The sequence below is a fragment of the Copidosoma floridanum genome, unplaced genomic scaffold (genome assembly GCF_036245765.1).
Source record: "Copidosoma floridanum isolate Cflo_tuat_1 unplaced genomic scaffold, Cflo_Japanese_pri ptg000040l, whole genome shotgun sequence".
In the NCBI taxonomy this organism is placed as follows: domain Eukaryota; kingdom Metazoa; phylum Arthropoda; class Insecta; order Hymenoptera; family Encyrtidae; genus Copidosoma; species Copidosoma floridanum.
This window is the reverse complement of record NW_028321917.1, coordinates 4,276,830-4,519,997: the sequence shown is the minus strand read 5'-3', so window position 1 is coordinate 4,519,997 and position 243,168 is coordinate 4,276,830. Positions and strand designations below refer to the sequence as shown.

Genomic DNA, 243,168 nt, shown 5'->3' with positions numbered 1-243,168 from the left:
TATTTATTCAGTTAATAAACAAAGCGGCCAGTAAGCGCCCCGGGTTGTGTGGTGATTAGCGCTTGTGTTATTTTATTTATTCAATTAAAAAACAAAGCGGCCAGTAAGTGCTCCGAGTTGTGTGGGGATTAGCGCTTGTGTTATTTTATTTATCATTTTAATTATCAAAGCGGCCAGTAAGTGCTCCGGGTTGTGTGGTGATTGGCGCTTGTGTTATTTTATTTATTCAATTAATAAACAAAGCGGCCAGTAAGCGCCCCGGGTTGTGTGGTGATTAGCGCTTGTGTTATTTTATTTATTCAATTAAAAAACAAAGCGGCCAGTAAGTGCTCCGAGTTGTGTGGGGATTAGCGCTTGTGTTATTTTATTTATCATTTTAATTATCAAAGCGGCCAGTAAGTGCTCCGGGTTGTGTGGGGATTGGCGCTTGTGTTATTTTATTTATTCAATTAATAAACAAAGCGGCCAGTAAGCGCCCCGGGTTATGTGGTGATTGGCGCTTGTGTTATTTTATTTATTCAATTAATAAACAAAGCGGCCAGTAAGCGCCCCGGGTTGTGTGGGGATTGGCGCTTGTGTTATTTTATTTATTCAATTAAATACAAAGCGGCCAGTAAGTGCTCCGAGTTGTGTGGGGATTAGCGCTTGTGTTATTTTATTTATCATTTTAATTATCAAAGCGGCCAGTAAGTGCTCCGGGTTCTGTGGGGATTGGCGCTTGTGTTATTTTATTTATTCAATTAATAAACAAAGCGGCTAGTAAGCGCCCCGGGTTGTGCGGGGATTGGCGCTTGCGTTATTGTTTAATGTATTTTATTAATTAATAAAGCTTGTGATACTGCTTTTAGGCGCGTTGGGTTATTGGGTTAAATAGCTTAGGATTAATTTATCAAGTTATGGTGTAGGAAATGTTGTCGAGTTATCTGGGGTTTTGCGTCTTGCTCCATATAGCCAATTTGAATTTCCCGCAAGTTTGCCAGTCACATTTGAGAGCACTGGTTTACGCTGATACATTTTGTACCTCACGATACGTATATATAAATATATACTTAAGGGAAGCCAAAGAAGGGAGGGCTCTCAATGGACGAAGAAGTAGCCAATAGCGTGGCTTCGGCAACAAGGACAGATGCCCCGTTACCCTTATTTATGCTGTCGCTGCCGCTAATAGGCCAGTATAGCGCTTTTCCCCTCTATTCTTATACCTCTATGGGGTGTAATCCGTAATCGCCGCCAGCAGTTACATATGTAAGACGTGACAACGTTGCGTGGTTGGGGGCGCTACTGTCGATTTACTGGTGATGTGATCCGCAATCCCGCCAGCAGTAAAGCAGACGACGTCAGTCTACTTGCTCTTTTTTGTGACATTTTTGCTGTGATGTGTGATCCCGCGCAATCCCGCCAGCAGTAAAGCTGTTATTTCCATTTTTGTTTTTGGCACTTAAAACTACTTTTTTTGGTCTGCGTGTTTGTTTACGTCTAGCACAATATGCTTTGTTTACAATCAGAAAATGTCACGAAAAAGAGCAAGTAGACTGACGTCGTCTGCTTTACTGCTGGCGGGATTGCGGATCACATCACCAGTAAATCGACAGTAGCGCCCCCAACCACGCAACGTTGTCACGTCTTACATATGTAACTGCTGGCGGCGATTGCAGATTACACCCATGGGCACAACATCGAACGTGGGTATCTGTCTCTCTTGCACATTGCCAAAGGTAGGGGTCAGTGAACTAAAAGGCAGCCTGTACATGGGTGTCTGAATGTCTTAAAACTGTAAGCCAAACCTATGGCGGGTGATTCAATTCGAACTGACGTTAACTGAATATTGATATAAATTGTTTTAAACAAGATAATAGGCGTCCTGTTCGTAACAAAACTATGTTACGTGATTGCATTATAATATTGGAAAGATATTTAGCCACCAAAACTAAAAAATATTTTGCTAACGCTGAGTCGTTGAAAAGAGAGGTTATGTTGACAAAATTATTGTACTAACATGAATTGTAGAAATTGTTCATTGGATGCCTTAAAGACGTTCTAACCTTATAATGTCATCACGTTACATAGTTTTATTACGAATAAAGTGTCTATTTCCTTGTTTAAAACAAATTGTATCGGTATTCAGTTAACATCAGTTTGAATTAAATCAACCGCCATAGGTGTGGCTTACAGGCTTAAGACTGTTAGGGTGCCTGTACAAGAGCGTCTTACAGTCTTAAACTTGTCAGCCACCCCTATGGCGGTTGATTTAATTCAAACTGATGTTAACTGAATACCGATATAAAATGATTCAAACAAGGAAATAGACACTTTATTCATAATAAAACTATGTAACGTGATTACATTATAAGGTTAGAACGTCTTTAAAGCATCCTATGAAAAATTTTTACAATTCATGTTAATACAATAATTTTGTCAACATAACCTCTCTATTTAACGACTCAGCGTTAGCAAAATTTTTTTTATTTTTGGTGGCTAAATATCTTTCCAATATTATAATGCAATCACGTAACATAGTTTTGTTACGAACAGGACGCCTATTATCTTGTTTAAAACAATTTATATCAATTTTCGGTTAACGTCAGTTCGAATTGAATCACCCGCCATAGGTTTGGCTTACAGTCTTAAGGGTGCCTGTACATGGGCGACTTAATGTCTTAAGACTGTAAGCCAAACCTATGGCGGGTGATTCAATTCAAACTGACGTTAACTGAATATTGATATAATTTGTTTTAAACAAGATAATAGGCATCCTGTTTATAACAAAACTATGTTACGTGATTGCATTATGATATTGGAAAGATATTTAGCCACCAAAACTAAAAATTATTTTGCTAACGCTGAGTCGTTGAAAAGAAAGGTTATGTTGACAAAATTATTGTATTAACATGAATTGTAGAAACTTTTCAATTGATGCCTTAAAAACGTTCTAACGTTATAATGCAATCAGGTTACATAGTTTTATGATGAATAAAGTGTCTATTTCCTTGTTTAAAACAAATTATATCGGTATTCAGTTAACATCAGTTTGAATGAATCCGGCCATAGGTGTGGCTTACAGTCTTAAGACATTAAGACGCCCATCCTAGCTTGGTATCACTTAGGCAACTCACGTAGGCCTCAGCTAGTAGCTTAACTAGATCCGTACCATATAACTATTTTTCTGTACATCGGCCTATGTTATAACATAGGCCTGTGAAGCAAAAAAAAGTTATATGGTACGGCCCCAGAGGACGAGAAAGTTATCGTTTACCTAGCTTTCCCTTGTACGCATCGAAAGATTCGAAAGTGGAGAGGTATTTATTTCCCTATATAATATAACTAGCAGCCCCCCGTCTCGGCTTCGCCCGAGACTTACTAAATAAAACACCGTAGTGTGTTGACATGTAATGTGAAACATTTTTAGTTAGAAAATTTTATACATATTCCCGATACATCTCAAAACAAAAATCTTCTTACTAAAAACATATTTTTTCGGAATCCATATAGTTTATTTGGTCAAATAATAAGGTGTAAAAATTCAAAAAAATAATTATGCTGAAAAGTACCGTGCGTTCTTTATGCCATAAAATAATCGATGGCTATAAGAAGTTGTTGATTTACAGTTTCTTCTGTGTAATTCACGGCAAGGGCTATTTTTTAAAGCTGTTAAGATTTTAAGCCCCCAAAAAATTTATATTAAAAAAAAAATTTTTTTTCTCATATCTCACAATTTTATTACCAGAGCAACAAAGTCCTGGACCTTAAACCCAACATTTTTATTGCCACAAAAACAGAAATACATTTTCCACTTATTTAAAAATCTGAAGTAGGATCTTTAAAGATTTCAGAGATTGCTGTAAGGGTACAATGGAAAGCTGATCTCTCACGTAATGGACTCTTAAGTTGTCGATTTTGACGCTGCTGTTTCAATCTCGATAAATTTTCTGCGTCAGTTTCTTGACGCCTCAAATTGTATTCATTAGATACATTTGAAGTTTTCTTTCCAATATACCCTTTTGCGACTATTGGCATGCTTACGACTTTTATGACCCCTAAAGGCTATTTTCAGTCAACTTTGTTAATTTTAATACATTTGTTGGCTAGGTAGTTCGACGTCCGATGGCCCTAAAAAAGACCGGTGAGCTTCTTAAGTTAACTCTTTCTTGACTGCAGTTAAAAGCGATTGTGACTGCCTGGATACCTCAGGGTGATCTTCTCTGGCTTGCTGTTGAAGACCCAGACTGATTGGGAGAAAAATTACAAAGTCCGAAGCTTTGGGGCTAGTTGTAGAGCTCTTTCCCAACGTCTCCCGGTATAACGTCGAAGACGTTAGTGTCTAAAGCACCTTTTTTATTTGCAGATTCGGTTGTTTTGGTGATCTTAGATGGGGAGATTGGTTAGTGATACTTGTCCAGTGGAGGCTGTCCCGTTGGCTCAAGTTTTTTTTCCTTTATAGCCGTTATAGGTTTGCCCAGCGCAGACCTTGGAGAGGATCAGTGATTCCCGGTTGAATGCTTAGAGTCGAGAGGGTAATATAGAGTCGTCGGTCACCGGGTTTTCCAGCCTTGCGAAGAACAACTCCGCAGGTGACGTCTGCTTGTGAATAGCTGACTTGCTTTAATAGTGCCCGTCTTTAGTTAATATAGTCTTTTAGTCGACGAATCGCTTCCGAAAATGGTAATAAAAATGTATTTGTAGGCAAGGTAGTTTACACTTAGGTGGATCCTAAAAAGAACCGATGAAATTGATGGTTCAGTAGGGAACGTAAATACTTATAATGGCCCTAAAAAGCGCCAGTGGTGAAACTTCCAGGCTATTCTTTATTATTATTTCTGATGATGAAGAGCTGGCTACGGGTTGCTTGATTCTTACCCTGGGAGTCTCGATGTACGGAGACTGTGATGGAGGGAGGTACGCCGCTGACCAAAGAATATCTCGTCTCGGGTCGTTCCCCGGATAACCAACTGCTCATCTTTAGACGGGAACATGTGGGTAAGCGCGTTGGGGACGTGACGACCAAGAAGGTAGCCGTTGTGGCTTCCCGTGCCCCTCAGAGCTGTTTTCCCTTGCTTACATTTGTAGCCACAAATTCTCTAACTACACCAGGTGGGATGGTGGGACTCCCTCACAACTCTGATGAGTTGGATCCAGATTATGCTCTGGCTACATATGTCTCCTGGTATTGTGGAAGAGACGGCATCGGTTGGAATTTTTTTTTTTTTTTTGATCGCACTCGGCGAGATTCAGGGTGAAGAGACACCTAGGGCCCTTCCCCTTTAGAGAAGAGTGTCGTCCGTAACCGGGATACCCAGCTGCAGGACTATCACCAGCATTCTCTACATATTTTGTTGAGCTGCCGAAGCTCGACTATACCACTATGGAGCAGTGTGCCGAGATCGTGCTGAGAACTCGCGCACGCTTGTGCGCAGCCGGCCTCCGATTGGCCGAGCGACTGCACGTCGTTTGAACGTCCAAAACTCAAAGACACAGCGCTCAAAGCCCGAACACATAAAACCCAAATGCCTAATCCCAAACGACCCAGTGCGCTTACTTGGCCGCATTTTATTTTATTTATTAATTACCAAAATCCTAAGCGGCTAATCCCCAACGACCCAGTGCGCTTACTTGGCCGCACTTTTATTTTATTTATTAATTACCAAAATCCCAAGCGGCTAATCCCCAACAACCCAGTGCGCTTACTTGGCCGCATTTTATTTTATTTATTAATTACCAAAATCCTAAGCGGCTAATCCCCAACGACCCAGTGCGCTTACTTGGCCGCACTTTTATTTCATTTATTAATAAGAAAAATCTCGAGCGGCTAATCCCCAACAACCCAGTGCGCTTACTTGGCCGCACTTTTTTTTATTTATTGGTAAGAAAAATCTCGAGCGGCTCATCCCCAACGACCCAGTGCGCTTACTTGGCCACACTTTTATTTTATTTATTAATAAGAAAAATCTCGAGTGGCTAATCCCCAACGACCCAGTGCGCTTACTTGGCCACACTTTTTTTTATTTATTGGTAAGAAAAATCTCAAGCGGCTAATCCCCAACAACCCAGTGCGCTTACTTGGCCGCACTTTTATTTTATTTATTAATTACCAAAATCCCAAGCGGCTAATCTCCAACGACCCAGTGCGCTTACTTGGCCGCACTTTTATTTTATTTAATAATATTATTAATAATCTTACTAATATATAAAGCAAAGTTACTAAAACCGTTGTAATCACTAACCGTAAAAACTACTGAACCGATTTTGCTGAAATTTTGCACACTGATTCATGATACTTCCTAGATGGTTTTAGTATAGTTTTTATCTTAAAAAATTTAATAAAAATAGCAATAAATGAGCTCAAAATTTTGCAAAAATACGCCAGCTTTTCACTTTAGTTCAGTAAAATCCGCTAGGTGGCGTCGACATACAATCGAAGCTACCTGCAACATAATTAAATAAGTGTGGTTATAAAGCGCTGGAGCGTCTCCATACTTATGGAGACGCTCCAGCGCTTTATAACCACACTCATTTAATTATGTTGCAGGTAGCTTCGATTGTATGTCGACGCCACCTAGCGGATTTTACTGAACTAAAGTGAAAAGCTGGCGTATTTTTGCAAAATTTTGAGCTCATTTATTGCTATTTTTATTAAATTTTTTAAGATAAAAACTATACTAAAACCATCTAGGAAGTATCATGAATCAGTGTGCAAAATTTCAGCAAAATCGGTTCAGTAGTTTTCACGGTTAGCGATTACAACGGTTTTAGCGACTTTGCTTTTTATATTAGTAAGATCATTTGTGTGGAGCATTCCACATATCCCAGTATCCCACCCACAGACCCTCCACAGACCTCCTACAGCCCCCCCCCCCACAAATAAGCTGAAATTCGACCGTTTTCATCGCTAATTTGACATTTTCTAACTTTTTCCGTTGACCCCCCCACAGCCCCCTTACACAATTTTGCCTGTCTCTCCACAGCCCCCTTCCACCCCACATGCCCCTACACTATTTTTCATACATTATGTCATGTATACTTGTTAAATGATGAAACATTAATAAGTGGCTTTCAATTTATTACCATAAATATTGCCGATTTATCTATAAAAATTATTAAGTAAAGTTAATAAATTATGTAAAAATCTCTTTCCAAACAATATTTTCTATTTCTGTATTTTTTTGCCTTTCTACAAGAATAAATAAATAATTTTTATCTTTGCATCTTGATAAAGCCACATATAATTGACCATGAGAAAATAAGGGTTTTTTTAAATACAAACCTACATTATCGAAATTTTGACCTTGGGATTTGTTTATTGTCATAGCAAATGCCACCCCGATTGGAAATTTTTTATGATACCAAATAAACGGTAATGTTGAGGAGTTTCCTGTGTCTAAAGTAATTCTTTGAATGAAGACTCTATTTCCAATTTTTTCTCCAGCTATTATTTCTCCTTCGATATTATACTGTTATAATTTTGTGATTCGTAAACGTATTCCATTACAGAGTTCATCTGATATACTTAAATTTCTCAGTAACATCACTACTGTACCAATTTTTAGATTTAGTTCATGAGGTGGTAATCCTTCACGAATATTGTTCAACATTTGCACCGAAAAATTTGAATAAATATTATCGTCTGATTCATCAACCCCTTTATAAGTTACGTTATCTATACTATAGTAAGTTTTAATTTCTCCAGTTAATTTAAAAAAAATTTTATTATTCAAATAAGAGGTGTTCTCGCTATGCGATGTAAGTATAACACTATTCATCGAACAATTGTAGATATTATAAAATATTTAGAAAATATTTGAGAACATACATTATTTGAGATCTAATTTTTAGGAATGTTAAAAGTTTTTATTTCTCGTTTCCCAATTTTTAATAATAATTTTGACAATTTTTTATCGTAAGAACGAATATTGATTTCTAATTCTAAAATTTGGAATGAGTTCTATAAAAATGAAGATTTAACAGTTTTTTTAAGTATAATTTTTCTATTACCGTTTTTTATTACTGGGAGGATCTGACGAAAATCACCTCCAAAAACAATTTATTTATTTCCAAAATATTTTTCAGTATTACATAAATCTCTTAACGTTCTATTTACTATTTCCAATCTCTTAATTTTTTTTTATCGGGCCCGAATTCTAAAAATGCACTCTTTATGTTATTGAGATCTAAAGGAAGTCTAAAAGTTCTATGACTGATTATCCTCTTTGGAAGCAAAATTGATGCTATGCCAGTCCAAGCCATTGACATGATTAATTTGTTATATTTTGAGAAATAAAAAAATTAATTAACGTTTTATAAATAAGTTTTTCCTGACCCTCCAGGACCGTCTATAAAGAAAATATTATTTCTTTGTTCGCAAATAATACGAAATATATTTTTCTGATCATTATTCAAACTTCTATACGTCGAGTTAAACATTTCTTCACTGAAAGGTATTTCATTATCTATATCTTTTTTTTTACTCTCCATTTGTTTTTTTATGTAGATAAATTAAACCATTTACATGATTTACCTTCTGATTCTGAAATTTGGTTAATATGTAAAAGAGCTAAGTTATCTTTATTATTAGGCAAAACCTTCGTAAAAAATTCTTTGTATTTATTCCATATTCTATCACCTTGAACGTTTTCTGAAATTAAAAACCAAGCAAAAAAATTGTCTTAATTGTTATGGAACCATAACAGCAATTGCTTCTTTAAAAATATCCTCGATTTTTTCATCATTGTCTATTAAACCCATTGCAATTGCAGTATCTTTAAAAGTTTAATAAGTTATTCCTTTATATGTTCTAATGTCTTTGAACGATGTCGAACCAGTTACTTTATTTAATACAAGTTTAAAAAAAAATCTTTCATGATCTTTTGGAGATGCAATGTTTAATCGACCAATTGCAATATTTTTTATTATATTTTTCCTTTAAGATCAATTTTTAGTTTAAAATTACTATTTGAATTTCCGTATATTAGAATATCGTTGTTCGAGAAATTAACTATATCGTGAACAGGTAATAAATCTGAGAAGCTTTAAATATCAATACTTGTACCATAAGTCCCATTTTTTGACATTATGTTAATATTTTTATCACTACTTTTTACATTTTGATAATAATCTGTCACGTGGGAATAATATCGGTGAGGAGGTGCGTCGCGAGAATGACCAACAATTGTTCTATCAAGAGCCTTATTTAAGATACCGAAATTAAAGGCAAAGTAGCGCGTGTGCTTGGTCTGTCCGGTCTACTTTGTTCGCCTGACCCCCTCGAACTCCCTGACTCCCCGACTCGTTGGTTGCCCGACTTCTGCCCGAGTGCCCCGATTATATAGAGGCTCGCTGGGCCTTATATAACCTCGTTCCCCTCCTGTCGATGGTCTCTTGCTGAGATCGCCTCGCTGTTGTCAAGGGGGTTAGTATGATACGCCCTGCATATCGTACGTAACACGTCCGAGGCCGGAACGTCGTCGCCTTCGACGACGCTGACTCCAGTTTATAATATGCCGTGTTTAGCCTGTTGGCTTGATTGCCATAGTGCATGTGTGTATTATGCTGTATTTTGTTGTCTGTGTTGTTTATGTAGCATTCCACACTCATCCTTCCATTTAATTGTAGAGAACCGCTGTACTCTTTACATTAATATTTTGCTTTTTTCCCCCTTTTTTTTCATTCAGTCTTCTTTTCTTGTGTGTTGAGTGTGTAACAATATTGGTTGTGTGCGTGTGTGCCTTATTTGCCGCGAATTAGGCATTTGCTTCGAACTACTTTACATTGAATATACAATGTTATTTCACGTGAACTGTTTACTTTATACTTTTATTTACATGTATTTACTGTCATTTATTTTAAATTAAAAAAAATTCATATAAATTTTCATTACAAATATTAAGGGAACAAAAATTCTTTCTTATCTACGTCCCATGGACTACGCTCTACGCTTCCCGATATAGTCGAGCGACTCTTGGCGCTCATTTCCGTTCGCTTATTATTGCTACCATTCTTTTAATTATTATTATTATTATTATTATTATTATTATTATTATTATTATTATTATTAATATTATAGCTACAATTACCTTTTTTTAAAAAAATATATATATATATATATATATATATAAACTCAAAACGAATTTCCCAATGTTACATATTTTGACAAAAGAAAAATTCTTTCTTAGTGTCGTCCTACGGACTGCGCCCTCCAATATAGTCGAGCGTCTCCTGGCGCTCATCCTTTTTTGTTATTACTATTACTATTGTTATTATTCTTATAATATTACTACTACCGTATGGTTTATATTATTATTACAATACTATTCTTATCATATTGTTATTATTAGCATCATAATATTATTGTCATACAAATATTATTTGTTATAACAATAATTATTATGATATGTAATATTTCCTAATTTATTTTTTTTATTATTATTTATTTTTTTATCGCTTTGTTGCGTTGTATGTTTTATGTGGGCTCTTGGCCCTTGGAGTATGTCTCCGTGATGACTACCAGGATGTTGAATAAGTGTCTCGGAGTCCTCTGTATTTCGATGGGTGTTGAATTAGGCGGTGAGGGAGTCATTGTCGTAGTTCTGTCTCACTCTGTGTGGCCTCTACGTTGTCTACCTGCGAACATTCTAGCAAATTTTAAGAACTCTAACGACCCTGTCGCCATGCCCAGCGATATCTCTGCTGCTACCCATGCATATTCTTTCCAATCGGACAATTCCCCTTGTGTTTGCAAGAGTTCGCGCACGCGTTAGACTATATCCATTAGCTTTGTGCCTATCTCTGAGTTTCCTTCAGTCCCGTGCTCATCATTGTCGAGTTCCTGCAATCCGTCTCTTTTTATTATTATACCCATAAGCTCCCGTAACTTGTCCTCTTTTATTCCTTTTATGCTCTGTATTATCTTTCCTAAATTCAAGTTAAAGTCCTTAAGTTTGATTATTTTGCTCTTGCCCTCCTTTGATCTCGGACTTAATCTGGTCTCTGCCGCTTGACCTGAAAGTCATAATTGAGTTATAGGAGTTCATTGCGCAAAGCATCATTATTATTATATATTGAATTATAAAGTTAACTGTTATATAGTTGACTGTGTGGGGCATTCCTAGTAACGTATAAAGTTCAAATCTGACGAGGTTTTTTACTATGCCAATGGCAATAGCATATACTTGCATAGTAACACAGCAATGCAGAGTCGTTATACGTACCGTTCGTCAGAATGGTTGTAAGATAAAAAAAAATTTCTTTATTTTTATTTTCTTTAACCAAGTTAATTAGCTTTAGCCATCCTTAGCCACTTTCCGCTATTCCTAAGCTCCACGATATGATTTATTTATAAAAGGAAAGTATTTAACCGATTTAAAAGTTGGAGGAGTTAGCGCGCGGAGCGCGCAGGGGGGCGTCAGCCCCACTAGTATATATACACATGTGCGCACCGACGCGGTGCCTCTGCCAGTGCAGAAGTATAAGTACCACGGTGGCGTGGTCCACTGCGATGTGTACTGTTCGCCCGGGCAGTTGTTTGTGGCCCTGTTCCAGGTTCCAGGACTGTCTCCGAGGGTCATCATTCCATTCCTCAGGCTCCTTTCTCGCCCTGGTGGTTGATGTGGCAGCCGAGGATCCAGCAGGCTTCCCGTTGGAAGGGCAGCCTTCTGTAAGAGTAAGTACCCATCACTATCTGTCGGCTCGCGTTCATTTCCCTTGTTTTTTTTTGTTTTCTTTTTCATTGGTTCAGCTGGTTAAAGGCGGGCACTTTGCCGTTGTCGACGAGGCGGCGGTATGTGCGTCCTGCCTACACTGTCGCGGTGTCGTTGCACCTCAGCCAGCGGTGTCTGATCCTGGCCCCACTCCGCCAATGGAAGGGGTGCAGGGTGCCGCTGCTGTGCTTCGGGCTCGTGGGCGACGACTGGGGTGAGAACGGGATCGGGAGCGGGAACGGAAACCCGCTATTAAGGTTTGGGATCTCTGAAAGATCCCGTTCATGTAAAAGAGAGGGGAGCAATAGCAGTTGCAATATTTGGTTAAAAAAAAATTAAAGAAAAATCCCAGAACTGACGGCTTCCGAGTTTTATTGTGCTGCCCCTACGTTTTTTTTCACGCCATTCTATTTTATTTTGTATTCGGTAGGCAGCCATAGTAATTCTGTGATCAGTATACAGCCGGAACTTGGTTCATAGCTGCGATGGTTCTTATCTCTGTCAGGGTCTCAACTAACTTTTTGAAATATTCATCCAAAGTTTGGCCCTTAGGTGACAGTTTCATACTAGATGGTGTTCTAGCTCTTTGTCCGAAAACTAATTCGCTTTTTTTTTTTTTTTTTTTTTTTTTTTTTTTTTTTTTTTTTTTTTTTCGAAGAAGGGGAGATTGAAGACCTAGAGTATATTGAGGGTCCTTGAGGTTCTGTGCTAGAGCGCAGGGACGTCTTATAAGGTCGAAGCGACCGGGTTGAAGGTTCGCGATAGTGGGGTTAGGGTGGTCCGTAATAGAGGCGCGGATTTTAGACGCAAGGACGGGGACTGCTTGTATTAGAGGGACGATGTTGAACTCTTTGATAATCTGGGTATTCCTGATGTAACACGGAATGCCCAGGACCGACCTCAGTATCTTCATGAAAGGGCCCTGGATGCCCTGTAGTCGGTTTCTCTTTGCAGCGCCCCACGTTGGTATCGCGTAGGTGCTAATGCTCTTGATGGCGTTGAAGGTGCGCAGCTTGGTCTTCTGGAAGTCTGCTTTGTTGTTGAAGAAGGGCTTTAGTTGCACGAAGGCTCCATATGCCTTACCGCGGGTGCTGTTAATGTGCCGAACGTACGTGAGTCGACGGTCTAGCGTTACGCCAAGGTACTTGGCGGAGTAGCTCCAGTCGATTTCTACTCCGTTGACCTTTATCTTTTGCAGTTTCTTCCTTGGATTTTTCCAGGAGACGAGCATGGCTATAGTCTTTGCCTCGTTTACGACCAGTTTCCAAAGACTATACCAGTTATGGAGAGAGACGATGTGCTTGTTTAGAAAGGTGGTGCACCGAGAGTGTTGTTTTGACGTGCAGCTGACCGCGACGTCGTCTGCATAGACGTACGTGTTGATGTTTTCGCGCTGGGGCAGGTCATGGCAAAAAAGGTTGAAAAGGGTGGGTAAAAGTTTGGAGCCTTGGGGGACTCCAGAGGTTATTGGACGGGGGTTGGAGAGGAAGTCGCCTACTTTAACGCGGATAAATCTGTCCGAGAGGTAAGATTTGACGGTGCCGATGAGGTAGTGCGAAAAACCTAACTGAATAAGCTGATACAGAAGGCCTTCGTGCCAAACTCTGTGAAAGGCCTGCTGTACATCTAGAAAAGCTATCGCGGTAAAGTTTTTGTGGATGAGGCTATCGGAGAGGTCTTCGGTGACTCTCAGAAGCTGGTGAACTGCCGAATGTCTGGCTCTAAAACCGTACTGCACGTCTGGAAGGATGTTATTTTCCGTGGCGTGCTTGTTTAGGCGGGTGAGAATGACACTTTCAGTGATTTTACTGGGCGATGAGAGTAGGCTAATGGGTCTGTGGCTCGCGGGGTTGCTGAGGGGTTTTCCCTGAGGGAAGGCAGATGACCGTAGCCACCTTCCACGCAATTGGTAAATAACGAAGGCGCATCACGGCGTTGGTGATGTTGCAAATCGCCGTAATGAATTTTCGAGGGAGGATTTTCAGGACGCTATTGGAGATACCGTCACTGCCAGGGTCTTTTCGAGTTTTTAGGGAGCGGATGATGCCTCTGATTTCGAAGGGTGTGTAGTGTTCGAAATCTGGATTGTCAAGGACCTGTTGCTGCACCGTGTGGGTGATCCTCGCGTGTTTCTGCGCTAGTTCTTCAGCGCTAAGGTTGGGGGAACATTGATTTTACAGCGAATCTGCAAATATCTCTGCTTTGTCCGAATCTAGCGAGTAGAGTTTGTTCCCTTGTTAAAGGGGGGGGGGGAGGGAAGGCCGTTTGTTACGGAGTGTTTTAACGACCTTCCAAGCATTTCTTGGGTGGGACTCTGCCTCGGCTATGAATTTGTTAAATTCCTTGTTTCGGAATTCGAAGACTTTGGATTTGACTTATTCTCTTTCAAGGGAGTTAAGATGAACTTCAAGCTCGGGGGTTCTCCTTTTTTGCCAGAGTTTCTGGACTCTTTTCTTCCCCTTGATGAGACGCAGGAGATCGCGAGGGAGTTTAAGTGTGTGTTGGGGAGCTGTGGTTGTTGTGGTGGCTTCGTGTGTGCATTTGTTGAGTTCGTCAGTGAATTCGTCTACTGCTATGTCGAGTTTCGTTTAGGACCTGATGGGACGACATTTAAATGGGGAGGATTCGAGGTTATACGCAAGGTGGACCCAGTCTATGCGGCTGGTAGTGACGGGTGTGGTGAGAAGGGATCTTGGGATCTCTAGGTAGACTGGGTTATGGTTGCAAGGGAGGTCTGGGGATGTTCGTGGTTCCGTAGGGATGGTCAAGTTTTTCGTCAGGAATATGTCTAAGATGTCTGGGTCTTGGTCCGGTTAGCTGGGGTAGTGAGTCGGTTTCCTCGGAACTTCAATGTTGATGTTGAGGTTGCGCAAGTGTTTGAGGAGGGAACGACCTTTAGGGTTTTCGTGTTTGCACCCCCACGATCAAATTTGTGCTTGGCGTTCAAATCACCAGTAACTATCGTAGGAATGTTCGAGACAAACAGCGGGATTATGCATTGGAGGTTTGGATCATCCGTTGAAGGAGAATAGAAGGAGATGACCCTGATGGAGGCAGATGAGGTGGTGTGTACTTCGATGCCGACTGCTTCACATTTGGCAGCATCCGTACTTATGACTCGATGGCGGATGCCCTTGCGTACAAGGATAGCCACTCTGCCATGTGATTGGTCGCGTCTGTCTCTTCTGTGGACCGCGTAGTTGTGTATTTAAAGTGACTTTGTGTTGTTTAGGTGTGTCTCGGTTATGCATGCAACGTCTATGTTTTTGGTCTGAAGTACTTGTACAAGTTTAGTCGTTTTGTGTGTAATGCTGTTCGCGTTCCAGTTGAGTAGTGTGAAGTGTCTATCTATCGTGCTACTGTTCTGTTTCCCTCTATTCCGGACACCCTTTGGTCGAGTCGTGTCAGCAGAGTCATTATGGAGTGGAGGATGTTCTCGGTTGTGGGGGGTGTGTTGAGCAGAGGAGTTTGGGGTTGTGCTCTGGTCTGCTGTTGAAAGGATGCCGCGTTTGCGTAAGACATCCCCGGGGGGTGGTGGACGAGCCATAGGCTGTTGAACGGAGGTTGGTTTTCACAAAAGGGGGAGGAGGCGGAGTGCCTTTCTTGGGGGCATGGGCTCCTTTGTGAGGGATTTCGGGGCAACCCCGGTAGAAAGCACGGTGCTCACCGTTGCAGTTTGCGCAGCGAGGAGTAGTTTAGGTGATGTCCTTTTTTGGACAGGTTGCGGTGGCGTGGTTTGCGCTGCAGAAACCACAGACAAAGGCAGCGCGGCAGTAGGAAGCCGTGTGGTTAAATTTCTGGCAGCGACGGCATTGGGAGATGTCGTTGGACTTGCGCTTATCTTCCACTCGGACGGAAGTGCCCCCGAGTGACCTGAGGTTGTAAATGGCGTGGGAGTTCAGGTCCGACGCGTCAAGGTACACGGTGACCAAGGACTAGATTTGGTCACCCTTTGTCATGCGGTAGACGCGACGGGCAGAGGGTACTTTGTCCTGGATTATATCCAAGATTTCTGCTTCCGTGTAGCCAATATTAACTCCACGGATGGCGACCACCATTTCACAGTCCTCGTGAAGCTGGTGTGTGATGAACTCGACCTTTTTCTCGTCAAGGTCGTGGACGATACGACGGAAGCTGTCGACGTCATCGGGGCACACGCGAGTACCCTGGGATGTGGTAATAACGCGGTGGACAGGGATTTTCTCTTCGGTGAGGGCTTTGTTGATTTTGGGTGAGAGTCTTTGGTCCAAGATCGTGATGGGAGGCGGGGCCTTTTTTTGGGGAATATTAGCAGTCTCCTGCGTTTCTGCGTGCGCTGTGTCCTCGAGGTGACCGTCGAACGCGTTTTTACCTGCTTGGAAGGAGCTTGATGGGGGTTGGGATTCGCAAGACTCTTCAAACTCCATATCGGAGAGTTCGGAATTAGAGAGTGACACGTTGGTCACTAGTTTTGTACGCCTTCTCTTTGCAGCGGGTTTCTTGACGGTCGAATTTGTGGAGGCATTTTCCACTAGCCTAGGGCTGGGCATGGGAGGGGGCTGCTTTGTCTCTGAAGTGGAGGGATTTAGCAGATATAATGGGTCGCGGTTTGCGGGTGACGGAGAGATGAAATCTGGAACTTTTACCGGGGTGTTTTCCGCTGCGCCGGGGGACTCAACATAAATAGCCGCGATAATGTTATCCTTTTCCTCGTTGGATTGGACAAGTTTAGCAATTTGCCGGTTGGATTTTTCCAGCTGGATAGAGTACTCACTCGTAATCTTCTCCAGGTACTCGTTCCGCTGCCGGAGTTCGGCGAGTTTAGCTGCGATTTTGACTAGTGCATCGCCACGGGAGAGCGGGTTGCGTTCCCGCTGATAGTGGTGTCGGTTGACGCGGAGGTCTCGGCTCTTCAGCTCGAGGGATCGCTGGTCCATTGGCCGGCTGACTGTCATGTCAGACACTGCGGGGAACTGTGCACAATTGTCACTTGCACTAGCACTGTCACTTGCACCATTTAGTGCAGACATCTCGGAAGATGATGAGTCTGTTTCTTCCAACAGCGCGTCGAAAGAGTTGGTCACATTGAGTTGAAATTGTGGATTATCCACAGTGCTCATTTTTTTGGCTGTGCCCTAGTGAAGGGCTAGCCAATTGGGCCACCCCTAAGGGCGGCGTGTACGCGGGTGTAGAATTTAGCAGAAACACAGTCGCGCGGCGCGACTAAGTTGCGTTTACGGAAAGAGAAATAGGTAGCCCTGAAAAGGGCCGTTTAGAGAGAACTCAAGTTTGAGTAAGAGCGATGCGTAACGGGCGTGCGCAGAAAGCGTGCGTTCGGTACGAGCGCTCGAGCGAGACTGAAAAAAACTAATTCGCGCGGTGAGTATCCCGTACTCTAAGTATCCGTGGTATTGTATGAGTGCACGCACATAGTTAAATGTTCGTCCCAGTGATCATTTTGTTCTACATGTGCCTTGATGTATTCTGTAAAAGTATGGTGCATTCTTTCGATGGCGCCGTTTGTTTGTTGGTGGAACGTTGTGCTGCCCATTTTGTCTATTTTAAATAACCTTGCAAGTTTATCCATACTTTTGTTCATAAAATAAGTGCCTCGGTCCGATAATAAATGTTCCAGCGGCCCAAAGTACGCTTTAAACTTATTTGTTATCGCTCTTTCGTTTCTTCGGCTGTTGCTATCTTCACAGGTGCGAGAACTATCAACTTTGTTAGCCAGTCTTGTATAGATAAAATATGTGTATACTGATTTGCTGAGGGCTTAATGATGGGCCCGTAGAAGTCTATAGAAATTTTTTTGAACGGTCTACTCGGTGTATTGGTGATGAGCATAGCTTGTTTCGTTTTAATTCGGACGAGTTTTTTTGTTTGGAATGATGTGTGTTGCGTGTGAACACAGCCGATCCCACATGGATTGCCAGGTTCGAATTCAAAGGAATGAGATATAGATATAGGGGGGGGGCTTGTACTGTATATAGGGGTTGTTTAAGTTAAATTAAAAAAAAAAAAAATAATACAAAAAAAAAACAAATAGTGATTAAAAATTAAATAGAATTAAAGGGAGAGGAAAGTTAACACAATAAGAACAACTAATTAATGGGAAAAAGCCTATGGCATAAAAAACTCAGATTTATTAAAAAACGAATCAGAATTAATACAATTGAAGAAAAAACAGTTAAACTAATTATACCATTAACAATGGGACCAATAATAAGCCTATGTTGTGTTAGTATGGGTATGTGTGAGGATGTGCGGGAGGACCTGGTGGTAACGACTCCCAGTGTGTGTGAATTCAAGGCGAATGAGGGAGGAGTGATCTCCTCTGCGAACCGGCGGGCCCTGCACGGTCGCACGAGTCAGCGCAAGGCTGGTGAAAGCGGGCCGACGCCCGAAAGTCGAAATTAACTACCACCTGCGGCAGCTCAGTAATGATGTTATGTAAATGGCGTATTCGGGTGAGGACCCTGATTCCGGAACGAGAAACGGGATTGAACGGATGAGACGTGGCGTGATGACAGCGGGATGACAATATGCACTGAGTATGGTGCAACAGACGTGTGATTGGTATAATAGACCCATGATTGATGCAGGTAATGGTGTGATTGAATGCGGATGCGTGGATAGAAGTTAACCTAAAATGATGTTGGATATATGTAGACAGAGATACTGAGCGGATGATGATAGAGGTTGTAGGGTGACGTGACGTATGGATAAGCTGTTCGTTGACGTGAGGTGAAATAATTAGCGAGATATGTGTTGAGCAGGGCGCAGATGATGCAGATGGGATAAGCGTAGGCGTGCAGACGGGTGAAAAAAGATAAGTCGAGAGCGACTGTGAAGGTGATTCCGGGTAGAGAAGGGTTGGATAGAAAACAGAAGAGTAGCACGAACGAGAGAAGAAAAGGTTGTGATGACGATGAGGACGAGCAAGGGATCGATGGATGAACGATGAGCAAATGAGAATGGAGGCTGTAGAGGCACAGACTTAGCACGACGCGTGCTTAATGAGATGTGATGAAGAGGCAAGTCATGAGAGAATGAGAGGTCGAGTTAATGAACGAAAGATGAAGATGAAATACAAATTAAATGAATTGTGATAAAAAGATTTAGCGTCTCGATGTCGATGTACTGAGTCCTGGGGCTCGATGACAGCGGCGAAATCTCCTGCTGACGGTGCAGACTGCAAGCGATAAAAAAACACTAAGCGTGAAGATGCTTCCAATTTGGCAGGCCAAGCAAGAGAGAGAGTGCAAGCGAAAAGCAACTGACAAGTCCTGAAGTCCCGCCCCTCCCGTCACCGTGCCGATGGGACATGAGCCAATCAGCGACGGAGGCGGGCGCGCGCAAGGCTCTAGGGGAAAATGAGGTGCGTGCGATTCTGGAATTCGGAACGAAAAGGAATTCGCTCAATTCCGTCCCTCGACGGAACAATATGCATCCCAAGATGACTTGTCTTACATTTGGCCGCATGTTTCTCCAGTGGTAGTCTTTAGCGATCCTGTTATATGTCTTATTCATTCCCCCGTGCCCACCTATTGCCGCTTCGTGGTATTCTCTGATGATTTTAATTCTTTGATCTGCTGGTGGGATTACTAGAGTGTTCGTGTAGAGTACTGCTGCTATAGTCTAATATCTTTGAATCTTTCCTCAAAGTTATCAACAAAGTATCCCCACTGGGTTAGATTGAGAATCGCTAGATCCCTAAAAATTCCAATCGTTTTTATTTCGTTTGCTACTACTACCTCTTTAAGGGCCTTAATACACTTTTTAATGTTTGATTTAAGCGCCGTTTCTTTAAAGTGCTTCTTTACATACATGTGCATAATTTTTATATTCTTCTTGCATTTGTTATTTTTTCTTCTCCTGCGCCTCTTTCTTCGTTATTCATACGTGTCGGATTAATACATCCTACAATAAATAAAGACAAGTACTAAGGGCTATGCTGTTCAAATTTGAACAGCATAGCCCTTAGTACTTGTCATTATTTATTGTATTATTAGCTGTTCTTGGAATCAAATAATATCTTAATACATCCTCTCTCGTGCAGCGCATCTATGACCTCTGTGTTGGATACCGCCTCTGTTATTGTCATAAATGCTAGATCGTCTAAGTACTTTAATGGCTGACCCTCATAATCCTATTCAGTTTTTGTAATAGGGGTGGATCTTCCCCCTCTTTTGGTGATCATGGTGGCCTTGGTCTGCATCGCCGTTTTCTTGACCTTCTGTACTCATATCTGAATCTTTTTCACTATCTTCACTGTGATATCGTGTCTTTTTTTGTATTATAACGTTCGAGTTGGTGCCATGGATTTTTATTTTCTTCGAATTACCTTGAATTCTTTTCTTACGACTTGCCCATACTTTAAATATGCGCGCCGGTGGTCCGCCGCTATCGGCCGGTTCTTCATTCTCTTTTTCGTCCACCAGCTGATATAGCTCTTGGCGAGGTCGTTCGGGATTCACTTCCCCCTCTTGTAGCCTGGCTCTTTCTTAATGTAGCCTAATTTTCCGTCTGCTGGCCCCTGTGAAATTAATCCTCCTTTCTCTGCAACTTCTCGCACTTCCCACTCGTTTCGATCCTTTAGTGCCTGTGGCGGTGGCGAATTCTTTTCGTAGGGCTCCTCTGATTTAGAGTCCGCATCGCCGTTTTCTCGGCCTTCTGTGCTCATATCTGACCCTTTTCCACTATTTTTGCCGCGATATCGTTTCTTTTTCCTTATTATGACGTTCGAGTTTTCTGAATCGGTACAATGGACTTTTATTTTCTTCGGCCTACCTTGAATTCTCTTTTTAAGAGTTGCCCGTATTTTAAATGTGCGCGCCGGAGGTCCACCGCTATCAGCTAGTTCTTCATTCTCTTGTTCGTCCGCCAGCTGATATAGCTCTTGACGAGGCCTTTCAAGATTTACTTCCCCCTCTTGTAGTACTGGGTTTCGTGATAATGCATCAGGTGGTCTCATGGTCTGTGTTTACGCCCGGGTGGTATACAACTTCGAACTCATATTTATGGATAAGATAAGCATTTTCCCTTTTTAGTATATCCAGAAATTAAGTACCACAACTTTGGTTTTCGTTCGATATTTTTATTGTAAAAAAATGACAAAGTAGCAGCTGGTTTTGCTTTTGTGCGGGGGTCCATTTTTTTGAAGGTCGATTTTCGGGTAGAATATAAACTCTCATCTTGCCCAAAATGGCACTTCTGCTAGGCATCTCCTCACTTTTATCCGGTCGCGGTGGCGCAATGCGGTTGAAGTTCCGTCGATCTCCGAGATTAAGCAGCAACAGTATTAGGGACGGTTAGTACTTGGATGGGTGACCGTTCAAGTCTCGCCGTTTCGCCTCTGTTTCTCTGATAACGCTATGACGCTTCGTCTACGTGATCATAGGTGTGACTGTGTTGGCCTTCGTGTTTATATACGTATAAACATCTGGTCATAACTCAAAACTCAGGTGCACCGATGGCTAATAAACACTATGCTTGTGTAAAAGAAAGTCATGTCTGAGACTACGAGTTATGATGAATAATTGAAAAAATAATATTCGTAATGTATCCGTTGGTCTAGGTTGCGGCTGGTTTAATAAATTGACTACATGGCACTACCTCAAGGACGTTTATCACACATAGCATTTTCTGTGCGATCTTCCTGAAATTTCAACAGAATGCTTGTAATAATGTGAGAAAGTCACATGTAAAATTTGAAATCGTTTAACATCACTGTTTTTTAAACGTTGAATGTTGAAAAAGCTTTAATTTAACCCGTAACTTTATGGAGGAGTCACATAAAAATGGAATTTATAAGAAAATGCTATGTAGAATTTTTCCAATTTTTTTTTGCATGACTCAATACCATCATACTGGTACTCTCAATTTTTAAAAAGATCGATAAGTTACTTAAGTAATTAAATAAAAAAACAGTGTCAGACGCCTTTACATAGATAAGCAAATGTAACAAATGCATTCAAAACAGTTGCAGGCGCTGCCGCATGCTCGCTCCCTTCTCACTGCATTCTCTACTCAACATTTCCCCTCTGACTGTGATGAACGTCCTTAATTACCACATAACTTGTCATCAGAATGAAATATGACAAAACTATTATGGATCTCTACGAGTCACAAAGGTTTTTCAATTCTTATGCGGGTCGCGGCTGGTTTAGATTTTCGACTATCCTTGGGCCTCAACTCTTCGTCTATGAAATTTGGCGGGAGACTTATTAAAACATTTTTTTTAACTATTTATTTAAACATTTTTTGTCAATATTTATTATCTAAGCTTATAAAAAAAATACATATTTTTAATACTTTTTTTCGAGGATGCTCATACGATTAATTCGTAAAACATAGAATTTTCTTAACTAGAGATTCGAACAGGTGGGAATTTTTGGCTGCAAGATTAAGATAGTAAAAGTTAATTTAAATAAGTGTCAACGGCCTATAAAAACACATTCACCAATTTTTTTTCATCACAAATACACTTTACATCTTCAAAATCATATCCATGTATGCTCCAGATAATAGTGAATCTTCTTTGATTTCAAACTTTTGGATAAGAGATTCAGCTATTTTTTGACCTTCTTCAAGTTGTTTTTCACTTTCTAAGACCACCTGAACATACATTAGAATTATAGTCCATGAATGTTCTATTAATAAACGTAAGAACGTTTACTCTGTTCTACAATATCAGATTTAAAATTTATTAATACCTCAAACTCCATAAAATATCCCAAATCCTTTACCCGATCAATATGAATACGAGTATTGCCAGACATGTAGAGATGCCTCGTTTTTTCAACTACTCCTAAGACACCATTAGATACACTTAAAACTTGTTTGAGTTCCTTACACTTTTTTGCATCCAAATCAACTTTTGAGTAGCTTGACAATTTTGGTCCTTGAACGTCTGGCCTCTCGTAATAAATCAATTCTCCTGTACCATCCTAATTGATGGAAAACAAATAATTAAAATAATTAGGGGTTTAAAATTTTCAAATTATAAGATTTTCGAACCTCAAATTCGCGGAGTTTCAGTCTCCCGCCAAGAGCGACTTGATTCCCAGGAACGTGATAGAAAGTGTCGTGTTGTTTGATGACAACCATTGCTGTGTCACTCAATTCTGCTGCCTTGGCCTCGACTGCATCGATGTTGCTTACCTTTGCCTTAATCTCAATATTTTTCATAGTTGGATATATATTTATTTTGTCTGAAATGCTTTATGACTGCAAAGTGCTATTTTTTGACCTGCACCCTGCACTGACAAGGGAGGTTAATAACAACTTAAACCTTAAACTCGCGCTCACGCTCATAGACATATAAAAAATAGACTGCTCGTTCTTATATTGTACGGTGTACAGCGCTGAAGCACAAGTAGAAAGAGAAACAATATCGAACGTGTATATCTGTCTCTCTCTCTCGCCATTTTCATTTCAACTCCCACTTGCACCGCACCAAACGTCATACCAAGCAATCTGTTACTTTGCACCAACTCTGTCACGCGACATTCTCATCCCATAAACATCCTCATCTTACACTCGCTTTCCACTCAATCTGCACTCACCAGCCTTTCTCTCGCCACTACAAAATGATCATCTTGCCTTCTCTAGCCATCACAATTTAAACCTGCGTTGCCCTCCATTCGAACCATTCCATCGCGTTAAAGACTTCCTTCATTATTTCTTTCATCTTTCTTATCAGCCTCACTGCCTTCCTAAGCCATCAAAAGCATTCACTGAGCCATACCTCTGCCTGCTATTTTATTTTTTGCTTTAAATAAATTAGTTTTAGTGTCACCATCAGTACTTAATCTTAAGCGAACATTCTGCTGTAAATCTTAGTTTTTAAGTTTTAGGTTATAATTTGCTTAACCTCTGTAATTCTATTTGACCAGATAGGGATCCTCCCCGAGGCGTAATAAACTTCCAAACACTCTCTCTCTCTCTCTCTCTCATGTTGCCAACGGTGGGGAGGTTGCAGTGTTGCACCAGCTGGCCTTAGTTCCACAGGTTCCACTGACCCCCACCTTTGGCAATGTGCAAGAGAGACAGATTAACAGATATTCACGTTCAATGTTGTGGTTCATTGTCACTTTCTACTCGTGCTTCAGGCTTCAGCGCCATAGAGGTATAAGAATTTAAAAATAGAAGATAAAAGGGGGCGTGATATGCGACAGCAGAATTCGCTATGTAACGGGGCATCTATCTTTATCTGGCAGTTATGTTATTGGTCAAGTCCTACATGAGATTGAATCAACTGTAGACTGTACTGTAGGTCCGGCGATTGCGGATTACACCCAGTATCAGTAGAGCTGTTCATATAGACATTTTTTGCTTAATTCAATGTGAACGTTCATATTGAAAAGGGGGTTCCACTATTCCGCCAAACTCAAATTGAGTGAACAGACTGAACAGACCTATACCTCTTTTTCCATCAGGCAACAAAGCCTATGGTCATTACTTATACGTTGACTGACAGAGAACACAGCACAGGTCTGTTCAGTCTGTTCACTCAATTTGAGTTTAGCGGAGCAGTGGAACCCCCTTTTCAATATGAACGTTCACATTGAATTAAGTAAAAAATGTCTATGTGAACAGCTCCAGTACTCACCAGTGGTGGGTAGGTAAGTTACCTTCTGTAATTTACTCAGTTTGTCACAAGTAAAATACCTGTAAGTAACCTGGATCAGTTTCTGACACTGAATGTCGTTTTGAATGTCGCTGCCCCTATTCCCTATAGTGCCCATGTTGTGCATTATAAAAGTAACTTCATTTGTATGTACATTTACGTAAGATTAATTATAATAAAAATTCATGAGTTGATTTCAGTAATATCAATACAAACATCTGTGTTTTTAAATAAAAATGTACTGCTTTAGTTACAAGCTAACCAGTGTCCCCAAAAGTAGTACCAAACGTAAAGCGTGAAATTTAAATCAAGTCTAACAACACAAGTGCCTATCACCCAATGACCCTGAGTGCTTACTGGCCACTCTTATGAATAATAAATTATTAATTAATAATACAAGCGCCCATCACCCGATGACCCGGGGTGCTTACTGGCCGCTTTTATAAATAATAAATTATTAATTAATAATACAGACGCCTATCACCCGATGACCGAGGGCGCTTACTACCACTGTAATGAATGTTGAAGTGTTAAATAATAAAACAAGCACTTATCACATAATGGCCCATAAATAACGTTGTGGCCAGTAAGCACCCTGGGTGATCGGGTGATAGGCGCTTGTCTTATTAATTAATAAATAGTTAATAATTATTTAATAGTGTGGCCAGTAAGCACCCTGGGTCATCGGGTGATAGGCCCTCGTGTTTAATAATTTATTATTTATACCAGTGGCCAGTAAGCGCCCCGGGTCTTTGGGTGATAGGCGCTTGTGTTATTAATCAATAATTTTGTTATTTATACGAGTGGCCAGTTAGCGCCCCGGGTCATTGGGTGATAGGCGCTTGTATTGGTAGACCTTATTTGAATTTATTGTTTACGTTTGGTGCTACCTTTGGGCTCACTGGTTGACTGGTTGTAATCAGTACGACCTCCGTCCGAAACTCTGACGAGAGTGGAGCTATTCACAATTCACATAGACATTTTTTGCTTGTTTCATTGTGAACGTTCATGTTGAAAAGGGGGTTCCACTGTCCCGCTAAACTCGAATTGAGTGAGCAGACTGAACAGACCTATACTGTGTTCTCTGTAAGTCAACATAGTTGCGACCATACTACCATAGGCATAGGCAGGCTTTGTTGCCTGATGCAAAAAGAGGTATAGGTCTGTTCAGTCTGTTCACTCACTTTAAGTTTAGCGGAACAGTGGAACCCCCTTTTCAAAATGAACGTTCACAATGAAATAAGCAAAAAATGTCTATGTATGTGATCAAACGTCGAACGGTCCGAGGTCCGTGTCCGACACTCCGACCCAGTGCTCCCGAAAGTGGCACCCAAAGTAGCGCGAAATTCAAATTGGCTATATGGAGCAAAACGCAAAAACCCACATAACTCAACAGAATTATCTAACATAATAAATAAATAAACCCCAAGCTCTTAAACCCAAAAACCCAATGCTAAATAACCCAGTAACACGGAACGCCTACTGGCCACTTTTAAATTTAATGCTTTAAATAATAACAAAAGCGCCAATCACCACACAACCCGGGGCGCTTACTGGTCGCTTTGTTAATTAATATGATAAATAAAAGAACGCAAGCGCCAATCACAACACAACCCAGGGCGCTTACTAGTCGCTTTGTTTATTAATTAAATAAATAAAACAACACAAGCACCGATCACCACACAACCCGGGGCGCTTACTGGCCACTTTGTTTATTAATTGAATAAATAAAGTAACACAAGCGCCAATCCCCTCACAACCCGAAGCGCTTACTGGCCACTTTGTTTATTAATTGAATAAATAAAATAACGCAAGCGCCAATCCCCTCACAACCCGGGGCGCTTACTGGCCACTTTGTTTATTAATATAATAAATAAAATAACGCAACCGCCAATCCCCTCACAACCCGGGGCGCTTACTGGCCACTTTGTTTATTAATTGAATAAATAAAATAACGCAAGCGCCAATCACCACACAACCCGGGGCGCTTACTGGCCGCTTTGTTTATTAATTAAATAAATAAAACAACACAAGCACCGATCACCACACAACCCGGGGCGCTTACTGGCCACTTTGTTTATTAATTGAATAAATAAAGTAACACAAGCGCCAATCACCACACAACCCGGGGCGCTTACTGGCCACTTTGTTAATTAATATAATAAATAAAATAACGCGAGCGCCAATCACAACACAACCCAGGGCGCTTACTAGTCGCTTTGTTTATTAATTAAATAAATAAAACAACACAAGCACCGATCACCACACAACCCGGGGCGCTTACTGGCCACTTTGTTTATTAATTGAATAAATAAAGTAACACAAGCGCCAATCACCACACAACCCGGGGCGCTTACTGGCCACTTTGTTTATTAATTGAATAAATAAAATAACGCAACCGCCAATCCCCTCACAACCCGGGGCGCTTACTGGCCACTTTGTTTATTAATTGAATAAATAAAGTAACACAAGCGCCAATCACCACACAACCCGGGGCGCTTACTGGCCACTTTGTTAATTAATATAATAAATAAAATAACGCGAGCGCCAATCACAACACAACCCAGGGCGCTTACTAGTCGCTTTGTTTATTAATTAAATAAATAAAACAACACAAGCACCGATCACCACACAACCCGGGGCGCTTACTGGCCACTTTGTTTATTAATTGAATAAATAAAGTAACACAAGCGCCAATCACCACACAACCCGGGGCGCTTACTGGCCACTTTGTTTATTAATTGAATAAATAAAGTAACACAAGCGCCAATCACAACACAACCCGGGGCGCTTACTGGTCGCTTTGTTTATTAATTGAATAAATAAAATAACGCGAGCGCCAATCACAACACAACCCAGGGCGCTTACTAGTCGCTTTGTTTATTAATTAAATAAATAAAACAACACAAGCACCGATCACCACACAACCCGGGGCGCTTACTGGCCACTTTGTTTATTAATTGAATAAATAAAGTAACACAAGCGCCAATCACCACACAACCCGGGGCGCTTACTGGCCACTTTGTTTATTAATTGAATAAATAAAATAACGCAACCGCCAATCCCCTCACAACCCGGGGCGCTTACTAGCCACTTTGTTTATTAATTGAATAAATAAAATAACGCAAGCGCCAATCACCACACAACCCGGGGCGCTTACTGGTCGCTTTGTTAATTAATATGATAAATAAAAGAACGCAAGCGCCAATCACCACACAACCCGAAGCGCTTACTGGCCACTTTGTTAATTAATATGATAAATAAAATAACGCAAGCGCCAATCACCACACAACCCGAAGCGCTTACTGGCCACTTTGTTTATTAATTGAATAAATAAAATAACGCAAGCGCCAATCCCCTCACAACCCGGGGCGCTTACTGGCCACTTTGTTTATTAATATAATAAATAAAATAACGCAACCGCCAATCCCCTCACAACCCGGGGCGCTTACTGGCCACTTTGTTTATTAATTGAATAAATAAAATAACGCAAGCGCCAATCACCACACAACCCGGGGCGCTTACTGGCCGCTTTGTTTATTAATTAAATAAATAAAACAACACAAGCACCGATCACCACACAACCCGGGGCGCTTACTGGCCACTTTGTTTATTAATTGAATAAATAAAGTAACACAAGCGCCAATCACCACACAACCCGGGGCGCTTACTGGCCACTTTGTTTATTAATTGAATAAATAAAATAACGCAACCGCCAATCCCCTCACAACCCGGGGCGCTTACTGGCCACTTTGTTTATTAATTGAATAAATAAAATAACGCAAGCGCCAATCACCACACAACCCGGGGCGCTTACTGGCCACTTTGTTTATTAATTGAATAAATAAAATAACGCAAGCGCCAATCACCACACAACCCGGGGCGATTACAACAAAGTGGCCAGTAAGCGCCCTGGGTTGTGTGGTGATTGGCGCTTTTGTTATTTTATTTATTCAATTAATAAACAAAGCGGCCAGTAAGCGCCCCGGGTTGTGTGGTGATTGGCGCTTGTGTTACTTTATTCATTCAATTAATAAACAAAGTGGCCAGTAAGTGCCCCGGGTTGTGTGGTGATTGGCGCTTGTGTTATTTTATTTATTCAATTAATAAACGAAGTGGCCAGTAAGCGCCCCGGGTTGTGTGGTGATTGGCGCTTTTGTTATTTTATTTATTATATTAATTAACAAAGTGGCCAGTAAGCGCCCCGGGTTGTGTGGTGATCGGTGCTTGTGTTGTTTTATTTATTTAATTAATAAACAAAGCGACTAGTAAGCGCCCTGGGTTGTGTTGTGATTGGCGCTTGCGTTCTTTTATTTATCATATTAATTAACAAAGCAACCAGTAAGCGCCCCGGGTTGTGAGGGGATTGGCGCTTTTGTTATTTTATTTATTATATTAATTAACAAAGTGGCCAGTAAGCGCCCCGGGTTGTGTGGGGATTGGCGCTCGCGTTATTTTATTTATTCAATTAATAAACAAAGCGGCCAGTAAGCGCCCCGGGTTGTGTGGTGATTGGCGCTTGTGTTACTTTATTTATTCAATTAATAAACAAAGTGGCCAGTAAGCGCCCCGGGTTGTGTGGTGATCGGTGCTTGTGTTGTTTTATTTATTTAATTAATAAACAAAGCGGCCTGTAAGCGCACCGGGTTGTGAGGGGATTGGCGCTTTTGTTATTTTATTTATTATATTAATTAACAAAGTGGCCAGTAAGCGCCCCGGGTTGTGTGGGGATTGGCGCTCGCGTTATTTTATTTATTCAATTAATAAACAAAGCGGCCAGTAAGCGCCCCGGGTTGTGAGGGGATTGGCGGTTGCGTTATTTTATTTATTCAATTAATAAACAAAGTGGCCAGTAAGCGCCCCGGGTTGTGTGGTGATTGGCGCTTGTGTTACTTTATTTATTCAATTAATAAACAAAGTGGCCAGTAAGCGCCCCGGGTTGTGTGGTGATCGGTGCTTGTGTTGTTTTATTTATTTAATTAATAAACAAAGCGACTAGTAAGCGCCCTGGGTTGTGTTGTGATTGGCGCTTGCGTTCTTTTATTTATCATATTAATTAACAAAGCGACCAGTAAGCGCCCCGGGTTGTGTGGTGATTGGCGCTTTTGTTATTATTTAAAGCATTAAATTTAAAAGTGGCCAGTAGGCGTTCCGTGTTACTGGGTTATTTAGCATTAGGTTTTTGGGTTTAAGAGCTTGGGGTTTATTTATTTATTATGTTAGATAATTCTGTTGAGTTATGTGGGTTTTTGCGTTTTGCTCCATATAGCCAATTTGAATTTCGCGCTACTTTGGGTGCCACTTTCGGGAGCACTGCTCCGACCTGTTACTTAGCCTCAGTAAGTTAAGAAGTAAGTTCCTAGCCACTGAAAGAAAAAGAAGAAGAAATAAGTTAGAAGTGTAGCGGAGTCTCCCATACACGAATTACACGAAGCAAATTCGGTAAATCTTGTAGCCGTGTTATGACAAACATGTACTTGATAACTGCAAATAAAAATTTTGTTTAATTTACTTAAATTACAGCCACCGACAGCCATAACCAACGAAGAAGAAGAAGAAGAAGAAGATTACACTTTATGCTTCTAAATTAATTCGTCATAGATTGTAGAGAGTGCACAAATTAAATGTCTTTAAAACCCTAAAATACGCGCCGCGTTTTTAGGCATGGGGGTGATAAGTGGCTTAACAGTAATCGCGATGCATCTACGTTAATTTATAAAGTGTTTCTTACTGTAATGAAAAGTGCCAGTTGTGAAAATTGGGTCTCATTATGTCTATCCAGAGTCATTGTAAGACATAAGATTAGCTGCACTGGTGGGTCGAACTGTCATCGAGGACAAACACACGCTAGCAATGAAGTGCAACGAAAAGAACATGATCGCGTTTGCGACCTCACCTACGCCAGTTGACCGTGAGGGCTGGTTGAACAAGCGAGGTGAAGTAAACCGTGGCTATCAGAGGCGCTGGTTCGTTCTCAAAGGCAATATTATGTTCTACTTTGAAAGGCGAGGAGACAAAGAGCCGATTGGCATGGTTGTGCTCGAAGGCTGTACCATCGAGCTGGCTGAGGACGAAGAGCAGTTTGGCTTTAAAATAGTTTATCACGGGGTCGGCAACAGAAGCTACCACTTAGCTGCTGAATCGCAGGTGCGTTTTTTCCATACATACGTAAAGTTGTTTTTTGTATTGTTGTCAATGAAAATAGAGATACATTGAAGAGTCTGTTCTCTGATACTTTTTACTGTTAAAAATTATCTGTGTAACTAGCCCTGGTATGATTTTTTTTCAACACAGGAGTCGATGGAACAGTGGATGAAAGCCTTGGCTTGTGCAAGCTACGACTACATGAAATTGATGGTAGCTGAGTTGCAGCGACAGTTAGATGCAGTGGAAGAGGAAGCCATAGTGGCACCACCCGCAGAAGTGCCAAAACCACCTCCTAGGCAGAGGCACAATCCCTTTAACAGGCCAGAGTCGCATCATAGATCACAAAGTGTCAGGTCAGCACCTGGCCGAACGGAGAACATACCCAGGACCAAAGTGACCTTCAGGGAATTGCACAATATGTATGGTAGAAGAATACTAGCTGACCTCAATAAGTGGAGACACGATAACAGGAACTCAGAGGCACCTCTGATCATTCTTTGACCATAGGATTTACTCAAATCTAAACTTTTGACAACATCTCTCTGAGGTGTTGTTATCATTTAACTGCCCTTATTAATTTAATAAGATGTCCTTATGAAGATTAATTTTTATTTTAGAATTTTAAATTATGCTGTTTATTTTTTTATTTGTCAAAAGAGGCTTGACAGGTCTCTTTTTATCTTAATCATGCTACTCTATTGTGATCTATATATAATCTGTTGATAATTCGAAGTTAGAGTATATCTATACATTTGTACATTGTCTTGCCAAGGTATTATGAATGATTAATTCCCCGTATGGATCTTTGTCAAGTTGATTAGTGTTTTAAAAATCTTTATTAGTACTGTAATTAATGTAACTAATAAATAAATTAACAGCCAGCTGCATTAAAACATAAAGATAATACAGAATTATAAAAAATACATGATTTTGTATTTTTAAATCCAATGCACCTACTTAAACTTTCTTATTTATATTTCATGCTTGTAATTTGTGTACATATGATACAGTTTTTAATTACATAAACCTCAAGATAACCAACCATACTCTAATAAACATAAAGCTTTGATTAATAAAAAATAGGTGAATCATGATAAATCATACATCAACTTAAGATTTATCACATAGAAATAAACTCTATTATTTAAGTCAGTTTTTGTGTTTAAATCTTACATTTCTGTACATAAAAATTTTATCTTCTAAATCTGCATTGAAAAATTTTGTATCAAAGAAATTTGATGCTATTTATCATCATTTAAATCATCGTGTGTACGTGTAATTACACTTATAAATTTTTATTTAGTACATAACTGTACATTATAACTTTTTTTTTGGCTCATTGCTTAATTTTCTGAGAAATGTACTAAAACGAAAATTTAAAGGGTCAATAAAAATAGGATAAAAAGTCAGTGAAATAAATTTATTTGTAAGTAAATAAAATGTAATGTATTAAAAAAGGGGGTCTATTGAGTTTAAGCATTAAAAAATTTACGCTCAAAAAATGCGACTAAATAGAAAATCTTATAAAAGGTAACGCCTGATACTTTGTACGCACTATCAACCTCACCAAGTAAATAAAAAGTAAGTTTTTATAAATGATGCAGAGTTTCTAAAATGCAAACATACAAGCTACATTCCATTAAATCCAAATGAAAATACCAAAAACTACTTTTTGCCGTTAAAAATACAAAGCAAGTGTGCACTCACCAATTCAATTAAAGTTGCTTTGTACTGAAAAAAAAAACAAAAAAAAAACCAGATGTATTTACTTAAATTTAAAGACGCTCTTTTTTCTCGCATCACCAGGTAAATGTCTAGCTCCGAGTAAGAGCCGTGCTTTGTCCTCTTCCTGGGGAGTAACTTCTTCTTGCGGTCCTCTTGGTTTTATTTGTAGCTTTTGTTTAATGGCTTGACTAAGAATCACACGCCTAGAATCACTCTTCATAGCCAGCAAGAGATCAAGCCAAGTCCACGTCACATTATGATATTCTAATGTAGGAATCACAAGAGCAATATCTCTCACGTCTTCTAAATTCTTCTCTTTGTTACCCTGAAAAAAAAAAAGAGAAGGATAAACAGTTTGAGCACATATTGGAAAATACGTTTAAATCCTTTAGAAGCAAATGCGCACCTTGTAAGACACGCGAACCGGTACTTCCGGTATTTTTATGTAGATGAATAACTTATTTTTATCAGCGCGTTCTTTCATTTTTTCGACGTCCTCTCTTCTTTCCATTGGTACATAAAACGATGATTCTCTCTGTGGAACTGGTGGTTCTTCTATGCCTTCTGGATCTCTTTCAGGAAAGCAGAATTTCAACATGGTGTTGAAAAACTTTTTTGTCAAACCTAAAATATCATTCATTGATAAATGTTAGTATACAACAGTTATAAAACTATTTAACTAAAATTTACTTCAGCTTACCGATCGTAAGAGGTACCACATTGATTTCAAAGTGTTCTTTGACCGATATTCCAGCCACCGGAGCTTTTTCTCTGCAAAAAACCCTGAGCGCCCTTTGTCGATCTACGGGCATGTTATTTTGAAGCTCTGTAGGTGTGAGTACGTCAGTGTAAACTTGATTAGGCAGCAGATTCGTCATCCGCACGTAACCGAGCTCAAGCAAATGCTCCACCGAGTCGTCGGTTTTGCTGGTCTTAGTGTACAAGAAATTAGTGAGTATCAGATCGGCAATACCCAACTGGCCGTCGGCATCTGTCAGCCTCCATTGAGCGTGCTTGAAACAGATTTCAGCTGCTCTAGCTACGGCTGCAGGTTTGTCCTTCAGAGTTGTCGAGGCCGCAGCGGGCGCCGTGGTTTCTTTGTAGCAGCTCAGCATCACGTCCAGCTCTTCAGCCTTGGCGCTTAGCTTTTCTTTGCATTCGAAAACCCTGTCCTCCAGCCGCTCTATTTCCGATAAAAGCTCAGGACTGGATTCCTCGTTCAAGGCTTTCTGCACAAGATGCGCCTCTTTTTCCAGCCGTCGTAACTTTGCAACCAATCCGCGCACTATGTTCTGACGCTCTTGAATCGGACGCTTTTGATCTTCTTCCGAGTGAAGCTGAAGCTGGAACCTTTTTCAATGATGAAACTGTTAATCGGACGTAGAAAAAAAAAAAAAAAAAAAAACCAGTGGATAGTGGGTACTTGATGGGTACCCAAGTATGAAATTATACTTCTATGAAATTATATGGCAGGCAATATAATTATAAATATACCTTCTACGAAACTATTTTTATTGATATATATAAAAAAGTTGGAGCTAAAACATACTTTTTTCTAAGTTAAAAGTAACGGAATTTTTAAAATCGAGAGCGTTCATAGCATAGTGTCACGTACGTGCGCTCCCTCTTTTTGGGGCCTACTACAGATGGTTGTAGTGAGAGAGAGAGCAAGGGGATAAGCAGATAAGATGCTGAAAGGAGCTCGCTCTCTGGCTGGAACCGGCAAGGACGAAGGTCGTACACACGCGACGCGCTCTTCTCTCGTTTTTGCATAAATAAAGACGTTGATACTAGTTCCTCGACTATTTACTTCGTGCGCACCCCAAGACCGTAGAATCCTACGCAACAGTTTTGGCATCAGAAGTGGGTTATTGGTTAATTCTACGCAACATTAGCGGGTAAGGTATTTGGCTTGTGTACAGGAAATTACCGATTCAAATCTCAAGTGATTTTTTTTTTTTTTGTTATTTTTATTTTTTATTTTTTTATTTAGAGAATTAGTTGAAGAATAAAAAAAGGAGAAATAAAAGTCAATAAAATTTAAAATGTTTGCTGTGCTAAAGCGGCGTGGTGTGGATGGGACTGGTGCGTCATGGGGTGCGGTGAGGGGGGAGTAAAAAAAAAACACTTTCGTCACATATTTTCTCAAGGTCAAAATTCTGAAATCGTTGATTTACTCTGGCGCATGACGCGTCTATAGAAAGTATAATTTAAAAAACTTTTGAGTCGATGAAACAACAAACAAACCTCATACGCTGCAGTCGTTCGAGGGCCTCTTTGCGCCTCGGTTCGACGTATAACAGCAGATTATTAACGATGTCCAAAATCATGGCGTACTGCAGGGAATTCGTGCACACGTCTAAATCGTGATGCATAAGAGTAAAGGCGTCGGCTGCCGAGAGGTCTTTGCGCTCCCACGGACTGATCTCCTCACCAGGTAGCGGTGGCACATCACCAAGAAAACCTGCATCCTGGCCGTAGCCCACGTAGAAAAACTCGCACTTGCAACGTGATACTATACGCTGTAGCTGATGCTGCGGCCCACCTCCTCCGCCCACCGTTTGGCTCACTACTCCACCGACACTTTGACCTGATCCCACCAAGGCTGGCACGTCTGGTAAACCGGCAATCACGGTCGAATCCTTTTCCTAAAACAATGATTTTTCACCGTTAATAGAAATCAACTTTGAAAGAAGATCATGAAAAAAAATCTCAAACAATGTTTGCTTTGACTGGCAATGCGTACTTGAATGTTGTACAACGTGAGCCACATGATGTTGTCGTTGATGTTGTCGTCGATGTTCGCATTGACAGTGGCGTAGTATTGCATGCACTCTAGTGAGCCGACCCACGTTGTTTTTGACATGAGAGTTCTATCCTTCCAGACCGGGCGGTGAACTCTTTGCAGGATTTCTGCTTTGGCTGCAGACAGTATGACGTAGCCTCGCGTCTCGATACCCTTTAGCAGTACTTGGCTATTTACGAGAGCAACTAGACAACGAAAATTAAACGTAAATATTCCTTGTGATTAACAAGCAGTGACAGATTCACTCGGTAATGTAATGTTAGCTGCAGAGTGCTTGTAAGGAGAAAATAAAAACCTTACTCAGCCAATTTTTATGAAGCACGTCGTCCTGATTGCAGGCAGCGAGTCCCCTCAATTGTTGGCCCCTAGTCTGCACGGACGTGTCATCGCTAAAGACCACGGGCTTGTTTGCTGCCTCTGCAATCAGCCTCTGTAGCATAGCAGCTGCCTCACCTTGCTGGGGCTTGCTCGTCGCAGAGGAAGGCGTCACCACCTGCGCGGGCGTGTTCGGGGCGCTGGCATCGATAGCTGGTCGTGGATTACGATTCTTGTGCGGCGTTGAGCTGCTCTCGCGATGGAAACCCTTGAGCGCTGCCGTAGACAAATTTTTCTTGAGTTGCTGGGTTTTGATGAACGAGTCGAAAAGGGCAAACGCTACGTCACGATTGTTCTTCGTCCAGGCACCTTTAAGGTCGTGCACAACCAAGCGGTGGGTCGGTGTATCCGCGCTCACGCCTGCCACCACTGCTTCCCTGTTTGGACAAAATTTTTTCAGAACGTCATTACATGTAGACCACTTGTTATTATTTCAGCTAATGAAATTTCGCACATTATTTTTAAAAACTCAATCCCATGAGTTTTGATTTGTAAAAGTAACATATTGGCAATTTTTTCTTGCAACTTGTACGAGTGCATGTGTACAAACCTGCCGTAGCTGACGCGAGTGACGCTGAGGCAGTAGCACTTCTCGACGGGCTGCCTGAGCGAGGCGCTCTCCTCCTCCTCCTGGAGGGCACTCTTGAGCCAGATCTCGGCGTCGTTGAGCTCGCAGTTCATGTAGGCGATCGACCACTCGGCTCGAGGCCTGTGTATCAGGCCGTCGTCGATCGGATGCAGGCTAAGGCTGTGCTCGGAGCTGCAGGCCACCCGGCCGCCCGTGACCTCGAAGCCACGCTGCATCGCGAAAGACATCCAGTAGCTCACGTGGAAGCGGTGGAACGCCAGGGTTAGACGAATCTTGCGGTAATGACGGCTGAGCTGCTTTTTCCGGGGCCGGATATTTCTGAAGAGCGGGCCCTTGCGGGTGGGACGGGTCGCACCCGACAGGATCAGCTTGAGGTTTTCAAACCAGCGGAGCGTACTGCCGTACAGCAAGGCTGAGGGCGCGTTCGTCAGGGTCGGCGAACCTGTCGTTTTCGTCTCGAGGGACAGACTTACGTTGAGGTTCTGTGCAGTCATAGATAAAACTGATGTTAATAATTGCCATTGTTATCGATGTCAGGGTAGCATCTATTGGAACAGTACCGGCTCGTTTGAGCTAGTATAGATTTTGCTACTAAAGCGAAGTTATATGCAACACAAAATAATGCACGTGTAATAATAGACCTGAGAGCGGAAGGCGCGGAAGGAGTCGTGTTGCTGGTTACTCGTGTACTCGGGTAGCTTATCGGGGGCGCACGGTATAGCGACGTGGTGGTCGCGGGGATCGCCCAAACAGAACCAGGCTAGCTTGATGCTTAGCCTGACGTTGGGTAGGTGTAGCAGTCGGCAGTCGTCGTACTTGCTGGCAGTGCGCACGTAAACGTCGAGGTCGCCCTTAACGATGATCTTGCCTAGGGTCCAGTCGAGCTCGAGTCCGCTCCAAGTAAGCTCCATCTCCTCGGTCGTGTTGTAAGGATCGAGCGAGGCATGCAGCAGGACCGTCAGTTGTTTCACGCAGAGCGTCAGCCGGCCGTGCAGCATCAGTCGCAGCTTGTCCCAGAACGGCAGTGGTGGACTGGGATCGCGCGACGGATGAATTATTTTCTCGAAACTCAAGTTGCACTGGGCTATCACCGGCTCCCAGCACGGGCCGAATGCATATCTGAAATTTTCATTTTATTTATTTATTTATTTATTTTTTTTATTTTTTTTTTATTTTTTTTTTTTTTTCCTTATGGACGATTTTATTTGATAGACCAATTTCTAAAACATTGGTCTTATTACAGCTGTCATTTTACGTAACAATTTTAAGCTATTGATGATGAAATAAAAAAAAAAAAATCTAATTGAATTGAGCTACCCCTAGTAACAAACACAACCCACCCACGTGAAATCATACGTAATTTACCTGTACTTATTTATATCCCAGTTTAAATCGTGGTAATACTTCAACGAAGTCATTCCTCGCTCGATAACAATGTCGTCCCAGGGCGTGCCCACCTCGATTCTCACGGTCCTCCTGGCCCTCGGCTGAGCAAGTGCCTCGGCACCAGCCAGCCTGCCCCAGATACTCAAGCCCTCGACGAGCAAAAGGGGCTGCGGGAAATCTCGAAGCTGGAGCTTCCATTCGAGACACTTGAGGGCTATACCTCTTACCCAGAGCGTGTTGAATTCAAGGTCATCGGGCCAGGGTGACTCGGGATCCATCTCCTTGAGCGAGCGGATCGCGTGCTCCAATCCGTGAATCGACGGATCGGCCAAAGCTATGATCTCCAGGTCGAGCATCGTCCAGGCAAAGAGCCGGGTGCGCGCTGGCCCGGCGCGCTGCATCTGTCTCCAGCGCTGCACGTAAATTTCCGCGTTCTTCTTGTTTAAACTTGCGTAGAGCTCTTCAACCTTGCCCTGGGGTAGCAACAGGTGCGCCCTGAACAGCTCTTGCACTTTGGTGTCAAGCATCGCCTGGCGCTTCAAGCTCTCCTTGTATTCGTCCTCGAGGAGCTCGTAGTTGTCGCGCAAGCGGACCTCAAACGGATCGTCGCTCACTTCGAAAATCCATTCTTTTATCTAAAACAACCATAGATTTTTACTTTTGTTTCCTATTTCATGACATTGACAACTGGATCATTAAGTTTTATATGGATTGTGTTCGATAAAATTTTGAATAATAAGAAAGTGTTTTGAAATGAGTCACAAACAGGAGCACCCGAAGGGCGCGATTGTTGTATGTTGGTGCCCGAGTCGCGTATGTTTTTTTTTACCAAGGGTGCAAAGTGCAATTTCGTAAAGGAGACTTTTCGAACGAGTTCTGGAAAACTGCTTTTCCGCCCTCGGGTGGTTTTGGGAGGCTGGTACTTCCTCGGGCGAAAAAGCAGTTTTCCAGAACTCGTTCGAAAATTCTCCTTTACGAACCTCGTTACATCCCTCGCCTTCGGCTCGGGCCGCAAACCTCTCAGTTCACAAACAGAGACTTTTCAAACTCGTAGGAAAACTATTATTTTAGTTTTGATAAAATTGTATTTTGTTAATAGTTTTTGGAAAATGGAAATGTTTTTTTTTTGAGAACGATCATTTCATTTGTTTTGTAGTCGGGGGGCTTCGCCACCCCTCCCATACTTACCCACCGGGGCTTCACCCCCTGGACTCCGCACAACCTTTTTTGCGAATCATACATTTGCCACTTCAATTTGAGTGCATGCAACTTTAAATAATGAAAAAACGTCCATTACATCCATTGTTTATAAAGTATACCTCGTATATATATATATATGTGAATACTACAAGGCGCACAAGCCTTCAATGCGTTCTATTAATTAATTACTTCACAATTTATACCAATTTTTGTCGCACATATTACAAAATTTTTTTACGTAACTTGTGCGGACGTTTTCCCGTACTCATGTGATTGACTCGCACTCAATGTTGGTGCCAGTAACTCATACCGTGTGATCAAACTTCCAGTTTTTCTTAATTTAAGTGCAAAAAGAAAATTCTACGTAAAAGTATTAAAATCTCACTTTGCACCCTTGAGGAGAAAAATATTATACGCCACTCGAGCGCAAGCCTTTGCACCCTTATGCGAACTTTGCGCACTTCGACTACTTTGGGTCCTAGGGCGCAAAGTGAGACTTTGCGCTCTAGTGGCGTAATGGTAGTTTTCCTACGAGTTTGAAAAGTCTCTGTTTGCGAACCGAGAGGTTTGCGGCCCGAGCCGAAGGCGAGGGACGTAACGAGGTTCGTAAAGGAGACTTTTCGAACGAGTTCCGGAAAACTGCTTTTTCGCCCGAGGAAGTACCAGCCTCCCAAAATCACCCGAGGGCGGAAATGTACTATTTTTATACGTCCGACGTTATTTTTAAAAATCAACATTTTACCAAACTCCCGCGTTCATCCAAATATCATTATGCATGCAAATAACGACACCTCTAGATTTGATTGTTACGTACTTTAATGACTAGATCACATGGTAACGGCTTTTCTTTCTTTGAACTAGAAGAATGTAATTCCTTGAGCCATCTCCTGATGCTGAATAATTCATTCTGAATAGCTTCGGCAAACTTGTGTTCATGAGGGAAGCAAGCCTTTGCAAGATCAATGTTCACCATCCAAGTTTCATTCCACTCTACCTCGAATCCTTCGTTATTCTGACGTTCTAGCCTAACGTCTTCGCTATCTGGCACACGGACCAGTTTGAAACCTTCAATCGTAATTATGTCGGCCATATCCAAAGCTACTCGAAGGTAATTGAGTTTCCACTCGCCCTGCGACCATCTCAAGTGATCCGAAGACAATTCCAAGAAATGCCGCGGAGAAATGTCAATTGCTAAGGTTATTTCGTTGGTGCACAGGATATCCAAGTGCCGTTTTACTGTAGCCTTTTCTGTGTTAAGGAAAAAAAAAAAAAAAAAAAAAAAAAAAAAAAAGTTTTAACAATAACATTCTGTTTCATTGGAATAGCATTAAAAATGTAATCAATCACCATTAATAGCAGCTACAATCTTCCTGTCCCACAAGATTGATCGGAAATCTTGCGATTCGATCCACAATTGCAGTAAGCGTAGATGTAAGTTAGGACTCCAAGCTAAATTTGTGTCATCGAGACTGATATTTATCGCAGTAGGAGTGATGGCAGTCTTACATTTTCTAACAGCTAAGAACGGATGACTTAATGCTTGTGCGTGTCCACAAATAATTGGCTCATTCCTATTTAACGTTATAGCACATATGCCCTCGGCTACGCCGACAAATCGCTTGATACTTCGCTCCAAAGTAGCCGAGTCTAAGCGCACCATAATGGCCACTAAGAATAAAAGAAAAAAAATCTATCATACTACTCGTTAGTCATTATTTTTTTAATCTTGTAATTCTAAAAATCTAATGTACACTCATTTTCTGCAATGAAGAAGAAATTGCAATTCGAGGCTTTTAAATTTAATTGCAGCATCTCGTCGTTAAACCTATTATTATCGCCACTTAATTTTTTATGCTCTTTCCAATACCTAAATAAAATATACGAAAATTAATAAATAATCAACAATTAAGGGACTAAAATAAACAAAAACGTCAATTGATAAAATATTATATTACAGTAATCCACGTTCAAGGAATTTTGCAAGTTCTAAACTCCACTCAGTTCTTAAAGCATTTAGTGCAATTCCAATAGCGTTTTTTCTCGTGGTGGCCAAAAATACACCAATCGACAAAGGATTTCCCCACTGGTGTGTTGATTCAGATGATCCAGCAGAATTGCCACTAAATGCACAACACAGTGATTCCAGAGTCAACTCTGTGTTCCATTCTTCAGCTTGTTCTGTAATGAAATCAAATGTCATTAATCATGATTATATGCTCTGCAAATTTTTAAACAAAATTTGCTTACCAGCCACTCGATCCATTGAAAATTTGACATGAGCGACTGTACAAAAAGTTTCTTCAACTTCAGGTAACTTTATAAACAGTGAAGCTTCGTAGAGTTCAGTAATTGCTTGAATTTTTAGACCAGGAAATTTATTCTTTGGCGACGTGCTAATGTTTGGTTTCAAAATATCTTTAACTCCATAACTTAGCATTGATTCCCAATCTTTGTGATCGTAAGTCATTGAGAGACTGTTTAATTGTGTTGCTATTTTTAAAATATTGTCTTCTAACTGTAAATTTTAGAGATCGATGTTTACAAAACTTTTTAAATCGTATTAATTTTGTACAAAAATTATAAAAAACAACTACTCTCGATTCAATGGAAAGCAAACGCAATGAAAGCACAGGAAGTTTTCCTTTTACTGATATCCCATCTGTATTTAATGCCAAATAAACTTGAGGACCAACTGGTTGAAATTTTGCATTGATTTGTAAGCTTTTCATTGTGCATTCTAGGCCTGCATGACAACCATCTTCCCTTCCAGCAATTATTGTAGAACTACCACATTTTATGAGCAGATTCTTTGTAATAAAAAAACAATCGACTTGTTAATTACTTGACATTGAGAAAATAGACTAGTAATGACTAACCTTTGGTAAAATTGGGGAAAATCTAGCTAGGACTTCGTCATCACAATTAAATTGTTTTGGTGTTGTGGAATTCAATGCTTGAGGGGATAAAGATTTTCTATCTTTTAAAAATTGTAAGAGGCCAACACCCCCAGAACCTTCAGTCTGTGTGATCCCCACGAATAATTTCTAAAATGTTAATATTTTGGTTACATTAATTTCTTTATCAATTTTTTAGTCAATGCTTTTGTTAATACCTCAAGTGAAAACTCTCCTTGAGCTCTGAGTGTAGCTTCAACAGTGCCAGCAAAGTTAATTTGAGCTAAGCACGCATCAGATGCATGGCGAAGTAATTTCATAACACCGTTGAGGACAGTTGCAGTTCCAAGTAATGTACGAGCTCCATGTACTACACTACCATCAAGACAGAGAGTTTCAGCACTGCCATTTGCCAGCCAGCCGTTGCCAAGTGCCAATAGACTTAAATTTTCAATGTTTATGGCTAAAAACTTTAAACCAGAATATTAATGGAATATACGACATTAGTCGATGAATTAATCATTTAACTTTTTACTTGCACAACTGTTATGATAAACGAAGGGATTTTGGTGTCTCTGAAATCTAGTACTTTGTTTGAGCGATTTTTATGTCTTGTTGACACTGCAGGAACATCAATGTTGACTCGTACACCTCGCAGCATGAGTGACAGTAGTTTGGCAACTTCGCTACTAAACAAACTGCTGCGCATGGTAAACTCTTCAATTTCCTAAAATATGTATTGACATGTATAAGCGTGGTTTAAAGCGTCCTAATAATCAAGATTTAAAAATAAAATATACCACAGTGAAGCCATTTGTGGAAATTATGATGTCTCGTAGAATGAAATAAGGAAGAGAAATATGACCAACTTGTAAGTTTATTTTACATTTTCTTTCAACAAGCCATGCTAATACTCTTGGTATGATCCTAAAAGTTTATTACATCAAAATGCATGACAAAAATTTTTTTTTTTCTCTGTATACTTACCAAGTACAAATACAGTACAGAATACTGCATATCACAATAAATAAAAAAAACCCCATCATTTTTAAAAACTGAATTATTAATTTTCTAGACCCGCATGTACTATTACTTGTATGTGAAATAAAAATTTCAAATATTTAAGGAATAGTGCCATCATTTTCAAAGATGTAAGTATTTTTTTTTCATAAGTTGCAATTTTTTATGAAACATAGGGTTAGTAATGATGTTCGTCAAATATATGTATTCGCCTGTTAGGTTTATAGGTGTGCCTGGCGACGTGGCGACACATAATGGCCAAGTAAGGTACTGATACTATTGATATTCGGACCTGAACCTGAAGTTCAGGTCCTGAACTGAACAGCTGCGCGTGAGTCCTCTGGTGTGATAAAAAGGAAGCCTGTATCGGTGAAAAGCAATAGCTGATCCAGCTAAATAGCGTGGATGGTGTATGAATTGTTCGATTTGTTATTAATTTTGCGTATTTTTGGGATCAAATTAAAAAAAAAACTAATTTAAGACCTCAGACTATGAGATTATCAAAAATTTGTGATTTTGTGCATCGCTTGTGCAACAGAGTGTTCTCTAGTTCCCCCAGTAGGCACTGAGTCCACTGACAGCAACGACGCACTGGTGGGGAAACTCATGTATAGATATACAAAATACATGGTGGTAATCAGACCGACCGACCGACTTAAAATCGCGCTTGCCACTCACGGAACGATCAAGCGATGCACAAAATCACAAATTTTTGATAATCTCATAGTCTGAGGTCTTAAATTAGTTTCTTTTAAAAATTTGATCCCAAAAATACGCAAAATTAATAACGAATCGGACAATTCATATACCATCCACGCTATTTAGCTGGATCAGCTGTTGCTTTTCACCGATACAGGCTTCTTTCTTATCACACACCAGAGGACTCACGTGCAGCTGTTCAGCTCTGAATAAGCGTCAAACATATATTATACTTCTAAAAACATCAGAAAGCATGCGCAAATTCGTTGTTTTATTTTCTTATTTATAACCTTTAAAATATTTAAATTTTTAAGTGAAAAGTGTATGAGAATTAATGTCAATTTACCATAAGAAATAGTTATATTTTAATATTAAAAATTAATTTTATTAATATCTTGTGTTTTAATAAGTTAATAAAAGTAAAAAATTATCAGGTAATATTGCTTCGTAAATTTTATATTATGAAAAATAACAAATCTATGATTAAATAATTCATTAATAATAACGTATATTATATCTATGTATATATTGTACATTCTTTTCTAATATGTACTTTCACAAGGTTATTTTTACGACTCAAAACATAAATAAATAAATAAATCGAAGACATCAATAACATTTGTAAAGTTAATTATAGCTTTCCTTTTGATACATTTTTTCAAAAGCAAAAATTCAAGACTTGGTTTAAATAGTCTATTTCTTTCGTAAAAGTTTTTTTTTTTTAATTTTATTAATAATAATATGTTTGCTATTTTCCATTTACCTTAAATTTCAATTAAAGTACTCAATTAATTTTATATAATAATTTTGTGTGATTAGTATTTTTTACATTTGAGTTAATTAAATGTTAAAAAAAAATTTATTTTAAGTAGTTCAGTACTAAGCATGTTTAAAAAGCGCGAATTAAACATGTTTCACGTCATGTTTTCACAATTGCATAGTAGTTTGACACTGATTCCGCTTAGGCCGCAGTCATATGGAGCGCAATAGAGCGCGCAGGATTAAGTGACTGTGTTCAATCTATTGCGCTGCAGGATAGACCTATTGGTCCGCGCAATAGACTTAGCACAGTCGTTTATGGGGACAATTGTCTCTATTGCGCTCCATGTGACTACAACCTTATTCTTATTTCCACTGCTATTGCTATTCCCCTTATTCCTCTTATTTTTCTCTATTCGTCGTCCTTATCGCAAGTGTCTGTAAAGCGCCTAATAGAATTAATCGGGAGCCGTTTATAGGCTTTGTTGCCTGATGGAAAAAGAGGTATAGGTCTGTTCAGTCTGTTCACTCACCTCGAGTTTAGTGGAACAGTGGAACCCCCTTTTCAATATGAACGTTCATGAACGTTGCATTGTGCACAATGAAATAAGGAGCTATTCACATAGACATTTTTTGCTTTTTTCATTGTGAACGTTCATATTGAAAAGGGGGTTCCACTGTTCCGCTAAATTCAAAGTGAGTGAACAGGCTGAACAGGCCTATACCTCTTTTTCCATCAGGCTACAAAAGATTTGTTCACCTTACAATCCAGGGACGGTCGGGGACAGTGTGGGCGAGTCGGAGACGAAAGTGAACAAGTGCTCTTCTCTGATCGTCCCTGATCGTCCCTGACCGTACGTGATGCGCAGTTGTACACGTTAGGTTAGGTTATTGCAAAAAGTAAACAAACTTTTTTGTATTTGCACTTCTTTATTTACAAACTATTGTTTACATACAGCATTAACCTAACCTAACATGTACAACTGCGCATCGTGTACGGTCAGGGACAATCGGGGATGATCGGAGAAGACACGAGAAGAGCACTTGTTCACTTTCGTCTCCGACTCGCCCAGACTGTCCCCGACCGTCCCTGGATTGTAAGGCGAACAAATCTAAAGCCTATTATGGTCGCAACCATGTTGACTGACAAAGAACACAGTATAGGTCTGCAATGTTCAGTCTGTTCACTCAATTTGAGTTTAGCGGAACGGTGGAACCCCCGTTTCAATATGAACGTTCACAATGAAATAAGCAAAAAATGTCTATGTGAATAGCTCCTAAGCAAAAAATGTCTACGTGAATAGCTCCAACATAAGCCTGCGAAGCGAATAAAAGTTATATGGCACGGCCCCTGTGGAAGTGTGGAAGCAGGGGCGAAGGGCAGCACCGAAACTTTAGAGAGGAGAAAAAGGAAAGGAATGGAATGAGAAGAACCACTAAGATTGGGAATTGGCGGAACTTAGCGGACAGCTGAGGTGGCCATCAACTAAAAAAAAAAAAAAAACAATTGTATGATCTGCCAGACCAGAGAATCTCATCCAGCATGATCAGCAAATCGTGTGCTATTGTTGTTAATAACTACCACACTGACATTGTCGTTAACGATTACAGGTAAATTTTTTAACTGGTTGAATGGAGTAAACGTACGACCAAGGACATTTAAGTACATATATTATAGGAGCGCGCGGTGGCTCGGTCGGCTAGGTCGTGGATTAGCACGCGGGGAGACCGTGGTTCGATTCCCGGCCAGTGCGACTTTTCGGGCAAGTACCTCTGTGATTTTCACATGTGCTTTTTCACCACGTGATGCTCCTCGAGGAGGGTTTAGGCGACCTTTTCACAGTAAAAATTGCCTAATTTCCCCCTACCCCCCTCCTGTCATGGGAGGCCTCCCATCCCTCTTTCTCTTCCTTCTTCCAAGTGTTAAGTGCCCATAGTAGTGCTCCTTATTAAAGGAGACGGATGTAGAGCACCATAATGAAAAAAAAAAAAAAGTATACTCATACGATGTTTTACTGTTGGTTTGCAATCGCCGCAAAGAACTAATCTATACACTTAGTGAGAGATTTTTTTCATTTTAGCAACCGTGTCTTCATAATAATTAGTCAATACAAAAAACTTGGGTCTTTGGTAACTGTCAGCAAGGAAACAGTTGCTCGCGACTTTGGTAATGATGTCTTCAACACCAAGTAAATAAATAAATCATTGTTGTATTGGGTGGTGCATTGATTTTGTAATTTGCGATAGTAATATGCTTGCGATTGTTTGTTTCAGAGTGATTTTTGGTAAGGATGAGCCTGAAATTCATGCAGCAGCTAGGTTTGTAGCAGAACAGCTGAAGTGCGATAAACCACTGCTAATTTCTGTATGTCTAAAAGATTTTGAACCATCCTGTTTGAGAACTGTAATTAAGGCAATTAAGAAAGTTGCACCGGAAATTGTTCTGAAATAATGAGTGTAATTTTTGGACAACTGGTTATCGGGCCACCTGGTAGTGGCAAAACAACGTACTGCAATGTGATGGGAAAGTTTCTTGAGAGCTTGGGCAGAAAAGTTGCCATTGTGAATATTGGTAGGAGTATTTTTTTTCCTTAATTATCAACTTTCAAGAGCTTTTTAACGTAAACACTTTTTTTTTCTTTCCGAAGATCCAGCCAATGAGAACATGGCTTACAAACCAACAGTAGATATTTCCAATTTAGTGAAACACGAAGAAGTTATGAAAAATTACAAACTTGGACCAAATGGAGCGTTGGTTTATTGCATAGAATTCTTAGAAAAAAATATTGATTGGCTCTCAAAACAAATTCTCAGCTTGAAAGATCATTACTTGTTGATTGATTGCCCTGGTCAGGTAAGTTGTGCATGAATTGTTGTTACGTGCTGAAACAATATATACAACAAGAAAATTTTATTCAGGTGGAGCTTTACACTCATCATGAGTCGATAAATAAAATTGCTGAGAAATTAGGAGAAAATTTAGTTAGACTTTGTTGTGTTAATTTAATGGACTCCCATCATTGTAGTGATCCAGGTATTTTCTCTTTTCCTTTGGTTTATCACATGTCTACTTGATAAAGCGATTTTTTTACTTCAATATATTGCAGGAAAATATCTTTCTTCTCTAATGCTGTGTACGCTAACCATGTTACAACTGGGCTTACCTCACGTTAATGTGATGACAAAATTGGATGAAATGAAACGTTTCAGTGATAAACTAGATTTCAATATTAACTTTTATACAGATGTGTTAGACTTGAATTACCTCCTCGAAAGGTTAAATGAAGATAATATTGTACCACAGTAAGAATTATTTTATTTTAACTATTCTGGGAAAAAAAATTTATTTTACTGAGGAAGTCTAATTTTCCAGGTATAAAAAACTAAATGAAGCCATGGTTTCCCTTATAGAAGATTATAGTCTTGTGAGTTTCATACCACTTGATATTTCTAACAAAGCACTGTTGCTTAACGTTAAAAATGCAATTGACAAAGCTAATGGCTATATTTTTGGTGGCAATGAACCAAAAGATGTACAGACTCTCCTAGCTTGTGCAGTTGGAGCTGTTAGTGAAACACAGAGAACAGCAAGTCTCGATTCATACATGTGATAAAAATATTTAATAATAAAAATAAATTTTTTAAAATATAATTCTTATATTTTTCGATACAACTGCAAACATATTTCTTAATCCAAATGATTAACAAAAATTTGAGCCAAGTCATCATAATCATAGACTCTTTTGAGAAATGTGTCAGTTAATTTGAGACTTGAAACAGCCTAAACAAAAATAATTGGATTAAAATGTGATTAAAAAATATTGCATGTTAGTCAAATCAGTATGAATTACTCACGATGAGACCCGATTCTAAAGGAATCATGCAAAGTGGAATGTATGTAGATTCTCCTGGTTTGAGAGTTCCAATCATTTTATCCGAGATTCCACTCCATGCTATCGATGCATTTGATTGTAAACCTAGCAGTAAATCCATTTGCCGTTCGCTAAAAAAAATTTGTCAGTTTTGTAACAATAAAATTGATATTTTAAATATTTTTATACGCAATATAAATACTCACGAGGTATTTATTATGTGAATTTTAAAATCTATTGGTTTTTCAAGATATACTTTGTCAGGTATATTTTTTATACTAACTCGAAGATCCCCATAATCTGGTGCCTAGTATCATGAAATATAATAATCAATAAAGGAAATATTTTTCGGGTAAAATAACTTAAGAAACTACCATTCTTTGTAATTGACTAGTTTGAAGACGGCCTCTTTCTCCCAAGTTACTTCTCCACACAATATCTAGTTTACCGATATTTGTGGCATTGTGCATCATCTTTGGATCTCTTGCTAAACTTAGTTGAGGCCTTAAACAATATAAATATTGTCGACTGTGTCCAGAGTCTAGCAGATTTACTTTTCCGTATATCGACTCGTTATCATCATTAGTGTCAAGAATAGAAACTAAAAAAAAAAAAAAGGTTTAAATAATATTTTGTTATATTGAACTTATATAAATTGGAGGTATTTAAGTGCCTGTAAATAAATGTGAAGATTCTAATGCTACTTTTTCTAAGCAAATGGGTCCAGCAGTTAAATTTTGAATTTGTGCTTCAACATACACCTCATCATTTTCTGCATTGTAAAACTTTGTTTTTACATCTAATGGTTTTACTACTTGAAATTTGAAGAATTTTCTGAAAGACATAGGCTGCGCACCAAAAGTTAATGGTGTGTATGTAACTTCACACACCAATCTGCAACAATTGAGTTTTCGTAATCAGTATCAAATAAATAAAATAGCATCAATTATTGTAAGTAAACCTACATATGAGTTCCAGTTTCTTTGACTTCATGGTGAATAACTTCGTCGATTGTGCCATTTGATGCTAATTCTTTAGCATGGGAATTTTGACCGGATAATGGAATGGTTTGAGTGTTTGTTTGTAAATCAGCCTAAAATACGGTTCATTCGCAATAGTGAAATATCTTGCATATAATAAGAATCTACTGATTATCTCCTATACCTTGACAAGCACGTCCTTCACCCCTTGATTACTTCCATTGTGAACGCACAAATAACTTGAAAAAATTTCTCCCAGATAGATATTACTAAAAAATTTTAAGTGTTGAGATACTTTTTTGAAAACTGTGCATGCTTAACATTGTAATTAAAATAAGTACCCAAAGCTCTGTGGCAGGACCATAAATTGACCGATTGCCACAGTTTCCATCCCTTGTAGAGCAGTGCAATCATTTTTCAAGTCAACGTTGAGAGTATTGCCAGGCAAATCAGTGGAATCACATGTAACAACTACTGGGCTTGCAAGCGTTGGTCTTGTAAGCCTCATTACTGTAATCATAACACACATAAATTAACAATTACTTATGGATACCAGTATTCATTCATTTTTGCATGCAAATGAACAAGTCTTAATTATAGTTCTTGTTATCTTTGCTATACCTTTCAATGCTAATAAATGTTCACTTTTTGGTTTAGGCTCCATTTTGTACGTTTCAATTGAAAATTTCACTTATATTAGGCGTCGCCGCAATCACACGTCCAGAGAAAATAATGCAGATTCCGTAGATAAAGGATTACGTCAAAGAAAGTTCCCCTACCCTTTCCCAGTTCGATTCTCGTAACTTATATCTTATTAATGTCAAAGAATTATAATATATAAACGTGTTTTACATATACGGAGCGTGTAACTGTAGCCTGTAGAGTGTAGATTAAGGACTGAGCTCAAAGTGTGTAAAAAAAATACCTGCCGCATCTCTCAAAAAAATCGAAAAACGTCATGATTCGTTGAGATCCAAAGTAATTTTGGGATCTCTTTTTTTGATCACGAGTTATAGTGGTCCGGGAGAGCCGCCAGCCGCCACATATGTGAAATAGCTCGCGTACGTGGGGATAAGATCGATCTGAAAACCTTTTTAAATAATATCAAAGGAGTTTTTCTGCTTAATTGGATTATCAATTTGGAAAGTAATATAGATTAACAAACAGCTGTTACATACATAATATAAGTGCAAATGGGAAATAAAATTTTTATTTAGTGCGTCACAATCTCGATTCTATTAACGATTTTTAGAGTCGACAACGCTTTTATTTGTGATCAGAGAAAACGCTATTTATGACGTTAGTGTTGAAGACGCCTTTTTCAGAAGGGCCCAAAAAATCATGGCCATTTTGGGTGCTAACAATATATTAGAAAAATATATTTTTTTTTATATTATAGTGCTTTACGTCCGGCTCCTTTAATAAGGGCACTACTATGGGCACTTAGCACTTGGAAGAAGGAAGAGAAAGAGGGATGGGAGGCCTCCCATTACAGGAGGGGGGTAGGGGGAAATTAGGCAATTTTTGCTGCGAGAAGATCGCCTAAAAACCCTCCTCGAGGAGCATCACGTGGTGAAAAAGCACATGTGAAAATCACAGAGGTACTTGCCCGAAAAGTCGCACTGGCCGGGAATCGAACCATGGTCTCCTGCGTGCCAATCCACGACCTAGCCGACTGAGCCATCACACGCTTGTTAGAAAAATATAATTTAGAACCTCCTATTAAGTCTTTGTCCATTTCAGCTTTTTAAAATATTCCATTTTTTGTAGAATCACCCATATATTTAAACAGACATAAAGGTGCTTTTTCAACACAAAATCTAATGGAGGATGGAGCTTTTTTTAGACGTCAAAAAAAACTCCCTACTTGTGACATGAGAGTCAAGCTTTAATCAGCTGCATGCCCCCCCTCCCAACCACTACACTTATACCATAGACATATAAAGAATGTCTTGTTTATATGTCTATGACTTATACCCTATACACGAGTAGTGAGTACACGACGACGACCAGACGAAATTCACGAAATGTAATATATATATATATTGTACACACCAACATAGTAATAGGAGTACACAACTACACAGTGCTTGGGTTGTCCACTTGAGATTGAGAGTTAGAATCGTTGAAGAATAAGTAGTTCATTTTTTATGTCGTAGAAAGCGAAAAAAAAAGTCGAGTTGAACAGTCCTCGAGACTTGAGAATACGATGGCGTCGGCGCCCAAGTCTGGGCCCCAAGACATGCCACCGCCTGGGGGCTACAATCCCATGACATGGCAACGCATCAAGCTCAAAACCTTTTTTACGAGTAAGTCTAGCCTTCCCTTTGTACCTCCTTTTTCAAAACTGTCATTTCGTTTATTTGGGGTAATGCTGACTTGTTAAACTTACCCTACTTCCAGGCAAACTTGTCATAGGATTGTACGTTGCTGCCACGGCTATCGGTTTCAAACTTTATACCATAAACTACCGTGAATATCACAGAGAACAGATTGAAATGAGAAGCGCACGGCACGTTATAATGCCGTTGCTATTAGCAGAGCGTGATCGAGCGTAAGTCCATTACAACAATATACGTGATTTCCATAATTCGTTGATATTGTTTTCTTATTTATGAATACATACATTATGTAACAGGTTCTTGAAACAATGCCGTGTAAACCGCGACGAGGAACGAGAACTGATGAAGAACGTGCCAGAATGGGAAGTTGGCACCTACTTCAGGGAACCAGTTTACATCACTATGCCGGATAAGTTCCATGAGCCAACTTACCACGAGTTCTTTGGACACTCCAGCTTTTTTGATGCTTCCTACCGTGTCGCCCGTCGTCACCTTTCGTAAATATGTAGAAAGCTTCATCACTGGTAGATGTTCAATAAGAAAGAAAAGTTTAATGTGTTAATAAATCTTGTGTTATATAAAAAAATTGTTTAATCCATTACTTTTTATTTGTGAGAGTTAGATTTTAATACATATATTTATAGGCTTATAAACATATAAAGATAGTTCAGTTGAAAACTTGATTTTTTTTTTTTTACACTTCTCTCACGCTTTTTTCTTAGTGGTAAATATGTTATAACAAACAATTCAGCACGTAAATAACAATTTTTTTTTCACGTTAATATTAATAATTTTAACATAGTGCTATGTAATAACTTCTGGACTTTTCTTTTGGGCTTCCATAGCTGCCTGGCCAGCACTAAGTTCCTCCATCCGTTTTTGAACTATTACAGCTTGAACTTCCATAAAAGTTTTCATCACTCGATGATTCATTAAAACGAACTTATTGGTACATAGTTCGACACACTTTTCCTAAATCATAACATATGATTACATATTTACTAAAATATTATGCTAAATGCTAATATTTTAGATGCAAGTTGGCAAGTACCTCATCTGGTTCACATTCTCTTGTGTAAAAAGAGTTGGCACATCTATTAAAACACGAATCTGAAATTTGATTGTACAACAGAAGAAAATCTTTGAACTATAATAAAGAAAATACATTATTCTTATTAGTCAACATCTGTTTTTTTTCCGATATTTGTGAACATATGAATGAAAAATTAAAAAATTTTTGTTACATTTCTTATTTGTTCCACCATATTCAGCAACACTGTCCGAATGATAAGTAAATTAATTGCAGAAAAACACTTGGAAAAACTAAACCATCTTATTCATTTATAATAAAACACATTTGGATAAGTAGGTAGGTTGAAATAAATATGTTCATGAAAGTACATAACTATTCGATGATTTTTTAAGTTTGAATGTGAAACTAATCATTATCATGTAAAAATAGTTTATACACAATAAACAACTAGATTTTTTAATACAAAAATTATAAAAATACAGTATACCACAGGAGACAATATTGTAAATACGATGATAGTAATAGCAGAAAACTACATAACCAATCCTGACAAGAAATAACCGCTAGACGGCCACTAACGGCTTAATACCAGGCCCTGTCCAGGCCGCCTGGCCAGTATTGTAAGGGTGCCTGTACATGGGAAACCTGAGATTCGTTCACCTTACAATCCAGGGACGGTCGGGGACAGTGTGAGCGAGTCGGAGACGAAAGTGAACAAGTGCTCTTCTCCGATAGTCCGCGATCGTCCCTGACCGTACGCAATGCGCAGTTGTACACGTTAGGTTAGGTTAATGCTGTATGTAAACAATAGTTTGGAAATAAAGAAGTGCAAATACAAACAAGTTTGTTTACTTTTTGCATTAACCTAACCTAACGTGTACAACTGCGCATCGCGTACGGTCAGGGACGATCGCGGACGATCGGAGAAGACACTTGTTCACTTTCGTCTCCGACTCGCCCACACTGTCCCCGACCGTCCCTGCATTGTAAGGGTGCCTGTACATGGGCGTCTTGCAGTCTGGAGACTGCCAGCCAAAGCTTCGGCGGGCGATTCAATTCAAATTGATAGAGATCAATATTTTTTTTTTTTTCTTGCATTCCGTACAACAGACACCTTGTATTCAATGAAACTAGACTCAGGGTCCGTACCATATAATTTTTTTTTGCTTTGCAGGCCCATGTTATAACATAGGCCCGCGAAGCTAAAAAAAGTTATATGGTACGGCTCCTGAAGTCGCATTTTAATGTCAGAAATTGATTTTGGTAAAAAATTTCGAGTAAGTATAACAAATGACTAGTTTTTGCTGGCAGCCTGTTACTGCAATTTTCCTGTTTACCGACTAGTCGTTTGTTATACTGACTCGAAATTTTTTAAAACTTTTTACTAAAATCAGTTTCTAAAATCAAAATACCACTTCAGAGTCTAGTTTCATTGAAAACAAGGTGTCTGTTGTACGGAATGCAAGAAAAAAAAAATATTGATCTCTATCAATTTGAATTGAATCGCCCGCCGAAGCTTTGACTGGCATTCTCCAGACTGGGGCCGTACCATATAACTTTTTTTTGCTTCACAGGCCTATGTTATAACATAGGCCTATGTACAGAAAAATAGTTATATGGTACGGACCCTGCAGGTTTCCCATGTACACTTGCCGTACCTTGATTCGCAAACCGCGAAGTTTGAAGTCTTAAATTTTTTTATGACAAATAAACATAAAATATGATTTTAACATTGTTCAATAGTTGTTAATATGATAGTTGTTTATCATTATATTCTTATTCCATGGTTATGGTTGTTCCTCGTGTTTCAATACGACAAATTACTTCAAGAATTCAAACTTCGCGGTTTGCGAATCAAGGTACTGTGAGTGTACAGGCACCCTATAATAGGTTCGCTTGGGGCTTAGCTTGGAGCAGCTCGGGGGTGCGTTCCGTAAGCTCCTGGGGTCGTACCATGTAACTATTTTTCAGTACATCGGCCTATGTTATAACATAGGCCTGCAAAGCAAAAAAAGTTATATGGTACGGACCCAGCAGTTAATCTTTAAGTACCTCGGAATCCTAGATGACATTTAAATGTGAGGGAAAAAGTATGACATGTTATCTCTCTCACACTAATAAGTTATCTCTACATTATCTAAATACTTAGATTAAAGGGCCAGTTCTTACGGAAAGCATCACGGAGCTCCTCCGAACTTCGCCCCAAAACACGCGTTTTGCTACTTTTGCTCGGAGCTCATCGGAGCGAATCCGAGCAAATTTCTACATTCGGTATATCTATATTTATGGCCAAGACGTATAAATAATGGGTATGTTTTTTTTGTAATCGGTCGGTCCAGTTCCTCTAGAATGTATATCTGTATACATGGTAAGTATAGATATATTCTTTCTTGAGGAATTGGACCGACCGACTACAAAAAAGACCCTATCCATGGATATACCAACTGTAGAAATTTGCTCGGAGTCGCTCACTCGCTCCGATGAGCAAAACGCAAAACGCGTGTTTTGGGGCGAACTTTGGAGGAGCTCCGAGCTGCTCCGAGCTAAGCTAAGCCCCAAACGAACCTAATGACTTCATGGGGCATGGCCAGGCCACAGTTTACAAATATATTTATTTATTTATATATATATATATATATATATACAGGTGATCTGCCCATCTCAAGTAGAAATTGAAAGTGGGCGAAAACTGGGCCCAAGCTTGGCTGCAGATTGGTACCTGGGTCCGTATACCATGGCTCTGTTCGGAAATGATGCGTTGGTTAAGTTTTTGGTTGGTACCTACCCCCACCCTGGCTTAACTAACTGACCGTGCGTTCGCACATGTAAACAATAGTTAATCAGCTGGTCACGTTTTGGCGCACTTTGAGGCTTTCAAGTCCTCTCTTTAACCTTAAAAGCGCTTAAAGTGCGCCAAAATGTGATCAGCTGATTAACTATTGTTTACATGTGCGAACGCACGGTCAGTTAGTTAAGCCAGGGTGGGGGTAGGTACCAACTTAATACTTAACCAACGTATCATTTCCGAACAGAGCCCATATAACTTTTAACATAGGCCCGCGAAGCGGAAAGAGTAAAATGGTACGGCTCCAGACTTGGCCTCTATAGTGGGTTTGTAAGGTTGCAGTCACAGTGTCACGCACCTCTCTCTTACTCTCATGGGCTCAAATGGTTTCGCGGTACGCGTTACGCTCTCCATGTGACATGTGACCGGGGCCTTACGTACTTACCCGATTAAAACTAGTCTCCCGGCACGTATCAGGCCCATGTACAGTGCCTTAAGCTGAATTTACGGACCCCCTACGGCACACAGTGGGATAAACTTTTATTTTTCGTTTCAAAACTACGTAAACTTCCTTAGAAGAAATATTTTTTCATGAAAGTTTTTGGATCTTATAGGTATGATGACAAGGAATAACAGAAAGTTAAGGAGAAATGTAAAAAATGAAATCCTAATCTAAAAATTTTGGATTATTTCAGATATTTTTCCATTTAATTTTTTTTTTTTTTTCTGTTGGAAAATAAGTTTTAAAGAGCTGGTATTAAACCTTCATATTTATTTTACATATATTCCTCATTTTTTTAAATAAGGTATCAAAATTTCGTCTAAAAAGTGACTTTTTGTGTCAAAATCAAGCATAATTCCAAAAAAAAAAATTATTTTCTTCAGAAAGTTTTCCGAAGTGTAAGTATTGTGGCTGGGAGTGATAAATAACTACTCAATGATATAAAAAAAAAAAAATTAACCTATATACTCATGAGGTATTTGGAAATTTTTTTTGTGTTTTGAAAATTCTTTCTTGTTCTCTTTATTCATTCTCCTAATATTAGATTTCTCAGGAATATAGAGTAGCTTGATCAAATTGATGCCTTTGATAATTATAATCATATAATAATAGAGAAACGATGAATTTCGATGATGTCATGCATGCTTTTAAATTATTACGTGCTTGTTTCACTCTTAATCGTATTTCGTTTCCATGTCACTTATATCATCGTCGTTCTTTCTGTAAATGTTTATAATTTCATGATTTACATTGGTTAATAATTATCATGAACAATACTTTTACATGAAAATACTTTTCATGACTATTTTCTTTTATTTTTAACATAATTTCATTCTCCAATAACCTTGCAAAAATTAATTATATTATTTATTTTGATTACATTCGCATAATAATCAGTCTACCTCACTATTACGGGTATTAAAATTCATTAAACAGAGTAATACTAAATTCTTAAATATTGCTTTAATACCATAGTAAAGAGACAAAACAGTCCATTTTTTACTTTACATTAGGTATTCAAAATAATAGCCATATAAGATGTACTAAGTGGCAACATTTTATTGAAAAGTATTCATCGCTTTTGTAATTAAAGTGATCAAGAAAGTATCATATAATTTACTACTCTACAATTCAAGACGTAATTTTAATCAAATGTAAGATATCATTAAAGTTTCGTGATGATGTACACAAATTTTGAAAAGTATTTTTAAGAAGCCGGTAAATGAATTGCAACTGTATTCTCAGTTTGAAACAAGATAAAATTGTTTAGTTTAAATTCAATAATTAGTACAATTGAATCTAACTTTTGATTAAAAAACAAAATAATTGTTTTGCTTAGTGAATATAACAAGTTTAAGATACTGCACATAGAATGACAAATTCATTATGTAATCTTTTTTTTTCCCCAGCGTATAATACAACTGTAATTAGAGTTTCCGATGTAATTACTACATTAACATGGAGCAATATGATAGTATGATTTTTTAACAATGGTAATATATAATATTATGCCTATATTGATTTTTGAAATCTATTATTACTTGTTGACTGTCTCTAATTTTATTCAATATTACACTGAAATTCACAAGTTTAAAAAGAACTTTGTAGAGACTATATAAGTGCTTTTACTTACTGTGATCGCGTGAATCCACTTAAGTCTTGAACGTTTTTATGATTCGCCTTTAGCCGTTGTCTTTGTTCAATGTACTCTAATGACATGATAGGGTCTGTCATGTAAGCTGCCCTATTAAAAACGTCCAGAATTCTAAGCTTCCTGCTTATTTGTCGTGCGTGTGCAGTCCAATTTCTGCGATAATACTTGTGCCAACTTTCACTACAATCTTCGGAAAAATTTGCCAAAGGTAAAGGGAACTTTTTCGCGATCTCACAACTATGAGCAAGCAATTTGTGTAATGTGGGGCTCATTTTCGCCCAGGGATAACATTCGTAATACTTTTTATAAGTTTCAATACACAGTGTACTCATTTTGCTCAGAACTAGTGCGTGCTTGCTTTTAAATAATGGTATTACGAGGGAAATTTTGTTCACCAGCGTTTCATCTAGTTCAAGAACTTCAGCAAATTTTTCTGGTTCCACAAAGCATTTTCGAGCAACGTTACCGTTTGTATAAGTGGTACCATGCCCTTGAGGGACTTTGTCAACTCGAACCTTGAACTTTTCGTAAATTCTATTTCGTACAATTTGAGTTCGCTCATTTGCCTTTTCTGAAATAATATGGATATTACTATGCAAACTAATATAGCTAGGTTACTGATTTGACACTTCATTTTTCTTAACAATTAAAAATATGAACTTTTTTGCAAGACGTAATAGCTATATTTGACAAAAACCAACTTCGTTCATGATCAATAATATTTATATATAAGAATACTTTGAATATACAATTCTATTTCTGAAGAAACATTGTAAATTTGAGTTTTCTAACACAGTTATTTATTAAAATATCTAATAGCAATCAATTTCGGACTTCATGTGGAAAACCCAATCGTATGTGCATGCTAACTCAATTACTAAAAATGATGGTATGTGTGTTTTTACATGAATATCTATGAGTAAATGATAGTTATTTACATTTAAATGATTGGTTAAACTTGGAAGGTATAACCTTAAGGACACAAAATGCAACTAAGTGACAAACTCGTCCAATTGTTTGGATTTTTATTTAAAATTAAAAATTGTATTGCGTCACTTAAAAAAAGTAATAAACCCTGCTGTGTAAGGTCTAAAAAAAGTAAAATTTTCTTTTTGAAATTTCCAGTGCGATAACGTGGCCTAATTATTTTACAATTAAGTCTTGCAATTTTCATTAAAAAGTAATATCTCGTTTCCTCTATTGAGTTACACACGAAAGATACACATTAACTACAGTCACTGCATGTGCTACGGACTAGCGAAAAGAAGAGTTTTTCAATTTATATTTCACCTTTAATATTAGCATTAATCGTCCATGTTTGCAAATTAAAGGAAGTCTGCATGATATGTGGGTAAGATTTTCAAAAGCTTTTATTTCAGCATGTAGAAGACCAAGGCCAAGCTCCATAAATGATTCATCAATGGGATGAAAATTGGTTGATACATCTTTGTCGAATTGAGAATTAGTGCAAAAGCAAATATTGCATCTACATGTAGCTTTGTTTCCTACGATTGCGTTTACACATTTTTCGTCTAGTAATGTAACAAAAAACTTTAAATGACACTTCTGCTTCTTGTCCATTATCTAACTGAAATGCATATGATGTAAGTGTGGATATTTCACGGTTTAAACGATTATACTCTGTAAGTATATATAGACTCCAGCGTTTCTTTATCTAATGCAATTCGTACTGGTCTACAGAATCTATAACTCTGTGGGCTCGGATTCTTCCATGTGCAATTAGCTGTAACCAAATAATTTAGTATTTATATTACCAAAATAATCTCTACAATAATTCCTAAATTTTTTGCTGAGACAGCGGTTTTTATTGACCAAGCATCATAATGTATTAAGGACGCCCGATGATTAGACGTTGCCCTCATTTAGAATAGTATAAAACATATATTCGAAGAGATAAGGCATATATTAAGATACGAGTATAGTTTTGAAGATCCAAGAAATTTTTCTCGTATAAAATTTTTTGCATTGTTCACGCAGATATTATCGATTATATAAAATTTACTACTTGTGTAGAAATATTTATATTCCCAACTAAAATTACTCTAAATAAGGCCTTCTTTAAATCATGAAATTTTTTATGACACATTTTTCACTGTGCAAACGATACAAACGATAAACAGTCAATTTGCTTACCATTAGATCTACTTTGTAGTTTTTTTTTTTTTTTTTTTTATATCGGGTTACCGCGACAGCCTATTGGCCCAGTCGCCGGGGCCACCCACTCACCACCTATGTGTGGGGGTGTATTGCCACACCCATTAAATCCTCTCTTTTTAATTTATACCATACAAATCATACTATGGGCACAGTGGAAGTATCTCCGGTGTAACACACCTTGTCAGTTAAGCTGACACTCTCTGCACCGGGGGGAAGTGCATCGGGTCAACTCGCCACTGTGTAGCCTGGGTCCGAAGCATCGGATCCAGACTAATTAGCATCCCCGGAGAAGCCCCATGTTTCAGGGGCCACTCCTCGCCGGTAAGGCCGGCGATCCCTGCCTGGCATCGGGCCGGCTAATCCCTACCTATTAGGCCCTAACACTGTTTCGCATTCACCCAGGCCCGAAGACCTGTGGAGCAAGGAAAAAACCCTGGAATTACTCTGAAGGAAAATTCCACGGAAAAACCCGCCCCGAAACAGCCGGGGTTACATAGGAACTTTTTTCGGTGAAAACAGTTTTTTGAAAAAATCTGCACTCACCGGGAATCGAACCCACGACCCCTAGAACAGCGTTGTATCAGTAGCAAGCACGCTTACCACTGAGCCAACGCCGCTCGATCTACTTTGTAGTTGAACAATGAGCATACTAGAAACAAACAAAGATTGCAGAGGATCTTGATTAATTACATTTGAATCGGTATAGCCTTGCTGTGGGTTACAACGACCAGCAGAGCTATCAAACCCAAGTGTCACAGTTAGCTGTAAGTGTTGTAAGTCCTGTTTGCTCCAAGAAGTTGCTACTGCAGAACATAGTTGTTGCGCTGTTTTATTTTAAATATTCTGGAGAGAAACGTGAATTTCAACTTCTGTATGTACATCATAGGGTAATACGAGGCAATTCTTCATCTCTTTTTGCATCGTAGAGTAAGAAGGGTGTGTAATTTATATATGTGCTATGTGAACGAGCGCGAGCTTACATGCGCGTCAACTAGCGGCGCTAGCGTCGAATAGCGTGGTGGAACGCAGAGACTGTGAGCACTGCATCTGGTTAGAATAAGCCCAGAACAAATATGTAATTCGTAAGCAGCACATGTACATATCCGTGTTTCTTGAATAAAGACTAATTAAATATATGAGTGTCTTAAGGTGTTGTTACTTAGCAAAGATACTACAGGGTGAATATTACATTTTCTGATACGCAAATCCCTGACTAGAGCTACATACGACTTCTTACTAAAATCATGTTCGCAGTAAAACGCAAGAGCCGATTTAGGAGAATGCCTGTATTCAGCAATTTCAGAACTTGGCTGAACAGTATGATCTTCAACTTCTATCTCTTCCATATAGTAATCTGTTCTACTCATTTTTTCATGAGTATCATTTTTAGCAAGATGAATTTGGCATAACTTCACTGCTGATTTCAACAATTCGATATTATATTTGACATAATCTAACACTTCGTAGGCTTGCCTATATAAGGTGCTCGAACTGGCCTTTTCTATTTCAATACGTGGTCGTCCTCCTTTACCAGTACCCTTCTTCGCTGTAGGGGAGTCCTTTTAAAACTTTTTTCTGTCTACTTTTTTGATTAGTTGAGTAGCTTGGCATTTTATTTGTAAGAGAAATTTGAAAGTTACTCTACAATTATTGACGTATACGAAATGAAAGACAGTGATTTCATATAGGTAAAAAAAAACAGCAATTGTGAACGCCCATTCAGTATATCGTATAAAGTTAATATACCGACTAATTTACAGACTATCTAACTTCGGTATATGTTAATTAATAATCAATTTTCATATTATTTACGTTGATAACAATATTAATTGAATGCAAATTAAGAGAACACAGTTTCAACTAAAAATCTTTATCGTAATATCATCTAATTCTTACACTTATTTTTCCCTTACTATACGCCTGTCATCGAAATAAAGTTGTGCTTGCTTAGTTTTTCTAATTACCAGCTTCGTTCATAAACTCATTTCATCACGTGAAAATAGCTGTTCAATAAATCATTGGAATGAAGTAGTCGGTGGATCAAAAAATGTAAATGATATACTGAATTTTCTCAAACTATTTATGAATATTTAAGTTTCATTTCATAGGCACGATATGTTACCTTTCATTATATAATTAAAAGTGATTGGAATAAAATTTGTCCTGATTTATTTTATTCCTCAAAGCATTTTTATTGAACATTTGCAATTTTTTTCGTTAGAACACACATCAAACTGTTAATTAATAGAATTATTTATAGATCATTTAAGTTTTTAAAAAATACAATTTTTCTATGAGGGGTCAACATCGATATAAGGAGTCCCAAGATATTTCGATGACATGCAGCTTTGACTTAAATCAACAAAAGTAAAAATTTCTTACATACAAATAGTACATACTGCAGCTAATATCAACGTAAGCTCAAACATTTTCAGTGCGAAGTCACACAAAGTACAAATCGTAGTCACTAAAATGAAAATCTATAAACACATTCAACAGCGATTTTGTTTAACTCATATTTTTTCTCATTCACAAAATATCGATGTGTAAAAAATACAAATGGAATCGAATAGGATATTGTAATTTAGTCTTTAAACTGAAAATATTTAAAGTATACTTATATTTATTTAAGTTATATACGTTTCCGTAAGCCCAAATGTGCACAAATAAGGTTATGACGAGACAAATTGTCATTACAATTAATGTTTTACCAGGATAACGTCGCGGTTAAGGTTCTTTTTTACTTGAATAAGTTTCAGCATTAGGAAAATCAAAGAATAAATGTACTTTTCTGAATTTTATAGACTGATAAAAACGTTCACTCTCTATGCAATAAATGTGAATTGTTAAGTTTCCTACGATATTTTGAATAGTTGTTGAACCTATCGGCAGCAACTGTATGATACGAGCACCAAGAAAATACACAATACTTACTTGCCGATATTTACTAATCACTTATATCCACGATAAAAACTCTTGTACTTAGCACACACATTACATGACTGTCCTACGGGAATACTTCTTTCTTCTTACGTTTGATAAAACAAAACCTTTTGAGAGTTCTCAAAATCTATTTGGCACGTATCCTAAAATTCTGCCATAAGTATGTGTTATACAGACAGTAGACTCAAGTTTACAACAGTAAGCCCCGAACACGTAAAGACGTAAATTATAAGAATCTATTCGCTCCGAGCCGATACAGAGGTTGCGCCCCCTCTAGCCAAAATCAGGCAAAATTTCTTGCATGTAAACAAACGGTTTAGAACATATATACATGCGTATAGCTGCTTGTGATTGGCTGAATAAGACAGCAGGAGAGGATCGTCGTTCTCTCTCTAGCCTGCCAAGTGCCAATCACAAGCAGCTGTACGCATGTATATATGCTCTAAGCCGTTTGTTTACATGCAAGAAATTTTGCCTGATTTTGGCTAGAGGCGGCGCAACCTCTGCATCGGCTCGGAGCGAATAGAATAAGTTTGTTCAGAATGGGTGGACCAGATAAAGCAAGGATGGTAATGCACTTTGCTTGAGTTTAATACACTCACCTATTTTGGCGCCCGGTGTAATACGCAAATAAGTTAACCTCCGTGTCAAGGCTTAGTAACTAAAGCTGTAAGCCATGTAACTGTGCCCTGTTTTATCCATCGCTGCATGTAACAATAATATTGAAAAAAGAATTTTCAAAACACGAAAAAAATTTCCAAATACCACATGAGTATATAGGTTGATTTTTTTTTTATATCATTGAGTAGTTATTTATCACTCCCAGCCACAACACTTACACTTCTGAAAACTAAAAAAAAAAATAAAACTAAACTTTCTGAAGAAAATAATTTTTTTTTTGAAATTATGCTTGATTTTGACAAAAAAGTCACTTTTTCGACGAAATTTTGATACCCTACTTAAAAAAATGAAGAATATATGTATAATAAATATGAAGGTTAAATACCAGCTCTTTAAAACTTATTTTCTAACAGAAAAAAAAAAAAAAAATTAAATTGAAAAATTTCTGAAATAATCCAAAATTTGTAGGTTAGGATCTCATTTTTTACATTTCTCCTTAATTTTCTGTTATTCCTTGTCATCATACCTATAAGATCCAAAAACTTTCATGAAAAAATATTTCTTCTAAGGAAGTTTACGTAGTTTTGAAACGAAAAATATCAGTTTATCCCACTGTGCGGCGAGTGAAGCTGGACGATGAGGCCCAGGTAAGTCTGGGTAACCACATCTGATATGGCTGTACGCCTCATAAACAAAAAAGACGTGGTGGGCTGACTAATCTAGGCTTACTACCACTGAGGAGGCTATACGGCGGCACCTTAGTGCCTTACGCTAGCTCGTTTTGTCGGGTTGTCTGCACGGTCGTGGGACTGTACACCTGCCGCTCGTCTCGCTGGGATGACTGTAGTGAACCAACATATACATACATTACTCACGAACGCCAGGGCAGTCTCCGCGAGTGGGACTGAGGGAGAGTGTCGGCTTTCAGCCGGTCCGAGCAAGTAGCAGTTTTCTCTGGTAATAGAGAGGGCCGCTGCCCTGGTTTTAACCCCTTCCAAATATTTATTTTTAGAAAAAAGGGTAGTGCTGGCCTTCGTGGATCAGTAAGACATTTAAAAAGATGCCAACATGAAAAACGTCGATGCAATACCGGTACCCCAGGCGGTAACCTCTCTGAGGAAATCCGCCGGCAGTTCCGATCCGGTGAAAGCCCGGGTGACTGTCACAGACTCCACGGATTCTAGAAGGGGGGGGGGCACAAAGACATGTCTCATGGCCAACAGGGACTGCTAAATGTTCCATGGCCCTTTCTTACAGACAAGAGACGAAGAGGAAGCCTGTCAAGCATAGGCACCAACGACACCGAGGACAGCAACGTGTCAGTATTTAGCAACCAGACCCAGGAGGAGCTTGCCTCTTTAGAAGAAAGTGTTGCTAAGCTTAGAGTAAAGCAACAGCAAGTGACTGATAAAGTTCAATCAGCAATGGAAGATATTACAGAGACGCTAAAAGCAATCAACAAAAAGTATGGTAACACAGCGAACGCTGTTAAGAATAGGCTTAAAGCCGCGCTTAAACACCTTGAAGAGGCAGAGGTGATAAGAAAAAGCTTTCTTTCTGAAGAAGAAGTGTTTGCAAACTCTTCGAAGGCGTCATTTGGATCCCTGAAGTGGAGGAAACAAAGGCGAGATAATTTCCGATGGCATGTACAGAAAAAAACCCTGAACACTGCCCGAAAGGAAATAGAACGAAGTAAAAGAAACAGGAGTCCATCGGACAGCCCTGAGAAACGCCAGCAAACTATGTCTTCAAAGAAAAAGAAAACAGGCAGTGGCAAACAAGAAGCGATTCTCCTGAATGACAAAACAAGCCAGAAAAAAAGTGGATGTGAAAACAACAGTAGTAGTTAAGATGGCCGAAGGGCAGACCTTTGCAAAGGTGCTAAAAACGGTGAAGGCGAACTTTGACCCTGATAAGACTAATGTGGCAGTCCAAAGTATTGTTACTACAAAAAACGGAGATATACTTATTAAGGCCAAAGGTGTAGAGAATGCTATTGCATTCTTTCAGCAAATTGAAAAGTCGGTAGCCGGACAGGGTATTGTCAAAATGAGTCTGAAAAAAGTGACACTAGAGGTTCGAGACCTGGATGCTATTGTAGAGGAAGATGAGGCGAAAGAGGCTTTCACTAAGACTTTGGGACTTAAAAGCCAGGAGCCAGAAGTAGCTTTCTTAAAACTAAATGCCAGAGGACAGATGCTGGCGTTGATAAAGGTGGACGAAACAACTGCCAGACAAGCAGAAGAGGAAGGCAGATTACGAGTCGGCTTTGTAAGCTGCCGAATTCGAAGAAGAATTGAAGTAACAAGATGTTACAAATGCCTGCAGCATATTGACCAACTATGATTTATACAAACGCTCGTCGGCCTATGCTGACTGGAAACGAAAAGCAAATAAGATAACAAAATACTTTTTAATACAGAGAAACGAAATAACTTTAAAAACTAATAGAGGCAAAAAGTCGAACTAAGAACAGCTGAACTGGGGTGCAATACTAAATGCTGGCACAACTTGATACGATGTTAAAAATTAGAATAACGTAGAGTTAATACGTATAGACAAATAATAATTCATACTATACTCCTAGCAAAACAACATCATTAACTTTTCATTTGGTTTTTATAGACGCATAACTCGCCGAGCTACTCTTTTTTCTATTACATTACCGAATTTTTTCATATTAAATTTTTGAACTCGTTTAACATGCAAGAGAAAACGGGAAAACCGAGCTGATCATTAACAATAGCTCTTCCCCCTTTTTTTGATTTATATGTGTCGGGAGAGAGTCCATGCGGCTGTTCTAATATAAGTAACGGAATTTCTAAATCCCCAGAGCACCACGTGCCGACTCCCTCTCGAATGACTAGAAGCGAAAAACATATTAACTAAAATTCTACCGAAATTCCCTCCAGACGGTATTGGTGGCTCCTAGACCGATCGCGAATTTAAACCATTTAGCCCTTTACGTAACTTCTAGTGCGTAACTACTTTTACTCGTTAATGTATTGGTAACCTCTAGATCGCGGACGGGATACTATTTTGACACGTGTCGCAACGGGTATTCTTGACAAATCAGTGGCGCGCCGCGAACGAGTGCCTCGCGCTACTGCTCGACAACCGCTTCAATTTGATCAAAACAGTCAGGCTCTCCCCCTTCTGAACGCCTGGTCAAGGAATTTAACTACCTTTTAACCCCGCGCCCCACCTACGCGCCCAGTGCGAATCCCGAGTTATTAAGCGCAAGCTTAGACTCGAATAATACGTTGCGCAGATGTAACAACGGCATAATAAAAATTATTATATCTAACATGGTAAAAATTGTAATAGTATAATTTTTGGTACACAACATAGCAAATTTTATTGTAATCGTTTTAAAATCTCCCACATTCTAAAGTAAAATTTTACTATGTGACATAGTAAAATTTCTCATTCCACTGCATTGTTATTCAGTATAGATCATAATAGTAAATTACTAAGCTCGAAAGTAATTTCATGCGATGTTTATAGGTGTACACGCCTATTGAGTTTTAATAATAAAGTTAAAAATCTTACGTTACCGTCATTTGTTCCAAGAATCCCACGTAAGGTCAGTGATTATTTAAATTGGAAAGCATCAGAGTTAAAAATATTTTGATTAGTTTTCAGTCAACCGGTTTTACAAAATGTCATGAGTTTCCAGTATTTTGAACACTATAAATTATTAGTTCATGCTGTATCTTTATTAAATTCATCAAGTATTTCTGAATCTATGATTGTCGAAGTTGATCGATTATTTTCTGAGTATGTCAGATGATTTGAGAGTTTGTACAAAATTAAACATCAAATGTGTAATATTTATTTACTTTTACATTTACCCGATGAAGTTCGTAAATTTGGACCCTTATGGGTTATGTCGTATTTTACTTTCGAAAATTTAAATGAAATTCTGAAAAGCTATGTACATGGATCAAGATATGCTCAATTACAAATTTATTTTGCTGTATCAAAATTTTTATCCCTGAATGAAATGAAAGAAAAACATTTAAGACCCGAAAGCGAAGCAAGATCTTTTTGATAAAAAAATTGAGCTGTTTGGTGTTTATAGACATAAACTTAAGTAAGTACTCCATTTCAATTCGTCATCAACCATTATTTCTACTAGCTGTCTGTTTTATATTACATCAGAACAATTATTAACTGTAGTTATCCGCAATGAAAACGTACAGTATGATTTTTTCGCCCCTTTGGCACCAACAGTGGCAACAATAATTCACAGTTCACTAGTTGTAGTTTAGCAGGAGTGATCGCTAGATGTCGACTCTATGCACCAACAGAAGAAGGTGGTGGGTTCTATGAAACCCTCTCACGCAAGTACAGCAAGTGTGACTTGTCTACCCCCTGCATTTCCAGTTTCAAGGGGGTGGTGCACGCTCACACTCACAGTTTCCGAACTTTGCTCGGGCGTCTACTCGCAAGCAAAAGGCTCACCAGTGCAAGAACGAGCGGCGGCCCCGCAGGCCGGTCCGCTGGCTGCTGCTGCTTCACGGGGATTACTTTCTAATGAGAATTATATACGAAACGATGCATCGGGCCAGCTCGATACTTGCATACCTGCCACTGTAAACGAGCAAAGCTCTCCGTAGGGTAGCTGTAGTTTTTTAGTGCAACCATCTAGTGCAGCCTTTGCCGTTCGTTTTCTCCCCCTCTCGCGTTGTGCTTTTATTTATTTTTTATCCTTGCCGAAGGTAACAGTATCATAGTGATATTAGTCATGTCAGCAGGGCTCACTTTTCTCTGCAACTATTATTGCCATTCGGTAGCTCGCAGTGGTTTCTGGACGCAGAGTGTAAGTTGGAGTTTTTATTATCATGCATTTAGGCAGGTATTTTTTCGCGATTCTTTTTGTTTTGGTAATCAGTATTGTTTAATATATATATTTAACCCTTCCCTTCATACACTATTACGGTCTACCGTCTACGTAAGCCTATCACATGTATACACAGTAAGTACGTAGGCAGTTTGCGTGAGGGTGTACTTATGTGTTGGTCGAAGTTCACTTGGCTGCGGTGTTTTTCTTGCTGGGAGCTTGCAGTAGGGGGTAGGCGCATGCTGGACTGCGACACTCGTACTACATAGCACTTTCTTTTCTTGCATGTACATGTTGCAAAACTAAAAAAAAAAAAAACGAAGGAAAAAATTATACTTCTCTATGAAAACTTTCTTTTGCTCCTACCTAATGCTTTTTTTGTTACTCGTACAGCTGAGGGAGGAACTGTATACGTTTAAGAAGCTACACGTGTAGGGTGCTGTACTGCGGCAGAAGTAGTCCCCTACGTCACGTAAAATATACACGCTGGCCTTCTACCCTTACTGTTACATATTTGATGGATACACAGGTGTAGGTATATATTACTTACACGTACATATAGGGCACTTGTGACCTAGTATGGCAGCGGTATTGCAAATTTGTGGTAGGTGTACACACTGTACATGTACACTATACCTACACATGTTAAATATAAAAACATGCACATGTACCTACACGGAGGGAAAAATCATGGAGCAAACGCATAAGGTATTTTTACTGGTGACGTCATTCCAAGATGGCACGATCATTGGATTTTTTTTTCAAATTTGCACTAAACGTGCAAAACCAGCTGTGAAATTTACGAGAACGTCCCAACTAATGATAATGCGTTTAAAAACTTCAGGTTTTAATAAGCTATCGAATGAACACTAAATTTTTTACATCTTCACTTGGTAAGCAATACAAAAAAAATGAATCAAATTATCGTGGGCATAAAGTTGATTAGAAAAACATTTTATTTTTTGTGCTTATCATGATCCAGTTATAACGAATTTGAAATATAGTCAATAGCGAGTCCCGATGCATTAGAGGAAATTTTTCGTTTGTTTGCCAAAAGTGTAGTTTTAATAAAAATCAGTACAGAAAAAAAAGTACTGCAATCAGGTGGATTGTACCCGTCTACTATACATATATATATGGTTGCAAGCTTCCTCGCCTCCGCGATCATAACAATGTCCCATAACCTCTGACGAGCTGTCAAAATTGAAGCAGTGTGTGGCAAAAACATGAATAAAAGTTGTTGTATAAGTGGTTGTCACGATAAATCTGCGAAATCTTTTTTTCGTATTTCATCTGTGATTTCTCCGGACAATAAAAAATACAAAAGTATCAGTGCCCAATAAGTAAATTTTTTAGAAGAAAGAATTCTTTTTTAACACTTGAATGTCCGCTTCAATCGAATTCTTATAAGATCCTTGTACTGCTCTAAAAGTAATCGAAAAGAATTCTAGTAGGCATTGTGTAAAGTATTCTTTTAGCATACTTCAAATGATATCTAATACTGTAATCTTAAAATAATTGCCAACTTCTAAGCTAAAAAAATGCTTTTCGAATTCTTATATATCATTATAAGTGTACGTAAAATATTATATAAGAAAAATCATTCATGTGTGTAAAAAAATTTTTTTCTAACTTTTTATGTATATTATAAATAATCATAATTTTTTTTTTCAAGAATATCAGAATTTTGAACTTGATAAAAAAAAATTTTTGCGTATCTGCTAAAAAGATTTGCAAAATATTGCAGGGATGTTACTAAACCCCATGATTTCTGGTCATTTTATAAGAACTACGGAGAAAAACTTTAGTTTTTTTTTGTATTGCGTATTTGCGTGACATCACGATGTTAGAAATACATACTTGTTTTTTAATAACGATTTGTAATGATGTACGTACAAAATGCGTAAAAGGTGTTGATTGCAAGAAATATTGAGTGATATCTCGAATAGCTGATTTTCGGGGTTAAAGAATTGCTTAAGAAATATGCGAATATCTGCATGGATAAAATTCTTTAAAGATTCTTATAGTGTTAAAAAAAGTTTAAGAAAATTCCTATAAACGTTAACTAAAGTATATTTTTAGTATTCTTTGACTATTCTTATAAATTACTGTAGGGTTAAAGTGACATAGTCACCAGACGCGTTACAAGAATCGTGTTATAAAATATTGAAATTAATTTTATGTATTTATTAAATCATTTGCTAACAAACTATAGTCTCAAAACATGTAATAAAATCAAACTCAATTAAAAAAACAACATAAATTAAAATTTTTTTTACACTAAGGGATAAATAAAAAATATTATTCTAAAAAGTCGAAAATGTTTGCATTTAGTAAGTTAATCAACGAAAATAAGAATTGTATTTTTAATAAAGTTAAACTAACATAAATAAAATATAACACGTGGTACTTATACCTCATATGGATATACTTATAGAATTTTTATGTTGTGAAGAAATATCCATAAACTGTACTAAAAGAAGTTTTATTTGACACTGTTATAAGTTCTCAGATAAGTTCTTGTATCAGTTCTTATATAAGAACTGACATACAAACTTGTAATTGATTATCTATAAAGGATGGACATGAACTTATACACAAATTTATAAAGTCTTTATGCCTGTTTTTGTTACAAAGAAATAAATTTAAAATTGAATGATAACACCAATACAAATGATAACACCAACAATGGAGTGTTACAGTATTTTGCATAAGTTTTTAAAAAAGTTAAGCTTTTTATCTTTTTTATAAATATTTACCTTATTAATTGGTATACACTCAAAAAAAATCCAAAAGAATTCTTATAAGCAATTAATTAAATATTTTTTTTGGTATTCCTCAATTATTCTGATGTTTTACTAGATAATTACAGTGATGTTGCCTCCAAACACGGTATAAGTATCGTGTAATTTTTTTTATTAGATATACTTAAATAGTTTACAAATACATATAATTTAATTGATTTTATGTATTTTTTTAATGATTTGATAACAAACTATTGCAAAACACGTAATAAAATTAAACTTAACTTGAAAAAAAATAACATAAATTTTAATCCTTAAAGTAGAATAGAAAAAAGAAATATTGCTTTTAAAAGACACAAATAGTTAGTCTACAAAAACAAAAATTATTTGTTTGATAAAGTTGCAGTACCATTTAACGTTAATAAAATAAGGTGTTTGGTATTTGTACCTTATGTGGATATAAATTGTAAGCCAAAAGTAGATAATCCTCTCCTGTCAAGTCAAGAAGGTACATGATTTCTAATCTAACAGATCAAGTTCGCGTCCTGTAGTCAGCAAGTGTTCTTTTTGATTACTTTTTGGAAAAAAAAATTCTTCCAGAATCCTTAGTGTCTACACATAATAAATAATCTTTGTGATTGGCTCATGACGCGTGTGCCTTTAACGCATGTAAGCTATAGCCCACAAGCATAAGCGCTAAGCACGGAGCAAACGCATAAAGGCATTGGCTTTTTTTCCATGGTGCTTATGCGTTTTCAGGAGAGAGGGGATTCCGTCCTATAGCAGTCAGTATAGGTACGTATACACTTCTTGTCTGCTACGCACTATAGCTGACTATAGGGCGGTATCCTCTCTCTCGCGAAAACGCATAAGCACGATGTAGTTTAGGCGCCAGGTAGGGTCCCGTGGCCTTTTCAATTAGAACGGACCCACCAAAGTTTTTTTAATGTATTTTTGCCTGCTGAACACGATTATCGATGGTGGGTCGCGATCCGGATGGACAATTTTTTTTTATCAACAAATTTTATAAACAAATATAAATTATTCATTTTTTTAGAAAAAAAAAATTTTTTCCTATTCTTTAGCTCATTTTGAACAAAAAAGTTTGTACACACCATATGCCTAAACCCAATACTTTTCCCGTAAAAAATTCGACAACTTTCAAAAAATGCGTTTTTTGCTATTTTCAATAGCTTGCTACTTAAAGCCCAATTAATATTTTTCAACTTAACACCTCTCAAATTGTGAGCTAAACATAGTATTTGATGAATACGTAAAGACCAATTGATTTTATTTGGTTGTTCTTATCCAGCGAGCTTAACGGTCTGTGCCTTTTTAATGTGACCGTACGGCCTCGGCGCAATACAATATATTCTGGCATTAAATGTTTGTTATCTGGACAGCCATACATGGATTGTTTTTTATGTATTTTTGCCTGCTGAACATGATTATTGATGGTGGGTCGTAATATCGAAGTTGATCAATGTTTTTTTATTAACAAATTTTATAAACAAATTGCAAAAATGTAATTTTTTCTAAAAATAATGTTTTTTTTTGCTTTTATTGTATTTTTTTACTAAAAATTTTTTAATTCTCTAGTTTATATAGGGGCTTACGGTAGTATATATATAGCTATGTAGTCAGTTTCTTGTTGTCAACAAATTAGCATACACCAGTAATCAAAAATTTTTGATCTTATCAATGTGTGCAAAATAAAATTTAAGAAAATATAACAGGACTACCCCAAAGTATAATAATGTGATAATACGTAGTTTATTAAGGTACGATACATTTCTTTGTTTAGAATCTATTTTATAGTATACTGCATCTTGTACATATATACATATCTTACGAAGTTACCACAATTTTTGTTGTAAGTGCAGCACGGTATTTGTTCTGCAACACATAAGCAGGTTTTTCTACTGCATACTTTACAAGAACAAGGTTGTAATAATTCTTCGTAAGGTGGAATTAAAGTTTCAATTTTTCGTGGCATAAGGAGATCGTCACACTCTATGTAACCAAACTCTTTCGGATCTAATTGTTTAACATCAACATTTAAACATTTAATTTGATAATATACAACGAAATATGCTCTTAAAATGTGCAAATTGATAAAATTAGAGGTCGGAGGTAGATCTTCAATTAAGCACTGTTTTTGATGATGATAAGACCATACACGCAATTCATTAAAGCTATTGCATTTTGAATTTTTTATTAACAACACGTATCAAATACTCTTCAGCCTTGGTAATACTTTCATTCAAATTTGACTCAGAGTAATCTGAAAAATGTAGTAATATAAAAATAACACCGAATACTGTTATCGTTAGAATATAGTCAAAATTTTCATGAAAATCGATAAGCTCTATCTTCTGATGTTTTTAGATGTATTAACATGTTTTTTTTTTTGGGGGGGGGGTTGTTAGGGTAATGAATCAATGTATTTACGGATTCGAAATATATCAGTAGATTTATATACTATAGCGTTACCTTTTGCAAAATCTAATAAATAATGTGTAGGATCTCCTTGTACAGCCTTTAATTTCGTGCCAACTTTACTAGTGTAATCAGCTCCAGTGAGATGATGAAGAGCAGGTAAAACTTTACATAACTTTTCACCGTAAGCAGAAGCTAAAGAATGAATAGGTACATTTCTTAAACAACCAGCTGCTCCAGCTTGTACCCATAAAGACTGAAATTAATAATGTAATTAATTCCTAGATATCATAAACTGAGTTCGTAGATATTTCAATAAAATTTACCCTTAAGCCTTGTTTTAAAAAGTCATGATAAAAGTATAATACTAAAACAATAACGTCTGTATCTGATGATATCAAATATACGTTGGTGTATCCGCTTATGATTGCATTGTTTACATGAATTATTATTTTTAGATCAGCTTCTTCAATTTCAGTTCTTTGTAATTCTGACTCATGTAAATATCTTATGCTTGATGTACTAGGAAATTCATTGATCGTGCTATATATTAAATGAATATCTGTTAAAGAAGTTTGCCTAATCATTTAATCACGTAAAAATATTTGTAATAATATTTTATTATCAGATGAGCCCCAGAATGTTTCTTCTTGCATTGCAATTAAAATTTTACTTTGCTATCGAGTCAAGGGACACATTGATCAATTTACTTTACTAATTGATTGTATACGTAACACAAATAAATTGTTTTCGAACTATTTTTGTAAGACAAAAAGTTTGACAAAAGAAGGGGATAGTATTAAAGACGTTGGGTTGTCTTGCATTTTTCTACTTAGAGTTAAAAAGCATGAAGCTGCTAAGTTCACTGAACAAAAATAACAAACGAATAAAATTAATCAACTATAAGACATTCTTAAACCCCTGCATGAGCTGAAGAATTAAAAACTTTTTAGTAAAAAATTATAATAAAAGCCCCACGTTGCAGCTGTGTGAAAAACGGAAAAAGTGAATTTTTTACAGTTCACGTTTTTTTGCGGAAATAGTATGGGCTTAACAGATGTACATTATACATTATACAAAACTTTTTGTTTAAAATATAATAAAAGCAAAAAAAACATTATTTTTAGAAAAAATTACATTTTTGCAATTTGTTTATAAAATTTGTTAATAAAAAAACATTGATCACCTTCGATATTACGACCCACCATCAATAATCATGTTCAGCAGGCAAAAATACATAAAAAACAATCCATGTATGGCTGTCCAGATAACAAACATTTAATGCCAGAATATATTGTATTGCGCCGAGGCCGTACGGTCACATTAAAAAGGCACAGACCGTTAAGCTCGCTGGATAAGAACAACCAAATAAAATCAATTGGTCTTTACGTATTCATCAAATACTATGTTTAGCTCACAATTTGAGAGGTGTTAAGTTGAAAAATATTAATTGGGCTTTAAGTAGCAAGCTATTGAAAATAGCAAAAAACGCATTTTTTGAAAGTTGTCGAATTTTTTACGGGAAAAGTATTGGGTTTAGGCATATGGTGTGTACAAACTTTTTTGTTCAAAATGAGCTAAAGAATAGGAAAAAATTTTTTTTTTCTAAAAAAATGAATAATTTATATTTGTTTATAAAATTTGTTGGTAAAAAAAAATTGTCCATCCGGATCGCGACCCACCATCGATAATCGTGTTCAGCAGGCAAAAATACATTAAAAAAACTTTGGTGGGTCCGTTCTAATTGAAAAGGCCACGGGACCCTACCTGGCGCCTAAACTAATGGAAAAAAAGCCAGTGCCTTGATGCATTTGCTCCGTGCTTAGCGCTTATGCTTGTGGGCTATAGCTTACATGCGTTAAAGGCACACGCGTCATGAGCCAATCACATAGGTTCAAAAAATAGGGGGCATTTCCATCGTTGCTATGCGTTTGCTCTATGATTTTTCCCTCCGTGATATAAAGCTGATAGGATAAAGAAATTTGGCGAAAGCTAGCTTGCGTAGGGTAATGTTTGCCATGCAACAGAAATATACATGAAAATAATGTGTTAAACTAGCCCTAATGCTGTATAGTATAGCCCTTTTATTTAGTGAGTTAAACCTGATATACATCACGATGAATTTTAGTACCTACATACGAATCAATGTGTAATAAGGGAGAACAAAGAGAAACATAATATACGCAGTCGATCTCTTGCAATCTGTTTTTGGTATACACGTCTTAGGTATACACCTTTTCTGTACTCACGCAAAAAGACTATCCTATACTCATTTAATACACTCCTATCTAAGTTTTTTTATGCTTGGGCAACATCTCTCTTCATTCAGCGCACGCCCTTTCTCTCTCCCATTATTATCCCTAGTACCGCAGTCCAATAAAAACCAATAAAAAAAGGTGAGTTTGATCGCACAAAATGAAGACCCAATAAAAATTTTATTGTTTCCTATTTGTCACTTATTTGGCAAATTTATTTTATTCGAGTTTATAGTAAAAAGCCCATAATTTTTTTCCAATTGATAGTTTTTAAGATCGTATTTTCAGTGCCAAATAAATAGTTTATTGAAGTTTATAGAAATAACATTGAATCCAATCGTATGTGATAATCCTATTGAATATTTTATGTGTGTTCATAGTTGTTCGTTGATAAAATTTTTAAACGTTTTTATGAGTGAAAATCCTTTGAATTTTTACTGAAAAGAATTTTGTTGAATCATTGTAAGATTTATCAGGTAATTCTTATAATTTTTTTACTGTATTTTATAGTCAAATCGCAATTCGAAACCATGCTTGTGATATTATCAAACGTTTGCAAGTTTATATGACTGAATGGGAATTTACGGGTGCAAAAACCGATATTAAGCCAATAGCCTGAGTAATTTATTGGAATTTATTTGTCTCTCCTGATTCATCAGTGTACATAATTTTTTTTTTCATTATTTTTGATGTTTATGTGACGATTCCCATTGGTAATCTCATCGTATTTTTTTTGTGCGTTTATAGTGATTTGGTAACGGATATTTTAATAACTTCTTCTTATTTATAAACAATTATATTTTTACTGAAAAGTATTATCTTAAGGTGGCTCCTCACTATAAATCCCACAAGAAGAGTAAGCATACTGCAACACAGCTTTTCATTGGCTGTGGAGGTTCTTGACTAAAAATGGATAGGTACCTATAGTCCCTTCAAAAAAAGTTTAGTCACATCTACACTGTTGACCTATATCGTACAATACAGTGACCCGAGCAGACGTAGGTATACAAATCTGACAACACAACCCTTGTATGTAAATAATACTAAGCTGACGATAAGTACTTAATAATAAGCCACGGGTGACCAAAGACAAAAAAACTTTAGAAAAAATCTACAAGTTATTTATTAGTGACGAGTAAATACAACCGTGTCCTAACTTTATCGTGACATATTCTATTAATTTTATCTATTAGTCAAAAAAGTACATAAGTCAGCCCCGCATTCAATTATTTTCTTTTAGTTTAGCGTCTCATTTATTTTTATTATAATTACGATTCCCCACAACTCCTATTCATTTAACGTACAACTTTCTGACCAATTCAAACTACGCGGGCTACCGCTCTTCGGTGTAGCAGACGCCCCACACTTTTCATCTGTTCCATGACTTGCACAGTTATCTACTATTTTCACAAAATATCCTATAAAACCCATGGTAATGTCCAAGTACCTGAATGTCGTTGGAAAGATTCTGATTTCTTCTATCTGCTACATAGTTTTCTATTAAGAACTACAGTATCTTTGCTGAGATATCATACAACCTGCGCCACCAATTTGACGACCCTCCATAAGAGGCCATGTTACAGAGTCTATTTTCCAGTTAGTTTTTTTCAACAATTTTGGTGGTGACGAGGTCTAAAATTTTGGGAAAAGACTCCTTGCACCTTCAAGAATCATCCTTTAAAACATCATTTAATACTCCAGTGTTTTGATTTAGTGAGGAGCCACCTTAAACCGTTGACTTATGTATCTTCTATCAGATGTGTCAAATGTATCAGGTAATTTTTTTTTTTTTTTTTTCTTTTTTTTATTGCAATTTAAAAAAAAGTGCATTTTTCAACTATGCTCATAAAGTTAACGTATGTTAAGAGTTCTACATATCTGAATTGGGGTATATGGGTGTAAATGCCGATGGCCGTAATCTATTGGAATTTATTTGTCCCTCCCGATTAATCCCGATTTATGTTGTATTTAATTTTTAGGCATCGATCCCTTTATCCAAAACTTTGTTTTTCCTTAGGATACTAGTTAATTTCAATAACGCATGTATGCTGTAACAAGATTTAATTCTCCTACACGTGATGTTTTCTAATGATTATCGTTTTTGATTTTGCTAAATAATAAATATCTACATAAACTAATGTGTAATATTCGTTATTCATTTTTGCAGTTTAAATCATGTATAAAAAGTTTACAGCGTCCGAAAAAACATAAACAAAACGTGTTGGGACTCATCTGTAAAACCATCATGTAACTTATGCTTTCAATACGGTAAATGAATTCTATATAAACTTATCGTATATAGTCCATACATTACTATTTACGTATATAACTATTTAGAAATATTTTGACTCATAATTATATTGTCTTCATCAGTTATTTGTGTTTTAATTTGAGAATCACGATTTTATAGCATATACATATAGTTAATTAATCTCATTAGGTAGTTGTTGCATACTATATTTAACTAATCTAATTAGTGTTATACGCACTTTTTATAATCTGTACGTTGGATTATTTGTCTGTTAATTATTGTACAGTTAGCGCTTATAGCAAATGAAATTTTATCGATACTTATCTGGTTTTTGCAATAAAGCTTACATATAAATGCGAACAAACCGTAACACTATAGGCAGACCCATGTCGGTCATTATTGATTGCAGTACTTTTAAAATAAATTATTTTTTATGATCGATTTTATGTTTAGTTTAATGTACCGTCTTCTTCAGTGGATGATTTTTTTTCTAACATCGAATCTTATACAGTTTTCAATACAATAGTATACTACTCAATACGAACCAATATAAACCAATAGCTGTTAAGTAAAATAAGTTTTAACAGATTTTAAACAATCGTGCGCAGAAATCGCGTTTTTCTCATAGATTCCGATAAACTTCATTGGCCAAAAGGAGAGCTACAGGTATATCTGCAAATGACGATAAGAATCCATAAGAAACTGATCATGTAGTAGTACAAATGCTGTTAAAAATCATAATAGAAAACAAATTCACTAACTTAATTGTACCAAATAACTACAATTAAAATTAAGCAGGGATTCTTCATAAGAACCAATAATATCAATGCCTCAAATCGCTGTTATGTATAATAAAATCCAATATTTCCACAAAAGTATCGTGCCGTGTTCGGATTTTCCTTGTAAATTCCAATACAAAGATAAATTTTAACGCAGATCTTTTATATTTTAGATGCACCTGCAAAGTCCAATAAAAATCCATTATGCAGTAATCTCCACAATCATTCATTTACTGGATAAAGCTTATAGGATACTGTACAGGCTTATTTAACTCTCGATAAATGCTGATATATTTCCCATAAACTTCAATAAAAGTCGCTTGTTGTGTATACAGCTACATTTCTTGTTTATTAAATATTTGCATATCATCCAACCAACCAGTTCAAATCAGTGAATGTACAAAAATGTAGTAAGAAATGATGACAGATGTATTAAGCAAGAGTCGAGGTAATAAAATTATTTCTAAATTAAATTTTGTAAAAATTTTTTATTTATTTAAGTGCCACGTTATTATACGCCAGTATATTTAAGACGCATACTTAAAAATTATATAATATTTCTGTGGTAAAAACTGTTTTACATGAAATTGAAAAAAAAAAAATTACAATTTATTTTTATTTACCCTTTGATAGAAGAATTTTCGTCAATTGAGATGTCAGCATGCCCACGGTTCAACTTAAAATTATCAATGCAAACCTGCATTGGAGTAACAGTGTTGCTACTCTTTTTAGTAATTTTAAATATATAGTAATCGATAAAATTGTAAAAATTTGTCAATTCTAAGGCATAAGCAACATTTGCTATAAAATGTAATTTGAATAATAAATTAAAAGCAGAGACAATTTGCGACTTATCTACGCTATGTTCTCTATGAAGTATGAATCCATCACCTTGGATGAAATAATAATTATTGTCAACATTTTTTGTGTATATTAAATAAGATTGTACGCATGTTCCAATAGAGCTTCTTTTTGATTCAATAAAAATTTCTAAGTCTGTACCTTCCTAAAAAACATTAACTATTACACTATACAAAACAATATACATATATTTAAAATACGGTTGATTATATTATCATTAATTTGGTAACAGGTACAACTTACGTGTAAAAATTCTATGAGGCATTTATATGCATCCACATTTTTAGATGTTGGATTGTTTTTTCCTTCTGACTCTTTACGGTTTTTGACTCTTTAAGAGTTAGTTATTGGCAGGAGATGCGTCAATATTATTAAAGCTTTAAGTGATGCTAAAGATTATAAAATATTCTTTATAAGACAAACAATAAAGGAACGTTTAGTATGATAGTTATTATATCTTACAATCTGATATATGGTCGACTTTTTCAAAAATATCAGCCTTGTTTAGTTTTGTACTTGCCAAGTATTCTTTCAACGTAATGAGATGGAAATTTTTTGATGAAATTGTCGGCTTCTTGAGGAAACATAAGGCTAAATTCGAGATCGATCTGTAAAATTACAATTAGCTATTATTATCTGAAATTGTTGTTAATCAGTATTGCCGAAGTTTTGCCAAATACAATCTTAATATTTAACCTTTCAAATTACCATTAAGAGGGCGTGAGAGGTAAAGGATAGGTTTAATTTTTTTTCGACGTTGTACTTATTTCTTAAAAACTAATAGTTAAAGACCCTTCTACGATTAATTTCAAGTAAATTTCAGAAAATTCGTACATCATAACCTCTGCTTTTCGCTTCTTTTTTATAAAATGAGACGACTTTTAAAAAATAAGACTTGTTCAAGCCATAGGATATTAAAATAATAATCGGTAAAACTTTTAGAATATGTATCATTTCTCCATCGTAGTCTTTGAGACGAGGATACGTTTCAAAAATTTTTCTGCTATCGTAGGATTTTTTTCGAGAATCCAGTTTCTCCTATTTAGAAACGTATCCTTCAAATACATTTCAATACTATTTCTATTAGTATTCACAGAATTCGTAAATTTCATCCAGGACAGCTAAAATACACATATATTTTTACATGTGCAATAATGTTTGAATAATTTATGAATATTGACTTATTATTTACAGCAATACAAAAAAATTACCGTTTAATATAAACCGAACAGCTTAATAAATTACAAACCTTTCCATTCAAATCTTCTGGTGTCAATGAAGTACATACAATAGAAGAACTCGAAATATTCGAAGTTGATTTTGTTGCTTCCTTACGTGAAGAAGACTTGTTTTTTTTTGTACTGGTAGTAATTTTTTTCGATAGGTTATCAGTTTGTACTCAATAAAACCACTTATACTTGCAAAATCATAAAAATGCTCCTAAAAATAAAGTTTTAAATGAAATTATTAGGTCATTATTTATATATAAATTTGATTTTATTAATATTTTATGTACTCTTACATATCCTAATGCTGAGTGAAAATTTTTAAATAACGGAAATTCCGATACAAGAACCTTCGCTTAAGCGATTTTTAAGTCGGTTGGTGGATAACATCCATTATCCACGGCTTACAACTCTGACACAACTATTTTCATGAATAGCTTTCTATCAATATCTGCAAATGATCCTTTAAGTGCCCTTAAAACTTTGTCTCCTTGGACATGATTCTTTAGAGTTTCTTCAACAGTCTTATACCGCTAATAAAATAGACAAATAACAATTACAATTTTTTTTAAAGCAGATACGATTTATATAAAAGTATAAGTCGTAATTTAGAAACAATTCTACTTAATGAAAATAAGAATACAAAGTTAAAAACAAAAACCGATTAAAAAATAAAAATTTGTGGAGTTGGTATTTTAACATTTCATAATAATTTTGTAATTAGTTTGCTAAGTAAAAGAGATTAATTTTTATATTTGGTAAGCATTTTTAACAATATTATTAGTATTATTACTGTTAGGTATATCTTACATTTTGGCTCATAGTATTAAAAAACAAAATTACCGTGAATTGAAAGGAACACACTTTTGGCGGCACAGATTTAGATGACTCGAAACTGACACATAATCTATCAACGTTTGCAAGTGTTTGATTATGAGGCAAAGTCTTTCGTTGATCATTGTTTCTCTCATCATCAACTTTAAATTTTTTAGAGTTTTTATCAACTTCATCTTTATTAATAATATCCACTTTGGTCGTTACAATTTTTCTTTTGGTAGTTTTTTTTTGCCATATCAGCTGAATTTTCATAATCGCCTGGATTACTTTTCTGATCAACGGCAAGATTAAATTTAATGTACTATTTTCCTCATCTTACATTACGTACCTTCCATATTCTAACTGCAGAAAACAAATCTACAAGTAAAACATACAAAAGTATATCTTAATAATACCGTTTTACATCAGTTATTGAATAAATCATTATTAGGGGAAATAAAAGTTCTAAAAGAATTGAGGCTTGAAATGTGTGGTAAAATTTAAAGCATTTAAATGTTAACATCTAAATTATACAAAAAAAAAGTTACTTACACCCCGCAATAGCATTTATATAAAATTTGATTGTGATTTTGTAAACAATACCTTTTTTATCAACTGTAAAATAGCGAATAAATTTTTTTTTTTAATTTAAAATTTATTTTAATACACATGTATTACTTTTTTTACAATGTAAATGCAATTAGGAATTGTATGTTTTATTTAAAATCCAGACAGTTATTATTTCTTAACAGTTGTTGTTTTTTTTTTCATCTCAAAATTGTGGATTCTGTATTTTTTCTGTAAAATTTTAAATGTGGTTTGTTTACTTCAATAGATCAAAATAAACCAATTTTATGTAAGAATCATAAAATATAGAATTCCTTAATAAATGAGGGAACTTACTTCTGATTTATTTTGTTGTTTAACTTCCTCAATTATCCGTAATAGTTCCTTAGTGGAACCCATTTTTATATTCATATCTCTTAAATCAGTTTTGGTCAATTCTAAAAATAACTCACCACTGATGCATTCATCTAGAAATATAATACAGTGATTGAACAAATGAATTAAAGCATTTTGTACCTTGACATAATATAAATCAATGACTGACTATAGTTAGACAGTGTTAACGGTATTGTTAAATATATTATGTAATAGAGTCATGCATTGTATGAGTTTTTTACAAGATCAAGGTTTAAAAAAGGTGATAAATGGTGACCACATGACGTCATAATCGTACTCTGATTTTTTATTATCACATATTACCCAGTTATGATTGAATTATTAGTTACTATAACATAAATATGTATGCATACAAAACTCAACCACACGTCCAAGGAGTACATAAAAATGATAAAAAAGTCATTAAATTTGAAAACTGTTTAACAAATGATGGAAATCCCAATTATACATATTAAGATCAAGTAGCGGAAATATCTATGAATTTGGGTAGATAATGCGTCAACTTGGATGGGTTTTTACATAGGAATTTATATAAAATTCGTGTAGATTATCACGTGTTAATAAATACAAAAACACGTAAATTCCTTTTCAATCAACGCAGATTTCTATTTGTACTGCAAAGTGGATTTACAACTATATATATTTGTACGATTGGAGAGTAATTTGTTACGCATGTTTAGTAGTAAAAATTTATGAAATGCAATTATGATATTGATCAATATACAATTAATAAATCATATGATAATGGTTATTGATAACATCGAATATTATTTTAAATGTGTGTTAATAAATTTATATAGCATAAGTGTAACTATTAAAATTGATCTCAGCTTACCCCCTACCTGCCGCCATACTATGATACGACGAGTACAGATGTACAATGCATTGGATCCTCGTTTATTCCAAGAGCAAAATGTTTTGTTAAAAGGGAGGCTCGAAACGTGTATGAATTTGCGTTGATTAGCATCGGTACTTAATTTTATACAATGCGCATTGAGATGCGTGTCAAAAAACAGTGTTTCACAAATAGTAACACATTAAATAACATTAGTTTCTAAAACGATTATTTCTTTTATCCATCCAAATAACAACGAATTGTCAGGTCTATTTAAAGCTGTTTCTAGAACAACAAACAAACTTTTTCGAAATTCTATTCCATTGGAAATAACAGATTTAGCACAAAAAACATAGTCATCATCTTGTTTACGAAGATTATTCAAGTCAAACCTACTTTTGGTATTGTATACAGTATGTATTTTACCAGATAACAAGCGGAGATTATTTATTTTTACATTTCCTGTGCCCCTCCGAAAACTTTGTACAGCCTGGTAGATACGTAATAGTAGCTTTCGTCGGATAAGTGTCGTCGTCTCCGGGGCTGTTTTGTGGCCCGAGAGACCTGCGAAGCTAAGTCCAAGGGACGTAAGGTAGCCGCGGAGCAATGGCACTTAAGTATGTGGCGAATCCTATTTTTCCTACCGAAGGCACACCAGCCTCTCAAAAACGCCCGAGGTAGGAAAAAGAGTTTTTGGAGGGTTTTTATAATTATGGATATTTTGAGCTCGCAATTTAATCTTGTAGTGCTTTGCTTCAAAACGCATACAATAATAGTTCGTTAACGATCCCGACTGTTCAATACACTCACTTAAATGGGGAAGGTGATGAAACTTGTCAATAAAATTAATATTTGGGAAAAGCTTCCCACAATGCAATAAGAAGTCATTTTTTTAAAGCATTTAAATAAGCCAAGATAGAAGATGGTACTTTTGAAGCGAATACGATTTCCATGATTCGTAATCAATATAATATTAGATCCATATATAATCATCATTCTCAGAAATGATTTCAGACAGCATGAAAGGAGTGATCTAATCAAACACCAAATTTGCATCTCAGACTGAGCTATCTCGTACGAAGCAACGATTCTGTTTGCAGAAGGTTTATTTGCATGTTCTAGATAACCATGGTTAAACAATGATATTGAACTATTCAAATATCGTATGTTAAATTTTTTGTGTACTACAACATACTGATGTAGTACTAACTTGATGATCATAGGGCAAATACCGCACAAGAAATCGTGCATTATGTCGAAAACTTTATTGGTTGATATGTGAAAAAAACGAGAGTTGTTTAACAACAGTCACCTTTAACACCAGTAGCTGTTTTGACGGCGTCTGAAAAATTAGAACGTCTCAACAAGTATTCAAATCCTCTTGCGAATATAAACACATTCGACAAAACTTATTGGCAGAAGGACCTAGTAGAATATAAACCTCATGTACAGCAAGAGTATCGCCTCAAAAACTATTTAAAGTTGCACGAAGAATGAACGTTTCATCAAAAAAGTTAAGAGGTACACTATCATCACTTTCAAGTTTTCTTTAATCTTCGATGAAGGGATTAATCATTTTATTAAATTCATTTTTTTTAATATCCTCATAGGAACAAAGAAGGAAAACATGTATGCAACTGAAACCGAAAACGTTTTGTGTTAAAGTTGGAGGAACAAAGGTATCGATTCTTACTTGCAAAGTTTAAATTTATTCAGCCGTATCGAGCACTTTTCAACAATATTGAATTGTAGAAAGAGTGTTGCTGCCCTGTTGGCTGCGTCTATTTTGACGAAGTCAACTGATTTGTTACTTAAAAATTAAGGAGGGATCGTGGCACAAGAAAAACTACTCAATTGATAAATGATAAATCAAAATCCACCTAAAAAAACAATTTTGCTGAATTTATCTGAACGGAGGATAGGAATGAACTGGGTAAAATAAATTTAAAATGCACTGATTATGAGCCACGAACGAAGATATATTTCGTGGCTCAAGGGAAAAACTCCGAAGAGAAAAACCCAAGAGAAGAAAAATTAATGAAAATACAAACGAGTGAGGTTGAACAATAAATTTAAGATAAACTTCCTGCAATGAAGAGTGTGTACTTGTGTATTGTGTGTAGAAAACGTATACGTGCGCGTCCGCACGTGTCTCGAAAAACTCACGAATCGACAAACGTCGCACGGTCCGTGAAGCGGATTTTCGCCGTGCTTTACTCGCAGCACGCCGAGCTTCTCGAAGATGATGCAGATGACGATGATGATAAAAAAAGGAAAGCGTGAGAGAAATTAACCCCAAAAAGGTGACTCCTAGATACCCGTGTGCGTGATGATGACGAGAAAAGATGTAGAAACCAGCATGTCGAGTATAAGTCTAGTAATACACAACTATGCCAGATACTCGAGTTGACAACTGTAGACCGCTCTGTATAGACAGATAGTTCGGAACTGACCCAGTGCGCCCACCCAAAGTAGTCGCAAGACCTCCCTTCCCTTTTTAATTCTCCCACCCGCTGCAGTCGTCAGGACCCATCAATCCCTAACTATACACCTTATGTGAAAAGCCAGGAAAAAAGAGAGAGAGAGAATGATGTAAGCAATTAAGAGAGGGGGAGAGACCTATGACCCGAGGACACTTAATGGGAGTAAAGGAGATGGAGATGTAGGTGCAGGATAGAGAAGGAGAGAAATGTTTAGCTAATGAGAGTATCGAGAGTTCGAGAGAGAGACATAATGAGAATTGGCGCGAGAGCGATTAAATGTACCGACTGAAACAAAAGGAGAAAAAGGATGAAAGTAAGAAAGAAATTGATCGGCGCTTGCATGTGCGAATATGTGATGAATTTTTCTGTAAACTCGGTGTGATACCCCTTTCGGCGTGCTGCGAGGTTGATCTTCCACCGCTCACGAGGCGGTCTACGAATTTTAGTCGTTTCGACTAAACAAATATGATGTAACAACTACATGACAAGCTCACGGGTTTTTTGTAAAAGTGGAATCTGTATCATGTTTTTGTTGATAATAAATAAACGATAGTTAATAACGATATTGTTTTTTTTTTTATATAAAAAGAGTTTTTTGCGTTTTATATATATTTTTTGTAATAATAACTATATCTACACAACACGCTAGTGTATGATTGTGATTCCACTAAAACCGTTCTCAGTCAAAAATTATTAGCTATTATTTTAACTACAAATTATAGCTGTATTTACAGCTAAAATCAGCTACAATAATAGCTATAATTGACTACAAAGTAGCTATAATAATGTACAAATAATAACTATAAAAAGTAGCTGTTTACAGCTATTAATTTCTAGCGAATTTTAATTAATAGAATTTATTCAATGAACGAAGAAACAAAAAAATGTTACTGTTAAAATTTTTTTCTTTTATTGTTTGAAAATACTTGAACTCCCCACTTTTAATGTTATTATACGGACAATATCACCTTATTGGCCTGATATACCTTACAAAAAAAAAAAGATTACTGAATAAATTCTGTTAATTAAAATTCACTAGAAATTTATAACTCTAAACAGCTACTTTTTATATTTGTTATTTGTACATGATTATAGCTACTTTGTAGTCAATTATAACTATTATTGTAGCTGATTATAGCTGTAAATACAGCTATAATTTGTAGTTAAAATAATAGCTAATAATTTTTGATTGAGTTACTAGACTTACCAAACAAATTGACACAGAATTTAATGACTACAAATGTCAGCGAAGGCTCCCTAAACAATGGAAAAAATGACCAAAACAGGTTTTCCGCGTCTAGCAGAAAACCGATAAATCGCACATAAAAAGTGTTGTACAAAAAAGATGTGTAATTTTACTACCAACAAAATGAGCAGTGTTGGGTTCAAATTGGTTAAGCCGTTTTATCGCAAAATGTCAAAAAACCGCCATTTTGAACCATTTTTTCGAAACTCAATAACTCGCATTCCATACAATATTAAGAGCTCAAATTAATATGGACACAAAGTAGATATCATTTCAGCAAAATCGGTTTTAAACTTTTAGCGAACCACAGCAAAAATTGAAAAAAGGTCCTCTCCATAAATGGTCATGAAAAAAGGTGTTAACCAACATAGGAACATTTTTCAAACATTTTTCTCTTCGTCTGTGTTTACTCTACAGCTACCTAAGATGCCGTTTGTTTTTACCGATCGAAAGTATCGTAAAAATCGAATTTCGTGAGTATGTTAAGGGATATAATATCTACTTTTTATCCAAAGTTCACCTCTTATTATTGTACAGAACGCGAGTTGTTAAGTTTCGAAAACATGGCTAAAAATGGCGGTTTCTTGCGATTTACGAAAAAATGGCTGAAACAATTTGATCCCAATGTGGCTCATTATGTTAGTATTCAAATTGCGCATATTTATAAACAAACACTTCTTTGTGTGAGATTCTCCAAGACGCAAAAAAATCTGTTTTGGCCATTTTTGCCATTTTTTAGGGGTCTTTGCTGATACTTGTAGTTGTTGAATTCTGTGTCAATCTGTAACTGTACATTGGAACTACTATTCTATTTTTGGAGCTAATAGTTATAATTTTGGAGGTAAAAACCAATTCGATCATATTAACAGTGTAACATTACTGAATTAACCGTACACATTTCTGGATGAGACACACATTTCTGGATGAGACGGTTGTCTAATGTTTTTAAAGCTCATTAATTCCGAAAAGGCTCGTCGTATTGCGTTTAGGTATATACCTAAGTAATAAGTGTAGAGAGGCTATTGCCACTTCGAGAGCAGACTCGAGCTTGATATGACTCAACGAGCATGAAATGTCACTCGCGCCCTCTTTAAAAATCATTGATATACTTATACATGTGAACGCCGAAGGGGGAAAAGTGTCAAGTATCTAATACCTATGTATATAATACACAAGCCTTGTGCATGCATCAAGGGTGTGGTACACGTATACAAAGCACATTGACAGCTAACCACTCGGAGATGTCAAGCGGAGCTTAAAAAGCAGAGCTGCAACAGAGCTAGCGCTCACTCGGTTGGGCAGTTTATTCCTTATATTAGGTTTTAATGATGCACTCAAGTCAAGCATTGAACTAGTGAGTGAGGCAAACGTGATTAATGCTGCAAGCGTATGGGTAGGTGTAATACATACATTATTAAGTATCTTCGATTTATGAGTGGGTACAGGTCAAAAGTTGCATTGTAGAATAACAGCTCACAGTAAGACTAGTGAGAGCTGAGTGGAGCTTCAAGATACTTATTGACACGCGCTTGAGAAGAGTTTCTCTCGAGCACTGGGGGCTCGTTGACAGTAATTCGTCTTCTCATTTTTATCTTTCAGAGCTCTCTTTTTATCTTGTTTCCTTTTGGCATATCCAGCTAATCTGACTTCTTGTTTCTTCTTCTTTGGTATCACTATTGGCCTCGAGCGCAATTCCAAGATCGCGCCCCCTCTGCGAACTTTGAGAACGATTTGTTGTGGTTAGAAAAGGATATCATTCTAAAATTAAGCTTCCAGCTCGATTCACTGCAGGTCACCAACCCTCAAACGTCGCTTTTTTGTAAGCATATGGAAATTAATTAGGTTTTTTGCATGGAAAATGCCATTTGGTCCGTCTTGTACATTAAAAAAAAATAATCGACACGTGTTTTTCCTTTTTTGAAAGAATGGGCTGATGAGGCCTAAATGTTTGAGAATTCGGCTCCATTGTGCATTTTTTTAAATCCACACATTACGTACTCAAAAAATTTTATTGAATGCATTTTCTTCATGAAAAATATTAAAAACTATGTATGACACAAAAAACGTTGTTATTTTCATATAGATTTGAAAAACGCTTCTAATTGTACAAAACGTTTTAAAAAACGTTAAAAAGACGTTGACAATTTTTGCTGGTTTTTCCAACTAAAAATCATTTATGGACTATTTTTATGTTAATTTTCGTGTTACTTATAATCCACGTAAATTTTACCATTGAACAAAAGTTAAAGATTAAGCAAGTTTGACATATTACAATTAGTTACGTGAAATATTAATTTTAATAAGTTATAATCAATGCCTTGTGATTACATAAAGTAAAAAAAAAATAAAATAAACAAATAAATAACGTTTCTTACTTTGCTACTGTGTTTTTACTTTCTGTACTCATGTTTTCTTGAAAAAAATGATAACTATACTTACGTATTAATAATTATCATAATGTAAAACTCACATTATAGAATAAATTGCTAACTATTTACACATTCAGGATGCAAAATTATGATGTCCTTTTTTTATATTTCCTACAACAGTTTTTTGTATTATTTATTAATATTACTCAAGAAAAAATGGAATTGGTAGGTATTAAAAAAATATCTTTGATCTTTAAAACATTTAGATTTTTCAATAAATAAACAAAAAAAGTTATTTAACAAAGATTCGTAACAGAGGACCACATTTTCTTTAATGATACTTTTTTCTGTTTATAACTTGTAGCATTCGATTGCGCTTATTTTTAAATGAGTTTAAAAAAAAAAATTTTCTATAAGGTCAATAGAAGCTGAGATACGTCGCTTTCATTTTTTGGCTCGTAGCGGCCGCCAAAAATATTTCTTTGACTTTGAAACCAGCTTTGCGTTAATGTTTATTGGACACGAACAATTATTTCCGTTTTAATTAAGTCAACAGTTTTTGACTTAAACAACTGACAAAGGTAGTAAAATATTTTGTGCATTTCGTGGCTGAATATTACGACTTCCCTTTCTTTGAGAATAACCCCGATTAATGGACGGTGGTAACAATCGGCTAAGAATATTATCCGTACCGAGGAAACTCTAAAATTAGGAACCAACATACAAGCAATGTTAGTGTTTATGTGTTGGAGAGCGGGTTCGTTACCCTGTGTTAAAGAGCGAAGTAGCTCGGATTGCCGGTTATACATCAAAAAATTTTTTTAAATAAATATCATCAAGTTTCAAGATTTACTTGTTGAACAATCAATTAATTCCTGCATGATGTACAGCAATTATTTTTGATTATTACTATATTGATTTATCGCATTTCTTAAATATTCCTTTAAGTTAATATCTTTATCTTTCAAAAAAAATTTGTTTCTTTCCTTTTTTGGGTACAGACAAAATTCTCATCTTTTCTCTTTTACATAAAACAATTTCATAAAATATCTTAACAGCTATGATTCTAATTTTTATTCTTGAACTCTAAAATAGGAGACTCGCAATCGTTTGTGGAGGGGAAGGTTTATTTAAATAAGTACAATTAGTTTTTATTTTTCTTATATTCATTTAATCGTATAATTCTAAGGAAATCGTATCTTTAATTTCCACATGGATTAAATTGTATTTAATTAATTGTGATTCTTTGAGTTAATAAAATAATTCGAAAAAAAATATATGGCACAAACGATAATTTCAAATTTAATTAAAATTTTTTCGCATTAATTCAACAGAAATTTTTATGTACACGACAATTTGAATTTGAATTTTCACTCCTTAATTTCCTCTTACGCACATTTTGTTAGACTAAGACGAATTATTAATACAACCACAGAAGGTTAGTATTAAGCAAACTATCTATCCTGAAAAGTCACGTAAGGTTGGATCGTCCTCGGGGCCCTTAGGTGTCTTGAGCACTGCTCAAGTCATCTACCCAGAAACTTCACCCGAGAAGCGTTATCGCTAACCCTAGTGCCTTGACTACTTGGGGGTGCGTCGTCTCCACGCATAAAGCGGTCGAGCACCAAAAGTCCAAGTAGGCCTCGGTTAGTATGAGTGTTACCTGTAGGTGGTGTATAAACTTACTTTTACGCTCTCGGCCTTCGTACTCGATCTTTTTCTCTCATCGAGTGCGCGTCGCGGTAACGTACCGGTGCACAGGAGAGTTCCAGGTCTAGGTGAGCAGCGGATTTTCCGCGTCCCAGGCTCACTGGAGAAGGAGCAACTTTCCTTGTGCGTCGGACACTTTTATAACCGATTTGCAGATAATTTGCCGCTGTAATCTACGCTATCTCTTTGCGCGTAATAAATTTCACGTATTCGTCGTCAGTCCTCGCACATATCTTATCTAGCTTCCTGCGCACAGTCTACAGCGCGTACTATTTTTCGTGCTGACTCTTTAAATTTTAGTTTTGTGAATATTGTATTTTTGTGATGAAAATGCTCCCTTACAATATTTAAGAGATCAAAGATATTATTAGTACCTACTGATTTCAAAAAAGCAGATTACGATTCATCACGGTTTGCCAACTGTATGAGGAATTTAAATTTCAGTTTAACAGTTTTTGAATAGATCACTATTTAGGAATTTCGTGGTTGGACTTGACGTGCAATGTTAAGGTGGCTTGAGCGGTTGGTGCCGTACCTAATAGACTGAGAGTCCTCGTTGCTGGTCTAGATGAAAGACATACTATTATTAGGATCTAGGGTAGGGTACCATAAGGGCGCCTAAAAAATCAACGCTTTTCGACGGTAAATTTTTCAATGAATATGTTTATTTTTATAAAACCAAAGTATAAGATCAAGAAATTGACAGAGAAGTGCCGTGAAATAATGATTGTGAAAATTAAGAAATGTTGCGAGACACCTGATATTTATAGTACGTTCCTGTATGTCAGCGTCGCATATTTCAGTGGCTGCTGTTATAAATATAGTTATACCCACTCGTAGTCATTTGATACATCAAAATACATCTTCTTTGAACTAATCTTTTGTAAAAAGTTGTGTGAAAATGTTTAACGTTCGTGCGACTCTGGGGAAACAAAAAAGAAAGTTGTTGTTGCTAGAGAAGCTTTCATGCAGTTTTTATTTTTTTTTTAATCTATCATTGAACCATGCATACTGGTAGCACATCATGGCAATGTTTTTGATGTATCACGAATTATTAATTTAGCTAAGTCGTTAAATCTTTTTAATGAACTAATGTTGTTTGTCAAAGGTGTCCGACATACGTAGTCAAAGATGCCCGATTCCTAATTTATACTTTTCTTCTGATTTTCTCTTTAGTTAAGTCGTTGACCCTATATTTTTAAGAATTTAATAAATTTTTGTAAAAATATACACAAGAATCATTTAAAATTTTTAAGGTTAATCAAAGATTTCCAAAAAATTGGTAAATTTTCGGTAGCAATTTGTGAAAAAATCAAGTCGTTGACCCCAGTATTTTCTTATCGCAAATAAATTTGGCATACTTTACTTACATAGTTCCAGAATTTCAGAGGTTTTGATCAATGCAATAAAATCGCCTACGCCACCTTAACCACACTTATACTTATAACATTTTTACTTTTCAGCACATTTAAACTAATTCTACATGTATTTTGCCGCATTTTTAGTTTTTCGATTTTTTTGGACTTTTTCATTTGTTTAAATAATTAAAATTAGTTTTTGAATTTTCTAAACTCTTAATACCTATGCAAAATTATCTCCCAAACAAATTTTGTACTTAAATATTTTGTTTCATAACTAATTCCAGGATGTTAAGTAAAAACTATAAAAAAAAGCTTTGTTGAGAACAGCTACCTCTTTTCCAGAGTTTTGAGCCTCTGGAGACTGGTGTCCTGACTATATAATCTGAATTAGCGTCATCACGTTAAAAAAAATAGCTGTACGAATGAGAAAGTATCAAAAAATTGGCCGTTTGTGGACAGGCTTGTGATCAGCTTGCTAGAACGGGTGTAAGGGGTAGTGTGACAAGCACCTCTCTCGCACCTCTTCTCCGATTGGCTGGTAAGACTCCCACTACGTTCTCTGTTCAGAGGACTTAGCAGACAACGCAGCAGCGTGCCTAACCTTTTTACAATCAAACAAAAATGAAATGTAATTAATATTTCAGTTATATTTAAGTTAAAATGAGCTAATGATTAGTTTAAACATAAGCTCATATAACTCAAACTTCCACCTAAGCTATCAATATTAACATAAGCTCATAGGGGGTAAATGATGAAATGTAACCTTTGAACACTACCTTTTAGTGTAGAGTATGGCTTCGGGGTACTAAAGATTCTGAGTTTGAATCCGATTAAAGTTTCTTTTTTTTTTTTTTTATTTATTTTTTTTTTTTTATTTCTTTTTTTTTATTGTTGATTTAAAAATAAAAAGAATTGTAACGTGAACATGAAAGTCGAATTTTATATTATTAACTTTTTTATTAGAACAATTATTAATTACATTATAGTGTATTCAATAGTTAATAATGTAACGAAACGATAATTAAAAAAAAAAATTACGTAGCTTATAACTATTGAACTTCGACAATATGCACATTTTTTAATACAATGAGCTTCTTTCTTTACGTAACATAAATTTTTTTTTGGTAAAACACATTACAATTATAACAACACTTATAAATTAATCGAGGTACAAATGTAAGTACAACTTAATTAGCTTTGGTTTCACTTACAATAATGTTGAAAATTCTTAGAAGCAATGATTTGTTTTAGACCAAACATAAAACGGACAGATCATTCACCCTTAAAAATTGTCATTTTATTATTACGCATGCGAACCCGAAATTTAAAATCTCCTAGCTTATCGCTTTCATGTTTAAGACGTTTATCCAAATAATTTTGAATGATGAGATACATTAATTGCTGACGATGATTTTGCAGTGGTTCTTGTTCATAGTTGTGTACGTCATTTTTGAAAATATTAGTAGGCAATATTTGCAATGTTTCTGAAACAATCTTGACGTAAATGTTTTTAGCCAACAATTCTTGTTTAAAACGTCGTAATATTTTTTCTGTGCTGTAACAGATTGTGAAAACGTCATCAGACGCATTATTTAAGCCCCCTCTATTTTTCAAAGTTGTTAAATTAGAATGCTTTGTAGCTAAACCTTCTAACATTTTTTTACATTTTGTACAATGAACATTTCGTTTGATAGAATAAACAACAGCACCAGCTGTATGTCTAATTATATCATCAAGATATTCTGATTGTACCCATTCCCCTTCATTACAGTAATCATGGTCAGACAATTTAAACTTTTTGTGCAAAAAAGTTTGTATCGGAAAAGTTTTACTGTTCAACGAATGAGCAGAATTCATTTTTTTATTTTCAATTTCATTCTTCGTATCACCTACAGCTATGGAAGACTTATCATTTACGTTGGTTATCACCAATGTCATGTCCTGAGGAGTACAGTTGGCCAAAGTTGGTACTGTCATGTTCATATTATTTAACATTAGTTTTTTGTATGCCGATTGAAATTGCACAGACATTGGATTACTTGTAAACCCATTCATACGTCTTATCAATGCGAAAAATATTTCAACGTGATTCCTGACTTATTTTATACGATAAAAAGTAATCGATTATTTTTCTTGTAATAAGTGATTCGCATAGGCAATATAAATTATGTAAAGATACAATAAAACCGAGACAGCCAGTTTTCGTAAGAGACGATTTCAATACAGATTTTTTCACCACTTTACTTTGTTCGCCGCATTGGTTTATATAATTTAAAACTTTTTTTCTTTTGTCCGGAACGTAAATTTGCAATTGTTGAACGTACTGTACAAAGGTATCAATAAGATTTCTCAACCAAGGTAATGATTTTTTGCTAATAGCCTGTCTACCAGGTGTTTTACAATACAAATTTTTTGCATTCAGTACATCAAACGCATCATTAATCTTTTTGCAAAATTCCGCGGTGTACGAAGCACCTTCGAATGCCTTATGTTTCACAGTGTACTCCAAATAATGTAAGGCAAATGAAGTGCTGGAACTTAAAACTTGCGCAGCTAAAAAACTTTCATCTTCTCATTCTGAAAGTACACGTGCCTGTTTTTAATTGAGCAAGCGCAGTGCATCCCTTTGTCGTACTGAACGTTATTTAATTGAATTATGTATTCCCACTTGATCAGAAATTGTTCTTTGTAAATAATAGGTCCCTTCAACGCTAAACAATTACGCATCAATTTAAGCATATGACATGGGTCAAAGAATAAATATACAGGAGCAGACGTGGAGGGGTGAGGAAAGTGCGGCTTAAAATTTACTTTATCCGTATAATCAAAATTTGCGCCCAAAAATTTGCACGTCTTTTGATTTGACTCATCACCGTCAAATGTTACGCTCACAACCGTAATTTTATATTTGTCCAATTTGATTAAGAGATCTTTTGAAAGAATACATTTTTCATCACCAGTCAACGAATTATTTAAATAGTATGCTACAGGAGTTTTGAATCCGCCATTTATGTTGACGAGCATAAAAACTAAAGCTTTAGTCGCTTGTACTCTTTCGCAGTCTTTACTTCGTTCTTCAAGTTGCCCCCCTAGATCAACTAATCCCTTCCATTCGTGTGAATTCTTGCAATAAAAAATCCACTTTTTGATGTGCATCTCGTCAAAAGTTACACTGAAAATCAGTTTCTTTTCTTTGCTTTCACTGTCAGTGGCCATTTTAGAGACGTGTTCGATTATTTCTTGACAAACGCCAGGCTTGTAATTTTTCGAACAATTCCAGCGGTTCAAAGTTTCTGCACATGGTAGACATTTTAAGAAACTATGTCTTACCATTTCGTAAGCAGCTGGTGAATGGTAGTGCAGAGTTGTGGCGAAATTCTTGAGATGGCTAGGAAAAGGAGCAGTGGACTTATTCTCTTTCATTCTATTTATAAGCTGCTTGACATGTTCAGGTAAGCCCTATGACAAAGAAGGAAATGAAATTGTTTTCGTCAAAAAAAAAAAGAATTTATTAATAAACCAAATACTTGATTTTACATACAACTATCTAGGGAATTTAAGAAAATTATTAAATTATTCTAGAAATCTATAATAATGTCTACAATAACATTTGCCTTATCTTTATAAAATTTCAAGTACGTTATAAAAAATATATTTATTCTTATATTTCAAATAAAGTGTATTTTTAGGTAGGAAAATATTAGTATTCGTTAAAGATTACTTTATTTTTTTACATTGAAACAGTCGAAAATAAATAGTAAAAAAAAAAATCAAATTACACAGTTATTTCACTTTGAAAAAAAAATAGACATATTAAATGGGTGTTTCCAAATAATACATCATTACGCATATAAGTAAAACAAGCAAAAAAATGCTTAATAATAAAAATATAAATAAAAAATATTCCAAAAAAATAGAATCCATGATTTGAAAAATAAATATTATTGTAAAAATCGAATTTAAAAGTTGATTAAAATTCAGTAATTAAAAAATAACAATTAAAAAACCTCCAAAAATTCCGCAGCACTAAAATTCTCTTGTTCTTTCAATTTCTCCACTACTTCATTGACATCTTTTACTTTTTTAGACATTCGACAGTTTTTTTGCCTACTTTTTTCTTGCTGTCTGTCTCTTATGGTCTTATATCGTAAAAAAACGATTCCATGCTTCATTGGATACACAATCAGAACGGCTGAAGTATTTGGTTTGAAATCCATCCATGAACCTTATTTTCTTGACGTCAATTTCATCAGTATAGTCAGCAGTAAAAGATTGTTTCCTATAAATGTAACAATAATTTTAATCCTAAATACTTATTTTAATGTTTTTATAAACGTATTATCAAATAAATCTACCTTTTCCTATTCTTGCAATTAACACCAGCATCGGAAGATATCAATGGTGTACTGGAGTGTTCAGTTCTGAGAGATAGCATGTTCTTGTCATTAGCATCTAACCAGTTGGGCTCTTTCTCGCAAGTAGGATAAATCAAAGCAGTATCATCACTATTTTGGACTGATGCTGCAGCAGTCTCATTTAAATCTTTATTTGTTGTAATCGACACACAATCTTCAGAAGAACTAGTAGTGCTTGCTAATGTTAATAAATTCTTATTTTCTTTGGTAATACCATTTGTTGCTATTGACAAACAAAATTCAGTGTAACTAGTGCTTGCTGATGTTGGTATATTTTCATTTTCTTTGGTTTCATCATTTGCTGCTATTGACACATAAACTTCAGCGAAACTAGTGCTTAATACTGTTGGTATATTCTCATTTTCTGTGGTTACATCTGTATTTTGTTATGTAGTGGTTGGACTGATAGGGATTGCATCCGATAATAAACGTCTAAAGGAGGTGTATTCATATCTTTTGTGAAAAGTACTGTCTTCAAAGTGTTCGTTACACACTATTGCACTTTTTGTTACTGATGACAGACCAAGAGCTATTTTCCATTTTTCTTTTAGTGCACAATCATCAGAAAATCTACAAAAACATTTAAAATTAAAACAACAGTTGTGTATTGTTACATGCTTTGTTTTAAAAATATGAACTGTTTATTTTTTTCTCATGTGTACAAATACTTAATACAACATATCATTTAGTCAACTCCAACAAAACTACTTCTGATGAGTTCTCGCTCTACGAGGGCCTTCAGTAGGGGACCGTCAACGCACCCATCTTGTTCAATCTCTACGTCAGTGACCCTTCTAAGCTCTTTAATCTCAACAAAGAGGGAGGAAGTCAAGCTACCTTCTTCGCGGCCGACCTCATACTCTGCTGCCCGTGAAAGACCCCCACTCTCGCCCAAAATGATCTTGAATCTCTAGTAAACGAAATAAACAGGTATTAAGTATAACCAATATAAGTTGAAAGTGAGTGGCTCTAAGGCTGCAGTCACATGGAGCGCAATAGAGGGTGCATGATAAAATTGTCCCCATAAGCGGCTGTGTTAAGTCTATTGCGCTGCAGGATAGACCCATTGCGCGGCGCATTAGACTTATCACAGTGGCTTATAGGGACAGTTCAAGCCTGCACGCCCTATTGCGCTCCATGTGACTGCAGCCTAAGTGTGAATCTATCTTAATTAGACTGGACAGCAGCAAACTAGGCAGAGCAGAAAAGGCAGGTTGGAGGGATTTCCAAATCAAGCTATCACCAAACACAAATGATGAAACGATAGTACCTCACAAAAAAAGCGTTAAATACCTGGGTATTCAAATCGATCAACTCTTTCGCATGAACCAGCAATCCATTATCCAATTAGAAAAAGCGCGTTGCACATTCGCGAGTCTAAGCAAACTTTTTTACAATAAGCACTTGAACGCGCGTTCTAAAATCATCGCGTATTGCTTGCTTGTTCGACCCATAATCACATATCCGGCATGTGGATAAACCAAAGTGCCACTACCATACAAAGAATCCGTATCTTTAAAAAATCCTGCCTAAAAATGTACAGATCATTAAACTCTGACTTCAGAAAATTTATTTCTAACAGAAAACTTTATGAAGTGGCTAATATTCCGCGAATAAACAATTTTATGACAAGGATTACGAGATTACGAGAGAGTACTTTGCTAAAGCAAATAAAATTTAAAATCCTTATGTCTCGGATAAGCTTATCAATCCCGACGCGTTAAAGATCGAAAATGGTAAAAGAGTGGGCACACTACCACCCGAAGCCTTTGTGATTCTTGATAAACAAGGCCTGATCCAAAATTCAGACAACATTCCCATAATCTTTCATTAGTCTAGACACCAAAAAAATAAAAAGATTCCAGCAAATAGGGTCAGTATGCCTACTCTGAAGTACTCCCAAATCATCCCGAAAGGGGACTACTGTGACTTCTCTAGGTTGAACTCTGACAAATATTGGTGGCTCTACGACCGGGATACGGACATGGCTGAACTAAGTACAGAGGAGAGCCTTGCAATATTACTCCAAAAAGAGAAAAACAAATAAAAAAAAAAAAAAACCAAGCATTTGCGTGTATACATACCTGAATGATCCTTTGATTATTATTTTGATTTTTTGTATTACACTTGTAAATATATTTGTAAAAATAAAAAAAATTAAAAAAAATCTTTTAGATTAAGCAAATAATCATAATAAAACCTCTTCGACTAAGCACTTACGAATGCATCTAATAGGTTAACCTTACTAACTAAGCTCATTCAATATACAGTGAATTTCATTTAAATATGTTGATATAAAAAAAAAAATTTCTCTTAGGCAGTGCACCGTCAGCGAAGGGAAGCTCTCAACTGGCAGCCTGTATTTATTGCACTCACTTCTTGTTTATTTATACTGCCATACCTAAAACCATAGTAATCGTAATAAGAGTTTTTCCAATATTTTTCTCTTATCTTACTCAAACTACTTCTAATGTTCTAGAACATTGCACTTGATTGTAATCACTCATAAAATTTTTGTACAACTACCAACTAAGGATAAATTCTACACCTTAAGAAAGCTTATGTAGCTCAAAAAGCGTCTCATTGTTTTACTCTTAAGCGAAATTTTTTACGTTCCTCAACACTTCCAAACACATACTATGTATCCAACCAATGTAATAAAAAAACGTTCTTTAAAAAAAAAAAAAAAAAATTACCATGCTAGTCACCAAGCCAGAGATACTCGAAGGGTCGTAGGTTCGAATCCCGTTGAAAATTATTTATCGATATTTTTTTCTCGGTCTTTTTGGATACGATGAGTACCCAGGATGCCGAAAAACCACTTTTACGATTTTTAAAACAAGTATTCGATTCTTCTGATGAAGCGTCTGAACCTCTACGGGCTTCCTTTTCAAAGGAAGGCCAACATCTGGTCAGCTCATCGGGTACAGTTACTATTGGTTATAAAAAAGTCGGTACAGCGAGTTTAGATGGTTTATTGGAAAATATCTTTCTATTAAACTTGACTATACCTGGGGTATGCTTGAGACAATCGCTGCCCCCTGTAAATAGTTCAATACGAAGAAAATGAGCTCAAGTGGGATGAAATTGGTCCAGCCGTTTTTACGCAATTTGCAAAAAAGTGTTACGTTTGACCGTTTTTTGAAAAATCTATAACTCGCGTTCCTTTAAATATTAAGACTTGAAAATTAAATACAAGGTAGAGCTTGTGTCCCTTAACATTCACACCAAATTTTAAGAAGATCGGTTGTAAACTTTTTGCAAATCACTGCAATGAGCAAAAAATGGTCTTTCCGCAAAAAATTCGGAATTGGCTGGTTTTTCAACATATTGCCATTTTTCAAACGGCATTGTACTTGTCGAGAGTTACTCTACAACCAACCAAAAGTTCGTTCCGTTTGACATTCTGGAAGTACGCGAAAAATCGATGTCGAAGCAATCACAATGCGGAGAGGGGGTGTGGTCTACGGTGGCGGCCCACGTAAAAAAATTTTTGTAGGGAAAAGGTTTTTTAAAAGTTTAGTTTGGCAAAAGTTTTGCCAAACTTTACCAATGGCACTGAGCCAAACTTTATTTGAACTTGTCATTTTTCATAGGCATAAGTTTTTATTGAGTTCTTAGAAAGTTCTTAGGAAGTTTATTTATATTTATTAAAAATTAAGTGGAAAATTTTTAAATATAGATTGATTTTAGTAAAGTATTTAAAAAGTTTTTTATAACTTTTTTAAAAACTACTTTAAAACTTTTTTTTCAGTTATTTCAAATTTTTTATTTAAAAAAATGATTGAACAACAATATTTTAAAAAACGTATAAATTTGCCAAATTTTTATTAACTTCGTCTCATCAATAGAAAGAATTTTTTTAGAAAAAAAAGTCATTACCATAATTTATTAACTATAGGTGAACTGGCTATATTTTTTAAAATAAACAATAAATAATGTACAAGTTTATTACACAATCGATTTTGAATTCCATTATCCTGTTATTAGAGCAGATCATGGTAAGAATACAGCTGAGAGATCCTGTACCCCAATGAATAGAATAAGTTGCTCATAAACTGAATCCGTGAACCCTAGAAAATAAAAAAATTCCACAAAGATCAATCATCTTTTAAATAAAAGAACATTTTAAATGAGTAGTAAAAAAGCAACTTATCTGATCTGGCTCCATTGAGGAATCGATTAAAAAACCCATAATTTTGTACAGCATTCTGCGGACACATTAAGCTACCAGCACACGTTCGTCTCTGCACCTGAACAAGCAGCATTCAAATAAACATGGCCAAAACAGCGAAAATCTGAAAATAATTTTAGGTTAATTGTTGTAAGTTGTTATTATACCTATTATAAGTTATTGCAATTCTGATTTTGATCGGTTTATAATGATTGCAAAAAAAATTTTGCGTTAAATGGCGATATGACTGAGCTGTGAAACATTCAGTTCGTATATCAAATAAGATAAAGGCTTGGAAAAGCCGAGAGACGTTTAACGTTTATTAAAAAAAAACCAAGTTTAAAACGAAAAATTTTTGGAAAATTACTTCAACCTTTTTGCCACTTACACATTCATCCAACGAACAACAGCTTTTCACTGTCAGCCAAGAAATCAATTGAAATATTCATCACTTGAACGAGAAAACCTATGCAGAATCCAGCTATGCCCCCATCAGCAATCTCAGCTTGCACGTTTGTTCAAAATGGCAATGACGACGTTCCATTTTTACATGCATTCACTGATAATACATTCGAATCATGATAAATTATATTTGTATTTGTTTTCTAAATACTTGATTGAAAAAAAAAAAAAAAAAAAAAAAAAAAAAAAAAAAAAAATGTGGAATAGAGTTGAAGAATGTATCAATGGTTTTTAGAGGCGCTTATTTCGAATTCGATAAACAAATTATGTTACATTATCACATAATTATATAAATAAAGTAATTCAAAGTAAATCAATTATAAATGAATTATGTAAGATCATTATATAAATATAATTCGAGTTTCATATCATTTTCATGGTTTTTGAGGGTACTTATTTTGAATTTGATAAACAAATAATGGCACAATATCATTGAGTAATTATATGAAAATAAAATAAAAATTGCATTAATAAGCTATAAAATCGCAAAAAAAATAAGTGAAAAAAAAATTTCAAAAAAAATTAATGAAATGAAATATGAAAATAAAATGAAATAAAATTACAAAAGACATGAATAAATACAACGGAATAAAAAAAAATAAAATAAAAAAGGGAATGAAAAAAAAAGATTAAATATGAAAATAAAAAAAGGAATTAAATGAAGGAAATACAAAAAAATGAAAAAAATGTATTAAAATGAAATATCAAAAAAAATTAAAACAAGAAATAAAAAAAAAAATAAATAAAACAAGAAATAAAGAAAAAAAAAAAAAAAATAAAAAAATAAAAAAAAAAACAACAACAAACCAGGGGGGATAAATGGGTCATGGGACCCACGGTAAGAACGAAGTTCTTTGAACATGACAAGTATAAAAACACAATTTCTCAGGTAACAAGGGGGTCGCCAGACCCATTGAAAGAACGAAGCTCTATAAACGTTAGTACTGCATTCATGTAGTTCACTAAACAAAAACTTGAAAAACGAATTAAAGAAAAAAATTAAAAAAATAGTTCAGTACTCACGATGGTTGAACTTCGTGAGAACGGCGTGCATAAATACAGTACTCACGAAGTTTAACCATCGTGAGTACTGAACTATTTTTTTAATTTTTTTCTTTAATTCGTTTTTCAAGTTTTTGTTTAGTGAACTACATGAATGCAGTACTAACGTTTATAGAGCTTCGTTCTTTCAATGGGTCTGGCGACCCCCTTGTTACCTGAGAAATTGTGTTTTTATACTTGTCATGTTCAAAGAACTTCGTTCTTACCGTGGGTCCCATGACCCATTTATCCCCCCTGGTTTGTTGTTATTTTTTTTTTTATTTTTTTATTTTTTTTTTATTTTTTTTATTTTCTAGGGTTCACGGATTCAGTTTATGAGCAACTTATTCTATTCATTGGGGTACAGGATCTCTCAGCTGTATTCTTACCATGATCTGCTCTAATAACAGGATAATGGAATTCAAAATCGATTGTGTAATAAACTTGTACATTATTTATTGTTTATTTTAAAAAATATAGCCAGTTCACCTATAGTTAATAAATTATGGTAATGACTTTTTTTTCTAAAAAAATTCTTTCTATTGATTAGACGAAGTTAATAAAAATTTGGCAAATTTATACGTTTTTTAAAATATTGTTGCTCAATCATTTTTTTAAATAAAAAATTTGAAATAACTGAAAAAAAAGTTTTAAAGTAGTTTTTAAAAAAGTTATAAAAAACTTTTTAAATACTTTACTAAAATCAATCTATATTTAAAAATTTTCCACTTAATTTTTAATAAATATAAATAAACTTCCTAAGAACTTTCTAAGAACTCAATAAAAACTTATGCCTATGAAAAATGACAAGTTCAAATAAAGTTTGGCTCAGTGCCATTGGTAAAGTTTGGCAAAACTTTTGCCATACTAAATTTTTAAAAATTTTTTCCTTACAAAAATTTTTTTATGCGGGGGCTCGCCATGCCGTCACACCTACGGAAAATAGCTATTCTTTGTCACCAAACAAAATTAATGAATGTACACTTACATAATATACGTTGGAATTACTAATTTATTTGGTCAACTCACTCTTAATAACCTTTTTTTAAATTTATTAAAAAATTTTCTTATAAGGCTCCGTGCATTCTGACCATCTCAGCGAGAGATAATTTCTCTCACTCGATGGTGCCACCTAACATAGGTGCATAGCGAATACAAACGGAGAATAACGACCGAAACGCAGAGCTCGCGTAAGTTGACAAGTGGCCTTTTCATGGTTGAGTAGTTAGCGTCTGCTTATAATATGTATGTACGAGAGCGGTACTCCAAGATACTAAACATATTGTGTGGGCGGTAATTAGACCCGGAAAGGGATAGGAAAGCCAAGCTCCGTAGTAAACGTCTTAATATAAGAGAGGAAGAAAGGAGTGATAGCGTTGGGAGAGACGAGAACAACTCTTAGCTGAGGCTGCTTTGATTAAAGTATATGTAAACAAATACCTATATACATACTAGTAACACAAAGGAGAACGAGAAGGAAAAGAATAATAAGCTAATTACAAAAGAAGGGCAACAAACACGTGCACGCTTAATAAGATGCGACATTGCACGGCACTGCATCTATATTATAATGTTAAACAAGTGCAAACAGTTATTGCTGACGCTTTGGTTGCACGCAATAATTGTTTTTATACGTTTTCCCGCCGAATAATCAGAGATAGCGGCAGTTTCTTTCTTGCTTCTCCCAACCCTGCGGGCATATTCTATTTCTTCTCCTTTTTTTCCCTTCCGATCGTAAATTTTTTGGTGTACATGTGTGAGCTCAAACAATCGCATGTACCGAGGAAGCAGCATATACACCTGTGAATAATGAGTCTATTGTCTGCTAGTGGCGCGCGGAAGTTTCAAGTTTTACCGAATGACGAACCTTTGCGTTGACAGCTGCGCTTACTGCTGGACGATTTTTTTGTTAAAATTTTTTTTAATTCTTCCAAGCATTGAATTGTAAGTACATAGAGTGATCGTTGTAATAATTTACGTTACTGTTTCATTGTTATATCATAAAAATTTCAAATTTATAGTAAAATGTACGGAATTGAGTAACAGTAACGACGATCAAGGAATATGATCATCATCTTATTATTATTATCATTACGCTCAGAAAAATCTTTGTTTTAAAAATCGTAGTTTTCGTCGGACAAGTGCTTATGTGGCGAATAGTATTTTTCCTACCGAGGGCACACTAGTCTTTCAAAAACGCCCAAGGTAGGAAAAATTGATTTCCCTACTTTAGGCGTCTTTTTAATATTTGGACGTTTAGTGCGCTCTCAGTAGGAAAAATAGGGCTCGCACCTGGTGCGCATCCAACCAGAGAAATCACAAGGAGTCCCTTGGGCCCTGTTTTTCAGGTTCCTCGGGCCTGGTGCTTGCCCTGGTGACATGCGCCACCAGATACGAAAACTACCATCTCGTCTCTCGGGTACAGTGCTTCGCGCCCTAGGGCACACTTTCCACCCATGGGCGGGAAGAAACGTTCTGGCCCTGGTGGGCCTAAAGTTTGTTTCCGCTCTAAAAACAGGAAATAATTGGTGGGCGAAAAATGTGCCAATGGGTGCAAAGTCTCATTTTCCGCCCTCGGTACAAAAAATGTCGTTCTCACCTCGGGTGCAAACATACAACAATCGTGTCCTTCGGTGCAAGTTATACTTTCTGCCCTAATAGGTAAGAACTGGTAGTTTTCATACCTGGTGTCGCATGTCGTCAGGGAAAGCACGATGCCCGAGGGCCCCGAAAAGCAGGGCTCAAGGGACTCTTTGTGCTTTCCCTGGTTGCATGCGAACCCTATTTCTTCTACTGAGGTTGTACTAAACGTCTAAATGTTAAAAAAAACGTCTTAAGTAGGAAATGGTAGTTTTTGCACCTGGTGGTGCATGTCATAGGGCAAGCACGAGGCCCGAGGGACCTGAAGAGCAGGGTCCAAAGAACTTCTTGTGATTACCGCGGTTTTATGCGCACCAGGTGCGAACATTATTTTTCCCACTGAGGGAGAACTAAACGTCCAAATGTTAATAAAAAAAGCTGAAAGTAGGAAATATATTATTTCCTACCTTGGGCGTTTTTGAGGGTTGGGTGTGCCCTTGGTAGGATAAATGAGGTTCGTACCTAGTGCTTATTCAGTCCCTCAGGCTTAGTTGGAGCCTGGTGCTTACCCTGGTGACATGCGCCACCAGGTATGAAAACTACCATTTCTTTTCAAAATCTAACTTTCATTGATTAAAGAGTTTATAATTATTATATTTGTATTCAATTTGATACAAATTTATTCAATTGATTTATCTCAGATTACACAGATCCCGAGGCCTATTTTCCAGTTATATAAAAATTCGACCATTAATTCTGTGAGACTTCAACCCTCTTCAATAAATTTACAAGATAAGTGTTTTGCTGCAAAAAAAAGCTGGGATAAAGCTTTGGTAGATTTATCAGTAGTAGACTATTGCTCTCGGATGAGATAGTACTTAAATTAGAGATTCTCGCGGGTTGTATGATTGCATAGCACAAATTGTATAAATACTCAAGACGAAGACTTAAGTCTTCTTAATAATTCTTTAACCCTCAGTTTTTCATCTAAATGCACTTAATTACTGAACTCTAAACATCTCTCGTAAACTATTAATCAAACGAAAGTACTTTATAATTGCAAAATAAAAAAAGTGTGCGTGAAAAAGGTACATACACGTTTAAAGGACTGTCACTTTATAATAATGACGCCACATGGCAAGTGCCTACTTGGATGGGAATAAAAATTGGCTTAAAAAAGAAACTTTGGAGATACATCTGTTGAAAAGGAATGAGAAAACAGAAGATAGAAGTAGATTTGAAAGAAGAGAAGAGGAGACATAATGTGAGAAATTAATAATTGAGAAAGAGAAAAACTCCAAGAGGTGATTGAGCGTAGATCTGATAAGCTAGTAAAGGCTCGGGCAACTCAAGAGAGCAGTTTTTAAAAGGAGAAAGAAAAGCATAAAAGCCAACAACGGAAAAAAGACGATAAGTAGAGTATACGTGTGAGACGTGCTGCATACATGTATTCATTGACAAGAAGAAAACAGAATGGTTGAAAAAAAGATCAGAAAGAATAGGAAGAAGAAGAAGAAGCAGAAAAAGAGGAAAAGATAGCAAGGAAATGGAAATGGCTTGTATATTTATGATAAAAATTATAAAAAGTTTCTTGATATGTTAGAAAAGTTCAAGATTGTTCCACAAATCTCGCCACAAATCTCTTCAAAAGAAAGATGGACACGTAATTCACTGACATAAAGGACCTAAAATAATTTATCAACAATAATGTAGTAGTTGAATTTAATAGTATATTAATATTTATTAACATGTAAGTGTAATAAAAATCTTGGAGTAGACTTAATGGTTTTAATTCTGCTTTCTAATAGGAAACGTCCAAAATATTATTTAAAGTTGCGTGAGTAATTATGAGATAAGGCAACTATTGGTATAATCAATCATAACATCATAAACAATCTCGATTAATAAATTATGTCAAACATATTTGACGAGGGATTAGGCAAATGTTCGACCATTTCACTTTGAATTTTAAACTATGTGTATAAATATCTTTATTACGTTCCTTTAGATTGTCAGTTTCAAATCAATTAAAAAAAATGTGACTATAGAATAGAGAATATTGTTATCTGGGGATAGTGTGTGATTGTGTTTTTACATAATTTATTGTGGACATTCTTTGATACAGGTATGTACATGTATGTACAAGATGGGAGAGTGACAAAGTATATTTATGGATCTCAAGTAATATACACATACGGCGTTGTAATATGTAGGTCAGCAGCTGAGTCGGCTAGATTGCCATCAGAAACAATGCGGACGTCCGCGTTCCCTTCACCCCTTCCCTTCTTCCACTCATACTCTTTTGATCCATGTTCATTCGGCTTTTTCAGTCTTCCCTTTTATCGTCACGCATGCGCTGGGCTGTATATCAGATATCGCAAGTGGGAAAGGGTAGATGTGCTCAAGAGCTTTTTTTTCATGCAGGCACAAAGCCATCCCTTGACACCTTCTGTCCTTCTTTTTTATATTTGCACTTTATGATAGAAATAGAGGTGTTTTGGGCAATAGGATTTCTTACAGGACGGGGTTAAGGAGCGATTGAGAATCAAGCTTTTTTTGCAACTAGATTTAAAAAAAAATATGTTTGTGTTTGGAAAAAGGCGAAAATCTTCTAAAGATCATTTTGTTATGGACAATGTAAGTGACGTGCGGGCTTTTAATACTAACAACACTACTTACAATACCTGATTAAAAAAGATAATAATCGTAGGCTCATGAGAGTACTGTGTGATTGATCATATTCGATTTCATGTTATAAACGTGTAAAACACATATATTAGGAAAAATTCATTCCTAAATATCCCGATTTTGTCCCTTATTTTGAAAAAAAAAAATTTGTTGTGAAGCACACCTTCGAGATGGGGCTTATTTCCCTCGGAATGTCATGTACTATCAAGGAAATGTTGTGAAAACAGATATCAGTCGAGATAACGCCGTTTTCCGTAATTTGCGTGCAAAAATTATATATCTGTATATAATTTATACAGGTGTAATAATTGCATTAAAAATCAAAACCAGTGGACAGTGGGTGCTTGGGTATCCAAGTATGAAGTTATACTTTTATAAATTAATATGGCAGACAATATAATTATCATTATAAATATACCCTGTATGAAACGATATTGTGTACAAGGATAATGCAATTATCGTTAGAATAACTATACCTACAATAATTGGGTATGGTTTTAATTAATATTTTAATTTTTAACGAATGAACGATCATAAACAATATGTTACGGCACAATAAAATATAAACAATAAGTAGGCTGGCTAAATCAACCGGATTTTTTCTTTGGATTTCGCTTATAACTTTTTTTTGGGCATCGTACTACAAAATAGCTAAAAACAATTTGTTTGTAATTTGATTATCTATCGATCGGTGCTGGTTTGATTCTCTGAAACCTATTTTTCGCGAAGTTGAAGAGCAAAAATTGCGAAAATCGCCATTTAAAATCTTAATTTTTCAACGTTATTAAGTTTTAAATTTTTATTTTTACATGAATTGAAAAAAAAAAATTGCGATAACGTTTTTTAACAATAGTTTTTGACACTTTAGGTAAGGCCGGTGATCCCTGCCTAGTGCCTGGCATTGGATCCGCTAATCCCTACCTATGTAGCCCTAACACTGTTTCGCATTCACCCAGGTCCGAAGACCTGTGAGGCAAGTAAAAACCCTGGAATTACACAACCCCTAGAACGGTGTTGTATCGGTACCAAGCAAGCTTACCACTATAAGCTAACGCCGCTGCTCAACGAATACATAGTTTACGTTTGGTTGTTTTTATATCCATTGTGACTTTAGCGAGACTTAAGTACACCACCATGGCAATAATTACAAATAAACCACCTCTTAGACCTCGTCTTGGACTGTTGACAACAAAACTATAAGTTAGCCCACCACTCTAGCTTCTAACGTACTATATTTATTTTTACATTTTATGACACAGTGTAACTCTTCATTAAACTTCTGTCAAGATTTTAGAACGATTAGATCTGTAGTATTTGACATTTTTACGAAAATACAAAGAAACCATTTCTCTTTATGTAATAATAAAATAAAAATTTGTTAATTAAAGCATCTGGATTTTAACTCCAATTGACAAAGTGAAGCAGCACTGGCCACTTAGATTTGAAGCAATCTATTGTGGCTCTGTAAAATCTCGACGTACTTACTTACATGCACTTGCACGAGTGCGCAGCAGCACTACGTACTTACGAGCTTAAAGCTGTGAGCTGCATGTGTAATTGTGTAAATCGAGGTCTTTAAAGCCACAGTAGATGGTTTAAAAAAGAGTTCTTTGCGCTAGGCGTGTCGAAGTTAACTTTTTCTCGTACTCCCACCAAAAGTACGACTGCAGGACCCAAAGTGCAACATTCCTCACAAAAAAATTGCATGTACTGCCCATAGTAAGAGTATTTTGATATCCTTTGCATGGTTGGCAATTTCCTTGCAGAGGATGACAAAATAGTTTTTCAAATAAGCAGTAAATGTGATTCTTATTTGAGAGATTATGTTGCATTTTTCTCCCTGAAATCACGGAAAAACGTCCCACAAAACAATGATCATGACTGACATCGTATGGATGCCAAATTGATGCCAAATTCCATCACTAAGACGTCATTTAGTTATCAGTTGTCAAAAGATAACATTTTGACAACTGATAACTAAAGACATCATAGTGATGGAATTTGGCATCAATTTGGCATCCATACGATGTCAGTATCATCAATGTTTTGTGGGGTCGTATCTTCAGCGAGGATAGAGAAAAAAAGGCGTAGAGCCATACATCGTCCGTTATACTCAAACTGACATGTGTAACTATTGCGCCACTCACAAATTCGAAAATTTATTTTCATTTACAATTTAATACATACTGCTCAATTTGGATTGATGTAAATCATTCAAAACTCTGGTCAGTGGCTTAATTAGTTCATTTTTATTTTTACAGATCGATGAAAATACTCTTGAGCTACGAAGTGACGTTATTTTTTGCAAAAGATTTGTAGGAGACACACACACTTTTGACGGCACAGCTTCCTTGTTGAATATTACTTTCCTGAAAAATGGGCTCGTCCATAAAGATCTGCTCCACTAAAATAGATAATGCTTCAAACTTTATGACAAGATTTAAACAACGACGATTTATTTCTGGTTTGTATATTTAAACCATTTTTAATATATTTATATGTACGTATATGCATTTAAAAATGTAATTACTCCTATTATTAATCACTTGTATACATTTTATTTGAATCGGATGTGTTGCGTACTTGCCACCAATAATCTAAATTGAAAAAATTCAAAAACAGAGTTCATAATTCTGGGATAGCCCTAGCTGACGAAAGGTTTTTAATCTACGACTCAGGGACGTCCGCGGATGGGCATGTCATAGTGTTCGCAAATCAATGGAACCTACAGTTACTCAACAAAAGCCACACGTAGTATCTTGACGGATCATTGAAAGTAATTAATCTAATTAACAATGTCATAGAAAAATGTTGAGCCTTTTACCAGTGAAGTGTCAAATATAGGTCGTGCCTACGATATTTGCTCAAGTTTTCACCATATTGGGGACTCGTGAAAGACGGCGCAATGTTGATGACCAAGAAATCGTCCTGATACCATTTATGTACGCCCTACTGTCTTTGAAGGAAGGTGCACAGCACACCGCCAGAGATTAAATCTCTGACACCGCAGTATTAAGAGCGGTCAGCAGTACAGCTTTTAATTTTGGTATCGTTAATTTCGAACCACAAAGAATTGATACCGACTTTGAGAAGGGCATCATAAATTTTTGTAACGAGGTTTTCCCAGGAGTCCGTGTAACAGGGTGCTTATTCCATTTGAAGCAAAATTTTTAAATTAGGTTTAATAAGTATTGTTGTCGGAAAAGCACATCCCGACCTATGCTCTTTTATCTCTGAGGTTCAGAAGGGCCTTCTCTAAAAGTATGATAGTTGAATTGAACACCAGAAAAAGAGTCAAGGCTGCTTCGCAGAAAAAGTGGCTGAAAGTACAGAGACGTTATCGACGAATTGCAGAGAGAAATGCATTGCATGGAACATGTAGAAGAAGACACTGAAATGCAGTGCTTGAGCGACTCCTTCAAAATGTTTATTTATAAAGTATTTTGTCGAAGACTGAATAGCTTTTTAAATAAAAACAAAAATTTTTTTTTTTAAGTTGGTGCGAAACGTTGCCTGCAAAAAGGTGTCCAGAGAAAAAATATATGCGAAAAAATGATCGTGTATCCATTTACATTTTACTAATTAATTTAGTTTGATTTATAAATAAATTATTCATTTAATAAACTAATTTTTTTAGTTAAATGATTTTTTTTCAAATTTGGAAATTAGTATATTTTAGCAGAGCAGCTTTTCTATGTTTTAATGAACATTTATTCGTTACTTTTACAATAAATAAACAGTTGCTTATACAATTTTTAATTATTTTTTTTACTTTCAAAAATAAAAAAAATTTTTTTTGTATTCTATGTAGATACATTAATTGATTTTTATGGCGTTTTATTCTTTCTTAATTTTTTGATTCGTGAAATTTTTTTTCTCATATGAATGTGATTACACATACGCTTTTACGCATACTTGACTCCGTCTTTCTTGTGTTACTGAAACAAAAACAATGAAAATAATGAAAAATTAACAGGTTTATCTAAAAGTAATGTTTGAAACAAACAAAAAGTGGGAAATTTCTACAGATCATATAAATGCCATTTTACGTGATTTTTCTTTGAGGTTACATGTTTGACTGCATTTTTTTTTTAATTCAACGTATAAAAAAGGGCACAGCTATCAATTTTGCAGATATACTAATTCGATTAATCTTTAATATTTTTATTATTTATCTGGTTGTATAAGCATGAATAAAACTCAATTTTTTTATTATTTAGTCTCTATAAAAAATTAATATATCTAGTGTATTGTCGCGGTAGTAAGTATAACTTTCTCTTAAAATTCCATTTAATCATATTAGAGACATAACATGTATATAAAAGTTAAATAAGCACCGAAAAAGACACTTGGGCGCATAAATAGATGATTCACATGACACTCACACATGAGTTTTTTTTCGTAGATACACTTAAAGCTGGCAGCTCTTGATATATCTTACTCTTTCTTCTGGAGGAGACTCTTTTATACATACGTATACACGAGTTGATATTTTTTGAGCCAAACATGCAAGTATAAGTTCTGAGTTTCCTTTTAAAATAACGCGTACGAAACTATACGTGTACTGAGAAAAGTGTTGTAGGAAAAAGTATTATAAGTATACTAAACATTACTGTACTATACAGAAAGTAGCGAAATACTGCCCACATTACAAAAATTCCTGTGTAACATAGTAAAACTTTACTGTACGTTTCAGTAAAAACTTTCTATCTACTACAGCAAATTTTGCTCTAGGTATAAAATTATAATTTTTACTATGTTCGAAAACAATTATTTTTATATCTGAAACGAAAAATAATCTGGCTAAATGATATTAATTAGATTAAATGTATATTATCTAAGTACTCTCATAGTGATTAAGGTTTAATTAATTATTACATTTTTCTTATAATGTAAAAGTATTATTTTACATCTGAAAATTTGATACAACATTTATTTAAAATTAGTACTTGCGCTGGAAATCGAACCTTGAACCTGCAGCGTCGGAGTATGATGTCTTGATCACTTATGGAAACCTGAAACTTATGTAGTACCATTACAGTACATAGTTTGTATTACATATGCAAATACAATGCTGAAACTACTTAACTGTAATTCATTTGATAAATAATTACTTCTTTAAGTGTAAGTAAGATACTCTAAAAACATGTTTTGGTAAAAAATTATTTTTTTATAAATATTATCAAAGTTAAAAAACAGATGGGTTATGAGTAGCTACGAATATAATTATTTTTGATTTAAAAATTGTATTGAAATTGTCAATTTACATATCATAATTAATTAAATTCAATTAACAGAATCATGTTTATAACCATTACATAATAATACTACATGCATAATACAACGGTTATTTAAATCATACCAAATAAAATCGATATCGTTAAACATTTAATGTGCCTTAAAGTTTTTATTATACAAATATGAAAGTTCAGAAAAAAGAAAATTCAACAATAGTAGAATTTTTTGTTAATAACTTATCATAATAATACATCAAGTCATTAGAAGTTAAATGAACAGCATCATTCATCAAATGCTTGTATGCGTAACAGTCTTGCAGTTTGAGAACTTTTATTGGTTTATTTATTGGTGTTAACACTGGACTTTTCGCCTTCACTGTCAGTAACCTATAAGTTGAATCTAATTGATTTTTAATTGTAATAGTCCTATTTATATTCGTACACTAGTAGTGTTATCAAAAACTTTTTTCCCTTCGGAATTTTTGCTTTCAAATCTCATGCAACTTATTTTCTATAATGATCCAAACATTTTCATGAGCCGAGGGTAATGCATCAAACAATGATGTTTAGGCCTTCAAATTTTTGGGACAAGAGATGTTTAAAGAAACAAATATTTATAAATTATTATTTCTAGAGCTTAATAATTTAAGGGACAAATTTTGTCATTAGCAACTATGATAACTATTTCTCTCAACAGTAAATATAGTTACCAAAAATCATCAATAGGATCTAATATGAGATAATATAGAATTAAATTCAAGTTTTTGCCTAAGTACAACATTTCAGAAGATGACACAATATATCTATTCTTTATGCTATTTTCTTTCAATTCAGGTGGCCTATTTACATTACCACCCAGTCTATAATTAAATCGTAGAACTCTCATGTGGACTTCCTTCAAAGTAAACTGTTTCGTTTTAAAAATAAAAAAATTAAAAATGTGTTGTAAATCATACCTACATACAAGTGACAATTTGACTTTTTACACCCCTTTTAAACCTGTGTTGAGGCATAAATCATACTAAAATTGATACCTAGTAGATAAAATTTAGTAGGGAATCTTTTGGTACTATCAAAACTTACGTATGATCAACAATTTATAAGATAAGAATCAAATACCGAAGAAAAATAAATTGTTGGTTAGAATTAGTTGGGTATTCGAATTCCTCGATGCTTGAAACGTGTTAATCCACAATATTAGGTGAGTCATATTAGGATTATTTTTTATAAACTCACGTCTAAAATAGTAAATTATTGAATCTATCGGATTAACATTTCGAATCAGTGACACGGAATTCCATGACCACGGAAGCTAACTTCAGTCATATAAATGGAATACCATGTACCCATACAGCTCCATATGTCAAATCAGGTTAATACAACAGCCAGCCAATAATAAAACAGAATGTAAAACATGCATTCAATTTGTAAAATCTGTATTATTGCATTAGAAAGAAGCAATATTATTATAAACAATGCTTTATCAGTCCCAACGATATGCCCCCAAAAGCTTGTTTTGGGCACCACATAAGTCCTATAGGCAAAGCGACTCTAACTTATACGGAAATTCAACAGAACGACTATAAATATCTTATTAAATTACGTCTCCCAACATTTGACGACAGACAATCGTTTGGTAGTCATTTTCTCGGTACAAACACTGGCAAATAAGAGTTTCACCAGTACCCCGCCGATATCTCTGGTAGCTTGACTCGTGGGCCAAGATCGAAGTTTCCTGCATGGGAAACGTTGATAAGCTGCTCCTTTGTGAGGGATACTGCCAAATAACATGAGTTTCACTAAGGAGCTGATATCTGTGGTAAGCTTGACTCGTGGGCCAAGATCGAAGTTTCCCGCGCGGGAAAATGTCAAATTGTCACTTTGTATACCTTTTAATATATCGTACATTGGGTCCAAAGCAATATGTTTAGTCAGATGAAAACCGTGAACTCTATGCAAGATACACTATGCTGTTATTCCAAAATCTTTTTGATTATGAGTACTTAGATGTTAAGTACAATTGTTTACGGTGAGAAGAGTACAATCTTTTTCAAGCATAATCGTATTTATTTCTGAATGTGTAATTAGACAGTAATAACAGAAATTATTTATTTTGAAATATTCAGAAAATCCTGATATAGAGTGCAACCGAAGATTATCAGCAATACATAACGATAAAACAAAATGTATTGTTTTTCGGTGCACAAATATTTTGACTCCATTCGTAATCAAGTTATTAGATTTTTGAATAACTAGAACACAACTGCGGATTTAAAAATTTTTCTATCGTTAGACTTAAATAATAAAAATAAAAAAATTTATTTTCTATTTTTGCTTGGTATGATTGTAGTAATGTAGGGGCACTGTACTTAGCCTACATTATTGGGATCCGAACAACGATTTGGGTGAAGGTAGGGCAAAGCATAGACTAGTCTCGTGTAAATCTACATGAGCTATTGGCACTGTCGGTGTTAGTCAGATCCCAATATTCTACTGTCAGTAGACGTTTAGAGTAGGAGGAACTTCTTTTTAAAGCTTCCAGACAATTGATTCCAATTAGAAAGACAGATTCAAGCTTCAAAAATAGCGGAGAAAAGAAAAAGGAATGATGAAAGATCGTATTGAAGTCATTCTCCTATTGCTGAAGTCTCATGCTGGTCAAGATTGCATGCAAAGGACACATAAAATTGTACGCAACCGTTATCAGTATGTGTTAGAGAAAACAAATCACGAATACAACTTTGTATTCTAATGTGGTTGTAGTCGATAAAAACTACCGTGCACGAAATAATTAAGATGAAGAAAGAACTCATTTTTTCCTTAGATACAATAATATATGACTTGAAAATAGAATAATTACACAAAAACTGACATTTACAACATCAAATTCAACAAACTATATCTCTCCATGACAACGCCTACCACGTTTCGACTTATGTATGATACAATTTGCAATAATAAACGCATACAACAGAAATATCTTGCATGATTTCAACACTAGAATATACACACATTCCGTCCGTAACAGTGGTACTATTACTACAACATTCTACTTGTATTGAGCTATCAATATACTAGCAACTAATTAATTTTTTTCAAGGGTTTTTATAAACATCAAATGTAGTTACATCACATTTTTTCACACATGCATAAGCCCGTACGAACTTACACACACACACACACATACACACACACACACACAAACGATAGAACTGTTTTACTGTTTCAAGATAATCTGTAAGTAGAAAGAAAATCTCAGAATTAAATAGATTAATCTATACTCGTATGTATACAAATATATAAGAAATGTACCTAGAATAATTATGAATATCGCGCGGCAGCACTGTGCTCACAAGTAAGACAACTACTATGTACTTATAGTCATGACTCTATCATAGGTTGCATAGAAATTTTAGCATTTTAACTTGAATGTCTAGCCAGAATACTTTGAGTTTTCATTTAGTAAATTGAAGTAATTCGTAAGTAAAAAGAGCTTGATACATTTCAAATATTTACAGTTCCTATTGCACCATTGCAGTATGTATATCATTATCAGTTATTAAAATATTATATCATAATTAATAAGACTTGTGAGTTAGGGTTATTATTGTTGGTATTTCAAAGTATTTATCGTCTTATGATAGAATTTGCATGTAAGGAGGGTCACAAAGAGTAATAAAAAATACACGTTTTGATTAGTTTTGTCAACTGTTAGGTTAAAACTATGAATTAATGTGCTGGAGTTTACTGGGATAAGAAATGTTGCATGGCCGAAATAGACAAGAGTTTAAGCGAAAACGTTTGATGGATAGAAAACAGCTCACAGAAGAGCAAAGGTAACGAGACAAAATATCTTCACCCTGAATTCTCTCGTTTCCATACCCTGAAATTCAAATATTCTTCATACATTTGGCAGTACATGACCATATTAATTTATAGTGCTTCTTTGTAGTTTTCTGTACGATTGATTTTACAGTTAAATGAACTCAGAGTATCCATCTGATTCGCCATTCTGAGGTTGACAAGAGTAGAGCTTGTCTTCTCATTGAGTGTTGATGTTGAATTCACGTTAGCAACTAGTATTGAGACTGTTGTGGTGTAAAAGTCTTTACTGTACAGATAACCAACTTAAATAAAGTTGAAAAAGAAGTGACACGCGCCATTTTAGGGATATTTCTAAAAACAAGCTATATGAAAGAATTTAGAGCCTTCTAGAGTTCTCTAATAATGTCATGTTTTTTTTCAGCATACATTGAGTGCTATACATGCGTAATTAAAATGTAAAAATATAAAACTTTTAATCAGATAGTTGAGGTTAATTTATATTTAATTTTTTTTATCATCATACCATGGCAGGTATTTTATATATCTCAGTGCAATTACTACTCGTGAAGTATATACATATATACATATAGAAGAGCGCGCGGTGGTTCGGTCGCAGCTAGGTCGTGGATTGGCACGCGGGATACCGTGGTTCTATTCCCGGTCATAGCGCGACTTTTTCGGGCAAGTACCTCTGTGATTTTTCACATGTGCTTTTTCACCACGCAATGCTCCTCGAGGAGGGCTTAGGCGACCTTCTCGCAGCAAAATTGCCTAATTCCCCCTACCCCCCTCCTGTAATGGGAGGCCTCCCATCCCTTTCCTTGTCCCTTTCCCAAGTGCTAAGTGCCCATAGTAGTGCCTTTATTAAAGGAGTCGGACGTAGAGCACTCTAATATAAAAAAAATATATATATATATATATTTATGGCTTGGAGAAGTACAGAGACAGGATTAGCCCTATTTGGCTATTTATTTGTGTAAAGCAACAGCATATGCTGTAAACATACAGATATCATAATTACGAAGCAATAAGCCAAGTCAAGATATAGGTGTCAGCTCATGCGTGTTTAATAAAAACGTTTATAACTTCTTTAAATACCTATAATGTAATGCATATAGTATGTATCTCAATCTAAGAATACATTCACAAAGGGCGTACAGTATAAAGAAAGCTTTGCAAGGTTGTGAAAAGGACGATGCAACATTTTTTTATAGTTTAGCTCAGCACTCTCATCTCATTTGTTATCTTTGATCTTCTTCAATGTATGTGTATGTGTATAAACTTCTGTGGACACACATGTAACGTTTGCCGACCATACTGTAATACATGCATCATCTCGTCTCACTTCTGTCTTTTTTGTTTGTTCGGTGTACTTATATGCAATTGTGCAATTTCTATGTGTATTATGACAGATATAGAGCTACATCCACCTATATTAATGGATCGTGATTCTCCAGCCTTATCTTGCAACTGATATTTAAGATACTTTTAATTGGTAAAAATGAATGGCATTTTAGGTACTTCTAGATTAAATAAAGACGAAGCAAAATACGTTTAAAAAATGTATCTATGTTGGCTACAACAACTTTTTTATGACTATTTTTGGAGAGGTCCTTTTTTCGGCTTTTGTTGCGGTTCGCGAAAAGATTAAAACTGATCAAGAAGAAACTGTGTGTGTATTTCAAAAGTTGTAATATCTACGTGGTATTAAAATTTTAGTTCTTAATATTGTATAGAACGTGAGTTATTGAATTTTGAAAAAACGGCTCAAAATGGCAGTTTTTGAGATTTGCGGAAAAACAGCTGAACTGATATGAACCAAACCCGGCTCATTTTGTTGGTATTGAAATTGTGCATCTTTTTAACCAGATTCTTCTTAATGTGTGATTCTTGGGTTTTCTTCTAGACGCAAAAAACATGTTTTGGCCGTTTTTGCTATTTTTTTGTGGCTTTTGCTGAAAAGTATACTTTTGCGAATTCTATGCCAATTCGTTACTATGCATTGTAACTACTACTCTATGTTTTTTCGAGCTAGTCAGAATTTACAGGGTCAAAAAACTAATTCTACCTTACTATTGGTTAAGCTAAATCTTAAGTTTTAGATTTTATCATCGCTGATGTTGGCTTAAGGTTGGCCAAACGTAAACTGTCGGCAAAATTTTGCAAGACTTAAAAATTTGTTAGCGAGTTATTTTGCCTATAGGGGTGTATATGTATAGATATCGCTTTGCTGCCAGAGATCCTAGATTCTTACATAACTCTATTTATGTTCATTCCATGATACGATTAATATCAGAGCTAATCTTAGCTATAAAGTAGTATACAGGCGTCAGAGTGCACGAATGTGCGCGTCTCACGCTTCTTAGGTCTCGCTCTTTTTCTCTTCTGTGTTTCTCTTACCTTTCTTCCTCCTCATCTTATCCCTTCGTGTATGCATCTCTCTATCTTATAATATGTAGGTAAGTTAGCCTTGCCACTTTGTTTCTCACATGCATCAAGCTACTAGGATAGGTTGTTGGCCAGAGGAAGCGTGTTACCTGTGGATAGCCTGCAAGCTAGTTTTCTTGTAGGAGAGTTACTAGGTATTTTATATTTATGCCTCCAAGCTCTTTCTTCTTCTTTTCCTCTTCACCCTCTTGTCTCTAGTTTTGTATACTTCCTCCTCAAGTTTTTACCATCGCACTGCATATTTTTTATACATACACTTATTTATTTCTTTCTCTCTTTCACAGTGTGATTCTATTTTATTCTTTCCTCTCTATAAGAGTTGGGATGAGCAGGTATTTTCAATGGGGCATTTGTTTTGCCTTGCAAGAGCACATGCAGACAGAAATACACACAATATTAGATGCTCCCAGATCTATGGAAGACTCTATGGTAGCTACATCAGCTTCCATTTCTCTTGACTTAATAATCTGTTTGCTTTCTAGATTAGTGCACCTTCACGATAAAGGTATATATAATTACTGCGTGCTTGCATATAATTGAGCCTCACTATATAAGTGACATCTATGCACTCTATGTGCACACGTATTTAACTGCAGTGAGTTATTCTTCACCATAGTCGATTTCCTCTTTGTTCCTTCAGCGTTTATCGCCATCGATTCATTCACTCTTATTGATCTGCATCTCACGATAGGTACACCTTTCTAGGTGCATTTGTGAGAGGCGTAGTTTTTTAAGTTTACTTAGCAAAAAGTATAACTTTAAGTTGCTTTGAGATATTTTTAACTTCATTATTCTTGTTAAAGTCGCGCACATATTAATACAAAATCAAAACTTTATCAGAAGTATAAATTAGTCTGAAATATTATGTCCAAGATGTTCAGGTCATACGTTAAAATTGCAAAATCAATATTGACAAAAGTGAGTCTGCCAACCGAAGTATTTATTTAGTTGTATCAAAAATATTAAATTAGCTTTATTTAATCAGGAGAAACAATTCTTCATCCTTTTTTTTTAGTAGGCAAATTCTGAAACAAAGGTTAGAAATGATAAAAGAGACAGTCATATGTGCTATTGGTGATTCTGGACTAGCGTACATAAAGAAGCTATTTCACAAATTATCATTAATAGTATGCAAGAAAACATTAGAGAAAAAGTACGACTTGTCCATGGAGATGTAATTTGACACAAGAGATGAAAGCAAGGGTGGAAAACAAGCAGAGGAGACTACTTTACAATAACTAGTCATACAGAACAAGGAAGGGTCACTATTATTTACAATTTAATAGATAGAGCCATCAAATTATCAAATTGGTCATTTCACAGTGAAACTGTTAAAATTGTTCGACAGATGCTATATGTGAGAACGGATATTTAATCTATTTTTTTTACAAATACATAAAAAGAAGACAATACTATAATTTCCTTACCATACTGTCCTTTAATGTTCAACAAAATAAAATAACATTTCAAAAAGTTCAATAGTACAACAATTTCTAGAATACATAAAAAATTAAATAATATCGTACAGTCACGAAAAGACAAAGCACATAAATTTGATAATACTAATTTCCTGTACGAAATCTTGTGTGGCAACTGCCCTGAAAAACATAGGGGTGAGAAAAAGATAGCACAGAAAGAAAGAACAAGAGAGCACAAAAAAAATTACAAAAGTGATTCTGTCGTATTTTTGCATCAAGCGAAAAATAGTAATACTTTCAAGTGGGATGAAATCGAAATTTCCGATAAAGGATCAAATTATAAGAATCGGTTAATATCTGAAAACATTTGGTTTGCAACAGTCACAACATTTATAAAAGAGAAGACTACGACTTAAGTTATACATTCAAAAAAATTTTCAAATGTGTACATTGGTAGTTACACGCATGTAATTCTATGTGTAGTTGAATTCGGGTCATTGTACTTAACGACTCCTTGACAATAGAGCAATACTGAAGCTCTTTCCGATTCATCTTAAGCGTGAATAAGTCGTTCGATGCATTTATAGTTTACTTTTGTACGCATTAGGTAGTCTACTGTTTTTTTTTTCACTGTGTGCAATATTAAGGCAGACACAATTTGTGATATTATAATGTATTTTTTAAATAAAGCCTGAAGAGTTCGATGCACCTGTCAACGAAACATCGCGATACAAGTAAGTTTTCTATTTAAACTTCGCCCCTGTTTCTCAATTGCACATTTGGATATTAACAAACTTTCAAAGTTTTATGGAATTGGTCACAATTTATAGTGACACTTAAATTTTATAGTGTTGAGAATTATTGAAAACATAGAAAAACGTCACAGCAAACGTTATCTATAAGAGGAAAAAAAAATATTTAAAAAGTTATTACAATTTTTTTTTATGAATAAAGTTAAAAGCGCCAAATAATGTCTCATTTACGCACAATTCAATAATTTGGGGGTTTCTGAACTATTCACAAGCAGAAAAATATTGGAAACCTCTGTTTCATACACATGTATGTGTTCCATTATCTATCTCTAATTACAATTAGCTGTCAGGTTCAAAGAATAATTAAATGATTTTCTGAAAACATACCAAATTGAGTTTTATAAACTTAAAGGAAAAGATCCAATCGAAAGTCGAGCTATGATTGCATTGAAATGTAATCATGACCTTGCACTGTAAATTACCGGTTGAAAATAAACCATTTATCCCTGAAGCTTTTTTGTAGCATGTATATTTCCTTAAAAGTATGGCAAGCCTTTTCTCGCGCTCGGAGATGATCGTCATTGTAATGAAACGCTCCCAGGAACTCCTTTCATTTCAGAGAAAACTGATAACACGAGTTCCCACTGCACATAAAGCGAGGGGCTGTCCACGGGATTCAAAGATTCAAGAAATAATAACGATTCAATTAGGATTTGAATCTTGAATCACAAAAAAAAATTTAATTTAATTAAATAACCTTTTAAGCAATCAAGCATCGGCGATACGAAACCCAATAGTTTATCAGTATATTTATTAACAATATCTGCCTTGGAGAGTAAGCAGCGGTAATTAAAAACCCAACTGTTTTTTTGGAAATTAGGTATTAAACTAATCTTTGAGGCGAGTAAGCATCGGCGATTAGAAACCCAACTGTTTTTCACTAGATTTATTAATAAAATAATCTTTTGAACGAGTAAGCATCGGCGATTAGAAACCCAATTGTTTTTCACTGGATTTATTTACAAAATAATCTTTTAAACGAGTAAGCATCGGAGATTAGAAACCCAACTAATTATTTGACAAATAATTAAAAAATTAATTTTTGAGGAGAGTGAGCATCGGCGATAAGAAACCCAACTGTTTTTCACTGGATTAATTAATAAAATAATCTTTTATTAATTTAATTATTTAATTTAATTTTATTGATTTAATTATTTTATTGATTTAATTATTCGTGCACTCCGATAGGGTATTTCTTTTGATGAACGTTAAACTAAAATTATTTTTCCAACAAATAATCAGATATTTTGTTTAATAAATTAAAACTGCAGTTTCAATTGACAAATATATACTGACGAGCAATTCGTATTTTTCTGAAAATTGTCCAGTACTGCTCGTAAAAAGATATTCCGTACGGTTATCCTGCCAGTGGCATCGGTATCTATTTCAAGGATGTGTGGAATCTGCAACAAAGTCATACAGATAGTTTGTATACTCGCTCAAGACTCTATCGCTCGGACAACGAAAAATTTATTCGTGACAAGAAAAGACAATTAGGATTCTTTCATGTCAAGCTTATCTCCAGGTATTCACTAATAACACGCATAAATGGGAGAACAAGATAAACAGCATGTCTAGATCTCTATATTACTGTTGTATAACTCTTTCATATTTTAATTATTTATTTGCGTTGAAGTAAAGTATTAATTGTATAAATTATACCAATTTAATCAACCTTGCAAATAAAATATAACTCCTATTCTGTTGAAAATTGTCCAAATTAAATTATTCTAATATTTCAACTACTCGCTGTTACATTTAATCATATTTAAAGGTGTAAAAAATAAAATGCATAATTCCACAACAAGGTCAAACACACATTTATTGATATCGACAATAACTTGTATACTAAAGAATTTCTCGTCAAACAATACATTTCATTATTTTCTACCTCTTTATGATGGTAAAATACCTTGAAGCAACCAACTCGGATTATTTGTCCTTGAAGATCATTTCTGCGCTGATCAAAAGCCAGATTAGTTGCCCTTAATCCTTTCTTTTCATCCCAAGTTCCAAAATGACTTTTAATCAATTCTCGATTCCTTGCAATTTGGTAAACTTCGCTAAGCTCTCGAGCATTTATACCCGTAATTTTCTGCACTACGAGAAATAGGCAGTTGAAAGGAATGTAGTTGTTGGAGAAAAATTCATCAGCTTTTGTTTTTTCACTCAAAAGAATCATCCATTGAATGTTGTCCGTTACAAACCACAAGGATATTTCCTAAAAGCGTATCGCACACTCAATTACTGTGATTACAAAAGTAGTATAAAAACGTATACAAATAAATAAAAACTGCTTAGCAAAAACTATCTTCAGATCGTGAAATCTGAGAAATGCTTCTTGTTTCTTTAATCAAGTTTACGACTACAAACATTTTTTATCAAAACAAAACAACCAAAATTAACATAATGCTAACTTTAAGAAACTGTTTCATCTCTTCGGAGTCATTCATCAGCACGATCAAGGTATTCTGCAATTCAGGAGTATCAATTTTCATCTAGAAAAAGAAGTATCAGAGAACGTTAGTGGCATATAAATATTTTAATTAATGATCAGTGATTATTACGAAAATAATTAAATAATTCTAGTATTATTGTCTGTCAAATCATGCATGTATTAGATGAACTGAATGCATAAAAATGATGGTTCTTCCTCGAGTATAAATTTTTATGTTTTACCGAAATGTTGAAGTCATATATAATAAATTATAAGGCCATCATCACACGTAACAGCGCAATGTATAAAATATTTTTATGCTTGCAGAGCCCAAAGATTTTAATTCAAGGACTATCTTGTGTACAAATATACAAATAAAGCTGTTTTTCTTCTTATGGACCAAATAATCAAGTATATAATCACTTTCATACGCAGCACAAGACAAACTTGACTTTTTATGCTAATAATTATTTTTACCCCGTCAAATAGTAATGTAATGCGTCTAACTACTTTTATTTTTAAATAAAAGCCACTGTGTACTGATAATGCCTAAAAACGATCTCAGTAATCCTTTTTAAAATGTACAATTAAATAATATTAAATGTTTTGTTCAGAGATTTTTTTAAAGTCAAAAAAATGTATCCAGTTGCTAACTAAAAGTTTTGTTTCATTACCCTTGATTTAAAGACTTCTATCTGATTAAAACATATTTTTACCATTGCCAAATAGATTTTCATGGTATCAATAAGTTTATTAAGCACGTGGTATGGATTGAAAAAAAAAATTGCAAAAATTTGGGTGCGCACAACAGCGCTTGAGCCAGGTATTAGCTGACCTGTCATCCCTAGTAGTTGTTATTACAATCTTCTAACACCCTAGTAAGGCTCCTGGCTCAGTTTCCCTATCCTACTTTCTATCTGACCCTACAACCCCTCAATGTGCTACTTATGATTCTACCTTAGATCTAGGATTAACTCTACCTTATTTCTATTTTTCTTATTCTATCTTACACCTATTTTTTTATTCTACGTTATTTCTAATTATTATTCTAATTATTCTACCTTAAGATCTACTCTTATTGTTCTACCTTACATCTAGTCTTACTACTCTACCTTAAATCTACGATTTTTAATTCTACATTAAAATCTATTTGCTTACTGACTAAGGCTTATAGATTAATTAATTTCTACCCAACACCGCTTAAAAAACTACGTCGAAGGTTGGTTTCGAACCCGGACCTCCTGGCAACTCAATGTCCGATAGCTAAGGCTTTCATACGCACTTAACCACGCAGCTACTGAGCTCTTAATGCCCGGCTTGTTAAATAGTAAATTTCAATCATTAGTTTGGTATAGATAAAAAAATGCCTGTAAGTGAGATACTTGTGTATGTGTTGATTGCTTGGCGTATCGGTAAGTATATCTATATGCCCGACCAACTTGACTGTAATCGGTTATACAGATATACTGATATCATGCTAGGCCCACATAGTTATCAAATTTCTCGTTGGAGGGCGCCGTTTTTGCAACGCGATTGAGGCCCAGCTGACACGTAATGATGTGCAAACGTACCTGTGGGTGTTTGCTTAAAATAATTACTACGTATCATCTTATAATATTGCGAGACATAAAGCATCAAGGCTTGACCCTTGCTCAATTTATCTTTCAGTTTCACAGCGTGCATGTTTGCATTATGACTCAAACTACATTATATATTTACCTATAGTTACTACCTTCAGTTCAACAAGCTTTGCTTACGTGTTACGCTGATATGTTAACAGTGACTCTAACAGTAATGAAAAATAAACCAAAAGTTCCTAGGCAGTGCCATTAGCGGCAAACTAAGGGCCTTTGTACACTTGAACCCTTACCTTGTGATGAAGTTATTTTCATGGCAACGTAGAGTGGCATTTTATGACGAAGGCACCCACCGTAGGCGTCATTGATGTGCCTTAGTGATATAGCTATCTGAAAATTGTTGGCTTGAACAGGAAGCGCTGTTGTAGTATCTGTAAGAATACTGTAGATCCATTTATAGAGCGCGCGATGGCTCAGTCGGCTACGGGCTAGGTCGTGGATTGGCACGCAGGAGACCGTGGTTCGATTCCCGGCCAGTGCGACTTTTTCGGGCAAGTACCTCTGTGATTTTTCACATGTGCTTTTTCACCACGCAATGATCCTCGAGGAGGATTTTTAGGCGATCTTCTCGCAGCAAAAATTGCCTAATTTCCCCTACCCCCCTCCTGTAATGGGAGGCCTCCCATCCCTCTTTCTCTTCCTTCTTCCAAGTGCTAAGTGCCCATAGTAATGCCCTTATTAAAGGGGCCGGACGTAGAGCACTATAATATAGAAAAAAAAAAGATATATTTATATCGCGTGCAAGTGTGCGGAAAAATGAAGAAAACCATGCTAGATATTACGCGACAGAGAAAAAAAGAAAAAGTTGGGGAGAGGATTACAAAGATAAGTACCCGTGCGGCGTATACATACATTAAGCTTTAATACGGCCGGCTGGCAAGTAGAAACATAAGTATAGTTATAGGCAACATCAGGGAGGTCATGTCAAGGTAAGAAGCTATTAAGGTGTATAATGTACGTAGAACAGGACGGACTCGCATAATTACGTGTACACGATGGTGGGTGCTATGTAGGGCAGAGAGGTAGCACTTGGTGGGAAGGCACGTTAGGTGTAAAAGCAAAGAATAACGCGGGCGCGAACAAGCACTTAATTAAAGCATATTTATTTACTTTCTATAGTTTTCAATATGGTTGATGAATGCGAAATTTATTTTCGCGCAGCTCTTTCTGTCTGCTTTTTGTTTCAAGCGCTGATTTAATGCGTCATAATAGCTGTACAATCTGGCAAAAATTTCTTCAAGAAACTTCGTAAAGTCATCTAAAAGATTTCTTATGTCAACTTCCTGAAGTTATCGTTTAAAAAGAGTCTGTGATGGGTCGATGGCTAAGTAGAAGAAGCCGTCGATAGATAGCAGCTGCAGAAGTGAGTGCATAAATTGGTCAAGGATCGTAATTGTGGGTTGATATCTTTGAAAAAAAAAAAAAAAAAAAAAATTGTATGCATTCACACTAATATAAAAAAAAATCTCAGGCATACTGTCAAATCAAGCCGAAATAACACAGAATGTGTAAAGTATTGCCATAGATTTATACATTAAACTATTATTATTTATTAAATAAATGATTTAATCTATTAAATATATATAAATAAATAATAATTAAATAATAAGATCTATAAAAAAAATATAACACGTATAGGTAAGTTATGCGTTTACAAGTTAGTACTATTTCCTGCTACATGCTTGAGAGCATCATTAGTTAATATGCATGAAAACTTGTCCCTTCAAGCAAATAAACTATGACTCAAACTTTTTATCAATCCTTCCAAAATCACTATTTAGAAACATTATTTTTATTTACTAGTACCTTCAACTATAGGTGATGATTATTGAATCATCACAACGTAACTGTGAATGAAATTTTGTCATACTGATGGAATCCAACGGTGGTACGTGTATATTTCATCAATCACATTCTATGTATTCATGCTACGGACAATCGATTACCTGTCAATTACAGCTCACTTCTTTGTCTCCTCTGTCAAAGCCTCGGAATTATTTCTCTTATTTTTTAAGCTCCCCAATTGTTCTTCGCTAAACCTACGTATCCATCCCATCCACGTTGTTATTTCCTGAAAATCATAAGAACGGGAAGTAAAATTGCTGTCAGCAGTAGGACACATAATAGCGCTAGACGTCCTACAGTACCGCACTCAAGTCGAATATGGAACAGTTTAATATGTATATATAAATATATATATGTGTGTGTATGTGTGTTCAACGATAGGATGTTCTTTCAGTACTTTTTTGTGCAGGGCACGAGGACGTATACTTCTGGCACTTCTGCGATGTGACCTGCGCCAATTTTATCTTGGTACATGTAATTCCTTCGCACTATTACCATTACAGTTATCGCACGCGCTTCTTGACTCTTTTTCTGGCCTAATAATACATCTCATTTTTTCCAGTATCTGTAAAGATATTGTAAATATGAACTCGTTGAGTAATATCCAATGCTAAAGGAGTCCTCAAGCGTTATGAATATTTTGGTTGGTGCAAATGGTACAGCGTTGCTTTTTTTCCGTTGTCATTGATTTCATGTTTCCCTCTTAACAAAGGCGTTTTTCAATACGACTGTAAGATATTTCGTGAGTCCTATTTCAACATTTTTGGTAACAACCGAGTTTTTTTTTTTTTTTTAACCGGACTCTGTTCTAGAGAAGATGTGCATGATCATAGGATTTCCGCAAAGTGAAAGTGCGTTAAGAGCGGGTAAGAGTACAAACCAAAACTTGAACATTAGAACGAGCTTTAGTCAAGGTATCTTTGTTATTACTAAAAATGAACATATTTAAAACCATGAAATCTCAATTCATTCTTCTATTCAGTGAATTCAATTAGATGCAGCTTCGTTGAAGACTCCGGATTTCATTTTTTAAAAAGATTCATTTTTTCAAGCTTGTTATAAATCAAGAATTTTTTAGTTTGAATTCTGATAGGACTTTTTGGTCTAAATTAAATTTACGTTTGAATCCAGCTCAACTTAAATGTAATTCAGTATGTACGAATTAAAAAAAAAATTGTAAATATTGACTACGTAGTCGTGTGTACTATATCCTCATATTAAGATTCATGATAAATGTTGGCTAAAACTTTTAAATTTCTAACTATATCGGTAAAGATGATTCATGAAAGATGTCATTAAAACAACCAATCAGTAACAACAGCAAACGTAAAGAAAAATCAGACCAGGTATCTCATCGAGCAACCACTTTTCATAATTATATCTACATTGTTATTAAAAAATCGATTAAGATAACAATAAAAGACACTTTTCGTAAATATGTACTTCGAGGATTTCCAAATGCCGATATCTTTACGGTTTTAATATTTTTTATCTGCAATATATACATTAATTGTTATTAGAAAAACTGTTAGCAATACTTTTTTATGGCTCTAAATTATACTTTGTGCACTTAGTTAATTTCAGTATTGTTCACTGATGAAAATGAAGCTGTGATCTTTAAAATTTTCGCTTTTTATTTCAATCTGAAACTAAATTGAGTTTAAAAAAAGCTTTTATTTAGCTTGGATTCTTGGCTGTTTGTATATCTGACATTAATCTAAAAATCGATATTTCATTATATACTGAGACTTGGCATACACCTTTGACTCTGAAGGCTATATAATGCACATCCAATATGATGTCTACCACGAGGTCCCACGGGCGTGCTTCGCGAGCGCCCTTAAGCGATCGCCCCGGAGAAGATACGTAGCAGTAACAAAGTCTACTATTATGTGCAAAGTTTCGGTAGTGTATAACTAGTTGATGAAATAATTTTGAAAGCATCATCCGATAAATTTTCGTAAAGTAATTGATTTTTTATTGCATAAAAGGTGATCAACGCCTAGGAGAGAGGAATAAAAAATATACGCATCGGTATGCTTGGTCATCACCTTACGGTATGCGCAGTTTTTCTCAACCAATTAGAAAAAAAATCAAGTCGGTGTCTCATCGCTTTCTGGAGAATCGTTAGTTCCGATTGAATGAAAAATTTTACAACGAAGAAGAGACGTTCAACGATTGTAAGCTGTAAGTCTTTCAAGTCAAAAGTATAAGCTTGTAACGGTTCTAGTGTAAAAGTAAACACGATGGGGATTGAAACTTTCAAAACTGAGTTCGCACATGAACGTAGGAATGTGAACTGCATTTTAAGCCCCTGTAAGCATATTAAGTTATGATTATGCGCATTAAGACAATATTATGCCTGCGTCATCACAACGACGTGAGAAAATAAATTTCGGCAACGATGGTTCCCAATACTTTTCGATTGCAACGTCGTGGTTTACTATAGGTTGGATTCCGTTATTGGAGTAAACTTTTTGAAATGGATCAAAAGTTTGTTTTGAAACTTTATAAATTGCTCTATCAGAGTTTTTCTTTTGCAGCGCATAATATACTTTATGTTCGTTGGTAAATTATTTTGATACTATGAACAGTTTAGTATACTTTATTTTGTAGTTTATGAAGTTAACTATAAAATATGGCAAAAGAAAAACGTTACTATCATCGCTATTGAAAGATTTGCAGATTTTACGGAAATGAAATATTGATTTGATTTTTTTCATCCTTACTTTGAATGACAAAATTCGTTTACTGCGTACATATTTTTCTGACATTCGTATAAAAATACACTCTCCTTCGTTAACTACTCTGCATTTTAATGGAAAAAAAAGGTATAAGTGACATCAGAGATGAACTGAGAAAATCAATGATAATTTGAGTATTGGATTGCGGAAAAACTGCCCTGGTAGAAACGTTACTACATAAACTGGCTAGAAACTCGTCAACATGTTATAAGCCCATTTATGCATGTGCATTGACGAGTTTCTAGCCAGCTTATGTAGTAATTTTCTACCAGGGTGTTTTTTAAATAAATATGATATAATTATTCTATTCTCCACAAAAGAAAAAGGATTTTTCGATGGGAACTATAAAAATCTGCACTTACCCTTTTAACTTGGCTCAATGTTCTTGTAAAAAAGGGTAAGTGCAAAAATACAGCTTATTCCATTGGGTTTATCCTTTTTCTAGTTTGGAATCCAAGGCGATAATCATCAACTTTACAACGTAAAAAAAGGGTAAGTGCACTTACGTTGTCTGCCTGGCCTGATTTCCACGTTTTGTGTCACTTACGCTTTTTTTTTTTTGATCGCTGACGAAAATTATTAGCAATTTTTCCAATTTTCATTTAATCATTACTAAATCACGGTATAAGATATTTAATTTGTAGATATTCTATTAGACACAGAATTTTCTGACGAATCGATTGGTATAAATAACGCATTTTCGACAAAAAAAGTCACTTATACATTTTTTTCCGTTGGACGGCAGTCCTATTTGGAGTTAAATAATCCATTAAAGAATTACCAAGACTGACAATAAGGCCGAATTACGGTGAAGTACTGACAAACTGGTAATTGTATGCCAGGCGTTGGTCAATACTCCCGCCAATGTCGAAATGATCATATTGGACCGAATTCTCTAAAACTGTATTGGTCCAGAACTGTTAGCCAAGTCTATCAAATAATAGTAGCTGCCGTATACGTTGCCGATACTCAGTCAATACTTATAGAGAAACGATTCCAACCTCAAGAAATCCTACATATCAAATTTGTTTTCAACTATCTGTAGTCTAAGCACACGTTCCGTGCGGGGCATAAAAATTCGGTATATAGCATATATTTTAAAACATATTCCAGTGATTTAAACAAATAATTCGATTGAATTCATTATAGTGAGTTTTGAATACGATTGTGCATTGCAATCTTCGTCTTACAACGAGAAGAAAGAAAAGTGAAAAAAATAACCTAAGTTTGTTTACGTGAAACCAGAAAAATGCTTTCGTATTCGACACTTATTTACGAAAACGTCAGCACAAAAGCGATGAAGAAAATATGACAAAAATTAGAGAAAGTAGTGCTATCTTTGTTATGAATACCATTTATGGAGAAAAATTAATCCAGTAATAAATTGTTTGGTTATATCAGCTGGCAATACTTAACCAGTACTGTATGGTAAATTTTGGACCAATATGATCATTCAACAACTATACAACTACGGATCAGTATTTGCGAGCAGTACTGTCAATAATGGGTTCCAACGTTGGGTCACTGTTGGGCCGTGTTCGCTTTATTTCATGGGAAAGGATACGATTACTTTAAAAATTAACTCCCGTGATGTAACTTTGTCCCACGATTACCGTCAGTACGATAATCTTTGCGGTGACAATCACGATAAAATTTATAGTTTTTTTCTCTTAAAAATACAACGTGATGTGCTTATATTAGCGATCATTAAAGTTGAACTACGATGGTTGGGACGAATATTCAGATGGGGGAAGGGAAGTGGAGGTAAAGTTTCTACTGCGAAATTTCGGCAATCGGTACGGCATCTTAGCGTAAGTTGCATAAAAATTCAGTAGTGGGGCTTTAGTGTTATTAGTAAAGTCTACAGAAAGAAAGGACCCTTGCATACTAATAAGGTTATTTGAATGTTCATCACGAAAAAAAAAACAGATACTCAGGGTACTTATCAATTCTAACTTTACAGGAATCTATCATATAACATGAAATTGTTGGAAATCATGAGAGGAGGATAACACAAAATTTAATTTTTACTGCACTTTACAGCTAGTATGAATAATATTTTTGCTTAGAGGAATTCTTGCAATAACATCCATTCGATGTATTTAAAGATATAACAAGGCACTCACGTATCCCTCGCGTCCCTTGCCTATGAGTTTGTCGAATTGTATTTTCTATACTAGCATTAACATTTTTTAAAAGATTCTTTCATGCATTTTTAGAGGATCTGGGAAATATCAATATGGATTTAACAAAACTTTAACTTGTTTAAATAAAATTTCTCCTAAAAGATGAAGTTTGTTTCATTGAATTTCAAAGTAACAGTTATTGTAGTATTAGTAAAACTTAATTGTTTTGTATGTAGCACAGCAATAGGTATTGGAATAATCGTAACTTAAGTCGATTCTGATTTATGTTTTACACTACAATGGGAAATAATAGTGGTATTCAAAGTGCCAATGCTCACATAAAGATATATGACAATCAACGTGTAAATAACTTTTATGTAAAAAATTTGCAATGCTTGAAAATATTCAATTTTGTTCTTGGATTTAACAAATTATTTTTACGTAAACTTTTATGTGCAGAATTTTCTTTTTATTTTTAGCCAAAACATATTCAAACAATGTCTCTTAACAATATAATTGCAATTTATTAATTTTTACGTCTGAAAGTTTCGTATGTACTAAAAGTCATTTCTGTCAATATTTTAGTGTAGTAAGTACATGCGTCGAATAGAGTTTTATGGACACGCGGATGCTTCGTCGTGTTGCGTGGCGTCATGAGCATTGTTTGACAGGATATTAGAACTCATGATACACCGTAGAACATATAAATATTATTTTTTTTTAAATTTTACTATTTATAGATAACAAGTAATAGTAATAACTATTAAAACATTACTATTAACAGAACTAAACTTTATGTTATGGACACATCGCTTTCAAAGATCTTCTGTTCCTTTGTGATGAAATAATATAAGTTTTTTTTAAACGGCACTTGGGGCTACTAACTTTAATAAACATCCTTCAAATAGGACATATATCTCGTCTTATCTTACTAATATGTAAAGCAAAGTCGCAATAACCGTTGTAATCGCTAACCGCGAAAACTACTGAACCGATTTTGCTGAAATTTTGCATACTGATTCTTGACACTTCCTAGATGGTTTTAGTATAGTTTTTATCTTGAAAAATTAGTAACAAAAGCAATAAATAAGCAAAATTGTCAAAAAACAGCCTTTAGAGGTCACAACAGTTTTAACCATGCCTATAGTCGCAAGAGGGTGAATTGGAAGGAAAATTCTAAGGGCTTCAAATCAATACAATTTTAAGCATCATGAAACTGTCATAGAACATTTATCGAGGTCAAAATGGCAGCGTCAAAATCGACGAATAAAGAAGCCATTAAGTGAGAGATCAGCTTTCCATTATAATCTTAATAGTAGTAACTTAAATTTTCCAGCATTTTCAATATTTAGAATAATATATTTTTATTTGTATTTACTGTGTAAGATCATATTTGTGGGATTTTTGAAATAAAATAACGAAGTTTTTAATTTCAAAGAATCGTTTACTTACAAGAATTGTTTCGATTATCTTTATACGTGTATATATCGACGCCCCGGGCGAAGACTATTCCCTGCTTCGAAGCCTGGACGAAGACTATGCCCTTTTCTGGAGTCTGGACGAAAACTATGCCCTTTTGTCTGTTCCAGACGAAAACCATGCCCTTTTAGGATCCCGGGCGAAGAATATGCACTTTTCCGGAGTTCGGACGAAGACTATGCCCTTTTCTCGCGCTCGGACGAAAACTATGCCCTTTTTTTGGTCCCGGACGAAAACTATGCCCTTTTTTCGAGTCCGGATGAAAACTATACCCGGTTTTTCTAGTCCGTGTGAAGACTATTACATTTTTTCCGAGTCTGGACGAAGATATTGACTTTTTCTGGAGCCGGGATGAAGTACAATTCATTTAAGCTCACCGTACATTTGTTTTTGTAATTAGATATATAGTCAAATATACTTATATAGTGGTTGTTGTTTACATTTACATAAATAATTGTAAATAATAATACAAACTCAGGAATCGTTTTATAAGCATGGTAATTTGCAATTAATAAATATGAAAGACTCTTTTAGGTTTTATTTTCAAATTTAATTTTTTTTCTACATTTTTTTTGACTATAATAAGTAATGTAATTATTGTAACTTGAAGTTAAAAAATTAATAAAATTTGTACAATTCGTGATATAATAAAATATAATATTCGTAAGAAAATTGAGAAAAAAGTAAACTTTTTTTTATTAATTAATGTTTGCAAGACATGAATATTTAGATTACAAAGTATTTTTTAACACAAGAATAAATTAGCAAGTTTGAATTAATTACAGTTATTGTTATGTACAATTTACGGAATCGTTTAAAAAAAGCTCAAAAACTCCTTTTTTCAAACACTTACCAAAACTCCAAATACTGAATCCGTTAGACCTGCTAAGAATAATGATTACGTGTTGTTTTTTTACAAAGACGTCTGTAGATTCACGTGCATGTGAATCTCGATGTGAAAATAAAACTTATAACAAACGTTTTGACACAAGTATCGCGAAATCTTAAAATGCTTAATCGTTTTCAAAAGCTTCGTATTCGTGAGCTTCTTCCAGCGTACTAGTAGCTGTTACCCACCCACCAAAAGCATAAATCAGCAAATCTGGAGGGTTTTTTTTGTTTAGGAAAAGTAAAACACAAGAGGGGTTAGTAATTAACATTGGGGTGTTTTTTAACTTAGTTTCCGTCTGAACTCGAAAAAAAGGGTATAGTCTTCGTCCGGGACCAAAAAAAGGGCATAGTTTTCGTCCGGGACCAAAAAAAGGGCATAGTTTTCGTCCGGGTTTGAGAAAAGTGCATAGTCTTCGTCCGGGCTCGATAAAAAGGGTATAGTCTTCGTCCGGGACCGAAAAAAGGGCATAGTTTTCGTCCGGACTAGAAAAAAGGGCATAGTCTTCGCCCGGGACATCGAAAGGGCATAGTTTTCGTCCAGGGCCAATTAGGGAATAGTCTTCGCCCGGGGCGTCGATATGAGAAAGTCCACAAGGAATAAGTATTTTGTTTTGGTCTCTGATTTTCAAATAAAATTTTTTTTGAGCTACACCCTCAAGATAGGGCTCATTTTGCGCGCAATGTAATGTTCTATGAGAGAAAAATCATGAACATGAGTTACAGTGGGGGTGACATCCTTTAGCTGTGATTTACATGCTAAAACAATATCTCTGTTGGTAATACGTAGGCATATAATAATAATATCATTTAAATTTAAAGGAGTGTCACCCTTATTGAAACCAGTATTAAAAATTTTACTCGTTGAAAACGGCATTACGAGTAAATAAACAAGCCCGGTTTCAATGATGGGCCTAAAAAAAAACTTTATTTAAAAATAGGAGACAGAAACGGAATATTTTTTGTAGATTTCCTCGTATGCACAAGACTGCCACTAAACTGTCACACACTCTATTGATCATTAGAGAACTCCCTTAAATTTTATACACGTCGCCTCTACTCCACAAAATCTGTAAATCAGGCACCACAATCACTGTAACTTCCTCTTTTACTACTTTATCGTCATGGTCATCGGTAACGCAACGAAAATTCCAATTAAAGTAAGTAACTACAACGGCTCAAAAAGCTGCACGACTTTAGCGATGTTCCTGCCGTTGAAGTATAAAAGCGCAAATATGTAAGTACCCTCTTGTACCGTCCACTGTTTAATCGAAGGTACGTGGAAAAACCATCATCATCGTCATCATCATCACCATTATGATCACCAGTGGTAACCTGGTAACTATTAAATCAAATAAATTTAGCAGCACCGTGAATTTAAACAGTAGTTTTAAGCGAAGAAGCAGAACAATAAGATGAGCACGAGAATAGTGATACGAGAGATATAGAGAGCATATATTATATACATTACATGAGAGGGGTAGAGATCCCGGCGCGTACTTACTTGTATATCACATGCCTAGTAGCAAGACAGAGAGAGAGAGAGAGAGAGAGAGAGAGAGAGAGAGAGAGAGAGGCCGCATTGCCGGGGCGCGAACAAGCACCGCGTCAGTCGACTGGCAACGTCCGGCTCGGCTGCATCATACAATACTTGAAGCCACCGCACGTTCGTTACTACTTTTCCGCTTCACGCTTTTTGATTGATCGGTTTTTCTACCTCTATCAAACAGAATAAGAAAATAAGTAACAAATCATGACACTCCTCGGTTGATGTAACGCATAACAAAACGATCGGGAAGGACGTTCCGGTGCCGACTTGGTCACTTTTTTTTCCCGGCCTCAAAGTGCTCTCTGGCCAAGGACGGCTCTCGGTTTTGCGGTTTTCGAGCCAAACCGCTAGCCTTTGCCCATTTTGATGGATATACAGTGCCTTGCAGATCGAATTTCAAGTGAGTGTGATGACACTGTCATTGTATAACTATCGACGTGTGCACGTGTGTGAAATCAGTGCGTCGATTTGACGGACTGTGCATCGATCATGAGTAAGAGATAATTAGGTAGAAATAAGTACTATTTTTGGGAACACTCCGCTGATTTTGCCGCTCTTCCGTATAGCCATATCCATGTTGTTCGTGGGACAACTTTTAGCCACGTAATCAAGGTATGTGAAAATTTTTTAGCTTCGATGGCATTTCCAAGTCTTGCTTGTCAGTCTTTTTTGGCTATTTTCTTCGAAAGTGCGCTCATTGTTTGAGCACACTTATATTTTTAACGTATCGCGTACTTACTCTTAAGCGACGGTGATACACTTTGGACGGTTATCATTTGTGGTTTGTATCTTTTACTTTGTAAGAAAGAAAAGCAGTCTACGTCACGTTTTAGTCATTCTATTTTAATTTATTTTTCGTTTCACAACTTTCCGATTCCTCAAGAAATGCCTGAAAGGTAAAGTCATTGTGCGGTGGCAAGTTAATTAGTTGAACGTTGTTGTTATCGTCAAATTAATATCGACGGCTCACGGAGATTTACAGGCGTTTAAAAATCGTTTTAAACCATCCAGCTACATTTTACAATTTTTTCAGGAAGTTCCAAAGTATCTAAAGTTTTCAGAGTAATATCGACTTGATTGTACCTAAAAATTTGAGTATAAAGAATTCTTTCCCAATGTGGTTAATTAAAAGGGTACTTTTTTTACAATTACACTTTTTGGCATAATCCAGAGCTAAAGTATGTTCTGAGGATTAAAGCTCAAGTTGTTTCTATTTGAATCGTATCGATGCTAAACTATACCCTACATTAAAAAAAAAAAAAAATTGAATTGTTACCTCGGCTTATTTGTTTGCCTATCTATTTAATATTTTATGTTTAACTTTCTTTAATTGAGACATCTGTAAAAATTGTTCAAAAATGTACGCTTTAAGATACGAAACGAATATGTAAGCTGTTAACGAAACTCCACTTAAAGCAAAAGTTGTTGGATTATGACAAGTTACGGGGTATATGAATCGGCGTTATCTAATGGGATCGAAGGAATACAGTTGAAAGTATGAAGATCCATTTACGAGAAAAAGATTTACGTACAACAACAGCATTGGGCTACTATTTACATGGGAACAAACGAAAATTTTTAGGATGATATTAAAAAGACAAACAAGGTTACAATTATGTTATTATGTCGAGGGGTGGATAATAAGACCGAAATATGCTAAAGGTAAATATGTAAAAATGAATTTGTTTTTGTGAAAAGGAGAATGACATCACCTTGGGCTATTTGTCACCTACTTAATTAACATGAAATTGGTTGAAGCTTCAAATTATTCGACTGTAATTTTTTCTGTCAGAGTTACGTATTTTATTAATTTAATTTTCAACTGGATACAAATCTCTTTATTTATAGATTGCTCGTACGATTCACTTTGATTCATAACTTTTGTCGATTCCACTAACTCAGAATGTTCACAGCACATGATGAGTCAAGAGCCTTACTGTACACTGTATACTTATACACGAAAGCCCTTGAAAACGTAATAAATAATTTGATTACTGAATATTATAGTTTCTAATTATTAATTTTGAAATATCTTTTTTTTTTTGTTTTACGATATTACACGACAGAAACTCTCACAGATCAAACAATTTTTGATGAAATTTGAAAAAATAAGCTCTGTGGATGAATAATTTTATGGACTAACTGTTATATATTACAAATTTTCTTTATTGGGTGAAAAAAAAAAAAAAAATCAGAAATAGATTAAACTCGCAATCACGTAAATTACGAAAAAAAGATGAGGAAATTTCGTGCTAATGAATTGGCAGAAATCTAGAACGATGGTCAGGAGTCAGATGAAAATACACAAATAATTATCTTTTTTTACGGAGCCTTACCATTAAGTATCTGGAATTCTACCTTTACATTTTGCTTCCTACTTTTGTATTGTATTAATAACTTCATCTGACGGCTTATTATTATCGTTTGGCTATTCACGAGCGATCGTTGCTGGAAAGGGAAACAAAGCGTAAGGGAATGAAGTACTGCTCTGAATAGCAGTTTTCCACGAATTACTTATATAATTTATGAAAAGATTGTATATTCACCTTGTGAAGTGGCTTATCAAATACATTTTCTGTCTACGTACAACAACAGCTTTACAAATGGTTCTCGTTCTGCTTACTATCAAATGTACACTTGCAGTATAATTGTGTGACTTTTTGCTAAGCTGGTGACCAGACGCACTGTTGAATACATATCATATTTTTATACTGCTTTCATAAATAAAAGTTTTGTTAATCATTGTTTTTCCTACGTCTTGATCGGTCTAAACTTGAGACGAGCGGCTCTGTTCATCCGGCGCCGCTTTCATTTCGCATACAGTTCGCTCAATCCCAAACAAGTGTAAATAGTTTGCCTTATACTGACGATATGTCCGATTGTTAGTTCAGATGGGCCAATATTTTTGGATTACTGGAAAAATTTTCTTGCGACCGTGCAACATTAAATTTTTCATACACGAATATCAATTTTGTACCGTGTGTATTAGTGAAAGGGATGAATGTGATACGAAAAAAAATTTAATAACTTCAGTGCATAATATACATTTGAAACAATTACAAAGTTTTCGTGCGATCCCTTACTGCATGAAAATTTTACGATTGTTTGAAAGGTAGTTTGAAAAATATATCTCTTTCGGGTGAAGATTAAACACTAGAATAACAAACGTCTATGTCATGTTTTTTTTTCTCTTTTATTTTTCGGTGTGCCGGTTGATTCGCAGAATATATTATACGTCGTAATTTAAATTTTTCACTTGAACCAACACGATGTATCTTTTGTAAGTCATTTTGTGCTCGACTCAGAAGTCAGTAGGTTATTCATGTTACGTATAAATTTAAGCTGTCTACGCAAATAGGGATAAGTGTATCATGTTTTACGTCCACAAGTTGATCAGGCAGTACATTAAATTCGATGGATGGATGTATTATGATAGTAATCCGAAAAGAAACCACACATACGTAGTATGACATAAATTTCGTTTAACTATTCCTTAAAAGCTCACATAAAAAGTGAAAAATTAAGTCAGGTAAGCTTGGAAAAAGCCGCAACGGCTCCAGGTTATTATCTAAGCGATTTGTTCGATTTAAAGTGGACGATTGAATTTTTGAACGTAGATGGAAAAATACGTTGGGAAGTATTGATTGAATACCTGCGAGACTTCCAATAAATAAATACATACAATTGCATTAAGATTTTTTCTGTCCTCTAAGAATATGCATAATTTTTGGAGCCTAAGGAAAAAAAGTACGTGATATTTTCAAAATAGATTTTAAAATAAAGAACACGGAAAAAACAATAAATAATCTTGATACAAAGGCATAAATATATTTTTGTAACTCATGATTAGATGCTAGTATTTCAGTAACCTCCTATTACACTCATCAGCAAGCCATGAAAATTTAGATGATCAGGTAATACACACTAATTCATTGTAGTTTCGTGATGTATTCCACCATGATTATGCTACAAAATTGAATTGTAACAAAATGTTACATCAATTTTTCATCGTTCAGAGTAATAAAAAGGCTAAAAATATAAGATTGCTATCATAAGTTGAGTGAGGCCTGTAGATGCATACCACTATTATGATGCATAAGGTACCACATATGATTTATCATCACAAGTATCGTATGATGTTGACCGTACTTAATAAAAAAAGGTTACAATTTAAATGTAAGTGCTTTTTCAAGCCCAAAATCAAAAGTTTCGATCTATATACGTCTTGGCTGTGGTCTTGAATTGAAAGTAAAACTTTCACTGAATTTGCAACTTTTTTCAAAATTTTGGATATCCAATACGTTGAACAAATACAAGACTTGTCGAAATTATAATGACCACGAAGATTTTTCAACTTACCTACTTTAGAAATAGATAGACTCATCACCTATGGGACTTTATTACTACAATCTCGTCACTGATGTAAAATTGAGACCCAGCGTTGATTGGTATCTCAGTTTTTGTAAATGTAAGCACACGCAAGGGTGCCAAGTTACAATACCCCCGTGACTCAATGACACAGTACACTTGATTAATCACGTGTAAACTCCTTAAAGTGGTTTCCACGGTAAGACAAGGACTTGGCTATCGTGAAAAATGAAGCCAGGGTCTATTTGTCAGCAGGGGTGGCTTCAACCCCTAAAAATCATTTTCAGCTATGGAAAATGTTGGAAAATTCATTATTATGGCTTGAAAATTCGGATTCGTGATCAGCAACCACGAAAACCTCCAAGAGATGATTTTCAAGCCAAAACAATGAATTTTTCAACATTTTGCGAACTTAAAGGTTGTTGTTAAGGGAGACCACCTCTGCACACAAATGGACCCCGAATCCGTGTGGAAACCGTCAAGAGGCCATTTTAAAGACAAAATAATAAATTGTTACACAAGTTTTCAGTACTGCAATTTACGGGGGTGCTTTGAAGGGATACGACCACCCTAAATAATTTATTTTTCGAGACAATGCTAGGTTTAGTGGCGATAAATGTTCCTGAACGTCTACAAAAACGGGACAGCAAGGATTTTTTAAATCGATGCTCTTCCGCCGCTTTTCCACATATTTTACAGTTTTTTTCGGCTTATTCCCCGGGCTGATGATCAAATTCAAGGACTTTTCACTCATAAAAATAGATCTGGTCTTGAGGTAAAAATTTCTAACCAGCAAAAAAGTGCATATTTCGGAATATTCAAAACGTCAAATTTTTTCATGCTTACGTCGCTCCTGTAATTTTCAAGAGTAAAAGCACCCAAAGTTTCAAGTCTTTCGGGTGTTTCGTTACATTTTTTAATACCTAGATAAAAATTACCAGCATTGAGCCCTTTGCCTTTTTCTGCTCGAATGATGAACATAGTAGGCACCCAAGAAGGTCAACTGTTACTATTGCACGCAAGCATATTGTGTGTACGTAGTACATCATGTATATGTCATCATCTGCGAGGCAACTGTATAACGCATAGTTGGAGCTTGACAAAAGAAACAACGGTGTATACATATTATATATGTATATATATACCTTTTTTTTATATTATAGTGCTCTACGTCCGGCTCCTTTAATAAGGACACTACACAGGGCACTTAGTACTTGGGAAAGGGACAAGGAAAGGGATGGGAGGCCTCCCATATTACAGGAGGGGGGTAGGGGGAAATTAGGCAAACTTTTGCTGTGAAAAGGTCGCCTAAACCCTCCTCGAGGAGCATTGCGTGGTGAAAAAGCACACGTGAAAAATCACAGAGGTACTTGCCCGAAAAAGTCGCACTGGCCGGCAAAATCGAACCATGGTCTCCCGCGTGCCAATCCACGACCTAATATATATTCCTACTCGCGTAATAACCATAACAGCCCAGCACAGTACGAGCTTCCTCAGTTCCTCCGTACGGGAGCTCTAATCGTATTCCAAGGGAAATAAAAGTGGAAGACGAGAAGAAGCAAGTATAGAATACTACAATAATGACAGATGCAAAACATAACAGCTAGCAACAAAAAAGGGGTGTGTGTATAGCTTCCTCTCACTATCCTCTTCTTGCATGTATATGTACATACATGTGATGCGGGACTGCGATAAGGGCACACATGCGTGCATATAGTAGCAGGAGAAGCACGCGGGCGATCTTTTGTGGCACAGATCTGCGCTTAATTTATGCACGCGCGAGTAACAGGCTTGTATACGCTCCTCTGGGAAAAAGAAAAAGCATTACATATCGCGAAGAAAGGGCTGGGCGGACGGATAATGCTATGCACCTACCAACTATTTACCGGTGTACCTATATATATATATATACTATTTTTTTTTAATAGCTTAAGTGTGTATATGCACGACGCTTGCATCGGGTACAAGTGTATGCGGGGAGGAGCGGGCGGGCGGGTGTGCGCGTGCGTGCGCTTGATAAACATTTGTACTATATTATATATATGGTGCAGTGAGAGTGTAGTGCGGCTTTTACTCTCTGAGGATCCGCGCAATTGTGAAGGAGAGCGATTATAGGTGCGTTGTCTATACGATAGATACTCTAGCGCTTGTATGATGCAGATGGCTCATCCCTATATTTAACTTCTCTATTTTTTTGTCTGTGTGCGGGAAGTGAGAAAATTCCATGGCCACAAGTTTTTCAATATTGTTTGTTTATATACCTGATGGACCCCGATATATGGGGGACCGTTTTTCAATACTGGTTAACATCGACACGGTCTTACAATGAACCAGGAGCTCACAGCAAAAAAGGACATGTAAAGAAAAAATCCACAAGGGTACCGCTAGTGGACGGAGCGGGAAACCGAGAGTTTTTCAATCTTGAGAGGTTTAAATCTGCACGTCGCTCTACAATTATGCGCCTGCGTGTTTTAAAAAATTTTTTTTCATTCCTTAACGTAACAACAGAATACTGATTTTTATTGTTCGTAACGTGTAGTGTATTGAAATATGGGCCCGAGGCTCGATTAAATTTTTGGAGAATTAATGATGTGATCGGACTTGGGCATGAAGAATTTTTCGAATACTTAGCAATACGTTTTTTCTACAAACAAGCATCTTTCGAGCTGAAAGAGTTATTTTCCATATTATTTAGGTAAAAACACACTTTCTTCTTTTGTTTGCATCAAGAGACTAAAGTGCCATATGTTGCCTTTTGGATGAAACCTCGCATTTTTTGCCTGTAGCTAAGTATTTCATTTTTGTAATTTGTACTTGTCATCCTAAATCGTCTTCAGCTTTGGAGTCAATTTGGAGCCAGGTAGAAAATGCCAAAATACTTTTCTAATAAGCAGGGAATATAATTATTGTCTGGCAGCTTGTGTTGCACTTTCGACCTTGAAAATCAGAGAAAAACCTCGCGCGTTCAGCGGAAGTAAAAAAAAAAAAAAAAAAAATATTTTACATACGACGTTACATGGCATACGTGTAAAAGCTTTGTTTTTGTTCTGTTTTTTCAAGAAAATTATCAACGTTAGAATTACAGTTTACTGTTACGTTAAGATATCACAATAGGAACAGCTCTTTGATTATGTGGACTAGATAGAGACAAAAAAAGTTTTTTATTTAATTGTTAATGTTAACGTTACTCTACAAATTTAACTTAGTAATTATGCATCACCTGTAGCTACTTTATTGCAGCCTAAAATAAAGAAGCTAATGAAAATCATCAAAATAATTATAAAATTGGCATTACAGTTATATAAATACGTATTGTCAGATTGCCAGACATACTTTAATTTCTCAATAAAATGACAGAGTTTTTAATCATTTTAGGAAATAATTTTTTTAAACCATACTAATGAGTTTCCATCCTTAAAAATTGTTAAAAGTGTATCCCAGTAGAATTAACTTGAAAACTTTTTGATCTGAAAAAGTTGAGTAAGTATTTTTAATAGTGCAATTGGATTAAAAATCCTTGAATTGAATATATATAAATATATTTTTAAAAATTGCTAGAAATCCTATGTTATTATAATGGAAAATCAAAATTTACCTGTCGGTAAGTGAAACTTTTATTTTTATTTAGATTTTATTAGGATTATAATTTTGGGTTACAATAAAGGGATTTTAAGTGACATATAGCTGAAGATTAAAATTTTGAAAATAACACTTACTCTGGTACAAAAAAAATAATCGTGTTCGTAGGGGTAATACAAACTTTTATACTGTACAGTTGAAAAACGTTGGCCCCAGAAGATCCAGTTAACAGTATTTTATATAGTATATCAACTATACATGAAGTGCAAAAAAAATTGGTTTTATGTTCTTAAACAATCAATATTTACTCAACTTACGATCGAATGAATTTACATGTATTTAAAATTGTATAAAATTTTTTAGAAAATAGTCCTGAAATCCTCAATAATAAGACCATCTACTCTTACTTATCGATAAGTAAGTAACAAAACTTTTGCTAGAAACAAAGCACTGTATTTTCAAAGAGATCAAAATTTAAAAAGGAGAATGTCCAATCTAAGTATTGTTATTGGAAACCAAACTGCCTCAATTAAGAATTTTTCGGTACTTTTTGCTGAAGCAGTGAATTGTTTTTTCATATTTGTATAATCAAATTGTGCATTTAATCGTAATTAATTACGTATTTTGTGTATACAGCATGTGCACAGAAAATCGGAAAATTCGCAGGACTGTAAGCTCTCATAGATTCTACAATATTGAATTTTTAACTATTAAGAAGCAATTCATTCTTAGTCACGGACAAAATGAAGATATCACCTCTCCTATTTTCCAAAACACTTCTAATTTTTCTTTTAAGTGTAAAGCATCTCTATCCTCTATAGTGCGATACCTTTGTCAAGCGATATGCAAAACGCTATTGTAAACTACGATAAGATAACACACTACATGACTCCAGTCAACGTAAGAAATAATTTTTTTTTTTACGTTCAACGATAAACATTTTTTTTTTCAATACACAGGAATAGAACACGTTAATAGCCGCTGTCCTGATGAGGTATCATTTCGTAAAACATGTTTTTCAACACGCGTAATGTCCACCAACTCACTTTTTTTTTATTATTATAATTGTTATTTTTATTATTATTATAATCGTTATTACTGTAATAGCAGTGGCCGATTGAAATTTCCAAAGTTTATGTATAATAACACTAGTTGTAATCTCAATTGAAGTATTTGATATTATCATAGGATGGCAATTAAACTTTCGTTTTTACAACTGTAAGTGTATCATCCTATTTAACGTAAAGTAATCACATGAGGTGAAACAGTTGATTTTAATTAAAAAAAAAGAAAAGAAACTACACTGCAATCAGAGTGCTACTTTCGAATTTATTTCGCCTCTAGTTTAAAACGAGAGGATAAGAATTAATACTAGCACCTTAGGGCAATAAAAAGTTAGAGTCGTGCGCTGATAATAAAAAAAGTCGCATAAAAACAAATAGTGTGATACAGCTGTGACGTACAGTATCTAAAGCCTTTGTAAGTTCGCGCCCAAGACTCACCTCTCACGGCGCATGAGCAGCAGATACAGAGTTGACAGAGTTACAGAGTATGATGATCACCTTTCGGCGGCGGGCCCGAGCGTTATCAGCTCTGCCACTCTCTCTCTCTCCGATCAGCCTCCGAACCTAACGCCACGCACGCGACTGCTCTCGCTTTGAGACACTAATAAACGGACATATACTTTCTTCCACGTGCATTCAATCCCCTTACACCCCCAAGCTCCACAATTCCCACGTAACACAGCACTATTTAACATTGAGATTTTAGAAACAAAGACATTGAAGTTACGTACAGGTGAGCCAGTTCTTGTATGAACACGTATAAATGAGAAACAAGAGAAAAATAGATTTTTGTTTTTCTCTCTTTATGCATGCTAGCTCTTTATTCTGTAGCACCTACACGTTGTCAATCCGCATCAGTTGAGTTTCGAAGCATTGAGCTTCGTCGATATGACGCTATATATATATATATATATATTATACATACTATATTTATACCCTAAATCCATCCGTTGTTTTTTACCTCTGGTCTTTTTATTGTTTTGATCCAAAGTTTAAACGAATAAAAAGTTTAAAATTGCGGTTACGGGTATTTATAACGTTAGTTTTGGTATCATCAGGATCGGAGTATTTTTTCCAATTTGGAGAAAAATCAAAACAAAGCCTTTTCACAGGTCTCATGGGAACCGAACCCTCATTTTTAAAATCCATCAAGACATTTATAGTCAGAGTTGCTTAGACATCGGCTTATAAACGAAATTTATACATCCAGTAAAAAAAATATTAAGTTAGTTTGAGAGCATTTATGTATTGTCACAGAAATGTGCGTGAATATAAAAACAAAGATTTCAATGCAAAGTGTAGACGCGAAAAATTTTAATTTAACAGTGTAGTGTAAAAATAGAAATAAAAAGAAACTAAACCCAAGAACTACAAACCTACCGAGTTAAATCTATACACGCATCAAAGCGAAGGTTTGGTTAAATGCAATTAATGTAAAAGAAAAAATACTTTAAAATTAATAACAGAAGCAAAAAAAGTAATACATTTAAATTAGAACTTCAGTAAATTGAATGTAGGGATAAAGACAGAGAAGAAGTGCCATAAGGAGATTCTAAGACAAGATACCGATAAACAAAAGTTATAATAGTTACTAATGCAAAGATACAAAAACGAAGATAGAAATTTCACGTGAGTTCACAAAATGAGAAAAAAAATGAAATAAGATTCATTGGTATACGAACGTAGATAAATTACAGACAATCATCAAAGAAATATCACAAAACAGTGATCCAAAAGTAAGAAGGATTTGTGAAGACGCAAAATTATTTAATGCTAAGGTTTAAAGATGGAAATTCTAAAAAAAATGCATGTATTTAAGAGAAAGATATTTATAATGACACACAGAAAAGAGTACTGACATAATATGTGTAACTATAGTTATAGAGTGTCTCACCATGAAAGAGATGGATGTAAATCTACCTTTCAACGATAGAGACGAAAAAAAATTTTCAACAAAAATATAGTCATAGTGTAGTCTTTTACTTTGCAGTCTCGGTATTTCACGTATATGAACTTACTACATGTGTTAGAAGTAGAGCTAAATCAGAGTCATAGGGATGTGAAAAGTTACAGATGCCAAAACGTACACACAGACTGAAAATTGAAAATAAAAATACTTAGACATGTATAAGTGCCATGAAATAAACAAGAAGACATAAAAATATCGTACATTTACATCAAAGTATCATAAATTAAAAAATATAAGTACTCCCAATCAACATAAAAGCATAGACTGTTACGACCCACAACATTCAAAATTTAAGTTTGAACGGCCTAAGTGAGAAGATTGTGGAATAAACGTTTTAATAAGACACACAAATCCGTGTTGTTCCTTCTAAACATGTAAATATATGTTCTAAGTAGTGTACACAAATGTTTCTGTTAATAAACGTACAATAAAAGAAAAAAAGATTTACAAATGAAATAATTTTACGTACAATTTGTTTAACAGCAGAGAGACACAATTCCCAACGCGACTCCGACTCTTGGTTCGAAATAGAGAATACGTTACGCGAGGCACGGGGGGCGCTAACGATTTACTAATGCGAAATGCTAACTGTGTGGCTCATGAAATTTGTAATGTGTAGGTATAAATGTATAGTGCAGCGCGCAAGTAGCGCGACTAGACAGTGAGTCGGACGTGTCCCAATCGCGACGAGATAAAGGTCGAGCTTCGAGCTTGATTAGAGAAAATTGACGAGTGGCCAGAGCTTGAGTTAGAGTCAGATTTTTTCCTGTTATGTCTAGGTATATCATTCAATGTGATTACCCATTTGCTCTGATAGAAGTACACGTATCTGCGATTCTACTTGCGAAGAGAAAAATATGTAACGGAAGAAATACCCAGGACCTTTTACTGCTTACTACAGGAGAGAAATATTAATTTTTTTACGATTCCTATAAAAACTAATGTCTAACACAAGTAAACTTTTATATAAATAAGTCTACTATTTCATTATTATTGATGAAATCATATAACATTTATCTAGATTATTTTCACATCTTTCGTAACAGCCAATATTGAAAAGACGCAACTTCAGCAATTAACTTCTCTACACCTGTACTATCAACCGTTCTAATATTATAAACACATTTACAATTGCCGTACAATTGCTTCCAATATTAAATAAAAATTTCTTATTTATAATTTTGGTAACCACCTCCTTAAATCAATGTTGACATTACCCAGTTTGTAGTAATGAAAAAAGAAATGGTATCATATAGAGAATACGTCAAAACAAACCATTTATGTATCCAAACATGAATGTTATTGAAAAAATAATAGTATTATGGGTTATTTTTCATTTTTAATTTGCTTTTCGGGGGCTTGTAATTGTTAGCTTAAGCGTGTTATACTTTTTAACTCTTGAACTGCGCGTTTGAATCTTATCTACATTATTCATCAAATCTACGTTTTGTATACATAAAGAACAATTTTTATTAAATCGCTTATTCGTACTGTCACAGACCACTATTTGTGTTTTGGAATCTGCAAAATTTTTTACAGTTTTTCATGTATATATGTTTTATCGATTTTTCTTTTGATATTAGAGAGAGTTCTTATATAATATGGAATTGAATATACATAAAAATGTTAAATTCCATGCCTAGAACTGCGAAAGTAGTTTTAGTCTTAGTCTTTCAAAATTCAAAATATTAACAACTTTTTTAACGTCCACCAAATTCTGACAGATACATTGTCAAATGAATAACAGTATACGTTGGAAATTTTATTGAAAACTTGTAGGTCAATCAATATACCACAATCAACAATGCTATTTTAACCGGAGAACATAAGCAAATCGATATTGACGTGTACCACGTCAAAATAACTTTAGCAAAACATAAACATTTCATCCATCAAGTGTATTAGAGAATTAAATAGATACATTTATCCGCGAGTTGTTTGATGTATGATTCTACTTGTTACTTTGTAAAAGTATTAGTCTGAAGTTGAATTTATGAACAGGTACCTATAAATGCACGCTTATTCGGCAGGATTATACCATTTTTACATCAATACATTGTATGCGCTCTTGCGTATTATTATACTACAACTGTATTGGGTATAGGAGCGTGCGGTGGCTCAGTCGGCTAGGTCGTGGATTGGCACGCGGGAGACCGCGGTTCGATTCCCGGCCAGTGCGACCTTTTCGAGCAAGTACCTCTGTGATTTTTCACATGTGCTTTTTCACCACGCAATGCTCCTCGAGGAGGGTTTAGACGACCTTCTCGCAGAAAAATTGCCTAATTTCCCCTACCCCTCTCCTGTAATGGGAGGCCTCCCATCCCTCTTCCCATTATAGAAACCGGACGTAAAGCACTATAATATAAAAAAAAAAAAAAAAAAAAACTGTATTGGGTCTTTTTATATTTCTTTTGATATATATATATATAATATGCGGGCAAGTTAAAAATGCTGATACAGTCCGCTCTACATGCCCGTGAGATGATAAAAAACTTTTACATTAAAATGTGTTATTCATGCGCACATGCTTTGTAGATGAAGTTAATGCGTAACTTACTATGATTGTAGTGGTCGTCCGTCAATCACGTGTTATGGAAAGTACAATGCTGTGAATAAATGCATCACTTGCTTGGGTTGATCATACTCGTATATATAGATCAAAAATAGCACTCTGGCTCGCTCCACTGTGTCAAGTGTATTTATTTAAGGTGTAGATGCTGTATTGAATGTCACGTTTTGGTGATCAGGCATAGGGGTGTATACGATATAATCAATGAAAAAAAAATTTTTTTTCACGAAATATACTTTTTGATTTGAGCTCATAAGATATCACTCATTTTTTATATATATTCTAAGATAAAACAATACATATAGAACCGAAGGGCTATTTACTCCTACTTCCGAGCTCCAAACAATTTCAAATTACAAAATTTTTTGATGGTTTTATTCGCTACATTTGTATGAAAAATCATTGACTGAATAAGTTTATTTTTTAATTTCATCATGACTTAACATTGATTGTGTATTAGTAAGAAATGAAAACTGGATCACACGTTCAGGTTATTTAAAAAAAAAATTTTATAAAATGGTTTTATAAAAGATTGAAATAAAAAAAAAAAAAAAAAAAAAAAAATTAGCAGTTTAATCATAGTTTAAAAAAAAGAGAAATATCACTATAAAATCATTGATAGAAAAAAATGCATGATATTTTAATTCAATGATGGTTTAGAACAGATTTTTTAAAATTCAAAAACAAACTTTGCCTTATCTCTTAATAACACATTTCAAAACATTCATATGGTTTAATAAAATGTATACGGACGTTTTATTATTTTTCAATTGCTCATTTACGTATGGTTGTAGTTGATTCCAAAATAATTTCGTTAGACAGCGCTCATGTGGTTTCAAAGGCAGAATACTTTTTTGTGAGAAACAAACTTTATAATTTATAATCTTACGGTATTAAAAAAAAAAATTTTACAAGCAGTATGTATTTTTATTAACCGTTTCCAGCCTCTATTAATTTTGTATTGCGTCAACTACTTGATAGAAAAAAAAACCGTACCACCACAAAAAAATTTTTTGCAATAAGGGAAAAATCTTATAAGGTAGTATACTACCTCTAAACGCTCAAATCTAACAAGAAATTCTACCGTGCAACAAAACTCGTGGTACGAAGTATGAGAAATAGTTGTACACTTCATTGGAATACTTTTTGTTTGAAAAATCACATTAAGTACTATAAATTACATTTTTCATGGATTTTCTCTCGTACTCATTACGCACATAATGTTGGCTCGTAGAATCCGTACATAAATCAAAATCAACCTTTTTGCATCTCTTCTATATGCTGTAAGTAGTGTGAGTCGTTAATCCACGTCGGATATATATCGTCTCGACAAAAGCAAATATTGTATCCGGTCTAGTGTTGAGGCTATCTACTATTTTATGTTTTGATTTACGAGGTTTACATGCAGGATAAAGTGTATTTACTGTCGCGATGTGTTGTTATCGATCAATTCATGATTTACAACCAAGTGATTTCAAAATCGCTATTCGTGAACTCATCAATACTGATGTTATTTATTTGGAATGACTTTATTTAATAAAATTCTTTTTTTGTCGGTTCATCAGACATTAAGATGTGTATTACATATAATTTACAAATACTCAATTGATGTGACATATGCAACTTATGCGCGTATGGAAGTTGTGATATTGCCATTACTCATGTAGCACAATGATCCATACCGTGACATTTCCATGAAATTAGCGATTATATTGTTCCCTTTGTTCAGGATAAGATTCTTAGTTTAAATATCCATTTCGAAAGAAAACTGAGCGTCAGGCACATATAGTATGTTTTGTGTAAAAATTATATGTTAAAAAATGCGTGTGGGCCATTAAAATCAAATTTAGAAGCGTATATTATAACGCATTAGACTTTAATTAATTAATTAGTATTTAATTCTCATTTAACATTTTGTTTTATTTTAACAGTTTATTTAACAAGCGCTTTCAACTATATTGTTAAATGTGCATGATAAAACGATACAATAGAAGCATTCAATGTCACTTTTTGGTGAAAAACTTTTAGTGAATAAGCATTATAATATTGGTTCTAAAACTACAAAAAAAACTTCTAACTAAAATTAATAACTATTGCCTTATTGCTTTTCTTGCATACTTGTCAAAAATAATGTGAGGTTTAAAACTTTTCTCTTTCTGTTATTTGGTATGACAAAACTTTTTATTGCCAAAATTTGTATGCAGTTCATAGCCTGTTCTTTGGCATTATCATAATGTTATAATGTATGAAATTATTATATGGTCTTTAATTATAATACTTCCAAAAACAATAACAAAAAGTTCCTAGCGTAGGATAGAACTATTCATTTATTTAAATGATGAAAAAATTAAAAAAAAAAAACTTATAATAAATTTAAAGGATTCTTGACGTAGAACAATAAACAACAGAAACAGCATATTATGGTTCCGAAATACTGACTGTAGTAAACATTTCCGTAACAGAGAAGTTGGTTCTGAATAAGTAATTTTCGTCATCTCCGACATTAAAGTTTGTTGTTTAGGTACATCCGTTTAGCAAGACGTAAACCTATAACTGTACGGCCACTAGATTTATTTACGTCCGCTGAGCGAGGCGCTTTTACGAGGTCCGTGCTGTCAAATGCACACTGAATATTTATCCATATATATGAGATCTATAACGAATATTTGCGTCTATATATATATTGGGAGCGCGTGGTGGCTCAGTCGGCTAGGTCGTGAATTGGAACGCGGGAGACCGTGGTTCGATTCCCGGCCAGTGCGACTTTTTCGGGCAAGTACCTCTGTGTATTTTCACAAATGCTTTTTCACCACGCAATGCTCCTCGAGGAGGGTTTTTAAGCGACCTTCTCGCAGCAAAATTTCCTAATTCCCCCTACCCCCCTCCTGTAATGGGAGGCCTCCCATCCTTTTCCTTGTCCCTTTCCCAAGTGCTAAGTGCCCATAGTAGGGTCCTTATTAAAGGAGCCGGACGTAGAGCACTATAATATAAATATACTAGCAGCCCCCCGTCTCGGCTTCGCCCGAGACTTACTAAATAAAACACCGTAGTGTGTTGACACGTAATGTGAAACATTTTTAGTTAGAAAATTTTACACATATTCCCGATACATCTCAGAACAAAAATCTTCTTATTAAAAATATATTTTTTCGGAATCCATATAGTTTATTTGTTAAAATAATAAGGTGTAAAAATTCAAAAAAATAATGATGCTGAAAAGTACCGTGCGTTCTTTATGCCATAAAATAATCGATGGCTATAAGAAGTTGTTGATTTGGTTTTTTCTGTGTAATTCACGAAAAGGGCTATTTTTTAAAGCTGTTAAGATTTAAAACCCCCAAAAAATTTGTATTAAAAAAAAATTGTTTTTTCTCATATCTCACAATTTTATTACCAGAGCAACAAAGTCCTGGACCTTAAACCCAACATTTTTATTGCCACAAAAACACAAATACATTTTCTACTCATTAAAAAATCTGAAGTAGGATCTTTAAAGATTTCAGAGATTGCTGTGAGGGTACAATGAAAAGCTGATCTCTCACGTAATGGACTCTTAAGTTGACGATTTTGACGCTGCTGTTTCAATCTCGATAAATTTTCTGCGTCAGTTTCTTGACGCCTCAAATTGTATTCATTAGATACATTTGAGGTTTTCTTTCCAATATACCCTTTTGCGACTATTGGTATGCTTACGACTTTTATGACCCCTAAAGGCTATTTTCAGTCAACTTTGTTAAGTTCTAGTATATTTGTTGGCAAGGTAGTTCGACGTCCGATGGCCCTAAAAAAGACCGGTGAGCTTCTTAAGTTAACTCTTTTTTGACTGCAGTTAACAGCAATTGTGACTGCCTGGATACCTCAGGGTGATCTTCTCTGGCTTACTGTTGAAGACCCAGACTGATTGGGAAAAAAATTACAAAGTCCGAAGATTTGGGGCTAGTTGTAGTGCTCTTTCCCAACGTCTCCCGGTATAACGTCAAAGACGTTGGTGTCTAAAGCACCTTTTTTTATTTTGCAGATTTAGTTGTTTTGGTGATCTTAGATGGGGAGATTGGTTAGTGATACTTGTCCAGTGGAGGCTGTCCCGTTGGCTCAAGTTTTTTTTTCCTTTATAGCTGTTATAGGTTTGCCCAGCGCAGACCTTGGAGAGGATCAGTGATTCCTGGTTGAATGCTTAGAGTCGAGAAGGTAATATAGTTGGGGACGCGAGACGCGACTACCAAGAAGGTAGCCGTTGTGGCTTCCCGTGCCCATCAGAGCTGTTTTTCCTTGCTTACATTTGTAGCCACAAATTCTTTAACTACACCAGGTGGGATGGTGGGACTGCCACCCAACTCTGAAGAGTTGGTGCAGATTGTGCTCTGGCTAGATATGTCTCCTGGTATTCTGGCAGAGACGGCATCGGTTGGAATTAATTTATTTTTCTTTAATCGCACTCGTCGAGATTCTGGGTGAAGGGACACTTGGGTTCCTTCCCCCTTAGAGAAGAGTGTCGTCCGTAACCGGGATACCCAGCTGCAGGACTATATATACTATGATATATCACCAGCATTCTCTGAACAGCTTGATGAGCTGCCGAAGATTGACTATACAGCTAAGGACACGCTCCGGCCTATTATAACCACACTTATTTATTTATGTTGCAGGTAGCTTCGATTTTATGTCGACGCCACCTAGCGGATTTTACTGAACTAAAGTGAAAAGCTGGCGTATTTTTGCAAAACTTTGAGCTCATTTATTCCTATTGTTATTAAATTTTTTAAGATAAAAACTATACTAAAACCATCTAGGAAGTATCATGAATCAGTGTGCAAAATTTCAGCAAAATCGGTTTAGTAGATTTCGCGGTTAGCGATTACAACGGTTTTAGCGACTTTGCTTTATATATTAGTAAGATATATATATATATATATATATATATATATTGAAGCGCGTGGTGGCTCAGTCGGTTAGGTCGTGAATTGGCGGCACGCAGGAGACCATGGTTCGATTCCCGGTCAGTGCGACTTTCTCGGGCAAGAACTCCTGTGATTTTTCACATGTGCTCCTCGAGGAGGGAATGGACGACCTTCTCGTGGCAAAATTGCCTAATTTTCCCCTATTCCTCTACCAGTTATATTGGAGGCCTCCCATCCCTTTCCTTGTCTCTTTCTCAAGTGCTAAGTGTCCATAGTAGTGCCCTTATTAAAGGAGCCAGACGTAGAGCACTATAATATAAAAAAAAATCTATGTATATTATGTGGTGGCCAAGTGTTGTATTTTTTTTTGACGGCCAGACGCATTTGCGCATTGTCTTTTCACCTTTTCAGTGCCTTCTACTATCCCAGTGTCCCAGTGTCCCAAAATTACCACTACTTGCTTTTTTACAAACTTTATTTCAAGTTTAAAGTTACTTGTAGGTAATGGTGAGTAAATTTTCATGGTTATTGGATTGATACCTTGAAAGTCTCGCGCTCTATATGAAAAAGCACATATTAATACATGGACTGGAAAACCAAGAATAAAGTATCGTTTGATGAAAGTTCTTTTTTAGTGTACTATCAAAAAAAATTATTCTTTTAGCATTAACTATTGAATTATGCGTACATTTTTTTGTGGTCGATCGGTCGGTCCAATTTCTCAAGAAAGCATATCTCTATTCACTATGTATATAATATACATGTTGAAAAAATCGGAAAGACTGAAAGACCGATCACGAAACAACACGTACTTATTATTGGGCACGTTCGATCATCTATTGTTCGTTCGTTCGCACTCCATTAGGACCTCGGTGTACAGGACCAATGCTTATAAGGAACGCACGGTTCACCGAGCGATTCATTTTTCCCTACGTCAACCAAATCAACCTATTGAACAAACTTTCCTTTAACGGGATGACGAAAAATCGTATACGTCACTCGGCCGTAAGGTGGCTGATGGACGGCCGCGTGACGTAATATACTATTATGTGTCAGACATCTTATGCAGTTTCACAACCCTGAGGTTTGCAATGGACTGTTTTATTCATAAACTTTCCCCTTATATTTAATAAAAAACTTGATAAATGAAAGTCAAATTGTTAAGGTATCGTTTTTTGATACTATTTTGAAGAAATTAATATGCACAACACTTGGGAAAGTTCTCTTTTGAAAGAATTAGGCTTTCAATCCATGATTTTTACTCAATCGAAATCGAAATTGTTGCTATGAGTTCTCGCATACACCACTAAAACTGACCTATTAATGACTTAGAAAACCATTCTTTAATATATATCCATTAATATGAATGTAATAGAACCGCTCATTCTGCCGCGAAACGAAATATTTGGTCTTTGACTCTTGGCAATTCCTTAGTAACAAAACTATTACTTTTGGATTCAAATTCGCGATTTTAGAGTTTAAAAATTCGTCTATAAAGAACATTTTCTGGCTCTTGAAGAATTTTTTGTACATGTTCTAATTTTCAGTAAATATTTGATATGATATAGGGAAGACTGGGGCGCGACAGGTTTACCAGGTAAATCTATAGTACTTCATTTTCTTTCGATTCTTTATTTATTTTTATGTTAAATTAAGACACATCGACGCCTGAGAGGAAGACTATCCCAACTAATTGTTATAACGAAGACTATCCTAACTTGGCACTTTTGCAAAAAGTATCCCACCAAGTTACACTGCGACGAATAAAATCCCACAGCACTGTGCTATAACGAAGACAATCCTACTGCACTGCGCTACAACGAAGACAATCCTACTGCACTGCGATGTGACGAAGAAAATCCTACCGCGCAATGTTGCGACTAAGACAATCCTACCTCTCTGAGCTACGACGAAAACAATCCTACCATGCTTTACAGCAGCGAAGACAATCCTACTGCACTGCACTATGACGAAGATAATTCCACCGTGCAACGTTGCGACAAAGACAATCCTACCACTCTGCGATACGAGGAAGACAATCCCTCCGTACAATGTTGCAACGAAAAAAATTCCACAGTGCTTCGCTATGTTGGAAACAATCCCACCACGCTATGTTATGATAAAGATAAACTTTGACGCAAGTTTTGGATTAGTAACTGAATAAGCGTCAGCCTTTCTGACTGGCTTGGTGTGTTTATTAATCGATGATTAATTATAATTAAATTAATAAATAAATAATTTATAAAAAAAAAACCCAGAAGACGAGTAGACAAGTGTCAATTCTAAGCATCTCAAGACCATTTTTTTATTTACGAAAAAGTAAAATAGGTGTGCTTTAATCACTGAATCAAAATAGTCAACTACTTTTTAATGTATAAACATATAGATTAATAAATCTTACTAATATATAAAGCAAAGTCGCTAAAACCGTTGTAATCGCTAACCGCGAAAACTACTGAACCGATTTTGCTGAAATTTTGCACACTGATTCATGATACTTCCTAGATGGTTTTAGTATAGTTTTTATCTTAAAAAATTTAATAACAATAGCAATAAATGAGCTCAAAGTTTTGCAAAAATACGCCAGCTTTTCACTTTAGTTCAGTAAAATCCGCTAGGTGGAGTCGACATAAAATCGAAGCTACCTGCAACATAATTAAATAAGTGTGGTTATAATAGGCCGGAGCGTATCGTTAGCTGTATAGTCGAGCTTCAGCAGCTCATCAAGCTGTTCAAAGAATGCTGGTGATAGTCCTGCAGCTGGTTATCCCGGTTACGGACGACACTCTTCTCTAAGGGGGAAGGAACCCAAGTGTCCCTTCACCCTGAATCTCGACGAGTGCGATCAAAGAAATTAATTCCAACCAATGCCGTCTCTGCCAGAATACCAGGAGACATATCTAGCCAGAGCACAATCTGCACCAACTCTTCAGAGTTGTGTGGTAGTCCCACCATCCCACCTGGTGTAGTTAAAGAATTTGTGGCTACAAATGTAAGCAAGGTAAAACAGCTCTGATGGGCATGGGAAGCCACAACGGCTACCTTCTTGGTAGTCGCGTCCCCAACGCGCTTACCCACATGTTCCCGTCTAAAGATGAGCAGTTGGTTATCCGGGGAACGACCCGAGACGAGATATTCTTTGGTCAGCGGCGTACCTCCCTCCATCACAGTCTCCGTACATCGAGACTCCCAGGGTAAGAATCAAGCAACCCGTAGCCAGCTCTTCATCATCAGGAATAATAATAAAGAATAGCCTGGAAGTTTCACCACTGGCGCTTTTTAGGGCCATTATAAGTATTTACGTTCTCTACTTACCATCAATTTCATCGGTTCTTTTTAGGGGCCACCTTAGTGTAAACTACCTTGCCAACAAATACATTTTTATTACCATTTCCGGAAGCGATTTGTCAACTAAAAGACTATATTAACTAAAGATGGGCACTATTAAACCAAGTCAGCTATTCACTGGCAGACGTCACCTGCGGAGTTGTTCTTCGCAGGGCTGGGAAACCCGGTGACCGACGACTCTATATTACCCTCTCGACTCTAAGCATTCAACCAGGAATCACTGATCCTCTCCAAGGTCTGCGCTGGGCAAACCTATAACAGCTATAAAGGAAAAAAAAAACTTGAGCCAACGGGACAGCCTCCACTGGACAAGTATCACTAACCAATCTCCCCATCTAAGATCACCAAAACAACTAAATCTGCAAAATAAAAAAGGTGCTTTAGACACCAACGTCTTTGACGTTATACCGGGAGACGTTGGGAAAGAGCACTACAACTAGCCCCAAAGCTTCGGACTTTGTAATTTTTCTCCCAATCAGTCTGGGTCTTCAACAGTAAGCCAGAGAAGATCACTCTGAGGTATCCAGGCAGTCACAATTGCTGTTAACTGCAGTTAAAAAAGAGTTAACTTAAGAAGCTCACCGGTCTTTTTTAGGGCCATCGGACGTCGAACTACCTTGCCAACAAATGTATTAAAATTAACAAAGTTGACTGAAAATAGCCTTTAGGGGTCATAAAAGTCGTAAGCATACCAATAGTCGCAAAAGGGTATATTGGAAAGAAAACCTCAAATGTATCTAATGAATACAATTTGAGGCGTCAAGAAACTGACGCAGAAAATTGATCGAGATTGAAACAGCAGCGTCAAAATCGTCAACTTAAGAGTCCATTACGTGAGAGATCAGCTTTTCATTGTACCTTCACAGCAAACTCTGAAATCTTTAAAGATCCTACTTCAGATTTTTTAATGAGTAGAAAATGTATTTGTGTTTTTATGGCAATAAAAATGTAGGGTTTAAGGTCCAGGACTTTGTTGCCCTGGTAATAAAGTTGTGAGATATGAGAAAAAAAAATTTTTTTTAATATAAATTTTTTGGGGGTTTAAAATCTTAACAGCTTTAAAAAATAGCCGTTTTCGTGAATTACACGGGAGAAACTGTAAATCAACGGCTTCTTATGGCCACCGATTATTTTATGGCATAAAGAACGCACAGTACTTTTCAGCATAATTATTTTTTTGAATTTGTACACCTTATTATTTGACCAAATAAACTATATGGATTCCGAAAAAATATGTTTTTAATAAGAAGATTTTTGTTCTGAGATGTATCGGGAATATGTGTAAAATTTTCTAACTAAAAATGTTTCACATTACGTGTCAACACACTACGGTGTTTTATTTAGTAAGTCTCGGGCGAAGCCGAGACGGGGGGCTGCTAGTATTTAAATAAATGAGGAAAAGAATGTTGTATCAGACGAGCAGGTAAGTTCAAACAATAAGCAAGCAAGAACCGGGTAGCTCTGCCGAGAGACTTCTTGTGTTTATCAATATAAATAAGTTATTTTTTTAAGTAAACAAATGAATTATGAAATCAATATTGGGTCAGGTGAGTAAGCGAGTTGCAACCTTTAGTGTTCCAAACAACGTATAACTTTACTAACCGGTTTCCCTTCATTTATGAAGGGATAAATAAAAAGGCAATTAAATAAGTAAAGAACGAAAAATGACAGAACTTATGAGTGGTCAAGTGAAACAACGAAAAAAACTAAAATCGTCCCTAAAGTACATTACTCTGCTGACTGACTTGTTTTGTTTGTCAATAGATAAACAGAAAAGTAAATAAGTAGACAACTGAACAAAAGAACCTCAAAATGGATGAGTTAACGATTCCTAACCTTAATAACTCTTAAACGAGTAATTATACTGGCTGATTATGAAAGTTGAATAAAATACACATTACGATTTTGTTGCACACGATAGACGAGTACCACGACGCCATTTTTTAGTTACTTTTTTTCCATAAATATTAAAAGTATTAAGTATAATGCTGTTTCGTTCTTTTAAATGAACATCCCAAAAAAATTAGCGATAAAACTTAAGTCAATAACTTCCTGAATTTATGATGAATAAATTTGATGTTATTTTTGAAATTCAACAATAAATTGAGAGATTTCTTTTTCATTTCAATGATTAAGAATGAAAATTTTTTCAAAATACGTAGTATGTCTGTCATTGTTTTGTGTGTACCTTTACTATGAATCACATTACATTATTGATAAAATTAAGTTAATCATTTTGTAGACTTTTATAACCATTTTATTTTTCTAATATAAATACATTATATAAATGTACGTATACTGCATATTCTTTTAAAAAGTAGTCTTAAATATCTTACCTTTATCCATTTTATCGTGAAATATCTATACAGTATGGAATCACAATTTCTATCACATCAAACATTGTTATAAATTGCGATTGAAAAAAAAAAAAATTTTAAGGAACACACTTATAAAATAGTTGTATGAGTTTAGCTTATTAATCACAGGGTATTAATATAACACAACAAATTTTAGAAAATAATACTTTTTAAAACTAAACTCTGATCTTATTTTTGTTAGGAACCTGCTTCTTACTCATACGTAAGTATAAAATGATTTTATTACATTATAACAGTAGACTACAGAGTTATCTTAACGTAATCTTTCATACAAAATCGTTAAAAGGCGAAGAAACGCCAACTCAAATTGTTTAGTTTTTTAGAAAAAAAATGAAAAATGAAAATAATTATTTTTACAAATCAATAATTTTTTTAAAATCAGCAATTGTTTTATGTGGTATGAGATTTTTTTTAAGCATAGTGCTTAAATCCTTATTTTTCTTTTCCTTCAAAGGTATAAGTTGACTGTATGCCAGAGACAACTGAAGAGAAGTGACGTGCTGAAGTATTGTTTTTCGTTTTAAAATGTTTATTTTTCTTGGCTCTTCAAAAAAATTGTACTTTACAAGTATTTCGGCGCATCCAGGAATGACGTGAAATTCCCGAACACTTTCGATTTTGACGGATTTCCAAATGAAAAGGTCTGCCAACGAATCAAAATTGTGGATATTGTGGATATCACTTTGTGAAACTTCCTTGACTTTGTATGGTCTGTCTGTTTTACAACTCTGTATTTCTTGCACCCATTCTTTTTGAGTGTAAATGCTCTTTAGTTTTGTGTGATTTTCAATTCTTGCGTGCATGGAGTCTCCTTCTGATTAAGTGTGCCCGACTTCTAGAAATCTATGTAGCAATAAATAATTATTATATGCCTCGTTTATTACGGTGAATTAACGTTCTTTTATTTTCGTGATACGTGTTCTAGAAGTTAATTAATAATATTATTGTCTTGATACTTATAAAATTTTTTGCGATTATATGCGAAAAATTAAATTTTAAATATCTTCACGTATCATTTGATCTTTCCTTAGTGAGTGCATTAAATATAAATTAGATCGTATATTAACTACAAGAACAGAAAATATACATAAGCTAACACAATTTTTTTCTTCTTTCAAACACCACATGGGTGCAGGGTTCTTTTTGTTTACCTTGACTTGACTCAAAGTACAAATAAAAAAGCATTCATAGGCATGGCTGAAAATTAGTATACACATCATGGGCATGAGAAGTAAAAAGCATATATGCGATTTGGGAAATTCCTCACTTTACCGTCTAAGGTGAGTAATGCACTGTTTCCTTTCATGAAATAATCTCTGACTGCAACCCATTACATTCTCGTGTAAAGACGACTTTATTCACCGAAATCGAGCTCAATCAGATTTAAAGTACTTGATCTCAACAGTAAACTTAATTACGTTCATACCTACAGATTTTTTTTATATTATAGTGCTCTACGTCCGTTATAAGGACACTACTATGGGCACTTAGCACTTGGGAAAGGGATGGGAGGCCTCTCATTACAGGAGGTGGGTAGGGGGAAATTAGGCAATTATGCTGCGAGAAGGTCGCCTAAGCCCTCCTCGAGGAGCATTGCGTAGTGAAAAAGCACATGTGAAAAATCACAGAGGTACTTGCCCGAAAGTCGCACTAGTCGAGAATCGAACCACGGTTTCCCGCGTTCCAATCTAAGACCTAGCCGACTGAGTCACCACGCGCTCCATACCTACAGCTAAGCATAATAACTATCTAACAGTGAAGTGGCAGAATTTTTCGATTTATAACCAACAAGTTTTCAGGTTTTTATATTTTTACTTACATAAAATGAAAAAGTTTTTTTATGGTGTTATTGCGCTAATAACTTACCTCAGTAATTTTGCACAATCATAAACTGCAGATAAATATCTCTTACAGTTCAAGTTAGCGATTTAGCTGGATTTAACAGCACATTCTCAATGTAGGGAGACATTAGTTATCATACCAACTGGTGGTTTCTTGCAGCTTTACCTCACTAACTTGCTTATCTAAATTTTCATGTTTTGAATCGTACGACTTCTAATTTGACAAACATATCACTGAGATGTGAAGTGAGCATACTGTTCGAGAAAGTCTCAGATTTATGAATATATACGATGAAAAGTTTTCATAAATCCAAAACTGATATTTAGATTATGATTTTCCATTTTTAAAAGCTGCTTATTATGACACACTTTTAGTGGATCTAAAATACATTATCTGACTAATTGGAATACACCACATGGAAACAATTGCAAACTAGTAAATAAATAAAACGAAATCGTTCATTGAAAACAGTAGATTAACATAATGTTTACTTGTAGGTTTTCTTTGTAAAGAAGATAGAGATTGCTGCCATCCAACGGAAAAAAGGTATAAGTGACATGAGAGACAAACTGAGAAAATCAAGGAACACTAAGTATCTTAAAAAATCAATGATTCGAGTATTGTGTCGCGGAAAAACTGTTTTTTATATAAATATGATATAACTATTCTATTCTCCACAAAAGAAAAAGGATTTTTCTATGGGAACTATGAAAATCTGCACTTACCCTTTTAACTCGGCTCAATGTTCTTGTAAAAAAGGGTAAGTGCAGAAATACAGCTTATTCCATTGGGTTTATCCTTTTTCTAGTTTGGAATCCAAGGCGATAATCATCAACTTTACAACGTAAAAAAAGGGTAAGTGCACTTACGTTGTCTGCCTGGCGCGATTTCCACGTTTTGTGTCACTTACGCTTTTTTTTTTTTGATCGCTGACGAAAATTATTAGCAATTTTTCCAATTTTCATTTAATTATTACTAAATCACGGTATAAGATATTTAATTAGTAGATATTCTATTAGATACAGAATTGTCTGACGAATCGATTGGTATAAATAACGCATTTTCGACAAAAAAAAGTCACTTATACCTTTTTTCCCGTTAGACGGCAGATTGCATCTTATTAAAAAATACCCAACTATGGTATACAAACAAATGAAAGCAAATATTTATTATTATTTCGTACTTTTAGCATTACTTATATTATTTACGTGGGTTGAACTTTTAGCTGACCAGTGGATGTATACTTAAAAAAAACAAATAAATAAATAAATAACAATGTATTTCATGTCTCATATTTTTTAGCCTGAGGATTACATCCAGTGAGTTTTTGAGGAGTAAGCTTTACGAAAAATAAATTGTTAACATTGATAAATACACTGTTAGAAACTTCTAAAAGTAATTTGAATTAATGACAGTACATTCACGCATTAAATACATACATACGTACATCCGGTTACTTATCTTATAGTACCTATACAAATGTTAGCGAAAAGAATTAGCTAAAGTGATCTATTATTTCACGATTGCATAAAAGACATGATTTATTATATAATCTATGATTTTCATTACTTGGACTGTTTGCGTACATTCCATCCTGTTTGTTGTTTGTAGTATAAGGGAAACTGACATGTATCTAAATCATTTTGGATTTAATTATTTTCTTACAATTCAATTCTTTGTCAAATTTTATAAACATCAGTGTAATTAAATTTACGATTATGATTTTTTTTTATGTGCTGTAACTACTGCTTCCATTTTCCTTTTGTCTACCAATTTGTTATTGAAGCGCGAGTTTTGTTTTGCTGATTCATGAGATTCTATAAGTACTTACATCAGCGAAACTTACATCATTGTAGATTTTGTCCAGCCGTAGCCGTCTCAACTATCTATTACTTATGTGAAACCAAAACACGCGGTTAAAAAATAAATTAATGTATAAACAAGAAAAAAGTGTCACTACCTCGTAGTAAAACTTTGTAAAACGTTGTTATAGTTAACTCAACTACGATTATGGAAAATAATCCTATCTGAAATGTTTCACACGAATAGTAAGTACACCTCAATGTAACGAAGACGCGTAAAATATAAGTAATGCACATCGTAGATCGTAAAGCAAAATTATCATGCTGCTTGTAAACAGTGAGCTATTCTGTTTAAGTATTATTACCAACGTCTTTATGTCTGATACGTAACTATAGGTAAAAAGTATCTAAATCAATATGTTTTTGTAGTTTAAATATTATTAATTAGCAATTCCGTGAAATTTTATTGCTGGTTTTTATTAACTTTCGTACAATAAAGTTCATTTAGGTTATTACTGCTCGATCTACTGAAAATTCAGGACACAAATTAATAATAATATCATAATATCAAGGAAAAACAAAGAAAAAAAAATTTATAAATTTTATTATTTTTAATTACATAAACTAAGAAGTCTTGTATCTACCTATACGTGTATGATAATATCTCTTTACTAATTTACAATCATGAATGTATCATTTGTAGATACATTGAATTTTATTTTGTGTTCGAGAAAAATATGACGAAATATCAAACTTGAAAAAATGATTCCACTCTACCTTATATAGATGTGTGTGTGTGTGTGTGTTCGCAGTGTGTCTATAATACTATATACATGTGTGTGCACTTGCTCTATTGTGATCTTTTTGCGGAACAGACTAATCAATACTGCGCCCCAACAGCTTTAACTATGTGAACACTTATGCTGTTCTAAATATTTAGAATTTTCCTGATGGCCGAGCCATCCTCTCCTTCTCTTGATAGCTCCAAGTTCGCTTGATGGAGCTTTTGCGTATGAAAGCACGCGCGTGCCTCACAGTGGCCTTTTAATTAAAACTACTCTCTGGCGTCGAGAGTTCCATTCTTACAGCGGAAGTACCTATTGCTAGCTACACTATGCGGTGCCGAATAGAAGATGCTTTGTTCGAAATGCTTGAGAGCGTCACCTTAATTGTGTCACCCATAAATCTGAAATTCAATCGAGCCAATTACATTAATTTGTATTTCATTCATCCCTTCTTTTATATTTCTCATTCTTTTTATCTTAAATCATTTATAAAGTTCTGCCGATTGACTTTCAACCGTGAGGAAAACTACCATGGATTATCATCGCTACAGTTCTTTTTCTATGTTGTACTCATGAAAATTGTTAGTTTTCTTCAAAATTTTGCAGATTGCACATCAGATAAATTTAGATGGTCGTTCAACAAGATAATTATTATTACAGACTGCCATAGTAGTGTGTGCTCTAGACAGTCTGAGACCACAAAAATGTAGTAATTAACAATCTAATGTAGATATAGATGTGATAAAATCTAAGTTGGGTTGTAAATAACATTTTTTTTTTATACTACAATTATTTGAAGATTGCTCATTGTTTTTGGTAAGTGTGAAGTGAAATAAGTGTAGACGATTGATCCGCTGATGAAACTCTGCTTGTTTTACGTAACACCATTGGCCTTCGTTCGTCTATTTTGACTTCCTCCATTTTTTGCGCATCCGAAACGACCAGTCTAATTGTTCAGTTTCGTGAAAAATAATTCGGAAGTATGTGTTGGAAGAACAATGATTACCATAGACAATAAAAAGTTAGTGCAGTATATCACATCAACCATTGTATAGATTTAACGATGGATAGTATTTGTGCCAGGGACACTTAGTTATTTGCCGATTATAGATCACGAGAAAAAAATTTCTTAACACATGCAGTAAACATTTCAAGGCAATAAAGCCTTGACTACTGATGTAATCATGTTTGAATGAATTAAAATGAACGCAAAAATAACTTTTGCGTTATATATAGAATTTTAAGCAACGTAAATTTAAAACGTTACAGAAAGAAGCTTTTATTTCATAGTAAATAATTAAAAAATAAATTTTACTAACACCAAAAACTTAACAAAAAAATATCGTTTGTTTTTTGAGTACGCAGAATAACTCGGGTTATATGGGTACATCAAATTATACCTGTATAAATTATACGGGAAAATGAAAAAAAAACTACGTTTTAAAAATGCCAACATTACTGTACACCTGATAAATACTATCCAATCGTATTGTTTTGAAGCCAAAAAGTATATAAATAAGATATTGACTGAACCATTCAATATTCTCACACACTTGATATTTTTTGTAAATTTGAAGTAAATTAGTTTAAGTGCCTGAATTCAAGACTTTATGGATTTTAGAGACTTGTAGCTGCCACTCATTTTTAAATACTTTTCTTTATTTTCTATCCACTCAAAGTTCACAGCATGAATATTAAAATAATAAGTTATAATTAGTTTTTATTATGTCATCTCCTGTTCTCGATTTTTCATTCAAATAATTATGTGCAGAGTAAGTAAATATGAAGGAGTGTCTAATTTCACTTTCTGGAAGAGCTTTCGGAAATTTAAGGATTTTGTGATCATTTCTATCAGTTACTTCACTAAATTTTATTGAATTGGCCATCGTAACTTACAAATACTGACAACTAGATCATACAAAAATATGTATAAGTTTTGGGCTGTACAGAATAAATTATTTTTTTAGTATAAATACTAAAAAGTATCATTTGAAAAGTCTTATAAAAAAAATTTAAGCACATTTTATAACTGGATCCTGCAGTACATTAAAAAACAGTCTGTATGTTTTTACTAAAATAAAAAATATGTATGAATCTCGACAACTTTATTTTGTCATTGTTACAAACTTGTAAGTTCATGTCTTGTCTCAACTATTGTCTCAAAAAAGTAATACAAAAAATTTTAAGAATACTATACAGTTTCTTAGGTTCTTGTAAGGCTTTAAGTGTAAACGTTTGCAAAATGGAACGGATCATTATGACTTTAGATTTATCTAAAACAAAGAAATACTTTACAAGCAATGAAATTTATATTTTAGAATTACTTTAGTCACCTTATAAGGTGTACCACTATAATTATATATGGTACTATGTAATTTGGAAAAATAATAGCAGTAATCCTTTGTTGTATTATGCACACACGTGATAAAATTTCGGAAAATGCAAGTCTAGATGATGTGAATAGTTTATAAAATTGATTGCTGTAGTAAAAAATTGAGAAAAATTTTTCAAAAAAAGAGAGGGCGGGATATATACATATATATATGACTAGTGGGTAATTAAAAATAGTGAAATCTTCAGTATTCAAGATAAAACTGTCTAAATAGTAAAAAAAAAAAAAAAACATACACTTGTGTGTTTTAATTTTTAATCTTGAATACATCTTGAAGTAGTCAATTTTCACTTCTACATTCCCAATTTGTTTTAATTCAGTTCGAAAACACGTGCACTTGCGTATGTAGATTAAAACTTTATCTTTGAATCTCGGCTAGGTGGATTTACATTCGTAGCTTTTTTCTTTGAATTCATTGGCATAATTTTTTAGAAAACGAATAATAAGCTCAACCTTATCTTTTAGTACCATATAAATAAAAGAAAATAATCCCTATAAATAATCGCGCCGGAAAAACAAGAAACTAGACTTACCAGACAAAACTATAACACTCATGTCAAGCAACAGAAAAAATACTCACTATCATGTTACATTCTGTGAAACACCTGTGAGTCCGCAAATTCAGGTCAGGCTCAATCAAATTATTTAAATTTCGATATAATATGAATGGTCAATGAAATGCATTGTAAATCACAGTAAATTATTTAATGTTAAATTACAAAGAATATAGTTATGAATAAGGTTGTGTTTTCAGTATAAAGTGTTACTCCCAGACTGATAATCCAGATTTCAACTTATTAACAATATTTTACAGTTTCCTTTCAGTCTCAAATGTGTTATTCTTTGCCTGTATACATACTTTTTTTATAGATTCAACCCTATAATACATTAAATTTGCATTTGCTACATTTTGTCATTCAATGAATTTACGGGATCTTTAACCAACATAATTGAATAAACCTAATAAACTTATTCATGAAATACCGAATTTATGTTTTGACTATATTCGTGCGTCTACAGTTTGAACTACATACTTAGTATAAGTAGTAAAATTGGTTCAGCTTTTAACCATCAAGGTGGTGCTACTTATCGCTTGACACCGAGAATATGGCGCATCTGATGAGCTGACTAACCTTATCTGGCTAGTGAGGTAACTTGATCAGAAATTCTAGTTGGGTGAACTAGAGGTCCGAATTCGGTTGCCAAAGTACCGAAGGTGGGCCGACGGTGGCAACGTGAGGGGGCAAACGGTAGGTCCGAGGTTGGCTGTCGAAATAGTGAAGACCTAACCAAACACTAAGCTTCTTTTGATGGTCTATATAGATATATACGTAAGAGTGAAAGAGCATACAGATATTGCAAACAGGATGTAATTTGAGTCAATAACAAAAAAAAATTTTAAATGCCGAATACATACAATTTTTTTATTTTTAAATAAAAGAAATAACTTTTTGTACTTCGAGGTGACAAAAAAAATTACATATATTGACATAGCTGTAAATATACTGATTGTGAATATTTTATTTTTAATGAAAGCATCATTCTCATACGTTCTCTTTATATTAATCATGTCTACCCTATTTCCATACTTCTTAGAATTTTTAAAAGCTATTCTAATAGCAGTCAAAAATAATGTTCCATCATACTTCGAACCAGAGGATGTATGTACCATATGAGTGCACAAAAACATCTAAAAAAAGTCCGAACTCATCATTTTATAGGTACTTAAGTTTGGCTTTTTTAAAACCCTATACTTTTTGCTGCTTTGTTGATTTAATAAACGATATCTTTTAACTTTTTCACTCATTTTCAAATAACTATACATGGAATGTTTGCTTATATTTTACTAATATAGTATACAAATGCTATAAGTGTCTATACATAACCGCCCATTATGTATATGAGTACGTATGGATATACATTGAAAATTTATACACTTGTATACAGGATAAGGCTAGGTTACTTCGGTTATTTCGGCCGCCTACCTCGGACCTACCGTTTGCCACCTCACGCTGCCACTGGTGGCCCACCATCGGTTGCCTACAGAGGGCCTCCCGAACTCGTTCGGTAGCAACCTTAGATTTCTGATCGGGAAATGACCCAATACTCGACCAGGCACCAATAGTCGATCAGTGCTATATTTATACATTGAAAATCTAACCTAACCTAAATATATAGTAATACAAAATACATGGTTGATCGACTATTGGTGCCTGATCGGGTATTGGGTCCTTTATCTTATGGAATTAATTTTGACTATGTAACGAAGAGAGTATTCGCCTTGGTAGCATCAGCGCTAGCGTCACCATCGGCCGGAAGGGTAACCATAGGAGCCGGGATAAAACGTAAACAAGCATGAGATATAGATATTCACTTGGAGGAAAAATAAGACAGGCCTTATGGCTGGCTTTTAATTATACGATCAGAGTTTAGTGCACGAATGAGACTATACTTTAAATTAGTTATATCTTTACGAATATCTTGTGGGTCGATATCAATGACGGTTTGCTGTAACGGCATACTTACCTTTGTTTCAAAAACATTTTAAAACGTCTTCGTAAGTACAATGCACCACCAAATTTATTGGTTGATCTAACAAAAAAAAATGGTTTCTGTAACTTTCTTATATTAATTGAAACAACTACTAATTCCTTGGTTACCGTAAGCAAATAAAAGAGTGTAATACGAACCAAATTGTTTGGTTGACATCAGATCAATTAAAGTCTGACAATCGTCACATTCACTTCTATGGGGCTGCCCTCATAAATAGTTATGATAAATAAATGTTTTGAAAATAGCTGATTTTGTATTTGTGTGTTGATTATTTATTATTAGAATTAATCGTAATAAGTTTCAGAATTTGCCTTAGGCACTCAATTTAAATGTCTACTACTATTATCCTACGTTAGCACATGCACTAATTTCTTATCAATTAATGGGGTTCAAGCGTTACTTCTAAGTTAATACAGACTAAATAAAAAGTTAAGTTAATAAAAATGTAAGAAATATGCTTACAGATGTCTGAAGACATCTGAAACATTACGAGTAATGATGTTTTTTGATCTTTATAAATAAACCGAATCATTTTTATTCGTTAGTTGCATGGTTGTTAGGGCCATATTTTTGTATAGTTATATGATGTGTATCTGATTTTCATGTTTTTATTCACATTCATTGTTACTTAAAATTATCAGTATCGTTAAATAACTTTAAATATAAAAGGATATTTTTCAAGTAATGAAAAAACAAATTTTTTTATTAGATATCGACCTTTTGTATTTGTATTAGAAGTCCCACAAGCAGTGATGTTGAAAACTATTTTTTCAACCATTATTTTTTTGAAATATATCTTGTTAACATCGTGTATAGTAGCAATGTATTTCAACTTCTTTAACAAAAGTCTCTCAATAAAGTTTGTAACAATTAGTTTTGACGCAAGAAAATTTTCTCACGTCTTTTACTACAGAGATTAACTACCTTATGGAATTAACAGTCAGTTTTTACCAAAGGTTGTATTTAAGTCTAAAAATGTACAAAAAAACATTAATGCAGGGTTGACCCTCTGAATTGAGAAAGTAGTCAAACGTAAAAGTAAACAAATTTTATCAACTGTGCATGGATTCTTACCAAAAATTGTTAAAACAAAATGTTCTTCTCGAATATTTCAATGAAATTTACGGTCAGACTTTAATAAAATTAGTAGTAAATTCAAACATGCTTATGATATATCAGAAACATTCAAATCGACTGGATTTATGAAAAAAAAAGTTATTGATAGATGTATTTGAGGATCATCGATCTTTGAATGGTAATGTATAGGATAAGCGTACGTAATACTAACCAGTGGCCCAGTGCATGGTAGAGCGTTTGTCTCCTGCGAGGAGGGTTAGGGGCTCTTCGGTGTTTACCGTATACCATCGCAGTTAATAATAAAAAATGGTACCATAATTAAATACTCAAAAAACAAGCATGAAATATGGCATAACGGAGTCCAATTAAGTACCCAAAAGCCAAATAAATAACAAGACAAAACAAAACAAGATGAAAAAGAGGCAAAAGTCATCAGACCTTTCTCTTGAACTCCCCACCAAATGTAGAGAACCTCCTTAAGCAAATTGAGCAGCGAACTGATTTTAAAAAAAAATTTAGTTTAATACCTCTTTATTACTCAGTCAGCATCAGTCAATAAGCACATAAATTGATTTTTCAAATGACTTTTCGCGCGAATTTTAAGACTTAACTCAAATTTTGGATTGTGATGTACCTCAGTCGTATCAACAACTTCTCAAAGTTTTATATTCAAAAAAGACTTCTAATCTACTACAGAGCCCCCTTAAATTTTCAATAGTAAGAAAGGGTGGATACATAGATGTTTGCTGATCGTCTCATCTCGTGCAAATGAAATCTAGGTTATGTCAATATCATTAAAACTACAAAGTAACAATAATCACAAATCGACATTTTCAAAACGACAGATATGATCAAGCGATAAAATAAAAGAGTTCAGTTCAATCGGTACTCATTAACCGAATTTCAAGCAGTTAGTGGTACGCACGCATGTACGTACAAAAGTTGACTTGTACGATGCAGATTGTTGCACATTTAATTCCCTTTTAACTTTTTTATTTGTATTTCTGTTCGTGTGTGTGTGCGATGTGGATGTCGTGGTCGTGCACGCTGCGCGCACATACGTGTGGGTATGAGTGAAGTACATAAACAGACAATTTTATTCAAACTAAGTAGTGCAAACAAAAATATATCATGAATAGTTTTAGATCCTTATCTATCATTCGCCCAAACTCTTGACCTTAACCCACTATTCATTCGCAATAAATATCATCCAACTCGTGTGTTAAAAAAAAATAATAATAAGAAATACGAGTTGCAAAGTCGACTATTTCTCAAACCGATTTAACAACCGTCGGACACTGTAATACCTCAGGTGGAAAAGAAGATACCACCTCATAGAAAAGAGAATTAAAAGGGATTAGGGATACAGATAACGCGATTGTGTATAGAAAGAAGCTGGGAGAGTGCAGTATGACAATCGAATGATCGTAAAGTGGGGCAGGTCAGACGTTACGCTAAGCTGGCATCCGTAGTTCAGCTGGAATCTTGGCGCCTTGGGACAGTATAGCGATAAATGAAAAGAGAAAAACGAACGGAGCTGCATAATACGCAACAAGACAGGAGAAGAAAGAGAGATGCCGATGTATTCGCGACTTCTATGCGCATATACGTCTAGCACGAGAGCTTTACGCAAGCTCGAATAAGATTTTGGGGCCGTTGGCCTCCTTTCGATTAATCACTTGGACGAGTAGAGACTCACTCCCTCGCAGTGGTGTAATACACACGCGGCTGATGATGGCACCGGCGACGCGGAAATAGAAAAGATGACCAGCTTCCAACTCCCCTGCTGCGCCATCGCCGTCCTTTCTTTAGCTAGGAGTCGAAACGTACAAAGAAAGAGAGAGGGAGAGAGAGCGCGAGAAGTATGATTTAGATTTCGCACGCTACGGCCAAGTGGAGGTAGCGGAGTACTGGGTCTGTTGGCTACACGCCAGGCTTTTGCCCGAATGACTTGCTCCCCTTGGTCACGTGAGTGAGTGTATAGGTATGGATACATACGTCGTTATGTACAATTCCTCCGATAATTAATGGTTTGGTATGGATTTCACGAGATGACTAGATTTGAGTTTTTTGAAAAATTGTTCGGCTCATACCTCTCCCTCTCTCTTTTCATGAGACTATTTTCCAGCGAATGGGTTTCACATCGTCGAAATTTTCAAATTTTCGTGGTCGTTTTTAGCTCGTCCCACTTATTATGTTCGACATTGTATACCAATTAAATTATTTTATTTCTCTTTAACGATGCCATTAGCTTTGTAATGCTATTTTTGAGGAGGGCCTTTGAAGTCACAGAAGGTTAACATATTCCCTAATCGTTGCTTTGCGTATTTTATGGTTATTCCGTCCATCCAGGTTATTCCGTCAATCAGTTAGAAACCCTATTTTTATCTTCTGATATAGTTTCTAAATTTTATGTTCGTTAATTATTTTATGTGTGAGTTCTATTACTTCTGTTTATTGTTATGATTCACACACTTTCATATGACTAGAGGTCACTGAGAGTTTGATTGGTAACACACTTGTATTTACTTGTATTTTTTAGGGCTTAAAATGACAAATCAAGTCACGTGGGAGCTCGACAAGGTAAATTTGAGAAAGCAGACGAAGCCTCGGCGACCACGCTACTACTTGCTTCAGATTTGCATACTCGAGTTTTCAAAAATCGAAAAATAAGTATTTTTGCCTTTATGCCTGAAGTATTTTGGTTTAAAGCTATCCTACAGGATGGTTTTTATTAATTTTCTGTATACAATTATATTTTTGGTATTAAATATGGACTAGAAATGAGCGTGGTATCGTACATGATAGATGTAAGCGTGACGTTACATATTATGTAATCAGTGTAGGCAGTAGGAAGTTGTTCTGAAATCACCAGAAGATTCGATAAAAGTGCACAGTCTTATACTGGCCATCCTATATATTATTTTTATTGTATTGTGCCGTAATATATTGTTTATAACTATCAACTCATTAAATATTAATTGAAATCATACCCAATCAACGTAGGTATACTCATTCCCACGATAATTGCACCACCTTCGTACCCAATATTGTTTCATACAAGGTATTTTTACACTCACAATTATATTTTTTGCCATATAATTTTATAGAAGTATAACTTCATACTTGGGTATCCAAGCACCCGCTGTCCACTGATTTTATATTACCTAATCACTTGGATATCATATAAGTTGGCAAGTGGCAATACCTTTTACCGTGGCATGCAGATTTATAGAAAATAGTTAAGAACAATGATGCTTCAGAAGAGGGGGCGGGTGGATGACTCTCTCATTGTAAAATCGTCGCATAAATAATCAATAATACAAATAATGAAATGTATATGGCAGAGCGCGCTAGTTAGTGGCCAGTCGACTAGATCATGGGTCAGCAGTGCCGACTCAGCACGTGGGAGACCGCGGTTCGATTCCCGGCCAGTGCGACTTTTTCGAGCAAGTATCTCTGTGAGATTTCACATGTTCTTTTTTACTACGCAATGCTTCTCGTGGAGGGAATGGGCGAACTTCACGCAGTAAAATTGCCTATTTTTCCCTACCCCCCTCCTGTAATGGGAGGCCTCCCATCCCTTTCCTTGTCCCTTTCCCAAATGATCAGTAAAGTAGTGCCCTTATTAGAAGCCAGACGTATAGCATTATAATATTGTATATATATGGCGAATCAAAGTAGTATATGTATGTATGTACCCATAGCCATTAAATAAAGACAGACGAGACTTGACGGCAAATTTTAAATATGCATGAAAATTTAAATATTTCGAATACACCAATGTCTTATTATCCTAACCCTGAATTTTGTGCGCCTTAAATGTGGACACCTTAATTTTAGTTTTTACCAGCTGTAAAAAATTTTTTACTATTTGCTTGGAATTTAGGACTGTAGATCTAAAATCAAACAACACTAAAGATCAAAGCAAATCTTTAATACCAGAGTCTAAACAATTTTAAACTGAAATATGACTAAGAAGTTTAAATAGAAACGTTCGAGGTTGCATACACGAGAGCAGTAGCGTTAGCAAAGAATAAGGTGGCAACTAGTGGTGTTTATTTTGCCCCTTACACGATTTATTACAACCCTTTATTGTATACCGAGAAATCCAATAATATCATGGAATAAATTCTTTGCCGTTTAAAATGTGTTGTTCTATTAAGCATAAAATTGTTAGAAACACTACATTACAACCCAAGTAATATAATATTTAGTTAAACAATAAGTATATTTGTTTTCAATAAATAAGTTGCTTTCAAAATTCTGATGAACGAGCTATTGTACTTCAAACGGCTTATCGAGACATTAATTGTTAAATGACATAAAAGATAAACAAAGTGCTACATTGGATTGGATGCTCGTGAACTGTATAATGAAGGGGTCATTCGTCAATAAAATTTTAGTAAATAATTCTATGGAAGTTCAAAGACCTTAGAATCAACATTAGTTGATAAACTAGCTATACAACACGAAAATTCTCTTTAAAATTGATATCATTATACAAAGTTATTATTACACAAGATATACATGCATCGTTTTCTGTACGTATTTTTGTATGACTATTTTTTTTTTTTTTTTTTTAGCAGTGATTTTATTAAGTATTATAGATCATAAAAAGTATCGAACATTTTTCGTACAGGTGATTACAGGGCTTTTTTTATAAAAGATTTTGGATGAATTATTATCGATTCAGTGATAAATTTAAAATTATGCATGTATTTAATATCAAGTTATAATGAATACCTTTTGATGCTTGTCACCTGCTGTAGAGCAGTTTAAAACTAAAAAATTGTTGGTAATATTCATAGTATTACAATAATTTCAAAGTAAGTTTTAATAAGGAAAATTCAACAATTCATTCAACAATTCACAGTAGCCATAATACTTTTCTACGTGTGTTTACTTATCAACGAGTGCACAAGTTATACCAGTGAGCGATTGAGCCAACAAGTCATTCGTTCATCATTTATAGTATTTATTTCAGTGATCAAAAGTCTTCTGGCTATTTATTCAGTCTCAGTTATCTAATGTTATTTTGCACATTTATATCATTGATATTTAAATACACAATATAAAATTTTAATGTAATAATTGAATAAAGTCATCTTATCTACTAGCTATATTTTAGTTAGTTGAAACTCATCAGCCTCATGTCTCTTGAAAGTTAATAAATCACATCTCTATCCCACTTCGATTGTGCCTTCTCCCAGAGTACAAGAATCACCGAGCGTCTGTTTGCCAGAGCGCAATATGATACAATAAATCAGTAATCATATGTGTAGTAGCAGCAACAGCAATAGCAGATATAGTGTCTCCATATGAGTGTACATGCATGTGTATACACACAGCATCTCTGTCAACGCTGCTCTTTATCACGTCCATACATTTTTATGGCACAACGAGTCATGCGAAATCTGCGCAGGGGCGTATGTCGTACCACACTTTTCTTTCCTTTCTTTTTTTTCTAGAAAAAGGAAATGCATACTATACACGCAGAAAATAATTACAGGAATTTTTAGCGTAAAAGCAACGTAATCCTGTGATAATTTGTCATTACGTAAATTTTTACCGTAGATGTTCATGAATTTTTACCGCGGTTTACAGTAATTTTTATGGTAACTGTAAAATTTATCCAATATTCACTATAATTTTTACTGTACGGCAACGGTAAAATTTCCCCTGAAAGTGCATATAGCTATGGGCAAGGACTGACCAGATGTCTACTGTGGTGGGCTATATACCTAACCCGTACGAGAGAACGAGATAGACGTAACATCTGTATTACCGAAATCAACGTATAAATCAAAGTAGGCGTATCTTTTATGAATGGATGTAAGCGAAGGAGTACTGCATCATGAGTCCAACAATTCGTTAAGTACCAATTCTATTAATGCAAATATCCGCACAGGTCTACAATTTGTAGGTTAGTCCGCGCTTTAGCAGACAATTGATCAGGTGCTCGGCCTTCCCCTCCAGCCCATGTGACCCTGCAGTCTATAGCTATATATACTCTTTCAGGGAAAATTTTACCGCTGCCGTACAGTAAAAATTATAGTGAATTTGGAATAAATTTTACAGTTACCATAAAAATTACTGTCAACTACGGTAAAAATTCATAAACTCCTACGGTAAAAATTTACGTAATGACAAATTATCACAGGATTATCGTTGCTTTTACGGTAAAAATTCCTGTGATACTTTTCTGCGTGTACATCCTCCTATGTATCTTTTTTTGTGATTTTTTTTTGGGGGATTTGATGCTCACGTGCCCCACTTGAATGCCAATATGAATGCGGATAGTCATGTATTGGTTTTAAGCTAAATGTGGTGTAAAAAATTTATTTCTACCCTTTAACTTATACCATATACAAAACAGCTACATAGTAATTCATCACCTTTCGAGTTCACAAAAATTGAAATATCCAAAATCAGTTGCTTGCGTGAGAGAGAGAGAGAGAGAATTTTCTAAGGGAATCCTGAATTTTTCATGTTTTGGTCTCACAACTTAAACAGCTTCTAAGTCTTCGATAAAATATTTTTTCGGTTCTACAAAATAATTAAAAACTTTGTTTATGTTAATAAATTTAAAATCCCATTCCGTAGAAGAATTAAAATACCCGTATTTTGCTTTCAGCATTATCAAAACTGTAAATTTTCCAGTGCGACACAAGCCTGTAACACTAACTTAGTCCATTTTTTGCATCTTAAACTAGAAAAAAACTTTTTGATAATATGAATTTTGTTATGCCTTCAGCGAAAAACATCCCTTGCATATTAGACAAGTATTCAGATCGATATTCCATTACACGACGTTGTAACTGACTGGGATACGAAATATACCGATTTAGGTAGAATTTTCCATATACATATACAACTAAATATATATATATATATATATATATATATATATATATATATATACCTAAAGCGTAGAGTTAAAATATTAACTTCAATGGATGGAGGCATTAGCTCTTTTTTTAATTTTACCTTGATTCTATCAGTATGTGAATAAATAACCATTGTGGCGATGTAAATGCGGCTGAAGTTACTTAAGGCTTATTGAAAGCGACATTAATGCACTTCACATGGGATTTAAAGGGTCTCTTCTTCTTGGTCGCTTCTAATAGTATCATCTAACTGAGGATGCCCTAATCGTGACTTTTAGTTCTATAGTAATTGGTAGTAAATAATAATTCGTTCAGTAGTATTATACACCATAATTTCTATCTTGTAAAATCTTCTAAAAAATGTTACCGGGGTGTACAGTCGGTGAAACTTCGATCTGTCCCGGACCTTATTGCGGAACTATGGCGTGAGGTACAGTTCTATAGTAGGGTTTTGGAGAGATCAAAGTTCCACTGAATGTACACTGCGTATGTAATACAATCGTTTTCATAAAACTAAGCAATATTCGCAATGGAGGCCAAAAAACGTTTTATACCATTTTCAGCTCAAACTTAGATAAGTAATATTATAATTAATTCCCTTACCAAATTACTACTTTTGTGAATGATTTTAGGGGTAAAAACTTAGGTGAAACTTTCTTAGAAATCAATGACTGTGTTTTTTGTAATGAAGATTGTGTTGTACTCCCAACTCTGACATCAGAAAAAATTTTCTTATACTTTTCATGAAAAAAAAAGTAATCATTATATGCAACACAAAGCAAAGTACATTAAATTCTAAAAGCTTATACCAAATCACTTTCTGAAAGGAAAGTCATCATCTCCTCCCTAGTGGTATAATTTACAATTTCACTGTATTTTGTTAAAAAATATTAAGTAATTTTCTAGCTTTGACGTGATAAAAAAATTACTCTGAATGATGTTCAATGAAACGCCAAAAATCAACGTATGCCCAGAGGGAAACAAATGATAAAATAAAGATATGATCTGAAAAAACTCTTAAGGTAGTTGGTGCGAATGTTTATATGTATACCTGATCAAATTAATGTTTATTGAGTAATTTGCTACATAAATTATTCATAATTTACATAATTTCTCATTGAAACAGCATAAAAAATTTTTAAATCACATAGATCTCGAGAAATATTTTAAAATTCTGATAAAGTTCAAAAAGTTTAGGAAAATTTTAACACTACATAGATATACTGAAAGCATTGCAAGACACAAAAATTCAAATATTTAGAAGACGGCACGGCTAATTAATCTAAAATTTTAATATGTTACATCTACAAGTATCTGTAGTAGCACATTCATTGTTTGACAAAATCTGTTAAACGGTTTTTTACATTTGATTTTAATGTCTGTTTTTGACGGGGTTAGTCTACACTTCCAATGGTAAAGAGTCCAACTTTGAAGTTTTGTATCTCAAAAAGGGCACACGCAATATTTTTAAAATATTAACGAACGATGTACTTATAGCGATGTAATGAAGCGATCCTCAAAGTTTAAAGAAAATTTGTTGCGAGTCGATTTTTGGACCAACTACTTTAATAACTTTTTTTACGGTACATAATACACTATTGTAAAAATTGAATGATAACAAGCTTTTATCTGTTATGCGACTTTGTTTTACTCATGATTTTTTTTCTATGTTGCAGATTGGATGAAAAATGGAAGATCATTCGATGCAGATAATCCATTCAAGGTAGTTAAAAAATTCTATCAACGTTAACCTACTAATTATTTTTACTTTGCTTTTGTAGGATTTAAAATTGATTTAACTGGGCTTGAAAATAATTTTTGAGATAAATTTTTAATTATACTGTACTACGACATTATTTAAGGTCAGCAAAAAAACCTTCCCAAAGCAACTAGGAAATAATGTTTGTCTTTGTTTGGAAACGTCAGTTTCTTGATTTTTTTTTCAGTTGTAAGAACAAATTATTAATCAATACTTCCTACTTTTTTAGTCAGGTTATTTTTTTTTTTGATACCAAAAACTATGGCTTCTCTCAAGATTATAATGATGTACGTAGTACGTGAGAAATTCCACAGAAAAACTTCAAATACAGATAACCATTTCATAAGATCATCTTTCTTTCTAAGCTTTGCACTTAGATCTAAGGACTCTTTTTAAAAAGTCATAAATGCTATAAAATTAATAAAAAAAAGCTTTTTCTTAGGACCCTGCCCTAGGGCCCAAAGTGATTCACTAGGCACAAAGTGTGCCCACGGGCCCAAAATTGCACTTTCCACCTACAGAAAGAAAAACAATATACGCAACTCGGGCACAAACATAAACATACAACTACTGTGCCCTTCGGGCTCTCATTTGTTTGTACTTTGTGCTCTAGCGACGTAATTTACCTGTTGAAGATAATTAAGCATGCATGGGCGCGTATGTCGCTCGGCGATGATTGGTGTAAGTGCTTCGATCTGTGTATGTATATGTGCTTGAGGGAGACTGGAGAGTCGCATTGGCGATGTATTCAGTTCGTCCCCGATCGATGAGTAGACGAGAGGTAGAACTCGTTCTACGCATGAACTCATGCCAATACATCTATACATATATATATACACTTCATAGTACCCATAAAACCGTGACTCGCACAAGAAAGGTGTAAGAACTATTCTGTGCTTATATTGTTAAAGTGTTCAAATGAACATTACAAGATATAAAACCGTTGTATAAAACCCTCGTCGACACTCCTCGTATACTATACAGGTCAAACGACCTGCAAACCTTACCTAATGTTACTGACTGTAGTCAAGCCCGGGTACCGGGTGCTCCGCTGGCTTATAACTCAAGGCCACGAATGTCCCTGATACGTAGAGTATCTAGATAATAAATGACAGGTATACGACCGGGACCATGGGATTCTTAAATCTGAAGATACACACATAAACATACATTAATAATGAAAGATTCTCAATATTATTAATAAAAGAAAGGTATGTAAAATCCAAAGTATTAATTGAACAATAACAAATCGTGTGTGTGTGTCTATAATTAACAATAGAGTACGTTATAATAAATCTCAGTGGTGAGACCGCTGTCCCCGATTTATTTATAACTACAATCGGGGTACAACTTCCGCGTCCTACGCAACAGGCAGACCTCGCGAACTAGTACATAAACTTTGCACAATTAATGAAAAGCGGACTTACTTTATTTTCCGACGGCTACAGAGAGTGAAGTCAAGGTCGAAAGATGCATCCTAGAGATGTGAGAACTGGTGAGCGTCCCCACCAGCCAAGTATTCTTTCGGAATAGGTTGGTAGCGCTAACCCCCGGGTGACTCAATACCCAACACCGGCAACGCTTAGCCTCGATGTTCGGGTTCCTGGTGACATATCCATCTAGGCCCCTAACCTCTTCGCGCCTTTTACCGCTTCCTAACTCTCTTCGCACGTCTGGATCGCTCGCAATCCCAAGCTGGTCTGCCTTGACTCGCTCGAGGGATGGACAAAAAATATCAATATTTTAAACCGATATCTAAGGTTCCGATACATCGGTACATCGATATTAAAAAGGTAGATATCGGTACAATATCGATTAAAAGTTAAATGAGTACATATTTAAAATGTGGGTGAGCACCAGTGTTTTAGAAACACCAGCCAAACTCAGAATTAGCAAATCTTGCTATAAAGTACCTTAAGGTAGTTGTACAGCAAATTGAAATATAGGATAGAAAATTATGATATTTTGCAGGATGGTAGATTAATGCATAAAAATAAGAAATCTAAATTTTTGTGACCCGAGGGTATCTATAAAGGGAGATATTCATAATTATTTGCATGCCTTGAGTTTTTGTTTTCATGCCAATTCAACATGGCGTCTTATGGGAAACCGCGGAGCTGTCTGTATATTATCATTCATATCGTTGCTAATATAGGATAGGTTCTGATGCCCTTTGGACAGTAGAAAGATAATTAAATGACAATTATATATTCGCTTTCAAAACTTTCCAAGGGTACTTGTGAGAAAAGTAATTAAATAGTAAAGCGTGAAGAACGTGCATTTGTGAGACGCTATTTGAAAATATGGCAACGCCGCATAATCTGATATTACGCGCGCGGTTTGAAAGGTAAATAGGTACATATGATTGCTCGTAAATCCTGATTACGGCAATCTCTCTTATAGATTTTCAATTATTGTTATAGGACATATATTGTAAATAAATATGATAAATAAATATATAAATAATAAAACGAACTGATATACAAAGAACATCAAAACAATTTTATTGCCATATATTACTTAAAAATGAAATAAACATGTTATAAATTAATATTTATGTAATAAATATGTAATATTCATTTTTTAAATAATTAAATAGCCTATTTTTAACTTTATTATTTTTAGTTACTCGAATCGTGCCATTTTCATCAGCACCATGTAGACTAGATAGGCCATCAAGGCCTCTTTGTTTATAAGCATCGATAACCATTTCTAAAGTAATGTCAGCAGCGATCATTTTTTTTCTAGTTTCTACAGAAGTACAGTCTTTTAACTCGCTATACAATTTTAAATTAGTAGTGCATTTTTTAGCTAGTGCTATTTTTTCTGTTACTTGATTCCATGTTAAAGAACGCTCCAGAATTTGCACTTTTGTAACTCCTAGCTTTAGGACAACTTGCTCCAACAAACCAACATCCCCAAGAGCGTCGTGTGCTTGAAAGCCTGTTATGTTATACTTCTTCGCAAGACCTTGCAGTGTATTGCATCCAGCTGTTTTTTCTCCTGTAATTTGCCTTGCGATAGGAAGTGTATCACAAAATCCGTAGATTAAGGATTGAAAGTACTTATCGAGATAAGTTTTTTCGATAGCCTTCATTAGCCTGTTATAATCAAAAGTGCAGTTATGGGCTACAAGCACACACTTTCTTTGAAACCTAAATAAAAATATATACAAACTTACTAAAGCCTCTTGCAAATTAACGGTATTTACGATTTCTCCATTCAATTTTAAGTTTCCATTAGTGAATGTTAATCCGTTAACTGCACTGGCTTTATCATTTATGTTTTGAGTAGGTTTAATGTATATACTGAATTCGTATGCTTCATACTTCACAGCAATTTGAAGAATGTCACAATCGCTACTTGTACCTCCAGTCTCTGTGTCAAAGTAAACTATAATCGGCTCTGTACTATAAAGTATGCAAGCCAATTCAATACTCTCGTATACATCATCCATCAAAGATACATTTGACTCATACGTTGTTCCTTCAGACAATTCTGTTTTGTAACGAAGTTCTAATTTTTGTTTTTTTAAAAATAAACGTCGCCTTTTATATTTAACTATGGTTGATCTAATATATCTATTATTTGAATATTTATCTACTTTGTTACAATACTGTTTGAGTTTTTTAGTAGGAGACATTTGACTTTTGTCTAAAAATTGCAAAATAAAATTTTCTCCCTCATTCTTTTTTAGAACTGCTAGATTAACACGAGTGTTATAAGATTGAGAAGTTCTACAGAAGTCTGATTTTGGAGCCTTGCTAGCAATCATAGCTTGAAAACTTTCATTAGGATTACTCAATGCTGCTGCGCAAAATTGATGAGATTTGTCTGCGAGTTTACCAAAAATATCTTTAAGTATGTCATACAATTTCGGATCTGTAAAACCTTCTCCAATTACTGAGTGCTTATACGATGTTGGATCCATCGAATACTTACACCAATCTCCACAATTTTTGTGATTGTTAAAACAATGCTCTGGAATGTTTCTTATTGCACTAGCCATTGTTACTGCTTGGCATTTATTTTGTGCTACACAGTAATTGAAACATTTAACAATGTACGATATACTTTTTGAATTCAATTCTTTTGAAGACTTTATATGTTTATATAATTGAGAAACTACCCCTTTGCTCGTATGATTTTTATCATCTTGTTTGGGCAATTCATAATCTACAGCATTACGAGCTGCTGCGATGGCAGTAGAGTCACAATCGCCAATAAAAAGTCCAAGTTGAACGTTCACAGCCGACAAAATTTTATTACAATCAGTAACAAGCAATCTGGCAGCTTCAGGCTCCATTGCTTTTGCACTATCTGCAAAATTTTTCTTACAATCGTGATCACTTTTGTCATGACCAAGATCACACATCCTGCACTTTCGATTCAACACTACTTGTGACATGACTTTTTCAGAAAAGTATCCTACGAAGCCTCCTATACCCGATAAGCTGTCGTAGCTCCTTCCAGATCCTTTCGTTGGCCATCCTGTATCAAATGATCCTCCAACTCGAACAATATTCTTAGGGGAGATTTTCTCTTTGTCGTTTGATTTGAAATCAGGAAATAAGAAGTTTTCTTGCAAATGATCGGGTCTGGAAAGGTAGGAAAAGTAAGTGTTTTCTAGATTTCAAAGTATAATGTACACTTTATTTCATAATTTGATTTGTATAAATAGTAGCATTACATGATTATTAAAACTACGTTAAATTAACAAAAATTGCTTATAATTAATTTAAATAAACTTATACTGAATAAATAAATTTAATTGTCGAATTACATTTTTTGTGTAAATATTTGTAAAAAAAATCACTTAAAAAATTTAGTATAATTTGTATATAAAAAAAATTGTAGATAATAGTGAATTAAAATTTTTTTGTGTAAATATTTGCAAAAAAAATCACTTAAAAAATTGATTATAATTTTCATATAAAAAAAAATTGTAAATAGCGCAAAGACATTTTTTAAATTCATTACTAGTAACTATATGTATAAAATTAACTTACAACAATTTCTTCAACTCGTCTGATCTTTCAATTGTAAGTTCTCTCTCTTCTTTTGTAGCTTTCATGCAACTCTCTCGAACCAATTTTTCCACTACCAAACCAACATGTTTTTCATGGGTCCTATAAGTACTTGGATTTAGCGGTGACACTCCCACCGATGTCAAAACTTTGTTCAACTTAGTAAAACCTCCTCCTCCGTTCAATGTGCCTATATACAAAATAAATAAAAAAATATAATTAAAAATCATTTCAGAACTTGTTCAAATATATAATTTGCACTTTATATAATTACCAAGCACCGCTTTTGTATTTGTATTGAAAATCATTTTATTTGTCCCAGGTACGCTTTGCTGTTTGTCTGTAAGAACGTCGTTATAATTTCCGCATGCTCGGCATTCAATATAATACGTCGTACCAAGGCCTATGGGCTTACTAGTAGTCGCATCCAAAAGAGATAATACATTTTTGCAATGCTTGCAAATTAATTGATGTGCAATCATTTCCATGTTCACAATTTTACAACCTTCGTCTTTCAGATTGATGTATTTTGATGGTTCGCGTGATGCAAGTGTAGATTTGACTGCGGTTTTGAGGTTACGCGCTTGCTTACAACTTTCACGGCGAACATTCCACACGTTTCGGCCGGTTTTTTGCTGATTAATGCGTGCATTATATACTTTCTCGCTTACCCTTACACCTTTCCAAAAAAACTTCTTATTTTTTTCTTTGGGCATGACTATTTTATTAACTAAAAAAAAGATACACACGCTTCTCCTTTTGCTACAGCTGATCAACGAAGTGCTCCTTCTATGATGCTCTGAACACACACTTACAGGCGCACACACATGACCGCAAAGCGACGTTGCCAGATCGTTCTACTACAAAAATCAAAAAGTTTCATGACTTTTGCGGTACCTGTACAACTACCTTAATATTATCGCAATGTCTGTTCCATCAGAAAGACTTTTTTCAAAAGCGGGCTTAACTTTAACAGATAATAGAAACAGGCTGACACCCCAACATTTCCAACAATTATATTTGTTGAATAAAATTTTCACACAATTTATTACATCACTTCTTCCTAATATTAAAAAAAATTTTTATTGAAAATTCATCGATTTTGTAGATATCGATATTTTTTGAGCCATATTTTTTGATATCGATAACTTGAGTTACGATACTATAGATTTTCAAATATCGATATTTTTTCAGATATCGCGCATCCCTAGACTCGCTCCGCTCTCTGTTGCTTCGCTCCTCTCCTGTCTCCCCTTCCCGCTCCCACGAACGCCTCGCTGCTGCGCCGTGACATCCCCCTCCAAGACGTTTGATATTCGCTATACAACTCTACGACCTAGGGTTCGCGGGTACTACGTTCACCTGGCTGGACGAGGAGATTGAAGCCCAATGATCTAGTAAATCATTTGTTTATTCGGAGATATATATAAAAAATTATACCCTCTAAGTGAGTTTAGAGTGTTTAGAGTGTTTATTATGCCTTGGGGAAGACCCCCATCTGGCCAAAAAAGTATAATACAGTAGGATAAGCAGACTTAAAACTAATTTCAATAAGCTAAAATTGTAGCGAACAAACAAATTACAGTAAGAGAGCAAGGTGTGAGATTACAAATTGAAGAATTAATCAGACTTGAGCGCAAGGCAAATAATGTAAGCCACTTAAAACTAAAAATAAAAGGTAATACAACATAGCAAGGTAAATTGAATGCGTGAGAAAGCTAGCTTGATTAGCGGAAGGATGTGAGGGCAATGGAAATGCGAAGGAAAAGCGTTTAGAAGGTTGTGGGATGCGAGAAGGCTAGAGTAGGCTAACAAAAGAAGGAAAGTGGTGAGTGAGGATGGTTTGTGGTTGGGAAGTTAAGAGGGACAGGTGGAGGGATTTATGTGCAGAGGAGTCAAGTGGGGAGAGAGCAGGTGAAGGACTAGGTGGTAAGGTAGGCGAGATAAAGTGAATGATGGTTGGTTCAAGGAGGAGTCATTAGAGGCAAGATGTCAGAGTTGGGCTATGGTGTTGTGTATTGTGTGTGATGGGAAAGGTTAGGTTAACCACGTCAGAGCGTCCGCTGTTAATTTGAGGTCAAGGTTGAAGCACTGTTTACGCTATGCAAGCACAATTCCCTCCCACTCTACACGTTCGATCCACTCGCTCTGGTCGCGCTGCAAGAGGGTATTATGGAGTAGGATTTGGAATGATGAGTATGAGTGATCGGCAAGGTTTATTGGAGAAAGTGAGTTCAGGAGATCAGATGCTTGAATATAGAAGGAATCGTCGCGAGCACGGGTGTAGGAGGGAGGGACGATGAGCAAAGGTTGTGGGCGGCGAAGGGTGCGGGAATTGGTGACTGAGTGGGGTGCAAGGCGAAAACGATCAGCGAGGTATGTAGGGCAATGAAGGCGAATTATGTTGAAGGCAAGACACCCCAAGTGGTACTCACGTCTACGTCGAGCAAAGAGCCAGCCCAGCTCCAATCGTAATGGTGTGATGTGAGCATCTCTGGGAATATTGCCGGCTACGAAGCGAACACAAGCATTAATGGCTCTCTGCATTTTTAATTTGCGTGTGACGTCCAGTCGAAAGAAGACCGATGAAGCATAGTCCAGATGCGGAAAGACCAGAGATTCGATCAGGGATTTGCGTAAGGTACGAGTTAGGTCATGTCTATTGAATCGCAGGGAACGGAGTGTGTTATGTACCTTCTGGTTGATCCTATTAATCTGTGGGGACCAGTGGAGTGTGGGGGTAAAAACAACGCCCAGGTTCAAGGCCTTCTCCACAACAGGGATCGCGATGCCATGAATATGAATGGGTATGAGGGATGATTGATCTAGGCGAGAGATGTAGGCGAGGCTGCCGAGAATCATGGCCTTGGATTTACGCGGATTGAGGCTTAGGCCATTACAATGAGCCCATGCCGCAATGGCTTCAAGGTCACGATTTAGGCGGGCAATGGCCTCATTGATGGACGCAAATGGACAATGAAGGTATATTTGGGTGTCGTCAGCGTAAATCATATGTTTAGAATAAGAGAGAGAGGTGGGGAGGTCATTTATATACAAGGAGAAAAGGAGAGGGCCAAGGACACTTCCCTGGGGAACACCCGCGAGAGCGGGTCGCCAGTTGGATATGGCTTCCCCGTTACCCCCCCCCCCCCCCCAATGGCTTGATGACGATTTGAAAGGTAGCTATGGAGAAGAGTTAGAGCACTATTGGAGAGATTGAGATTTTTTAATTTGTGGAGAAGCTTCAGGTGGGGAACGGTGTCGAAGGCTTTAGAGAAGTCGAGAAGAACTAGTATGGTGACCTCCTGACGGTTTATTGCCTCTCTAATGTCCTCAGTTACGCCAAGAAGAGCGGTCTGAGTGCTGTGCCCCCTCCTGAAGCCCGATTGACGGGGATCTAGTAGATTATTGGATAAAACTAATTTAGAGAGCTGTGAGGATAAAATACGTTCAAATGCTTTTGAAAGTTCGGAAAGAGACGCTATGGGACGCGTGTCAGATGGGGAGGAGGGGTGACGTATTTTAGCCAGGGGGAGCAACAGGGCACTTTTCCAGAGGGTGGGGAAGTGCGAATGTTGTATTAAGCTATTGAATAGAAATGTGAGAAAGGGTAGGATGAAACCGAGAGTAAGGCGAAGCATTGAGTTCGATATACCATCATGTCCAATTGCTTTAGATGAGGATGTGGTGATGGTGTGAAGTATTTCGTCGGATGTTGTGGGTTCGAAATGAAAGACTGGTGCCGAAGAGTGAGGAGAAGGGGTGCGAAGTAATGTATTTAGGTTGAGTGAAGTGAGAGGTGAAGTAGATGCGGGGACGATGGAATATGTAGAGATAAGAGTATCCGGGGAAAAAAGCTGAGTGGGTGATGGAAGGTTTTGACTGGTGAGGTTGAGTTTTCGAATGGTGGTCCATTTATCTTTTGAGTTTCGTGATGAATTTATGAGGTGAGCGAAGTGGGAGTTTTTAGCAGTGGAGAGACTATTCGATACCCTGCTGCGGAGGCGGCGATAGCGCTCAATGTCTGTAGATAGGCCAGACCGGCTGGCTTCGCAGTACGCCCTGTCTCTCACCAACATCATGTTCCTGATCTGATGAGTGACCCACGGCTTTCTTCGCGATGACAAGGTGATCCGTCTGTTTGGAGCCAGTCTGTCAAAGGCTTCAAGTATAGTGGTTGAGAAAAGAGAAGTCAGAGTGTCGAGAGATTGCGGGTTTGGTTGAGTGCATGAATTGATTAGAGATGAAAGGGACGGAGTGATATGGAATGAGAGTTCTTCAGAGTTTATGTGTTTGAGGTTGCGGGCCGTTATAGTTTTGGTGATACTTGGTATATGGAGAAAACGAAGGGTGATTTCGATCCAGTTATGACCGGCTATGAAGGGGGCGGTGGACTGTTGGTAGCGAATTAGCGAGGTTGGGTCTTTTATAATAAAGATGTCTATCCAGGTGTGCGAGGGGTTATTGCGGTAGAAGGCATGGTGTGTTGGATTGGAAGGAACCAGGTGGAGGGAGTATTCTGAGATCTTAGTGGAGAGAAACTGAGAGGAGAAGGATGAAGTGAGCATGTTGATGTTGAGATCGCCAGTGATGATGATATTAGAGTAAGCCGGTAGATGATCTGAGAGTGTGTCAAAAAAGTGGTGTGGAAGAGATGCTGCGGGGCGTCGATAGACAATGGCCACAAGTGTTCTGTGCAGAGCAACAGCTATTTCGAGGATAAGGAATTCTGGTGTGATATCGAATTCAGGGTCCGAGCTGGCAAGAATTGTTGTCTTGAGGGAATCCCGAATGTAGGCGCCAACACCACCCCCCTCTTTCCCTGCTCTATCAACCTGAAACAGGGAGTATCCTCGGATGCCGACAACCTCATCCAGCGTGTCTGGCGTAAGAAAGGTCTCAGTAACCACAATGACATCCGGGGACCTGTCAGCAGCTAAAAGTTCGAGTTGTGTGTGATGTGGATGGTTGAGACGATTTATGTTGGCGTGGATGACAGTGATGGAGTTTGTTGATTGATGAAGGGGGGGGAGCGTGATTAGATGTGTTTAGTCATTGTTGGGGTGGGGCAGGTTGGGGAGGTAGACGGGCAAGATCTTCAATCGAAGAGATGGGTATGAGATTGGCTGAGCGGCTGGGACGCATAAAGACACGCAAGTCCTTGACTATCGGTGGCAAGTAATTAAGGCGCCACTGTGCCTCTCTTGCCTTGAGTAAAAGGCCGTGTACGTGAGCCGGCCAAAGAGGGCGACAAAAGATAGGGGTACTGCCACCGGTCCCGAAAAGATCCTGGGCTCGGACGTTCCTCAGTCGATAAGACTGGGACACAATCAGGTCCCGAACCCTCGCAGTGGCAAATTCGGCCACAAGCGAGTGAGGCTGAGTGATATTACTTGAGGGAGTGGCCATTGAGGCCGCGAGTGCCGGTTGTGATTTTCCAACCCATGGTCTAATTCGGATTATAAGATTGACACAATCTGGTAGACCTATGGCAGCGAGGACCTTAGTCACTTGTGATTTGTACTGCTCAGGAGAGGAGGCGGGGATTCCAATAAAACGAATCTCCATGGGATCTGTCAATGCCGCCCTGGCCTCAAGAGCGCTAAGACGAGACTCGTGGCCTCCAATTGTGGACATCAGTTCATGGTTATTACCTGAGTAAATCGTATAAAAACTCCGGAACCAGTCTGGGGTGTCTTGTAGTAACGGTGGTGGAGTGGGATTTGGGAGTGATGGAATAGCATTTGCGGGGGTGTTCGACATTTGAGAGATGATTGATGAGTCGGGGGAGTGAGATGAGTCAGATGTGGTTGGAGTGCTTGAGAAGTTGATGAATCGGGGGGCTTTAGAGATTTGAGATGATAGTGGTGATGGGGGTGAGAGGAGGCGTTTAGTTGCGGAAGAAGGGAAAAGTGTCGAGGCCGGAGGAGTGTTACAAGCAGGTGTTGTGGGGACAGTTGTGTGTAGATTCGCTATTGCAGGTGAGTAGGAGATGTGGAGAAATTGTTGTGCAATGCAGCAGGATGGTCGCTTGCGTTTTGTGAAGTCAGGTGTTGTTGAGCAGAACGAGTGGAACGTCTCTGAGCATTGCGTGCAGACGGCTCTGGTGTGGTTCCCTAAAATAGGATGTTTGCAAATATTACAAATTAGGCAGTCGTTTGGCATGAATGCATGCGTATTACAAAAGATATAATAAAAAATAGAAGTAGACGAGTAGTAGTAGAGTAGCTGAAGCAGGCGGCGTGGCAAGGCAGGTAGCGCAGTCAAGGCACTTTACACGGCAGCCGTCGGGAAAACACCAACAGTTTGTAGCAGGCGTCAAATGGCAATCGCTGTACGCTGTGAATCAAGGCATGCGCACATTGAATAGTGTAGGTGGTGGTTGGCACAGGCGCAGGCCTAGGTGTGTGAGTTGACGATTCTCTCTGTGATTAATAATCGGCAGTGTGGCTGTGGGTATTGCAGGAAGCCCAAGTAAGCAGAAATTTGTATGTAATGACAACAGAAGTGAAGTTGACAGGTCACTGCACAGGTGTCGTTGTACGAGATTGGCCCGTTGATGGTCGATGGGCATGCGCCGAGGCGACCGACCAATCAGCTGTCCCAGAGGTAAGGTTTATGGGCGGTGCGGCGGGGGGAAGCCGAGTGGAGTCCTAACCTCCTATGCTTCCGTTGCAGATTTTAACTCTCCGTGGCTCAATTTTTCTCAAAGAAAGCCTGTAGTTTGATACTCAAATCACACAAGAGCCTACCGGGGAGCAAATCTGCAACAAACCAGAACAGGGCAAAGCAGTAAAATTGTAAAAAGCCACCAACCTGCGGGAGCACGCCAAAAGCACGACCAGACGGGACTCACCACAAACAGAGAGAGGAGTAAGAGAGAGAGAGAGAGAGAGAGTACATAATATAGAAAACACAAAGAGGATATATTCCAGATGCCCACCAGGTGAACGCTTACATACATTACTCGCTTTCGTGGCCTTCCGGGACCTCATCGCGGGTGATCGGTCGCGTCGTTAGGTCTGTCCCGTGGCTCTAATATGACAGACGTTTTCGGCGGTCGTCCTCGCTTGCGCTTACTTGGCCCGTTGGCCTTCGTCGCTACACGCTTGATTGGTCCGCTGGCCTTCGCCGTGATACCCTTGCTAGCACTTGCAGAATCCCCTATCATCTGATCAGCCTCGTCTCTCTGCGTTGATGGTATATCAGCTGCCTCTTCGACTGGAGACACCGGAAGTTCATCCTCGGGTCTTTCATGGTATGGCTTTAGTTGAGTTATTGAGACTGGTCCCCATTTCAATTGGCTCTCAACACGTTCAGGTCTTGGGAAAAATTCGCTGGAGCGCTGCTGGTCTTCATTCTCACAGCGAAAGTTAACATACTTTTTAACTTCTGAAAATTTGTCATTAAAATTATTGCAAACAAAAAAAATTTCTACCTTGGAGCGTTTTTTATAGCATTTAAAATTTGGATGTGTCTCGAATGATTTGAGACTTTTCTGGCCTTGTGTCGTAATATGCATTTTTTCAAATCCAACCTAAAAAATTTTCCTACCTTAAGGTTTTTCTAACTGTAAATGCTTACTATGCGTTCTTTAAAAAAAACAATTGATTATTGCACATTAAATCTGGATAAAACTGCGACAGTACGTTACTCACGTTGAAAAAATTGATAGAAATCACCACATATAGCATTAGGGAATGATTATCCTTGTATCATATGAGGTTAGCCATAGCAACATACTTTGTATACTTGGTTATAGTACAACGCCTTTCAAAACTAACACGATAGTATATAAATAGTAACATGTAAATCGAGAGTTAGTTATCCTAACTCAAAAATAGTCCTAGAAAAGTGGAGTATGACACAGTAAGAAATATTTTCACTCTTTACAAAAACTTACCAGATGAACAAAATCGAGGCTCTTGACCTTTACTAGGATTAAATAAGTATAGAACAAACGTAATTAGTATGAATATGGGTTTCGGTTATTATGATTTTTCTTTGAATGAAATATCAAAAAGTATAAATAAAAATAATGTATATGAATGAATGAATAGGTCGAACGTAAAATATATGTAGTATTCAATTATGATACTTAAGTAAAGCATTTAGCACGCAGGCTACTAAAAAAAATGTAATACAAAAGAATCCGAATTCAGGTATTTTTCATATACTACGAAATTTATGCAGGATACTGATAACTATACACGTATTAAATTATTGATCAATCAATATTAAATTACTTGAAAAGATAGAATAATACATAAATTATAAGTAAGACAGAAGATGTAAAGATAAATATTATTAACTGGGTTAATATTCATTATAACGTTTGACAAGCCACACGACACATATTAGTGGAAAAATGAATGTCGTAAAGCGTTCAAAAAGCCACAACACATGAGTCGTGTACGCACGAATTGAGTGAACCAACGCAACAAGTCTTCGAGTGATCTGATTATTGCAATCAGTCAAGTAAAATACTAAGGAAAAAAGATGCCCTATTTTTAAATTGCTCTAAAAAAGGTCTTATTTCAGACTCGCTCTTAGAAAGGTCCTATTTTGGGTTTCCTCTAAGAAAGGTCCCATTTCAGATTTTCTCTAAAAAGATCCCATTTCGATTTGCCTTAAGAAAGATCTCATTTAAAATTTACTTAAAACGTGAAGGTTGTCCAAAAAAGTGTTTGGGCAATGATTTGCAAGCTTTGCTCGACGACAATCTATGTCGGACTCAATAAAAATTGGTATAAGTGCTTGGAGTTAACCGAGTAACAATTACCAAACATTTCAAGACGATGAAAAAAATTAATTAGGCAGAAAAATGGATTCCACACCAGTTAAGGAAATTTTAAAAAAATGAAAACGAACGATTTGATAATTACCATTCTTTTTTTGTTTAACATTGCATGAAGTCGTTTTTTCAAAAAATTATAACAGGAGATGAAAAACCATTTGAGTAAAACGAACGTATATTTACTGATCACGGTCAACGTTCAGTAAAATTGTTGTATGATAACGCCAGATCACACATTGCGAAACCTGTCCGTTAAACTTTAATGTCTCTTGGCTGGGAAGTTTTGCAACAAACATTTTAAGAAGTGCGAAAGTTGGTCAATAAATTCTTCACGTCGAAAATCCAAGAATTTTTTTGTAAGGAGATCTATGAATTACTGATTTGTGGCAGAATGTGTTAGACAATAATGGTGAATACTTTGATAATTAATCGTGTAAGGTTTTCTTTGTACCTATACATAAAGTTAAGAAATCAAAAAAAGGTTGCTTTATTTGTACACATCGCTAATATTAAAAACAATGGGCCATAATAGGCCTTTTCCTAGCTCTCGATCGAAATAGACCTTTTCTTTCCGCTTGGCTGAAATAAGACTTTTCTTGGGTCAAATCAAAAATAGGACCTTTCTGAAAGCAAATACGAAGTATTGGCTCCGTGCATGAAGTTAGAGGGAGGGCTGGCGCTGGTTGTTACTTTAATACGGAGTTTTATGGAAACGGGGGTATGGTATCGCTGGTGGTTGCCATGGGTGCTATTTGCTTCCATAAGATTTAACATGGTTTGGGGGTATAAAATGAGGGCAATACGGTGTATGCACGAAGCCAATTGAGGGAAATAAACAAAAAACATCAGCGTTGTATGCATCACCAAAACACCCTTAGACAACACAAACTCACTCTACATATCGAGCTACACGGTCCACACATGAAACAGACACGAGCAATCTCATGGTGGAATGGATATCCTTGTTCGCAAGGGCATCCGCCATCGAGTCATAAGTACGGACGCTGCCAACTACAGAGTAGTTGGAGTTGAAGTGTTTGCTGTGTGCAAGTGTATTGGCACCATTTTATACCAAAATAGCGTGGACTTTTGGAATATTTTTGGAGCTCAATGCATCGTCAGCCACAAATAACTCAAGATTACTGATTAATTATAATAATAGGTGTATAAACTATGAGAATCTCAATTACTAAAATAATTCTAGTAAAACATAGTGTAAAGTACTAAAACAAAAAATAATATCAACACCTATGTTAACGAAGTTAAAGTGTCACTTTAAAAATTATGAAGCTTATGTTCATGGTAGTTATTGTTATCACTATGTATTGCTACTTAAAGTCATTGAACAACTCAATAATTTATGATCAATAGTGCATTGAGTCCTCAAAAATCCTGAAAATCAGCAATTTTCTCTCATCATGGGCTCTGTTATAATTCTTTTTTACCCTCTCCAACCACCAGCACACAAAGAACACACTACTTTCTTTGATTCCTTTAGCATCATCTCCCTCCACTCTTCTTTCAAATTAGATCCTAAACTCCATTGCAAAAACTTCACTGTTTGACTCTAAACTCTCTACGATCGTGGCTGGCAACTTAAACAACAAGCACAAATCGTGGAAATGCAAACACGAAAATTCTGAAGGACACTCGCTGTTCAAACACTTACATAACCTCGACATTAGCATCGAGGTTTTGCCAGAACCAGCCCATTATCCTAGCTCTCCTCACCATACCCGTTACCACCAGTCGCATAGACTGGAACCACTTTGCTATAAGCAAGAATCCTAGAATTCACTGCTTTTAAATGTCGTCCCATTAGATCCCAAACTGAACTTGTCATGGCAGTTGACAAATTTACTGACGAAATCAATAGGTGCAACTAAGACGCCACCACGACTACTACAGCTCCCCAACTCTTACTCATACTTCCACGCAATCTTAGGCATTTCATAAAAGAGAAAAAAAGAATCTGAAAATTCTGGCAAAAATGGAGAACTGCAGAACTAAAAGACTACCTTAACTCGCTTGAAAGAGAGTTTAAATTCCAAGTTTTCGAATTCAAAAACAAGGAATTTAACGGATTCATAGTTAAGGCAGAGTCTCACCTAAGAAATGCTTGGAAGGTCCTTGAAAACTTCGCAACAAATGACCTCCCCTCTTCCCTTCTTCAACAAGAAAATAAACTGTACTCGGTAGATTCTGACAAAACAGAGATCTTTGCCGATTCGCTACAAATTCAATTCTTCTCTAATGGTAGTCCTGAGTTAGCTCAGAAACATGTGAGAATTCACCCGCTCTTTAAAAACTCAAAAAGCCCTGGGTAGAGACGGCATCTCCAATAGCATCCTCAAAATCCTTGATCAAAAATTCATCTCGGCGATTTGTAACATCATAAACGTCGTGATAGGCCTTCGTTATTTTCCAACCTTGTCGAAGGAGGTAACGGTCATCTGCCTTCCGAAGTGGGTAAACCTCTTAGCAACCCCTCGAGCCATAGAGCCAGATACTTGACAGTACACCAGCTTCTGAGAGTCACCGAATATCTCTTAGAGAGCCTAATCCACAAAAACTTCGCCGCGATAGCCTTCCTAGATATACAGCGGGCTTTCGACAGAGTTTGGTACAAGGGTCTATTGTACAACCTCATTCAGTTAGATTTTCTATATTACCTCATTTGCAACGTCTAATTACCGTCAGATTCATCTGCATTAAAGTAGGCGACTCTCTCTCCGACCCTCACTCGATAACCTCTGGAGTCTTCCGAGGCTCCAAATTCTCACCCGCCCTTTTCAACATCTTTTGTCATGACCTGCTCAACGCAAAGACATAAATATGTACGTCTATGGAGACGAAGTCACGGTCAGCTGCACGTCAAAACAATATTCTCAGTGCACTACTTTTCTAAACGGGCATATCGTCACCCTCCATAACTGGTCTTTGGAAACTGATCTTCAATTAGGTAAATACTATAGCCATGCTCTCCTGGGAAAATATAAGGAAGAAACTGCAGAAGATAAGAGTTAACGAAGTAAAAATCGACTGGAGCTACCCCGCCAAGTACCTCGACGTCATGTTAGACTGACGACTTACTTACGTTCGACACATCAACAACACCCGCGGCAAGGCATACGGAGCCTTCGTGCAGCTAAAGCCCTTCTTCAATAAAAAAACATTCTCCCAGAAGACCAAGCTGCGCACCTTCAACGCCATAATCAAGAGCATCAGCACCTACGCGATACCAACGTGGGGAGCTGCAAAGGGAAAGCGACTAAAGGGCATCCAAGGGATTCAATTTCATGTAAATACTAAGGGAGGTCCTGGATATTCTATAGTACATCAAGAATACTGAAATTATCAAAAAGTTTAACATCATCCCTCCAATTCAAGCAGCCCTTGTTGTTGCGTCTAAAATCCGTGACTCCATTGCGGACCACCCAAACCCCACCATAGCCACACTGTAAACAATGCATCTCCATGATTCACTGAATAACCGTGACTTCAATTTTGCAGGTTCTCCACAAGGGCACCCATCCGCCCACCGTATCCTCTACGGCCTCAACTCAATATCATATTTACGCCAATCACAAGTACAACTTCAAACACACAATACACATCATACGCACATACAATAACACCAAAATTTAAGCTCCTCCAACTCCATTCCAGTGCAAGCCAATATTCCAGCTTCGCCCAGATGCATAAGTCCTCCTCTTCTCATCCCTTTGAGAACGAGCTGGCCTCCAAAAATTTAATTATTTTCAAATTTTTCCTTCTTCTCTTAGGTCTCTTTCGTCTTCTAGGAAAGTGGTTCTAACAGATAAATCTCATACGGGGAGGTTAGTTTTGAGGCGAGAGGCACACCGGGTGAATCCGACACTACCACCAGAATAGCCACGGTGTCTACAAAGATTTTCCCAAGCCACCTTCCCGAAATTTCTTCTCTCAGTCTCTGCAGGTCGCATTAGACATCAGCGCGTAAGTGTATGTATACCTATAGCTACCATCGGGCGACGATTCTTGAGAGAGTCCAAACCCTTGAGCTCGTTTGGCCCAACGCTTCGAGCTCTTAATGCTTAACGCTGCATCAAGCTGTACGAACGCAAACATTGGACTGAGAGAGTCTCATAGTATACGCTCACAGAGTTTGGCGTTACTATGAACTTTAACGACATGCATCCTCTACTGAGCTTTATCAGTCCAATATTTCCCTCAGTGTAGAACCTTATTCATCCCAAGTGGCGAGCTCTCTTTGTAGGTTTCGTGTGGTGATGTGGACTTATGCTAATGGATGCTGCTAGCGGTTAGCGGCTATACTAAAAACATTTATAAAAAAAATAATAAAATTCCGCAAGGGTGTTGTACTTTATCATTCTACGTGAATAATAAATAGTTATATATCCTTCAAATATTAATAACGCGGAAGTACAACAAAAAATTTCGATTCTTTTTAGACTTGGGAGGAGGAAAAATTTCTTTAGTTTACGTGTGTCTACGTATAGCTGGCGTACAATTACAAGATACAGAAAATAGTTGGTCACTGCTTTACGGCTTCCTTAAGCTCTGTGCTTGTCGTGGTTCAAAATATTTTATTTATATCAAAAACTACTATTTTGCTAGCTTTTATTTAGATTCCTGTCATGTATATGCATATCCAGGAAAATTCATCGTTTCATTTTTTAAATAATAATGGTAATTTGATCTTACTGAATTTTCGCACACATTTCCTAATGAAGATAACTGAACTCAAATTTTAATTTGTAATTCCATCTTCGTAGCTAGACTAAGTGCTTTAGATATCAAATAATTTTAAACTTTGTTGAAGTGAAGCTTCTCAAAGTATTTACAAAATGTATGAAAAAATTATTTTTATCAATATAAAAATACTGAGGATGCACATAAAATTAATTTTTTTACCAACAGATTTTAATAATGATCATTAAAGAAGCAACAGCAACGAACAATGATAGAGAACTGTGTTATAACAAAAGTGTAATGTATTTTTTAATTTTTTTGTTACAGGAATACCAGTTAGGAAGGCCAGTATGAGAGGTAAATAATATTCAGTAAAAACTTGTGTTTAAATTCCTATCATACATACGCTTTGTTATGATTTTTGTTGATACATTTTTATTTTATGAAATTCTTGAACATGCAAAAATAAGTATACAGACATCAGACTCTAGTACTTTACGTCACTAATATTGTTATGTACTTATTCTGTCCTTAATTCTTTCCATATAAGGTACCACACAATTGCGTGGCTGTAAGAAACTTCCTATGTGTGCACAAATAAAGCAAGCACGTGTTATTTCATCCTGGATGGTTCCAAAAGAAAAACCCTAAAAATTTTTAGATGAATAATAAAGGTCTACATTTACAATTTTTTTTTGTCTACATTATTTAATTTTAATTTTACTTTGAATCTTTCTACCCTTTTGTACCACTATCTCTATATCTGTTTTTTTTTTTTCTTAACTTCAGACTTCTCTTTACAATAATTTCTAGTTTCGGACATTAAATTTTTATTTCTAAGACTATTTGTTTGTAAGTATACCCTACATCTACCTTTATCTTGCTTATTTTAAATCTAACTTTGTATTTTTTATTGATGCTTAACTATCCCCGTAATGTTGCCTGTATAATCTATCTTTATTTTCAAGTTTTATTCGAATTTGAATTAGTGTTTCTGTATTGTCATTATTTTTATTTTTATTGTTGTTATTGTTATTGTTATCTTTTTTCTTTATCAAAGGTCGTCCAGAATGCCTTGACGCACGATAAAAAGGGGCATGAACCCCTGTCCTCTACCGGTCTCGCAGTCTGCCTAAAGATGTTGTTTTACATTGTGATGTTCTTAGCGATACAGACAGAATACCCACTAAACTGGCAAGACCTATCTCCTAGAATACCTGGCTTGGGATCCGCTTTCATATTTAAACTTCAAGCCAGTCCATGGAGTGTTGACTGTTGACGTGGTCTTTCATCAGGGTGTTGTCATCTTCGTGATGTTACCTTCTTTTTATTTCGTCTGATCATCTGCTGTTTTGCAAGGACATCGAAATGCTGGGCAACTGCTGCTATCTGCTCCGTATTTGGCACTTGTTCCGTAATCGAAAGATTGAGTCTCCTCCTTGTAATGTTTCTTGCGATGATTGCAGCTGCCACATCGGAGGCATAGCTCCAACGGCTCCTCCTTATCGCAGTTTCAGTCTATGCATCTGTACCTCAGACACCACTGAATCTGAGTACTTCAACCCATCCTTCAACTCAGCAGCTTGTAAAGCCTATTAGCTAGCTCCTTATTTCGTCTATAGTTTTAGCATCGGTCTTTCCAGTGTTTACTAGAGCTACCTTCTGCCCTCTCTTATTCGCTCCTAACAACGTCAGCCTTCTCGGCCGTTCTATGGTTTTAGCTTTACCACTGACAAGAGCCTCTCTGTCCTTTACTCCTCTAACTTTAAGGAGAAGATCTCCCTTTTTGATCGTAGTGACTACTTTGACTGTAATCTCAGCCACAGTTTTTTTTTTTTATCCGTGGTCATCTAGAATGCCTTTATAAAAAAGAGTACTCACCCCTTTCCTGCAGTGTGATGCTCGCAATCTGTTTTGAGATGTTGGTTTCCTCGACGATTTTCTTATCGATGCAGACTGAATAAGTACCCACTAAACTCGCAAGACCTATCTCCCGAGACTCCCGGCTCGAATTCCACTTTTGAATTAAAACTTCAAGCCAGGGTGGGGCCTCTGAGACTTAGCCCATGGTACGAGCTTCCTCCGGGTTTTCCGTCACCAGCGCGTCTTTAAGCTTTGCGCATCTACTAGGGCATTTCCTAGTTCCCATTATTTTTTGGGAACCCATTCTTCATCTGTGTTTAGAAGTGGTGTACTCGCAGTGAGTGCGTAGCTGATAGCCCCCCCCCCCCTTCAAGGGGTACGGATACCTCCCCCCCCCCGCCCCAAAAAAACACAATGAATATAGTCAAGATGAAATTACGTTAAAATACAATTAAAACAAAGTGAGGTTCATTGGTCACCCACGCGCCACCACTCGTTGGCAGAATAATAAGAAAGCAAAATGGTCTTCAGAACCCGTTCTGCGATCAAGCGCCAATGCAGACCTCTATTCCGCCTATCCCTCCACCATGCGACCGCCCCCAAGCGGTCTCCTACCCCCAGAGGTCGTTGCCGGTCCGGATCCACAGGGCCAAAGGCTCTTCAGATACCACCGCTCATCGGCAGAAGGATGAGAATATAATTATTATTATTCTCTGTACACTTTTCTACAAGAGTCGGTACCTGTGTCTCTAATTTTGTTTGTATTTCTACCTCTGCTCCTCACATGTTTCTCACACAATCTCTATATCTTCATATGTGCTTTTAGAAGTATGTGTTTTTCCAATTAAATCACTTTGTTTTTATGCATCTCAGTTTTTCAAAAATATGAATTTTGTGTTTAAAGTCACCTTACTCGAGTCTCTGTTATTAAGTCCCTGCATTCATATAATTATAAGTTTCGTATCAGTAATCATGTGTCTGTATCATTTTATTTTTATTGTATTAACCATGTAATTAGAGGTAGTCTGATGAGATTGCGATAGGACAAGTAGTGGAAATACTTGAAGAGGGGAGCCACTTGAAGTTAGGCTAGGGGCGTAAGATGTATGCTGGAGCGTTGAGGAGCTGTTAAAATTTTTTGGATTTCTTAATTGAGTCAAAATAATGGAAAAGATGAAATAATTTTACAGAATTTCATAAATATACAGGATCATAAATTATTTTAAAACGTTGCGTATATATATATTATTGATAGATATTAATGTAGTAAGGTGTCCTTGTCAATGCGTTGAAGACTTTCGTTTTATGAAACAGTTGTATGCATTAAGATCATAGATGTATGCTTACAACAAGCTTAAAGGCTTAAGGGCAATCTGGTGATTGTTTAAATTTTTGTACCTTATCGATAAGGTTACTTTAATTCTACACTGGAGGCAGTTTAATTCCTTGAGTGGGAAGTATAAAATTTACTAATGAGAGAGGTTATGTGATCGAATCAGCCAATGGGAATCGAATATTAGAATTTCCTGCTCAACGAATTAAACTACCTCCAGTGTACAACTTTATAACATTAATTATTTATCAGATAGCTATTTTATCGAAAAAAAATTAGAGTAGACATACATTCTCGACACTTTAAATAATGAATCAAGTCTACTCTTGGCAAAATTGATTGAAAGTTCCAGAATAAAAGTGAAAAATCAGATGTTGGATTGATAAGGTGTGTAATCTGATATTTTAATTTCCTTCTTCATATTCCTATGAATCTCACCGAAATCAAGCAATATTTATTCCTTGTAGATTCAGGAACGTGCGTCTACTGTTTTCCTGACATTTGAATATTCCAAACCAATTGATAGCTGTAAACTAAGTAAAATATCTGTTGATCAGTTGAGTAGGAAGTTCATTTGTGCAAAGTAATATTTTATGCCTAATTCTATTAAGTATTGTTATTTGCTTTAGCAATTCACTCTACATAATTTTTGTTATAAAAAAGAAAAGTAGACGCACATTCTTTTATCTACAAGAAATAAATATGGCTTGATTTTAACAAGATGTTTTGAAAAGTAAAGAAGAAAAGTAAAAAATCAGATGGTACCTTATTAGTCCAACATCTGATTTTTTACTTTTCGCCTTGAATTCTCAGTCAATCTTGCCAAGTGTGGGCTTGCTTTATTCTTTCAATTGTCGAAATTGTGCGTCTACTTTTTTAACAACAAAATAGCTAGCTATTGAATGATTAATGTTATAAATGGAACTTTATCAATAAGGTAGAAAATTTTAACATTTTAACTACATAGTTTAGAGCAACCTAGCTCAAATAAATACATAAATTTTTACTTGGTCATAGTTTTCATTATAAGTTTTAAGCTTTTGAAAGCCATCAAGAAAAATGCAGTAAGACATAATAATTTAAAAGATGTAAGAAATCACAATTAGCATTGTTGTATGGAACAACGTAGGCTTATACAGGTAGTCGGTTATTTATAATAGCTGATATTTTTTACTGGTGTTTATCAAATTCTTAAGATTATTAGAGCTTTGGGAGGGAAATGAATCCCAAATTGGTGGAATTACGGAAAATTGGAAAGGGCTCATGTTGGTATTTATTCCTTAAATATATCGAAGACAACGCACAAATTTCCACAGTGGATGGGGAGGACGTAAGGGAACATTATAGCTGGAGCACTATCAATAAATTAGAATTTACAACATAAACGACAGAGTTATCTAATAACATTTGGGACCCTGCTATAAAGGTACCTTGGACCAAGGTATAGCTGTGGCTATGGCGCTCATATGACAAAAACTACTATTTCATCTGACATTTAAAAATTTTTATCAAACTTAAAAAAAATCAGCAAAAATGTAGATTGAAAAAATAATAAATTTTTTTAGAAAAAGCATGCACATTTTTGAGGTAGTAAAAAATTTTTTTTTAGAAAGAAAAAGTTTGTATTGAAAATTTATATTGTTTCTCACTTTAGTTAGATAATATTTAGAGGCAACAATTAATATTTTTAACTCCGGGTTGCTGTAGTACAAATTTTAGTTTTGTGATATTGAAACCTATTTAGAAGCTGAAACAAATTTCACATTCCATTTTGAAATCAATCCTAAGATGTCCTAACATTAAACTGACATACAACACTAACGTTTCATAAAAGTGATAATACTTATGTTTTCGTTTTGAATCGCATCTACTTCGTAAAACTTTCGCTATAGTTTAGAAAACTTTGAAAAAATGAAATTTGAGAATACGTATAACATTTGTGTAGGTTCAGCCGTTGCAGTTGGAGTGCCACGAGCCAACCGAGGCTTCCTGTTTAGGACGTTAGCTTTTGTCTTCCTGGCAACTTTTCTTTGGCTGCAACTGCACGTAATCAACCTGACAACGCGGGACTGGTCAAACCAGCATCCAGTGAATGAGAGTCTATACGCTCTTGTGCCTCAAGAGCTGCACAGGTAAGCAGGCTTACAATAAACATATGCGCGTATACATGCAAAAATGTATGCACAATCTAACTTATTCACATCGAAAATATTATAAGTAAAATACTGTTTCTTTAGTTTCTCAGAAAATAGTAACATTGTTGGAATAAATATGAAATCTCACAGTTTTTTTATGTATGAACTAATGAGTTACTATTCAGTTTACATTAAAATCACTAAGAAGGTAATGATTAAAAAATAATCAATATTTTGGTGATTGTACAACCCTTTAAAACATACCATACTAGCGGCCCCCTGTTTCGGCTTCGCCCGAGAATCACTGAATGAAACACCGTAGTGTGCTGACATGTAATGTGAAACGTTTTCAGTTAAAAACTTTACATCTATTTCTGCCACTTCTCAGAACAAAAATCTTCTTATTAAAAACATATTTGTTTGGAATCCATACAGTTTATTTGATCAAGTAAAAAGGTGTAAAAAAACAAAGCTGTAAAGAAAAACTACAATTATGCTAAAAAGTACCGTACATTCCTTATGCCATAAAATAATCCTTGGCCATTAAAGGCCGTCGATTTGCAGTTTCTCCCGTATAATCTATCAGGGCTACTTTTTAAAGCTGTAAAGATTTAAAATTCACAAAAAATATATGATTGAAAAAAATTTTTTTCTCTTATCTCACAACTTTATTACCACAGCATCAAAGTCCTGGAGCTTAATCTCTAGATTTTTTATCGCCTCAAGAATATCAATACATATTCTACCTATTTAAAAATCTAGAAGATTCAAGAGATTACTATAAGGGTTATAGTGAAAAGCTGATCTCTCACTTAATAAATTCTTTATTTATCAATTTTGATGCTGCTCTAATCTCGATAAATGTTCAGTGTCATTTTCTTGATGCCTGAAATTGTATTCATTAGATACATTTGAAGTTTTCCTTCCAATTCGACTTCTTGCGATTTTTGGCACAGTTAAGACTTTTGTGAGCCCTAAAGACTATTTTTTTCAACTTCATTAGGTTGTAATATATTTGTTGGCAAGGTAGTTCGTCATCTGATGAGCCTGAAAAGGACTGGTGAGCATCTTAAGTAAACTTTTTCTTGACTGAAGTTTCCAGCCAACGTGATTACCTCTATACCTCAGGGTGATCTTCTCTGGCCTGTTAGCGTAGCACCACACTGATCGGGAAGAAAATTACAACGTTTTCCTTCATAGCTGTTAGGTTCTCCCAGCGAAGACCTTGGAGAGGATCGGTGATTCCTGGTTTTCCAACCTTGTGATGAACAACTCCGCTCATCGATAGCGATAACCAACCGCTCATCGTGAGTCGGGAGAGTGGGCCTGGAGAATACCTTCTCTGAAGGTATGCCCTTGGGATGACCACTGAGAAAGAAGCTGTTGTGGCTGCCCGTACTCTTAAGGGCTGTCTTTCCTGGTTTGCATTCAAAGTAGAAAATTCTCTGACGGCACCAGGCCAGATGGCTGAACGACCACAGAGCTCTGAAGTGTTGGAACAGGTTGTGCTCTAGCTAGACTCGTCTCCTGGCATTCCAAACGCCTATTTTTCCGTGGTACTCGGTTATCTTGGCCTTCCGGGGTAAAAATCGATTTATTTCACTTGCCCATGAAAAAAGAGTGCCATCATTAGTCAGGATGCCCAGCTGCACGACTGACTCCTCTGTGCTTGGTGTACTGTCGGTGAACGACTTCGACAATCGACAATTCGATGGGGCATCTTACAACCACCCTTCACTATCTTTGATTGCGGGTGGCTTTAATTTTACTTCGACGCCATCTAGCGAATCCTACTGAACCAGAGCGCAAAGTTAGCTTATTTTAGAAAAACTTTGAGCTTGTTTATCGCTATTGTTATTAATTTTTTCGAGATAGAAACTATGCGAAAACCATCTCGGAATCATTAAGAATCAGTATCCAAAATTTCAGCAAAATCGCTTCAGTAGTTTTCGTGGTAAGCGATTACAACGGTTTTAGCGACTTTGCTTTATATATTAGTAAGATATGATTACCCAACATGTCTGTAAAAAGTAGTACGCCAAATTATCGGTTGACTTCAATGATTGAAATTTTTATTAAGTTAGTATATATGAACGATTTACTGTAACATAAAAATTTTGTGAATTTCAACATTGGAATACTTTCTAATTTCTAAAAACAGTTTCATCGAAAAATATTGCCAAGTATTGTTTTCTTTTTTTAATTGCTTCGATACATAAAGACAAGGGCGGCGCCGTTTCCGGTATGGATGGTACTGAGATCTTGAAGTTGAAGATTGTATGGAAATCTATTCTTGAGTATTTCAACTCCTTTGTAAAAATAAATAAATAATTTAACAAAAAGAAAAATGTTCTGATTCTTTGCACTATTTCTATAAAAATTCCATGACTTTAAAATGGAAAAATGAAATTAAATTAAATAAGAAAAACAAATGAAAAAAATCTAATAGACTAAATAGAAGCAAATAATACTTAATAAAATAAGAATATGAGTTAAAACAAACTTTTTAAGATTTAGTAATCGATAGTCGAATGAATGTTAGGTATAGTAAGTACATATGGATACACCCAATGAGGCATGTGATTACATTTTTGGACCATTACGAAAGACTGTTAAATTTTTATTATTTTTTTTTTTTAATAAACGGTATTTATTACAAAGGTTTTGTTAAAGGGGAAAGCTATACACAATTTTCATTATTTATGTTAGAAAATCTCAATATGATACATACGTGACATATAACAAAATAAAAATTTCAATAAAATCAGAACAAAGAAGAAATTTCTGTAGTTTCGAAGTGCACGTTACAATTGATAAAAGAAGTAGTACATTACTTTACTAAAGGCTTTTTTTGTTTCCTCCTGTGAATTGTATCAATTTTTCACCAATCCTGCGCCGAGGAACTAAATTTTTATTCCGGGGAGGGAGAGGAAAGTTCCGTCTTTCGGTGCAGTATGGCGAGTATGGTGAAAAAAATTTGGAATAGTCTCAATCGGAGTTTAAATTTATTGTGCGAAGATTTATCAGTCACATGTGAAAGAGCTATGACAGTTTGTATGAATACTAACATGGTAAAGCTTTTTCAGTTAAGTACTAGTTGCGTTAGATGTACTTAGCGCGATCTAAACTATTGTGGTTTCTTTCATAGTTATGTACGGATATTTTTATATTCCATAATCTTAAAGGAAAATACAATTGTTAGTCTACTTATTTCTTTTAAAAGGACAAACAAGTAAGATATCACAATTTCATATCATTGTCTCGGTGTGAACTTATTTTATGTGATAAGTTATTTTAATTTGGACAGTTTCACTTTTTTTTAAATTCCACCAAATAAGTCACGTGATCTGTCTTAATCAATTATAAAATGAATAAAATGGCTTCAGTCACGTGATGATTAATTTTTAAAATAGGATTTTTTTGCTAAAATGTATAAATCATTTATCGTACAGTTTTTTAGGATTTAATGTATTGAATTCTATACCATCGATGCGAGGTAGATAACTCTGTACCATAAAATAAAGTGGTGCTTCTCGCTCTTTTAAATGCATACAAATCAAGAGTTTCCGTTGTAATTAAATCTTTTTTAGAAAGAAATATAAATACATAACGTTCATAAAACTCAATAATATGTTGTTAGTCTATTGATTTCTTCACTGTTAAATATTCCCGTTCACAGGTTCCTCAAAGATCGGCGTAACAACGGAACACTTGGCCGCAGCAACAACTTGACATCTGGGAATCAAGAACTAAACGAACATGAAATCGTGGAAATTCACCGGCAAATCGATAAAGTCAATGCGGAGCAGCGTGTTCTAAACGAGGATGCATTCGGACCCTTGGCACCCGAAGCACCGGTGATCCTTGTCCAGGTGCACGACCGGCTTAACTACCTGCGCCACCTTATCATCTCCTTGGCTCAGGCCAAGGGTATCGAAGAGGTTCTACTCGTCTTCAGCCACGATGTCTGGAATCCAGATATCAACTACCTCGTGCAGAATGTTGACTTCTGCCGAGTCATGCAGATATTTTATCCGCACAGCATACAGACGCACCCGCACAGCTTTCCTGGCGAAAGTCCCAACGATTGTCCGAGAAACATTGGCAAAGAACAGTGAGTTGCTTTTTATTTTTTTTTTAAATTATAATACTCTAGGCGCGTTCTCTGCTACACTGTAAATCAATGATTTCAGATCGGTAACCTTGAGAAAATGTGTAATGGAAGTGAGTTTTGCATTTTATCTCCCCCTTTTGCCCTATCTTGGCTGACTTGTTCTACTCCCTTCGCCCCATACCACTGACCCAGCCGCCCTAAAAAAATAAAAAATAAAAAAAACGATTTTTTCCAAAATCGGACTAGCGATCTTCTGCACACTAGCCAAATACCCTATCCACTCTACTACAAGCAACCCTATTCATGAATAACTTATTTCTCATTCTTACAGAGTGCTTCTTTTAAGTAGGTTTGGGAGTATCATTCAAAGAGGCACAGGGCGAGGAACGGGGAGTTTCCCCTGCTCCCGCACCTGGGCCCCCTTTACCGCGCATCTCCTCTTGCACTCTACAAAATTGAAACTGTACGACTGTAATTGATTATATTTTTAAAAAATGCCTGGCAAGGCTTGATTTTTTTTGTCGAGCATCTTCCTTCGGTACCAAGTTATCTATGAGAACGTTTTTTTTTATTCCAACACATTTAGAATATACCATAATTTCAATTAAAAAGCAAACCTAACCTTACTCTCTCATTAGAGACCGTGTTAAACTGTCAATATGTCATAATTTTTTTCTCGAAAATTTCCCCTGCTGAAAAATCTGGAAAAATTCTTGTGCACTCTTAAAATTCTCAAATATAACATACATTTTTTTTAGCACGTTTCTCTATTTTGAACTTTTCTCCCAAACCTCCTTAACTTATTTTTAATTTAAATATTTATTTACTGTTTATTAATTCGTTTTGTTCGATTATACATAATATAAATTAATGAATCATCGAGTTAGTTAAATTTTTTTTTATATAATTTTCTTATGAATGCAATTTCATGTGATTCTTTCATGAGGTTACATGATAAATTGAGATTTTTTCAAATTAAACATGTAAAAAACGGTATAGTTAACCGATCCGCAATTTTTTGTTAGAGATATAATCAGTGTACCAAACGACCGATCACAAAAAAAACGTACCCAGTAAAACTAGTTGTTTTCTAGCTAGCCATTATTACAGAAGTAGACAGATGAGTGTCGAGTCTAACGATTTTCCATCAGTGTTTATTCCAATTTAATACAATTTTTAATAAAGGGGCTTTGTCATTTGACTCATCAATTTTTTAAAAAGATAATTTTTTCATACAAACAGTTCGTTATGTATTGTTTTGTTCGAGACTCCCAAGATCTAATATTTTTCCACATATAATTTTTAAATGTATTGTTTTTCATCGGAAAGTGTCAAAATACGAGAATTTTTAATAAAATGCGGACGTACTTTTCGAGTGTGATATGTTATTGATTTAATATGTGATGTTAACAGAAAATATGAGAAAATAAAGTAGTTTCAGCACTGAATTCGTGTTTAACTATTAAGGAAAATGAAAAGGAATACGATTGTTGTAAAAAATACGACAAAGTTGTGTAGTCACAACAAAGAGTATTGCACACTAGTAAAGTGAACTAATTTTCCGATCATGCGTAAGCTTTTGTACCTATTGCATCGATTGCATTCAGAAACTGCTAAGTAAAATAACACTGAAATTCACTAAATGAAAAATATACCCTATATAATATATATATATATTATATTATAATTAAGGTATACCCTAAAACACATGAAAGTTCATAATACCTTAATCTACCCCATAGATACTTACAAGTTTTAATAAGTTCTGTTATTACGCATATAAATAGGGCAACATCCTTAAACGTCAATTGTACATCAAATACAAATATCTAAATAAATTATTAAGAAAATAAGAGATTTTAAGAAGCCTTAAAGTTTACCATTATCTACAATTGTAACAATAACTCTTACAAATTAAAAAAAAAAAAAAAAAAAAAAAAAAAAAAAAAAAAAAAAAAAAAAAAAAAAACAGCATGAAGAATTATAAACTGCTAATTTATAGCTCGATAATGTACGGAAAAGCAGTATAGAGTATGAATTTCTCATAAGTTCGATTAAGCCAGGTATGAAAAATTGCATCGCGTGACGGCCCGAGGGAGCTGTATCTTTATTGCACTAAGGCAGCATCATAGGCTAGCAGGGTAATAAGAGAGAAAAGAAAAAGACGCTCATTTGAGAAAAAAAAAAATAAAAAGAGAGAAAAGAAAGAAAAAATAAAAGTGAAAGAATAAAGGGAAACAGTGTAAAGAATGAAGAGAGTGCTCGCATGCAACTAATTTTCAGTCCTACATGCATTTTATCATCCTGTCTTGCGGCGTTTAAAGAGACTCCCACGCATACCAATGTGGCTATTGTTATATCAAACACTGTTATTGTAACGTTACATCCGTTGCAGGGCTTTGCTGCAGGGTTGCACGAACGCGGAGCACCCGGACTCGTACAAGCACTACCGCGAGGCCAAGTTCACCCAAACAAAGCACCATTGGTGGTGGAAGGCGAATCGGATTTTCGACCAGTTAAACGTTACCCGCAACCACACTGGCATGGTGCTCTTCCTGGAGGAGGACCACTATGTGGCCGAGGACTTTCTCCACGTACTCAGGCTCATGGAGCGCACCTGCCAGCGTAGCGAGCAACGGTGCGACGTGCTCTCACTGGGCACCTATCTCAAAACTTACAACTACTATGCTGACAATAGGAAGGTAAGTTCATACAAACTTGTGTTTATGAATCCAGTCTTTGTTTACTTTTCATCCCTGTCTTTATAAAATTGCAATCTCTTGTCTGTCGGCTATTTACTTTTTGAGGTAAAAAAATTGTTATTATATCAACACTGTATACGCTTTAACACTTACACCACCACAGTAAATATCGCTCGATATTTGGCTTTTTACTAAAAATCTTTTATGGCTCACTTATTACAATTGTCTGGTAGCATCATTGTAATTGAAACAATGGTACAATTCGTACCTGATGGTTCACATCATCAGGGCAAGTACCGAACATTAGCGAACTTTTGTGCTTGCCTTGGTTGAATGTGCGCCTAGTTACCATGTACGAATCCTTTTTTTTTTTTTTTTTTTTTTTTTACTGAGAATGCAGTGATTGTTTATAAGGAAAAAAAATTGCCCACAGGAAAAACATGTTTTAGTATTAGTACATTGACCTTATTTTCCTCTGATTAAAGGATTAGCTCGTTTACTAAAATTGGCACATCTATTTATCTTTTAAAATATAAAGCGATTGAACTTGAGCCATAGTCATCGTAATGGATTGATTTAATTTTTTTTTCAACTTTTATAATGGTGTCAACACGATGATTTTAAGAGTAGGATTTTCTGTTTTGCTTAGAAAGAAAATTTTAATTTTTTTTTCCCTCATAGCATTGAACATTTTAAAAATGTTTTTAAAAAGCTGAAAAACGTTATTGATTAAGTCAAACAGGTAGTATATTAATTTTTCAAAACTTTCGTAAAATATTCAAGGAGTCCGTTTATTTTTGTTATTAAAAACTATTCTCAAGTCCGTTATGCGTAAATGGTGTGTTAAACTTGTGTTACTGTTAGGATGATTACACTTAAAGATTTTTTAATAGTTTTTACTATCATTCAAATAAGTAAAATATTTATTTTTATCGCAGTAAGTTGAAACAAATCATCTGACACCTCCAGTTTATCATCCTGAGGGTAAAATTTGTTCAGTGTACCATTAACACCCAAATTAATACATGACGGATACTAACTTGAGTAGTTTTTAACATCAAAAAGTAGTAAACGCATTCGTAGTTTTCAAAATATTCATTCGATGTATTTATTGGACTTTATCAAAAATATTTTGTAACGTTTAAACTATTAAAGGTAATGCATGGATTTTTAAGAATTTTTCCAACAGCGTATACCAATTTAAAAAAATCTTCCCTCAGAAGTATTATGTTGAAACGTTCAAATTATCAGTAGTTTTAAAATAAAGTAGAAGAAAAGCATCCTGAATCCTGATAAGAAGTGGAAGCTATCACTGTATAATAATGTTACGGGGTGCTGCCGATGCGGAGTAGCGAGGCGGAACTGGCAACCTCGACCGGGCCTGTGTTGCCCGGGTACCCCCGGCGACACCTCCAATAAAACTTTATACGCGGGTCTCGCTCTCCGAGACCCCGTAGGTGACGAGTATCGCGGCGATCTTGCACGTCGTCGCCTCTCGCGACGACTTTAGTACGACACAAGGAGATCGGGCACACACAAAAGGAAGCACTCGCGATTAAGTTTAAAACGAGAAATATAATCAATTAAATATATAAAAGATTACAACTCGTACTCGCGGGTGTAGGAGTGTGTTCTCGCACGTCGAGCGCGATTACTCGACGTGCTCGCGGCGCGAAAACGCGAACCGGGCAGACCTACGCGGGCTAATCTAGGGCCGCTGCCCTTTACAATAGACTGCCAGTTGGCAGGTACTTACGCGATGCGGGGAGGTCGCTCCTTGTAGATGCCTTGGATAGGCGGAACTAGGCGCTGTTGGCGTGAGTTCGCAGAGGCCAGTAGGCGTCCCTACTGGCTGCGTGTGGAGGTCAAGGTCGTCAGGCCCGGCCTTGGTCCGACCTTGTCAACGGGTTCAGGAGCCGGGTCACGGCACCAACACTTTACCACGACGTCGAATTATCTCCAAATGTTATCGCCGGATCACCCAATCACTCCAACAAAAACTTCACGCACCAAAACAACGGAAACAAAGAGAGGCAGCAAAGAAGGAAAACTCGCTTCACGCGCGTTCGCTGGCTCAAGCTAATCTGCCGCTCTCTCGGCCCTTTCTCCCGTTCCCCTACTTTCCCTTCCCGCTTTTCCACTTAGGCCCTTTAACACTCTTTCCCCCTTTCCCTGCTTCCCTACCTGCCCTAGCCTACTAATGTGGCCTAACGGTGGGGCACTGTTACACAGTATGCCAATAATTTTATCAAAATGCATAAAGACAGGTGTAAATAAAAAATACTGTTTTTACGTAAGGATATAGCGATTGCAAGAACATGTCAAATCTAAAACATTATGTTAAAAGTATTCATTAGTACCATTTGTAGTTTCTAAATGAATTTTCGTACCAACTAAGAAACTTTTTTAAAAGGTTTCCTTAGCATCTCTTTTAACTAATCCAATAACTTGTCTTATGTCGATTAGAATTTTGTACTTATGGATCACTATGATATAACACGTATTAATGAAACGTAGTTTGTTACATTACTCTTAGACTGGATTAGTAGTATTTTTTTTTATTATCTCTGTGGAAATCTACTGGAATCTGACTACTTAAGTAGTAATAGACTACTAGTAATTAATAACATTTTTTATAACACCAAGACATCTGAGATGCATAAAATTCAAGTGACGTACCATATTTGTTATCAGTATATCAATAAAGGTTCAATACCTACTTGATGTTCGAAATTTACTTTGTTAATAAAACTTTTATGAGTCTCTAGATGGTAGCATAAATCAGGAAAAATCGCCCTATCATCGACTTTTTTTCAACCACATAACTTTTACAGCTATAATAACCACCATGTCCCTTGATATTTTTTTTGAATGAACGAGTCGGATGATCGCAAATAAAGCACATGATCGATACAGCCAAATGTTTTTGATCCATTACAATTCCATTGGTAACAACAGCAGAAATTTAAGCGACCATTTTATCTAAAAAAAAATTTTATGTTGCTAGGTTTGCTTTTTGTTATGCATCCAAAGATGACCGGAATAGGTTTATAAAGGGGTGTCTGCGTGTAAAACCACAAGAAAATTGGCCAAACTGAAGTTGAGCTTGAATGGATTAGCAGTAACCCAGTCAATGTTTAATTATAATTTTAACGTCTTTTTCTCTGCAATTGTCAGTTAAGGACAGTCCGGAGATAGTTAAAGTTCCGTATTTTATCGATAAGGTTACTGTGACTGTATAACTTTATAACATTGTTTATTCAACAGCTGGCTATTTTATCGAAAAAATAAAAGTAGACGCTTATTCTTAACACTTCAACGAATGAGTCAAACCTAAACTTGGCAAGATTGATTGAGAATTCAAGGCGAAAAAGGAAAAATTAGATGTTGGATTAATGAGGTGTGATCTGATTTTTCACTTATCTTCTCAATAATGTTATTAAGCCATACGATTACAGTAACCTTATCGATAAGATAGGAAACTTTAACTACTTCCAGACGTCTTTTAACTAATTTTTTGATATTAAATTCTAATATGTATGCTAGATTATTTATGTAATTTTTGTTCAGAATTTTCTATAGTTGCAATATAAAACGTGCGAAAGTGAAAAAATTCAGCTAGATTTCTTGAAACTCTTTTAATAAAAGTGTTACCATATTTTTGTAATATTGAAGAAATTTAACTATGATTGACCTTGCATTTGATATAACGATATGTTTAACTGCACTGTAAATATCTTTGTAATTATTGCAAATACCATTTTAACAAACTATTTGGCTTTCACTACGAGTATTCATACAATATGATTACAATTGCACTGTTATTTTCTAAAAATTTTAGAAAATATCACTTTATTCATTTTAAACGTAAATTATACTGTTCAGGTAACACAACCTCACTATTTTTGTCGATATTCGTAAAACTCCCCTTGTCTTGAAGTTCCAAACGTTTCATTTTCAGATAGTATTTCATACGAATAGCACCGACTGCACTGCATTTACACGATGAAATTAACAATAATTAATTTATTGCCTTATTTACCACATAATTTTATACAGACAAAAAAATGACACAGTAATTTTTATTCGTAAGGAAACGATACTATACACACTGCATATTGTATAGTTTTTTTTTTTTATACATTATAGTGCTTTACGTCCGGCTCCTTTGATAAGGGCACTACACAGGGCACTTAATACTTGGGAGAAGGAAGGGAAGAAGGATGGGAGGCCTTCCATTACAGGAGGGGGGTAGGGGGAAATTAGGCAATGATGCTGCGAGTAGGTCGCCTAAACCCTCCTCAAGGAGCATTGCGTGGTGAAAAAGCACATATGAAAAATCACAGAGGTACTTGCCTGAAAGTCGCACTGGCCAGAAATCGAACCACAGTTTCCCGCGTGCCAATCCACGACCTAGCCGACTGAGCCACCGCCCGTTCATATTGTATAGTTATATGGGTACACGTATTATGCGATAGCATCCAGTACCTTAGCCAAAAAAAAGGATCCAAACCTACGATCACAATTCATCCAAATTGAATCCATACAATTATTTAATCAATTCTAGATCTGACCTTCATATGCTTTAAGAAGTTTCTATTCGGGATGTTTTAACATTGCCTTTGAATTCAGTTTATCAGAACAACATGTTGGGGGTTAGGGTAAAATAGTTTAGTTGAGATTGATGAGTTGAAATTTTGAAATCGGTGCAAGCGAGTTGAAGGTCAGTGAGTGTTTGGTTCTGGTTTGGTGGGATGGAAATTGTAATATATGTTAGGACAAGAAATAACACATGCACTTGTACTATATGTAATGGTGTATGGAATAGTATTTGTCACTGCTATGCATCTACTCGAGGACGATCAGCGGATCTAAGGAACTCCTTCTGCTTGCCCAGATCAGATGTGCGCCTGGTGTAAAATCCATTTTTCCTCCTAAGAGAACAAAAATCGCTAAAATTGAAAACAGATATTTTTTTTACCATGGGTGTTTTATTTCAACATTTGGATATTTACTATACCAACCTCGACCAGCACAAGAAGTCCCTGGGGCCAACGCGGGCTTAACGTCGAAATACGCAAAGCCGAACAAACCTACTATTGTACAGGTTTGATCCTCATTTAACCATTCCCTCCCACACCTTTTGCCGTAATAAGTGCATTTGTTAGCCAGATGTCAAATTTTTTATCTCGATTAGATCCCAGGGTGCTTTCCCCAGTGAAAAGCGCCAACAACTATGAAAACTCTTATTTTACACTGTGACAAAAAAGTTTTTAACACATTTAAATTACGTATTTCAATTTAATTACCTGTGCTACACAACTTACATTTGACACGTACAGTATTTTTTATTTTTATTATTATTTTTACTATCATATTAATTATTGTTCTTGTTAAAACTATTAGGCACGACTGCTTTACACGAGTACAAGTATTTTGCCAGAGCAAAAAGTGTAACCATTACCACTTTATGAAGACATGTAAATCGAGTGTTTTCAAAATGTTACATTCAAGTAGGCTCTAACTTGATTTGTAGTTTTATTTTCAATTTAGGTACATTCTGACAGTCTCAAATTTATAAAATTTTGTTCGAGGAAAAACTTTAAAAGCACCAAGATTGTATAACTTTGATAAATTAAAATCAGTTGTTTGCATGCAACTTTTTAAGTGGTCCCTACGGAGTGGAGAAAAAACGTAGATGTCAACAAAAATAACTTTTGACCTCGCATGTGGACTCAGACAAGTGACTTAATTTATGCAAAACACTTATGTAAGCCATGACCAATTTACAAAGTGTCAGAGAAAAAAATATTATTTAAATAAAAAAAATTTAATTTGGTGATTATTCCGTTCTTACATACAACTAAATTTTAATATCAATTTACTAATTATACTTATCTATATACTCCTTTCACTTGCTCCTTTGTCATCAAATAATATTAAGACTCAAACTTGGTAATGTGGAGCATGAGGATTTAAATAATCATGCACCACATTACCAAGTTTGAGTCTTGATATTATCAATATACTAACTTTGAGACAAAAATAACAAGTTTATATGATACAAAACGCTTTTTCAGCCTTTACAAAATGCTTTTCGTTATTAATTATATTAAAATAATACTACAGATAAAATCAATCAAAACAAAAAAATATATTTTCATAAGATCTATAATTTTTATACCAACGTTTTGTCTAAAAATGTAATGTACAAAAATTATACACTGCAAAATAATTATTTACCATTTTGAAACGAATTTTGCTTGTAACCTGTAAAAAAGCGCTTTCGAGATAATCTTACTAGACAAAAAGTTTTGTTTTAATAAGCTCTATAAATTTTTTACCAAAGCTACCTACAAAATTTTATTCTATTTGGATCATAACTACACTCACACTTACACACCATGTGACCGACTCAGATCAAATACTAGGTTGAATCTGTTTTATATTGAAAATAGAAAATTTACATATGGTGACACTTTTTGCTCTGGAAAAATTATAAAATACTTCCATATATTGGTTGTGCCCAAAAAAGGTATTTTCATGCCTTTGTAGGTAGAAAGATCATATTTACACATGTTGAAAAAGTTATTATTTTTTTATGTCTTTAAAATTCGCATGTTGGGTATCTTGAAGATAGTTCTAGATCGTGAAAAACTCACTTTTTAAGATTTTTATTTCATTTGTTTCCCCAAGATTCATCGTTATAGTTAAGAAGTTGAAGAAAACATTGAAAAACGTAAAAAAATCAAAATTAAAAAAAAAAAAAGTAATTTATTAGGTTTTTGGTGCTTTTTTAAATCATTTAAAATATACAAAAGAAAAAAAAACAGAAATAAAACAATTACCTATTAAAAAAATGCTTACCATCACGCTTGGCAACAGTACTTGGGCAGCCTACAGAAGGATCTGCTGCGCGGCCTGAAGCGTCAGGAGTTGGCAAGCGGTACAGCCGGTAGTCCGATCAGGCGGTCTGCTACTACTGCTAATGCCGGTGGTGGTAGTGGTCAGGAGCTTGGCTCCACGCATCCCGGCCAGAAGGTCGTGGCTGCGCCCTCCTGGGCCTACCAGCTCCTGCCCAGCCTCTATCAGCACTACCAAAAGGTTTTCGACTACAATTAAGCTATCTCTTTTCTCTTACTCCTTTTATACAAATTATGCCTGAGCATCTATTTTTTTTATCTCACGACCGATTATTCTCTGAACTGTGTGTTCTTAGTTAGTTTTCCAAAAATTTGTCTCTCCCCGTAACCTCTAATTCCTTACGTAGACAGCTAGCAGTACCAGAATCCAAATTTCTATTACCTTACCATACGCAGCATTTCGTTTGACTTGAAGTTTATGGTACGAAAAATAAACAACTTATACCTATCCGAACAGTCAAAAAAATTTTTGATAATTTTTTTGCATTCGCTTTCCTTGCTATACTTATTAACTGCCATGCACGAGCATTTCTCCAAGTTTTATGATCAAACTTTGCTTTGAATCATTGTAAATCTCCATATTTATTATTTCTGTAGCTCTAATAAATTTGACTTCTCGTCTTTAGTGTTTACTTTTTTTGCTCCAATTTATTTTCAAATAAAATTTTGTTCACAGTTGCGATATTTTCCGTAGACATTGCAGCTTATTTGCCTACTTTTTTTTGTAGAAGGTTATAGTTGCGAAAGCATTTTGAGCAAAACTTAATTATAATAATTTTAAAAAAAAGTAAATGTTATACTTAAATGAACAGCTGGCATCTTTGTTTGCTTATCAGCTAAGAATGCCGAATTTTCCAGATTTTTTTTTTTTTTTTTAGAGAAACAAGCTTAATAATTACGTTTTTCCAGTACACTAAATATAGCATCAATAAAATTTATGCTCGACGAAATTAATTGTTTTTAATATCAAAACTAAGTGGATTACAGTTTCAAAACGTCATTTCTGATTTGAAAAAGTTTTTTTTAGTTTTCGCGCTAATAAAAAATATTTTGAAGCTTACTTAGATTTAGATCATCATTTTTTACAAAGAAGTAAGAAATTAGCGTCTAACAAGTTTATATATTTAAACGTAAATTAACGTTGTAATAATAACTTCACTAGTATGTTCATTCCGATTGTATTGATTAATAGTCAAAAAAGTGATCACATTTATCAATAAAATTTCTGCAATGTTTGATAAAAAGTTTTGACTATGAGAAAATGATTTCAAATCTAAAAAGTATAGTTTGTTTTACATCCATTACCTAATTAGTAATAAAATTCAAGATAAATATAATCGTTAGGAGAAAAAAAAATGTATTTTAAGTTTTGCTTGGTGTGCTCAATCTTTCATTGCAATAAAAGTGTATGAAAACATAGAAAAAACAAATTGTTTATCATATTTTTTTGGTAATGGTAGATTCCTAATAGTATCGTAATTTTTGTTTAGAGCAGCTTTTGTCTCTTAGAGAAAAAATTAAAGCGAACATAACGCCACAATCAATTATTAACACAAACGTTAACAAGCCAATAATCTCGAATCTTCGATACATTCTGCAGGCTGAAATAACGCCGTGGGTCTCGAGCAAGCATAACATGGGCATGGCCTTCAATAGAGCAACCTGGAAACATGTAAGGAGACGCGCAAAACAGTTCTGCACGTACGACGACTACAACTGGGATTGGAGCCTACAGCACATAGCCCAGACCTGTCTTTCGCCTGACTCCAAATCCAGTCTGGTGCCTTGCTCTGGCCTAATCACCATTATGATGCGAGCACCTCGTGTTTTTCATATCGGCGAGTGGTAAGCTTGCAATACTGTTACATTTTTTTTACGTATACTTACCTGATGTCATAGGCCCACAGCACACTTATTGCCAGTAAGCATTTACGGATATTTTCACGCATGCTCGTATATTTCTGGATTAGGGTGCACCGCATGCACACAAAGCTCCAACTTTTACATTAACCGGCGCTTTGGAAAGCCGGTTCGAGCATCTGTTCAAAATTCCAGCTAAGGTCATACGGTTTGAAGTTTGCAATTGCACGTATGAGAGGTTAGGTGATTGACACACGCGTGCGTCAATCACCTTTCTCGCGCACTAGTATCATAATGTGCTATTTCATTTATCATTTTCTTGCTTTTACATTCGTCAGCCTACTCTGAAATTTTGAGGGGTAGTGTATTGTAACTTAATAAATGATTCCTCAAGGTTTCATGTTATTCTGTTCATAATCATTTCATAAAAGAACCACCTTAAGCGTCCGCACTTTTCAAAATCGCGTGCCACTATGCAAAGCACTGTAGAACTCTTTATCTCCACCACGATGACCCTCAAAACAAATTGCGCAGGTGTACGTTTCAAACGAAAAAAAAGTTTTTGTCGTAGACGCGCCATCGCCACTGGAGTTACCCTTCGATCCCTCTGGCCCCTGAGGGATGGAAGGGTAATCCCAGTTGAATGGAATTTATATGGCGAAAACTTTTTTTCTACCAAAGGCGCAGTAAACATTCAAATGTTGTGGAAAACGACATCGATAAATGTTCACACGTGTATCTACCTCGCATGTCAATTTCAGTGGGGTACATCATAAGAAAGCAAACTGTGAGTCAGCTTCAGCAATAGCCAAGCTTCAAAATGTGCTGCGACAGGCACGCCAGCACCTCTACCCAAGTGACTTGACCCTCATCCATGCCGCCATCTCGAAGAAGACGAAGCTACGACGAGGAAACGGTGGCTGGGGCGACGTACGCGACCATGAGCTCTGCCTCAACATGACCCTAGAGGCATCTCCAGCACTTATCGAGCTGTAAACTCTGGTATCTTTATGTTACCTATAAAATGTCCAAATAAAGCGCCTAGTCCAGTTCCAGAGTGCGGGACGCGCTTGTATAGCGCGACTGTGCTTATATTTACATAAAAAGCCGAGGATGTTACATCAATGTCCTTTGTTTTTCTGATCGAGAGACTGACAGTCAGTAGAGTAGACACGCATTCGTTTTGCGCTGTCATACTAAAATAATACTAATGCATTTTCTAGTCAACGTTTACGATGAGGTAGGAAGGGAAATGTAGCAGAGACAGAAATAGCTTATGTGGTCATACTTAAACTTATTGTTGACTGTGCGATACTTTATCAAACGGTGGATAGCCATTCGATAGATTACCCAAAATTATCAAACATTTTCATTAAATATACGTATATAAATATCAGCATATAGGTAGATGTATATACGTGTACGAACTGACATTTTCAAGGTTGCCGGGTGTTTTGTAAATATATATATATATATATATATATATATATATATATATATATATATATATATATTTGTGCATGGCAACACAGCTTGTAGATACAACACATTTTGACTAGCGTTGAGGACATAAGCTGAATTGCTGATCATATACATCGTAGTATAATGATTCACTTTTATTGATTGACATGAAAACCGTTAAACTATTGTATTACCCATACTTATCAAAAAATCGTAATTCATACAAGCTTGTAAAACTTCTTTTTACGTGCATCTGGTAGTCCTATGCACTTTAGCCTACGTGTGCGTGAAATACAAAAATGGTGGTTACAGCAACGATCATAAGCAGCGTAGGTTATGTGGTATATCAGTTAATAATAATATTATGTATTGAAGAGAATCTATGTTCCATGATGTACATAGAAAGGAAAATATATGAGTTGCACAGATTATTCTTTGTAATATTCTGTTAAGAATTAGGAGTCTAACATGAGTAAATTATAGTTGTAGATTCAATACTTGAGGTGCCATGCACCATTTTTTATCTATGAAATATGAAATATTTTATTACGCATGCGTATTGTATGAAGTCAATCAGCTAAAACAAACGGAGAGAAAATTTATTGTACTAAAACAGTAATCCGTTATTATTCCATCGTCTAAAGACTTTTTACTATTTGCACAATTCTTTTTTGTGTGAAAAACAGTTATTTTAATCGTAAGAGTAGTCATTTTTACTTGTTTTAACAGTAGTAACAACTGCAGTTCATCATGGTGAAAATTAAGTTGTCTAAAGTAAAATGTCCCTAGACATGATAAAATATCAGTTTACCTTTCAAACAACGAGATTTTTGTAAGTATTCTCTCAATGTATAACTTATTCTATCCAAATGAGCAGAATAGGAGTGAACATTTTTTTTCTTTAACACAAAATTTATTATTTTTTCTAAAAATATTTCTTATTCATTACTATTTAGAATAAGAATATACATTAAAATTTTTTCTAGCAGATAAGTGCTACATATTTTAACCACTAAAGTTCATCATAAATTATTTCAAATCAAATACTTCAATATTTTTACAAATATTTTGATTTTTTTTTTTTCATGTGTAATGCATGGTTTTTGTTGGAAAAAATGTTATCAAGAATTAGTTCAATTAAAAAAATGTTTATAGAATACAGGATACATTACGAGTGGAAAATTAAATTGTAAAAAAAATTGAAAAACTATGCGTGCCCCAATCTGTGTGTACACGTATTCGCTACGTGCACAAGCAGAAAAAACGATCGCAGTAATACCTGTGCTAATATGTGAAACTAAACGATATGTTTGTCTTCTGCTAGCAGACTACTAAGCATTACTATCATCAGAAAGTTATGTGTTTATACATGCATTGACAACCATTCTATGGGTTAAATTTTTAATAAAATTATGAGTAGTATGTACATATTTTACTCATGCATGTTCATTTGTAAAACGCAATGAAATACATCGTATACTGTGTATTTCTTAGAGTTTTTAGCTGGGGCCTGATCCTCTAAGCGTATCGTATGAACGTGTGCACATACTGTGTGAACACGCCGGTATAGGGCTAACGGAGCTCTCTGATTGTTCAGAGGAGGTCTGTGTTGACTACATTGCAAACTAATAAAACGTATCACGTATCACACAGTACACGGACTTGTGTTGAAGTAATACTCAAGCGCTTATAGTGCTTGTAGTACAAATTTTGTCTTTAGTTATTCACATAGGATTGTACCACTTGAGACATTGTATTAATTCGTGGTATAATAAACACAGAACCTTTCGTGTATCCATCGAGGTGCTGTGTTCCTATAGGTACCAAGCACATATCGCGAATATTGTCTTCTGCTGTGCCCGACCAATATATTAAAAACTATAGTTCTCGTTTTCTCCTCGGTGGCGCTGCTTCAAAATTGTGCACGTAGCGAATATCATCGACTTTCACGCACACACGATTATGCCTGTAGAGCATGAACCGTAGGAAAAATGTAAAATTTTATGATCTCATACTTAGCCACATTTTTAAATCATGGAAGTTGAGGCTAAGCCATCACACAACCTTGTTTATCATGTAACATCGTCATACAAAGTAAAGTATCCTAAGAAATTATAAACACAGCTAGTAATATTTCCCGTCAAAATATAAACTGTATTGATTCCGAGTATACACCATGTGGTGTTACCTATACCGAAGTCCTAAACCAAATATCAAGATAAACAAAAATTAGACACTATAGAAAATAAGCACAATGTCATTTATTACGAAAAAATAATGATTATAAGTATTGTTATATGGACATTTATTTCTTTATTAGGAACTCTCAGCTTTTTTATAAAGAGAAGTCAATTGTGTTTTTTACTTTAAATATGTAAAATGGGTGTTTCTCCATTATGTCGTACGGTATAGTTAAAACTGCATAAATCAAATTTAAAAAATGAAAACTTAACGTGGGGCATAAGAGTTTTTGTCATATGTCGTAATCCAACTAATTTATAAATTTTTTTCGCGGTTGCTTAGCAGTGGCACACGTATTAAACAAATGGACTTTCAGAATCAACCATTTACACGAAAAACCATCATTTAGCGAATTTATGAATCGATTTAATAAATATTGTTTGTTTTACGGTGAATACGAGAACAATAATATAATAACTGTGATCTTCCTAAATTGTTACGGGTACTCGAAAAGTAAAGTTCTGGTCAAGAAAGCAACCGATTATGTATTATTCGAGCATGCAGTATCAAGTTATGTGATTTTTCAAGCTATGGAAAGAAATTAAGTACTGATCATAACGAAGCGACATTGAAAAAATTTAATGAATCAAAAAAAATATTCTACTGGATTAAATTCGTACAAATAACATACTCTAATTTGCTTGAACTTATTCTACTGTACTGTTTAACGTTTCTGTACATTTCAAGAAAAGTGAAAAATTATAGCATGAAAGTGAACGGATAAATGTACACTTGATGCACTTTATATCTTTCAGAACGATTTGTCAACACACGGTCAATGATATCCTGTAACCTGTAGTATAATAAAGACTTACTGTCACTTAACAGGTAATATTTTTCATCGTTCCGACCAATATAAAGTGCCTCGAGTGTACCTATTGTGCATGTGAACGGCTACTAAATGTGGTTACTGAAGTATGATGATGATAAAATGTGACGCTGTCGAAAATAAACATAATGAAGCAGTAAAAATATATGATATGCTTACGATAGTATAAGTAATATTTTGTCATATTTTTTGAATAAGATGTTATTAATTCAAAATTTATATTTCTAATTAAACATAGTGGAATAAATGTTATATAGGCATTAAAAGATCTAAAATTTGTACATTTTTTTAGCTTCGAATTTACTGTTGAAAATATATTTAGTATTTTATACGGATGCCATTTTTCGATATCTAATAATAGTTTATATACAGGTAGTGTGCATGTATTGATTTGTAAGCTACACTCTGATGGCGCAGATTTTACTTTTTGATGTGATTGAAAGTTGTATATTTAAATTTTTAACTAAAGATTTTTATTTTACATGTTAAAACTGATGTATTAAACAGATTAAATTGTTAAACAAATTACCTTTCAGTGATGCACCCAAAGATTTTTTTGATTCAGTGGAAATCGATTTCACCAATGGTAATAAAACTGTAATAATTAAGTAATTACAGTACAGAGAAGAATTATGCTAAACATTTTTTTTTAGGTAATTCTAATGTTTTAACATATCATGTTGTTCGTAAAATTTATCTGGTACAAAATTTGTTTTTTGTATTATGAAGCGTTTCTTCATTTTATATGGAAAAAACTGACCTGAAAGCTAATCTAAAATCCAAGCAGACTGTAACGACTGTACATTTTATTCATCAGTACGAATAGTTATATTAGCCACAAATTCTAAAATATTGAGAAATGAATAAACTTATAAGTATTAACAATAAAAAAAACTTCGTTTATTTTCTGATATTACCGTATTTTTATGGCTGCAACCGAATATTCAGATCCTTCTAGGTTCAATCTTCAGGATAACTATAAGAAATGTTCACAAACGAAAGGTAAAGTGATAAAAATGAAAAAAAGATATAGTGTACAAGACCTAAATGGAAGTAAAAAGATCTTTACCAACTTGGAACTGCAATTCATTTGTAAATTTATTTTTATCAGATTTTATAGCTTTATATATATTAATTTTAAAGTGATGGCATTCTTACACGTGTGCAATAAAATAGATACTGCAGAAAAAATGTTCGTTTCCCACATATAAGAATAAATATTTGCTTTAATTTTCCTTAATTTTGAAAAAAGTTGAAATTATTTGCAGAACCCTAAAAAATACAAATGATATTTGTCAATTGTAATTACTATCAAAAGCAAAGAGATTACTTAAAATTAATCGTTACTACCAGGATAATGTTTTTGAAACTACAGCTATATTACAAAGTGCTGATGCATTCCTACCTTCAAAAATCAAATACTACTCGTCATGCATTCGGTTTATCAAAAACAAGTTTGAACGCTGTACAGAAAGTATGAACCATCCGATAGTAGAATGGGATCAAATTATTTTTCACGCTATTAAAATGCTTGAACCCTGATTACAATTAGGTGATATAATATCTCTAAGTCAACCCGTGTGGAAATGAAATGTTGGCCAAATTGTGGCAAAAATTTTGTTGGCAAATTGTGGCTGAAACTGTGGCAAAATTATGGCTAAAGACTTGGAGCCACAATTTTCCGAGCTTCTCCAGGAAAAAGATTCCAATACAAAAAATGGTGTGATTATACATAAAAACATACATAAATAATTTTACGGAAAATATTGCATTCCACCATTTAATTAAAAAAAAAAAAAAAAACAACTTGCATATATTCTTTAATCGAATTTTCAGTTTATCAAAAAAAAACAAGAGGTAAGTAATTTTTATTAAATGTTATTGTAATTAAAATAGTAATCATCTTACGTAAAATTGAAATAATTCATCAATTCGTTATAAAAAAATGTAACTATTCATTTTCTAGTAAATTTACAGGTTCAGCTATGTACATTTTTTCTGTATCAGTTATATAAGTATTAAAACAAACACATTTCAAACAATTTACTTCTACACTTTCGAGTACATTTTGAAATTTGCATCTGTAAATATATGAACTGTGAACTGCATATCTATTTTTTATTAAATTTTCCTTGATCTTGATTTTTAGGTTAAAAAATACAATTGTGAACTAAAATGAATAAAATTATGAACTTGATCAGTAGTATCGACTTTTTCTCCTATTATCACTGTCTCCGCTACTTGGATTTCGGTGATATCTTGAATGATGTCTGTTCAGTTTTGTACCTGAATATTTGCCGACAAACCTTTTCTAAATTCAAATTGCGTCACGTTCGTTATTCTTATATTAAAGTTGAAGTAATTTTCCGATCATACGCCTTTATCATCGCGTACATTTGCAATGCCCAAGAGACCGTTTTACCTTTACTCTTGTACCTTTATTTATCAATGTACTAGAATTTCTACTTTAACTTTTGTCTCTATAAATATTGCTCTGCGAGCATAGTAAGTTAGTTAGCGCGCCACGGCGGCAGAGAAAGCTTCTCTCCGCTTGCCTTCACTTGAGCACATTTTCCTAATTTAAGCACTGTAAATATATTGTATAAATTTTTATTGCACATTTGCGTTACATTTATTTTGCCGTAAACCACTTCCACCTCCACACGACTGAACTGGATTGGGAGCAGCATAAAACCCCTTCCCTCGTGATCAATGTCTATGCGTATAACGAGTACTTTCAATGCTGCTACTATGCTGATACTATACTACGTGATGATGAATTAGAACGGCAACGTGGGTCTCTGTTTTTAGTTTTTCGTTCGCGACTATTACTCCTAGACTGGCTTGAATAATCATTTTGCGCTCTTTGCTTGTGCATATTTTTAATGCAACTAAGCGACTGCAGATCAACGGAGTCATGGCTATAATTTCTTGATCGCTTTGGCAAACTTGACTTGTCTTTTAGTTGTCGTACTCGTCGGTGTTTATTTTGTATAACCTCATTATCATTGTTACTTCTTTCAGAAACATTCAAATTTTCTACAGTCGTGAGTTTTTTTTCATGGGATTTCTCAAAGTAGAACATTGACTTTTAATGCAATCTTGAAAAAAATCATATTCAACTACTTTCGATTATTTTTTCTTAACGTATTATATAATATAGATTTTATTTTAGTTTTTTTATTTTTCAATTTTCTCAAAAAAAAAGAGGTGAGTAGTAAGTATTTACTATAAACGGTTGCTTTGATGTCATCTGGAACTCCTTATTTGCGATTTTTATTCCCAACTGCAACCATCTCATGTAAATTAAACTCGCCTACCAATGCTAACATTAATCTTCTTATCATTTCGGACAGTCCATCGTGGAATCTGTTGGCATCGGCAAGTTTTACTGCATCAATAAATATTCCAGTATTTTTTCCAATCTCTATACATCCACTTGTTCTTTCATATGCTGCACAAACTAATATTTTCCTTCTAAATAAAAAAGTTAAGTTTTATTTTCCTTAATTATAAAACATTTCAATAATATTTTTAAAATACTCACAGTTTTTGTACTTGATTCTCTGTTTCAAAATTTTTTCAAGTTTTGCAGAACATTTTCAAGCGACGTCACAGCATTATCCAACACTATTTAAATAATAAAAATTTATTTTTTGTTGGTAAGGAAAAAAAAATAAATATTGAATAATTTTCAAATTTTGTCACTTTTTTTGTACTCGATACAGTTATGACAAGTTGGTTGCTTATTAAAAGATTCATTCTCAATCGATTGATGTTCGTCATCGTTTACTTCATTAATTGGCTCCTTTTCATAAGCATCTATCGATTTAAGTTCTTCATACTCTCTTGTACTTGTATCTTTTCGTTTGAATCTTTCAGCCAAAATTATCTGTTCTTCCTTCTTTTTTAACGAATGCAGTAAATCCATGTCAACTATTCATGTATAAACAAAATTCGTTTTAATTAAAGTTTAATTTTATTTTTATTATAACAATGATTTCAATAAGATCAAATACTTACAACTTTTTTCAATTATTTTTGCTTCGAATTTAGTATTTTCATATGTTACAAAAACTTTTTCGTTCTCTTCCTTTTCTTCCCATAAATCTTTTTCATCAATGATGCATGATTCATTTAGTTCTTCAAAATAAACCAACGCGCTCAATTTTTGTTTCCTCGTAGAAATCATCGATTTTTTAAAATTTCTTTCAAACTCACGAGGTGACCTTTGCAAACTAGTAGAAGGCATAGCTGTTTCAGATGGTAACGTCAAAAAACGCTGTGAACTGGTAGAAGCAATAGTACTTTTTTCAATCATTGTCGAACTTGGCATCGTTTTTTTTTCCCTCCATCACTTAAAATTGAAGTTTTTGGATGATTATGTACTATGGGCATCGACGATCTGGGTAATTCCTGCTCTTTTTCTTCCATTTCTTCATCTATATCTCCGTTATCTTCTTCACTAAGGTCAAAAATACTTTTCTTGTTGTATATTTCTAAATTTAATTTATTAATTGCTTCCTTTTCGGTGTTTTTAGCATTCCGTACATGTGAAATTATTTTACCATTCTTATCCACGAAAATCGAGCGCAATATTTTTTCATCGTCTGTTTCAAAAAATATAACAAGGCTATAATAATTAAGCGTGAAACTCAAAATGCAATTACTCAATTATAATTTATATCAAAATTTTTTTTAAATCAAACTAATTTTTACATACCACTTTTTTTCAAAATTTTGGCCTTATATTTTGATTTTCCAACAGAATTAAATAAGTGTGGTTATAATACGCCGGAGCGTTTCGATAGTGATCCAGTCGTGCCTCGCCAGTTCAACGAGCTGCATAGAGAATGCTGATGATAGTCTTGCAGCTGGATATTATATCCCGGTTACGGACGACACTCTTCTGTAAGAGGGAAGAGACCTAGGATTCCATTCACCCTGAATCTCGACGAGTGCGATAAAAAAAAATTCGTTCCAACCGATGACGTCTCTGGCATAATATCAGGTGTCATTTCTAGCCAAAGCACAATCTGCACCAACTCTTCAGAGTCGTGTGGCGGTCCTACCATCCCGCCTGGTGCAGTTAGAAAATTTTTGGTTACAAATGTAAGCCAGGAAAAACAGCTCTGAGGGGCACGGGCAGCCACATAGGCTGATCATATCCCCAACGGCATACCCACATGTTTCCGTCTAACGATGGGCAATTGGTTATCTAGGGAACGACCCGAAGACGAGATATTCTTTGGTCAGCGGCGTTCCTCCCTCCATTACAGTCTCCGTACATCGAGACTCCTAGGGTAAGAATCAAGCAACCCGTAGCCAGCTCTTCATCATCAGGAATAATAATAAATAATAGCCTGGAAGTTTCACCACTGGCGCTTTTTAGGGCCATTATAAGTATTTACGTTCCCTACTTAACCATCAATTTCATCGGTTCTTTTTAGGAGCCACCTAAGTTTAAACTACCTTGCCAACAAATACATTTTTACTACCATTTCCGGAAGCGATTCGTCGACTAAAAGACTACATTAACTAAAGACGGGCACTATTAAACCAAGTCAGCCATTCACTGTCAGACGTCACCTGCGGAGTTGTTCTTCGCAAGGCTGGAAAACCCGGTGACCGACGACCCTATATTACTCTCTCGACTCTAAGCATTCAACCAGGAATCACTGATCCTCTCTAAGGTCTGCGCTGGGCAAACCTATAACAGCTATAAAGGAAAAAAAACTTGAGCCAACGGGACAGCCTCCACGAGACAAGTATCACTAACCAATCTCCCCATCTAAGATCACCAAAACAACTAAATCTGCAAATAAAAAGGTGCTTTAGACACCAACGTCTTCGACGTTATACCGGGAGACGTTGGGAAAGAGCACTACAACTAGCCCCAAAGCTTCGGACTTTGTAATTTTTCTCCCGATCAGTCTGGGTTTTCAACAGCAGGCCAGAGAAGATCACCCTGAGGTATCCAGGCAGTCACAATTGCTGTTAACTGCAGTCAAGAAAGAGTTAACTTAAGAAGCTCACCGGTCTTTTTTAGGGCCATCGGACGTCGAACTACCTTGCCAACAAATATATTAGAACTTAACAAAGTTGACAGAAAACAGCCTTGAGGGGTCACAAAAGTCTTAAGCATGCCAAAATTCGCAAGAGGGTGAATTAGAAGAAAAACTTCACATGTATCTAAAAAATACAATTTTACTTAGGCGTCAAGAAACTGGCGCAAAAAACTTATCGAGATTGAAACAGCAGCGTCAAAATCGACAAACAAAGAATCCATTACGTGAGAGATCAGCTTTTCATTGTACCCTCACAGCAATCTCTGAAATCTTTAAAGATCCTACTTCAGATTTTTAAATAAGTAGAAAATGTATTTGTGTTTTTGTGGCAATAAAAATGTAGGATTTAAGGTCCAGGACTTTGTTGCTCTGGTAATAAAGTTGTGAGATATGAGAAAAAAAATTTTTTTTCAATATAAATTTTTTGGGGGCTTAAAATCTTAACAGCTTTAAAAAATAGCCCTTTTCGTGAATTAAACGGGAGAAACTGTATATCAACGGCTTCTTATGGCCACCGATTATTTTATGGCATAAAGAACGCACGGTACTTTTCAGCATAATTATTTTTTTGAATTTTTACACCTTATTATTTGACCAAATAAACTATATGGATTCCGAAAAAATATATTTTTAATAAGAAGATTTTTGTTCTGAGATGTGTCAGGAATATGTGTAAAATTTCTAACTGAAAACGTTTCACATTACATGTCAACACACTACGGTGTTTTATTTAGTAAGTCTCGGGCGAAGCCGGGGGGCTGCTAATCTTACATAAACGGTTAACCATAACCTATACATTGAACTAAAATCGATAAATTCAATTTCACTAGGTTTCGACTCCGATTATTTTGAACGCAGAAGTAATAGAAGTGAAGATTAATATAGATTTTCAACATTCGACGAATTTGAAACGACTTCTATTGGAAGTGATGAAGACGACGAAAACAATAGACTTCTCTACAATGGAGCTCCGATAACAGTACAAGATAGCCTTGTCTCTGTATTTGCGATTATGGTACGACACAAAATAAGTAAAGCTTGTTTGGGAGATATTTTACAGTGCATGGAAGCTCACTGCTCTCAACCAAATAACTGCATAACGACGTTGTATAAGTTTAAAAAATATTTCACGAGTCAAGATACGCCGGTAGTACGAAATTATTACTGTAAACATTGCTTAAAAGTATTGGCTGACATAAGTACTACTTGCTCGAGTTGCAATAATAGTACTTTCAAAAATAATTATTTCATTTACATACCGATTATCGATCAAATAAAAAAATTTATTCGCGTGAAGATTTTAGAAAAAAAATCGATTATAGTAACAGTCGTCAAAAATGCAATCAGGTTAATATAGAAGACATATTTGATGGGAAAACATATCAGGAACTTTCACAACCAAATCAAATTTTAGCTAATAGAAAAAATCTTTTTTTAACGTGGTATTCTGACGGTTTTTCGGTTTATAAATCTTCAAAGTACAGTTTTTGGCCTATATATTTAACTTTTAATAATCTCCCATTCGTTGACAGATGTAAATCCGAATATTTAATTTTAGCTGGAATGTGGTTCAGTGATAAAAAGCCAATTCCAAATTTGTTTCTTTCGCCTTTAAAAAATGATTTACAGCTACTTTATAATGGTATACAAATAGAAAATGTAGGTATGATACGCGGATTAATAACAGCTGGTACTTGCGATTCACCAGCTAAAGCGATTTTTTTAAACATGACTCAGTATAACGGAGCATTTGGGTGTCAACGATGCAAATTACGTGGCGAAAGATTTGATAATCACTGGGTTCATGGCTATAAAAAAGAATTAAAGCTAAGAACAGATGAAGAAACAAAATTATATGCTGATAAAGCTCTTAACGGTGAGACGCGGAAAGCATAGTTCTCGGTGTAAAAGGGCCGTCAGCTCTATCACTTTTTGTTTACAAGCCGATTAGATCTACTGCTGTTGATCCTATGCACTGTATATTTAGTAGAGTGACCAATCAATTGTTAAACTTGTGGTTTAATGTAAAATTTGCAAATGAGCCATTTTCACTGAGAAATTTCGTTAAATTTGTTGATAAACGCTTGGGTACTTTGATACCACCATTATTCGTTCAGAGAAGGCCTCAATCTATTGATAATAATTTAAGTAATTGGAAGACTTCGCAGTTAAAAGATTTTTTTTTTATTTCTCTGTCCTACTTTTAGAAGATGTGATGGAAAAAAAATATTTAGATCACTTCAAATTATTAATTTTAGCAACATTTTTACTTTCTAAATCTTCGATTTCTCAAGATGAGATTGGCGCAACGAAAAAAAATTTTACATAAATATGTATCAAATTTTGAAACTTTGTATGGTAATATAAAAATGTCATCAAATATACATCAGTTGCTCCATCTACCTAAAGTAGTCGAAGACTTAGGGCCATTGTGGACTATATCTTGTTTTTCTTACAAAGATAGAAACGGAAGATTAAAAGATTTAGTACATAGCAGTAATTCGGCTCATTTACAAATTTTTTCAAGCTTAAACATATTAATAAATGTATTTAATTTAAAAAATTATATTGAAGAAGGAAGTAGAGCTTACAATTTACTTCGAAATTCAATTGTTTAATTAAACAACTTCGATGCACTAAGATTGATAATTTGTTAAGTCTTGTTGGAACCATGAAATAAGCTACAGTTAGTGATTTTGAGGATATAATATTACCTGCAGAACTTATTGGAAATAAAAATATTTTTAAAATTTTTCGATTGCTTAAAAAAAATATTTTATACACATCAGATTCTTATTCTAGACAGACTGTAACTACCTCTAAATTAGTAAAATATATTAATAATAATGTTTATAGGTTTGGAAACGATTAAATATTTTGTTAAAGTTACAGAATGTCACGGTATAGTAAAGAGCGTATCTGTAGGTACTTATTTTGCAATCATGAAAACAATTAAGATCAAGGAAAATTTATTAAAAAATAGAAATGCAGTTCACAGTTCATTTATTTACAGATGCGAATTTCAAAATGTACTCGAAAGTGTAGAAGTAAATTGTTTGAAATGTATTTGTTTTAATACTTATATAATTGATACAGAAAAAATGTACATAGCTGAACCTGTAAATTTACTAGAAAATGAATAGTTACATTTTTTTATAACGAATTGATGAATTATTTCAATTTTACATAAAATGATTACTATTTTAATTACAATGACATTTAATAAAAATTACTTACCTCTTGTTTTTCCTAGACAAGCTCGGAAAATTGTGGCTCCAAGTCTTGAGCCATACTTTTGCCACACTTTTGCCACAGTTCCAGCCACAATTTGCCAACAAAATTTTTGCCACAATTTGGCCAACATTTCATTTCCTGTTTCCTTCCATTTCATGTTTAATAGAGTGTTTGAAACGAGTATCAACGTTTCTTATTTACCAATGTTAGCAAAGTAACGGAAGATTCTTGTATTATTGAGCGTTGTCCAGAGTTATTAAAAATTCTTTAAATAATATGAGTAGTAGCGCCATGAAGATGTTTATAAAATTGCCAAACAAACACAATTTAAAAATAAACTGCTTAAAAATATTATTCTATGCTTAGGAAATTTTCATATAATAAACTGTGTGGTTGGTCATGTAAGTAGATATTTGAAATGCAGCGACATAAAAAATATTTTTATTAAAACCGACTTATTTGGAGTAGAAGTATCGAATCAAATTTTAAAGGTATTTCATTATTCGCGATCTATAAAAACTTTTAGTTTTTTATAAAAATATATATTCAAATATATCCAAAGCTTTGCGTTGAATACAAATAAAGGAATTTTTTTCCCAAAAAAATCAGAAATAGATGAAGAAACAGTTATAGACATAATAATACTTTAACAAAAAAAGTTTTGAGTCGAAAAATGCAAGTAAATATATATTTTAGTGGGAGGTCGCCCCCCTGCGCACTCCGCGAATGAAATTTTATAATTAGAAGATAAACCGTTTGGAAATTTAAGTTTACTTACACCAACGAAAATTTATATAAAACATGATAAATTGAATGATTCACGACTTTTAAAATTATGTTTGATTAAAAGGATAAATTTGATTAAAAGGATAAAGGTCCAGGAAAAATATTTCTGTTTAAAACGTTAATTTATTATTTTACTTTGCGTGGAAAAAAAATGTTATTTATGGCATGGACTGATATAATATCAATATTACTTTCCTAAACAATGACAATTTTGATAATTGAACATTTTGTTTACCATTAGATTTAATAATTATAGAAAAACTGTTCTTGGAATTTGAATCTGAAAGAAAAAAAATTGAGAGAAGTAGATTTCATCATATGGGATAAGGCTTCAATCATCCCAAAAAAGCCTTCGTTATAGTTGAAAGAGCATTACGTGATTTATGTAAGACTAATATCCATTTTGGGGATAAATTAATTGTTTTAGGAGGATATTTTAGATAAAATCTTCCATTTTAAAAAAAAGTAATGGAAACATGATTGTACAAAAAAGTATTAAATCATCATATCTTTGAACATTGTTTCATAATCTAAAACTCAATATTAATATTTATTTAATTAACAAAACATATTCTAATTCATCTTTATTACCTTTAATTTTATGTAGGAAATAATTTTCTGTAGTCCAAGCGTTTTCTATGACTATAAATAAATCTCAAGGTTAGAGTTTTAATAATATTAGATTATATTTGAGAAAACCACTATTATTACATGTTCAATTATACGTCACTATTACGTGGGGTTTACGGTGCGGGAATAAATAATAGGCCGACTTGTGGTTAACTTGTGCTTTGTTGCAATTACTTATATTCGAGGGAAGTTGTGCGTGTCCTAATCTCGCGGGCCCGGTCCTTCCACTCTCGTGTCTCTAGCTAATCTCCCCTTTTCTCTGTCCCTTCGCTCTCCTTTTCCTATCACTTCTCCTCATTATTTCCCTAACTTTCGGACCCAAACCAGCGATGGCACACACACGCACACACGCATAGCTATAAATGCTATCGTACGTAACACGTCCGAGGCCACGATGCGACGTCCTTGGCGGCGATTTTCTTCTCTATCTGTATGTTTGTGGTAGAGTAGTGTCTGTGTTATGTTTTTTGTGTTGTACAGTATTTTTGGTTAGAGGAAGGGGAGTGGTTTGAAGCGCTCCATCCCTATTTCAAACGAGCCTCTCGCACCAAACTACCAGAGGATTACGACAGCTATCGGCAGAGGCGTCGAGATGTAAGAAATGCATTAGACTCTTCAAAAAACAAGTACTTGTCCCAACAGTTTGCTGCGGCCCCTGATGCTGGATCAACATGGTCTCTTATTCGTAAGATAGGCCTCACCAGGTCCACCCATCCCTCGCCTCTTCTGTCTTTCTTACCAAATGAACTGATAACACACTATTCAGCATCCTCTCTACATATCCAGCCGTTACAGGAATGTGACTTAAATACAGCTATAAATATACCGTTAAACACTCACTTACCGATCTTTGGGTTCGACCCGGTCACCGAATCGGCGGTTCGTCGCGCCCTCCCTCGTATTAATTCTGCAACTTGTAGTGCTGACGGTCTGTCGGCTCGGATGTTGAATCTGGTGATTGACTCTTTGATCGAGCCTATTACGCTATTAATCAATAGATCATTTACTGAGGCTTCTTTTCCGCGATCTTGGAAGAAATCATGCGTGACCCCCCGTGCCAAAACTAGGCGCATATTAACTATATCCGATACCAGACCTATCTCTAAGCTTCCTGAGGTTTCAAAGATTATTGAGAGGATTGTGCATTACCAGCTGTCTGCTCATCTGGAAACAAACTCGCTTCTTGATCCAAAACAAGCTGGTTTTCGGCGCGGGCACAGCACTCAGACTGCACTCATTTCTGTCCTTGACCATGTTCGTGCGGGGGTTGACTCTGGTATGGTTACAATTTTGGTCAATTTTGATCTATCTAAGGCATTTGATACTGTTTCTTACCCGCTGCTCCTGAATAAACTTAGAGAACTTAATTGTGATGATTCATCTATAAAATGGTTTCATAGTTATCTGTCAGGCTGATCGCACGCCATTTATCAAAATGGAATTCCTGTGTCTGATTGGCGACATTTGAACGGCGGAGTGCCACAGGGCAGCGTCTTGGGCCTACTTCTCTTTTCGATCTTTTTAAATGACCTACACAGGGTGCTACAGTTCAGCAATCATATTTTCTATGCAGATGACTTCCAAATATATATCACTTGTCGACTGGATGAACTGGATGCTGCGATCACCAAATTGAACCTCGATATTATGGTGATTATTGAATGGATAGACAGGAATTGTTTGCGTCTGAACGCTCAGAAGACCAAAGCAATGATCCTTGGCCATGCAAGTCTACTTTGCAGACTCGATCTGTCCAGCCTGCCCAAGGTTAGTATAAATGGAATAAATGTTGATTATAGTACGGAACTAAAAAATCTGGGCCTTTGGATCTCTTCGTCCCTAAATTGGAACAGGCATTCATGCCATATCTCGGGTCGTGTTTATGGGGCTTTGTATTCTCTGCAATTTTGTCGCAGGGCACTTTCTTTTCCGCTTAGAAAGCGACTCGTAGAAAGTCTAATACTGCCTCACTTCGATTATATGGCTGCAGCCTACCATTCTATCGACGTAGTATCCAATCAATGATTACATAAAGCCCTGAAAGTCTGTGTTAGATTTGTATTTGGTTCCATTGGACGTAGGGAGAGAGTTACCCCTTATCTTTCATTGGGCTGGTTATCAGTCATTGGTCGCCGCGATTTTATACTACGCTCTCTTGCCTTCTCTGTTGCCGCTAGGCACAGCCCTGAGTATCTTTATAACCTTTTTGTGCCCTTGCAGGACCAGGGAGCAATATTACGACGCTCATCTTGTTTTCCTGGAAAAATTTATGCCACGCCCCGTATACGTACAGAGGTATATCGCAGATCATTTGTTTATCAATCTATTATGTATCTGAACACTCTCAGGCTGGACGATATAGATATTTTAAATATTGGAACTATCAGGAGGTCGGTGGCTCGGGAATTATTGGGGCGTGAAATGATGGATTGGAGGGGCGAATTTGGCGATTCCCTACCAGATCTGCCGAGTATCCGGTCCGAGTGATTTGCATCTCTTTCACAGAGTCTGTTTGTATATGCGCAGACTTATATGGTGAGATATCGCTGGATACGTTATATATGTTGTCCTAATTTATACGATTATTTAAATATAAGCTTGTACATTATTTGTGGATTGTGTATATATTTTATCTTGTAAATTCTTGTTAATTTTGTACCCAGCTATTACTCGTATTATTACTGTTGCGATTTTGTTGCGATCATTGCTACTGTTGTAATTAAAATGTACATATTAGCCAACATAGCTGAATAATTTTCATTAGCTACAAATTTTCTGATCATTATTAGTTAACTCAACTGAGTTCATAAATTTTAAGTTTTATTATTACTATATTGTATATTAAATTTTGTGCTTACGTGAGAGCTGTACGTGGTTCTACCACATAGCTTAAATAAATTGATTATTCTATTCTATTCTATTCTATTTCCTCTGGCGGTTTATTTTGCTGTATTTTATGTGTATACTTTTTTGTTTATTGTTTGCGCATTTCCCTCGTACAAAAAATTTGTCTTAAGATTCTCTTAATTACTTTTGTTACATAATCGCTCAATTATACTTTTTTTACTCATCTCAATGTACATATGCACTATACAATGGTTTATGATAACATTTTGTTTTCGCATTAAACAGTAATCAATAGAATTGTCAATTTCATGCTTTTTTTTGTTGTTTCGTTGTCAAGAATGTCGAGGGTCGAGAACTTACTGTTTAACTTATTTCTGATTGTGTTGATATTAATTGTGGTTAAGGATGTCGAGGATCAAGGACTTACTGTTTAACTTATCGTATGTTGTTACTATTTTTATTAATCCTATTATAAATTTTTATCGACGTTATAGTTATTTTTAATGTTATAATTATTATTATTATTATCATTATTATTTTTTTTTATTACTACTTATATTTCATATTATATTTTACGATATATTCGCTTCGAATTCACTTATTAGTGGACTCTGAAGGATGTGTTGATTGCGTACGCGATCCAATTATATACAAAATGTATATTTTTGTTTTTGTTTTTGTTTTTTTTCACCTATGTCAGTTAAAAATGTTTCTCAGCTATAATAAATGTTTGGTTCTTTCCTGATTTGGGACTGTGTACATTGTTGGAAGGGAAAATTTATAGGCAATTCGTGGGTATTTTCAGGCAAAGTTTCTTGGTTTTTTTCTCATTTCTGTATGACGCGCAAATGTTTGGCTCTTTTTCTACTGGACACATACTCTTGTTAGCCAATACTAGGGTTTTTGGCTTCTCTTTACGTCGTCATTTATCAAGTAGTGTTTTTTTTTCTGGTGCGTATGTTTTCTGCCATTGTAGTGTTGATATTCACTGATAATACCGTGTGGTGTTTCAGTAGCAGGGTTTTTCAATCATTCTGGCAATCTATGTTTTATTTTCATCGCGGAATCTTCAGAATTATATCACAGGTATCTACTTAGGATGTTCTGACTTCGTTTATGAGACTGATGACTCGTATTATTCTCTTGAGTACGGGTTTTCCAGTCTAAATACACATGTATGTACATACACACAAATTTGTTCTTTGATATATATTTTACCGGGCTACATGATGGCTCTGTCGGTAGCGTGTCTGCCTACAGATCTTGATGGCCGGGGTTCAAATCCCACTCTGGACAAAAATTTCATCAATGAATGAGGTTTTTTTCTGGATGGGATTTGTACTTCAATAAACCTACCGATCTATCTACCGTTTCCCCCTACTGTTATTAAACCCAACGTATGGCTAAATACACTTTATAGTGTCAAAATAGCCATGTCTGAGCCCTTAAGGGGCGATGATGAATATAAAAAAAAAAAATATATATATATATATATTTTACAGTCATTGTATTTTCTTCTGAGAACTGTGTCCTATAGGCTCTGCAATATTGTGTTACTATACATGTATCGACGCCTTGGACAAAAATCAGTCTAGTTCAGATTTTCCCTTTTAAAATAACATTTAAAAATCTGAACTGGGCTGGTTTTCGTCCGAGGCATCGGTATATGCTGTCTTCATTGGCATAGTGAAATGCTGCCTCAGATTTAATTGTGATTTTGATTCTTACGCAGTAGAGGAGACCTTATCTTAAATGGTTTCCAAACCAAATATGTGTGAGTATTTCCCTTGTTCAGTTTTATTTTAGTCTCGTTGTGTAAAACAAAACTCCAGAATTTCCAGTAGTTGTTATTATCATCGATAACTGTTCAATCTAAATCTTATGATCAATTTTTCAATCATAATTCTTTCTCTGTGATCTCCAACAGACGATTCTTAAAGTTAATCCAAGATGTTACGTGGGATTCCAGAGGTTCGGGGTGCTTAACAACAAGTGGCAGTTAACTTAAGTCAATCACTTTATTACTATTCCTTGAGAGAAGGCGCTTGGTTTTTGTACAGCCAGAAAATTTGACATACGTGTCCTCTTCTCTTCTTTTTTTTTTCGCCTTTATTTTTCGCGTGTATCCGAGGGCCGTGATAAAGGAAAAAAATTTTTTTTTGTACGTATTTTATCAATATTGTTTCTTTAGAAAGAGAGGTGTTGATTGATTGAATGTTTGTTGGTTACGCGGTTATTTGTTATTTCATATTTTCTTACCGTATAATTCGTTGTTCACTCAAGGCGCATCCGAGGGCCGTGAAATAAAAAGAGATTCCTTTCTAATGCGTTCTATACGTACTTGTTGGCGTTGATTTTGTAAGGAGAAGTTCCCGATTTCTAAGACGTCGGTACGTTACGTTCATGTGTGCATTTTTTTGTGTTTGTTTACATATTTAATTTTTTTTAATTCTCTATATTTCTGCATTTTCATTTTTGTCCGCCCAAGGGCCGAGAAAAAGAAAAAAAGCACGTGATTATTCTGTAGTGTCTTGCTCCTTTTCCCTCTCGTTTTCCGCTGGGTGTAGGGATTTTAATATACACGCCTTTTTGATTTTGTCTACATGTGCTACGCGTATTTCATTGTCTCTTTTTAATTTTACGTTGTGATTTTTGTAATCTATGCCCGTTATTTCATATGGCTCCTCAAAATGATCGTCGTATTTCCCTTTGGACGGTTCTTTTAATATGTACACCATTTCCCCTTCCATGAAGAACTTTGTGTTCAGTTTCTTGTCGTAATAGTATTTTGATCAGTACTTATTTTGCGTCTGTGTCATCGCTGCCAGTGTTCGTAATTATATGAGGTTCCCTGTTATTTGTTCTAGTAATTCTGTGTACACTATATGTCCTTTTTCCGGCTGCTTAAAGCTTGACGGAAGTTTTGCACGTTGGCTGAATACGAGCTCATGTGGGGAGTAGCCTGTGCTCTCGTGCTCTGATGTATTGTACGCCAGTGCGTACAGTTTTAGAACCTCATCCCATTTCTCAGTTTAGCTAACGTATGCCTTTAAATATTCTGTCAGGACGTGGTGCATACGCTCGATCACACCGTTGCTTTGCGGGTGGTAAGCTGTGCTCCCGAATGTGTCGACTTTAAATAGTTTGGCAAATTCCTCCATAGTTCTCTTCATGAAGTGTGTCCCCCTATCCGATAATAATTTCTCTGGGGCTCCAAAGTATGCAATGAATCTGTCCGTTAGGGTTCTCACTGTTTTCTCTGCCGTTGTTTTCTGAACGGGAGCCAGCACTATATATTTGGTGTATAACGTAGCGTTCATTTTTATGTCGTTGAGGATTTCCTCAAACTGTTCGACTACGTACGTCTATTGGTTAAGATTTAGTATTGCTAAGTCTCTTACCAGTCCAATTGTTTTTAATTTGTTTATCATTACCAGTGATCTAAAGGCTATCACGCATTTCTTTATGTCGGTTTTTAGCACTGAATCCTCGAAGTGAGTTTTCACGTACATTCAAATAACGCACACTTTCCTTATTTTGGATAGCATGACGTCGCCGACTGCTTTCATCTCGTTATTCATGACTACTGGGTTTACACAGCTTGACTCGTATAGCGCGTTGATAGTCTCTGTGCCCAGAATATCGTCTGTTATTGTGAAGAACGCTAGGTTATCGATATACCTGAACGGGTGATCTTCGACTTTTCTCATTTTTTGAAACGGGGTGGGGTCTGTGTTGACTTGCGGGGCCCATGGAGGTATGTCGTGTCTTATATACTCTATACTTTTCCATTATGCCTGCTTTGTCGAAAATTTTTCTGTCCTCGCCGAGACTATCGTCGCTTTCTTCTATTAAAGCTTTGTTTAAGCCCCGGTTGCTATACGGTGAGAGAGAGTCTCGTTTGGTGTTAGTGTTCAGTGGTGGTGGAGGTTTAGACGGGGGCATGATGCGCTCTTCATCAGCCTTCTCTCTTAATTTCTCTCTCCTACTTTCTTCGTCGCTCTCCGTATCCCATGCGCCCTATTCACCATTCTCTCCATCTTTTTTGTTTACATATTGTTTGTTGCTGTTTCCTTCAAGATTTTTCTCTGTGTTATCTTGAGATTCCTGGTTATCAGGGTCGTCCTCTTGAGTTCTATTATTATTTTTAGGTGAGGCGTCGCTATTGGTTTCCTCTACGAGGGCTTGGTAGTGTTGGCTTTCAAGATGTATTTGCTTAAATTCCGCGGCTTTCCCCCCATAAAGTGTTGGTGTACTGTCTTACCGGGTGCTGCTTGTAGGTGTATGCAGTGAGAATATAAAAGCGCATTTCCCGTCGCCGAATTCATGGTTGTTATTGAGTACTGTTTTTGCTTCTTTTGGGTCTTTACATTTATTTATCCATTTTGACTCGCGTGGCACTTTTCTAAGTTCGTCTGTTGATTCTGCCAACCCGTATAGGAGTATTAGGTAATAAAACAGACAGCTTCCATTTCTAGAGACGTCGATCGTTCTTAACTGTTTGTAGGGCTCTGCGCATTGGATCTCCGATATTCAAGTCTTCGCATCTTCTTCGTCGTTTATCACGATTGGTAATATCAATTTGTTATATCATCGCTGTCCCATACGTCGATTCTTATGCCTTCTTTCTCCCTAATGTATTTATGTTCAACGTCGATTGAGACCTTTACTCGAAATCAATTTGTTGATTCGTTAAGTATGGAATTTAAATTGGTAATTGGACCTCTGTTATAATCATTTTTGTTTTCGCCGTCGAGTTTTTGTGTATCTGGCAGTCGTTGGCTCACACGTTCGTTCGGTGCTGTTCGGCTTGGTTCGGTCATTTCATGTCCCTTGCTCGTCTACCGGCTGTCTACCTTTGGCTCTACTCTCCCTCTGCTGGTCCTGTACCCCTCTTTTATAATCCGATCTTTCTTTACCTTCTTTGTCTCCGTCAGGTGTTGCTGTTGTTCCCGACTCCTCTACTCTCTCCCTAGCTTTCAGCTCTCTTTCTTTTTCTGCTCTCTCCACAGCCTCGCTGTTCCACGCTAGTTGGAATCCCCAATGTTCTGCCAGCTTGGGTTTCCTCTGTGTTCCTGCCGATGAATATATAATAACTAGCAGCCCCCCCCCCGTCGCGGCTTCGCCCAAGACTCACCAAATGGAACACCGAAGTGTGTTACCATACAATGTAAAAAGTTTTCAGTTAAAAATTTTACATTTATTCCTAACACTTCTCAGAACAAAAATCTTCTGATTAGAAACATATTTGTTCGGAATATATACAGTTTTTTTTGATCAAAGAATAAGCTGTAAAAAGTAAAGAAAAATATAATTATGCTGAAAAGTACCGTGCGTTCTTATACCATAAAATAACCACTGGCCCTAAAGGGCCGTTAATTTTCAGTTTCTCCCGTATAATCTACAAAAAGGGCTATTTTTCGAAGCTGTAAAAATTTAAAACTTACAAAAAACATATAATTAAAAATTTTTTTTTACTCATCTCACAACTTTATTACAATAGCAACAGTCCTGAAGCTTAATCTCTACTTTTTTATCGCCAAAAAAATACATATTCTACCTATATAAAAATCTGGAAGATTTAAGAGATTACTGTTAGGGTTATATTAATGAAAAGCTGATCTCTCACTAAATAAGTTCTTTCTTTGTCGATTTTGATGCTGCTGCTTCAATCTCGATAAATGTTTTGCGTTAGTTTCTTGACGCCTAAAATTGCATACATTAGATGCATTTGAAGTTATTATTTGTTGGCAAGGTAGTTCGACGTACGATGACCCTAACAAAGACCAATGAGCTTCTTAAGTAAACTCTTCCTTGACTGAAGTTTACAGCAATTATGACTGCCTGGATACCTCAGGGTGACTTTCTCTGGCCTGCTGTTGAAGCCCCAGGCTGATTGGGAGGAAAATTACAAAGTCCAAAGCTTTAGAGCTAGTTAAAGAGATCTTTCCTAACGTCTCCTGATATGACGTCAAAGACGTTGGTGTCTAAAGCACCTTTTTTTTGCAGACTCAGTTGTTTTGGTGATCTACGATGGGAAGATTGGTTCGTGATGTTTTCCCGTTGGAGACTGTCCTGTTGGCTCAAGTTTTTTTTCCATTCGTAGCTGTCAGGTTCGCCCAGCGCAGACCTTGGAAAGGATCAATGATTCCTGGTTAAATACTTAGAGTCGAGAGGATAATATAGGGTCGTCGGTCACCGGGGTTCCCAGCCTTGCGACGAACAACTCTGCTCGTGACGTCTGCCAGTTAATGACTGACTTGGTTTAATAGTGGCCGGCTTTACACAGTCTTTTAGTTGACGAATCGTCCCCAGAAATCGAAGTAAAAATGTATTTGTTGGCAAGGTAATCTAAACTTAGGTAGCTCTTAAAAGGACCGATGAGATTAATGGTTAAGTAGGGAATGTAAGTACTTATATTGGCCCTGAAAAGGGCAAGTGGTAAAATTTCCAGTCATTCCTTATTATTATTGTTGATGATGAAGAGCTAGCTGCGGGTAGCTTGACTCTTACCCTCGGAGTCTCTGTGGACGGAGACTGTACATGAGGGA

The 243,168-nt window shown here is 35.6% G+C and overlaps 8 protein-coding genes across 10 annotated transcripts; 4 read left to right on the top strand and 4 right to left on the bottom strand.

Annotated features, from left to right (window-relative positions):
* Positions 1-21,939: 21,939 nt before the first annotated feature.
* On the bottom strand, positions 21,940-22,967 carry LOC106640189 (uncharacterized). Its single transcript, XM_014354137.2, has 3 exons — positions 22,689-22,967; positions 22,385-22,618; positions 21,940-22,286 (listed from the first exon to the last, which is right to left on the bottom strand). Exons 1-3 carry the CDS (start codon positions 22,857-22,859, stop codon positions 22,158-22,160), a joined length of 534 nt encoding a protein of 177 aa, XP_014209623.2. The 5' UTR covers positions 22,860-22,967; the 3' UTR covers positions 21,940-22,157.
* A 6,654-nt stretch (positions 22,968-29,621) lies between these two features.
* On the top strand, positions 29,622-31,526 carry LOC106640187 (sesquipedalian-1). The gene is made up of 3 exons (XM_014354134.2): positions 29,622-29,742; positions 29,824-30,447; positions 30,595-31,526. The coding sequence occupies exons 2-3, from the start codon at positions 30,154-30,156 to the stop codon at positions 30,946-30,948; spliced, it is 648 nt and encodes a 215-aa protein (XP_014209620.2). The 5' UTR covers positions 29,622-29,742; positions 29,824-30,153; the 3' UTR covers positions 30,949-31,526.
* hob (bridge-like lipid transfer protein family member hobbit) lies at positions 31,405-42,690 on the bottom strand. The gene is made up of 20 exons (XM_014354119.2): positions 42,410-42,690; positions 42,223-42,349; positions 41,958-42,149; positions 41,641-41,892; positions 41,405-41,572; positions 41,123-41,335; positions 40,776-41,043; positions 40,484-40,706; positions 40,280-40,395; positions 39,876-40,196; positions 39,343-39,776; positions 37,308-37,963; positions 36,584-37,061; positions 35,904-36,424; positions 35,279-35,730; positions 34,919-35,163; positions 34,420-34,820; positions 32,873-33,522; positions 32,579-32,796; positions 31,405-32,497 (listed from the first exon to the last, which is right to left on the bottom strand). The coding sequence occupies exons 1-20, from the start codon at positions 42,466-42,468 to the stop codon at positions 32,213-32,215; spliced, it is 6,279 nt and encodes a 2,092-aa protein (XP_014209605.2). The 5' UTR covers positions 42,469-42,690; the 3' UTR covers positions 31,405-32,212.
* A 2,660-nt stretch (positions 42,691-45,350) lies between these two features.
* LOC106640181 (GPN-loop GTPase 2) lies at positions 45,351-47,552 on the top strand. Of its 2 annotated transcripts, none has more exons than XM_014354124.2 (7): positions 45,351-45,511; positions 45,982-46,089; positions 46,175-46,472; positions 46,549-46,754; positions 46,820-46,934; positions 47,008-47,203; positions 47,274-47,552. In XM_014354124.2, the coding sequence occupies exons 3-7, from the start codon at positions 46,352-46,354 to the stop codon at positions 47,509-47,511; spliced, it is 876 nt and encodes a 291-aa protein (XP_014209610.1). In that variant the 5' UTR covers positions 45,351-45,511; positions 45,982-46,089; positions 46,175-46,351; the 3' UTR covers positions 47,512-47,552. The 2 variants fall into 2 exon arrangements, with proteins under 2 accessions (XP_014209610.1, XP_089454005.1); XM_089597879.1 differs by having other exon boundaries at positions 45,960-46,089.
* LOC106640180 (trafficking protein particle complex subunit 13) lies at positions 47,280-49,628 on the bottom strand. Its single transcript, XM_014354123.2, has 9 exons — positions 49,374-49,628; positions 49,094-49,262; positions 48,937-49,021; positions 48,738-48,865; positions 48,446-48,666; positions 48,147-48,373; positions 47,979-48,079; positions 47,756-47,903; positions 47,280-47,681 (listed from the first exon to the last, which is right to left on the bottom strand). The coding sequence occupies exons 1-9, from the start codon at positions 49,414-49,416 to the stop codon at positions 47,589-47,591; spliced, it is 1,215 nt and encodes a 404-aa protein (XP_014209609.2). The 5' UTR covers positions 49,417-49,628; the 3' UTR covers positions 47,280-47,588.
* Positions 49,629-50,742: 1,114 nt separating this feature from the next.
* Positions 50,743-52,289, top strand: ND-B16.6 (NADH dehydrogenase (ubiquinone) B16.6 subunit). The gene is made up of 3 exons (XM_014354132.3): positions 50,743-51,061; positions 51,156-51,306; positions 51,391-52,289. The coding sequence occupies exons 1-3, from the start codon at positions 50,962-50,964 to the stop codon at positions 51,593-51,595; spliced, it is 456 nt and encodes a 151-aa protein (XP_014209618.2). The 5' UTR covers positions 50,743-50,961; the 3' UTR covers positions 51,596-52,289.
* Positions 51,699-52,603, bottom strand: LOC106640186 (mitochondrial import inner membrane translocase subunit Tim10 B). The gene is made up of 3 exons (XM_014354133.2): positions 52,339-52,603; positions 52,146-52,241; positions 51,699-52,066 (listed from the first exon to the last, which is right to left on the bottom strand). Exons 1-3 carry the CDS (start codon positions 52,357-52,359, stop codon positions 51,899-51,901), a joined length of 285 nt encoding a protein of 94 aa, XP_014209619.2. The 5' UTR covers positions 52,360-52,603; the 3' UTR covers positions 51,699-51,898.
* Positions 52,604-67,387: 14,784 nt separating this feature from the next.
* On the top strand, positions 67,388-219,983 carry Mgat2 (alpha-1,6-mannosyl-glycoprotein 2-beta-N-acetylglucosaminyltransferase). Of its 2 annotated transcripts, none has more exons than XM_089597817.1 (9): positions 67,388-67,635; positions 109,616-109,818; positions 178,990-179,036; positions 197,919-197,948; positions 202,733-202,919; positions 206,602-207,036; positions 209,432-209,738; positions 218,262-218,506; positions 219,283-219,983. In XM_089597817.1, exons 4-9 carry the CDS (start codon positions 197,942-197,944, stop codon positions 219,515-219,517), a joined length of 1,416 nt encoding a protein of 471 aa, XP_089453943.1. In that variant the 5' UTR covers positions 67,388-67,635; positions 109,616-109,818; positions 178,990-179,036; positions 197,919-197,941; the 3' UTR covers positions 219,518-219,983. The 2 variants fall into 2 exon arrangements, with proteins under 2 accessions (XP_089453943.1, XP_089453942.1); XM_089597816.1 differs by lacking the exons at positions 67,388-67,635; positions 109,616-109,818 and adding exons at positions 135,882-136,411; positions 216,642-216,842.
* The last annotated feature ends 23,185 nt before the right edge of the window (positions 219,984-243,168 follow it).

What these genes read in the sequence shown, in the direction of transcription:
- LOC106640189 (XM_014354137.2), bottom strand. Translation starts at nt 22,859, where the DNA reads ATGAAAAATATTGAGATTAAGGCAAAGGTAAGCAACATCGATGCAGTC. An exon ending in TGAAACTCCGCGAATTTGAG is followed by an intron (nt 22,619 to 22,688) that starts GTTCGAAAATCT and finishes TCCATCAATTAG; the next exon opens with GATGGTACAGGAGAATTGAT. An exon ending in GATATTTTATGGAGTTTGAG is followed by an intron (nt 22,287 to 22,384) that starts GTATTAATAAAT and finishes ATGTATGTTCAG; the next exon opens with GTGGTCTTAGAAAGTGAAAA.
- LOC106640187 (XM_014354134.2), top strand. Translation starts at nt 30,154, where the DNA reads ATGAAGTGCAACGAAAAGAACATGATCGCGTTTGCGACCTCACCTACG. An exon ending in ACTTAGCTGCTGAATCGCAG is followed by an intron (nt 30,448 to 30,594) that starts GTGCGTTTTTTC and finishes TTTTCAACACAG; the next exon opens with GAGTCGATGGAACAGTGGAT.
- hob (XM_014354119.2), bottom strand. Translation starts at nt 42,468, where the DNA reads ATGATGGGGTTTTTTTTATTTATTGTGATATGCAGTATTCTGTACTGT. An exon ending in CTGTACTGTATTTGTACTTG is followed by an intron (nt 42,350 to 42,409) that starts GTAAGTATACAG and finishes ATAAACTTTTAG; the next exon opens with GATCATACCAAGAGTATTAG. An exon ending in CATGTGATCTAGTCATTAAA is followed by an intron (nt 37,964 to 39,342) that starts GTACGTAACAAT and finishes TGGTTGTTTTAG; the next exon opens with ATAAAAGAATGGATTTTCGA.
- LOC106640181 (XM_014354124.2), top strand. Translation starts at nt 46,352, where the DNA reads ATGAGTGTAATTTTTGGACAACTGGTTATCGGGCCACCTGGTAGTGGC. An exon ending in CCATCATTGTAGTGATCCAG is followed by an intron (nt 46,935 to 47,007) that starts GTATTTTCTCTT and finishes AATATATTGCAG; the next exon opens with GAAAATATCTTTCTTCTCTA. An exon ending in GAAGATAATATTGTACCACA is followed by an intron (nt 47,204 to 47,273) that starts GTAAGAATTATT and finishes CTAATTTTCCAG; the next exon opens with GTATAAAAAACTAAATGAAG.
- LOC106640180 (XM_014354123.2), bottom strand. Translation starts at nt 49,416, where the DNA reads ATGGAGCCTAAACCAAAAAGTGAACATTTATTAGCATTGAAAG. An exon ending in GTCCTGCCACAGAGCTTTGG is followed by an intron (nt 49,022 to 49,093) that starts GTACTTATTTTA and finishes AAAATTTTTTAG; the next exon opens with TAATATCTATCTGGGAGAAA. An exon ending in AAAGAAACTGGAACTCATAT is followed by an intron (nt 48,667 to 48,737) that starts GTAGGTTTACTT and finishes CAATTGTTGCAG; the next exon opens with ATTGGTGTGTGAAGTTACAT.
- ND-B16.6 (XM_014354132.3), top strand. Translation starts at nt 50,962, where the DNA reads ATGGCGTCGGCGCCCAAGTCTGGGCCCCAAGACATGCCACCGCCTGGG. An exon ending in GCTCAAAACCTTTTTTACGA is followed by an intron (nt 51,062 to 51,155) that starts GTAAGTCTAGCC and finishes CCCTACTTCCAG; the next exon opens with GCAAACTTGTCATAGGATTG. An exon ending in TTAGCAGAGCGTGATCGAGC is followed by an intron (nt 51,307 to 51,390) that starts GTAAGTCCATTA and finishes ATTATGTAACAG; the next exon opens with GTTCTTGAAACAATGCCGTG.
- LOC106640186 (XM_014354133.2), bottom strand. Translation starts at nt 52,359, where the DNA reads ATGGTGGAACAAATAAGAAAT. An exon ending in TGGTGGAACAAATAAGAAAT is followed by an intron (nt 52,242 to 52,338) that starts GTAACAAAAATT and finishes TCTTTATTATAG; the next exon opens with TTCAAAGATTTTCTTCTGTT. An exon ending in GAGAATGTGAACCAGATGAG is followed by an intron (nt 52,067 to 52,145) that starts GTACTTGCCAAC and finishes GTTATGATTTAG; the next exon opens with GAAAAGTGTGTCGAACTATG.
- Mgat2 (XM_089597816.1), top strand. An exon ending in ACTATGCTGACAATAGGAAG is followed by an intron (nt 209,739 to 216,641) that starts GTAAGTTCATAC and finishes GGCAGCCTACAG; the next exon opens with AAGGATCTGCTGCGCGGCCT. An exon ending in TCTATCAGCACTACCAAAAG is followed by an intron (nt 216,843 to 218,261) that starts GTTTTCGACTAC and finishes TACATTCTGCAG; the next exon opens with GCTGAAATAACGCCGTGGGT.